This window comes from Thermobia domestica, chromosome 9 (assembly GCF_964235325.1).
Source record: "Thermobia domestica chromosome 9, izTheDome1.hap1.1, whole genome shotgun sequence".
Taxonomy (NCBI): Eukaryota; Metazoa; Arthropoda; class Insecta; order Zygentoma; family Lepismatidae; genus Thermobia; species Thermobia domestica.
In genome coordinates, this window is record NC_137462.1 from 115,923,725 (window position 1) to 116,212,082 (window position 288,358).

Here is a 288,358-nt window from a genome sequence, read left to right on the forward strand (position 1 = left end):
AGTGACGCAAATCGTTAGTACTCCACAGATAACGTGTGCTTTTTAAATAATGGATATAAGTCTTCTAACTGCATGCCAACAGGCCCACTTCTAAGAATCATCTCAAAAATGAGGTTAACCATTAGAGCAAGTAAGTGCTCATTAGTGCCATTAACATTAACGCTAATGCCTCCATCGTACGGCCCTTTGAGTAATAATAACACTACGCTCTTTGCTAGTCTCAATACGTCCCTATATTCTCGCGAACATTCTGACGTGCCCAAGTTAGTTACTTTTTTTTTGCAACTATTGTTTATCTGTTATTGTTTATTGTTTATTGCTAGTCTGCAGAGTAGTCCTTACATTAATATGCCATTGTCCTTGATAATCATTGCGTATTTACAAGCAGTTTGTTATTACTGTTAGAAGATATCAAAAAACAACAGATAAAATCTACTACTTAACGGTGCATATTTTTCTTTTACAGTACATAAAAGATTAATAATAATAATAATAATAATAATAATAATAATAATAATAATAATAATAATAATAATAATAATAATAATAATAAGACTATTCCAGCATAAAAGTTATCAATTGCATCACACTGGCAACAAGCGACGCATATTTTAACTTCATAAAGATTCGTTTCTCACGATTTTCTGGAAAACTACGTATGATAACATCTTCATTATGTCAAGTTGTTTATCTCAGTGTGATATATGTCTTACCTCTGGACAATATCACAGTAAAACAAAAATTAAATATTAGGAGTACATCGTACTTTTGGACTACATCTCATTAACCATGAGAAGGTTGAGTAGTGTATACTTTAGGATGGAAGTTTCAACTTAACTTGCATCATACATTCTTAGGATTACAAAAAGGAAATTTGTTCGTTTGCATTTGAACAAAATTCTTAGGATTACAAAAAGAAAAAATAATTTTTCCGAATTACGGAATTTTTCTGAATTCCGGATTTTTTCCGAAATCCGGATTTTTTCGAATTCCGGAATTTTTCCGAAATCCGGATTTTTTCTGAATTCCGGAATTTTTCCGAATTTTTCTGAATTACGGATTTTTCCGAAATCCGGAATTTTTCTGAATTCCGGAAATTTTCCGAAATCCAGAATTTTTCCGAATTCCGGATTTTTTCTGAATTCCGGAAATTTTCCGAAATCCGGAATTTTTCCGAATTCCGGAATTTTCCGATTTTACTTTCCGGATTACGGAAAGTAAAAATTCCGGAATTTGCCATCCCTAGTTTGGATTTATTTTTATTGGTGGCGATTTTCAATTGACCATCAACCCAGCATGACAACTTTCATTCGTTTATTATATATTCTGGATGCTAACACAAATGAAAATTTGAACGGCACAATCTAGCACAAACGTAGTCAATAGTTTTGAAACAATTTTGAAGCATTTGACATATTTTACATAATGTCAATTTTCACTTGACGTCAAGGTAGCAACACCACCTATTTTTTATTAGCGTTTTGATTGGTAAGAAAAATGAGCAATAGCACAATCCAGCACAAAAGTACCACATTTGATTAAACATAATTTGAAATTACTTTGGAAATATTTTGATTGGTGGCAATTTTCACTTTTTTTTATAAAGTCAGCATCGCCACTTTATTTCGTTTACTATTTATTCCAGTTGATAGCACAAACGAAAATTTGAACGACACAATTCAGCACAAACGATTGATACTATTTCCAGTAATAATTGTTAGAATGGCTATTTTGTTCGACATACGTTACAACAGATAGTAAGCACCAAATTCAATATATTGATTAGCAAGAGCAGAACAAAAAATATGAGAAGCGCTAGGAAACATATATCAAGAAAAATGATCATAATTAGAGATCACCTGGTAGAAGAAGTGGAAGATTTCCATTACTTAGAGGGTAAAATAACGAGCGATAACAGGTGAAATCAAGATGTATAATCCAGAATAGCTCAGGCGAAGAATACATTTGAGGAGAAACAGAAGCTACTAACCGAAAGCTTCTTCATAGAAATGAAAGCATGTGTGTGGAATGTGACATTGTATGGAAGTTAGACATAGACACTAGGAAAAGGAAAAACGGAGAATGGAATCCCTTGAAATGTGGTGCTGTGGAAGAACCATGAAAATTAGGTGGACGGACAAGGTATGAAAGGAGAGAGTATTAAAAATGGTAGGAGAAAAAAAGGAATATATTGATGAATATTTCGAAAAGACGAAACAGGATGATTGAACACTTTATGAGATATGGGTGACATGTTAGAAGCAATGGAGGGACCTGCAGAAGGATTAGGATTAAAAATTAAATTTATGGACTTCCAGCACCTATGGCCATATTAGGCTGTCACGTATATGAGGAATGACGTCCTTCTACGAATACACTATACGAGGAAAGGGAAAGAAGGAAGCGGACGGGGATCTGTATGTTAGATACAATCTCGGCATTAGCCTGGTGTGAATATGAAACCAGGAAAACCTCACTCAGGATGGCTGGCAAAAATTTTTCTTGAGACATTTTTCTGACACTGTCCTTATGTATAACTATAACATCAATTTACATCTCCGTAATAATATAATTAAGATCCCATCACTGATTCATAATCAGTTTTCTTCTCCTAGATTTTCTAATCTTATTGGGCATACATGATATAAAAGCGGTGTTTGGAAGAAAAACCACATTTGTTTGAAAATTTCCTTTCAAACATTGTGCAGCATTTTGCGATTTGTGCACAGTTGTTGTCGTAATAAGGTGTTTGTGGTGTACACAATGTTTATGCATCACACACTTTTTTACTATGTATCATTACCATAAAACGTTTTCCCATCAATTCATAATTATAACATTTGAGGATATAAGAAGTTCTGACATAGAGTGAAGCGAGGTTACTCACTATAAATAAGTAACCCCTGCCAATTACAGCTGCATTTAATTTTTATTTTATTTATTCATTTATATTTTCTTTTTCATGAATTTATTTCTCCCTAACGAATAATTTTAATTTTGAAGAGTTGACGTTTCGGTGTAAAGATTGGAACTTTTACACCGAACAAGCCTCACACCGAGACGGCGTAAACGTTCTTACACCGAGACATCCGTACACCGAAACGTCCTACACCGGAACGCCCTGCACCAAAACGTCCAACACCGAAACAACCGTATCCCATTTAAAATCTCATGTTCATATCGTATATAGAGTAAGAAAATTTTCTCTTAATCTGGACTCCCTTCGAACGGCGGACAGCTTCCCTGGAAGGGCAGTTGCGCCCTCTACCCTCCCACAAGTTACGGTCCTGTACAAGAGTTCATTTGGTGCTAAAATAAATTGATATATAATGAATGTCAGTGCACCCATAAAATAGAACATAACTGAGGAGAACCTGAATTTTCAATCTTGATACATGTATCAATGCATGCGCGGCATGAAATGAGATTCTAAAAAAAAAAAAAAAAAAAAATCCCGGCGTTCTTCCATCCTTTGGTAGGACAATCGTCAATTATCTACGCATTACTCAGTGTATTTGCGACGGCGATGTCGCTGAACTCGAGCAATAGAATACTCCATAACTTTCTGTATCAAATTAGTTCTAATACAGAAAGCAAACTTGCTACTTTGATGCACATTGCCTGCAGATATTCCTGTTATTTTAGGCAGAGACGTCACTAGGCTACCCAGGCTAGTTGCCTGGGAAGCGCCCAAGGAAATTGATGGCATTACTATGATTCCACAAAGAAGTATCATGCCGAACTGTTATATTAATGTGCCCCAAAATATTTAATCTCCACCTGGAAATTCTTATTTTCTATATTCGTTAAACCCTTTTCATTTGAAAACCATAACATAATAGGCCAATATATAAAATAAACCTACATACATATACTGTTACAGACATTACATTCCACATAATCCTTATTTGTGTATAATGTTCTTCGTTTGGTGAATGTAAAACGCAACTTACACAATCGTCGTAACAACGGAAATGCTTTTTTTATTGTCTATCAGTACACGAACAAATTCCAGGTATGTCTTAAATTACATTTCACCTTGACACATTGCCTCAGCCGTAATGCTGTCAACATAGCTGCCTTGATTATGGATACACTGCGCATGAAGTGCTTCAGGTTAGTGACGTCATGTGCTGTTGCTCTGGTTATGTCAACATAAGAACTCCCTTATATTTGATCGTTTATAATGGGTGCGAAAGTTTAAGCCAACTTATTTGACCAAATTACCGTCAAAGAAAAGTGTGATACAATATTTGATGGAAAAGTATGACGATGTAGGCTTAAGCTACCGCTTTAATCTTTTTTTCTAGTGATTAAATGACTGTTTTAAGGAAGTTATACATGCAGAGAACACACATAGGAAAATATCTTGGAATTTAAAAAAAAAAATGTTTAGTAAACTATTTCACTCGTTTTGTCGGGAATTAATACAATGTTAATGTTAGAGAATTTTTAGGAAAACCTGTGAAAGATACGGAAAGAAAGGAACATTAAATCTATGAAAACTGTCACAAAGGAAAGTGCAGCAACTATAAAGTCCAAAGGGAAATACTATAACAGATAAATAGTTTTCGGTGCTGTATCTAGGTAAGGTTATTAGAGAAGATACCGTATGAACTGTGAATTGAAAATTAAAGTTAGATAGGAAAAAATGTCATTATATCCAACTTACTTTTTTTAATATTTTCGGAGCCCCTACAAGAGTGGCGCCTTAAGCTATAGCTTGTTATGTGTAAATCTGGTAGGCCTACTAGTTGTTTTTAACTGGTTTTCAAGCATTACATTAAACTATGTTGTTGTGTTTTAAAATTATCAGTAGTTAATTCTGTTTTTGTATTCTAAACATCTGTTAATTAAGTTATTTTTTAAGTTTTAAATATTTATTTTCCTATGCGTCCGGACCCTCCCAAAGGCTCTGGGGCCCTCGGCGATTGCCTAGCAGCCGACCTATCCAGACCGGCACTGAGTGTATCATATAGCTATACTATCGCTAGGTGCATGATAAGACATTTTGCCACCTCACTTTCCTCTTTCACTACGTCTTAGTTCACACACGTATGTATCAAACATTATTAATGTAAAGCGGGCATGAGGGTCTTTCTACCTCCAAAAGATTACCTAATCATCGAATAAAATTTTCTTTATGAAACTTATTTTGAAGTAATTAAAATTAAAATTAATGTTTTATATATATTGTTTTATTTTGAAATGAAAGTAATAGTGAATTCTGGACTGCTTGTTTGTCCACTGTTCCCTTAAGAATGGCAAATTTTTTGTTCCCCCTTGAATTGTATTCAAAATCCGCCACTTTATGTGTCTACTGCTTTCTCCTGGTTTTATATATATATATATATATGCATTTCTAACTGATCAGGGGACTCTCGGGATAGCTTTTCTGCTCTCGTTTTTCCCAGGATACTTCACGGTCGGTGACGTCACATGGAGGTATCGCGGTATTTTTCAAAATAAGTGAAATACTGCATAAACAATCACACTACTGTTTCAAGATGGACAAAAGTTATCTTACTTGTGCAGTAGCTCATTCTAATAACACAGGAAGCAAAACAAATGAAATAATGTTCCATCGATTCCCTAAAAATGATGAACTTCAAAGAAGATTGATTTCCCGCTGTAAGCGAAAGAACACTTTTAATGTGGATAACGCAGGTATATGTTCTGCTCACTTTTCACCAGAGGATTATCAAAAAGTTTGAAAAAACGAGCTTCTAAGTTTCCTGCAAAAGTAGTGTTTAAGATGTGACGCTGTTCCTTCATTATTGATACCAAACTGGCATGGGGAAAAATAAACTAGACACTAGTCAAGTTGAAAAACAGGTGTGTAACAACACTAATTTCACTTTTATGACATTTGTTTCTGAGGCCCTGAAGCTTAAGGAGTTTATGTATGTAAAGCGAAGTGGAAGGGGGTACCAACGAGAATATAAATGTATACTCTTATATATTCTATAGTTTAAATGATATTCGTAAGTTTTGTTAAGTATCTGAAACATTATTCTGGCAAAGTGCTCAAAGTGCACTTGGAGCAGAACATTCATAAGAACCTATTACGAACCGAACCTAACTTTACCTAATCTAATCTTGTATAACCGAACCGTACCTGTTACGTACACATCACATTGATTTTATTCCTTCTCGAATGCCATATCGTGTGGCAGAATCATTTGTTCTTATCAAAGTGCACACTTACCATATTCTTATAATTGAAGGGCTGGCCGAGAAAGGGAGCTAAGCCACAGAAACTAAATTCCGATAAATCGAAGGGCAAAGTGTAGAACAAATAACTTCAAATTTTCCCGTGTGAAGGTAGTTCTTTTATGTATGTATACCACTCTATAGATATCTGTGCAACTTATAACCTGTAATACATACTGTAAAATTTGTTATATTGAGTAATAAACAAATATTAGTAATGTAAAGGAAATATTTTGCTGTCACGATTTCTGACAATTTGGTTAATACACACTAAATACAACGGGTTAGGTTAGATTTCTAACCTGACCTAACTTAACATAACCTAATCAAATTAGGTTAGGTTAGATTCGGTTATATTAGGTTAGGGTAGATTAGATTTCTAACATAACCTAACCTATCCTAACACAACCTAACCTAATTTGTTATTACATACCCGGAATCTCTGAAATTTTGAATAATGTTTGCTTTATGTATTTTACTACCTGAAATGCCGTTATTGAGAGGATTAGTTTATGGAAAGTATTTGAACTCCTTCCACCCTTGGAATTTGCGTTTCAATGAAAGTGCAATGACAAAAATCCATAATGCCACCCCTTCCCCACACGCAAAGAGGATGAATTTGGTTTTAAACGGCATCGGGATGGTTACTATTCATTTCAGCGACCCTAAAAATCATGGACTGGACACCAATTTCTGTTAAGTTAGGTAGTCCTGGCTGCATTAAAGCACCAAAAATCGTTAAAGTTGGTAGAGGAGAGTTGGCAATCAAACATTGTTACAATGAATAGAAAATGCCTCCTCTACCCTTAAAACGGAAATTTTCAAAAACAATGGGACATGTTTTTCTTTAAGCTTAATGAGGAGTTTATATACCGAGTTTCATCTTTCTAACTTGATAGGTTCGTGAGATACTGTATTTTAGGTACAAATTTTGAACCCCTTCTACCCCTTAGGATTCGCCCTTTAATCAAAGTAATAAGGGCCAGGTCAACTCATGTACGGTACTAAAAATTATAAAAATCGATCCAAAGCTCTAGAATGAATTAGCGAGTAAACATTATATTCATTTTTATTTGTATAGATAATTAACCATTATTGACGATATTTATATATTTATTACATTATATTGTCTCATCTGTGAGTAGAAATAACTCATTATTTGTATTTGGAAAGACAAGGGATATCATAATTATGTTTTGAATTCTGTTTTACGAATGAAGCGCGAAGTGTAACAAGCAGGCAAGCGAAAACAATCTTCACTTCAATACCTCCACATGACGTCACGGACAGGGAGCCAATCAGAACGCTAATCGCGAACTGGGGCTCGGTCTGGCAGCACTGCGCTGTTCTATGGTACGTGCTATGGTAGTCGTGCGTGCTATGGAACATAGGTTCTAGTTCTGGTTAATAAACGTTGCATGAAATAATAATTTATAAAGTGCTTTGGTTTTGATAGTCATGTTGAAAATAGGTTGTGTGTATTTAGAAAAGATTCAATTATTGCTGTGAAAGGTAATTTCCTAGTTCATAAACAGTGAGTATACAATTTTTTTCAGTCACTTCAGTGACTGCTACATAAACGTAAATGTTTTGCTATTATTTGAGATAAAAACACATCGTGACTTTCGTAATGGATGGTAAATTTGTGTATTTTTGTATATAAGCACTACAGTTTGATTAATGGTTAGCTATTACAACGAGTAGCATTCTTGAAACATCAGGAATGCGTTAAATTAACAAACGAGCTGTTGACCATCAGATAATGAAATAAATGTAATTTCTTTTGTGGTGCTACACGTCTCTCAGTAATATAATATTACGTGCAGGTTTCTTTTGCCGCACCAGTCGATATAATTGTTGAAAAATTAAATTCTTTCACAAATTTCCTTTCCTTCTTATTACTTCCTAAATAATTTGCACTACGCAACATCAGAATATCGGATTAAGTTCCAAAATTGGACGTCCGTTTCCAGCAAAATTTTGAAAATTTACAGGGTAGATATGGATAATTTGATAGTTTGTGGGCTTGATAATATATAAGGGTCTCGAAGAATCTGTTTATTTGTTATATGTAAGTGGTTACAAACATGGGACTATACGGCGAGTGGAGGGAAGTACTTGGCGCAAGGCAGGGTTGGCAAAAACCAAGGTTTTTATTGAAAAAAACAAAAAACTCGTTTTTTTTTTGTTTAAACCAGTTTTTTTGGTTTAAATAATTTGCTCTATGTATTTACATTACATATGGACAGAAATAAGTTTGTTTCGCCTTGCTGTTATTATGCAACAACAGGGTTATGCTGGAAGGGGTTTTACAAGCTTAAAGCGGAATCCAAACAGCTTCCCGGTTTACATCCGAGAGAAATTGTCCTCCATTTGAACTCGGAACCGGGACTAATTGGCCACAAATGCAATGAGTCTGCCGACTCACTCACGAAGGACTCTTGATAAAAAATACGTTGTACTAATCTTTACATACTTGTTAATATAATTGTCAAGAGTCATTTCAGGACAAAAAGATAAATGGTTGCACAAGTGAAACCATTATACAGAATTACATATAAATCGGGAAACTCCCGCGTTAGCCATTGGGAAACTCCTGTTATTACTTTAAATGCAAAGCAAATCCTGTTATTGCTTTGCATGTAAAATCGAAGGTCAACATATCATAATCAGTACGCTAAAACTGAGGTATTAAATTCCAAATTTACTATGTAGATATCATTCAATAAAATTAAAACGAAATCCAATCCAAGCTAATGTTGGAAGCTACGTAGGCAGTCGATAAATTTTGCAAATGTCTATCAATACATTTAGGCAACCTTTCTTATAAAACCACAAGCATTCAGGCAAGCAAAAACATACAATTTGGCTTCGTTTCATATGTTTAGGCTTAACATCTTTATGTAATACCGAGGTTATAAACAAGACTTTCGCATTAAAGTGACATCCAAACCGCTACGTCTTTCGACCGAGAATTCTGAACATAGGACACCTTGATTAAAAGGTGAAAAGGAGATAAAACTAATGCAGATGGTTTATATGTGGAAACGTCACCATGGAGTTCACACGATTTAAAGCATTTTTCGTTCTTTTTTTTTTTCTTTTTGGTTTAAACCAGTTTTTTATTTATTTATTTATTTATTTTAATCAGCTGGTTTAAACCAGCCAACCCTGGCGCAAGGTAACCGAACAGTTTCATATTAGTTGTGGGAAAGTAACGAGCATTTATGTTATCAACATGGCGGATGGACAAGGGCTGTGAACTAACAGTTTTAACATTTGTAAAGCAATACGTTGATAACGAGTAAAATCTTTTAAAAGTTTGTGAAGAGCACGGATTAATGAACCTAATAACAAATTTGAGAAAATGTGGAAAGGAGATGACAGCGAAAAAACGTGGCGAAGGCGGACGTCCAACTTCGGAATAAATGCCAAAATATCTCACATGACATAGTTAAAATTCAAAGTCATCATAAGCAATTGCTAAAAAATTACAATTCGGGTTAAGTTTAGAGTTGCCCATCCAGTCTGAAGGTGCCCTTGGACTTTGCAACATACAAAAAACAGTGCTTAATGTATTACAAATTGTTAACTTCAGTACTCCGTGGGCTTCACAAAAATTTAAAAGTTTTTTTTTTTTTCATTATTTTTGCGCATCCATTACACTTGTTCGCCATATTTTACAACTACCATGATGCTGAAACCTTCCGCGAATGCATCCACATCCGGCAAATAGTACTAACTTCCACATATCTTTTCTCGTATTAAACATAAGTCTCCTGCCGAACTTACATTCCTAAATATCAAATAAAAACTTCAAATTAAAATTTATTACCTCATTTCTCCTGTAAATTTTTCTGATTTCTATAAAAAGTGGAGGGGTAACTCTAAACTTAACCCTTCGTTTAAATAAGGCGTTGGATGTATGCATGAAAACTACAGTGCTAAAAACAAAGCAAAACCTGTGTTAGGTGCCCAGTAAGAAGCACGAATTCTAATTAACCGAGTCAAGGCAGGGCGAAGCTGGGGGCCACGAGCGTTAGCGTGAGAGTGCGTCCGAAGACAGCAGGCATATCATCGAAGCTGGATATACGCATAAGCGAGGGTAGTGAATACGATTGGATTTTGGCAATGGTACGAGTTTTAATGGCACTGGTCACGGTTTCATACTAGTAGCGCTCCAATTGTAAACGTAACGTGCAGCTTCTCTACACTGCTCAGAAATACACCACCGGTGGAAAATAGTTTCTAATATAGTCATCTTTCATATGCACTCACTTATTTTATCCGTTGTAAAGCACTTGTAATGATTTTACACTAGTAACCCTACACTTGTAAACAGGGTTGGCTGGTTTAAACGAGCTGGTTTTTTTCAAAAGAACCAAGTGGTTTAATCCAAAACACAAAAAATGCTTGTAAATGTGTAAGTATTCGTAAAATCTTGATGATCACGTTTCACTCCCGTATATTATTCGTATTATATTCGAACCTAAATTCCCCATACTCAAAGAGGGGCCGCGGTGGCTCAGTGGTAGAGCGTTCACCTCAGGTGTTTGGGGTCCCGGGTTCGATCCCAGCCACCGCCAAATGAACTTTGTGGTGGACAAACATCGTGTGTGTGGGTTTTCTCGGGGTTCTCCCGTTTCTTCCCACTTTCTTCTTTCCATCATTTCATTCATTACTCATCATCACCGTCTCCTTTAGCCTAACCGGCATAACCGTAGGGCGTAAAACTCAAAGATTTCATTTCATTACTCAAAGAGATTATACTACAAAAGCAACTTTTTTTTTTTTTTTATTTAAGTTTATGAATGTTTCTTTTGTGATTTTTTAATAGTTTGTTATTATTGTTATTCAGCTGCAATCAGAGAAAAATTATAAATATTGTTTCGGCTTAACAATGTTTACTATTGATAAGATACATCGAAATGGAGATTTTTTTTTTGGGGGGGGGGGGTCATACAAACCTCACGAGTGGCATTTATTGAAATCAGAAGTATCTTTGGTATCTACTTATGTATAAATGGGTCAGAGCCAAAGTGAACTCAAATAATTAATATCTTTATTCACTTCTCTTACTGATATGCAAATTAAGTAGTTGTTCTTTTTACCTTGGACTAATAAAAGTAGTAGTGAATCAACTTGGACTAAATTAGTTCTTCTATACTCTGCAGTATTTTGAAATTGTCGATACGTATTTCTGTATAATGGTTTCACTTGTGCAACTGTTTATATTTTTGTTCTTTTGAAATGACTCTTGACTATCATATTAACAAGTATGTAAAGATCAGTGCAACGTATTTTTATCAGGAGTTCTTCGTGAGAGAGTCGGCAGACGTATCGCATTTGTGGTCAATTAGTCCCGGTTTCGAGTTCAAATGGAGGACAATTTCTCCCAGATGTAAGCGGTTTGGATTCCACTTTAAGCTTATGTGACTCCTTCCAGCATAACCCGTTTGTCGCATAATAACACCAAGGCGACACAAACTTATTTCTGTCCATATGTGATATAAATAAATAGAACAAATTATTTAAACCAAATAAGCCGGGTTTAAACAAAAAAACAAAAAAAAAAAAAAAGTTTTTTTTTTGTTTTTTCAATAAAAAACCATGGTTTTTGCCAACACTGCTTGTAAACATAAAATACAGTTGTATTACTCTATTTAATTCTATCGCTTGCAGAAATTTGTTCTTTATAAAAGGTCTTTTCATGCAAAGTATTGAATTTTACCTGTAAATCTTCCAAAATGTGGTGCGCCGAAAGTAAACCAGAACCTAATATTTATTTTATTGGCGTAGCACGCACGCACACACCATAACAAAGAATGACTGGAAAATTATTGTTTTTAATTTTAATGAAGTGTCCGAGAGCAACAATATAATGACTGCAAATGTATTGCAATCAGATTTGGGTATTAGGTGTAAGGAGATTAAAATTGGAGAATCTAAGTGTTGCACCTACAGGGTGTCTATCGGTCACGAAAGTCATGAAAAAGTCACGAATTCAGAAAACGGTCATGAAAGTCAAGGAAAAGTCACGAAATTAAGCTTTTACACCACGAATTTTTTTTTATCTGGAGAAATATGGTATAGACTGAAAAATTTTGTTCTATAAAACGTCAAAATTCACCACCAAAAATGTCGATTTTCGGCTTTAGACCGTACCAAATCGCAAGCAAAGCACGTTTCTATCGCATGCATGAAAATTTGACCCAATTCGCACCCAAATTCACTCTTCAGAAGGTTACTAAATTTTATGGTTTGGGAAAGGAAAGGTCACGAAATTTCATTTTGGAATTTAAGTAGACACCCCGACCTAGCTATACGTTCCAAACAAAAATTGACTTAAAAATCAAGGAATTCCAAAGTTAGCTTTGAGGTGCCGTGGAATAAGGAAATGGTAATTCTTGCCTCATTTAAGTGGGCCGCGGTGGGTCAGTGGTAGAGCGTTCACCTCTGGTGCTTGGGGTCCCGGGTTCGATCCCAGCCCCCGCCAAGTGAACTTTGTGGTGGACAAACACCGTGTGCGTGGGTTTTCTCGGGGCTCTCCCGTTTCCTCCCACTTTCTTCATTCCACCATTTCATTCATTACTCATCATCAGCGTCCCCTTTAGCCTAACCGGCATAAACGTGGGACGTAAAACTCAAAGATTTCATTTCATTTTCTTGCCTCATTTAAACAAGAAAGTTGGTTAATTTGAAAATATAGGACATTGATATTATAAATAGTTATTAAGACATGGGCTTATATGTAGTCTAAGTTTTGAGTTTTTGTGCTGCCTCTTAATGAAAGCCTTGAGCTGGTGAAGGATAGGACCTAATGTTAATCTGACTTGAACTCAGGGCTGATGTCCCGCTAATTTCGGCACTGGATTACACCCACATGAACTTGTTTTCAGCGTTGTATTACTAATTATTTTATTGTTTAACTGCCGCGGATGTGGCCAGAAGTAAACATTTAAGGAGAGATGAACAGAGTCAGAGGATATGTCAGCATGAGAATAACACAAAAAGGTACGAGGGCTAATCAACAAAGACTGAGACTGATTATTGTATCGCAGTTTCCTTTGTTGCCGAATGCCGGCGTGTTTGATAGTGAAAGAGTTGTGTTTCATGTATACTCTCACTAGATGTCAGCATTGTCATATCGGTAGCTTGGAAGTAATACGCTGTTTTAGACACTGCTTCCGCTTCACCTCACCATGTGCTGCGTATATGCATACGATGGAGGTTACATGAGAAGAAACAGTATTGAGCAATAAAGTTTTGTTTTCGCTTGAACCATACAGCTTCTGAAACATACGAAAAGCTCAAGCAGGCTTACGATGAAAGTGCATTACCTCGAGCAACAGTATTTCGGTGGTTCAGAGAATTCAAAGAGGGACGAGTTTTATGCGTTAAGCAAGGCCTCTACTGTGATTGTCCGCGAGGATCAAAGGATAACATTGCGTAAACTAATTGGTATTGGAAATTTCATATGGTAGTATTTTTTCAATAATGCACGATCACTTCCATATGTCCCAACTGTTGATATCAGAACAAAAGGCTGTGCGAGTTGACACTTCCCGTGAGGTGCTGCATTCCTTTGCTTTGGAGGAGTTTCTTCAGTCAGTTATTACTGGAGGCAAAGCTCCGCTGTACTTACTTTGAGAACTGAAGCGTTGGTGAAGAATGGGGCGATTCTGAAGGACATATCTTAAAATGGCATGCATCTCATGTTCCAGGAATGACAGGAACGTTCACTCAAGAGGGGACTACTTTGAGAAAGATCATGTGAATATAGAGTTTTAGTAATAAAGACATGTTTAAAAAAATCAGTCTTAGTCTTTGTGATCAGCCCTGTTTAATAAAGGTCACCAGTTTAGAGGGATTAATTAGGGAGGAAAATGAAGTTAAATTCTGTACTTTATGAGTTCGTGTATTCATGGAATATTAGGTAAACAGCCTATAGAGCATAATACAGGGATGTACTGATACTGATACTTTTGGACACATTTCTTATATATTATCAGGATTTCAGAATAATGAAATGATCAACGTTGTAATACTGTAAATTGTATATTAGATATAAGGCCAAAACCACAGATAGAAAGCAGAATTTCGTATTAGGTTTCACACAAAATATATATTTTCTTTAAATTTAATTCAGGTCACAAAATAAAGTTGGTGAGTACTTCAAATTATATGCCCGTAGCAAAACTCCCTCTATAAAAATTGCTGCGTGAGTACCGCAGCATTCTGAAACGTGTATTTTTGTATAGTGCACATCTTAGTTGTTAAGTGAAGTCTCGACCCGACTACGGTAGGAACCATAGTTTTGGCGCTGTAGACCCTTAAAGTTCATAGTTCATATTTTCGGCAGCCTATAACTCCGAAAGGAAGCATTTGTGCACCCAAGTTGTTCTATACTTTTTGTCTTACCTTGGTGTCACGAATCATCTTTCAAACGTTGTCGGTGTTGTTTTGAAACACCCTGTATAATTCGTATTTCATTAAGTAAATGTTTCAATATGTTTTAAATGAAACTAAATATCTTACAGCGTAAAATAAATAGTTTTATTAGGGGCGCGGTGGCTCAGTGGTAGAGCGTCACCTCCGGTGCTTGGGGTCCCCGGTTCGATCCCAGCTCGCGCCGTGTGGACTTTTTGGTGGACAAACACCGCCTCGTGTGTTTTCTCGAGGTTCTTCCGTTTCCTCCCACTTTCTTCATTCCACCATTTCATTAATTTCTCATAATCACCGTCTCCTTTAGCCTAACAGCCATAACCATGGGACGTAAAACTGAAAGATTTGATTTCATTTTTTTTTTTTTTTCAAATAGTTTTATTGTTGAAGTATTCAGTTCCGATGCTTTGTGCGTTTAATTGCGGGAATTTCTCGAGCACTTCTTTCGCGACGAATTATTATTATTATTTATAAGCTTTCTTTACTGTACATCGAAACTTCCACTAGTACGGAAGTTTGAATTCAGCACTTGAAATAGTAAGCGTTACGTACGTACTCTTCGAAACTCCGAGCATTAAGATTTTTAAATTTGACAAGAATTTATACGCTATTGCTGCTGTTGATTCTACAGAATGCTTATTTGAAAAGTAGCAACAAATAACTAAACTAAACTATTGTTGGAAAACCAAACTCTACTGAAGAATACTTGTGTTACCATCAAAGGTAATAAAAAATAATAATAATAGTTTTATTAATACACTACATATTTACTAGTAGTACCAGCACCTATGGCCCTAAGCCCATCAGACGTATGAGCGATAATGTCCTTCGGCGTCGCCGAGTGGGCAAGCACACTGTTCACGTAAAATTGTATATTTTACTTCAAATAGGCTATAAGCGCAATCCATACATTAATTTGTTCTATAATTATCTCAATCTAAAGTACGGCTTGTTTTTATGCATTTAGTGCATTCAGAACTTTATAAAGGTCTTACGTTGAATGTTGTATACATTAACGTGAAAGCACCTAATTCACCCAAGAAAAGTCCAAAATCTGATAAAAATCACTTCCAATGTGATCACCTTAATTGCACCAATAATATACTAACGAAAATCTCAAAAACCCAGGTGGGTTTTTTCGGGCTGGGCCCACTTGGGCAAACCCTGTAAGTAGCAGTATTACCCCCCCCCTTCCCAGAAGTCCTTCCTGGATCCGCCCCTGCGTAGCACATTGTCGATAGCCACAAAACACTTATTTTCACTTCTCTTATGCTCTTCCTGTACCCTGCTGAAGGTCCATTTGGAAGCATAAACAGCACGTAATTCATTATTTATTCATAATATTTCTGCTACCCACCACTGGTTATTATATATGCATGTAATATAAGTTCCTTTTAGCAGACTTCTTAAATTTACACTTTGAATTGCAGAAGCTCGATTTTGGGGTAAGCATGAAGTTAGTTCATGGTGACCCGTTACTGCCATAAAAACTTCGCCATTTTCCGAAAGCCAAAGGTGACTTCGTTGAATACCAGCTACCGGTCGCAGACTTTCCCATTCTTTCCCCCCCCCCTTTTTTTTTTTTCCTTTCTCCGGAAGTTGTCGAATTCAGTTCCAGGCAACAAAACGAGAGTAATACCTGGAGTTTGTACTTGAGCTATACTCACGAATTCTGCGGTTTTAGCTCGCGCCGTGTGGACTTTGTGGTGGACAAACACCGTGCTTGCGGGTTTTCTCGGGGTTCTCCCACTTCCTTCATTCCACCATTTCATTCATTTCTCATAATCACCGTCTCCTTTAGCCTAACAGGCATAACCGTGGGACGTAAAACTTAAAGATTTCATTTCATTCAGGGTGGATTGATTTAAATCAGTCTGATTTAAATCACGATATAAATCAAGATTTAAATCACTGGATTTTTTAAATAAAAATCGTTGATTTAAATCAAATTCCAAAATAAATTAATTTAAAGTGAAAATAACTAAAATCCCGTTTCTGTTCTGTTATTTCGATTAAGGAAGTTAATAATCATAATACAATGAGACTCAAATATACAGTATAGTATGAAAACAAGTGTCATGCAGAGGATGATTAGGGAAAATCCCGTTTTGAACAGGTAAGGGAGCAATCCTCCTTTCTTCTTTTCGTAACATTGGGTTTGGGTTTTAAAATCGTTAACTATTTCAACGGGGAAATCACCATCGACATTTAAGACGAAAATTCATTTTTGTGCGTGTCTGTTTATTTGTTCACAGATAATAGAGCGTATTTAGAGGAATCCTATCCCCTCTCTCTCTCTCAAAAAAAAAAAAAAAAAAAAAAAAAAAAAAAAAAAAAAAAAAAGCGAAATTTATGTATTTCATGCCGCAAGCAAGTTCTGAGTTTTTAAAAATAGGCCCCTGCCAAATATCAGTAACTTTTGTGAAAAAAAAGTGTCATTTTGTAAACGTTGCTGTACTTTTTCCGTAATGCTTAGCCTTTTAAATTATATCACCTATTTTTAGGTGATAAGGTAGAATCTTCATTATTCGATTTAAAAAGTACCAATAAGGCTTTTTACTTCGTTTTCTTCAAGATTGGAGGCATTTTAGAACACGTTACATATGCTTTCACGCCTTTCTGCATTGAGGCATAGTGTGTGATGACGTCATAAATTAAAAAAAAATTTTTTTGTTATGCATATTATTATTATTTTTTGGCAGGTTACATTTTGCATTCAGAAGACTGAAATTTTGCACACTCGTTCAGTGCATCCCTTAACAATTTTCAGATGTTTTCAGATCTCTGCGTGGAAACAAAAATAGCTTTTTTCGTGATTTTCCCGCCTCAGATGGAAACATATGAATGGACCGTTTGAAAGGCTGTTCTATTCTAAAGAATATGATGTACGTAATATGCTCCTAGGATAAATTGGGATGTCCCAGGAAACTGGTACCTGAGATCCTGTTTTATACGGGAATCTGGGTATTTGCGGAATATTATTTTTCGCAGGCTTAGAATACTTTTGCACCTACAAGATTGAAATTTTGCGCATTCACTTAGTGCAATTACTTAGTGCACCCCTCAGTATTTTTCAGATTTGTTTCAGATCTCTGCCTTAAAACAGGGGGAGAAGTCCACAGAGGTAAAAAAAAAAAAAATTAAAAATATATTTTTAACAGAAAATTCCTTTTTTCGTAATTTACCCGCCCCAGATACATGATGAGAACATTTGAAGGGTACCATTTGAAAATTTGTTTTATTCTGAAGAGAATAATGTACAAATCATGATCCTAGGATAAATAGGGGTGTCTGAGGAAATTTTTATATTACATCCGGGTCATTTGGGGCATTTGGGAATGTTCTCAGCTCACTGTTAAATAATTTCCTCACCCTTACTACTTAAGATAGAAGCTTGAAATTTTGTACATACATTTAGTACACCCCTTAGTATTTCCCAGTTGATTTTGAGATCTGTGCGTTAACACAGGGGAATCCAGAGGGGATCAAAGTTTAAAATAAAAAGTAAAAAGAAATGCCGATTACTCTCAAAATTTCCCTCTTCAGGGATATGATAGGGAAATGTGAATGTTACCGTTTCAAAAGCTATTCTATTCTAAAGAGAGTGATGTATGTACCATGATCCTAGGATAAATAGGGATGATAGTGTAGCTGCTTGACTGTGAAAGTCTATAATTTACATTTAAAAGGGTTAAGAGACATTGCTTGGGATTTATATAGGTTAACGATTGGGGATAATTTAAAATTCAACCCCAGTATTTTCACTTAAATGGCATAATTAGCATTTAATACTAATTCCTAATGCTTTGTCTTCAGTTCTCGACTTGTATTATGCGAGGAGAAAGATTTGATTTAAATAAAAAAAATCGATTTAAATCAAAAAAATCAACAAAAATGATTTTTTTAAAAAAAATCATGATTTTTTTCCACCCTGATTTTATTTCTTTTCTGTGGTTTTAATACTGAGTATCTGTTTTTGCCTAAGGTTATGCCGCGTTGTCACATTCTTTACACCTCCTCCCCTTCCCCGCAATACCGTTTCAAAGACCCTTGCATAGCCGGTTTCACTGCAAGAACACTGCTTTATCCTACCTATCTGCATCTCCAACATCTGAATGCGATTTTTAAAGTGGGATGCAGCACCATCAGAAATCACTGACACGGTTTGGGAAATTGTAGACACTTATTTTCACGTTGTTGAATTGAGTTGATTGTAGTTTAGCGTCCCGTTCAGCAGCGAGGCTATATGAAACGTGGACCTACTGATTAACGTGGAATCCGAACCACATGAGCTTCCGCCGGGAAGCGAACCCGGGTCCCCAGCCAAAGGTGCGTACGCCAACCGCTTACCCGTGAGGGAGCTCACTTATTTTCACGTATTCGAACATTTTTCTATAACCTATATTTTCGCTTTTCTTCGAGTATTTTTAGAATCTTGTCTATGGCTATGAAAACATGAACCGAATCGTGTGTTTTGTCGTCGCTTATTACAACAAAATTGTCAGTTGTTTCATATTCCGCAGATAACTCAGAATTTCACTTTGCAGAATAACAGTCCAGTTTTCAATGAAGTCCACGTATCTTGAAATTTTACACGATGCTTTTCGGTAGGAATTAATTGTCTTTGGATTTTCTTGTTGTGGTCATGAATTACAGTTCTTAAAGTTAAACCAGTAATGTACGATACGAAAACAGAAAGTGGCACAGGGTTTTTTTTTTTTTTTTTTTTTTTTTTTTTTTTAACGAGATCATTGTTTTTCCATATGGCATACGTAACACTTTCATTTTCATCAGAATTAATAATTCAAGACTCCACACTTATTCCATCCACTCCAAGACATTCACCACATTCTTGAAGAAGACAGAAATGGGAGGCACTGTGAACTTAATTCTAAGAGTTAGTGATTGATATTTAGAGTGATGATGTACTTTGATAGTTACACTGCATTTACTAGTCTCTATTACATACATAAAGTGGCGGCGATTGAAAATTAACCCATTAGCGCCGTGCGTGATCATATGATCACAGCGGTTAGTATTTATGAAAATGAGCCTTGTATAACATACTTTCAGTGGTTTCTTTACGCTTTGTGTGTTGACTACTAGGAGAAGGTTCTGTTAACGATATTCAGACAAAACAAATTCCACACTGCGGCGTGAATGTAACCTAGAGGTACAGATATCCGCAACGCGCCAGAAATACAAGAAAAATGGCATCGTCCTCGCAGCAAGTATTAAAGAACAATCTTATATCTTATCCTTTCAAATTATTTTCTGTTGGCTTATGTTTTAGAGATGTCAAAAGTTGTTACAGATTACATTTCACTCATCTGAAAATATTTGGATCATGGTTATTGACGTTTTCCATCAGTGTGATCATATGAACACGCAAGGCGTTTAAGTAGCTTCTTCTCTGTTACGTACGTACGTATAGGTGTCAATAATACAGTAAAATTTTGCAGGTATATCAATTTAGAACAGTTTGTACATGCTCTCAGTTGAATTATTATTATTATTATTATTTGAAATGACTTCTGCAACTCCTGTTACTGGTAATTGTATGGTTTTCCCTTTAGATACAAAAGTCTTTCACTTTAACAAATTCTTGATATTTTAGAATCGGATGACGTGCATAATATGCAAGACACGCTGAACCTCCGAGACTTAAATTCTTTTCGGATGAAGATTCGGGAAAAGGGGATGGAAATGGACAACCTTACAGGGCGCCAACTTACGAGTCATGCTGAAGTTGTTTTTACAGATAATACTCGACTTGGTGAAGATGATGCGACAACTCTGTCGTTACAACTTCGTTACGTGTAACGGGGTTCAGCCTGTTTTTAATGTCGAGCAAAATTTCCAAAATGAAAACAGAGTACTCGTTCGTATGAATTCGGAGAATATTAGCAAGCACAAGAAACTTACTGATCAAATGGACCAGGATATCTCATATTATAGAATTAGAATCAAGTCCAAAAAGTGGTGGTGGGCGCCTCTCTCTTGGATGATTGGTGTATCGCACGAATCGCATGGCTAATGTTTTGAGAAAAGCCAGAATAGGCATTTTACACTTAGAATTTGCAATACATACTGTACAAACTTTTTTGGAAAATTATAAAGCCATTCTATTAGATGCAGGGCTTTCAGCCATTTCTGAGTCCAGCAGTCAACACCATGTAAGGTATGACGTTTGTCTTTATGGGAGAAACCACTTAGTGATGCGGTCTAAGCGTAAACGTTGTGCAAGTACACTCTGTTCAAATACAGTACCTACGAAATGTTTCAAATGTAACATGGGTTTGTGCGCGCACCAACTTTTTTTTTTTCAATTTCCATAAATTCCCATATATATTGTGCTCCATAACCTGACAATTCCACAGTTCAAATACTGTGTTCATTTTTGTCTTCTAAAGTGTAACAATTTCTAAGACAATAAATGTTTCTCTTCTTTTCCATATGTGTTAATAATTTAACAGGCGATCCACTTAATCATGATATAAGAAAGTACTTAAACGCCTAGCGTGTTCATATGATCACGGGGCACCCCAACAAAACCGCTTACGTCACGAACTCAAAATTTCTCGTAAATGGTATTTACACCTAAATAACTCAAAATTACAAATTTCACCGAAAATAAAAACAAAAAATAATCTCGGCGTTAATGGGTTAAATGTGGGGGAGCAGGACATGATCTGAATATTTGTATATCAGGTGCCTTCCATTTCAATGCAGAGCATGTACCATCACCACCTCAGATATTATTGAAACTTTTTTCTATAGCAACCAGACATGTTTTTAAGAGACCCATATATATATATATATATATATATATGTTTGTTTGTTTTGTCGAGAAAAATTTTCCCGCCAAGTAATGGGCCATCGAAGACGGGGAGTACAATTTATGAATTGTAGAAGACAAGGAAAATGGTCAACTTCGGAGCCTCACCATTCGGCTATGGAGACAGGTAGAGTTATAATTCTTGTTGTGGTATGTACATAGGGATTTAAATAAACTATATTATAGTTTGGTTTGCGCATGCGTTTACATAAATTAATAAATGAACGTCAGTTTATCTAAAAAGTCGAAGTTTGCGAATTTTTTTTCGAGCACTTCCGGTTCGTATTTTGAAATTCTGTTTTTACTGTTGGTAAGACCTAGTTACCCGCGTTCCGAAAAAAAAAAAAAATGTATCGCTTCTATGTGCAACCGTTTTGTCGCAAAAAAATTCCAGAACTTGTAAAATTTTCAAAAATCGCCATTTTTGGGCGCCATTTCTTCGAAAACACCATCTTTTAAAATTCTGAAATTTTGTCAGATGGTTCAACTTTACATGAATAATAAACACACCAAATACCATTATTGACCAATGCTTCATGAATTAACTACAGCCTTTTGTAGTTAGCGAAGTTTTGTTAATTTTGATGTCACACTTAGCAACACTGGAAACAGTAAAAGTGCATTCATTTGATGATGTTTGTGGTTCACATTCATTGAATGAAGTATAAAAGGTTTTCTTGACATGTTTTTCATTATTTTAATCAAAAAGGCTCTGAAATAGTAAAATGAGCCTTTCCCCTTCTCCGCCTTTTTTTTTTTAAATTTTTATTCCGAATTAATCTGAAATGGAAATTACGATTACTAAACACACAAATTTTAAGTTTACTTGAAATGGCCATCCAATAAATTCTGATGATCTATGAAAAGCGTAAACTATTAGCTCAGTAATGATTTGGAATGCTCCAGACAGTCTCAATTAAGTGCGATGTCATTACAGTGATCGAAAAAGGATAAAAAGTTAAAAATAAATCGAAATGTTTTCTAACGCGTTCCATTAAAGAAATTTACGGACTTTTTAAACAGAACAATTCCAGCATAAGAATGGGTCATTCGGAATTTTATAGTATTCGACTAAAGTGGGTCAGTCCGCAACCTGCGAGGGATGTGTGTGTGTATTATGCAAATTTTAAGTTAGCTGCTACTGCGTTAAAACAAATCAAAGGTGCAGCCTGTATTGAAGCTGTCATGAGTGATCTATTTCATTTCGTATTATGGTCCGTAGGAAATGACAACTGTCTTCTTCAAGAGTATGGTGAATGTCTTGGAGTGGACGGAATAAGTGTGGAGTCTTTAATTATTGATCCTGATGAAAATGAAAGTGTTACGCATGCCATATGGGAAAACAATAATCTCGTCAAAAAACTGTGCCGCTTTCTGTTTTCGTATCGTACATTGCTGGTTTAACTTTAAGATTTCTAATTAATGACCGCATCAAGAAAATCCAAAAAGAATTAATTACTACCGAAAAGCATCGTATAAAATTTCAAGATACAAATTCTATTTTACTTTATGTTTACTTCGTTGAAAACTGGTCTGTTATTCTGCAAAGTGAAATTCTGAGTTATCACCGGAATATGAAACAACTGACAATTTTGTTGTAATAAGCGACGACAAAACACACGATTCGGTTCATGTATTCATAGCCATAGACAAGATTCTAAAAGTACTCGAAGAAAAGCGAAAATATAGATTATAGAAAAATGTTCGAATACGTGAAAATAAGTGAGCTCCCTCGTGGGTAAGCGGTTGGCGTACGCGCCTTTGGCGTGGGAGATCCGGGTTCGCTTCTTGGCGGAAGCTCATGTGGTTCGGATTCCACGTTAATCAGTAGGTTCACGTTTCATATAGCCTCGCTGCTGAACGGGACGCTAAAGTAAAACTAACTCAACTCAACAACTTGAAAATGTGCCTACAATTTCCCAAACCGTGTCAGTGATTTCTGATGGTGCTGAATCCCACTTTAAAAATCGCATTCAGATGTTGGAGATGCAGATAGGTAGGATAAAGCAGTGAAACCGGCTATGTAAGGGTATTTGCGACGGTATTGCGGGGAAGGGGGGGGGGTGTAAAGAATGCGACAACGCGTCATAACCTTAGGCAAAACCAGATACACAGTACTAAAACCGCAGATGAATTCGTGAGTATAGCGCAAGTACAAACTCCAGGTATTACTCTCGTTTTGTTGCCTGGAACTGAATTCGACAACTTCCGGAGAAAGGAAAAAAAAAAAAAAAAAGGGGGGGGGGCAAGAATGGGAAAGTCTGCGACCGGTAGCTGGTATTCAACGAAGTCACCTTTGGCTTTCGGAAAATGGCGAAGTTTTTATGGCAGTAACGGGTCACCATGAACTAACTTCATGCTTACCCCAAAATCGAGCTTCTGCAGTTCAAAGTGTAAATTTAAGAAGTCTGCTAAAAGGAACTTATATTACATGCATATATAATAACCAGTGGTGGGTAGCAGAAATATTATGAATAAATAATGAATTACGTGCTGTTTATGCTTCCAAATGGACCTTCAGCAGGGTACAGGAAGAGCATAAGAGAAGTGAAAATAAGTGTTTTGTGGCTATCGACAATGTGCTACGCAGAGGCGGACTTCTGGGGGGGGGGGGCGGTTGTAATACTGCTACTTAGAGCTACTTTTAAGAGGTAAAAACTCGGGGATGAGTTTTATTTATATACAAAATAAGAAAGTTTCTTTTTCTTGGGGGGGGGGGGGTCGTCCCCTTGGATCCACCCCTTGACTAGTTGTGAGTGCATCAACACCTATTGGAGCATCTGCACGGTTACATATGATTAGCGATGAAGACACCAAGCAAGCAAATGAATGGTCCATGTGGGGAAAGAATCAGTGAAATTTTATTTCCGAAGACCATTTTAAGTAAGTGAACTTGAAATTTCTGTTTCGTAATCGTAATTTCCATCTCAGATTACTTTGGAATAATAATAATAATAATAAAAAAAAGAAGGGGAAAGGCTCATTTTACTATTTCAGAGAGCCATTTTGATTAAAATAATAAAAAACATGTCAAGAAAACCTTTTATTCTTCATTTAATGAATATGAACCAGAAACATCATCAAATCATTGCACTTTTATTGTTTCCAGTGTTGCTAACTGTGACATCAAAGTTAACGAAACCTCGCTAACTTCAAAAGGCTATAGTTAATTCATGCAGCATTGGTCGAGAATGGTATTTGGTGTGTTTATTATTTATTGATGTAAAGTTGAACTATCTGACAAAATTTCAGAATTTTAAAAGATGGTGTTTTCGAGAAAATGGCGCCCAAAAATGGCGATTTTTGAAAATTTTACAATTTCTCGAATTTTTTTGCGACAAAACGGTTGCACACAGAAGCGATACATTTTTTTTTTTTTCGGAAAGTGGGGAACTAGGTTTTACCAACCGTGAAAACAGAATTTTAAAATTCGAACCGGAAGTGCTCGAAAAAATTTTGCAAACTTCGACTTTTCAGATAAACTGACGTTCATTTTTTAATTTATGTAGAAAAAATATACGCATGCGCAAACCAAACTACGAGGCGTGTTTTTTAAGTAAGGCTCGTTTTTAAGTAATAATAAATACAAATATTATTTAAAAAGTAGCAAACAAGGTACCTAGACAACATGACAAGTCATCAATTACCGTTTAGTTCATTTTTCTAATCGCTGCCTTAACCTAGATTTTCGGGTAATTCATATTCTGGCCACATTGTAATTTCTATGGATGGCAACTTTAAAAGTTCTTTTGATTCGTATTTTCGGGTATAGACTAAATTTATCTATTATTGTAGTAAGTTACATTTCATTATCTCTTTTCACTTAACAAAAAACCGGAAAAGAAAAATGATTAGCATCTGTATCATTTTTAGTAGTCTACCCCCGTAAGGATTACTTGATATATCACTACTAAATTTGTTCAGTACGTAGCAAGTCAGATCGAGTTTGAATACGTAAGCAACAATCAAACCAGCAGTAATAAGAAATAAACAATTACCAGTTTACGTTGATCATTATAGAGCAAAAACAGTAACATATGGAGAAGCTGTTTCTGCTATCGATTGAGCATCCCAAGAGTACATTTGATCTGCGTCCTATATCCTTTACTCTGTACTAAAACAGTAAGCAATAGACTCCACTAAAGCTTTCGGTTTCAATATTGATCTACATAGACCAAAAACGATAAGAAATAGCAAGAAGCGTTTGTTTAAAAAATTGGTTTAGCGTTCTAAGAATGGGAAATATTTTGTCGTAACTCCCTGTTGAAACCGAAAGTTTCAGATATAAACTACTTTCGGGTTTATCGTTGTTTACCATGGAATTAAAACCCGTAATAGATAGCAAAAAGCGGTTTCCTGTGGCACAAAATTGTCGAGTAAAAGCTGTCATAGATAGCAAGAGCTTGTTTTCTGCAATCAATGAAGTGTTCCTAGAATATATTCCGTCTCCATACAACAGGAGTGTACAAATACACTGCAACCTTCGGTTTCAATATTAACACCGTGCTCGTGGGTTTTCTCGGGGTTCTCCCGTTTCCTCCCACTTTCTTCATTCCACCATTTTCACTCATCTCTCATCATCACCGTCTCCTTTAGCCTAACCGGCATAACCGTGGGACGTAAAACTCACAGATTTCATTTCATTTTTAATATTAACACTTATGGCACTATGCGCGTACGCCGTACGTTATTCGTATTTTGGCCTCCAGGACGAGCCTTTAGTATTATGTTATGGCTGTGGAGACGAAGGTTTTTTGGTGTTTTTAGTCCCATATGTTCTCTTAGTTCTTTCAATCCATAAATATGTTTGTAGTAGTGTTTGAAAGAATGTACCTTTACCTTCTCGAAACTATAAATAGTTTTCCAAAAATGTTTATTTATGGTATTTTATTAGCCAAATCATAGAAGCATAATCTTAGTACCAAAAAATTCCCAGATGTGCTGAAATGTATTGTTAGTAATTATATAATATTTGGGCGATATATATAGTTTTCTTCTCGCTAGTATCAAGCAAAAGGCCCTCATTAGAATTAGTTATTTCACTGTAACCCACTTGTGTCACATAGAACGTGGTTTCAACTTTACTTGACGACGCAGTAACTCAATTTTGTCAACAGCATAATGATTCGTTTCCAATTTCACATGTCTGAGCATATCTGCTCCAAAGAAAATAGAAATACAATCTAACGGAGTACATGAAGGATCAAGAGCAACGTAAAACCCTACAGTTTCTTCGAAAACAGGCAAAGACGGTTGGTCATCACGATAAGACCACTTTCTGTCACCTCCTTGTACATTCCTATATGATGAACTTGCACATGAATCATCTAGCAATACGGAATTATTATCATTCGAGCCAGAACTACTGTCGCTTTCTCCGTCACTCCATCCTAACTGAAAGTCTGGATCTTCATCTCCTTCTAAATCAATGTTACTTATGTCAGATGCTGATATTTCACCAAACACGTCTATAATATCCTTAGCATCCAGATGATCATGGCTGTGTGTGGGAGCCGTTTTATGAAAGTGCAGACGTCGAGCTAAACTAGAAAGAAGGAACACTGAATAGTACTAGTGCTGACATGTGTTGGCGGTATGGCTAAGGAAACACTTCTCTTCAATGTAATAGGGACGAATGCCGTGTCGGGTACATGTACGACAGTTAAATTGCATTTTAAAAGCAAAACGTACGTTGTACGGGCAACGTATAGGCACACAAAATACTATCAACGTACGCTGTGCGGCAACGTGTAATAGATCACAAAAATGATTTCATGCTCCGTGCCATAAGTGTTAATTGAGAAACTATGACGCCATACAAATACTACTTCACGTGGTGTACATGTGTCACTAAACATAGATCCAAGAAGAAGGTGTATGTTTGCCTGTCAAACTCAATATAACCATATGTTATAAAGCAGTAGTTACATATGTACACCAGGCGAAGGGGTAATTTGTGATGGCTGGTCGTATGTACGTCAATTCATCTTCCCTGGGGTAAATATTCAATTCACACACTGATTTTCTTTCATTTTTATGTACTCGGACGTTATGCCAAAGAGTTAAACTTCCAGCGAGTTCTTTATCTTTAACCGTGTTTTTCACATTTCAGTTCCACAGTTCGATCCCGGCCCCCGCCAAGTGAACTTTGTGGTGGACAAACATCGTGTGCGTGGGTTTTCTCGGGGTTCTCCCGTTTCCTCCCACTTTCTTCATTCTACTATTTCATTCATCACTCATCATCACCGTCTCCTTTAGCCTAGCCGGCATAACCGTGGGACGTAAAACTCAAAGATTTCATTTCATTTTTTTCAATTCCATAGGCATTGCGTCTGTCATAGTTCAGTTTAAATCAGTAAATAGTGAACTTTGTTTGCTGTTCTCTGAGGCTTCTTGATAAGTTTCAATAGGCTCCTCGTATTATTTAATTATATAATTAACTTATAATTAATGTTTTTTGACAAAAAGAATTTATTAATTATAACTACTGTTCCCTTATTTTTAAAATTTAAACTAAACCAACCCGTATCATACACTGTGATTTTTAGGTTGCCACCAAACGAAATCGTTTGCGGTCCATGTGGATCTCTAGTGTCAAATATTGAGTTAGTTGCATCTGTTGATAGTGTTTTGCAGGTCCTGAAAGATTGTAAATTGACTAGGCTGAGCCGTCTCGTGGGTGGACCAAGGGGAGCATTTGCCCCAGACCTCGTGCTATGTGGTTCCGATGCCATAGGAAGAGATAGGCTGTTCAAGGAAAGTAGCAATTTACTCTTTTTAATTCATTCCTTCCACCTTGTGTTGGTTGTGGTGGTGGCTTGCGAACTGTAATGATTCCAAGAGTTATACCGGGGATAGCTTCGCTATCAAAGGGCTTCCCATGTCGGACAGATCTTTAGGTGTAAGAACCAGACGAAGAGAGATATTATGACAGTGGGCAGCAGCTTTACCATTATCACACTGAGGCTGAAGATGATTGGTATCGGCAAGGCTCAGATGTGGACAAAAACAGGCAGGGACAGGATGTCCACTATGGCTATTTCACTGTGAGGTGGAAGGACTTGGGACACCACTACTTTACTCAGTCCCTAGAAAACAACAAGGAAAGAGAGATAAGAGAATGTAATTTTAGGGAAAACGACACTACTGTTTCACCGAGGATCGTCCCCGGCAGTGAGGGGCAACAGCAGGGCCTCCTCGGTCGTCATCAAACGAAACCCCTGCTGGAATGTACGATCGCTGTTTGGAAACTAGAAAATCTGGAGAAAGAAATGGAATGCCTGAAGATAGATATCTTGAGAGTCAGCGAAGTTAGGTGGCTGATGGAGGAGACATGTGGAGTGGGGACTTCAGAATGATTTACTCAGGAGCTTTAAATGGTAGAGCAGGAGTCGGTTTTGTCTTGAATAAGAAGATTGGACAAAGTTATAGACAGCTGGAGATACAATGAAACGATAGTAATGTTGAAGATAGCAACCGAACCAAGGAATATGTCAGTAATCCAAACCCTATATGCCTATATGCCTACATCAAGCTACACAGATGAGAAAGTAGAAGAAACCTATGAGCAAATAGAAGAAGTATTGATGAAAGTTGAAGACCAGGACAATTTAATCATCATGGGTGACGAACGCAGTAGTCGGCGAAGGCAAAGAAGAGAATGTAACTGGGAATTTCGGCCTAGGAGAAAGGAATGCGAGAGGTGCACGAGTAGTTGAGTTCTACAAATGCCATAATCTGACTGTAACAAACTCTCTCCGATCAACCATTAAGAAGAAGGTAAACATGTACAAGACTAGTAGACAAAGAAAGATGCCAAATATACTATATACTGGCCCGACAAGCATTTAGAAATAAAGCGAAGAACAGTAAGAGTTACCCAGGAGCAGACGTTGACTCAGGCCATAATTTAGTTTTGATGCAGAGTGAACTCCGACTAAAGAGGAAAAGAGTGGTAACGCCAAACAAAAGATGGAACACAATCAAGCTTAGAAGAGATGAAAACATGAAAAGGGAATTTGCAAATTTGACAGACAAAGAGACGTCTAAGATAGCTTTAACAGGTGATGACATCAACTCGAAATGGGAAGCCATGAAAGCATGGATTACAAAAGCTGCCGACGAGCACATAGGAAAACAAAACGAGAACCCAATATAAACCGTGGATAACAGCAGAAATATTGGAAATGATGGACCAAAGAAGACAGTTCAAGATAACAAAGAAGAATAATACAGAAGGTGCAGAAATCACATCAACGGAGAAGGAAAGAAAGCCAGAGAAAACTGGATAAACAACTTGTGCAAAAAAAAATTGAGGAAAATATGGTCAAAGGCAATGCAGAAACGGCATATAGAAAGGTTAGGAAGCAGTTTGATGAGAAAAGGAAACGCAGAGTCGACAGAGACAAGGACAGGACAACGCTAGTAGAAGAGGAGCAGATGACAAGATGGAAGGAATACATTGAAGAACTACAAAGGAGACAGATAGAACGAAGAAGAGATAGAGAGGGAAGAAGATGTCGATGAAAATGAATTAGGACCATCAGTTTTACAGCGCGAATTTGACAATGGTTTGCAGAAAATGCAACATGGTAAAGCCCCAGGAATAGACCAAGTACCAACGGAAGTGATTAAGAACCTCGGAATAGCAACAAAGAAGAAACTATTTAATTCTTATTAATGAAATGTACATCTCGGGAAAAATGCCAAGAGACTTCGAGAAAAGCATATTGGTGCCCATTCGTAAGAGAAAAGGCGCACGGAAATGCGAAGAACACAGAACGTTAAGTTTGCTTTCCCATGCGTCAAAAATACTGGGCAAAATTATCGCACGGAGAATAGAAGGGAAAATCGAAGAAGGGCTATCGAAGGACCAGTTTGGATTCAGGAGGAAAAGAGGAACAAGGGATGCAATACTGAGTCTGCGGTTGATCATGAAACAGCACATCAGAATAATAATAATAATATAAAATAAATAAATAAAAATTGTAATAGCATTTGTAGATATAGAGAAAGCTTTTGACAACGTAGATTGGAATATCATGTTCAGAGCACTGAAGAATCTGAAAGTGGCTTACAGAGACAGAAGAATAATATACCAACTTTATAGGAACCAGACAGCTGTTATAGAGAGAGATCAGAAGGAAGCAAGAATAAGTAAAGGAATAAGGCAAGGATGTGTTTTTTCACCTCTCCTATTCAACGTCTATATTAGAAAAGGCTATGAAAGAATTCTTTGACAAAAACAAGAAAGGCGTAAAAGTAAATGGTCAGGTTTTCAGCACAATAAGGTTTGCTGATGACATAGCATTGATCATCGCAGGCGGAGCGGAGAACGAAAAGGACCTGCAGGAAGCATTTTCAAACTTGAACGATCAACTGGAAAAAAATATGCAAAATGAAGGTGACAAAGTGCACAAGAGCAGGACAGGAAAAGGCAAACGTATGGCTAGATGGAGAGAAAATCGAAGACGTTAAGACGTTCCTCTATTTAGGAAGTCAAGTATCCTCGGACGGAAAAAGTGAAAAAGACGGATAGCACAGGCTAAAAAGCATTCAATAGGAAAAGAGGAGTACTAACATCAAGAAATGTGTCGTTGGACGTTCGTAAACGATTTATTAAGAACCTGGTATGGAGCGTGGCGCTTTACGGTTCAGAGACGTGGACATTGAGAAAAGCGGAAATATCCAAGCTGGAAGTATTTGAAATGTAGTCTTGGCGCAGAATGCTGCGCATATCATGACCGAAAGGAAAAGAAATGAAGACGTACTAAAGGAAGCAAACGAAGGACGACAGATCATGAAGATAATAGGAAAAAGAAGAAACAGCATGCTTGGCCATCTTATTCAACACTCCTATTGGATCACCGTGCTGATAGAAGGAAAACCAGGAAGAGGAAGATCAAGGATAGAATATCTAAACGCAGTTACGAAGAAGAAGCCTTATCAAAGTATAAAACAGCTCTCCCAAGCGAGAGAAAAGTTTTAAAATTTCCATGTTGCCCACCAACCCATGGTTGAGGTGAAGAAGAAGAAGAAATTTATTACATGATCACACACTTTGTCTCGACGCAAAAAGGCGTGAAAGCATATGTAACGTGTTGTACAATGCCTCCAGTCTTGAAAAGAAAAGCGCAGTAAAAAGCTTTATCGGTACTTTTTAAATCCAATAATGAAGATTCTACCCTATCACCTAAAAATAGGTAATATAATTTAAAAGGTTAAGCATTAAGGAAAAAGTACAGCAACGTTTGTCAAAATGACATTTTTTTTTTCATAAAAGTTACTGATATTTGGCAGAGCCTATTTAAAAAAAAAAAAATGGAATTAGCTTGCGGCATGAAATACATAAATTTCGCCTAAAATTTTAAAATCTAAAATAAAATTTCGGAGAGGGAATAGGACCCCTCTAAATATGCCATATTATCTGGGAACAAATAAACAGACGCGTACACAAAAGAATTTTCGTCTTTAATGTCGATGGTGATTTCCCCGTTGGAATAGTTAACGATTTAAAAACCCAAACCTAATATTACGAAGGGAAGAAAGCAAGCTTGCTCCGTTACAAGTTCAAAACGGGATTTTTCGTAATCATCCTCTGCATGACACTTGTTTTCATGCTATCCTACACATTTGAGTCTCATTGCATTATGATTATTAACTTCTATAATCGAAATAACAGAACAGAAACGAGATTTTACTTATATTCACCTTAAATTAATTTATTTTGGACTTTGATTTAAATCAACGACTTTTATTTAAAAAATCAAGTTATTTAAATCGTAATTTAAATCAAACTGATTTAAATCAATCCATCCTGATTTTTACGGCAGTTTAAAGAGGTACTTTGTGTGAGAAATACAAAGTTCTCCTGAATACTTCCGGTGAATGATTTTAACGATTTCAAATTTAGTTTAACACCGAAACAATGCATTTAGCAACTTCATTTGGTTTCTGGGGATGGAGCATCGTCCAATAGGATCGTGTATAATTGTTTTTTCGAATTTGAGTTTCGTTGCACATTTCTCTGATGAATTTCCAGTGTGTCGACTGATACTGGAATTTTGATCCACAACTGGAAAATCATGAAATTGGTAATTTGTCAACATTGCTTTCTTTTAATTGTTTTAATAGTCTTAGACATTTAAAGCAATGGGTGGAGTGGAGGGCTGTGATGGGAGTTGGGAGGCCCCTTAAAAATTTTTAGAAAACATTGTATTTCAAAATATCAAGGCTAACTAAATTTATTAAAAATAAAATATTCTTTTAATGGTGAAACAATTACAAACCTGAAATCATCAAGGGTGTGATTATTCCTAAAGAACTTTAAAAAAATCATTATATCAGGTACTGAAATTTTTGCTGATAGTTATACTGAATATACTGGAAATATACTTGAATTTTGAAAATGAAACTCAGTAGACACCCTGAATTTCGTGAAGATAGTCCATAAAAATCTGTTTTGACCAAAGCTCAAAAATAGGCGTAATTGGAGTAAAGAAATACTCAAAAAAGCCAACCGAGGTAAGTCAGATTTGGTGTACTATATCATTACAGGAAACGAAACTTGATCTATTCATACGAACTCGAAACTAAAGAGCAGTCCACTGTTTGAGTGTTTAAGACTGAGCTGAAATCAGTAAAAGTTGTTCGTTTAAGAAATGCTGCCAGGCAAATTCCTTGTTTCTTCGATGGCAACGATAGCTTTAGAAGATCGGACTGTAAATGCTGAGTGGTGTACAACAATTCGATGAATTGGGTGAAAGAAACCCAAATCGTCCCATCATTCTTCACCACCATAATGCCCGCTTCCACTCAGCACACCAAACTAAATTTTTTCCAGTAAAAATGTGAATTAATGACTCATTGTTCACACCTAAGTTAACACTCAATGACCTTTTGTTCCCATACGTGAAAAATAAGATGCATGGTAAGCGATTTGTGTTGTCTGAAGCAGTTGTTGACTCATTCCAAACAGCGGTTCCTTAGATACTTCTTCAGACTTCTGTGAAAGGTAAACGAATAGACTTAAGCAAACAATCAGATACAACATAAACATAGAAAGGTCTATTCCCGCGAATTTCATAATATCGGAACTCGCACCACCATAAGTAATAGTTTCCAGGAACTTTTCCTGTAGCCCGCGTAGATTGCATTTACGTATCCATATATTTCTACCACTACTAGCTTGCCGAATTTGGCGTCTGTTGCAGTGAACTCTGGCAATACGTACCTTGGCAGAAGGTTTGGGAGTATCTAAAGATGCAGGAATGAACGCGTGAAATTTGTGTGTTCCAGGAATTGTGATTTGTTGAACGATCTTGTAGGAATGTTTTTGACACGTGAACAAATGTAAAATTCACTTCAGTAAAGTTTGGCGCTGGCGGAGTAAAGAATTGTATTATTATATGGATTCTTCAGGTGTGTTCGTGCTGTCAATATGTTGACCATGGCACTAGCCTCTCTTTCGGTAAATAACTTCGACCAACTGAGAAAGACGGGTAGCTCTGTCGAAACTGTATAGGATAATTTTAACAAGAATTAGTTATTGGTAAGTTCTGTATAGTTATTTAAATTCTTTCCGAATAGTTTTTAAAAACGGTTTCATTCAAATTTAACTACCTTGCATTAAATTTCAGCTTACCCTCTTTCATTAGGTGGAAGCATCAGTTTTCATAAATGTTTTAACAAGTATATGAGGGGAAGTCAAAAAAGTAAAGGAACTTGAGAAAATGCACATTTAGTCTAATGATAGAAAACTGAAACGTACATTAATTTTCTATATTATCTTTCTGCACTTCAAGGCACTTTCCCAACGTTTCGCAAGTTTTTTTTTTTTTTTCTGATTGCGTCGGAGAAAAAGTTTTTCTGTTGCACCTGTAACTAATTTGCACCGCATTAATGACTTCTGCATCGGTTGCAAGTCTTCTTCCCCTAAGCTCCTTCAATAGTCCAAACATATGAAAATCACATAACTAGGTCTGGTCTGTATGCCAGGTGTTTCAGCAGTTCGAATCCGAACTGCTTTATTGTTTCGACCGTCCGTTTGACAGAATGTGACCGAGCGTTATCTTGCTGCAATGGCACCTTTTCATAGTTTTCCACGACGTTTGGATCTGACTGCAGGTTTCAGTTTAGTTCGCAACACATCACAATAGTTCTCACTGTTCACAGTTCGCCTCTTGGGGTGAAATGGACGGCTATCACACCTTCCATGTCCCAGAAGAGTGTCAGCATAATCTTACCAGCTGATGGTTGATGTGTAAATTTCTTAACTTGTGGTGATGATGGCTGTTTCCAAACCATGCTCGCAGAATTGCTTTCCGGTGCGTGATGATGTACCCAAGTTTCATCTACAGTAAAGATTTGCTGTAAAAATCCATCTCCCTCGCAACGATAACGGGTCAAATGTTTACATAACGAGAGATGTCCAACCTTTGTGCCATATGCTGCGCTGACAATTCTTTCAGGACCCACCTTGCACACGCTTTTCGAAAATTTAACCTATCGACGCCGAACCACGACTGATATGTAAAGTATTGGCGATTTCGTCCACTGTGGTTCGTCAGATTTCCATCACCATACAGTCATTGACTTTTAGATTGTCCTCTGTCGTTGACTTCCATAGCCTGCACAATCTTTCCTCGTCACATCAAGTTTTTCCCTGTTTGAAACGTTCTCTCCATTCGTAGATCTTGCTTCGCGGTAAACAGCTGTGACCATACTGCGCTGCCATTCGATGAATAATTTCCGCAGGTTTAACACCTCCCGCAAACAAAAAGCTAATCACTGCCCTAATTTCCTCCTTGGTGCAGATCGACAATGAAGCTGTCATGTTGAACGGTATGCTACACTTCAACGACTGACACGGGAATAAGAGTGACACGTTGCGTAGAAGTGTTTCAGACGACACTAATTCAGCGCTGGTTACTAGCAGTGTTACCAAACCCTAGTGCGAGAAATTGCAGGAGTCCCATTACTTTTTGACTTTCCCTCGTAAATAGCAACTACAGGAAACAAAATTTGGGATAATATGATTTCGGTTGTTAACTTCTTGTTTCCAGTATTGCTAATAGTAATGCCACTGTGGATTGCATCACAGGCATTTAAATTCTGTAATACTAAATTAGAGATGTGGTCACACTTTGTTAATATATCTAGCATGACTTCCTTATGCTATATACTAGGGGCCGAAAGGTTTTAGATACTCTTTGAAAAATCAATTTATTCACATGAAATCTTTTAGAGTTTCTCAAAATAGTCCCCAAAGCATCAACACTTGGATTCTTTAAAATGTTTATTTTATTTTATTTTTTATTTATTATTATTATTATTATTATTATTATTATTATTATTATTATTATTATTATTATTATTATTATTTGAATATCAGAAATTTCATTATTATGCGCTGCGATAGTCTTTCACTTGTTTGAAAGCGGCGACCTCGAAGCATTTTTTTCTGAGTTTTGGGAAGAAGGCAAAAGTCACACTGACCTAAATATGGAGAAAGTCGGGTGCAGTAGAATACGGACGTCACTTTCCTGTAGAAACTTCACTTCACCGTGAAGTTTACGGTGGCTCATTCCATGTCAAATGAACCAATATCAGATTTTATGGTTGCCCTTACATCATGGATTTTCTTCATATTTTGTCTGTGGGTAGATACCTATGAGAAATGACCACAGGAATATTTGCAGATTTTTATCTCCTAAACGGACCTCAGGAAAAATAAATGAAAATCTGGCATTTTCCGAGACTTCTGCCGCGGAAAAATCGACATGTAATGTTAAAAATTCTGTAACTCCCTTATTTTCCGGCCAATTGAAGTGTTTCTGGTGTCAAATTAAAGCTAATAGTCTCTACTGTTCAGAACTACTGTTGAATCAGAAAAAGTGGTTCATAGAAAACAGATACAAACTCTGAAACACAATTTGTATTATTTATATGTGATTTTTGTAATAATAATAATAAAAAAATCATATCTGCTAAATCACTGAAAACACAACCGCCACATTTTTACCTCATATTCACCTAAATATGTATGTTCAATAGTTTATTTTAACCAGATTTGGCCGCACCTTTTCATTAATAATTAATAAGTTACAACAAATATAAGAGTTATTTAATGGGAATAAAAAGATACCATATCTCAATAATAGACCATGGATTTATATAGCGTATACTGGACTTAAATACATACAACTTTTTATTCATAAGGTCCCCCTTCTTCCTTGCTTTACATGGCAGTATACTATCAATTTAGTAGATATTAATGTCACGATTCCGAATTTTATAAAAATCGAAAATTCGGAATTACGTAATAAAGTATATAAAAATGTTTGGGAAGAAGAACTTCAAAAATTACGTCGAGACACTGTTTTTATTTATACAGATGCATCCAAATACCCAGATTCTTCAGTGGGCGCTGCAATGTTCATCTCATCTAATAACCTTACTCTTAAATATAAATTACCATCATCATTATCAATTTTTGAAGCAGAAGCTTTCGCCATTCGTCAAGCATTATTATATATTTTAAAACATAGAATACTTGTATCATGTATATGTACTGATTCACTTAGTGTCCTTCAAACACTGCAAAATACACACTGGGATGCAAAAGTTACTTGGACAAATTTAAATATAAAACATCTTTACAAAACACTTCAAAATAAGAATTGCATTGTACAGTTTTACTTTGTGCCTTCCCACATTGGCTTAAAATGTGGCGACCTTATAGACAGTGCAGCAAAGTCTGCAAGTAGAAATGGAAACCCATATTACATAAAAATTCCTTATAGAAGTTACCATTATATCATAAATACACGTTTTTCAACAATAGTAAATCAATGGCAACAAAATAATAAATTATTACTTTTAAAATACTTATTGGGAAACCATAGAACACCATTCTCATAAACCCAGGGAATTTATAAAACATTGATCAAGAAAAGAAATCATTATATATTATAGAATTCTTTTAGGTACAGCACTTACCCCAGTTAAATTATTCCAAATTAAAAAAGGAGACTTATCACTGTTGGTGTGATAAGGATATAGGCACTCTAGATCATTTATTATTCGAATGTACTTACAAACCCAAAGATCTACATTTCTTCAGAAATTAAATTATTATATCGGAGTGGGACCATATAATTACAAATATATTATAGCAACCTATAATTGGAAAGCAATTCGAAGCATGATATAATTTATTCTTCTTAATGGTATAAATATTTTTTTTTTAAAAAAAGGGAAAATAAAGAAAAACAATAAATTAGTTAAATATGAGAAGGAATATTAAAAATAAACTTGCTCAAAAATATATCAAATATATATATATAATATAATATAAACAAAACAAAAGGATATAGAACAACTTTGAAAATAAATACAAATAAAGTGCGTGAAATATTCCTTCCACTGAAGAAGATTGTAACTTAAGTTGAAATATTCAATGGAGATCACCTAATGAACTTAGCATTTGGAGCCTACTAACACTACATTTAAGTCGGAGGCGAAAACTTAAAAAACACTGATAATAGTTATGAAGAAAGAAAGAGTTTGTATCTGTTCTCTGTGAACCACTTTTTCTGATTCAATAGTAGTTCTGAACAGTAGAGACTATTAGCTTTAATTTGATACCAGAAACACTTCAATTGGCCGAAAAATAAGGGAGTTACAGAATTTTCAACATTACATGTCGATTTTTCCGCGGCAGAAGTCTCGGAAAATGCCAGATTTTCATATATTTTTCGGGGGGCGCGGTGGCTCAGTGGTAGAGCGTTCACCTCTGGTACTTGGGGTCCCGGGTTCGATCCCAGCCCCCGCCAAGTGAACTTTGTGGTGGACAAACACCGTGCTCGTGGGTTTTCTCGGGCTTCTCCCGTTTCCTCCCACTTTCTTCATTCCACCATTTCACTCATCTCTCATAATCACCGTCTCCTTTAGCCTAACCGGCATAACCGTGGGACGTAAAACTCAAAGATTTCATTTTCATATATTTTTCCTGAGGTCCGTTTAGGAGATAAAAATCTGCAAATATTCCTGTGGTCATTTCTCATGGGTATCTACCCAAAGAAGAAATTTGAAGAAAGTCCATGACATAAGGGCAAATGGCATTGGTTCATTTGACATGGAATGAGCCCGGTGCTATGTGTGGCCGTATATGTCGTGATGAAGTAGTAAGACAGTGAAGACGTAGAGACAGCGGAGACTTTCGGTGGGCGAATCTCCAAGCTTCAAAGACACTCAGAAGGCAAGAAGTAACGTACCACTCTGCTGTCACTGTACGTCAATCATCTATTCTGTTTCCAGCCTTAGAAAAAAGTAGATGTAAACAAACCCACCTGACTACCAGTGGGTCGATGGCCAGTGATTGGTTGTTGGACTCACTTCACTAGTATCCTATCAATATCATCATCATCATCATAGGTATTCTGCCTTTATTGGCAGGTCACTTGCCGCAGCTGAGAAGCTTCCATGCTCCACGATCCTCCGCTAACCTTTTCGTCTTCGCGTATGATCTTTCTGTTTTAATATCATCCATTAATTGTAGTCTCCTTCGCCCCCTCCCTCTCTTTCCCGCCACCATACCCTCTAGGACGTCCCTCATGATACAATCTCTTCTCAGGCAATGTCCCAACCAGTTTCTCTTCCTCTTCCTAATAATATCTAAAAGTGTTCTTTTCTCACTATCAATATAATCCCTACTAAAATAATAATTTTAAATAAAGATATCTGAATTTATCCTGCATTTTGTGGTAATAAACGCAATATATATATATATATAAGATATTTAACAACAGATGTAGCTTGATTTCAACCTCACCCGTATTTGGACACACAGTATTTACTGCGTATGCGCATGCGTTCGCACGCCTACCCCACTCATTTAAAATTATTGCAGAATTCAGAATTTCATGGCGACGATGTGTGACAATAATCCATTTTCGTTTCGTATTATAAAACACAAAAGAAGACACAGGGACAGCGGTAATCTTATTTCTATAAGGATTTAAGAAAATACATATTTCCAACATAGCAGTAGTCAGTATCAGTACGTATTTACCAACCAACTGTAGCCTTACACTTTGGAAATTATGCGGCGACAGTAAGTGAGCGGATGGTCTTGCTGTTCACGTCTCTTGCTACCGAAGCACGTGAGAGAGCCGCGGAGTAATACATTTCGCGTTGTTTACGTCTACCCTGTTCTAAGGTTGGAAAGACTTTAATTATAGTGGCTACATGGTCCGTCTTATAATTAAAAAAAAAAAAAAAAAAAAAAAAAACTTTTGTTTTGGAGTCATAGTTCTATATCCATGTTTCGTCACCTGTGACGATATTACAAACGTCTTTACTTTGCCCGTGCGAATATTTTAAGGATTAGATGCACCATTCCACGCGGTTATCTTTTTCACAGGCGCAAGGACGTGTTGGACCCAGTTATTGCAACGCTTGGAAAAGCTGAGATAATCTTTTATTATGGACTGGGCTGCAGTTGATCCAATCTTTAAGGTTGATTGAATTTCCTCGCATGGGATATGGCGATCCTCTTTCACAAGATTTCTTACTGCTGCAACATTTTCGTCCGTAACTGCTGTGCTAGGGCACCCAGAGCGAGACTCGCCTGTCAGGCTTTGTCGGCCGCATTTGAATTCCACAAACCAATTAAAAGCTGTTGCTCGTGAAGGGAAAAAGTCCCGAAACACTATTCTAAACGAACATTGCACTGCTTTTGCGTTAAACCGTACTTAAAATCATAAAACATCGTTGCACGAAAATCATTTTGCTCGAACTCCATTGTTGCCGACTGACAATCTTAAACTAACCTACACTTCAAGCTCTCTAATTTTGAAACAAACATTTTTAGCCTTGCTGGCTAGCCTTTTAAACGTGATACGTTTCCGTACGGCAACTCTCTTTGCATTTTAGTGTCTAAAAACCTTCGGCATGTCCCTCGTATTACACACAAAAAAATCAAAGGTTGGATTGGTAAGCTTTAAGGGTAAAATAAAAGGCAAGTGCAAGGAAAATGGACTGTCTATGTTTCGTTACAGTTTTGGGGGGCATGTTGGCTCAGTGGTAGACTGTTCACCTCCGTTACTTGGGGTCCCTGGGTCGATCCCAGCTCGCGCCGTGTGGACTTTGTAGTGGACAAACACCGTGTTCTTAGGTTTTCTCGAGGTTCTCCCTTTTCCTCACTTTCTTCATTCCACCATTTCATTCATTTCTCATCATCACCGTCTCCTTTAGCCTAACCGGCATAACCGTGGGACGTAAAACCTAGATTTCATTTCATGTCATTTTGAGTGTCAGTTTTATTATACATGATGCAGAACAATGGAACGTCTAATAATTTTATCTAGATAATTAGAAACGTAATGTGTAGACTATTAAAACAGTGTGAATTATTTGTGGAAATGAAATAAAAGTGACAATTAAGTTTCTACTAACTGACGAGTTATCGCTGAAGAAATCTGTTATAGTTTTATAACTCGTGTAAATTACATTAGCATGCGTTTAACACAGTTTCAAAAATGAATTGGTGCTCTTTTCAATATGTAATTACATAAAGAGACAAAAACACTGATGAAGAGTTTTTACAATAAGTTACGTGTTCTTAATTCAGTTCTATATTTACATCACAAACAGAAAACACTAATGAAGAATATATCCCAGCAAATCAACACAATTTGAAATAAGTTGTAAATATACACCAGAAAACTGTAATTTACGAGTATAGATATGAATTCCCTGTTTGGATTCATACGAACAGTTTCCTGGCACAATACTGCCAACTTCCAATGATGAATTTTTTCTAATTTTAATAATAAAGAAAAATATAAAACGTGTTGAAAGAATATTTAATAAGAATAAACTAGAACGAATTTAATTTAAATACAAAGAATGTTCAAAAAGTTTTGCACAGTGGTCTCTATTTTTTTTAATTTTATTTGTTGCAGGAGGAGAATGAAATTTTTTGTGAACAGACTTGGTACATTTAGCTATACTCTGAGACTACTCAATGTAGCCTCCACCAGCTGTGACGCTTCTTGTCCAACGTTCTTTCCATGATGTAAATGTACTTGGGTAAAATTCTGGGGATTGACTTTTACACCATCCCTTGATATAGGAAATAAGATCTTTCTCACTATCAAATATTTTACCGCTCAGGTGGGCCTTCAGACGACCAAAGAGGAAAAAGCAACCATGTTTTATCCTGGGTAATGACGCCGTCAAAACACTTTCCACTCTTCAGTAAAGGTCGTCATGAAATTTGATCCTTCATCCCACACATCCTTCCTAATTTTTTTCATTTCTCTTGTGCATAGATACTTCTTTACCCTAGTGACTGTACCACTGATACCACACCAGTCATTTCATCAAGCTGTCGTGTCGTCAGACATCTGTCATTTTGGATGATTTGATTAATGGTCTCCTTATTCACATCACTCACTATCATCGATAGTCTACCGCATCGTGGATTGTCCAGTAGAGAGAAATCACCTTTAAACTTCTGCAACCACCGCTGGATACTGCTGCGATCCAATGTGTCCTCCCCATAAACAGGGAGCAATTTCATGTAAATCGATGTGGCAAAGTCATCGCCGTTCTTGAAGAGGAACTCCATCACCGACCGTTGTCGCAACCTAACATCTACTTCACGGTCCATTATGGCTCACCTGTAAATAAAAGAAAATACTTTTATGTACCAACTTATAGCTAAATGTTCCAAGTATGTTCACAAAAAATTTCATTTTCCTCCTGCAACAAATAAAAAAATTAGAGACCACTGTGCAAAACTTTTTAAACACCCTTTGTATGATTATTGGTTAGTTGGGTTGGAGTTTAGCATTCTCTTCAGATCAAAGTATGAAACTGTAATTTACGGTGGAATTCGAACCACCATAATGTGTTTAGAATTCATTGCTTTCCCTCCAACAATGGAATCGGAAACCCTTTCAGCAACCCTGATTATTGTTGTTATACGTAGTTTTCATCTAAATCCAGGGTGTCTATCGGTCACGAAAGTTACGAGTGTCACGAAAAAGTCACGAAATCAGAAAACGGCCATGAAAATCAAGAAAAGGTCACGAAAGTTGGCTTTTGGGTCACGATTTTTCTTTTTTATGTACACATTAAGAACAGACTGGAAAATTTTGTTCTATAAAACGTCAAAATTCACCAACAAAAATGTCTATGATCGGCTTTAGACGCTACCAAATCGTAACCAAAGCATGCGTCTATCGCATGCATGAAAATTCAGCCTAACTCGCACCCAAAGTTGCTCTTAAGAATGTTAAAATATTTTATAGTCTGATAAAGAAAAGGTCACGAAAAAGTCACGAAATTTCATTTTGTAATTTAGTAGACACCCTGAAATCTTTATCCAGATTTTCCTTTTGCTTATTTAGTCTAGAATTTTTAGTCCTAATATAAAAAGCTTCAAAACCACTCCTCTCTTCGAAAGGTGAAGAAGACTAGTGTAAAACCTTAACGTTCTGAATATTGTAGCTTTTAGATGTATAGGTATTTTCATAGTCCTTACATAGCGTTGTCATCCTAACATTCTTACATCACTTGTATCCTCTATATGCGAGTAATTGCAATTTCTTAAGTTTTCAGCTGAAAACCTTCAACCGAAATATTAAAGAAATTGAATTTACTTAGATATAAAGGATATAGTGAATAAAACTGATTCACAACTTTGTAATCTTCACCGATAACCACAATGCTGACGTAAATTGTGCGCTGGTCATTTCGTTATATGTAGGATATACATGGCAGCACACTGTCTAGGATAAAATGTGACTTCATGATATGTAAATTGTTTATTTAGCGCTACGTGTTCGTTTTGTTTTTTCGTGGGACTACAGTTGACTAAGTATAAACTTGTAACCGCTACGAGAGTATTTTTTGTGTTGTCAAGTTCCGACTCAGTACATTGTATCGTATAATTCAAGTGTGACGTGGTCTAGGAGATACACATCAATTAATTTTCAACAAGGCAAAATGGATTAGGCGCTAGAAGAAAGGCCTACACTGTTCTTTGTATATATTGATGCATCCAGATTCACGTTTTATTGGTATTATCTGATATATTTATTATTACATGTAAGAGTAGGTAATAATAAGATTATTATCATTGTGATTTAATAAAAAACATTTTAATTGTAGGTTAAAATTAATGGAAAATGTTGAAATTGTTGCAAGCAGCGTATTGGTGAAAATTATATATACATATGTGTATTATGGTTTATTCCTGAAAAGTTATTTCTACCATAAGAAGTAAAATGTTTGTAACTAAACTCAAATACGTTATGTTCAACGCATGTGATAGAGTATCATTATTCGGTGTAAAATACAAAGTAAAAAATAAATTATTTCAGTTCTATAGTTTTGTCTTATTCCTGAAAGAAGGTAAAACCAGAAGGTTGTTCTGGATACATGTAAACAAGTGTCACATAATATTCACCTCAAGTGATAACAATATCGCCATCAGACTCACATCGGGGCTGTTCATCGAAATATCAATAAATGAAATTACACACTACTTCTCAAGAAGTTTTAGACATCCCTGCCGATGTATAAGATTGGCCCTTTCTGGCACACGCATACTGGGAATCACGTGGTCTTAATTAAGGAAATCAGGCTTAGCAGTGACAATGAGTGTCGGAAGGAGTTCAGTTTATTTCAGGATCGTTCAGAGACATTTTCACATGTAAATTTAGTGTTGTGTGTGAATTGTCAATATGGTCCAGGGGTGCTCACAGGCAGTTTGTAAGGTAGAGGTTTGCACTCATGAGATTTTCTTTTGTGTGTGTGGGGGGGGGGGGAGCAATTTTTCATTAAAAATGGCACAATCGAACTTAAATTATACCATCATGATTCTTTTAAGAAAGCTAACTCTGAAGGATAACATGGCATGTATAACGTTTTAAAATAAATAATTGGCATAGCCAAGAATACTCTCTCTTTCAATTGAAAGAACAAATTGGGGTGGGAAGTGTAACAAGTATAGACTGATCCATTTTTTTTTTTAATGGGGGTTACAGGCTACTAAATAAATAGCCTCCTATCTATTTCATACGCCTAGTTTTTGAACCTTTTTTTTTTTTTTTGTATAGGAAGAGCGGATTGCTCTATTACTCTTTGGGACGGGGGGGGGGGGCATGAGCACCATTGGTATGATCCATTACAGCCAAATTTGGTCATCCGAAGTCAGCGGCTGATGACGTAATGAAGTAGACATATACAGGTATTAACCAGTGTCGCGAAACTGCCCGGACTTTCCACAACAATAACAAACTGGGAAAGGAGGACATGAAAATGATGAAATTAACTCACCGTTAATCGGTTCATATCACCATCAAGAGTTCCAAATGGCTACGGATATATTCCTCTCCCTCCGTACCTTCAGAACAGCTGTGTACTATCTGATTCCATGGAAGTCCATGGAAGAGGTGCTACACACAAGCTTAACATTGCTCGCACTACCATGGTGGCTTGACGGGCATATCTAACGCCCAGAGAATCTCCAGTGGGCTAGTGGAAGACGGTTCTATGGAGTAATGAATCAAAGTATATATGCTTCCATTCGCATGGAGTAGTTTGGACATGGTGCCAACCCGCAAACGCTTCTCAGCTTGTAATAACAGTGAAATTCAATAGTGGTGTAATGGTGAGGTTTCGGTGTAGGGTATTTTCTGCTGATATAGGCTGTCCGTTACTTGTTCCTGGAAGTATGAACAGTGCACAGTGCGATAACGCTTTGGACTCTTCACTGCTTCCCACTATGTCAGTTCAGCGGAATATACCAATGTCCTTGTTAAGACGAAAATACTCCCTACCAGTAATCCATCATTATAATTGGTATATTGCGATAATTCTGTACAACAAGTAGAATGGCCTGCTCTTAAGTCTCGATCTCCAGCCGATCGAACATCTGTGGGAGAAATTGGAACACATTTTGAGGTTCCTCCGAATCGTCCCTATTCGCCGGAAGCACTGGATGCCACCTTGAAGGAGGAGTGAGCGGCCGTAACGCCTAATATTTATCAGAAACTGGTGGAAAGTTTCTCAGGGGAGTGCATGCTATGAAACAGGTAAATAGAGGTATGACAATTATGTAAGTCGTCAACTTTCTCAGTTTACCAAGTAGAATGTCTGTGCCTGTCCTCTGCTCCCATGTAAATGCGTACATTTGGGAACTCCTATCTGTACAAACGAGATATTTAAGTTAAAAATGGGGTCGTAATTGTTGACTGGAAGTATTGCGATCTTTATCTTTACACTGTATCAATATTACGAATCACTAATTTTCTTTCATATCCTAACAATAACAACCATGGCCCACTTTAGGGGTGTTTCCCTGTAGAACGTCGATATGTCTCTGTGCATGACTGAATTTGGATTTGATTGAATTGAGTTTAGCGTCCTGTTCAGCAGTGATGCTATATGAGACGTGGACCTGCAGCGTAACATGGGATCCGAACCACATGAGCTTTCGCCAGGAATCGAACCGAGTCTTCCACGCCAAAGGAGCGTACGATAGCCACTCAGCAACGATGGAGCTGTGCATTGCTACAATGATAGGTATTTCAGCACTGTCGGATTGGTAATTAAACGCTTTTATCGAGTGTGTCTACATGCTTCCTGTTATTTCCTGCAAGTTGTTGGGTACTGTTTATAGTTTCTGGCAGGTAATCTTTCCTTCGTGGATATGGCGGGCTTACAGATTGTGTACTCTTATGTACAATAACAGCATAGCTTGAGACGTTTATAAATGGTTCTCTTGGCAAACTGAAGACACATGAACCTTCCGGGCCATCTTCGTGGGAGCGAGTGCTGTTGGAAATTATCCAACGTAAGTCACTCAGCATTTCGTTGGTTAATTTGTTATATTTCTCCACGGACTTCAAGTATAACAAGCCACTATGTTAAGAACACATTTTCCTGCGGTCAGATCCATTACCCCGATACTGTTTTCCAGTCCTGCCATAGGTAAACTTTATTTAGAAAAGGGCCATACTATATCCTTCTCAGTAGCATTTCGGTTTCGGCAGCAGTGTACTGCTGCACGCACTTCATCCCAAATTCTAATAAAGGAAACCACGTGCGGCCCTTCACTAGAGCTTATGCCTCCTGATGGCAGTAGCGCATCCGACTTGTTCACGTGTATCTGAAACAACTTTCTGAAAGTCTCCACATGCTCAGTGATAGCATTACGTTTCAAGGAAACATATGTCAATGCAGTTCGTGAGAATGCATCGAAAGAATGTATTTCGATATTTGAAATGAAATTCCGTATTTTCTTACTGTGATTTCTGTAAGTATAAATATGTTTTCATTGAAGATAAAACCTAGAGTTCTAAGCTCATGCATATTCACAGAGTAAACACTCGAAGTTTTTATAAATGAAAACGTGAGCGTTACTGATTACAGACGTCTTCTTGAATACACCTTCAGGTTAAGAAAATACTTTTATTGGTAAGTATATTGCACTGTAACTTTTTACATCTTCATGAAATTAATATATAATTATTTTTGTTCATTTAGACTATAACGTCCTAAAGAAAACTAAAAAGTATTTGTGGTTGAAACAAGACACGAATAAAAACAGAAAGAGAGAAACGTAGCTCTTATATATGATGTAATTAACTGAAACCCGTTTGTAGACAGATCTGCGAAAGTACTACTAGTGTTTAAGTACCCTTTATACACAATATAAAGGCATGCATGATGAGTCAAGCATTTCTGCATCAGAAGAAGCCATCATAAGAAGACCTAAGATGTGAAAGCCAAGGGAAAGGTCATAATTGTAGGGAGGATGGCTGAATATTTTCCAGTTTAATTTTCGGAACAAGTCCTAAACGTTGCGGTAATATGGTGGCGGGCATTATTATGCAATATAATTATCTCAGAAGTCAAAAGTTCAGGTCTTCTGTTTTCAATGAATGTGCAAATACGGGTCAAAGTCTTAAGTAGCGTTCGGCATTAATGATTTCTCCTGATTCCTTGAAGTCAAGCATGATCGATCCATGGCAATCAAAGAAGACCGTAACCATGACTTTCCCTACAGGCGTTTATGGTTTGAATATCTTGGGGCATGGAAAAAAGGATGTTTCCATCGCATACTGGAAGATTTTGAACTTTATTCAAAACGGTGATACCAAGATTCATTCACAGCAACAATACACAAGAAGTCATCCTCCGTCTGCTGGTAGCACGGCAGATGTTCAAGGGAACATGCTATACGTTTCAACTTTTCTCTCTCTGTCAACATCCTGGGAATACAGTATGCGCACACTTTGATATGCCAGATGTTTCACAGTCTTCTGGACAGTGCCATAATTCGTGTTGAATTGCTTTGCTATGGACCGACTATTCAGACGTCTATTCCCACCTTCGTATGATTGTCCTCAGTGGCAAAAACCTGGACTTGACCATGACAGAAAAATTTACTAGCTTTTGCACATCTTTTCTGAAACTTGACTAGTCAGCCGCTATGGTTTCGAACACGGATACGTCGCCATACACACCCTTCATCCGACAAAACACTTGGGCTGGTTGACATCTTTCGGTAGTGAATTACTGTTTGACAGTACATTGATCTTGTTTGGGCAGGTTGAGAAGGCGAACGTCATCTTTTAATAATCTAATAATAGTTATTTCTGTAACTACTTAAAAACATGGAAACAATATTTTTGATGTACATGAACAGATATGCCCTGATATACCACTACAACTACACATTCCTTTTATCACACCATATTGCAGGTATGGTCAACAACTGGTTTCAGTTGATCAACACTCATAGTGAATATTTGGAACAAATTTGACATATTTTTGAAAAGGTTGTGGTAAGTAACATTAATGATTTTGAGGGCTAAATAAATATATATTATTCTATCCTTTTTTTCAGCATTTTCACGAAAAGATTGCAAAAATGTCGAAACCTATTGACACGGTAGATGGCTCCAAAAACAAAAGTGATGGTAAAGCTGGAGTTCATAAAATATGTACAATTGTGTCTGGATATAATAAAATGAGTCCACATACTAGCAGTAACTATCACCCTTACAGACAGCCTCAGCGATCTCCACGAATAAGACGGAACAGCAACCATAGGGAATCGACACAAGATCCTTACCATTGGTACAGTCATGGAAATAATTACCAATATCCCACTCCAGAATATTATAACTCATATTCGTATAGTGGTGACGCTTATAATCATAGTGGTGACGCGTATAATCAGTATCAACCAGAAATGTACACAAATTACCATCAATACGGTTATACAGATTATAGTGCGTATTCATATAGCAGTGAACAGGAACAAACATACGGAAACTATGATCAGTCTCAGTGGATGGAATATGGTAATTACAGCGTGTCGGAAACTTCTAATTTGGAACAGAGCTCTGAAATTGCCTCAAACTGTTTTCAATCACAGCCTTCAGAGGAAACACAAGACACTGTTCCTGTGAATGAGTTTGTTACTACAGAAGGCAGTCAAGAGAGTAGCATTAACGATGCACACACCCTGAAGAGTGATACCATAACTTCGGATAGTACATTAGTTTCACAGGATGAGAGGTTAGTTAATAATTTAAAAATACTTATGCTTATTATTTCGTAAATATAAGTTGATTATGTTGATTAAGATAATTGATTAGGATAGTTTTGTAATTCTCTTTAACTGAATTTTCTATTATATGGACTAAAATATATTTCGTAACTGATAATAAATATATATATATTTATGAATGATCTGGTTTTTATTTGGAAAATACTAAACTTTCCTTTACTATTTCTTCTTTATTTTGAATACAATTGAAAATGATATAGGGATATTATTTCAAGAATTTCCATCAATAAACATATTGTTTGAATTCCAAAATGTGTATATCAGAATTCAAAATAAAATATATGCTGTAAAAGATAATAATTTACATTAAGTCTGAAATATATTTAATTGCTATCTGACCATGTAGTTTTCCTTAAGTAAAACCCTTAAAGAATTTTCTAACACTGTACCTAATTAAGATACCGGATGACGAAAGAAAATACGAAGACACCCACAGGTTAATTCGAGACAGAGTAGGTAATTTGAAATATATTTTATATTGACGAAATGTTGAATTTCTCGTAATGATTTATGTAATATATGTTCTGGATAATTTGTACGTTTTCTAGAGAGTAACTTTGACTTCAAAAGAACGAGCTCAGTGATGTACTCAACAATTAGAGTAGTTGCCAATGACTAAAATATCTGTGTATTAAACAGGTCATTTATACGCTTTTTATATCCCTCGTAGCACCAAGGCTAGCAAGTTACGTTAAGCACCAAGGAGGGGTGCAGTTGCACCCCATATGGAAATAGTTTAATACTTATGTAACACTTGCTTATGCTTTATAATTACGCTTGAAATTAAGAAATAAATGTATTTAACATATTTTTTATTGTATTTAGTCGCTTTCATTATATAAATTTATGCACAAAAATACGGGAATAGTGCATAAAAAATTGAAGCTGGGTGCATGTGCAACCCCTCCCCCTTTGTGTTACGACGGGTATACATTTACAAAAGAAAAACTATAGAATAGCCTTATACAGTGTTGATTGATTTTACTATCATGTGATAACTAGGACAAATACCAGTGTAAAATAATGTGTAGTATAAATGCTGGATTGAGTGGAGGGTGTATTCTGGCAAAATGTTATGATTTGATGTTTCTTGTTATGGTGCTTCCCTTTAATGTTATGCCTAAGTATCAATAAGTTACCGTGCGGGCTGGTGTGGAGGATGTTTACGTGGCATGGATTGTGTCCATTGGCACTACTGAACTTTTTGCTGACCGATGACCGCTATATTGGAGTGTTTATGATCAGTTTTAGCTCTTCAAGGACTTCATGTACCCTCTCAACGATGAGGTGTTCAGCAAGATAATACTCGTGTCATCGGGTCAAAGTGGAAATCGATTCGTGGAGCATTCTGGACAATTGCAACGAATGGTGAATGACGATCATCACGCTCACCCAATTGAACCCAATCAAGTTTAAGACATATTAGACAAGTTCATTCACATCAGTGTTTGTCACAATCTAGTTAGAATTACTGCACTTCGTTGAGCAGCAGAGAATGTCCTGCATAAATTCGTATCTATGACTACATTTGAATGTATTAATATTATCTTACGATACAATATCTTAGTGAAATTATCATCACTCCATACTAATGTCAGACCCATAAGCTCTATTCTCAGTGTAGAAAAGAATAATAATAAAATAAAATAAAAAGTGACATGCCAGAAAATTTCATTTTTATTTTTCATGAATTGAGAAATGGTGTTTTCAGTTAGGTATGCTGAGTGAAAATATGACCTAGTATTGAGTTACAGACAAATTTTATATTTAAAGGGGTTGCGAAGAAATGCTTCCATCCGTAAGTCACGAAACAAAAGTATTGCTGAAGTGCATGGTATACGCTTTTATTTATGAAGCTTAACGGTAATTGAATAATGCACATGGTTAATACAACACACTGACTTCTGTTTACTTTCATTATATATTATTATGCACATTTCATGGCATAAAAATTATTCCTTAATTTCCTTGTTTCACGAAGAGATAGTTTAGGACAAAACCAGTAGTAATCTTTACATCGGTATAGGATCTCACTGTCCTTGATACCTTATCACGTTTCTGTATGGTATATGGACAAAATCTCGCGGGCGAAACCTTGCCATCAATAATCTCGCGGGATAGACTAGGAAAGTTAGGTGAAAAAATGGCTGAACCGGGAACAAATTGCAATACAATTTCTGTTAACGGATTCTTACGGAAAAATACCTGAAGAAAACGATGGCGAAAAGTCTACCACTCTCCGAGGTGGGGTAAGGCCGCTATGGAGAATTTTCCAACATAGCAGCCATGCGTTACTACTATTCGCAAAGTCTCTTACACGCCTCCTGTGCCCCTCCTAATTAACATAGAGCAATGAGTAATACATCTTCGGAAAGCTTATGAAACGCAGATTCCAACGATGTAACATTGTTTCCCATTTTGCCCACCGACTAGAAGAAGAAATAATTTAAAAATCACAAAAACTCTATTTTTTTCCGAAAATATTTAATCTCTGGCAACATTGTGTGTACAGCAGCGTAACAGAAAACTAATTATATACCTTACACATTTGTGTGTGAGATGTACAACAGTCACTGAGATCTAGGCCGAGGAAGGTGTCCTAATATGGGATACCCTTTATAGGCTGTATCACCGATTTCAATGGAGGAAATACCGGTAGCCCATTATATGAGAACATCCTGCGACAATTCTAATCACCACAGTCTCATGACATATACATCGTTATAAAGCTTATAGACCACAAATTTCAACTATATAGCATTGATCCCAATTTGACTCATCGGATAGAAGAAGTTAAAAATTTACAAAGTAATTATTGATTTATTATTGAAAAATTATGATTACTATATCCGCATGCTGTATCACGGATTTTACTGGAGGAAGTATACTATTGTATAAGAACACCATGCAATGTGATAGTTTTCCTTATTTGTTCCAACTGAAAAATTGACTAATAGAAGTAGAATATCGGTCTTAACAGCCTAACAAATTTAGGCAGAAAAACACTGAACCGCAATCTTATTGTAATGTATAAATTAGTGGTGACTTTTTTAAATGAAAAATATCGTAGAGAAACGGTATTGAAGTCTACCACTCTCCGAGAGTGCATAGGTCTGCTGTGGTGAATTTTCCAATATTGGCGCACGTTTCCTAGTACTTGTTATCGCTATGTTGAGAATTATTATTGTTATTATTATCAGTGACGTATTTACGATTTTGTTTCGGAGGGCTTGCTAACTTTTTTTTTGGGGGGGGGGGAGGGGACTTTGCCTGAAAATGTAAAAATTCTGCGAGGTATTTCATATACTTTACTATAGTAAGTAAGATTTCGGGAAGGGGAGGCTTAAGCCCGGAAGCCCCCTAAATACGCCACTAATGATGATGATGATGATTATTATTATTATTATTATTATTATTATTATTATTATTATTATTATTATAGGGAGAAAAAGAAGAAAGACTTAAGTAACATAGGACCCAGAAATTCTCCCTTTAAACACTAGATACTTAAAGAATTGACGAGTTCAAAATGGATAGATAGATAATCCTAAAATAAAGCCAAATGATGAGAAATTTTATCCATCGAATATAGCTTTGTCTTTTTTTATTGTCTTTTGTGTGTGTGTGTGTGTGTGAGAGAGAGAGAGAGAGAGAGAGAGAGAGACAGACAGACAGACGGAGATTAAAAACACTACGTATTGTACAAGTTCAACCTTACTCATCCGATCAGATGAAAGTTAATATGATAGAGTTTTTTGACCCGCTATATAAGAGTATGAAATGTTATGTTGTGCAGGTTTTGGTTTCCGAGTTGTTGGCGGTCAAATTTTGTGTCATGTATTCCACAACAAAAACTCGATCATGTATTCCACCAAATTCATCCGATCGGGATCAACTTGGCATAGTGGTAGACGTTGATCTGTTTGTTAGCGTGTGAAATATTACGTAATGCAGGTTTCGAGCTCCGAGTTACACACAATCAAATTTCTGAATTTCTAGACATAACAAAAATATATTAAATGTCATATAAGTAGCAATCAAAGGTCAATCTTTAAAAGGAAAAATAAAAATATATGCGTATTTCACTTGTAACATGGTTATCTATGTGTTAGCTTTTAAGTTCATAAATAAAGCAATATATAAAACACTTAACACTGAAGAAATTGTTGTACGAAGGTTTTGTTCCGCGAGGTTTTGACCAGGCAAGATTTTGGGCTGCGAGGTTTTGTACCCAGACCTTTTTATATATGGCTTGATGGAAGTATAGTCAGTCATAATTCTTTGAAACTGCAACTCAGCAGAAATTTAGACATATTTGGAAACTGTATTCCAGTTGCTAGAAATTCTAGCCGTTTGTTTGTTCATGAATTATTAAGCTGTTATTCAACAAAATTACTAAGTTTCAACCTTATGTATAGAGGAAAATGGGAATCTTCCATTGTTCCATATTAAAAAAAAAAAAAAAATATTTTACTGGGACATACTTTAGCCTATGATCCCATTTCTCCTAGTTAATGCTTTTTATCTGCTCAGCTGTTACATTGATTGTGTCGTGTGCTCCCAATATTTGAAAGAGAAAGGAAATATAACTTTGGCGTCGATTAATTCATGCTATATTTTTAAATAACATGTAAAAAAGATTATTAAGAGGTACACACATAAACTATATGGGTGGAAAATAAGGATAAGCTGTGACGTGCTGTGATATTCATGTGCAAATTATTAAAAGCAGTATTGCTAGAATATTACAGAAATATTGTTGACTAGTGTAATTGTCTAATCATGTTCAAAATAATGCATTCATCACTTAAAACTCAGGGCTTAAATGTTGATCATTGAAAATTTTGAAATATTCAATCAGAAAACTGTGTTTGCATGTGTAGAGTAAGAAATGTAAATGTTTTGTTTCTTTCTCACTCTCTATGCTATACTTCTACTTTTCAAACCATGATCTGTCATCCGAGAAACTTTATGTTTCTTCTTACATTTGAAGTAAATTAATAATAATAATAATAATAATAATAATAATAATAATAATAATAATAATAATAATAATAATAATAATAATAATAATAATATATTATTATTATTATTATTATTATTATTATTATTATTATTATTATTATTATTATTATTATTATTATTATTATCATCTTGAGACCCTTAGATGCATATTATTAACTCTCAAATAAAGAGAAGAAACCTTTAAAAAGAAAAGTTGAGTAGAAAAAATTATATAATAGTATCTATGTATCTGTCGAATGTATAAATAATACAAATTAGAGTATTATTTTTTACCCATTATATCTCAATTCTATACGTGATTATATTTGTTTTTAGAACTTACGCGTACTTTTCCACCTGGACAGATTGTTTAAAAGCTGCTTTTTTGTGTAAGACTGATGTGAAACAATTCAGAAAAGTTTTCTTGGACCCTATATCGTAATAATATGTTAATGAGGATGTGTACACTTTTTTTTTTTTTTTTTAAACTGAATGAAGTGTCAAGTGTAATGTTAAATGTCAGAAAGTAAGGAAAAGAAAAACTTTACAAGAAGTTGTGTGGAATATCAATATTTCTGATTTCAATTGTTGATTTAACACGTAACTGAAATTTGCACTTGTATAAGACTTTCTAACAAAATGTGTCGTTACTTGTTTTTAATAGAGTATTTTTAAAGCTGTTTTATTTTGGTTGTAAATTGAGAAAATTATCAAGTCGGATAATGATTATGTAAACTATATGATACGTGAGCCTTATTGTTTCCTTGACTGCATGTAATCTTTAATTATTTTTTCTATCATTGTAAAAATATTCTGGGTAACAGTGTAAGATTTCGCGGTGGCTTTTAAGATTGCAAAATACAAATTTTACTGTGCTTTCCGTTTTTATGTTGAAAGCTTGCGTGGTTTGGCTTGTATGTGAATTAGACCCAAGTTTATCAACAGAAAAGTACTTGATAAAAGTCACAAATTACAAAACAAGAGAATAAAAATATACGTTGCTTTCTATGTATTCTACTGTATAGTGTTAAACTCGCGTTCAATGTATTTACCAATTTTAATGTTTACTTCAATTGCATTGAATAGCATGATTTTAAGGAATACAAGATCCTAGCTAATGTGCATCTCGTTTCTCACAATAATATAAATATCCGAATTTTGATAACTGTTTTATTATCAGGGAGAAACGGGTTAAGAAAAAGGTACAAATAATCTAAATGCTGTTAATTTCTAAAAAAACAACATGAAATATTTTTTTTGTAAAATAAAAGTACAAATTTAAACCAAATTGGGCAGAGTATGGCTGTCACTTTCATATAACTTTAGAACGTGGAAAAAAGAAAAGAAAAAAATCAAATAAATCAGGTAAGCTTTGGAAGTTTTACTGCTGTTACTTGAACCAACGTTACATTTACGAAACAAGTTCACAGGAGCCTTATTTCATGAATTTTTTTTCTGTTTCTAGCGTGCACATATACTGCTTTTTCATCTTTTTTTAATGTTTAATCTAATGATGAAACATTTTTGAAAATGTAGATTTTAAATTCCCCCTTGAATCGGAAAGCAAATGAGGTAAAATCACGTTATACTCCTTGAAATTGTCATTTTCTCCCATCACTGTAATTGGAAATAAGATATTCTTCATTAGGCTTTGCAAATGTAAGGGTCAATCAAGTAAAATTTTGTGGAAGAAAAAATTGCAAACTTCTCATTACTCTTCTCCATTAGGAACACACTTTTCCGCCAAGTTTCATTTGACATTAGTGCCTTTTAGTTGGTTATGTTATAAGTGCTCTTTCAGCTGGCCATTTTCTCCGTTGTCGAAGGTGATTTATGGAAGCCGTATGTGTGTGCTTTGTTAGTTTCATTCTTGTATCCTCGTAGTGTCTTCACGCAAAAGAAAATACGTTAATCTGTAATAGGTTGAAAATTGAGAATCAGACTAACAGAAGAACAAGCTCAATAAAATAGTTGTCTGTCTTCCAATCCATTCCCTTCCAATATACATCCTGTTTCATAAAGAATATATGTATTTCGAATGCATATATTTGTTAAACTTTAAGACATACGAATATGAAATTTTACACACATATTTACGAACCTCTCAAGTTCAAAGTTCAAATTACAGATGTTCAATATGTCCTCCATCAGCGACACGAACAATATCACATCGATACTCAAATTCCTCCCATACTCGGGCAAGCATGTCCTGCGTCACCGATGTTATGGCAGTACAAATCCGGTTCTTCAACTCTTCCAGGTTCTGTGGGAGTGGTGGTACATAAACGTTGTCTTTAACGAAACCCCACAGGAAGAAGTCACAGGGTGACAAATCCGGTGACCGTGGAGGCCAGCTGAGACATGCTAAGTCGCCAGCTCCTTGACGACCAATCCAGCGGTTCGGTTGAGCTCTATTCAGATATTCACGCACTTGGCGACTCCAGTGAGGGGGTGGCCCGTCTTGTTGAAAAATGAAGTTGTCTTCGTGCAGCCTCAGAAACAACCAGTTTTGTAACATAGCGATATATTGCTAACTGTTAACCGTGTTTCCATTAAAGAAGAATGGGCCGTAAACAGATGATCGGGATATTGCACAAAATACATTGACTTTGAGCGAATCTCGCACATGTTCAATGATTGCATGTGGGTTCTGTAGGTCCCAAATTCGAACATTTTGTTTGTCTACCTGACCACTAACACGGAAAGTCGCTTCATCACTGAACACGATGCGTTGTGCAAAAGTGTTATCATTGTCAATAGCATCCAGAATTTCGTTACAAAATGCCACACGTTTGCGTTTGTCATCAGGACGCAAAGCTTGTAACAGCTGAAACGTACAGCTTCATAACCAACTGACGTCTCAAAACACGCCAAATTGTTGTTGTCGGCACTTGTAACTCCCGATTGGCACGACGGGTTGATTTTTGAAGGACTACGTTGGAAAGCAGTTTGAATTCGTGCAACATTTTCTTGAGGAACACAAGGGCGGCCAGGACTCTTTCCTTTACATACACATCCTGTATCTACAAACTGTCGATACCATCTGCGAATGTTCCACTCATTCGGAGGAACAATTTGGTACCTCAACCTGAAACGTCTTTGCACTGTAATCACGGAATTGCACTTCGCAAAATGATTTCTGCTGCGGAGTAGCCATTTTAAACATATGACGATTACCAAGCAAAACAGAAGACAGCTGACATCTAGCGGCTATTAATATAAACTAGACTATGTATTCGTTTCTTCAATAGCCGAGCCGAGGCGCAGCGATCGATAGTTTGGACAAAATAATTCTTCGTAATACGTATAGGGGAGGGTAGTACACAGTGGATCAATTTTTAAAACTTTCAGCATAAATCCGTTTAATGCAACTATTACTGGAATTTGTTTAGTGTAGAACATGGACACATGTCTCCACTACATTCGTAAGTAATTTATTAATATGAAGCGCTGCTCTGTATTTTGCAGTTACAGTTAACGCTAATGCTTGTAAAGTGATTCACTGTGTACCACCATCGTACACAGTGGATCATATATGCGTACACAGTGGATCAAAGGAACAATGTATTGAAAGTAATGAATAGAAACCGTATGATAAAGGGGCCCATCATCTGAAAATCTCCAAATCTACATAAAATTGTAAGCATTATTGTCAAATTCTCTATTACTCACAATACAAAATAAATTTTAAAATTCTAAATAAAAGTTAGAATCGAAGTATTACAAGCATCTTAATAGCATAGTATTAATTTCAGAAATTGATTACCAAAATAAACAATACAAACGACTGTTATAAAACAAACTTTTTAGACAATTAAATTGATATATTGTACGGAGAATCTTTGGTTTTGGATTAGTAAATTTAGTAGTTATGCACAATAGCATAATCAATTTGTTATAAAATGGAGAATTTAACTTTCTGTACTGAGTTCAATTAGTCTGATTATTCAAATTATCAGTTTCACTATGACGACAAAAATATATGTCCAGCTCGACATTATCATCCTTTGAAACTTCAAAAGATTAGCGGAGATCAATTTCATGGAACTCTACCGGCAACCTGATATTAACAGACAGTATTTTATTCTTCACAATAAGAGGTTTTGGAAGCTGTCTTACTATTCAAATATTGTGTGTGGGTAAAATATCTGGATTATTTGGATGGACGAAACTTTAATGTATCTTGAGTTGAGTGGATTTTGAGTTTAACGTCCCTTTTCAGCAGCGAGGCTATATGAGACGTGGACTTTCATGTATCTTCTCACTTCTTAGAAACGAAATCTAAAAATCATTTTTTATTGTCTTTCCTAGTCGTGATTTGACCAATGTAATGTGTCCGTGAAAGAAATCTTACAAGAACGTAATCACCAGGTTGAACTTTTCTTTGACTCTGTTCTAAATCATCAATAAGTAGGCTAGTAGTTTCTGTCTCTAAAGTAACATGGTCCGTATTCCTTAGCGTGAGGGGCATAACCGTGTGACGTTAAACTGAAAGATTTCGTTTTCTAAAGTATCATCATCATCTAAAGAATCTTATAATATAATTGACTTAAAATCATCATTCCCCGTTGAACTATCATTTTCTTTTCCTTTCTTCAGGACTGAAAGTCTTTATTTTATCCGTTTTGCTTCAGATTGCTGCTGAATTTGTACTCCGTTTATTCACGGGCTTCTTTCTCTGTTATTACTTTCTTGGATGTATGATCTGTTCTAGTTCATGTCTAAGTTGGAAATACGTGAAAGGCTACAGAATTTGGGATATTTCGTAGATAAGTTACGTAAATTACTAAAGAATGCCTCAGCATTGTGTTTGTTGAATGACATCAATCTTGAGAGCCTAAGATTGACGCTATTCAACACATCTTCGGGATTTCGAATACTAAGATCTTTATTACGATTCACTCTAGACCAGAATTTTGCTTTTTTCCCACTAAGCAGGTATCGATATATTATTCTTATCAATTTCATATGCCAAACGCCTCACGGCAACGTAGACTAAGATATTTTGTTGCACATTTTTATATATTTCGGAAATAAATGCTCCAACTCTGAAGTGAATATTTGTTGTACAGAATAATTTGACTTCATTTTAACATTGTCACCTGGTACTTTCTTATTTTTTGACACATCTGCTCAAAGTTGTGTAATCAATGTTCTTCAATTTACCAACGCTGCTAATAGAATATCCCTGCCCCACCACTAATTGCACTGCTTCTCTCATCTAAATAAATGTCTTTCATGTTGCCTTGCGTATATTTCCTTGTGGTTAAACCATTAATCTGTAACGTGTAACATGATATTAAAAGCTCCGTGAAATGCCAATACTATGACTTGTTTCTAAACGAGTATGCCAAATACATTGAACTTCCATAAACACAATGAGGTACAGAGTGGATCAATCCACTGTGTACCACACCGATGTGATCCACTGTGTACCACACCGATGTGATCCACTGTGTACTTGTTGGTGTCAACCCAAACAGTTTCCCACAACAAGGAACTATTAAAATAGAAGAACAAAATAAACAATGCTATATTACAAATACATTCTTACCTACCTCCCATGTCCGCGATATTCTAAATTACAAGATAAATCACAGCGTCAGAGCATTCACGTCTATTACTTCATTTTTACTTCAGCACAAGGAAAACATATTTTTCACTTCACCACAAATGAGAAGCATCCATTGTTGTTGACATTTCGTTCATAAGTGTGTAATGTGAAAACAGAATAACTGACATGCGCTAGCTGAATTTGTGCAATAAATAAATGAATAACGCCTTCTGATCCACTGTGTACTACCTTCCCCTATTCTTTTTGAAACAGGGTGTAAACAAGTATGAGAGTTTGTTCTGTCTGAAGAGTGATTTTTTTTTTTTTTTTTTTCTCGTCTCTGCTTTCTGTAATGGTCTAAGTACTTTATAAACCACAACTATTTTATTTGTTTTCAAATAAAAGAGCTTAGAATAACAGCTTGAAAGCATTAATGTTAATCTTTTGGTACCAAAGCCCTGCTTTCGGTGGTAATTTTCAGGAAAATGTGAAGTTGTAACTGTCCTGAGCCCAGGTTTTGATTAGCTTCAGTACATGAAACAAGATGCAGTATACGTAAAATGGAACTGTCATTTAGAGTATGTGTGATGTGAAGATTTAGCTAACTGTCTCCTCGGGATTTAAATTGCCTATTTTCAACCAAAATTGCCTTCCGTTTCCTTCTACATGTACACAATGTAGAAAAATATACACGGAAATATTACTTGGAATATTAACAAGAAGAATACAATTGCAATGTTATTATGCGAACAACTCAGTGCAGCAACGTTTGTCCCCCAAAGTAAATGTCTTTACGCAACTAATTCTATGTAAGTTTTTAATAAAGTGCATAAAAACAGTAAAATAGAATGTAAAAAGAAATATTATATATAAAATGCTCATACTCCGAAGCATGATGTAGTGCGTTCAAAAATTTTACTGGTATGCTCCATGAATCAAAGGACGGTACAGTGGAGTATGCCACAGGCTTTATATTTGAGAAGCTTACCTATTATCTGTTCAAAATAAGAAACGAATTGACATTTAGAGCAAGAGGTGTTACCGTGTTGTCATATCATGAGTATTCTGTTAAGGCATCCGCTTTAACTGCCCTTTGCAATGAAAGGATAATTATAGAGAATGCTTCAGCGGAATACTCATGATGTGGGAACAGGGTAACGACGTCTTGCTCTAAATCAATTCGGTTCTTATTTTGAACAGATAATAATAAAAATCTTCTGCATCACTCCGTTACGTCATGCTTACCCGAAATGCATTGTATGACAAGTTTCAGTCAAAGGACATGCAGAAGATTTACAGTCATAAAGCAAACGCCTCTAAAAATAAAATGCAGAGAAAACAAGGGTTTTCTTACCAAGGAAGAAAGGCACCATTTCTGTCCTTACACTCTTAATTTATTCCATAAACTGAATGAAATTGAACAATAAACTCATGTATTTAGAATAAAATGAAAGCTACGAATAGCCTTTTATTTCGAAATAACGGAGAAAATAATAAGAATTTACGCATGAATTCCAAATTATCTATGCATAATTACTTCGGAACGTCGGTCTTTACCTGAGAGCAATTATAAATACCGGTAGTTACTTCGGTACCAAAAGGTAGTCCTCTCACTTTTTATTTGTAATAGAGCACTTGCCAGTATGTGTAGTTATGTTATGTTTGTCCAGGTATAATAGAAATTTAACCTGTGGGTGATTCTAATTCTGTACGATACTGTCAAATAACATACAAGAAACTGTATTAGTTTTAATACTAATATATAATATATAAATTATATATGTGTTTCATTCATAATTTGAGACAGTTTCCTTTTATTAATTAACAAAGCTTAATATAGGAGATTGAAGTGAACATTTTAATACGTGATGTGTCCGTTAGGTGAGTAGAAAGAAGAGAGCAAGGACGAAATGTTTGTAAGAAAGCTTTATGTAACAATAGCAATAAGTACAATTATTAAACTATGTAGAAATATATTCAATATTAGAAATCGCTTTTCCGGCATAGATTGACATAAAAATTACAATAAGTCTGGTTACCGTTTAAGAAATTGAAAGTTAGAATAGGCATATACATTTATGAAAAGAACTATTTGATCTATCTTGGTTCTAAAATCGTTACAGTGTACAAGATATCATAGATTTCTCAGATAATTGAAAACAATGCCAAGTAAAATTGTTTATAACACTAGAAATTAAAGCAATGATGATTTCTTTCAGTATCAACATTCTTTAAGATTATTAATTCCCCACTCTAGGCCTACAAAATACATGTGATATTTTGGGTATCACAGAGGATTAGGGTTATAGGTATGTACGCAACAGACATTTTTCAAAACATATAATGGTGGGAATAGTTGCATCAGAATTATTGTCTGAGATAAAAATTTACGTTATTATTGTTACTAGTTGTTATAAAGAGACAATTTAATTAGTATTTTAGAAAAATGTAATTTGCATTACACAGAAAGGAGAAACTTCTACTTAGGTAGTCATAGTACAGAAAGGCTTTTTCTTAAGTATGTGTGTGTGATATTTCTTTTTCTCTTTTATTTCTTTTATTACTCTACGACTTACATCATTTTTATCTTGTACTTTCTTCTTTTTCACTTGCCCAGTGTAGCTTCAGTTATTTTGAAACTCTTTACATGAAAAGAAAGGTCTAACATGGTTTATTTTCCACAATGATCCAGAAAAACACATGAGAATAAGATTCTCATAGAGGATCTACTTCCACTTATAAAGAATAAGTAGTATAACACTTACCAAATTTGGTGTACCGAAAAAGCTAATTAGATTAATTAAGACGTGTTTAAATGAATCCGAAAGTAAAGTCTGAGTAGGTAAATAATTGCCCAGGAGCTTTGACGTCGAGAATCGCCTGGAACAAGGACATGCATCGGCTTCATTATTATTCAGTTTTGTTCCAGAATACGCTATAAGAAAAATTAAAGATATAGCAAACAGGGCATAGAGTTGAACGTCACTCACTAGGTTATTTGTGTCTTATGCTGATGTAAATCTGATAGAGGATGATACTAGAACAAAAAAAAGTTTTTATTAAACGCCTGTAGAGACATGTGTTTAGAAGTAAATGCAGAGAAAACTAAATAAATACATGGAAGTTCGCCGTGACCACAATACTACAAATTATGGATATGTTAAAATATAAAATAATACTTTCGGCAAAATGGATACTTTCAAGTATCTAGAATCGACATTAACCTAGAACAAAACCATGTCCACGAAAAAAGTAAGTGGCGACTGAAGTTATTCAGCTCAAAGTCTTTTGTCTTTGCGAATTCTGTCGAAGAATTTGAAGCTTAAAATATATAAAACGACAGTTGTACTGCACGGTTGCGAAACATGATCGCGTACTTTAAAGAAACAACTCAAAGTAGAAGTATTTGAAAATAAAATCCTAAAGCGAATATTCGGACCCAAGACGGACGGAAATGGCGAATGCAGAAACTTCGTTAAAGGAACTCCATAGTTTATACGGTTTACAAACACTGTTAGGGTCACTAAATCATGGAGGCTCAGGTGAGCAGGTCATGTAGCCAGAATGGAAGAAACTAAAAAAGTTTTCAAAATTCAAAATTCAAGCCCAATCGGGAAAAGACTATTAGGAAGACCTAGATGCACATAAAAGGACAATATTAAGATGATGAAATAGGAATAAAAAGTAGAAATTAGATCCAGTTGGCTAAGAATATGTCAGTTTAGAGTTTATGTGAATGCGGCATTGAACCTCCGGGTTTCATATGCCATAGAATTAAATGAAAATGAAAGTGAAATCTTTGAGTTTTACGTCCCACGCTTATGCCGGTTAGGCTAAAGGAGACTGTGATGATGAGAAATGAATGAAATGATGGAATGAAGAAAGTGAGAGGAAACGGAAAAACCCCGACGAAACCCACGCACACGGTGTTTGCCCACCACAAAGTTCACTTGGCGCGAGCTGGGATCGAACTAGGGACCCTATGCACCAGAGGTGAATGCTCGACCACTGATGCCATAGAATTAGTTAGAAATACAGGACAGGTGAGAGAGAGTAGAACAAGACGGGAACTGAGTAGGACTACACTTCCATGACAAGGGATGCAGGCAATGATGTGGTTAGTACTAAGCTCCGACTATATTTACTCCACCGTCTAAGTTTCCCAAATATTAATTTGACAGAGGCTACGTGAACAACTGAGTCACATTTAGACAGATGTAGGAAAGAGAATCTACTCCTATCAGCAATAGAACGTCGCCGTCCAGTTTGTAGGCAAACGCCTTGTTGTGCCACCCCGGCTCTTACAAAGAATAAGTGTACATCTGATAAATAATAGGTTATAAAATAAAAATGGACACTTCCAACTAACCGAACTATGACTGTGGAACACATCGTACCCCCTTAAGAGTGACACGGACGAAGAACTAAAGGAAGGAGAGGCAAGACGCGACAAAAATTGAGACAAGTATTGTAACTTTTTCAATGATAACTTTAGATTTGGAAGCAAAATATACTAGCAAAGGGGGCATATATGGGAATAGCATGATTAGTTGACACAAATGCGTTTTCAGGCCAAAAATTGTTGTACGCATATGTCATATTGCTGCATACTCAAATTAGACTCGGAGAATCCTTTCTTTCATAAGCGTTTCTAACATTTAAATACAAATCTGCAATGTCATTTTAATGTGTTAGGAATAAATTCATGCTGGTGATGCATTTGCGGTTGCTTTTGACGTTTGAAGCCTTTTTTAATCTCAGTTGTCGTTTGACAATAGCGACCTCCAGTCAGCAATTTTGCATTTAGTTAAGAACTCAATGGAAAAAATACCATGTTTTATAATTTGGAACAGTCAAATATAAGAAGGATGTGTTCTGCAAACTAACACACAGGTAACTTCGATCATCAGAAAAAAGAGAAAAAAATGGCGCAAACTGGAAAGGGACTTTTTTCATGGTTAAGTATTGCGCTTAAGTTTAACCAATCGTCTCTCGTTAACACTGCCATTTGCATAACACGTCATCTATCACCATCCTCACAGTCAAGTAACAGTTTATTGTATCCTTTCTGTGATTTTCGCAATGAGTTTGTCATTGTGAATAAAAATTGAACGTCCAAGCTTAAGTATATCTTAAATTGTTTCTACATTATTTTTGAATCGTATATACCATTTGAATATCTCTGCACATGATAAAAAGTATCTTTATACATGTTTCATCAATTCCACTGTCTCAGTAGCAGTTTTAGTGTTCGCTTCATGCTGCATTTCGTAACAACGGTGTCTTACTATATAAACATCCTTAAGCTGGCGACGTTCCTGTGTTACCATATTACAGATGAAAGTTGACCTGGATTACATTCGTTGATTCATGGCTGGCAGCTTTTTATTTTTATATGTTTATTTATTTATATTTTTTAAGTCTTGGTAGTAACAGCATCACTAACATTATTTAAAAATTTCACAATAATTGTACATCTGTGTATATGGTGCGTATCATTATATCCTTTGAAATTTAGAAGGGCATTGAGTGGAATATAATTATTCTGAGCTACAGGAGTAATAGTTCGCCCATTTTAATGTGTAGCAGTGTTGTTGCAGTGAACACTATAAAAGTCACATGGAAAGGTAAACTGTTATTATTGTTAAGGAGATATTTCAAAATCTGTACAGAATTAATTCACTTTTTAGAACAAAATTTGATTCAATTAATTACTTAAAATTGTGTCAAGTTTTGAGCAGTATTTTTCTTTTTTTTCTTTTTTTGGTCTTATAAATGAATATTATCTTCAAAATTGAAAGTAAGACTTTAGTCCTTTAAGTTAATAGTTTTTCTTCAAGTGGTGTACTAAACAGTCTTTTTTTTATGTGTATATATCATTTTAGGTCACAAGAGAAGTCGCCCATTAGTGTTGTGAATGAGCTATCTTGGACAAAAAGTAATAGTGATATTCAGTGGTATAAGATTACGGTAGGTATTTTTTTCTTTTTTTAATTTAAATAAAAGATTGAATGAGTGTAATATTTGCATCATCAAAATAACAGTAGTTTTTAACCAATATGATAGATTGAAAATATTCATGATGATGTGCATTGTTGTAAAACATATGTAATTAAATGTCTTGTGTTATTTATCAAATATTGTAATACATGTGGGAATTCAGAAAACTGTAGATTTCAAGTGCATTACTGAAAAACAATACTTACTTCTGCCTAAGCTATATTTTCGGTAAGCTCCTGTATTGGTGCTTGTTTTCCCCTCTCCTACGTATGTTTTGTTTTTACAAGACATACAATACACACTACACAGAACCAGGAATAATTACAGTATTGCAAACAGATAAGTGAAATATATGATAATCAGTCACTGAAGTAGAAAATATTATCGTCATTAAATTAGCAGAGATTAGAATCTGTATCCTTATTTAATGTGTAGAAGGGAAACATTTCCATTTATCTAACTTTTAGAAATTAAAACTAGCCTTCCTGCTGGTAACAATATTTATGTTCTTTCAATTTGTATTATTGTGCCATTGAATACTTACCAAAACCGCATGACTGTTAATTTATTCTTCAGTGCAGTGGGTGTGTAGATATTGACTACAACACTTCATTTTGGCAAAAAGTGGAATGTTTCTCTTCTTCACATGACACGTTCAATTCGTAGTTTTAACATTTAATTTTTGGTACATTAAAATAGCTTTCTTGAGATGAGCATTTTGTAACCAGAAACGACGTACACCAGAAACAACGCTCCCCCCCCGCCCCCTTTAAAGCATGACCGTAGATTAATAATATTTTATCATGATGACTATGTTAGTTACAGGGACAATGTTTAAAAATCTCTCTCTCTCTTAGGTAACAGATGGAAATCAGTAGGTTTATATATACGGTAATAGTGAGCCATTGTCAATCTACTGCTTCATGAGGTCTCTCCAATTCCTCTCCACAACTATCTGTCTTGAACAATTCTTTCCAGGTTATTCCGCAGTACTTCATTTCGTCACATCACATAATATGAGGACGTTTCGTGGTCATTTCTTGCATCTTGGTTTCCCGCCAGGAATTTTTTCTGATCATCGATCATTACTTTTTCTTGTAGTATGTCCTGTCTACTGCCACTTCAGTGCCTTTATTTTCACGGTAATATCTGTCACTCCTGTTGTTCTTCTGATCCATGCTATTCTTGTCCTATCTGCGGCTGATTCCTAACATAAAATTGTCCATGCTTCATTTGTAGTCTACAGACGGTAAATGTCAGGTTTTGTTAATGTATACGTCCCTATTCGTATGTCAAAACAGGCAGAATACATTCATTGAAAATTTTACACTAGACTTATTGACATAAGAAGCTGTTCCTCCGAATGCACTCCAGTCTAGCTTAATACGTCCGATAATTTCTTCCTTAATGTTGCCAACCATGAATATTTTCTGTCGCAAATAGAGAAGTATTCTTTTTCTTTAATTCTGCATCTTCAACTTGAATCCTTGACTTCGTTGCTGAGTGGTTGAACTCACTTTAGTCTTTTACATATTCATTTTCAACCCGACTTCCTTGCTCTTCATATTAAGTTCTTCTGTCATATCTTGCAGATTTGTGTTGGTGTTCGCGAGGAGAATGATGTCATCGGCGAAACGAAGATAGGTCAGATGGTCACCGTGTGTTTCAACACCAACAGCATTTGGGAGATGATTCCTGGCACGAAGAAAATTTAAAACGGTCATTTGTACCTATAGGGAAAAGTGCATAGTTTTACAGCTAGAGCTGTCAAAAAGCGTATTTTAAACATTAGAGTGGCAGTTCATATCAGCGTAAAAAAAGTCATATATATATATGTAATTAAAAAATGCATATTTTAGCAGTGTATAATGTGGGCGCAAGGGGTTACCTACAGGGCATAATTCCCAAAAATGCTCAATTATCTTAGTGTCAGGAATCGTCTCCTTAACGCAGGGTTTGAAAAAACCCGGGCTTTTTGAAAAAGCCCAACCCACCTAGGCCCATATGGGTTTTTTCGGATTTAAGTGGGTTTTTTCGGGTTTAATCGGGTTTTTACGAAATATTTCAATGTCTTTGGGGTAAAAGTCTTAAAAATGTGATTTATATTTCAAGATTGTCATTGTTACAACTTGCAACAATTTTCTACTCACTGCTGTTTTGAAGAAAATGGCCGCCATTTTCAAATTTTACATTCGATCGCCGAGAAAATCTATACAGCAAATTTAGCATATCTCGTGCTTCCACCGTTAAAATTTCAACATAGAAGACTGAAAATTGCGCTTCGTAGCGTGGATACTCGCTGTTTTGAAAAAATGGCCGCCATTTTGATATTTTACGTTGATATGCCGCCAAAATCTATACAGGAAGTTTAATGTGTCTCGTCAGCTTGTATTCTGAAAATTTTAACTTAAAAGGCCGAATGTTGTACCCTGTAGTGTGTATGGTAGAGGCAGACAAACGAGTTGAGTTGATTTTGTGTTTAACGTCCCTTTCAGCAGCAAGGCTTATGAGACGGGACCTACTGATTAAAGTAGAATCCGAACCACATGAGCTCCCTCCGGGAAGCAAACCCGGGTCCCACGCCGAAGACGCGTACGCTAACCGCATAGCCATGAAGGAGCTCGGCAGACAAACGAACAAATGTAGATCAAGTCATCCAGAAGCCTGACTGACTGACGTTCACCAAATATGAATACCAAAAGGGGTCTATTAATTTTAAACAAAGATACCATTTATGTATGAAATAAATAAATGTTTTAAAATGTCTTATGTGAAATTAACATCTTCCAGCGTAAATAAATCTGCTATATTTTCTCCATGAGAATACGGGACACCTCAGATCACCCCCCCCTCATCTTTCCAACACAGTGCAATGAACTGTAGTCTGGTTATGAACAAAAGTATAATAGGCCGCGGTGGCTCAGTGGTAGAGCGTTCACCTCTAGTGCATGGGGTTCCTAGTTCGATCCCAGCTCGCGCCAAGTGAGCTTCGTGGTGGACAAACACCTTGTGCGTTGGTTTTCTCAGGATTCTCACGTTTCCTCCCACTTTCTTCATGCGGTCATTTCATTCATTGCTCATCATCACCGTCATCTTGAGCATAGCAGGCATAACCGTGAGACTAAAACTAAAAGATTTTCGTTTTATTATTTTTTTTTCAAGAATATAATAGGCGAAAGTTCACTAAGCAGCAGCTCCTTTTCTCTGTTCGTACCCTGGAATTAATTGTACAGACTGAAAATGCCTAAAAACTTAAGATGTGCTATAAAAATGCTTTACAGGAAAACAACATGCAAATTATTTAAATCAGGGTACAATCTACCTTCAATATTCTTCGCGCGTTTAGCAATATTTATTTACATGGCTGCATTTGCCAAAATTACGTTCGTCAGTTTAATCTGATGAAAAGCTTATTTTTGTCCTTGTGTCGTATGTAATTGTCAGGACCAGATTTACATTTTTCTAAGACCTGGACCAAAGCACAATTCTGTGCCCCTTAGCATCTGAAAAAGATTATAATTCTTGTTAACTTACCTAATGTGTTGCTGGAGAAAAGGTCAGTCATCTTCCCTGTGTTTGTAAATGTAGAAACACTCAAAGCTTTGTTTCGGAGAGTATCCTAGTTTCCATCAAATGCAATGGAAAAAGTAGCATTGCAAATTTCGCTCGCTTTCAAGTCCAACAGAGTGGTGTAATAACTTCCTCGAAACTGTTACATGCAACAGCGTACTGTTCATTCACTAATTACAGGATTCCCAACCAAAGTCAGATTTTTTTGTTTTTCACTTTTCGAATAAGCTGATATTGATAGCAGAAATGAAACGGAGTTAAAATACGGGATATTTCCCTGTCCCGACTAAATTTACGGAGACGCGGGACACTCGGGCCCAAAAACGGGACGTATGGCAGGCTTAAGCGTAAAATAAATAGTTTTATTGTTGAAGTATTTATTTCCGATCCTTCTGCGTTTAATTCGGGAATTTCCCGAGCACTTCTTTCACGGCGTGTAGATCAAAACTTCCATGAGTACGGAAATTCAGCACTTGAAATAGTAAGCGTTACATAGTCTTCGGAACCCCGAGCATTAAGCTTCTTAAATTTGACAAGAATCTTTACGCTATTGCTAGTGTTGATTCTATAGAATGCTTATTTGAAGAGTAGCAACTAATGACTGAACTAAATTGTTATTGTTGGGAAACCACATTTTAGTTGAAGAAACTTGTGTTTTACATCAAAGGTAAGAAATAAGACTAATAGTTTTACTAATGTATTTACATACTTTTTTAATTTTTAAAAAATTTTTTTATTTAACAATCACCAGATACAGCTCAGAGGCCATTTTACACTGGATATCCAACAACAACAATAACAATGGAAAGGATTTGGGAAGGTATCGGCCAGGACCTGTTTAGTAGGTACCATCTCGGCATTTGCCTGATAGGACTGAGGGAAACCCTGGAAAACCTCAGTCAGGATGGTCGGCAGCGGGATTCGAACCCACGACCTCCCGAATGCGAAGCCGACGCTCTACCACTTGAGCTACTTCGCTCGGTACTATTTATTATATGTACTATTAGTACCGGCACCTATGACCTTAAACCCGTCAAACGTATGAGTGATAATGTCCCTTGGTGTGGCCAAGTCGACGAGCACACTATTCACGGAAAATATTTTCTAAAGTACAAAATTGCTTATTTATTTCAGGGTATAAGCATAATCCATACATTAATTTGTTCTATAAATATTTCAAGCTAAGGTAAGTTTTTTTTTTTTTTTTTTTTTTTTTTAAATTCATTTAGTGCATTCAGAACTTTATAAAGGTCTTACGTTGAATGTTGTTGTATACCTTAACGTGAAAGCTTCTAATTCGCCCAAGGAAAGTCTAAAATATGATAAAAAATCATGTGATCACCTTAGTTGTACCAATAATATACTAACAAATAGGTCAAAAACCCAGGTGGATTTTAAAGTGGGTTTTTTCAGGTGGGTCCAACCCGAAAAAAAACATTGAATTTTTTCGGGCTGGGCCCATTTGGGCAAACCCTGCCTTAACGTTGGTGTTGTTTTGTAACACCCTGTAATATATATATTAGTGTCTTTAAAAGAATGTAGCATATTTAAATGCGAGAGATTATATAGCTAACGGGGTTTACAATTACCGGCTGAATGCCGGTAATGTTTTAATCTGCTATATGGATAGAATAAGTGAATTATAAAGACAAATTTCAAATGTAACTTAGAGTAACATGGATTTATCTATATACAAGTTACTAGAGCCACTGATTTAAGATAGAATGACATGTTAAACTTAGGATAACTAACTTGTGCACCCTATGTTTAATGAGAATAGTATCTTTATGGTTTGACAGACTGTCTTCAATTTACTTTTTGACGGTGTTGGTGAGTTCATTTTATTCATTTATTTTTATTATTTTGCAGCGGTTTTCTACTATTAATTGTTAGTAGTCGTTGGGAGTCAGACCTAAGTCGAAACTTGACTCATGGTCTTTTGGTCTCTTTAGCTCTTTGGATTTGTTGCAATGTTAACTGCATAAACTTACCTTTTTATTTTATTTTATTTTATTTTTTAATTTTAGATTCTTGATCAGAGGGTTCTATATAAAAATAACTGCTGTTTACCTTATTTTACGATAATTTGAAATATTTTTTGTGAGACATAGCGCTTTTAGAATTTAGTGTTACAAAATCATAGATTAAAGAAATTATGTAATTTACATTCACATTTATGTAAAGGAAAATATTTATTGCATAAAGGAAATATTAGGTCTCTTATTTTCTCTATGCATATGTTACGTGAAGGTAAGATACTACAAATTTTAGGACAACTATTTAGACTGAGAAAACATTTAGGTGCTTTTTTTTTTTTTTTTTTTTTTTTTTTAACCATAACACTAACAATATTACTATTAATAAATCATGTTTTGTCGTTTAACCCATACATCATTAATGTGACTAATTTCTATTACGATATAATAACGAACGTATTACGTAGTATTCATTGTATGATATTTTAAGTTCATCGTAGAGACCTTAGGATAAAGCGCATGAGGAACCTATAAATAATCATGACCTACTTCTATATGTATGCATGATAACTGATGTTTGTTTTATGTACTTCTGCAACACCAAGGTTCTGAAAAACGGTGCAACAGGAAACGTTAAAAATCACTCGCACAAAAGGAACCCTTTCCTCATTATAATATGTTACCTCCAAGAGAACTCTATTATAGAACCATTCAGTAAGCGTCGTTTTTTATAACATTAAATTTTCTCACCATGTATTCAGGAAATGCCAAATCGTTTAAGTAGGTGGTGTGAAATTCAGCATTAAATTCTTAACGAAAAATAAACGAATACGTTGTAGCGTTTTCAACATTCCACTTCGAAGGGAGAAAGAGCCAGTTTATACAACATTCAAATTTCTACTATTTATTTATTTATTTATTTTATTTATTTAAAAAAAAAACGCAAGAATTCGCTTATGTTGGATGTGAGAAATTTAACATTTGAACTTAACTAAAGTAAGAGAATATGTGTTTATAACTGTGTTCTAATTCTGCTATTAAAGAAGGATGAGAGAGGGGGATAGCAATATCTATAATACGAACATTTCCCTCTATTTATTTAGAAAATGTGAAATGTAATGATTTGCTTAATTTTGGGATGTGAAATTGATGTGTAAACTTAACTCAAGTAATGAAATACGTATTCCACTTCGTTCCCGAAGATTTCGCTTTTAAGGCGGGGAGAATTTTTTTAAATATTTTTTTTTTCCTTCAGCATTCAAATTGACGTTGTTTCTCATCAACACGGAAAAATGGATGAACCGTTCGAAATGAATTTCTGAACATAGTAGTGCTCTAAACCGAGAGTTTATCATGTCACTTTCATTGAAATCCGTATCCTAAGAAGTAGAGAAGGGTTTAAGATACATGCTAAAAATACAATATTTCACGAGTCCCTCATATTAGGATGATGAAACTTGGTATTTTAACTCTTTTAAAATACAAGTGTTTTCGGAAATTCATCTCTTAAGCAAGCAAAGGGGGCAATTTCAGTATTTTTCCTTTAAAATGACATTAACATTATCTGTCTCATCACGGGAAAACGATTGAATTTTTAAACATGGTTGGCACTTGGCTCTAGTCGAACTTTTACTATATTTTCATTAAAATGCGTATTCTAAGAGAGAGAGAAAGAGAGAGGGAGAGGAGCCAAAACTGTACACCCAAAATAGAATATCTCACGGCCTCTTATGTGTGGGAGACGATAGTGAATACATAAACTTCTTATTAAAGGGAAAGGCTATGTGCCTCAGTATATCGAAAATTTCACTTTAAAAGGGGTAGGGGGTCATTCTCTATAGTATTTTCAACGTTTTCTGTCTAATGATCACGGGAAAACTGCTTAACCGTTAAAAATTAATTTCGGGACGTAGTTACGCTTGGCTCAAGCGTTTATTATTATTATCATGCTACTTTTATTAAAATCCGTATCCTAAGGTGCGAGGGAGATTAAACATGTACGCCAAACTTTAATATCTTGATAGAGTCTGAGCCCGTGCAAACATAAAGTTCCTTCTTTCATAACCTCGGTAACGGAGTAAAGTATAGAACACTGAAACAACAATTATCAGTCTTATATAAAGAGGCGATCTGAAATCAAACTCTGGTAGTTTAGGTATATGAACAAAAACAGCAGAGTTGCAAAAAGTGCAGCCAAGTTCGTCAGCCTCAAAAAGTGTTGAAATGAGAAAGGATGAGCCAAGTTCCTTGGCCACTGCCTCTGAAAGCAACATTGGAACTTGACGCGAGGTGTCTAACATATTCGAATACACCAAAATGTCTGTTCCTGGTTTCGCGGCTGGGACATTTAAGCCCCAAGGCTGGCCGTGGCCCCCAAATCCACCACGCTCACAAGCACCATCGTTAAGGCTCGTCAACATCATTTTTCTTGACACCTCGTGCTATATTACGTTTTCCTTGTCTGGGTTTCGAACCACCAATCTTACTGCAGTATATATGTGCCTTAGCGCATTAGCGAAGTTAATATTCCTAAGGTTGGTTGTGGCCCCAAACCCACCCTACCTACAACCACTATCCTTAAGGCTCCTTAACATCATTTTCCTTGACACCTCGCGCCAAGTTCCAGTGTTCGTTTCAGATGCAGTGGTCAAGGAACTTGGCTCATCCATCTTCATCTCAACACTTTTTGAGGCTGACAAACTTGGCTGCACTTTTTGCACTTCGGGCGTTTTTGTTCAGATTTCACTTCTTTTTTGTAGTTCACCGTATCAATATTGTATATTGTGATTCTCAAATGTGGCATATTGTTGGATTGAAATTTAGAATTGTACATTTTTAAAGGAGTGATAATGTGCCACATGCAACATTAGTTCCCAAGGGCCCTCCCACCGGGAATCGAACCCAGGACCCTGTACAACAAAGGCGCACATGGTAGCCTTTAGACCAGCGGGGAGGGTTTCTTCTATTAAATATGTCAGAGAGTTATGTCCAAACGAGATTCTAATTCATTTACCCTAGCTACAAAATCACGATCGCTAACATCTAATTTTTTATTACTTAAACACGAGGAGTATCAACAGGGTCCCAAAACCCTTGATGCTGAGTCCTCGATGCTACATCACCAGACATGCCTGGTGTTTCAACATACTTACTATCCATTTCATAAAGATAGGCCCCTGACTTCGAGGCGCTGCTGTGACGTCCAGTCAAAACTCATACTGCATTGTCGTACCTCGTTGGAATTGTTGGAATGTTGTCTTTTCAATACTTAAGACATACAAATTTTCTTTGTACTGTATAATGAGAAAAAAATAGAAATTAATGAAAAAGTGCGTATTTTTTCGTATTTTTTTGGTAAATCAATGTTTGTAGGACTATATCTCGGAAAGGAGTTAACATGAAATAATTTCCTGTGCAAGATATGTAGATGCATATATTACCTGCAAGTTCTGAAAATTTCATTACTCAACACGTAGTAATTTTCTTGTTATTCAGCAAAAAGTGAGACATCATTATCTCTGAATTGCGGCGGTGTATTAACAATCTGAAAAAACTTTTAGAAAGATCTTAAAGTAGCTTTTTCAACCAAACTGTTTTGACTTGTTTTAAAAGATAAACAATCACAAATATGACATTATGATTTTCTCTGTTTTGCGCCCTTCGCTATCGCAGTTTATACGGAGTGCTACGTTGCCACATTTTCCTGACGCGTATACACTCTCAGCCGGACGGGTATTTAAACTTGTTACGCACTGTCCGTCACTTTTTAGAGATATTTTAAAAATGTAATGTCTCCACAGATTTTAAACCAATTTCTTAGAAATTAACAGGATATACAGTAAATGTACCAAGTGCTCAAAATTAGAAAAGCGAACTCTTATCTTGTTTGGATTTGCATGTGATGGTCCTCGAAAATTTGTTGATTTTTGTCAGTTCTTCACTTATTGCACGCAGTACAAAATACACTTGCACAGAAACAAAAACACGCACAAAGTTTATTATATGATACAACCTTAGTTGATATGTAATATTGAGTTTACACTTCACAGAAAATCTGTTTTCAGATCTAAGAGCTCCAAGCTACATTAGAATCTGCCTTTGAATAGGAATGACGCGTTTTTTTTTTTTTTTTTCGGTGCAGCCTCAGGTTTACTTGAAACAGAGTTACTATCTTGTTCACTCCCGGATACGCCACTGAGCACAGAATAATCAATGTCCTTACTATTAATTACTAACTCATAACCGTCTGAGTCAGAGTCATTCATCAGTTCTGCAATTTCATTATCGCTAAACATTTTGCCTCTTCTTTTTGTAATACCGCCGCTCGTGAAGGAATATCCACTTTATATATATATATATATATATATATATATATATAATCAAAAAGCACAAGATATACTCACGAAAATATAAATGCCCGTTCGTCCGTCTCATTGCAATGAACCCATATGATATGAATGCGTGTGTAAGTTTTTGACGCCTACGAACCGAAGGGAAGTATTGAAGACTTAATCAGTGCGACGTGATTAGACGCAAACACAGCCCTCGTCACCTACTCATTGCATTGTTTTCTTTTTTCTTTCGTTGAAAGAAAACAAAGGACCCATTCTGTGTTACTGTACATTCGGCAAGGGAATTGATCGCAGAACTTGGGTGAATACGTGATTGCCAAGGCACATTTCTTTTTAACCTTTAACATGTTCGTAAGCTGGAGAGTGTGTATACTGATAGATCTTGAGGTAGATTACATTGAGATGTGTACACTCATGTCCAAAATTATTGTCGCATATCTATAACTGTCTTCTTGTAAGAATATAATTTGATAATGATTTTGCAGGGTACTTTTAATACTGATACTATATGTAGAGTCGGGAAATGTATATTTGTGGTAAATTTCATAGGAAAAGAATACGAAAATTAGCATGAGTAAAACAAAATGTTGCTAAATGGATAAGAAAATTTTAGTTTCGTTTTATTGTTCTTATTTACTGCTCTTTTGACATGAAATTTTCCACATAGCCTACATGTCTTTGCCGATTATACACATACTAACATTATAAGAAATACCAGGCGAATTCGTTATCAAATTATATTCCTACAATAACATATTTATAGACATGCGACAATAATTTTGGACATGAGTGTACCTTCCTGAAGAGTGACACATCTTTTAATTCTATTGTACATGCATTAATGTTTTTATGATGTTGTGAAAGGTTATAATAAATACTTTTTCCTATTACATTCTTATGAAGTAGGCTTCGCGCTACAAGCTTCCTGAACGCGACAACACTGCACGACAGCGTTGCCGCACTTCCATTTACTGTATGCTGTTTCTTCATATAAGCGCGGGGAATTTAAAGATTGGGTTGCAACATGGCTCACCGCTTAACGCAGAGAACATGTTGAAGTAAACATATTTTTTAAAAAAATAAATACTCTACCAACTAAACCCTTTTTTGTTAATAGTTCCAAATATTTGGAACACTAGACTTCCAAATTTTCGAACAGTATTTTGTACGTTTCTCTACCTACCATGGTAAAGGAGATCAGAGCTTCGCACATTTCTTTTAATTACACAAAAAATATCAAGTGATGAAAATTGAACTTTTCACAACTTACAGTTAATGGATGCATCTACATATTGTACACAGGAAATTATTTCACGTGATCTCTTTTCTGAGATATAGCTCTATAAACATTGATCTACCAAAAAAGTACGAAAAAATACGCACTTTTTCATTAATTTATTTTTTTCTCACTACATAGTACAAAGAAAATTTTTATGTCTTAAGTATTAAAAAGACAACATTCCAGCAATTCCAACGAGGTACGACAATGCAATATAAGTTTTGACTGGACGTCACGGCAGCACCGCGAAGTCAGGGGCCTATCTTTATGAAATGGATAGTAGTTGTTCTTTACCCTTCCATGTTGTGAAATTATGGAGTACGGTACATTACGTGACACACATTTTGCGCAGTTTCAAACTGCCTCGGGTTTTCCTTCTAATGATGTACATCTTTTAAATAGCTTATAAACTTAATTATATTTGTCACCAGCATATCTCATATAAAAGTCGAACGATTGGATTTCTCATTCTTGGAAAATTCATTAATTCTAAGTATCTCCACCTTTACATTTTCGTACTTACCTATTTAATTTCAGTATTTATTTGATAACAATGACCGCAATAAAGGAAAACCATTCGCCGAAAAAAGAAAAAAAATATATGAGCTTTTCTTGTCTTGGTTTCCAACCACCAAATTTATGGCAGTATGTATTCGCCTTAGACCATTGGACCACTCGGATGATTAACGGCATTATGACTATGCACATGATGTGTTGAATAACAGAGTCGTTCCCGATTTCTGATTGTAAGGACAGTTTTCTGCCCATTAAAAATTTTCCATAGTAAATTCCTCAAATTTCATACTTAAGCCGTTATAAGGTACCTTTATGGGGAGATTGACATCTTTATCGCATTAAGAAGTACCTAATGGCTACAGTCAGTTTTCGCTCATAAAAGATTTCCATAGTACGTTTCTTAACTTTTGAACGTTTTCCATACTCATGTCATTATAAGGTAGTTATGCTGATTTTCAGATCCTTATCCCATTGGAAGTACCTAGTCAATGTAATGAGTGAGTAAGTGAAACGATTTCTCCTTATCTAGGGTTAGTTTTTCGCCCATAAAAAATTTCCATAACACATTCGTCACATTTCGGACTTTTTCCATACTCAAGTCATTATAAGGTACCTTTGTGCAGAGTGTCACCTCTCTATCTCATTGGGAAGTACCTAATCAATTTGCTTGATTGAATGAGTGAAACGATTTTTGCTTGGCTAAGAACAGTTTTTCGTCCATTAAAAAAAAAAAAAAAAAAAAAAAAGCATATTCCTCACATTTCGGATTTTTTTTTTTTTTCCATACTCAAGTCATTATAAGGTATCTAGAGTTCCACATCTCTATTCACTGGGAAAGTACCTAATCAATTTGATGAGTGAGTCAGTGAATCAGAGAACCTGATAAATGCATATTTTAGGAGTCCAGTACTCGGATATGGTTAAATCCAGGAATGTGAGATTTGGTATATAAGTACATCCTTAAATTCTAAACCTCGTATTTGTACTCTTAATAGAATCGTTTTTTACAGAGCCTCGAAATCGGCAATTTTATCCAAAACTCGTGTATAACATGCTTACGGCAGTGGAGGCCAGTTTTTCTTTTTGGCTGCCATGCACTGCCCCAAAACCCATGATGCCTGTTGATGTAATTAATATTAACACAGAACGGTGAGAATTAAATATTTTAGTCAGTGGCGAAGCGTACTATGAGGCTTTGAAGCCGGACCGTACCCTGTTTTCTACTGTATAGTTTCTTTATCTTTGGTTTCTTATAAAGTCAATACTTCAACATTTTTTTTTTATTTTTTGGTAAAAAAATAGTAAGTTGGAAACACTTGGAGACCCTTCCGTCTGAGCCTCACCAGCTCGCTAGACAGGCCTACGGACTATGCTGCTCAGGAAGCGAAGCTATTATCAGTGGGGATTGCACGAATTGTTGGAAAGGTGCGAAGGCTCGCCTGTGGGAGTTAAATTTTAGTGTTGAAGGCATCTTTCAATGTTAATATATTATAAAATGATTTCCTTAACACAGAGTAAGAAGTTTCGGTGTACAATTATGTGTGTCTCTTAGTGATAATTTGTTTAATGTAGGAATAGACCAAAGGCCAAGGGTGTGATAACTCCCCCTCAGGAATCTTTTGCCACTTTATTAGAAATGTTCCGTAGAAAAGGGTCCTTAGAATCAAAAAATAGTTGTTGGTCAACATATAAATGCAACACCTGGGTTCTGGGGCTTTTAACCTTTTAGCACCCGTATATATTTACAGACATCGATGGAATCTCTTTAAATGACTGTAGATCAGATCGTTAGTGCAACACCGAAACAAGTTATACCTCGATCGATTTGTAAGATTGTAGGCTTTCAGTTTACGTAATGAACGAGACATTTCTGCATACAAAGGAAAATTAATTGAGGGATATTTAGGAAAATTTCCCTAAAAAGTCCCTACTCGTGATTCTTTTAGTTATTACGTGGCAACACTGCAAACTAGGTGAATAATAAAATGTATTTATGAGTTCTGTTTTATGTTCAACTTAAACTGAAAATTTGGTCTTCATCCATCAAATGAGAGCAGAGGAAATATGTATTTTATAGTCTTCACAGGGTTTATAATAATTGATTTTCATAAAGTACGAGTATGACTTTGTCTATGTTTCCTTTTATTTTTCTATAGAAAACAAGTGGTACAAATTATTCTAGTTGATTTTCTCATTCGTTATATTATGACAGATCCCCGGTACCGAGAAATCCCCAGGAAGGTTTTATGGTTTGTTGGTATGGTATAATAGAAATTATTTCAAAAAATAATTTTACTAATGTGTGGTTACATTATGTTATTTTGAAAATATTTGTTGTTCTGGTATTCTGCATTGAATATAACTTCCAAATATGTCTGCTGGTATGGGAAGTTATCAAAAAACTCTCGAAGTTACTTCGTAGGGCGTGTATTGTTTTCATATGTGCACACGGATAATCGCACTTAAAATAGTAAGTAATATGTAGTTTTTTAATTGCCGTAATATTAAACAATTTGTTATATTCTTTGTGATCTTGTCTGTGTGTAAGTTGATAATCGTGGCACATCCAAAATCGTGTTCGAATTCTTTTAATATTTGCAGAGACTTTTGCAATTACTCGACATCCCCTTTCCATTTGAAATTTTTGAGTTGTGACCTTACTTGGGACCCCCCCCAAGATTACTAGAGAACAGGTTGCCTCGAAACACTTCGGTTTTCGTTCGGAGGGAGTCGATGAAGATCGTAAATACGTCACATGGAGACCCAACGCTTTGAAGACACATGAGGGGTGCGAAAGAATGTTAATGGTTTGACAAGCTTGTGTGACAAGTGCTTTGCAAATCTTTTGTGTGTGTGTGTGTGTTCGAAAGGAAATTTTATTTGATTCTATATCGTAAGCTAACAGATTTTTTTCAGCTGTTCGTGTTAGTGAAAACTTGGGCCATTTTCTTGGTTATTTCATTTTTACAGTGTAGTGTTTTTAGTTGTGTTATATTTATTTATTATTATTATAGTTTTTCCTGGAATGAATCTGTTATATTCATATTTGGAATTTAGTGCATCGAATGTAAAGTGATTTTTAAATATATACTTCTGTGGTGATGTGAAAATTTAGTTTTTAATTAGTTGCATTCTATAGTACTTGCAAAAGTTTTTAATATGCCGGGCACAAGGTGTACTGTAGCAGTATGCAACAATAGTTTAGTGAAAACGAAAATAGATGATCTTAAAATACATGTCAAATATTTTAGATTTCCCGTAGATGCAGAACTACGAAGACAGTGGGTTCAACGTTGTAGGCGTGATGATGGCAAATGGAATCCAGATTCGTGTAGAGTGTGTTCGGAGCATTTTGTTTCCAGTGACTTCGAAAGAGATCTAAAAAACGAATTATTAGGGCTGCCTCTCGTCATGAAACTAAAAAGAGACGCCGTACCTTCAGTTAATTTGGGGCTAGTTAAAGAGACCGCGCGGAAAGAAAAGCAATAAGAGACAATAGAAAAGTTGTAGCAACTTTACTGCAGTCCTGGGAAGAAATAGACTCTCTAGATGCTTTTATGGTTAATACAGAAGAAACTACAGTAGATGATTCCTCTATTTTCCTTCAAAAACAAATAGATGAATTAAAACATCAACTTTTACAGGAGAAAATGAATAACAAAATATTAAAAAGTAAACTTGAAACAACAGAAAGGAAATTAACTCTTAAAAGAACAGCACTTTCAGATTTGCGAAAAGAACTCCTTCAATATAGAAGTAAAAATAATTCTCTTCGCGTGGTTCACGAGAAGCTTGTATCGGGACTGAGAGGGATTTTTACTGATAACCAAATTAAGATGCTAACAAATAAACAAAAGCGTATTAGGTGGACTGATGAAGACATTTCTGTAGCCTTTACGCTAAGGTACCTAGGCAAAAAAACGTACGTATACCTTAGACAAAAACTACACTATCCACTACCTGGACTGTCAACTTTACAGAGATGGGCTTCAAAAATCGATATGAGAAGCGAGAATGGTATATTGGAACATATTCTATGTATGATGAAAGCAGCTGGATTAAATTATAAAGATACTGAAAAACTTACAGTTCTACAGTTTGACGAGATGAAAGTTAAAAGCGCTTATGAGTACGACCAGTTGAAAGATGAAATTATAGGTCCTTATTCAAGAATGCAAACTGTAATGGCCAGAGGTTTGTTCAAAAATTGGAAACAATTAGTCTATGTGAAATTTGATCAAAATATGTCTAAAAGTATTCTCGACAATTTAATTCTTCGGCTGTCAGATATAGGCTACAGAGTCATAGCATGTGTGTGCGATATGGGTGGAGCTAATCAAGGTTTATGGAAGGAATGCGGGATAAGCATTGAACGAACTTGGGCTTATAATACAAGAACACAGGAAAAAATATACTTTTTCGCAGATGCACCGCACCTATTAAAATTAATTCGGAATTGGTTTCTGGATACAGGTTTCGTCTTTCCTGATGGCAGTTATGTGACCAAAGACCCAGTAAATGCGCTTATCCAGTGTGATAATCATGAAATTAAAATTTGTTATAAATTAACTGAAAATCACATAAATTGTGAAGGTACGGAAAGGATGAATGTAAGAAGAGCCGCAGAATTGATGTCGCACACTGTTGCAGCAGCTCTTCATCACTTTAAACCTGGAGATGATCCTCAGTTGGCTGAGAACACTGCAAATTTTATTGGAACCGTTAATGATTGGTTTGATATTATGAACACATATGCTCCATCAGCTTCAGATCTGCCAACTAAAAAGGGATACGGAATCCGGCTAGAAGAACAAAATGCTGCATTAGATAAAATGTATAATACAATTAGTAGTATGTTGTGTCGAGGCAAAAAGAGCATGCAAGTGTTTCAAACAGCCATTCTTGTGTCCATTATATCCCTGAAACATCTTCTCTCATGTGTTCGGAGCATGGGAATGAAGTATGTTCTAACACCGTTTAAATCAGGACTCTTTGGAAAACATGTTTTCGCAGACTCGTTCTCATGGAGGACTCTATGATCATCCTACAGCTTTAAATGCATTAAATAGAATTAGAATGATTATTTTAGGCAAAAATCCTGGCGTACTGGAAACTAACAAGAACACAAATACTGTCGAAAATGAAGAATTTATTTCAAGCAAATTTCTTAAAAAATGTGGTGTTGTATATACTGATGAAATGCTGAAGACAATGACCAAAGACGAAGATGTTCTTAAGTTAAGTGAAATGTGCGATATTGAGACAAAATCAGCAATGGAAGAAGATGGACTGGAGTATATAGCAGGTTGGCTTGCAAAAAAATACAAAAAAACACACCCTCATTTTAAGTCAACAATACAATAAAAATGTTCCCGTTCATCACTCTTCACCATCATGGATTCAAAACTTGTCTCATGGCCATCTCACACAGCCCACTGAAGAATGGCTTTCGTGTGTAAAAGATATGGAAAAACAGTTTTCATTGTACCATGGAAGAACAGTGCGTAGGGGAAAAGATAGCATGAAATGTCTGAAGGGAATTATTTGTGGGAGTAGTGCTAACGTGGATTCTGCAATAGTGACTACATTTGTGCGAATGAGAACATTTGCCAGAATTAAGTTTTTGAATAGTTTGGCAAGACAGAAAAATGTTAAGGTTTTTGTAAAAAGAGACGGAAGCTCCCAGGACAAACGGAAGAAAAAGATTAGGAAACTTGTCCACTGAGGTAAGATTTCTAACAACATATTATCGTAGAACACAATTATTATAAATTAATTTTTCGATCATTATTCTCTGTAGTAAATCACATACACTTAAGTTTGATTCTGCATGCAAGCAACAAAAAAGTATTTTAATATTTACCGAGCGAAGTAGCTCAAGTGGTAGAGCGTTGGCTTCGCATTCGGGAGGTCGTGGGTTCGAATCCCGCTGCCGACCATCCTGACTTGAGGTTTTACAGGGTTTCCCTCAGTCCTACCAGGCAAATGCCGGGATGGTACCTACTAAACAGGCCCTGGCCGATACCTTCCCAAATCCTTTCCATTGTTGTTGTTGTTGTTAGATATCCAGTGTAAAATGGCCTGTGAGCTGTATCTGGTGATTGTTAAATAAATAAATAAATATATAACGTTAATTCAGTATAGGATTTCTCACGCGAAGACCCTCTTCCTTATTCTTAAGCGTTAAAAGAGCAGGCGACAATTTTTTTGCGCGCTTCATGGGTCCTCGGGTGACGTCATTCCGAAACAGCCTATGACAGTGCAGCATGGATAAGAGGCAACCTGTTCTCTAGTAATCTTGGGACCCCCCTCCCTTTTTTTGGGGGTTACGCAGTTTCTTCTTTTTGTAGACTTTGAGTCACCATGTGGCATATCATTGAAAACCATGTGTCTTGCACTTCCAGAAACTGTGACGGTGCTTACATTATCTTAATTAGTAAACTCCGTATATTCTATTTCGCGCACCTTCATCTTTTTGAAAAAAAATAATTGGTACACGGAAAACGGTAGGCAGTACGGACAAATGTTTTGTAGGGCAATCTTATTTTTTACCCACCTTTTCGATTATGCATTCGAAACATATCGTTCCCATTTGAAAATCGCAAGAATGGAGCATGTACCCTCCATTACACCACGAAGGGGGGCTTTCGGGATTTTGTAAATAATTTCTACGGATTCTTCGGACTCACATTTGTGATACAATTTTTATTTCAATTTAATAGCATGTACTGTTCTCGAGAAAAAGGTAGTGTCTGGATCGCTCTGAAACACCCTGTATATAAATTTAACAAACTTTGTCGTACAGGACAAAATAATAATGTTTCTGTATAATTTTAGTTGAGTTTTCCATTTCATAGGATCAGTGGAGTATTTACGATTTTGTTTCGGGAGGGGCTTTGCTAACTTTATTTCTGGAAATGTGAAAATTCTGCAATATATATATATATATATATATATAACCATAAAAAGTTGCGATAAAATTTCGGTGAGTGCTTAAGCCCGGAAGCCATTCCCTTAAATACGTTACTGCATACAATACAATATTAACTATCTTGAGTTGATTCAAATGAAGTTCCTTCTGAGCATTAACATTTCTAGTGAAGTCATTATCACGTGATCCATTAATCAATGTAGTATTAAAGTGGAAAATGCAAGTAACAAACGCTTATCCAAGAAATTTGACAGTTAACTGTAAAAATGTACTTACTTTTTCTTTCCCTCCATTTTCAAATATGCAGGAAATGAAAACAGCAAGTTAAGAGGAAATTCCTCTCAGCCCCCTGCAAACTCGGACAGAAGAAAATATGAACTGCACTTCAAAATATTTGTAATGGAGCTAAATGGGAATATTCCATTGATACACATTGCGTGTTTTTCTTCATGTAAATATTTGTTAATAATAATAATAATAATAATAATAATAATAATAATAATAATAATAATAATAATAATAATAATAATAATAATAAACTACTTTTCGTCTACCTTTGCATATATAAATATTCATTCTTTCTTGTTAAATTAAACAAGGAAAAAAAACCCTACTATGTATACATGCACAGAAATAGATTTGATAGTTTCTTTTGTTTAACTCTATAAAGAAAATAGAATTCTGATTATAATTTAAAACATTTTATGATACACTGAATGTTATTTGTGTTATTAGTTTATCAGGCCTACTCTACTTATAGAATTACGCTTCGCCACTGATTTTAGTAATCTGTGGTAAAATATTTTGAATCTGCACTTCTGCTAAAAACAAAGCAGTGTCCTCGCCTTTCCTTCGTAGTATTGGTATAGGATCATGGAATATATTTGACGATATGACGTAGTTTGTATCGTGCTTCATGAATCCTAATTCAGATTGGTTGGTTGGTTTGACGCTTAACTTCACTCTTCAGTAGCAAGATTGTGAGACGTAGACTTGTGACTTAACGTGGAATCTGAGCCGCATGAGCTCCCATCGGGAATCAAACTCAGATCTTTTGCGCCGAAGGTACATATTGCCAACCTCGCTGCATCGTGCCTAAAATCTGGGGATGAAATGCTTACTGATGCAGATAGGTTGCTTCCGTCCATTATCCGAAATGGACAGGTATTAACCAATTTTACTGTATGTTTTTGCGAGAGGTTAATTCCAATGACAAACATCAAATAAGTTTAAATAATTAATGTATTCTGATTTAATTTAGTTATGTGTAAAGTGTGATGTTTAGAGTTAGATATGACATGACACTCTCAATTTCAGTACTTATAAACTTCTGAGAATTTAAACATAGGCCACAACGTAGCCGATGACATTCCTGGATCTGCTCGTTGACTGGAACATGGATGATGACTGGAAACTGGATAATCGTTGGCTCGTTGACTGTTGTCCAGCTATCAGCCAACAACTGAAGTCCGTCTGGTCTCGAACCTGAGACCGAGGTTTCACACACCTCGTTCACCTCTTCTCTCTAGACTGTTATCGCTTGAGTACCTCTACTCAACTTCCATCCCAATACAACAAAGATTTGGTTTTTATTGCCATGTTCCAGACGATGGAATGTGTCTGGTCATCTCTGGATTGACGTCAAATGTCTTAGCTGTTGGAAAACTTTCGTTTCTCCATTGTTGTGCCATGTCCAAAATTCTCAGACAGTTTATTTCTGCCAAACTGCATATTATGTCATATCCGAAATTATGTATTCTGTGAACAAGCTGACTACACAAATATCTTACAACATTTTAAAGCTTACAAGCTCTTTTCTTAATTCTTGTCTTTTCAACATAATGCAAACACTGTGTCTAGACGACATCACATAAACAATAACAACACCATGTGTAATCTCTTACTCCATGTTAGTGTTTACATTTTCTCTGATTCTTTATGAAACAAAACTTGACTTTATTACAATACAATTTTGAATCAGATTATTCTTAAATAACAGACAATAAACGATAATGATAATGATTGATTATTGAATGCATCTACAATATGTTAACCTTACAATTGTTATTATTGCAGAAGTCCGACCCAACCAGGCCCTTTTCCTCTGAATAGTCTGTTAATTCATCGTATTATTCTATAGTGTACATAATCCAATATGATAGAGAGACGAATGCAGAAAATTCGAGAATATTTAAAAACACACATGCTCTCTAGTTATAGCCACGAAGAGGCTTCCTAATGCAAATGTTACCTGGTTTAGTATATGCGTGCTTAGTGTGTGTTTCATATAGTTTAAGCAGCTTAAACTATACCTGTTTCTACAAATAAGAGCTATTATATATTTTACTTTAAATAACATAATAAATAATATACTTTAACATATTATAACCTTTTTGTTAACAGCATACTGAAGGTTGCCCACGATAGAAATAGTCTTTCATTGACCATCCCGAACGACGCATTTAACCTCTAACCGATACATTATTGGCTACACTAGAGCCTGTATTTGATATCAGTTGAGCACGATCCGTGGGATGATGAAGGTAAAAGTGACAACTTTGTAGAAAGGATTCATCTGTGGACTTGCACTGGCCTATTATAGCCACTCAGTAATAGTGAAATGTTGCAAAAATATTATTTAATTATCAGCAAAACTGGCATAGGTCTCATTATTTGATGATGTGCACAACATGATCCTGCGGTAGGTGTTCGTCCGAAAATTGTAAGGATAATACGGCTCCATACTCCTCGAACCCCCTATACAGTGCACACCATTAGAAGAGTAGTCATAGGGTAATCCTCCAATGCAGAGAAGTTTGGTCATATGACACAGTATCTCAAAATGTATAGTTTCTAGGTTCATCCGGAAATGGAAATGGGTGTGTACACTGGATGAGGGGTTGTTCTACCTAAATGAGACCAATAGAGGTCTATTCGTTTTCTACAATCAGACAGACCACAAGAGCCGTTCTAACTTTGTTCTAATCTTGACATGTTAATATAAAAAGATCTATCTAATCTTCAGAAATTGACGAATATTGGTACATGCGTGTTTGGGAGTTTGGTAGTGGTAGCAGTGAGACAATATATATATGTACATTCGTCGCAGGGTATTATTTTACCGTATTTTTTGTCGTCTCCGATAATCACTCGATATAATTATGGAATATAAAATTGTATGTGCAGAGACGTAGCATGTATGTTGCTGTTGTTGCTGCAAGTGTAAATGTAATTACATTGTAGCTCGATATGTATATATGTAAATGGATGTGAATGTGTGTATGTATGTTCCAACATAACTTGAAAACTCCTAGAACAATTTTAACTAAACTTCGTACATGTATTCTTAACCAAACTTCGTACAGTCTGAAAAAGAGTACCCTGGTAGCAAGACTCATCCTTCTACACTAGGGCAAGTGAGAGAGAGTGGCATACAAAAATGATGCGAAAACGGCCGATATTAGTATCGAATCCATAGTTTTCGGAGTCGCACAGACGAATAGTGACACACTCGGTGTTATTTAATTGTATTCATTGCTCATCAGCATACATGGGAGAGAGGGGGAAATAGTAACATTTAAAAACAATCAAAATCGTCAGATATTAGTGTCTAGTTTTTGGTGTTGCTGAAATGAATAGTCACGCTCCTGGTAGTGTCTACAAGTCCAGACTCCATCGACACAAGGAGGTGGAAAGTAGTGAAAAATAAAATGTCTCAAATGACCCAGATTAGTGTCGAATCAGCGGTTTTCAGTCGCTAGGTGAATCAGTTATTAGGTGATAATTCCGATTATTTAAGCCCGAGTTCAGGCAAGAACGTGCATGTCAGCTGGGTTGGGATTTTACATTTATCTTGATGCGCCCTTGTAACTTTTAAATTAATGGACAAAAGAATCTGAAAGTTTGTGTCACTCAAACATTGATCGAGATACTCTGATGGACTTTTTGCTATTTCTTGATGCCCTCATTGTGTGGTCCTGAAATTGATCTGTTAGTCTTCTCCGCCTACTACAAGATAGTGAAACAGATATTTTCTCCTAAATCCGGTATTGCCTACAAATTCGAACTGGGCGATAATTTTCGGCTAAAATATGGGTGATAAAAGCTGATTTCTGTCACTTGAGTAAAGAACGAAATGTCTTAAATGTTCTGGCGGTACCTAGCAGGGTTGCTTTGTTTAAAACAAATGATTAAAACTTGTTTTAAAAAATTGATTTTGTTTAAAACAAACTTTATATGCATTTTAAACATTTTGTTTTAAACATGTGTATTTTTAAGACTTGTTTTAAACATATGTTTATTTTTATTTTATTTTATTTTTGTAAAATAATCTGCCAGAGAAAGAAAATGGTCAAAAAGTACTTCCAGGCCCGTAGCCAGGGAAGGGCTAGAGGGTACACCCCCCCCTTCTAAATTTTTGCCCCCTCTAAAAAACACGCTGAAGAGAATTTTCAAACTGACACAAAACCAGTGAAATTCTTGCTATTATAATTACCAAATTAAATTCAACTTTGCGAATTCTACCCATTTATGTGTATGCTTCTTTGCTAGATGTACCAAACATCTTCAACTGCCTTTACCCATTTCAAGAATTTGAAACCATGCCATCTTATTGCAACCACGACAAGCATCCAAAAATATCAGGTGCACTTCCAAACAACAGTATCTTAGTACACAACGTTAGTTGTGAATATAAATAAACTGTAATGTCTCTCTTATTTTGAAAGGTAGAAAATTAAGTACAAACTTTCAGTAAAACATAAATTCTATTTTGTATTGATTAGAGATGCAAAACAGCCGGCTTTTTTGAATCGATGTTTTTTTTTTCACATAAAAAGCCGGCTTTTTTTGAAAAAAAAACAAGAATTTTGGATTTTTTCATTTTCAAGGTTTTTCTATCGAAATAGCTTTCTTATAATATATTCTGTAGTTAGATAAGAATTCCATGACCTAAATGCCATATTTCGCTCTGAAATTCACCATCAAGAAGGATGGAGCACATGTTTTACGAATTAAAGCTAACATGAAGAATGTAATATTTGAGGGCAATTTTAGAGGCTGTTTAACTTTATTTTAACTTTTGAGTTATCAACATTTTTCTTATTCTCTGAATCATTTTAGTTTGTTATCCGTGTTTCATGTCTAAGAGCTTAGTACTCTAGATTCTAGCGCAAAAGTTAAACTTACCGGTACGTTTTTCTATATATCCGTCAAAGCGTACGTTTTTCAATATATCCGTCAAACCGTACTTCCACATTTCTGTTATACTGTAGCTGTGCAATGATATAGCAATAATTTTCTTTATACAACCTTGAATACCAATTTATACAAATAATCAGTAGCGGATTTAGAAAAGTATTTTGGGAGGGGTTTCTCTGCTTGTTTTGTTTTTTAAAAAGTCCTAATTGAATTTGGGAGGTGCTTGAAGTTTATGAGTACGGCCGGATACAATCTTAAAGATCATTTTATACTGAGAATCAGTGGCGGATTTAAAAAGTATTTTGGGAGGGGTTTTTCTTACTAATGTTTAGTTTTTCTAAACATTTGTAATTTTTATTTGACGGGAGCTTAAAGTTTATGAGTAAAGGCATAACTTATGGATATTTCGTTTGTTTTAGACATTCCGTAACTTTGGGGAACAGGCTTCAGTCCGAAAGACCCCTGCCTTTAACCTTCACAAAACCGTCACTTCTGGTAATTAGTAATAATAACGATTTAAAAACAATAAGAAAGGAAGTCGGCCTACTCACAGTACACGCACTATTTCTATATTCACAGATGGAATGAAGAAAAACTTTGTCAGAATGGTCGAATGCTGGATTGAATCCCGAACTTCCCGATAGAAGCGCAAAAGCTAACCACTCAGTCATGTTTGTTGTGCAGTTGTATTTAGCTTAAATATATTCCGTAGTCCTTTTTTTTGGGGGGGGGGGGGGATCCGTAATGATATGTTGAATCCCTCGTGTTAAAAATTCAGAAAACTTGAGGATTGGGCAAACCGTGATGGTGGTTATATAAAACTTAACTGTAGAATTTCAAGAATATACAGAACGCAAAGCTCTAGATGTGCAGCCTTTAAGTGTATCATATAAATCTAAGTATTTCTTTTATGTTTTATTTTAATTGTACTTTGTTTCAAAAATAGGATATGGAATATTTTGAAGTAAAAATACTACATACAATTTTACTAGTTATTTGTGTATTATTTTTAAATAAGTGTTTACTTTTAGGGTTGGCTGGTTTTAAACCAAATAAATAAAAATAACGAAAAATGCGAATCATGTGAACTTCATGGTGACGTTTGCACATACCAAGCCATCTGCATTAGATTTATTTCCTTTTCACCTTTTAATCAAGGTGTCCCATGTTCAATTCTCGGTTGAACCACAACCCTTCTTTCATGCGTAAACCAAGTAACGGTTCAGATGTCACTTTAAGCGAAAGTCTTCTCCTTGATAACCTCGTTATTACGTAAGGATGTTAAGCTTAAACATACGAAACGAAACCAAATTGTATATTTCTGCATGTCTGAATGCCTGTTGTTTTATAAAGAAGCCAAGGTTGCTTAAGTATATTGATAGAAATAGGCAAAATTTATCAACTGCCTACGCAGCTTCCAACATCAGCTTGGATTTGACTTTAATTTTATTGAATGATATCTACATACCAAATTTGTAATTTAATACCTCAGTTTTAGCGTAGTGATTATGGTACGTTGACCTTTAAATTTTACATGCAAAGCAATAACAGGATTTTCCCATTATTGTTTTACATTTAAAGTAATGACGGGACTTTCCCGATGGCTAGGGCGGGAGTTTCTCAATTTAAGAAATTTACTGACCGGACTTCTTTAAGCTTATGGGACCTCTCCCAGCATAACCCCGTTGTTGCGTAACACCACCAAGGCGAAACAAACTTATCTCTGTTAAAATGTAGTATAAATACATAAAGCAAAATATCTAAATCAAAAAACTTGGTTTAAACAAACAAACAAAAAAAAAAAAAAAAAAAAAAAACATTTAAACTTCCCCCCAAAAACGGGCTTTTGGCATTCTCAAAAACAACCATGGTTCTTGTCAACCCTGCTTACTTTTGTATATAGGAGGTTGAAAAATTCTTATTATATACATTGGTTAATCCTTTGGAATTCATAATGTAAATATGTTAAAGAAAAATTGTTTGAAATATCTTTTCGAAATTCATGGTGTATTTTCAAGGTTTTGTATTATTATCGGCATCAACCACTAATTAAATGACTTTTTGTGTTATAGAGAAGCGAAACAAAGTCTGCTTTATCAATTTAAAGCAGAATTTTGAAAAAAGACCAAAATTTCCCAAGCAAAAAAGCGAAGCAGAAAAAACCGTTTTTTCTTTTCAAAAATAGTCGTTTTTTTTTTTCGAGCCCTTGCACCTCTAGTATTGATATAATCTGAAGTTGCTGTAATATAATTTTGTTCTAATGTTTTAAAAATAAATACTTTAATTTTAATTAATATGAAACAAAGTACCTCACAAAGAGCTCGTATTAAGCACACAAAAATGAAACAAAAAATTACGTTCGATTATACCTATATAATAATATTCTTTTTTAAGTTTTTCTATTAATAAATGCAAGTGCTTTGCTCTCAGTATTTTTATCTCATCATTCTTAGGAGTTAATACAAACAAAAAAACTGCAATAAAGGCTTACAAGAAATTAATAATTTGTATAACAATACTACAAAATAGCCCTTACTGCTGGTCTAGTGAATAGAGCGCGCGTGTTTGAATGTGATCTCAGGGGTTTGATACCCGTGGAATTCTTGAATTCGAGAGCAATGTGGTGGTTCATATTCCACTTTAAACTGCAAGCTTCGCGTGTTTTATATCCTCGGTACTGAAAAAAACAAAAGATGCTAAATTTTAACAAACAAACAAACAAATTGGCCTTCTACAAAATGAGAATGTGAAGGAAAATAGTTTTTTTTTTTTAATTTTATTTACATAGAAACATAGATCAATTCTAATGAACATATAATGATGCTATAATACAATAAAATTTAATTAAAGTGTTTTGTTGTGACAAAAAAGTCTGTCAAAATATTCTGTTTATAATATTTTGTTTTCTGCAAATAAAACAATCCTGATTAATGGGTCGGACTTCGCTTATCAAAAACTGCCTTACTGTCCCCAAAATCTGAGATTCATGGTAGGCTGCCCTTATGCCCCCACTGATGGCCCTGTCTAATGGCAGTCATATGGAACTATCGCACGCCCTTTCACGTGGATTTAGTTTCATTTATTTCGGACTCTTGACTGCGAAGATATTACGTTTTGAATTAGAATTCATTTGCTGAGCAAAATGGAACCTTATTGAAAATGGACTTGGATCCATTGTGCTCTGAACGCCCCAAATATTACGTTTCTTCAATAAATTATTGACTTGAAAAAAAGCAACCAATTACATAGGCTTGCAGAAATATTCTAAAGTTAACACAACGTGAAATGTGCTTCAAGTATTACTTTTCGAAAATGTATTATTTTAAAATAATTTTATTAGGATCAGTGTTCTTTAATAATAATCAAATTTTGCAACTGAATTCTCACCCGCCTCTACGAAACGTGAGTTTAGCTCCTAAGGGCATAACTAGGAAACGTTGAGAAACAGTAACCCCAAAGTGACTTAACCTCACAAGCGTATTTCTGGTAACATTCTAGCCTTAAAACATGTAAAATACTCCCTTTGCATTTGAAATTTCGAATTGCAATCAAGGATGACCGCAATAATAGTTGCCATCGCACCATCTGATGTATCATACCACTTTCAAGTTTCATCATCCTCGCTCAAGCCGTTCTCAACACACAAGGGTGCTGAGCACTTTTATTTCACTATGTATATTGATAGACTGTGTGAAATCTCCATAGTAAATAGATTTTAAAATCTGCCTATAAAGCTTATTACAACCAAGTAAGTACTTATGAGAGTTACTGGCAAGAGGGTGTAATAAAAAGGGGTCGTGATCCGAAAAAAGCTTAGAATTACTAATCTATACTGAAGTATTCTGTACCCAACACAGTATAGTCTTAATTAGGATAAAATAAATGAAAAAGTCGGTTGCAAGCAGTGGTGCTATTCAGCCGGTTCCGACCGGTTCGCTAGAACCGGTTGTTAAATATTTCGAGTTTGCAGAACCGTTTGTTATAACCAGACATAATAGTAAATTTTACCCAGTTATACCCAGGAACAGGAAATTTTAGTTTAACTATCTTTGTTTTTAAAAATTCTGACAGCTAAAGGGTTAAACAAATGATTCCGTAGAACAAAGCATAAGCGATTTATTTGTTAATCTCAAATGCTCAGATATCAAGAATGAAAACTGGGATCATATGAGTGTAGTGATGAGGATGATTTAGGTATATTTGAAACGCATACATATTATCAACACTTGCTGATCCATTGCTATATTAAGGTCTTTCCAATACTTTTTGACAACCATCTATGTTGGGTAATTTGTTTCCTAGATATTTTTGCAGTAGTACCTAATTTCGTCACACCACCTTGTATTAGAATGCTGTGTAGGTCACTTCTTGTCACTTGTGGTATCCAGTAAAAAATATTGCTTTTGTCTACCTTGTACGGTTTGTTTCCTAAGAGAGTTATATCTATTTATCTACCTATCCTACTATCTCTCTCTCTCTCTCTCTCTCTATATATATATATATATATATATATATATATATAAATGATATGTATGTATATATACAGAACCGGTTGTTAAAAAATTAGAATAACATCACTAGTTGCTAGTAAAGGACAATAAATCTTAACAAATAAGTTACTACACGATTTTGAAACATATGTTTAAAATCGTGTTTTAAACTGTTCAAGATGTTTAAAACATGTTTTCTTTTTAAGTGTGTGTTTTAAAACATGTTTTAAACGTTTTAAACATCTTTTTCATGTTTTAAACACACGTTTTGTTCTTTTTCAACCCAGATACCTAGGTATAAAAATAGCTTGGAAACTTTGAATGGTTCGTGTTGCTTTGTTATTTGACACTTTCAACAGAAAATTTTTCTTCTTCCATTGTGAAGAAACGAACGATATGCAGCAAGGTTTATCAATCTGTTTGTTCATTTACTTCTCTGTATAGATATAAGGCAAGAAATACATTTTGGACTGTGCATTTTTTAAAGTTATAAACATGAATGCTTCTATATATATATATATATATATATATATATATATATATATAAACGAGATTTTAATCTAATTTAATCTGCGATTTGCCTTACATAAAAGACTCTTCAATTCTAGTCAAATAGTAACTGAAATGTATGAAGAAGTAACAACTAACTTTCTCATTTACATAATATATAAAGTGATAAGAGATCAACAAATCCACGTATAGTGTACTTTAATTGCATTATATTTTACATAACTGTTTTTGTAAAATTATACCAGCGCACAGGCCGTTCTGATTTTTCTTTTACTGATTTTCCCTCATGGCACCAGAAGAACTTTTGTATAGTAGATTAACAATTGATTAAATTTTTCTCTTCGCTATTCTATAAGAATAGGAAAGACATAGTAGCCTGAGAATAAAAGAGAAACTAAGAGAATTCCGTCCTAGGCTCACCCTAACCAAAAAATTTTGTACGTCTTTCTAATAATATACTTGTGTTGTTCACATCTGGGAACACTTACGGGAGGACTACTCGATCCAGATTCCCTCGGAGCTTTCGATTTCGGACCATCCAAACAAAGTTCCGGGTGTGCGCCTGGCATAATAATAATAATGCATCAGGAACCTCCAGCACTTGCCAACAGCGCTGGTGAATGAATGAATCTCTCTACCACAGCTCATTACCAATCTTGTGAGCGGGATAGGAGCACGTTACAGCGCATGCATCGCTGTCCGTGGTAATCACACACTCTTCTAGAACCATTTCACTCCTTTAATATTGGGAGGAAGGGGGTCATCATGAGGCGCATAAAAGTTACTATTTCTGTGTAAGAGTTCTACTTTTGTTCTAATCATGCGTTGATGCTGGTTGATTTCTGTATCATACTGTAGCACTACTTTCTATGTATGGTTCAACTTGTTAGCAATCTACGCCATTTCGAAGTGATACAGCATTCGAAACTTAGTTTCGTCCTTAAGTTTCGTTGTATATATTATAGTCAGTAATTTAGAAGTAAATGGTAGTAATAGTACTTTTAGGTTAGTGATTGGAAGCTAGTGGGAGGCCTGTTGGTAAAAGCAGCTATAATTTGTTGATAGTTTACTTATTTAATGTGAAAGAGGCGTCAAATTCCATTCAGTGTTATGCTGCTTGTAGACAATCCAAGAAAGCTTGAACAAGACCATTCAAGAGTTTCGAACGGACTTGAAACAACTTTTACACGATCATAGAGGTATTGAATCTGTTTTATATTCTTGTTAATAGATGGCAGTCCAAAACAAGAGACTGTAACTATGAAAACAAATGAAAGCGAAACTGCATAGTGATTTAGTTCAGACCTGCGTACGAATAGCTATAATATTAGCATATTTTTCGTAACTTTCTTCAGGCAATAGACTATAATTTAATTTATTCTTGTAATTTAATAGATTATATTAAATAATTTAGAAAACAGGTCAATTGATTTTGCAGCAATCCCATCGCATTTTCACTAAGTAATTTGTCCCTTTTACATTAAATGCGAGTTAGGTTAGGTGGCGTTAAAAAAATAAAGTGCTGCTTAGGTATAAAATCGTTCCCTATACTAAGTTTTTTTTTAATTTTTTAAATCTGATTCTGCAAATTGCGTGCTGATGGCAGAATCACACTCAGGAAGAAAAAATCGAACTGTTTCCTAAAATTGTGTGTATCACGAGGCAATGACTGCCTTTTGATGTTATTTATGCTTTGCATCGAAGACTGTTTAAAGAAAAGGCTGAAATCACAGAAAACCAAACGAAACAATGATAATATTTTTCAGCTACAGGACTTACCACCCATATCTGCATCAGACTTTCTTCACAAATTTATCCCTGTTTTGGTACTGGTTAAGAATAATCCGTCAAACGAATAGTAATTTTACTGTTAAAATTTGTGAGTGTGTATGAAGCAGAATTATCTGAGATACCGTAATAATTCCCACTGACTGCACTGTCGAAACATGCCTGCATAATGTAGGAAACCAGTATCTTATGTTTAGAAGTTTAATGTTACCAGTATCAAATCATTACAAGACCTATAGTTCAGTTCAAATGAGTGAATACGATGTAAAGGGTTTGTTGTACTTTTCTAATTTATACATGATTCTTATTCTTGTACTATAACCTCAGTCGATGACGCCCCTGCTCCGCACGGACTACTCTCCCGTGAACCCCTTCAATGCTCCTGCCCCGACACTCTTAAATAGCATCTCGATTTTATTTATTTATTATTATTTTTGCACAGTCTTGTATGTAACATATGTTAGGATGCACATTTGTACCTTCGGGAAAGCACTAGTAAAATTAATCTGCACACGTGAAAGCAACGTCTACTTTAAGAAATAACTTCTCAAATATTACGTGTGGATTTCGTGATAAAATAATTAGATTACAGTAGGATAATATGTAATCACTTCCAGGATACTTCAGTTTGAGAGCATATTATCAATCTGTACGCAATTATTTAATATTATTAGAGATTAATAACAGTACAAAACGTCTTATTAAATTAAGAAAAGTCAGTTATATATTTTTTTTATTTAATGGACTTTTCTTTCTTAATCTACGCTCGATATTCTTGTATTAATACTTACTCAAATTAATACTTCTCATTGCCTCAAAATTTAACAAAAGTTATGGGCATGCAAGGATTATAACTATATAAATCGTGAATATTGTCAACAAAAAATACTAACAATATCTTCCGGCGCAAATATTAGCTTTGTTTATTATAATACACACTTGGAACATCAGATAATTATGGAAAAGAGTAACGAAGAGATATTTATTCAACTGCAGCTCTGTCTTATGACGCCATCATATTTGTATTGTATTTTCCTGCACTCAAACTCGAACGCTGATTGGCTATTGAATGCTCTTGAATTGGATTGTTTAGAACAGGACCGAAACGAAATTTCTTGAACGAAACTATTGAATTCAAGAGAAAAATTACGTCAGTGCTGACGTCTTTTTCACCAAATAGTCTTGAATGTCGTCTACAAGCAGTATAAGATTGTAAAAAGATCTTACGATATTTTTCTTTCTAATATGTAACACATAGTGTTAATTAAAAGTTTACCTGTCTGTAAAAAAGTTGAAGTTTTGTTTCTCAATGTATAATAATAATTTACCCCAATAATAATTCTAGAGCTTTTTCTTGCTGATTCCAAGATTCATTGGGGCGTATTTGAACAAAGAATAATCACACCAGATTTTATTTAGGTTTCTTAAACCATTTTTTTAAAAAATAAAGTATGTTTAAAAAATATATCTTTCTATTGGTTTCATTTTTATTTACATATCTTTCTAAACAGTCTTTGGAAAAAACCTATACAAAAGCGTTTATGTCCGTTTTATCATGTTACTTCTTACATTACGTATGTAGTCATTCCATTACATTTTTCTATACTTTCACTCGACTTCACATATACCATTGGAAATATGAATATCGGTGTAGTATCCTTTCTATAAGGAAACTGCAGTAGTAGTCACCATGAAGAATTTTGCTAATATTTTAGGCCAAATCAGTGCTATTTCCGAGGTTAGTTTTTTAAAATAAAACAAAATGAAAATAACAGACCTCCTGTGTTCCAATTTTTAAAGTTTTCGCAAGAATTTCGATTACTGAAATTTTGTTACTGCCACTATCAATAATTGTAAATAAATTTGAGTAAATGAGTATTCAATGTAGACGATTGGACCTGGTTATAAATAAATTAGGAAGCATAATCATTCCCAATAGGAAAGTGTGTTTCTTTTTCATGTACAAAATATTATAGTACTTAATATACTTTAGCCCATGCTTAGTTTGCACCTGAAGATGATTGCAATATCAGGGATAAAAATAATTGCAAAGAATTCTAAAATGCGAACATGGAAAGTTTGTTATTTATATTAGGTATGAGGTTTTTGCGTTCGATTACCAATTTCTTAATTGTTATTCTCAATTTCTTTGAGTACTCTCTTTCAAGCTCTTACGCACATTTATTTTCAAAATGCTTTTTTTTTTTCTTTCTTCCAAATTCTGATTGTGTACAACATTGCTATGCTATTCATTTATTTAAATATAAAAAAATCAATTATTTTATGAGTGATGTAGATTTATTATTGTTTCTAGATTCACAATGGGCGATTCGAAGACAAGAATGTTATTCTTCAGTCACTTAGAAAACGTCATTTTCCAACAGTTATTGAACCCATTGCTGTAAGTATACTTGTAATTATGTTTATTTTTCGTTAAAAAAAAAAAAAAAAAGTGCTTACCTAGTATGATTTTTAAGTGTACGTTGCAGTGTTTACAAAGAAACTTGGCAGTAAGCTTAGATAGGCAGCTATGGGAATTGTAAAAGGTAAACAGGAATTGATAATTGATCTGACACCTCAAATCGTGATCAGACGAATGTTCAGGCAGATGTGCTACCGCGAACTACCAGCGACATAATAGTTCTTAGTGTATCTTCTCTCGGACTTCTGCTAACCAGCAGCTTTTGGTAAAGTTTCAAAAAGGTACTCCACTGATCTATAGATACTTGATCAGGATTGGCTGGTCTAAACCAAACAAAAAAGAACGAAAAATGCTTTAAATCGTGTGAACTTCATGGAGACGTCTCCACATATGAAACCATCTGCATTACGTTTATGTATTTTCACCTTTTAATCAAGGGGTCCCGTGTTCAATTCTCGGTCGAACCACAATCCATCTTTCAAGTGTAAATCAAGTAGCGATTCGAGGTGTCCCTTTAAGCGAAAGTCTTCTCCGTGATAACCTTGGTATTTCGTAAGGGTGTTAAGCCTAAACATACGAAACGAAACCAAAGTATATATTTCTACTTGACTGAATGCCTGTTGTTTTATAAAGAAGCCAAGGTTGCTTAAATATATTGATAAAAAATTGGCAAAATTTATCAAACTGCCTACGCAGCTCCCAACATCAGATTGGATTTGACTTTGTTTTAATTTTATTAAAAATACCTACATACCAAATTTGTAATTTAATACCTCAGTTTTAGCGTAGTGATTATGATACGTTGATCTTAAAATTTTATATACAAATACATTTAAAGTAATAACAGGATTTTCCCAATGGCTAGAGCGGGAGTTTCCCGGTTTATATATAATTGTATAATATTTTTACTTGTGTAACTGTATCTTTTTGTCCTTCTGAAATGACTTGACAATTATATTAACAACTAGGCCTATGTAAAGATCAGTACAACGTATTTTTTATCAGGAGTCCTTTGTGAGTGAGTCGGCAATCGCATTTGTGACCAATTAGTCCCAGTTTCGTGTTGAAATGGACAGTTTTTCTTGGATGAAGCTGAGAAGCGGTTTGGATTCCGCTTTAAGCTTATGTGACCCCTTCCAGCATAACCTTGTTGTTGCATAATAACACAAAGGCGAAACAAACTAATTTCTGTCCATATCTAATATAAATACATAGAGTAAATTATTTAAGCCAAAAAACCGGGTTTAAACAAAAAAAAAAAACTTTTTTTTCAATAAAAACCGTGGTTTTTGCCAACCCTGCTTGGGATATAAGGATTTTTGTGCTTAAAGGAGCGATTCGGACAAATATCAAATCGACTTTGTAAGCCGCTTGAAGAATTGTTTTATATACATAAACTCGAAAAGATTCTCGCCCCCCAGTTGAAATTAAGAGTATGTTATTAATAGTACATAATTTGCTTAGAAAGCAGTGGATGCATATTTCAATCTAGAAAAGTTTTCTGTTATTAGTGTATATAATTGTTACGAGCATTTTTTATTGATTCTGTCTATACTTAAGCCCTATTTGTTATTTTCGTTCTGATTAAGCTGCTAGTAAAGGCATTGAATTCGATGGTTGGTGAGCGTTTAATAAATATGCAATACAGTGGGGCTCAGACGAAGAGTAGAGTGGAGTTGAAACATTATGATGTTTTTGAAATATGGGATATACTGAAAGTTATAGAAATGTTTTTCTTTCTTTCTTTCTTTCTTTCTTCTTCTTCTTCTTCTTCTTCTTCTTCTTATTATTATTATTATTATTATTATTATTATTATTATTATTATTATTATTATTATTATTATTATTATTATTATTATTATTATTATTATTATTATTATAGTTTATAAGCAAGAAAAGAGAATAAGTTTAACATGTATATAATATGTGGATGGGGAGAAAGTTTATAGCCCAGGATGATGTGTGTGATTTATGTTAGAAAAGAGCGAATTGCGAAAATAATGTATTCCTTCCCAAGCCGTGAAACCTGGAAGAGAGGGTAACAATGATTACGCAACAACTTTCTTTTAAGTTTATACCGAAGTAAGATAGTAGTCAGAATTCTTGAACACCAGCCAAGCTCCCGTCGTAGACATAATGAAAATACTAATATATACAGAAGACGCACACACATGTTAATCCATACGAGAAGTTATACAGCAAGTGAATATTTACCTGAAATTAACTTAAAACTAGGCGGCACATAGTAATATAATCAGCGTAAATGATAACAGTAAATATAGTTTTAATTGTATTGAACTTAAAAGCTTGATTTTCATGGCAACGGAGAAAAGCAAAAACAAAAGCTAGCTGTGATGATTCTGAAAAGTTTCAGATATTTACTCGGAATGACCATTTGTGGAAACCTTGCTAAAAAAAACAATAGGTTGGCATTTTTACCATGATATAACCGTAAGTTTATTTTTCGTAGGTATCTTTACTGTGTTAAGATCTGTGTATACTTGTAAAAATCTTGCTATTTCAATTGTTCTTAGTTGATAAAAAAAAAAAAAAAAAAATACCAGGTGTTAATAAAAAAAAAAATACGAAAAGGTTGGTTATCTAATCTCGTGTTGACTGTGCTGTGGCCAATACAAACTGCATGAAGACAAGAATTAGTGAACAATATATATAATATATCCTGTAAGAAATTAAAACTTAGTAACTTGAAAACTATTAAGTTTATGTACACAAAATCTTGTATACACCTACTCTAAGGTTATTTTTCCCTAGAGTTTCTAAGATGATTTTTGTTAAGGTTCATCGTCGGACATCTGATTGAGCACCATTCATGCCTATACTTTGTTGTAGTCTTTTTCTGAAACCGGGAATTGCGTGCTAACAGTGCTTGTTCGGGATATCACATCACTTATCCTGTCCTTTAGGTCGTCCAGATTAGCTTGTTTGTGCACATACACCTTGTTCTTTACACGTCCTCACAGTCACATACAAGGTATGGGCCCACTTCGGCCAATCCATCTCCCGAAATCATTCGTCAAGAAACTACCGAACCTCAAGGGCAAAATGTACACAAGGACATGACACACAACAAAACACAAGAATATTTTTGAAAAGTAATGGTGGAACACACGTTTCCGAACAATCACGATAGTAAAAAAGTTGAATCAGTAATATTCTTCTCTCCAGCTGCTAATAATGCTTCCATGACGTGTTGTTACAATTTCATCTACAGTCGTCCCAAGGACGTTTATTAACGATCAGTCATCACAGTTTCTATAGACTTGCTAGCTTATTAGCGTGATATTGGGACAGTCTTGAACTTGTAATGAATAGACTTGTTACATGAAGTTCTTTTTCTGTAATTCTCAGAATAATGCTTAAAAAAAAAAAAAGGAAAAAAAACCGATATTGGCTTACCATCTATTCGTGTTTGCTCGTTTCAGAGTACTTATGTGCTTCATCTACACACCGATTTCAGCGTTGTCGCCATCGGTGAAATCTCTTCCATTTTAAGCTCAATTTCAGAGTACGGAACGAAAAAAAAAAAAAAAAAAAGTAATGTGGACGTAAATCCAATGAATGTGGGGCTTGGTGTATGACGAAGATGATCGTTTTGGTCAGGAGGTTGGACATCATTTCTGAAGTGTGACAAGGAATGTCGTTATGGTGCAAACACCACTGTCCCTTTGTGCACTTGTCCGGCCAATTACAATAAACATCCGTTCGCGTAAGCATTGTAACACAACTGTGGAGACCTCCTTATTAACAGTTTGCTACTTGGAAAAAAATGTTGATGCATGATCCCGAATATATGTCATCAACAGTTCACCCTAGATCGGACTTGTCTGACCTTTTTGGGTCGTAGGGATCTAGGTGATTTGCAGTGGGGCCATATCCTTAAACTTGGTTTTGGGGCCGTATCCTTAAACCCATGATTCAACTTCTTTCATGACACTGGGGTAGGAATGTAAGCTGTTTCCTTCAGTTTCGTGCTGATGGTGACACAAGACTACTTCTGATATTGTATAAGAATCCTCGGACCGAATTTTGCCGAAACACGCCGGATAAGTAGTTTTTTTTTTTTTTTTTTTTTTTTTTTTTTTTTTTTTTACATGAGCTGCAGGAAATATTAACATCTCTGCAATTTCACGGACAGTAAATCGATGATCAGATACCAGAACTGCACTAAGCTTGGTAATTTTCCCCTTATTTCGTCTCAATTTCACGAACAGTCAATCGATGATTAGATATCACAAGTAACACCGAGCGTGGTAATTTTCTCCTTATTTCGTCTCGAACATGCAACCAGGAGAGAAATCATCCTCCACGGACATTCTTCCAACTTGAAAATGTGGAAACCAATGAAAGGTCGCAAGACTTATTGATCTTATAGCTATTCTATCAGGCCTTGTTTCCATGTTGTCAAACTAAGCACAGCACACTTAGCAAGGGCTATGTGATAATATATAAAAGATACAATCACGTCGCAGTTTGAACACAGCAACTGTGTCTTCAGACTTCATATAGCCTTGTGTTTAGTTTGACTTATCGATGCGTTACCGAATAGTACTTGCAACGTTTTGTGCGTCTCTGTACCGTATTTTCAAAGTTTAAAATAAAATTTATCACAGATTCACTGTCTTTTTCGGTCACCCGTATCACATTCCGACAGGGATTACCAACTCATAACACGCAATTACATCTCATTTAATACTGCCTGGGCTCGGGTAAGCGATAACTTCGTTGTGAATTAATGGCATTTGTACCTGCAGAGAGAGAATTTCGAGTTATAATTAATACTTTTTGGGAAAAGAGAAATCGTCTGGAATATAAATGAACCACTCTTGTATAATGTTCATATGTTGGATACGTTCTACTGGGGTGTCACTAATCGTGTTATATTTTCACTTAATGTTCTGTACATCATAGTCAAAATTCTATAGCTCCACTCTCCACAGAAGCAATCTGTTATTCCACGGTTTGAAATTTTTCAGCCATAGTGAAGTTGTGGTTTGATGAGGATGACTTGTGGACTTGCTAAGAAAAATGTTTCCATTTTTTAACGAGTGATTGAAAGACTATATAACTGAGCATAATAGCTGATAAGAGGAGAGTGTCATCGTGAACAGATATTATATGCCCAAGGTATGGTCATTTTAGAAGAATCAGCACTATAAAATTGTTTTGGAACAGTTCTAACCTGCTCATTCAATTTCCTGGATTGTTAATCGGGTAATCGATCAAATTCATAAAGTGAAATAAAACATAATACTGTAATATTCTTCTGTAAAGGATAGGATAGGGTAATATAATAATTACGGAATATTTGTTTCAGAAATATTCTAATACAGGTAAGCTGTACATGTATGGACAAAATTCTTTTGCCGTGTGAGATTTAATTTGAAAGAAAGAAAGAAAAGAAACAGAACAAATTAAAAATTATCTTTATTTGTAATCTTGAAACGGATTTTGGAAAATGGGACAGAATTCCTCTATGCCCCTCTTAACTGTGTTCTTGGAAATGTGTATATTGTAGGAAAAAATCTTCATGGCTAACCAACTTTATCATATTTCACTGTAATTTATTCATTTATCAGTAATCTAGTTCTGAGATGAATGTTAAGAAATGTGTATTAAACAATAAATTATGAATATTTTTCTGTAGGAAAAGTTTATTTATTTATTTTTTAAAAATTGTTTTCTGTACGAATATCACTAAATACTTTGTGTTAGAGACTTAATAATTCTTAATGTTCATTGTTACAGTATCATGTGGAGTATATGGATTCTGCCTTTTACACGTTCGACGAGGAGGTTGCTGATGTTCTTGAAAATTCCAAGTGGACAAGACGGTGTAGAGGGTTTGCGGTATGTATGTATAATGTAATATTACGAACAGATGTTAAATACTTCTTTCTAAAATTATTTTTGTATAAGTTGGCTTTACCAAAAATAATGAAGTTCATTAGGTAATTTTGTAAAGAAAAAAGTTGCCTGATATACTGGATTCCTGTTTTATTGACAAAAGCAGAGTGACAATTTAAATTGCTAAAAAAACAATCTCAAAGCTTTGCATTTACCGGATGAATTATTAGCGTAATGTTATATTTATATATTTCTCTCACACTATTCTATCAGACCTTGTTTCCATTTTGTACTATTACACAATAACACACTGAGTAAGGCTATGTGATAATATGTAAAAAAACAGTATCACATAACAGTGTCAACACAATAACTCTATCTTTTTTCCTGTTACGTGATACTGTTTTTTTACATATTATCACATAGCCTTGCTCAGTGTGTTATTGTGTATTCTCTAATACGTAGCTTTCATTTCGTATTCATTTCTTAAAATTATAATACGAATCATGCGACTTGCTGTTTAGACGATCACGTTACTATCCTTATTCTAAACTATTAATTCTTGAAAATTAATTAAATATTTTCTGAGAAATATTGTTTTTAATGTTCTAGGGATGCAAATAAACTTCATATAGGAGCTCATAAGTTCCATCTTTGTATAAAAGTAACTTGTCTTTTTTCCCTTGGAAGGGGGAGGGAAAGAATAGGATGCAGCTTCAAACTCGTATTAAGTTATAATAATAATAAAAATACATTAATATTTTTGAAGCATGGTATTTTAGAGCGATTTGCTTTGAAAGAAACTATTATAGGTAGTTTTAAAAACATAGCGAAACTTTCTAAACTATATTTCACATGGCCAATATTACTATTGAACGTTTAAAGTGGGATCAACCTGAAGAAGGAAACACGTAGCATTTAACAGTTTTGTATGTTTCAGAAAGAAAATTGATGAGTTTGAGCATTTTCACGGGGTGTGAACTTATGACTTCTTCATATGTTGCTTGTTTTTGAAATAAACGAAGAATTTAGGAGTATTAGTATGAAATTCACTGTATAAAAAAATGTTACTTAAAAAATGTCATTATTTGGAGATTTCTGGAACTGATAAATCCACAAGTATACTCCTCTTCTAGTGAATAAACAGTAGTAATTCATTTGAATTAGTTCAAACCAGTTTATTATTATTATGTTAAAGAACAGCCTCCAGTAAACCCCTTCGGATAACTTACCGTTTCTCAGTGCTTCCAGTAATATAAAGACAATCTGACAAACCACACAAGCTCTGACGGTAACCTCTTTGGGGCGGCAGAATAGTAGCAATTTTTTTTTAATTCAGGGTGTCCATGTGGCCACCCCGTGTATCTTCGAAACGACTGCGAATATGAGAAAACGCAAAAACACGTTCTTCATTATTGTGAGGGGCTTGAATTTTGAGCTATAGAAGATCCATCCAGGACACCCCCATATAGGGGTACTAAGGGTCAACTTGAAATTTTCAAATGGCAAATGGGGTCGAGTAATATATCGTAGGAAAAGTCTCAGCAGTAGAAATATTTTGCCGAAAGTTTCAAGTCGCTATGTTGACCCCATCCAAAATGGCATGCCTACAGAGTCCGTTGTCACCCCATGTATCTGCAAGAAGACTGCGAATATGAGAAAACGCAAAATTAGGCCCTATTTTCTCAGCACACTTCAACATTTCAAACGGAAAAGCTGTAGGTTTGAAAAAAGTAAAAGGAAGTTCCTCGGTCATTCTATATAAGCCGATTTTGAATTTATAAAACTCAGGATATATATATATATATATATATATATATATATATATATATATATATATATATATATATATATATATATATATATATATATATATAATATAACCAGAGCTGGGCGTTGTAGCATACGACTGATGGAATATCAAGCTAGTACAGTGCTCTACATGTACTTTCTGCACAGTGAACTTAATATGACCAGCAATCACATTTAACCGAAGAAGAACCGAAGAATATTTGTTTAAACAGTAACCCGAAGAATATTTGTTTAAGGAAAATAATTTACGCCCTTTTAATACTATTTTCAAAAATAGTACTGTAGATCTTCACAATAGAGTTTAGTGTTTCCAGAAAATTATCCCTAATTTAGAAAAATCATTAACAGGCTACATAAGTTACTGCGAATGCTTAGAAACATGCACTGACATGAGAAAACGAACATTGAGCCCAGCATCAAGGAAAACAACCAAAATGCTGGAAATGAAGGTACAACTGTTTCAAGTGTATCAAAACACACAATCTCCACCAACCGCATGAATGTTACACTCGATGTCAATGTCCTTTCATTTAATCAAAACATTTTGCCATCCATTACTCATCATCTTTGAGATATCAGAATTAAGATTCGACATCTGCTCCTGTAATCTTCCATCAGGGACTGCATATTTGCTGTTTTACATATTTACATTGCTTAAACTCGTAGCAAGAAAATAAAGTAGGCACAGACTAGGAACATGTCTGCGCTGTGCAGTGATTCCATAAATTAAAAAATAAATAAATAAATAAATTACCAAATTAGTTAGTGGGTTGGGTAACCACCTTCGGAGACTGTTAAGTGCTGATCAATACCCTCAAAGCTACTCCCAGATAATTGTCTTTTTCCAGTACAAAAATTATAGAAGTACTTTCTATCTTATGTTTAACAATTCTCAGACAGTGAACATTGTAAGCCTTACAAGAATTACAGAAGCACTTTCTATCTTATGTTCATAATTCTCAAACACTGAACATTGCAAGCCCATCATTTACGTGGTATCGTGTCCGACAACCATCAGAAACATCGATAGTGAGTCTTCACCTTTAATTTATTTCAGTGTGTGTGGTGAATACAAGATCCAGAGTGGCAACAATCCTGGAAAACCGGAACCCCGGGAAATGTCAGAGAATATCAATTTACTAAGAATTAAATTTTAAAAATATTTGAAATAAAAATTTAGAACTATGTCAGATATGGTTGAGTGCTTGTTTTTTAATTAGCAACTTCAAACTTATAAATTTATATGTGTTTACCACTATCGATGTGTAACAGACTTACGTTCTGTAGTTGTGCGCATTTACTTTTGATGTCGCTTATGCAGTGGAATATCATACAGGTGAATTATCCAAAATGCAGTTGGATCAACTATCCAATGGTAGATTCAGTTTCGATGCACGTATAATTCCAAACTTTTTCGGTTTTCGTTCCCCACTAGTTCTGATTTTAGTGGAGTATCCAGTCATTTCGATTTTATTAGAGTTTCCTGTCCTGCATTAAATGAAAGTAACTTCTCACAAATGAAAGGATTTTGGAATGATTACTCGTATTTAAGCTTCTGTACTTTAATTGTAACGTGTTTTAAATCGTAAAGAGATGTATGTCAAAAGCTCTTATGAGATTACTAAAATAGCTGATAAAGTTACACATCAGCGTATAGATATGATCAATACTCAGTAGATAACCAAACTAATTTCATTGGACTGTTGGTCTTTAAGTATGGAATACGCTTATAGATACCAAAGTGCAAATTCTGCTTTACGCTTATAATGCAATATTTACTAATTGTTCTACATTTGTAGACACATATTGAATCATTTTCTATCAATAGTTATACATTTGTAATGATTTATTAATGACACGTCGCATAAGTTTAAAATTGAATAGAATTGAATTGGATTTGATTTTAGCGTCCTTTTCAGCGGCGAGGCTCTATGTACTAAATCCTTACATCTTTCAGATATCTTTACAAGAGAAATTTATTTCCTTCCGTTGTGATTCAGAGCAATGTACGTATTATCTAATAGAAATAGACCATCTGCAAATCACCTCCAAGTAAATATTCACTTGATATGTAGAGTGAAAAGTACACCATCAACAGAACAGTAACAGAAACAAAAGGAAAAGCTATTCGTCATGCGCTCTTCATCTAGTGGATAACGTAATGGCTGGGCGTGCTAATTAATGTTTATTTTTAACAGGGTTCGAATCCTGGCTAGGCAAGCTTTATATATATATATATCGGGTGTTCTAAAAATGGCGCCCATGAACGACAGAAGACTATTCTACAGGTCAAAATAAAGCAAAAAACTATATATAATGGTATACCTTACTGATGGTCCTCTGAAGACGCGATTTCCACTATGTGGCAACATCTCATTGCAGATGAAGGAGCATACAGTTAATCTACCATTCCATCAAATAGTTACATCGATTCTTTCCAGATGGCAGTTAAAACCTATTGGCGTTGATACTAGCACCATCTGTTAGCGTCGGTACAAAAATAAGCATAATTCACTTGCTTATAGAAGAGCATATACTTACCAAGTTTAGCCAAATTGTTTCTACAAAAATATCTAATTCTAGTTAAATCAGTGTATTTTTTGTAGTGAATCGCAAATAAATGTTCAAAAAGAGAATGACTCAGATCAAAATACTTGCTAAATTCAAATAAATTCTGCTTCATTGCTTAGATGTTTTTATAATGCTACATCGCAATCTAGTGAGATTTCAAAATATAGATCGATACATAAATTTTTAATATTCTTTCTTAAAAAAGGCATAATGAAATGATATAGATATTTGAAATTAATACGTTAATTATACAGTTTTATCGTAGGGAAAAAAAATAAAATTCAGAAAACAGTGGGATTTGAACTAGGTAAAAATGATCTTTGAAATTTAAAAGTGTCAAAGAAACATGCGTTAGCACACTTGGCTACCGAGCCAACTGTAAAAGCAGATGTTGTTGCAGTATATTCTGAATAATCCATACGACTATTTTAAGCTTTTTTATTCATTGGTAAACAAACCAATCTTGTTTATCTTTGGTAAACAAAGTATTATTTTGTACTCAGTCAACAAATATTAAATAATATTTTCGAAAGATAATTTAAACATATTTTATGTAATAACAGAATATTTGACATTCCAAACTTTGAAGTGGTGGAATGTTTGATGCTGTAGTTGAAACATATTTCAAAATTTAGGAAAATAAATGAATATAATGTTATTTAGATAACTTTACGTTAACGTGTTTTTGCAATATAATTCCCATAAATTACGAGCTCATGCAAGATAACATTTATTGTGGCGTACTTTTTGTGGAAGAATAATGTGTAATTTGTATTAAGTGTAGGAAACTGACACTAAATTTTCAGCTTGTGTTTATTTATTCGTTCCTAATCCCTACTTAAGTAACATGGTGTGCTTTACGAGCTGTACTCTTATGATATTTTATTTTCCTTTCTTAAAATACCTTAATCCAGTCTAGAATGTTATTATCTTGGTGCATGTCCAAATAATCGCATAGATCAATAATATCCCTGCCAACTGAATCTCCTTAAAAGATTATTGATGCGAAAACATGCACCAACTATGCAATAAGTGTTTATATTTCCCTTCAGGTCTGGACGAAACTTACGGGGTTGGCCCCGTAGGGAGCAGGCCCGAAGCGACGGTGGGTATAAGCATAAACGAAGATTCTTTCTAAACTACAGTAGCTACTCATATTATAACTTAAAAGCAGTAACCTCTCTCTAAAGCCGAAAGAGTTAGAAATCTATTACAATTTCCGTTTCAATATTAATTGAGAAAATATATAACGTCATATAAACAAACTCCTTCACGAGATGTACACATATCATTATTTGTTTTAGTAGTTTGTCTTAGGTAAGCATAATTCTAGCTTCGTTTCCCAATATGAGTCAAAATTTTTGGCGTAAACCCAGCATCTTGAGACACCTGGATATCTACTGAAGGTAAACCTATAAGACCTAGGTACGGTCTTGAAATTTAGAAACAACAGCGAAAAGAATCATATTCTAACTATATACAATTCAACTAAATGCTGTCGAGTAGGATATTTGTTATAATGTATGTTCTATAGATATGGTCTGCAGGCTTCTTTGTTTCTGTGCACGACCTTCGTGAGGAAGGAAATTTATGGCTTTCTTTAATGCTTATTACTATATCACCTCTTACTATAGCCAGTATAATATGTCTCATTAACTGACGTGTGCAAATAGTTATGTATTGAAGCTATGATCATTCATTTCTTTCATAGAGACTACACTTATTTTTAATTTTCATTTTATCATCCTACTCCCATTCCCTAAGTCCCATTTGTAATACATAATGGTAAATGAGCTCTCGTGGTTCAATCGCAACTCGCGTCAAGTGAATTTTGTTGCCAACAGAGTTCCTCAGTTCTTCCGTTTCCTTCCACTTTCTTAATTAACATTTCGTTCACTGTAATGATTTTCACTGACTCTCTGAACCTTGAGGCATAATCGTGAAATATTAAACTGAAAAAAAGAAAGAAAAAAGATTTGCGCAGATGTATAATGTTTTATTCTTTTGTATGTAGGATGGACAACAAGCAGTCTCATATATCTGTTTATTACAGATAGGAAAGTTCCTGAATGTTATAAAAGAAAATATTTTTCTAAAATCAGTTACATGAATGAAAAACTGTATTAGTCAACGAAACAGGAGCACCGACTGCGGAGGTGTTCCGGTGGTCGAGCAACCGGCCGAATTTTTGTGGGGTCCTTAAAATAAAACTAATTTTAAATGCCGTAATTCCTAAATACGGCACTCAGTGCATAATGGATTCAAATCCACTTTTGGCAGTTTAATGATATTTTATATTTAAACGCATTACCTTCCCCCCAATTAGGTCTTCACATGTCTAATGAAACTTTTCAAATCGCAGTAGCCTTAAGACTAGGATCAGCTGTTTGTGAGCCACATCGCTGTCCAGCTTGCGGGAATCAAGTTACCCAACGCGGCCTGCATGGCCTCTCATGCATGAAGAGCATTGGCAGAAACACCAGACATTCATCTGTTAATGACATCATTTTGCGAGCCCTCACAACGGCAGGGATTCCATCGATTCGTGAACCGTCAGGCTGTTGTTATTCCGATGGTAAACGATCTGACGGTATGACATTAATACCTTGGATGAGAGGCAAATCACTAGTATGAGATTTTACATGTTCGGACACATTTGCCCATTCAAGCCTCCCATTAACTGTTGTGAATGCTGGAGAAGTTGCTAGACGTAGAGAGGCAAAAAAGGAAAGGAAATACAATAATCTCCTCGATAAATTTATTTTTGCCCCAATAGCCATCGAGACCAGTGGGGCATGGGGTTCTAGAAGCCTTATTTTATCAGAGAGGTAGGCAGACGCATATCTATCGTTTCTGGAGATGTTCGTTCAGCATCCTTCTTAATCCAACGTATATCTATTGCGGTCCAACATGGCAACGTTTCGTCAGTTGTTGGTACGTTGCCGCCTGGAAGGGAACTGGAGGAGGTGTTTCTTCTCTAGTACAACACAAACAAGCGAACAATATCATAACTACAAGTGTTAGTACACTTTTAATGTAAAAGTGATTTCATAAAATTCTTTTAACATAATCCACAACAAGTATGGTCAATTTTATTTATATTTCTAGAGATTTCATTATGTCATTTCTATTTCTATAGTCTATTTATTGTGCCACTAAGATTTTGCATCTACTACTAGAAAGAAGAAATTGAATGTTATTGTATGTTTCTGTTAAATTAGCATGACTATATTTGTTTGTCGAAATATATATAACAAATGTCTCAAAAAAATTAAAATAATAATGTAACATTTTAAATTTTTATTATGTAACAAAACATTATATTTAAAATTTTTGCATGAAGCTTTTTTCAGTGCTTGAAAGATTCATGTCCAAATATTGTAAACAGCTCTTATATTGTAAAAACCAGTGCTCATTTTTCTATGTATATAAACCTTGTAATTTTTCTTACAACAGCTTTGATAATTTAACTTGAATCCGTTGTGTTCTAAACATCCCGAATGATGGTAGGGCCCGACATTTTCATAGGATGGAAGAAAAGGGATATAAAATTTAGGCTGAGATTTAAGCAGAGATGGATTCTGATGATGAAAAGACGGCAAAAATAATTTCCACTGTATTTTTTTCTCGGCGAAGTGGTGATTTCTTTAAATGACAAATTAAACTATAATTTTCCACGCTTTTTATATCACAATTCGCCTTCGTACAGTCACGAAAGAGTATTCTTCAGTTCACAAAATTTCTTTTCCTAAAATTAACCTATTAGAGTACCGATTTTGGCATATTATCAAATTATAACTATTCTAAGGATAACGACAGAAAGATCCAAATTAATTCATTAGTTACTGAGTTATTGGGAAAAGAAAATTTGTCAACTGTCAAATACTTTCTTTTCCGTGTGTACAAGACATTTTTGTGAAATTCTGTCAGCTGTAGCAGTAGGGCTTAGTCAATATGGTCTATTAAATGCAGGGATATATGTCAGTATTCGATGAAAAATTGTGCTAACACGGCAACCAAACGCGCCTTGTTGGTAGGTATTACACTGGACCACTCTTTGTTCATGCTTCAATCTCCGTAGAAATGTTGTACAACAGATGTACTCTCATTGGCAAGTGGATTGGACCCAGGTCAACGAAAAGAGCTATATTCTCCAAAATCTGTTTTTGGCAGTTGGGAGACTCATTACGAAGTAGTCACCGAGATGAAGGATCCTGGGACACTTGCATATCGGACACTATAGTTTAACATATCCGTAATTAGTGCGTGAAACGTCCATATTGCGAAGACTGTAGAATATGAGCAATACTCAAACTTCAGAGAACGTTTAGGACTGTCTAATGTTCTTAGAGTTGAGTTTTTGAATATGGTACTTTTTAGTGGTAATCTCCTTTTATTCATACGATTTAAAAGAGTTGACATGTTAGGAGTTTTTAAAGCTGTTACGCGTTTTATTTTTATATTATTACTGTTCTTTAAGTTATTGTTCTCGTTATTTGTTTTGTATATCGTTATTTACTATTTTAGCTTTTTCAGGATTTTGATTTGATTTAATTTTTAGCGTGATTTTTCCTTTATGTTTGTCGAACTTTTATTCCCTTTTCTGTGTTTTAGAAAAAACATTCTTATTAACTGTTTTATTGTTGGCAGTCCTTTTGTGAACTGCATGTGTTTGCCATTGGCCATTAATTACATGACTGATACAAATAGTCTCACTATTGACATCACCATTGAACTTCTTTTCAGTCTATCAATTGATCTGTTTGCTCGTGTGTTTGGCAATCGTCCGAGAATCTTCCGTAACTTACCACAGTTTTACGAGGAATCTTCTTCCAGCATTGATAATGAGTTATCGTTACTTATTTGTGTTAATTTTACCATACATAACATGATGTTACTTTTCTTCTCAACTCCTTCTGAAACTTGCAAAAATTCGAGAGGGATACGGAGCTATCTCAAATATAAGAACAAGTTTATTGTGAGTATATAAAGCAGTAAATACTTAATTTTTCATGTGTAGAAAAGCTTCAGTGCAATTTCGAAATTACTGTGTAAAGCTTTTTTCCTTTCTTCTTCTTTCTTCAGACTCCTCCAATGGAACAAGTATTCATAAGTAATATTGTTGGACTTACACAGGATGATATATGTTCGTACCTGGAGGAATGGGGTGAAGTTGAAAATATTATGATGAAGAAGCTTACTGGAACAGGAAGGTATTCTAAACTACACTTTTTCGTAAAAATTGTATAAATTAGAATCCTTATTATATTATGATATATTTGAAGTGTCTTGCACTTTTTATGTTTAAAGTCTTGAGTGCTACTTCAGTTTAACCTAACACTTTTTTAAAAAGCCAAACTTCGGAGTTGCAAAATTTTCCTGTTAAAGAGCTATTATACAGATAAAAATAAACTCAAAAAGGTACGAATTTTGCTCTTTTGCATCTTGTTACATATTCATTTAAAAAATATTAAGTTGTCGAATTTTTGTTGGCTGCTGTCAGCATTGTCAATACATAGTTGAGTAAAAGAGGATACAGTGGTTGGGAATAATTACACCGGTAATACTTATAGCCACAGACGAAAGTTTTTCACAACAATTTTGATATTTTGTAGATTAATTATCAATTTTCGCATTTATGTCGCATTTTTTTTTATTGTAGTACAAGTTTTTTTTTTCAATTATGGAACTTGTAAACAGTATAGTTTTGGTAGTAAGGTGTATATCTAATTAAAAAATGAGGATATATCTTCATTAGGTGCACATTCTACCTAATGTTTTCACCGAAATATAGAAATTAATGCAAAAAATTAAACACTTCTGATATCATCCTTAGTTAAAGGATAACATGCAGCAAGACATTACCAATTGTTCTTTTAAGTTTGTTCTCCTGTCAGTAACGACCATATTATACTTGGAAAAGAATCTCTCGGCATCAACACTCGAGACTGGCAACCATATTGAACGTAACAAGCTGACAGCAAAAGACTTGTGGTTAATTTTTAAACTGTTTAACAATGATACAGTGTCGACTTATCCTCACTGTTGAGAACTTCAATAATCTTACTTTTAAATTCACGGTAAGCAATCAACAGACCATAAACATTTTCACTTCAAAATACAGTCAAAGATTTAAACAACAATCCAGTTTTATTGATGTCTACATCTTTCTGAAGTGAAACAGTTTCTGGATCAAATAACTCGCAGGCCTTTTTCGTAAATGCAACGGTTTTTTAAGCTAAATAATACTGGAAATGCGCTATGAAACCCCAATTCAAGTTTCCAATTTTAAAGAGTTATTCAAAAATCTAGATGAGGTTATTACCGTCTCTCTCCTTTCCCCCTTTTCTCTCTCTATTTTTTTTTTTTTTAACATACCAAATGAAAGTTAATATAGGAGCCTTATTCCCATAAGCAAAAGCGAGCATTTAGTAATAACGAATCTTAATTAATTTTGAATAAAAGAAAATCCAAAAGAGGTTTTTATAGTTAAACCTTTCATTAAGCAAATCTCATTTCTTAAGAAACATAGAGGACACACACACACACAAATATATATATATATATATATATATATATATATATATATATATATATATATATATAGGGTGAGTCAAAAGTCCTTGGACACCTGCATAAGTTTGAAAATCGATGGGAAAAGTAAAAAGTGGTGATGGGAACAGAGGTTTGATGAGAGGCCGCAAGTTTTGGACTGTATGTCATTCATGGCCGCCATCTTGAAATCCGCCATTTTGGGTTCAAGTCAATTTTTTTTTTAAATGGGAAGGGGGTGTATGACACATCAAATAACACTAGCTTGAGCTCAAAAATTTAGTGGTGTAATTTGTTTTTTTCTATCTTGTACTGTTTAGAAGTAATTAATGTTCAGAGGTGGGAAATTACGTTGATACTGAATGCTACAACGCATGTTCTACGTGTTGTCCATCCTGTGCAATGCACAACTGTAGTCGCCGCTACCACTCTGACAGCACACGGAGGAGAATGTCTCCTGAAATTTGGTCACAGGCTTGTTGGATGCGTTCCTCCATGTGTCTCAAATCACGGATTGTCTCAGCATACACTATCTGCTTAAATTGTCCCCATAGATAAAAATCAAGGGGCGTTAAGTCAGGGGATCTGGGCGGCCACTTCACGGGATCACGGCGACCAATCCACTTCCCTGGCAGTTGTTCATCCAACCATTCACGGACACTAAGTTCATAGTGTGGAGGGGCTCCATCGTGCTGAAAATAAGATAGGAAAATGCCGTCAGCGTTCAGTGTAGCAGAGAACACAAGGTCCTGCAGCAGCATTAGATACTGTGGTGCAGTTAAGGTGTTGTAAATGAAAAATGACCCAATGATGCGGGTGTCCCATATGCCACACCACACCATCACCTTCACTGGACTATGTTTTCGACTCGGGTCAACCCAGTTCGAAATTGCGTCACACCAGTATCAACAATTATGTCGATTAACTTCCCCGTTCAAAGTGAAATGCGTCTCGTCGCTGAACAGTATGCCCTCGGCAAACCCAGGATCCAGTTCGTGTTGTTCAGTAGCCCACATGCAGAACTCCAACCGGCGATCAGAGTCACCATCGTTCAGTTTATGTTGCATGTGCAGCTTGTAAGGATGCCACTGATTGGCGTGCAATATCCGGACAATGGAGGATTGGCTTATTGCACATGGTAGGGACACACGACGGGTACTTCCTTTAGGACTTTTGACAAAAGACGCAACAACCGCCGTTGCAGTTTCCTCATTGGTGGCAGTCTTTGGTCGCCCACTACGTGCCCTATCTTGAACAGAGCCCGTCTCCCGGAATTTGGTGATCACGTGAGCCACCGTGCTGTGCGATACCGGTTCTCTGTGTGGGTAGTCGGCTGCTATTGTTCGGTAGCTGCGTTCCCCTGATAATAAGGATGATTTCGATCTTCCGTTCACGTGTCAGACCCATTTTAGATCACCTAGAACAAAGAGAGAACTGGATCAGTATCAAGGTAATTTCCCACCTTTGAACATTGTAACTTCTAAACTGTACAAGATAGAAAAAAACAAATTATACCACTAAATTCCTGAGCTCAAGCTAGTATTATTTGATGTTTCATACACCCCCTTCTTATTAAAAAAAAAGTGACGAATCCAAAATGGCGGATTTCAAGATGGCGGCCATGAATGAGGTACACCAAAAGTTGCGGCCCCTTATCAAACCTCTGTTCCCATAATCACTTTTTACTTTTCCCGTCGATTTTCAAACTTATGCAGGTGTCCAAGGACTTTTGACTCATCCTATATATATATATATATATATATATAGTACGTTAACCAGGCCCCTTCCAAAATTCCTATTTCGTACGCATTCTTTTCAACATTATAACCTTTCAAAAATTTAACAATTTTATCTCATCCATTTGCTACTTCTCCTTCTTCAATAGCCAATTAATTTCACTTAATAAACAACTTAGAATGGGATTCTCATTAAAATAAATAAATAAATAAATAAAATACTGCAGTACCATACTTCTTTAACAGGCTCCACTATTAGAAACTACTTCATAATACTTACATATCTTACGACGAACAGGCCAGGCAAATCGGGGCTAGCGAAGTGGAAGCCTTGGCTATTACGTCATCCAACCACTCGCGCAGCTGGTCTAAAACGTAAGCTCGCTGACGTAGTCACCTGACTTTATCAAAGTTACTACCTGTTATCTTGGAAGATATTGAGAGAAAGTTTCATTTACAAAGCAGGGTTTACAATAAACTGAAATAGTTTGACGTCACATCCTTCTCTTTGCCATGGTGATCGCCATTTTATTTTTTAAACAACAAGTAGCCTAAATACCTAAAGAACCTATGTGCAAAACGAAAACAGTGATAAAATATTTTGGAACTGCAAACATTAGAGTGGAACAAATACTTATGTTTCTTTTTAAATATTTCTAATGATTGAAACTGAAAAAAATGTAGAAAAAATAATTAGAAAAGAAATATGTTTAAATAATGTTACGTGCATGACAAGCATTGACACTGAAATTAGCGAGTTCACATATCTTGTGAAATTTTCCCTCTGATGTATATTTTGAGAATTTCTATATTTTCAGGTTAAATTAAACCTTAAAGTGTACTCACCCTGTTCATAATCAGATATTAACTTTAAATAATTCCGGAAAATTTTTAATATCCGAAAATTTTTAATTCCGGAAAATTCAGTAATATGAGTATGCAAATTTGAAGAGGATTATTGTTTAACAATTGTTTAAAATATATACTGAACCATTCATAATTGGATGTGTAATTATTGTACGTTTTCTAAATGCTTTTAAAAAAAAGTTGATAGAGAATATAAGAAAGGATGTTACCTATATCCACTGATGGTCTGGATTGAATATTTCTAAAGGCTAGCCTTTTCTTTCTTTTGTGATGTATACTTAGAAATAATATCGGAAAACTCATCTAATTTGTAATTTATAGAAAGAGAGCAAAAATAAATAAGAACGAGTGAAAGGAAATAATCGGAGAAAAACTCAACTATTCCAAATTAATTTTCATTGCAAAGAAACGATTACTTTTCTTACTTCATTAAATCGGCCTTCAACATTAGCCGGGAAACAGACATGCAGACAGAGCAGAAGATTGAAAAAAAATCAACGAAACTGCAAACCTAAGATACAAACGCATTGAAGAGACCGTTCTCATCGCCAGGAAATCAATTTGCTGAGATATGGACGCTTCATCGCTCGAAAAACGCCATACGAAACTACAAATAAGACCAACGATTTGTAACATGATGACTTCTGCCTCCAAAACTCAATCGCGCAAGATCTCCGTGTGCGAGCTCATCCTATTTGTTTAATTTAATTATCGAAAGACAAATTTAATATGAGGAAGAAGATATCCAATACGTAAAAAGACTGTTTTGCAATTCTTTGGATTCTTCAGAGCATTTAGAAGATACCCTCGACATCCTCCCAAAAAGAGGGAAGCCACCGAAAAACATCGCCCTCACAGAAGAGAAGGGAAAAGACGATTGCTAGCCGCCTATGATGCTTGGACTCCGACTCCTCATTGGTCACCGCACGGGATTGAACTTCTAGCAATTTTGATGTCCAATGAATTAGAGGACTTTCCATTCACCTTTGTGGACTAAACAAGTGCCACCGAACAACTTCTACAAACTGTGCAGTAGTGAAGTGTTGCGTGAGTGTTGGTGCCAATTACGATGAACTGGAATGGAAAACTAAGTAAGTCCGTAAGTAGTAAGCATTCATTGACATAAATCTGAATCTATTGCAGTTTCTTTACAAATGCCTATAACTCTGCTCTCCCGTCTGAATGTCTGTTTTTAGGCTAAGTGTTGTTTTCAGTCCGACACTAATCAAAATTTTCTAGAAACTAAATTCCAAACTAGATTCATTTTAGAGAACAAAGGTACTCGCATTGAGCCTCACACACTACCTTTGCTATTAATGAATGTTTTCTTTTGCTCACAATTTCCTCCACAAAATTTGTGTACCTTTCATTTACTCTAATAATCTCCGTCGTAAAATAAACATGAGGATACGTTCTAGATTTGTAGGATGGAAACCTCATCTGGAAAAGAGCGTTTAGTGTGCGCTGTGCCTCTGAGCCCAGGTAAGCCTCAGTAGCATAGGCACACAACGATATTGTTCACTCCCATTATAAACAGTAGACATTAGAGGTGTAAATGCCCCAATAGAATTAACATTATTCTAAAAGACTTTTCCTTTTTTAAAAATCATATATTTTTACAGCTTTCTCTCTGCCGACAGTTTGTCAATCTACACGTTAGGGAGTTTATATTGCGTATAATTGCTTCTTATGGTGGATTACATGATAATTGTGCTTACATTAACTATTCGATTTCTACCTTATTACTTAGGGATGTGGAGCTTTTAAAAATAAGCTCTTTAGCTCCATTAGCTTCACGCCTTTGTATAGAAAAAAAACATGGTGATCACCATGGTAACGGGAAGGAAATGACATCACTATTCCAGTCTATTATAATAATCGTAACAGCTTGTAGAGCTTTAGGTCATTCATATATAACAGATGGTTGATTTTAAAATATTTATTGCGTGATTTTACCTTAAAGCTCTACAAGACGTGTTTGCTAATCTACTGAAAGGGGTGAGAGCAATGTAGAACCATAGGGCACTGAAAGAATCACCTTGGAATATGCAACTGTTTATCTTTATTCTATTCTGTTCATTGGAGGGAAAAAGTTTTTTGGGCTATTATTTAATATATAGCTTTTTCCAAAAATTCGATGTTCGTAGGATGTATTGTATACATTTGTAGTACCTCTATTAGATATGAATATGGAATTGAATCAAAGGCTTTTTGGTAGTCTATAAATGCTCACTTACGTTTCTTTTCTGAGATTTAGCTTTTTCTGTAAGTACTGTATTTATGATAAGCTTTCCTTGCATCCCTTGGTGGATCTGTAGCATCCTTTCTGTTCTTTTGTCATAATCCTATTCTTTTGCAGATGAGAGTATATTTTTTCAGTAGTAATGATGTCATATATTTATACATTATGTAAAGGCATGTGATCGAGGTTCTGTAATTTTCAAGGTTCTTAGTGTGTTTGTTTTTAGGTAAAAGAAATATCTTTCCAGTTGTTAGAAAGCTAAGAATATCCCCTGTGTTTTGAGAAATGTAGTTTTAGTACATAGTGATGCTAGTGTAGTGTTGTGAATTGTTTGCACCAGAAATTCTGAATATGATTAGGACCTGGAGGCATCCGATTTGATTATTTTCAATTGCTTGTTTGACGTCTGTTTGTGTCTGATGTGTCTATACTCAACACAAAATAAAGAGGTGAGTCCATTGCACTCAACTTGTTTTTCCTGTATCATTTTGAATTTTAGGCCTATTTTTACGTAATAAACTTTACACTTGCATCAGGACTGCGTGTTGTTTATTACCTTGAGTTCTTCGATTATAGTAAACAAAAAAGTACACGAGAGAGAAAATATGTTCAAGTATATGAGTCCGTTGGACTCATGTCGTCATATTTTCCGAGATGTGTCCAGTGGACTCACCTTATCATTTTAACGGTTAAGAGTATTACATCTGGTGCTGTGTGTTCGAGTTTGTTCCCAAATCTAAGTCCAGTAACTCGTGATCTCATTGATCGTTGATAGTTCTGTTTGATCTGTTTTCTTGTTCCTGAGTTTCCGGTAGACCTGTTCTGGGTTTTGTTGTAAATCATTATACTGTTTCGAACAGTCATTTTCTTGTATTTGTGTAGCCTTCCTACTTGTACAGCTAATTGTTGTGTGAGTCTATCCAGGACGTCCGTGATGGTGGAATCAGTTTTGCTCTCTGTTTTTAATTGTTTAATTATGTGTTCAACTTTTTCTTCAGATTGATTTTATTTCCCTCTTTGTATTGTGTCAGCTGATTTTTTTTTTTTTTTTCTTTTTTCCCTTAATGAACCTGTTCGTTTTCTGAGTCAAGTTTGCCCACTGGGGTATCCTTTGTACTTGGGTTTCTTTTGTCGTGTTTTTACTAGCTGGCTTCTCGGACTTTCTGTATTACTCTCCTTTATCTGCGTTACGTTCATCACTGAAGCTGCAGCACACTGGGTGATATGATGCAGTTGTTCTTCATTTTCCCATTCATTGATATACTGTGGTATAATCTGAGTGTATACCTAGTGAAAGCCTTATTGAATCTCTCGCTAATGCTTTTTTGAGGTTTCCTTAGTGAAGGTTTTTCATTCGTGTCCATTTTGTATTATTTTGACCATGTGTTATAGCAGAAAACACCTCAATCATCAGCAAGCCACCACTTAATTCCGAAGTATGGATACGTCAACAGCAGCAGCACCATCAATGAGGACGGACGAAGAATCTCGAAAATCCAGTATGAAAACAGGTGCACGAAACACCTCGAGATCAGTCTGCGTGGAATTGGCCATTCCTCTCTTGGTTGTTTGGACCTTGAGAAACTTCGCCTTTCTCACAGGCTGCTTGTTCGTGGAGACTCCTATCTTTCCCACAGTCTGGCTGGGCCTGTAAACTCCGATCCTGCTCACAGGTTGCCTGGGCCTGTAGACCCTTACCTTTTTCACAGGACGTGTACCTGGAGGCAACTACCTTTCTCGTTCGTTGCATGGGCCTAGATACCTCCTGCACAAAACACTCACCTCTAACTTGTCTTGCTTTTCGAGTGAAGAAAAATATTTTCAGAAAAGGACATGTCGTTAATCTTACGTTATGTGGACCATTTTCGCCATTGTTATTGTTATTCTTATTTAAAATTTAATGAACATTGCAAGGTCTTTACAGTCATGCGATATATGGTCCAAATACATCAAGCAATTCATATCAAGCATCAAGAATATGTTACATTTCTTGGGGATAATGGAGCTTCGCTCGGTAAACGCTGTGTAGTCATGATTATTTCACTCCTATTCCAATAAAGGGAGAAGAAAGGGAGGCCTTGTGTATTTAAGAATTTAATATTATATTTTTGGTTTTAAAAGGAGGCTTCATTTTGCAAATTCGTGTTATGTAGTTCTGCTTAGAAACAGCTTAGCCAGTTTCGAACATAAAATGTGGTGACTATGTATGGGCCATGGATTTGGTATTCCTGTATTCTGTATAGGGAACACTCTTGAGTATCCTATTTGCGTATCATCATGTTAAGTCTAAAAAGGCGAATGTGAGGAGTGTAGCTTTTCGATAGTAGAGAATACGGCAAAAGGAGACAGGAATATTTTTGAGAAAGCGTATTGGTTAACCAGCCATACTTTTATTTGTTTGTTGAAGTTTAGCATTTCTCTTCAGACCGAGGCTATATAAGACGACCATAATGCGTTCAAGTGTCAGTGATCTTCCACATGGAATTGACCGCAGCCGCGCACTATAACCACTAGATTAGCAGGGAAGGCTCATATGTTTATTTGTGATAATAATGTTCCATTTGCTATGATAATTGTTTCGTTCGTTATGTATTTGAGTATTCTACGGGAAAATTTGTTTCAAGATTGGAAGTGTTTGTATGTAAGTAAGTTTTTTGTTTGTTTGTTTGTTTGCTCAGAATGTGTGTTTTCTTGGTTTGTTATTATCTGCGATTTTCGCTAATTTCATCCTTTTATTTTTTTGAATTATTTATTTTCCTTATAGTTTTTCCCCTATTGTTATGTTATATAAGATAGAGATATTTCTACCAAGAAAATGCAACTATACCGTACTCTAAAACTGAGTATTATTCAATCACTTGTCACTTTATAAGTAGTTTATTTATTTGGTTGTAAACTTTTTTTTTTATTATTATTATTTATAACCGAACCGAACCACTGTGGATCGAATCCAGTTTAGCATGAAAAGTGAGAAGACTTTTCATTTAGCGGTAAGAGTTCCTCGTGAAAACAATGTTGCCAGAATATTCACTGAAGGATTTCCAAGTAGACAGCTTTCTAGCACGTTTGTTTTCAATGTATGGTCGTGAGTTGCAGCACCAGATTGGAATTCATGTGATTCTAACCTCACATTTAACCATAGCCAACCTCTTCCTTCACTTTAGCAGAAGGTTAGAGTTTCATCAAACAATTGTTCAGTAAAGTAATTTAAACTCGTTATGCAGAGGGAGATATTTTGAAATGGAGTCCAGAGAAGAAAGAAAAAAAAAAGCTTGGTCCACTCTAAGTTGTTATTGAGACATTATTAAATTTCACAGATATTTATATTAAATGTCAAAGAAGGATATGAGTCCATATTATTGACCCATGAATTCACTTTGCATTTCGCTTTTCAGTTATAACTAAAGAATGGCAGTACTTCCAATTATCAAGTATCACATCATAATAATGGCTATCCATGACTAAGTTGCAGGGTAAAGGAATCGATGATCAGTAATGCCTTAACAAATAATCACTGAAAAATTGCGCTATAGACTTCACATTGGGTCGGAGATTTTTATCGATGCGCACGTGTTTGTTCTCGTGTAAAACTACTAATTGTAGGTTCCACAAAAAATAAAGACGTGTTCCGTTTGATAAGAGATTTCCAATTAAAAGTATAATAGAAATATGTTTTGATTCAGACTCTGTGAAGCAATTAAATTTGCTAGTCCGAGGACCGACCGACTAAAGAGATATAGCAAATAAGGTGCAGTTAATCAGTGTACTGTGTTTCTTCGTTATTGTAAAGTCTATCATCGTAATTTTAGACTCGATCAGAGATAAATCTAACTTATTATTAAAATCCTTTCAAATCCGTGGAAAAATAGGTCGTTTATTACTCGAAAAACAAAACAAAATTAATAATATTAAATAAAAAGAAATAAGAAATTGGAAGTTTTACTCAAGTGACTATAATATTTTCCCTGGACTTTTTAAATGAGAAGGAGTAAAACTTGACTTTTAAAAAATTTTATCGTGTGTGTTTTCATTCATTTATGTAATGTCACAAAATCGATTATTGTGACAAAATTTGTGATCTTTCGCAAAGTATTTTGTGCGTGTAGATTTCCCTCACATTAATAAAATAAGAGTTGTTTAGTATTTCTTGGAAAAGTTCTTAATTATGAGTGATCTGACATGAGAAAAGTAAGCAAGAGCAACTACATGGATGTCCCAATAGGAATTTTTGTTTCACTTGACGTAGAACCTGGGCAAATATTTACCAAAGGTGATTAGTCCCTCTTTTTCTGCGTTCAAGTTCCATCGATGGTAAACGTGTTAACTATTCTAGAGCTTATATTGTGAAGTAAAAAATGGAAGAAAACAAGAAAAAAAAAAATGATAAAAGTACATACGTTGTTTAACCTTCTCACATTTCATATTAACGGCTATTGAGCTTCCAACTCTGCAAAGTTTAATTATTATTTTAGTCACACAAATAAATACCTAGGTAAATGTAGCTACAATTGCTGAAATAGAAAAAAAATTTAATCTTTGCATTAAATGATGTCATATTCTCATTTCATAAGAAATTGTGTGGCACACCAAGTCATCTTGGATTTCGCGCGAATAACTATAAAGCATGGTGGTCAGTAATAGATTACTAAGATAATTGAAATACATAAGATTTTATATTAGATACAGCTACATATGCTGTCTGTTTTGTAGATCGTTTCAAAATGATTTTTCCATAATCAAAATCTTTCAGCAAAGTGAAAGATAACTAAATTTAAATGTATTTTAATACATTTTACATATATATATATATATATATATATATATATATATATATATATATATATACCGGGTGATTCAATAAGAACGTACCAGGCCTATTTGGCAACTAATACTGCACGTAAGAGCCTTCAAACAAAAAATTGCATTACCAAACCGTATGTGTAGAATGCAATAAAAATAGTAGCGAGACCAGTGGCGTCTCGTGAATACCTCCAACCGGGGGCAACTTCAAAATTTGCGATGGAAAGTGGTTTAACTGTTGGAACCATTAGAAAGGACATTAAATGTCATGCAACTTTTAGAGGACAAACTTTGTCATATCCTTTCTCATTTAGCCGCTAGAGGCGTTGTTGCAGACTTGTATCTAACTACCCGTAGCAGGCCTTTATCTAAGCTAATAATGCACATAGAGCCGTCAAACAAACAATTGAACTACCAAATTGTATGTCTAGACTGCAATAAAAGTAGTAGCGACATCAGTTGCGTATCGTGAATGTCTCCAACGGGGGTCATCTGCAAAATTTGACATAGAAACAGGGGTTGGTTGTGCCTCCATTGAAACAAGCGCACAATGGGAGAAACGTCGAGAGAAAACACCTTGGCATATTTCTTCCTCGTTGGCAGTAACACGGTCGCATTACTAGGTGAAAGTCAGATGGTGCGAGGGTATTTCCTTTCGACGTTTCTCCCATTGTGCGCTTGTTTCAATGGAGGCACAACTAACCCCTGTTTCTATGTCAAATTTTGCAGATGACCCCCGTTGGAGATATTCACGATACGCAACTGGTGTCACTACTACTTTTATTGCAGTCTAGACATACAGTTTGGTAGTTCAGTTGTTTGTTTGACGGCTCTATGTGCATTATTAGCTTAGATAAAGGCCTGCCACTGGTAGTTAGATACAAGTCTGCAACAACGCCTCTAGCGGCTAAATGAGAAAGGATATGACAAAGTTTGTCCTCTAAAAGTTGCATGACATTTAATGTCCTTTCGAACGATTCCAACAGTTATACCACTTTCCATTGCAAATTTTGAAGTTGCCTCCCATTGGAGGTATTTACGAGACGCCACTGGTCTCGCTACTATTTTTATTGCATTCTACACATACGGTTTGGTAATGCAATTTTTTGTTTGAAGGCTCTACGTGCAGTATTAGCTGCGATATAGGCCTGGTACGTTCTTATTGAATCACCCGGTATATATATATATATATAGAGGGAGAGAGAGAGAGAGAATGAGTGAATTTCATTCGATCATAACATCTGTGAAACTTGTTCAGTTTTAATGCGATTTGTTGCAAATGAAGCAAGAAGGATGAAAATGTTATGTACCGTTCGTTGCCGTAGTATCCGATGCACTCCATCATCTTTAAAAATTCCGCTTTTATGGTGAAAAGAGGGTAACTTTCTAAATGTTTGTTCATTACATAAAAGTGACATTGAAATGTATCTATACTCATCACGGGAAAACGAACAAATCGTTTAAAATGAAATGCTGAACATGTTCAGTACTTCAATTAATGTGGTAACCGGAAAATCGCCAAACTAGTGTGTATTTTTTTCTTTGATATTTCAGAACGAGTGGATTTCTTCCATTGTACAAGCTTTGCTTTTAACAGACTTAAATCTGATTTACACTACTCGCTGAGCAAAACAATACGTTTATTGTAAAAAATATTAACGTGTAACAGTTTCGCCAACTATCCATTTTCTCTTCTCAAACACTATGAATCATAGTGATTCATAGTTGATTGATTTATAGTGTCTGAGGAAGCCAAAGTGGATAGTTGGCGAAACTGTTACATGTTAATATTTTTATTTACAATGAACGTATCGTTTTAAATCAGATTTAAGTGTGAATTTCATTCGTTCGTAATATCTGTTTAAAAAAAAAAATAAAAATAAAAAAAAAGTCCAGTTTAAATGCAGTTTATCGCAACTGATGCAGGAAGTAAGAAAATTTTATGTAACGTTCGTTGTGGTAGTGTTTGGTGTATTCCAGGGTGGTTGGAATTTTCCCGGTTTTTTTTTTATATATAGGGGGGAGGGAGTTCAAACCCACAATAAAACCTAAAAAAACTCACCTCTAAAACTATACTTCAAAACTTGGATTGAAATAATAACTTTAGTGTGAGTATAATTACTTTCTTTAATCGTGCTTCTTAGTATATGCCAAATTTCAGAATTAGCATAAAATACATACTTATCACCAGAACAGAATATAATTCAAAACAAAGAAGGTTTGGGAATCATGCATAACGAATTTTGTTTGCGCTCGATCAAATTCGCTGTAACAGTGTTCAACTGTAATCTATTATATAAATGTGAAAAGGAACTTGTTTTCGCATCACGGCGAAACGGTTAAATCATTTGGAATGAATTTTTGGATGTAGTTACAAGTATCTCGAATTGCCTTTTTAATCGTAATACTTTGGTTAAAATGTGTATTCTCTCAGGAGCGGAGGTCAAAATTTATGCGAAAAACGTAGTATCTCACGATCCTGTTAAGTTCTCTCCATTAAAAATAAGTGAACCCACGTACCAGCGTTCTTGAGAATTTCTATTTGAAGTGAGGTAAGGGAGAATTTTTACAAGTTGAAAGCAAAGTTGCCTGTTGTTTGTGATCTCATCACGGGAAACGGTTAAGCAGTTCAAAATTAATTTTTGAACATACAGTAGTTAGTATCTTATCCTGAGTTGGGTTTTTACCATACTACTTTGATTCAAGAACTCTAGGGGAAGAGGGTTCAAAATTAATGTAGAATAAATAAATAAATAAATAAATAAATAAATAAATAAATAAATACAGTGTGTTACGAACTCGCCAAGTTAGGAAAATGAAACGTGGATATAAACTTCTCGTTAAAAATAAGTGGGCATGTGTCCCAACATTTTTAAAATTTTCGTTTTAAGGCAAGGACACGATCTTCCATTATTCCTTTGTTCATGTTGAAAGCTGTGTTGTCTGTTGTTTGTGCTCGCATCACGGGAAAACGGTTAAACAGTTTGAAATGAATTTTAGAACGCAATTTATTTATTGTGTTACTTTGATTAAAGGGCACATCGTAATGGAAGAAGAGAGAGTTCAAAATTTCAGCCAAAATTACGGTATCTCGTGAGCACGTCAAGTTAGGAAGATGAAATTGGTTATATAAACGCCTCATTATAAGTAAGAGGATACGTCATTTCCTGTTTTTGAAAATTTCAATTTTAGTAAAGAAAGAGGACGTTTTCTGTAATTTCTGTCTTCACATTTAAATTGACAATGCCTGTTTGTAATTGCGTCACGGAGAAATGGTTGAACGGTTTGAAATGAGGTTTAGAACATAGTTAGTACCTACCTCAAGATGGGATTTTATCATTTAACTTTTTTTGAAGGGCGTATCCTAAGGAAGAAGGGGGTTAAAAATTCATGCCGCAAAAAGAATATCGTGCTGAGTTTTTATTACTGCATTTTAATTGATATTCGTATTCTAAAGGGGAGAGGAGGGTCAAATAATTTCCATGAACCTAGTTCTTCCCATGTAAAGAATAGGCATTTTAGCTAGTATTGAATAAAAAAGAATGCGTTTACATTCCCTTTGTTTTGTTCTTATATATATATATAGTACACTCGTACTTGCTTATTAATGTAAACAGATGTTTTTTTTTTTTTTTTTTTCATTTTTCCATGTGTCAATCAATTACAAATCGCGAACGTTTCACTTAAAAAAGGAAATTCCTAAAGATATACCTCTATCTTCTCAACACTAATGACAGTCAGATCGTGTAACTCCCTAATTGTTTTTGCAATTTGATGGAGTGTGGAAGTACAGTATATTTATTGTATGTCATAAAAGCTCTTTAATCTTAAAATATATTGTAAGAAAGCAAATTGGCAACTGAAAATGAGAAAATTATCCATTTCCAACATTTCAGTTCTTTAAAAATACTATTTATTTTAGAAAAACAACATCCATTCAATAAAGCATTTTTATTTATTTATTTATTTATTTATTTAATCTTTGGCTCCTGAACTTGAGGTACTATCACAGTATTTGTCTGGCGTATTTTAAGGGAAACAAAAAAGATCTTCAGTCAGAGCGGCAGGCTGAGGGATTTGAATCCTGAGTGTAAGGGGGAATTGTATTCCTATTCTGTATTACATAAAATTATCCACCTCTTTATTATTCTAGAAAATTGTGTACCTCTCCTTTCTACAAATCAAAATATAAGCGAGTGTCAATACTGATGGGGCTTCATGGATTACTTTTGCGACATTTTTCTGTTCCTTTTTTTTCTTTTCTTTTTTGTTAATAGTTCAATGTTTCATGATTATGCACCGGGGCTAAGGGAGACTGTGATGACGAAATAGATGATAATTGTGGTATGATGAAAGTGGGAGGAAACGAGATAACTCCGAGAAAAGCTATGCACACGGTGTTTGTCCACCACAAAGCATACTTGGCGGGAGCTGGAATCGAACTAGGAACCCTGCCAGATATCAATCACCGCGGTTTTTACAAGGGAATTCCATAATTTTATGTGTGCAATAGAACATGAATGGTATTTTAAGTAGGAATATGGCTTTAAGTATACACACAAAATTTAATAAAATCCACTATTGCCCAATACAACTCACTTTTTTTTTTTTGTGGGGGGTCACAGCTCTGGTGTATGAAAGTAATGTGGTGACCGCCAAAACGCTTCAACGCTTTAGAACGAAAAGGATTGGAGTCCTGATCTAAAACATTAAAGCGCCTGACAACATCGATAAATAACAAACATTTTCACATTCAGATGTGACCACGAGACGCGTTGACTAAGGCTGACGCGATATGCAGTTTAGATCTGTTTCTCAGTGAAATCTAACGTCTGTATTGCCATGTGTTGTCAGCTGAATTGTCTATCATCTCCTATACTTTGAAACAGCCTATGTTTTTAGTGAAAACGTGCTGGAAAACTATTCCATCATTGCCACGTGCACCTAAACGGGACACAATATTGGCTCTGGTAAAGAAACTGGAAACGATTGGGTCGCTTCTTAATGAAAAAGTTAAGCATCAATCGTGATGTGAAGGTGTTATTGCTGACGTCGCAGCTCTTCTTACAAGGTCAACAAAAAAGTTTCTCTGGTGTTTATCCCAGGAGACGGGATACAGCTACTCTACGTGCCAGAAAGCTGCCAAGGCAACACGATACGACCTTACAAAGTAACTGCTGTTAAGGAATTGCTTACCCAGATCGGAATAAACGGTTACGTACTGTCAGTGGTTTGTTCAGTGTATTACGCGTATCCCAGACATTTTGCAAATCATATAATTTACAGACAAAGCATGATTCCACTTGGCTGACTACGTGAAATGTCAAAACATCTGTATGTAGGCGAGGTTGGAGCGAAAGAATCCGATTTCGAGTATCGAAATCTAATAGGACTCAAAAGTTGCATATTCGAGTACTAATCATTGGAAAAATAACAAAAATTATTCTTTGGATCTCCAGTTCGCGCAAACGGCCTAAATTCTGAAAAAATTACAAAAAATACTAAAATTTACCGTTGCGCAAGAAATACAGGTTACTTTTTTTTTTTTTTTTTTTTTTTTTTTTAATCTATAACGTCTAAGTAGTGTGAGGCGAGTTCATGTTGAGTTGTTGTGTTTGTTGTGTGAGGTCATGTTTGTTAATAATTTGTTAATGTGAGTGATTTATACAGTTTATTTTCATAATGAATTTGCAGCTCTTCGTTCATTTCTCAACTTTTATATATATATATAATATGAAATGGCTCAGAACTCACCACGAGGAAGTGGCTGCAATTCGAGTTCCACACACACCCTACCCAACCATCCTACCAATCAGGGTATGCTAAATTATGTTGGTTTAGTCAAAGGACGTTGTCTTAAATTCAGATTTTTTAAAATCAAATTTTGGTATTGTGAGTCTTGGAAGCAAATTGCCATAGCCATCTCTGTTTTCTTGTCCGTACACTTTTCTTGCAGACCCTGTGACAAGTTTGATACATCTTTCAACTTCTGAGTATGACATGGAAAATTTAAGAAGTCAGACTCATGAGCAAATTCGTTATGCATAAGTGATAAAATAGTTTCTTTTGTCAAGCTTCGAGCACTGGGAGGGGCGACAGCTTACATTTTCTCCAATCTATCAGCTCATTGTAGTCCGTGGCATCAAAAGGTACCATTGAAGGTACCATTCTAACAGCAATTCAGACAGGGCAGTGTGCTCCAGATGTGACTCTAAGGGATCCTGGACCTCTCAGTCACCCCCGATGGCTGACATGTGTAAACCGGGTCTTACGGTTGTGCGTTTCTCAAAACAGATCCTACAAACGAACTCAAAGTGCTTGTTAACTACATTATAAGGACATACATCCCTGTCTGGTTCGACATAAAGAAATGTCACTCAAGGAAATATGGACCCAAACATATTTTGAAGGTAGTTCAAACAACGAGACATTTCCCTAACAACATTAAAAGAATCATCGATCCTGTGATTGAGAAAAACGCATTCATCTGTCATCCAGAGACCATATTGTTGGCTATAACAGAGGATGAGAGGTAAAACATTCGAGAATTGGGCTACAGGAGAGTGCTAGAGGCAAGAACTCAAGATCCGAAGAAGAAATTGTTAGAATTTTATGGCACCTTCAATAAATTTTTATACTACGAACTACAGTAAGCTGATGGATTGGAGAAGATGTAAGCTGTCGCCCCCTCCAGTGCTCGCAAGCTTGAAAGCAGAAATTATCTTATCACTTATGCATAACAAATCTGCTTATGAGTTTGAATTCTTAAATTTTCCATGCCTACTAAGGAAGTTGAAAGATGTGTCAAACTTGTCAGAGTCTGCAGGAAAAGTGTGCGGACAAGAAAACAGAGATGGCTAATTAGAGCAACTTTGCTCTCAAGACTGACAATGCGAAAATTTGATCTTAAAAAAAAAAAAAAACAACTGAATTTAAGACAACGTCCTCGACTAAATCAACATAATTTAGCATACCCTAATTGGTAGGATGATTGGGTAGGTTGTGGGTGGAACTCGATTTCCAGCCACCCCTTCTCGTAGGAAGATCTGGACCATTTCATATATATAAAGAAAAATGGGCGAAGAGTTGCAAAATCGTTATGAAGATAAAAAGTATAAAATCATTCACATTAACGCATTATTAACAAACATGACCTCACACAACTAAAATAAAAGTACTTAGACGGTATAGAAGTGAAAAGAAAGTAATCTGTATATTTCTTGCGTAAAGGTAAATTTTGGTGCTTTTTGTCAATTCACGCTGTGCGCGCGAACTGAAGATCCAAAGTGTGATTTTTTCGTTATTTTTCTATTGATTAGCACGCAAATATGCAACTTTTGAGCCCTATGAGAATTCGATACTGGATTTTTTTGTGTGTGTGTGTGTGTGTATGTGTAAAGATGAATTTTGGTGTTTGTAATTTTTTTTTTTTTTCAAACTGTAGGACGTTTGCGCGAACTGAAGATCCAAAGTATGATTTTTCGTTACTTTCCCTTTGATTAGCATGCGAATACATAACTTTTGAGCTCTATTAGAATTCAATACTCGAAAATCTGATTTTTTTGCTTCACCGTAATGTGGGCATCGGAAAATCCGCATAAGCTAATTGAGGTACTTCACCACGCTCCCAGCATTGGAGTGTAGTGTGCTGTGTCCGCAACACGAATAATGGGATTCTTTTTTCTTTTTTTTTTTCCGAGGGGACAGTTAATACAGCTCGTTATATAGACATTTTTAATGAATTTGTTCAACAACTGGACGACATTGAACTAACAGAAGGTTATTTTATCAGCATGATGAGGCCGTAAAAATATGGCCGTAACCAGCAGTTACTTTTGTGATCAGATAATTTCTAAGAACTTGTGGCTCCGGAAGTTTCCTGATCTTACGTCCCCATATTAATTCCTATGGGGTGATCTGAAGAGTCGTGTGTACTGTGATAACCTGAAAACACTGGAACATTTGCAAGCTAACATCACAAGAGAAATATCACCCAGGATACATTACGGTTTACTGCAGCGAACATGGAGCGACAGACTCGACTGTGTATAAGGGAAAATGAAAGTCATTTTCGACATCTGCTTTAAAGGTAAGTGATTACCATCCTTCCTGCATAAAGATTTCATCCTTCCTGCGTCATTTACAACAAACCACATTGAAATTTGACATTTTTTTACGGATGTTATGATCGAATGAAATTACCCATTCCAAGAAAATCACCCTGTATAAAGAGTGTGCTTGCAAATTGTGTTGCATGCGTTGCAGAATGGCCTTAAATTAATATCTTCACAATGAAAAATAAATAGGAAACTAACAATAACTAATGATGTATCTTTGTTACAGGTACATGGCTATTGTTACAATGGCATCATCAGATGTTACAACCAAGCTATTAACGAAAAAGCTACATAATGTAAAAGACGTGCAATTAACTATGAGACTCCATAACAAAGTGGCATCATTAAGTGGTATTCCTACTGTAGACTTTTCAAGGGTACGATAAACACTTTCTCCTAATTTATATTATCTCGTAGTAAAATAAATAATAAAAAAAATGTATCAGAGGAGTATAACTCAGGCAAATCAGAGCAAGGTAACATCTTAAATTATCTAATTTTAAAGTATAAATAAAATACCAGTCAGTATATTTTGGATATTACCTTTAATTCATTAGGAAAACAAAAGGAGGACAGTTATGTTACGATCGTACTTTCCACGAATCGTAACATTACACTCATTAATTGTTATTAAATGTATGTATTATTGTGAACAGGTCTTCTCGGGCTAGCAGCCAGGTGAATACTGTTATATCTTGCGACGTTTCGAGGGCTGACATCGTCCTCATGTTCAGGCGAATATGATGGTGCAGAAACAGAAACAGAAAAGTTAAAAATAAGGACGCCCCTCGGGAAAGCCCGCGCCCTGACAGAGAGTAAGGCATCAACCATCTATCTACATGCCTCTCCTCACATGCAATTAGTACACTAAAGTATCTGTCGGGTGTAGGTGTGTGCCTTCTATTTCTTCTTTGGTTAGCGTTTTTTCGGTTTTTTCTAGTTCTGCTGCGCTGTCTGATTCTTCTTGAATTGTGTTCTGTCCCTGAAAAGAGCCGGTCTTTGTGGGTCTGTCTTCAAAGATGAGCTTCATTCTTGTAGTTTGAGAAGTTTTTGGTCTTTCGGGACAGTTGCTACTTCCGGTTCGATGTCCTTGTATTCTGCAAGTGGCACAAAAGTTGTTGTTTATTGGAAGGTTGCAGCTGGTTTCATGTGTGTTTCCACATCTATGGCATCTTCTCTTGTTGGGGCATTGGTATTTCATGTGACCGTATTCATAGCAATTCCAGCAGGGCGTGGGACGCGGCTGGTTTCTTGATTGCTCCACTTTGTATGTTCTTCCTCCAGATTTTAAGCCATATGTGATTAGTTTATTCACATCGTCTGGACTAGTTGAGAAAAGCCTCACTAATTTTGTGGGTCCAGTCTCTGATCGGATTCTGATGAGGTTACTGAAACTGATGTTCTGTTTGTGTAATTCAGCATCAAGATCCTTTATTTCTTTGTTTATGGGATAGCCTCTAATTACGCATGTGAATATGGGAGTGTTCTTCTTCTTCTTCTGTTTCTCCCTGGAACTGTTTGATTGGCTGGCGTTTGTTCTGGTGCTTGCTTCTGATTGGTTAGAATTTGTAGCTGTTGTAGTGGCAGCTGTACTCTTGTTTTCTGGTCCTTTCTTTGCTGGGTTCCTTGGTGAATGATTTCTGGCTTCTGATTGGTTGTTTGGTGCTTGTTTCTTGTCTTCTGATTGGGACTTGCCGTCTTGGGTTCTGTTGGTGCCTGATTGTTCCTTGTGGTCCTGGGAAGAGTCCGAGTTTAGAGTTTTCTCTTGGTTGTGTTTGGTTTTCACCTGCGTGTTAGGTTCCACCAGTGTGTGTGCGGTTTCTTCCTGTGTGAGTTTCATCTCTTCTTGTGATGAATGCAAGGATGTCACTTGATTTGGTTTTCTCGTTTCAGTTTTCTTCCTCCTGCTTCTTCTCTGTACCACATAGAATTCGTCTTCTTGGTTAGTTCTTCCTTTATCTTTGGAGGTAGATGACAGCTGGGTTCCGTTGACGGTTGGGGCTTCTTGAGTGTTTGCTCCTTCTGCAGTTTGAAGTTCGTGGTCGTCTTTGGTTGTCTCCCCTAGTTTGGCTCCCTCGGTTTCTTCTTCGTCGTGGTTCCTATTTGGCCATCGAAACGACGTATTTAACACGGCGTGTCTGCCAAAGTCTTCTGGTTGGAAGGACTTCAGGAATAGTTCCCGCGCTGTCTCGTTAGTGAAGAATACTTTCATTTGGGTTCCATCATCTAGTACCAGGAATGAATTGTCATCTATCTCTTCTGCGATGATAGCTCTGATGTCTTCTTCTGTGAATCGGTGGGACACACCCTTGATAAATACTGGTGAGGTGTGCAGGAATGCCTCTAGGTCCTTTCCCTGGTGACTATCAAGCAGCTTCTGCACTCTATTATTGTGGTCCTCTTCTTTGGTGTCTGGGTGTCTTCTAGTTTTGTCTGCTCCATCCCTGGCGTTCCAGAGAACTGGATCTCCTTCTGATGGCGTTCTTCTCTTGGGCGTCTTCTTGGGCGGGCGGGGCATGGCTCTGATAAGGGCCGCACTAGCTTCGCTAAACAGGGTGCAATTCTAATAATGTGTTTGGTGCCTCTCTATGCTATCCTAGAGAGATAATATTGCGTTCCCGTCAGCCGACTGTCGCCAAAGGCTGTACAACCTATATGGCCAGCGCGAAGCTTGACTCACGATAGGGGGTCCAGCCGACGGAAAACAATGCTTATTTCTCCAGGAAGCGGTGTGTGTGAGTGTGTTGTTTCAGTTTTTCTTTATTAAGAACACACAATTCTTCTCTAAAATGTACTTTTTTTTTTTTTTTTTTTTTTTATTAATATAAAGAGTAACTTCTTCTTGGCTGGTGAACACACCTTCGTTAACACCGCAAGGTTTCCCGGTGCGTCACGGCGTCTTCTGCAAAAGTACACGGCATCTTCATATCTTCAACACTTCTTGAACGTAGAATTCTTCTCTGTGAGTTCCTCAATTCAGATCAATTCAGAAAAGAAACAGAAAAGTTAAAAATAAGGACGCCCCTCGGGAAAGCCCGCGCCCTGACAGAGAGTAAGGCATCAACCATCTATCTACATGCCTCTCCTCACATGCAATTAGTAGCCTAAAGCTGGTGTCGGTGGGTGTGTCTCGCGGTTTCTATCTTTAACGAAAGACATTTACACGCGTATCTGTAGACTCCTATATTCACATGTGTAATTAAAGGCTATCCCATAAACAAAGAAATAAAGGATCTTGATGCTGAATTACACAATCAGAACATCAGCTTTAGTAACCTCATCAGAATCCGATCAGAGACTGGACCCACAAAATTAGTGAGGCTTTTCTCAACTAGTCCAGACGATGTGAATAAACTAATCACATATGGCTTAAAATCTGGAGGAAGGACATACAAAGTGGAGCAATCAAGAAGCCAGCCGCGCCCCACTCCCTGCTGGAATTGCTATGAATACGGTCACATGAAATACCAATGCCCCAACAAGAGAAGATGCCATAGATGTGGAAACACACATGAAACCAGCTGCAAACTACCAATAAACAACAACTTTTGTGCCAATTGCAGAATACAAGGACATCGAACCGGAAGTAGCAACTGTCCCGAAAGGCCAAAAAATTCTCAAACTACAAGAATGAAGCTCATCCTCGAAGACAGACCCACAAAGACCGGCTCTTTTCAGGGACAGAACACAATTCAAGAAGAGTCAGACAGCGCAGCAAAACAGGAAAATACCGGAAAACCACTAACCTCAGAAGAAATAGAAGAAGCAATTGACCGGGCCACTCACAAAATAATAAAATGGGTCACAGCCATTTTAACGATAACAACACCTCTAGAACAGGCAACCAAGCTCACAGATACAATAGCCATAGCCACCAAGAAGATATTCAACCTGTCAGTAAACGCACTGTCCACGACCACAGGGGAGCTGTACGTAACAAATCCAAAGACAGTTGCAAAGAAGTTACATAGCAGGGGGACCGGCAGAAGGCCAGAAGAAATAGCCAAGGAGGGGAGATAGCCAGCCGTCACCCGCAGACTGATGATGACTCACAGCACCGACAATGGACAACGACATTGGCAAATTGCATGTTGAAAAAATAACAGTAGTCCCCACTAACAATACAATTCCCTTTACAGACAACACAGATTTTTTAACAATTAACAGATTTTAAGATAGGTTGTAATTAAACAGATAAATTATTAATTTATTACTACAGACAAGTTTACATGGATTTTCACCACCCTTCCCAAGTGGTTTTGCCATGTAAATACTATTGCATGCAGCATGACCGATAAAGGGGGTTTTTTCCTGGTTTCCAGGTTTTTTATCCCTCTATCAACACAATAAAATCTTCTTTCGCGCTTTCCTGTCTTCAGATCAATTCAGTGGAATCAAGTCAGTTTTGTTACTACTTCAAGCGTGCACCCGAGTGCATCAAATACTCATGTATGTATGATTGGACTCTTAGGATTGGTGGTTGAAATGGCGGCTTCTGATTGGTGCTTGAAATGGCGGGATATGATTGGTGTCCATGTTTTACTCAGTTGGAATCCTGTGTCTCTGTTAAGGTTCGTTTTTTCTTGTATGATTGCAACGGCTTCTTTTATCCTCCTGTCCCAAACTCTTGAGCATTTTGCTATTATTTCGGCATCTGTGAACAAAATCTTATGTTGCTGTTTGATGCTATGTTCAGCAAGTCCGGATTTATCTGGTTGGTTTAGCGTGATGTAACTGTTGTGTTCTTTGCATCTGGCTTCAATGGTTCGTCCTGTTTGTCCAATATATGACTTACCACATTCACATGGAATGCGGTAAACTCCAGGAGTTCGGAGGCCCAGGTCGTCTTTGGTTGATCGTATTAAGTTTTTTATTTTTGCTGGAGGCTTGTGTATTGTCCTGATGTTGTACCTGGCAAATAGTCTGTTGAACTTTCCAGAAGTGTTCCCGGTGTATGGGAGGCAGATTGTGTTCTTCCGTTCTTTATTCACAGTTTCTTCTGCACTTTTGTCCTTGTTGTCACTGTCCTTCGTTCTGGCCCTTTTCAGGGCCATATTTATATCGCATTGAGTATCCATCCTGTAGCATGGCTGAGGATATGAGGAACTTAATCACCTTCGCAGCGCCATGCTACAGAATGGATACTCAATGCGAGAGGGCCAGAACGAAGAACAGTGACAACAAGGACAAAAGTGCAGAAGAAACTGTGAATAAAGAACGGAAGAACACAATCTGCCTCCCATACACCGGGAACACTTCTGGAAAGCTCAGCAGACTATTTGCCAGGTACAACATCAGGACAATACACAAGCCTCCAGCAAAAATAAAAAACTTAATACGATCAACCAAAGACGACCTGGGCCTCCGAACTCCTGGAGTTTACCGCATTCCATGTGAATATGGTAAGTCATATATTGGACAAACAGGACGAACCATTGAAGCCAGATGCAAAGAACACAACAGTTACATCACACTAAACCAACCAGAAAAATCCGGACTTGCTGAACATAGCATCAAACAGCAACATAAGATTTTGTTCACAGATGCCGAAATAATAGCAAAATGCTCAAGAGTTTGGGACAGGAGGATAAAAGAAGCCGTTGCAATCATACAAGAAAAAACGAACCTTAACAGAGACACAGGATTCCAACTGAGTAAAACATGGACACCAATCATATCCCGCCATTTCAAGCACCAATCAGAAGCCGCCATTTCAACCACCAATCAGAAGAGTCCAATCACACATACATGAGTATATATATTCCATACACTCCATTGCACCATCATACTCGCCTGAAGATGAGGACGATGTCAGCCCTCGAAACGTCGCAAGATATAACAGTATTTACCTGGCTGCTAGCCCGAGAAGACCTGTTCACAATACGTCGCGAGGAAAGCTTCAATAGGTATGTATTATTGTTGATTTTGCTTGTGTTTACTTTTAAACATTATTCGTTTAAATACGGAATGTATGTACAAGGGTACATGTTTATAATGTATTCGTTTTGTGTAAGTTTATATTGTAATTTCGGTTGTGTGTAGTAGTGCTTAATAAAAGTTCATTTAAATAAGCATTGCTTAGTCATAAAATCGTGCTTTAATTATAGTAAGTTATGTGCCATAATCATGCAGATTTCTACCGTATTTGACATAAACACCTGTAATTATTAACAACATTGCAATTTAGGAGAGATATAGCCTTTTCTTTTGCATGAAAACCGAAGTAGAACAATATAGAATATTGTATAATATGATGGCAATTAAATGTGACGGATGTAAACAAACACTACATATTAGGCCTAAATCTGATAGGTGTAATATGTAAAAATTTTAGATTTATTCACGGCGGTAAAGCAGCGATTCTAAGAAATAACGGGCATAATAAATTTTTATTGTATTTTAGATGAATTACGAAAGTAAACTGAATTAGTTTTGTAGTATTTTGAAACCGTGTTCCTTTAAAACTTACCCTTTGGTTTATTGTTCATAACTTCAATGAAAACAAATCATGTTTATAATCAGATAACTATGTGAGTGGAAAGAATAATTAATTTTACAAAATGAGAATCGTGTAATTAGAAACAAATATATAGAGGGTAGTTTTCTTTTAATGAGAAAAGAATTTAAGTATTAAAATTAATGGGATTAATGTACTCCAAAATTTGTTTATAGATGTGAACATTAGTCTGCTCCCGAGAGGGCACGATGATTTACGGGGTTGTACGATGTGAAGATTTGAAGAAATTGGTATCCTGCAATTAAATGTCAACAAAAATAATTGAAATTGTAGCAGAAAAATCTACAATAGAACTGTAAAGTGGTATAAAGTAGTTGCAGAAAATATATATACTGCGTTTTAGATGTACATAATAAGAACACAGGTAACGAGATTGACACGTCAAATAATTATCATCTAAATTCGAACATAATAAAGGAGCCATATTATAGTAAATCCTGCTTCACCTGGTTGATTATTATTCCCCAATGAACTAAATTAGATGTTTTTTTAATTGACTTTCAGTATATCCGTTCTGATTAAATTGATGTTATAATGCATTATTATGAATAAGTAATTTGTCTTTGTCCTGTCACACAAAGACAAGCTATGAGGGGGCGTGTCCTAACTTGTTTTGCTTCAAATGTTAGGTCTATCTATTATTGAAATTTATAGTTAACCTGACGTGGAATATTACTTCTTTTGGATTATTCGAATATTTGGGTTAGAATGAATTATTTAGTCACTCTATTGCTACTAATTATTTATTGTAAAATAATGATGCGAATATACGGTGAAAATTCTAATTAATATAATAACGTCTGAAAATAATCAATGAGATATAGGCTAATTGGTCTGCATTAGCTACTGAAGACTGAATAGCGTTTAAGCAATTAATAGAAACACTCTTATGCAGTTGTAATTAGCTGAAAGCTAATAATAATAATAATAATAATAATAATAATAATAATAATAATAATAATAATAATAATAATACGATCAGTTAAATGAAATACGGGATTGAAAATAAGAATATCTCATTTGCTACTCTGTACTCAATCTGGACGGTGCCTATGCGTTGGTCCCTAAATATATCCATATTTAATTGCCCTATTGTTATCAATACTAATAAATACATCAATTATAGGATTAAGTTAGCTAGGTTAGAGTAGATAGTGTTAGATTAAGTTAAGTATTATTATTCTGTTATTGTTATTATGTGCTAATATGCTGAATTTTGTGGCTAGGTCCAATACTGTAATTACTGAATAAACTTGCATAATGAAATAAACCTTTTAATATTGATAATAGCAAGAGGTAATCCTCATTAATAAGGGAATATGGGATTATCCCCTTCGCCAGAAAAATATAAATTTAAAATGAATATAATATATCTTGGAAATATGACTAAGTCATTGTATAATCCAATAAAAGAATAACAATAATGTTGAATTTACCTTTCAACCCTGTCACTATGAGCTATATTAATGATGGCATTACTCACATAGAACATATGTAGTATGGAAAACTATTCATAGGGGACCAAGCATAGAGTGGAATTCATATGCTAGGAATTCAAAGAAAGCATCCAGAGTAAGTAGTGCAGTTACGTATTTCCTATCAAATGTCAACAAATGAGTAAGGATAACCTTTATTAGCTTTATTGTATATAATTTAAATGTCATGAACTACTTTGTTACAAAAGGTTGCAAGTTAATTTACAATGATTTAGCATATGTATACAGGACATCAAATACATAATGAATTTTAATCGACATGTTTTATGTTGTCCAAGTTTCAACAATTGTGACTTCAGTAATCCAGTTAACTTTAATAAAATTAATTTTCGAAAATCAATTTAATTTGTTTATATCATATTTTCTGTAATCTTAGAGTCGCCATTGGAAGTGTCACTGCTGCATGTTCCTGGATAATTTAGAATGATACCGTTGCGCTAAGGATTTTTTATGTTAATACATATACTGCTAATATATAGACTGCTCTCTATTCAGTAACTAGCATTTTTTTTTTTTTAATCTTTTAAATTGATAATCGATACTGTTTTTTTTCTAACCCAGTGATGAAAGTTAGTAATGTACGATATACATACACATATTTATTTATGTATTTATTTAATTTATTTACAGTTATAAATACACAAACGGAATTACTTGTTGGTATATTAAGGGGGTATTTATTTCATTTGTGTTTGTTTGTGTGTAAGGAACTTCACCTTGGTTTCATTATGTTAAGTTAGAGAGAGAGAGAGAGGGCAGCGAAAATTACTTCAAAGCTTAACGTGTCTGACGTTCAGTCACAACATTGAAAGCTTGTAGAGTCATGGTAGTTCGTTGGTTCTGTAATGGAATCCAATAATAGGTTGTGCAGATTGAGTGATGTCCAGTAGACTTGTGCGCAAAAGATAAGTATGGGAAAAGTTCATGAGTTTCTGCCAAAAACGGAATATGTGAATGCCTTCTCTATCGAAATAAATATGCCGAAATGAATGACAGCTCCTGTGCACTGAAGTTAATCTAACAGTTGCCATTTGAAAAAGTTCCAAAACTAGTCTATGAAAATTCCAATATTTCGTCCTGTGGCAAAGCACTTTGTGCAAGGTTAGGATAAACAAAAAGATATAAGTAAATCACAGGATGAATCTGAGTAAATCCACTTCATTCCACGTTGTGGTTCGTGGAAAAGGTGGAAAGAACAATTGTAAAAAGTGAAGACTGAGTGATGGAGGTTATCACATATTTATATGCAGGGTGTTTCAAAACAACACCGACAACGTTTCGGAGGTGATTCCTGACACCAAAATAAGACGAAAAGTATAGACCAACCTGGGTGCACAAATGCTTCCTTTCGGAGTTATAGGCTGCCGAGAACGTGAAAAAACGAACTTTAAAGGTCCATAGCTCTAAAACTATGAGGCCTACCGTATTCGGGTCAAAACTTTACTAAGGAACTAATATATGTTCTATTCAAAAATACATGCTTCAGAATCCTGGAGTACTTCCGCAACGATTTTTATAGAAGTAGTGAGTACTTCAGATTTTTTGCTCGTAACCAAACTGCCTGTACAAAAATTGTTGCGTGAGTACCTTATGATTCTGAAACATGTATTTTTAGATAGAGCATATATTAGTTCCTAAGTAAAGTCTTGACCCGACTACGGTAGGTCCCGTAGTTTTAGAGCTATGGATCTTTAAAGTTCATTTTTTCATGTTTTCGGCAGCCTATAACTCCGAAAGGAAGCATTTATGCACCCAGGTTGGTCTATACTTGTCGTCTTATTTTGGTGTCAGGATTCACCTCCCAAATGCTGTCGGTGTTGTTTCGAAACACCCTATATATATATATATATATATATATGTATATATATATATAGTTGTCTGATAATCCTGTCTTGTATATTATCCAGGTTTCTAAATTCTAATGAAGAATCATGGCTATGTATATAACAACTATACAAAAGAGTAGTTTAAATAGAACATCTCCACTTTCGTACTATCTTCTTTTCTCTTTTTCCTCCTAAGCCTTTTTCTTAGTTAGCAGGGATTGGTTTTTCGAATTGCTGTCCTCCCTTGAACCATCTCAGCCTACTCTCTTGCAGTTTTTCTACTACTGGTCTGACCTTTACCGTTCCCCATAACATGTCATTCTTAATTCCATTCTTACGCGTCACTCTACGCATCACATTATCTCCATCTCCTCAGCATGTACGATCCTTCTGGTGTTCGTTGTACTTTTTCATTAGCATCGTAAGTCACACCTATTGTCCACCCACTTTTTGCATGCAATCAAATTGGTTTTCTATTTTTCGGTCTCTTTCTTTAATTTTGCTTTTATCACATTCACCCAGAGCTTCATGCATGACTCATAAGTTTTATTCCCCTGTAGTTGCCTCCTTAGATGTACATTATTTCATATCAGTATCTTATTAAAAAGTGAAATAAACTGCCGTACTCCTTCTTTACCTTAACTTTTCCATGGTTCGATACCGGTCCTGGGGCTTTACCATTTTTCATTTTTTTCCCCACTTCGACTAGTCACCCTGATTCATGGGTAGATTTTCGCAAGTTTCCATTGAGTTATTTTCTTTGAAATGTTTATGGAAATACTCCTTCGACTGCTTCTGTATTTTCTCACTTACCAGAACCTCGTTATTTTCATCCTTGATGCAGCGCACATTCAACATACCTTTCTTTTGCTCTCTCTTAAATTTGAAAGCTTGTATATAACCTTTTTTCTTCCTTTTTAATTTTCAGGTTGTACAAATCATCATAAGCCTTTTGCTACACTAACCGCCTTCTTCCCATTCTTCGCTTCCTTGTAATCCTTCAGGTTTTGCTGATTTGCAGAGTTTTTTTTAAACGTTCGTTTTTCTCCTTCACAACTGGTTGATCTTCTTTATTTCATTGTTTCGCTATCAATGAAGCCTCTTTTTGTTTCTCGCACAATGTTTTTCCTGTTTCCTGAGTCTTAGTGATACTCTAGTCCACTCCTCTTCCACGCACATCTAATCATCCTTTATTTGTAGTATCATAATGTGGAAATTTTTTTTCAGCACTTGTCTATCTAGTTTCCATCACTTCGTTCGAACAGGAAGATATTGTCATCTTCTTCCTACTTTTTCTTTGACGCAGATATCGGCTGCTACAAGACGGTGTTGCTCCGTTAAACTCTACCTTGTAACAATAATTTCTTAAATATAATCGTTACTTTTCCCAGTTCGCTAATATAATGACTATATGATATCACGTACTATGAAATCACACATCATCATCAATCACTTACTATTTTGAAATAATACACAGTGATTTTAGACAACGTTAACTTTCATTATTTATGTTCTCTTAATATCACAATCAATCAACAACCACTGGTTGTCATAACAACTCCGAAAAACGACGAATCTGATATTACAATAACAGCGGTTAAATATCATATATATATATATATATATATATATATATATATATATAATCTTCATCGTCATCACAGTCTGTGCACTTTTAAGCTACACCTTTTGCCCGCAATAATTAAGATAACTAGGAAAATGGAAGTGTTACAAATATACCATATCGTTGTAACCTGGCATTACTTAGCAGTCCTTTGCATTATTAAGTTTTGTCTCCTCTATAGGACTTGAGACCTTGACATGCAGTTGGTGCGCCTCCTCACTATGCATTATGTGTCTGAGTGGTTAGATGCACAGTTCCCGTGCCACTGGATTGATCGTCGAGAGCCGGTTGAGTGGCCATCCCGCTCGTCCGACCTGACACCCTTAGACTTTTATCTGTAGGGCCATCTCAAAGCACTTGTTTATCAAGAAAATATAACTTATCTCCGAAACCTCGAACAACGAATCAGACACGTTTGTGACTCTGTGACGCCGGAAGTGTTATTACTGTGTATTTCAGATGTAAAGCATCACGGGCAATAGCCAATGGTGCGCGATATTCCGCGCGGTGTTGCCGGATCATGGACTCCCCTTTCCCTTCTTGCTCTTCCTCCAGTTGAGATTATGACACATACATTTGTAACATTATTCGCAATGTAAATATAGTATTCCAGCAAATTCAAGAATTTTGACTGTGCATCCTAGAAGTATATATAGCAATTAAATTACTTACCTATTAACTTTTCCAGTGGATATGCTAAACACTCGTCTTCAACACTACTTTCACTACGTCTATGTCAGTTAATATTTCGTCATTGTCTGAATCTGAGTCTTGTAAATTTATTATCATGGGCTTAAAAAAAAAGTAGACACAAAAAATAATTCTTCGAGTCTGATTTCGTAGCACTTTATTTATTTATTTTTTTATTTTTTTAAAAGAAAGCTCCGCACTTGTACACGGTTTGCTTAAAGACATTGTCAACTATAATTTTGGAGAAGAAACGAACTACCACGAAAGAAAGTAACCCAGACACTGATGAATTCTGTTTATGCTAGAAGAGAAGTTACGTTGCAACACAACTAGCACCTTTGTTTCCTTCTCAGTTTTCATAACAAATAACATTCTTGGGCTTGGTCTAGGTCACACAAAAACAATCCGTCTGATTCCTAAGCAAGTCCATATGATCGAGTTTGTTTTGGGTTACGATAATTTACGACACCATTCAGACGCCTGGTGCTTTTGAATCCCTGCTGGAGGAGGAAAGAGGGAATAAGTGGTCGCATATATGTAAGGTAGTGAAACGTGAAGGAAAAAAAAAAACATACTGCGTTTTTTCTGTCGAGTAAGGAAGAATTTATCCCGAAGTAAATTTCAAAACAGTATTACAAACTTCCCAGACTTTGATCTTACGATGTTAGGCATATTATATATATAAATGAATCAGATTCCAAAGGCGTGTAGCCACGGGGGAAAGGGGGCCCTGTCTTTCCAAACTATTTCCAACTCCAAAATGAGGTTCGTGGTATGTGTTTAATAAACTTATTTAATAGTTAATGCAAATGAGGGACGTTTATAATAAAATATGAAAATTTTAAAAAAATCAAACACCATCAATACGGTTTCTGTACCTAATTAAAACAACTAAAATTAACCATATGCTTTATGTTCTCATTTCCCCAACTGGGAGCACACCGTATGAACTCTCTATTAGATTAATGCATAATAATATCTGAGTTGGTATTTTTTCGAGTTTTTTTTTTCCTTTACTGTTTTAACCCATATAAATACAAAGTCAGATAAACAGACTGCTATAAACAGCATTTGTTTTCTTATGAATAGGTTATTGATTCATCTACAATCCGGTTTTCAACTCAGTACTGTCAAGATCCGTCTTTTGATATGGTAGCATCGTGAAAATATAACGTGTATAGTATGTATGGTGAGTTAAAATGCTTTCATATTCTGAAAGAGATCATTTGTTCTCTTTTAAATATGTGAAAAGCTTTCCTCCCCCTGAAAGTAATGTTCCCCTAGAACAACCTGCTGGTTACACCCATGATTATTCTGTAATAAAAGTTGAGTTCTATTTCCAAATTGAAGAAAAATCCACTGGAAATTAGACGCGGGACTCATCGCTCGTTTTACTAATTGTTTTATATGGAAACCTTTAAAAGCGTGTATCATAACAACCAGTTGACATAAAAAGATGTAGTTTTCACGGTCTTTTCTCTACTTCGTAAAGTGAGCAGTTGATGTGCTAATACAATATTTCTAATAAGCGCCTCTTGTATTGTCAAGATTCGCAGTAGCGCGAGAAGTCAGCGTGTAGGACTGCTTGTTGCGAATTGTCAACACCGCTCAAAGCCAATTGGACGCCGCGTGAAGCCAACTCAAGGCCATGCCGCTTATCATTTGAAATCTGCAATACGTGTCCATCAGGACTGGAAATAATTTTTGCATTATGTGTAGCACACAACGGGGAATACACACAACATATCTTGAAGGATCCAACATGCAATGTTTACTTCACTAAATTCCATTACTGATTAAACTTAGGTAAAAAAAAAAAAATAAAAAAAAATAAATAAATAAATAATAATAATAATAAAATAAAAATAAAAAATAACTTGAGATTCGTATTTATGGTGAAATTCTGGCCTAAAATTATGTGTCGCATGATCCCTTTCCATTTGAAATATTGGACCAGAATTGAAAATGGCGGATTTCAAGATGGCCACCACGATGATAAATTATACGATCTGGTGCACCCACGCCCAAAGTTTCGTCATCTTATTTCAAGCCGTTTCAAAAATAAAAAGGTAGTGCTGACTTTTGCCTCACCCTCTATTTTATCTCATTATGCAAATATGCACAAACTACCAGTGTGACATTGAATGTACCCATTTTACCCATTATTTGTGACTGATTTCAACCAGTGGGGGATAGAGAAACCTGAAAGAAAAGGTACGACAACTTTCAACTTCAAGTAAATTTTCCTCTCTTATTTTTGACGAATTTCAACTCCAAGCAGCAAATTTATTTCCTATGACTCGAAGAAAGCAAACATCGTTTTCAATAAAAATTGGCTGTATTTTATATAATGTTCTTGTGGACTAGACACAAAATTTTATTCTTGTGGACTAGACACGAAATTTTATACTGAGTCGATTTGTTGATTGAGTCACTATATAATTTTTATGCAACAATAAAAATTATATAGTGTGTGTAAAAGTTTGGTAACCAGACTCAATAAGGTGATTCTTTATATCAAATGAAAGGAAAAAGTTCTATTAGATGTGGTCGAAAAACGCCTCAGTTTCAGTTATAAACTGCTGATATTGCGAAACCACGTTTTTAAACGCCTTGGGTTGAAAAGTACAGGACCTGTTGCAAAATGTTTAAGGAATTAAACAAAAACTAATGTGCCTTCTATCTAAATATTCATGTTGTATAATCCTCTGGTTAAAAAAAAAAAAAAAAAAAAAAAAAAAAAAAAAAAAAAAAAAAAAGAACCCATACCCCGACTTCCTTTATATAGTTTATTCGCCGTAACAAGGGGATTAGAACCATGGATATTTGGGTAGAGCACATATTAGTTCTTGTGTGATTCCTTGAACCACGTGCGATAGGTTCCATAGTGTTAAAAGCAGGCGTTCTAAAACATATTTCGCGTTCTCGGCGGTTTATTATCCTGAAAAGAGGCGTTTTCGATTAATATTTATTAGAACATTTTTCTTTCATTCGTCATAAGGAAGCATCTCTCGGAGATTGGTCATCGAATTTTTAAATATACTGTATAGACACTACGTTTCAAATGTGTCGTCTTGTCATCGGAATGTATAACAGATAAGAAAACAAGTATGTCTGATCCTGTGTGATACTTAGCCACCTTTGAAAAGGTGACAGCTGTGCGATGTCCATGCTTTGGCGTCCAACTGGACACTTCATAAGCAGCTTCTTTGTTTCTTTTCTTTTCTTCGCACTTTTTTACGTCCCTGTCTGATAAAGTACGTTCTTGGTCATTTGTAGTGTTTATTATTATTATTATTATTATTATTATTATTATTATTATTATTATTATTTAATGTCTGTTTAGAGATTTTTATTATTTTGGAATCTGTAAATCAGGGCAAACTAATTCTCTAGAAAAGCAATCATGGCATTGAAAGAGTAAATATCTGAGTTTTTTACATACTCTTTAGATTTTCGAAATGTTCTCTTTGGTAAATCTACAAACATCAATCCTGTAATATACTTTGCAACTTATCAGTGACGATGGAGCTAACTGCAGCGATGATTCTTTGGTGTCAAAGCTCTAGTAAATCTGTTGATAGAGGGAGCACGCAGAAACATTGTCTTTACCATATTCCCAGAGAAAGAGTAGCATAGGGTAAAGACGGATGACCCTGGAAGGTCAGGAATTTACTGCAATCTTTGTTGGACTTAAATCCAATTCAACATTACTCCGAAATGGCATTAAGGTATCAGGATTGTACAAATGAAAATGAACAAGTGTTTCTTCATCGTAGAGTTGTCACTGTGCTCGTGTAACTGAGGCATTTTAATCTTTACTACAACATTCTTAAGTAAAAGAGGCCATTAACAGTTTTCTCAGCAAAGAAAGTGGCCCTACACATTTCTGAGATGGTAACGCACAAAACAGTAACTTGCAGATTTGCTCCATTGTTGTACGATGATTTTCCGCGCCCCAAACATGAACGTTACGAAAACAATTTTATCTGCATCCTTTTCCGACATTTTTGAAATTCGTAATTGAGTTGGTAACGAATAACTTAAACATAGTTTACATACATGTCTTTTCGGCAGAATATACCAAGCAGTCATATGAGATACTCCTATATTTAATTAAGTGTGTATACTTAGTCTCTTCAATATGTTTCTGTTCAATACTATGTAATTTTCCTATTGTAATCATTTTTATTTTTATTTGCAAAGTCGTAAAGCTTCTGTCAAATTATGATTCAGTAGGGACAAGAATAGAGTTCTAGATTTTTTTTCGCAATTCGGAAAATTTGTCCTAGAAATTTTTAGGCCTTAATCGTTTTATATATATATATATAAACAAAAATAATGAACAAGTGTTCCTGTGTAGTTTTGTGATATCGAACGATTAATAATAATAATATCTGTTGTGTTTTTTTTTTTTCTGTTCTCAGTGTAGCATATAAAAGGGACACACAAGTACTGGAACATTACTAATTTTTTACTTGCCAATGTTTTATATTTGTATGCTAGTGTTCTGCTGTGGATTTACGTCACTGACTATATGTGCATTTATATTTCAGATGCTATCACTATCGGTTTCTGAGTATCATCCTCATGGTAGAAATCTTCATGAACTATTTATTAAGGCAATGGAAGTAAATTGTAATCCAAAGACAAAAGAACTGCAGCTGAAAAAATTTCATCTACAAGCAAGTACGTTAGAATACAATATTGTAAATGTTACTAATTGATTGTTCCTTGCCTTGTGGGTATGTGCCTCTAATCGGTTAATGTGAAAGTACCCATTAGTTGTTAGTTGCATATGAACTACTTTTTCTTGTAAAATGTCTTCAACAAAAAACAGCATACATTAAATATTCCGTAAAGATAATCATATCTGGATTATCTGGTATCCAGATATTTTTAGTATCTGTAACATTCTCCAATAATTAGAGAATAATAAACTAAGAAAGAAAGGACAAGTACATATATCAGTAGGAATGTACAAAAAAAGTAACACGTGCTCAGATATCATGTCATATTTCTGTTTATGCTTTCGATTGACTGTTGGAAATGAAGGATTTTGTAGTGAATAAAGTCGACTTCTACATATTTATACGTTCCATGATACCAACAATGTATACGAATACGATATATACTGGAGGTTAAAATCAAAATATTCACCGTAGTAAGTAACCTTCACAAGCAGATTCTGGAAGGTTGCTGGCTATTTAGGGCAAAGCATCAAAAATACAGAAAACTAGTCTTGTCGCTTGTAGCTGAATTGGTAGGTCGTCTGCCCAGCACGCAGGAGAAAGCCTTGAGTCCGACAACGCCAGCAACCAATATTTGTGTGTTATTTCCAATATAATTACAGAACTCCCACATGGCTATATGGTTAGCATACGGATCTTGGCACGGAAGAGCTAAGTTCGATTCCCGGTGGGATATGTGGTTTGGATTCCATGTTGCTCTGTAGATCCTGGATGCTGAACGGGACGCCGAACTTCAAATTATCGAACCATCTCACATTTTTTATACTAGTATTAAAACCATCACATGCTAGTATTAAATGTTAAAGTAACTTTAAATATTCGTAATGTCCTTTTACCTAAGGAGGTAACAGTTCGCTTTTAAATATAGCATGTAGTTCTCATACATTATAATAATTTTTCAAGATCTGGCTCGTTTTCTAGACCAGTCATTTATAACTAACTGGGAGCGACCAAGAGGGAAGAGGATCAGCGACCAAGGGAGGAAAGGGGCGAGATAAGAGATTCGTATAAAGAAATGTTGGCAGTGTACAAACACTGTTCCTCCAAAACCAACGACTCTATTATCGATGTTCTCGTCTCCCTGTCACCACTCTTTTATTAACAGATTGCTTGGTCTATTTGATATTTTTATCAGGTTTCCCAAGAGGCTAAGTATGACGTCAGAGCATCTAGTTGGACTCTTCTAGAGAAGTTGTGTATTTATATATGAAGTCACTTTATTGGATGTTACTAGCGAGTGTCGTGAATGTAAAAATGAATTTACAAAGGACTGATTCTAAAAGAATAATTATATAACATATTTTCGTGGGCGGTTCGATAAGTTCGTGCGAACTCAAATGGATACCTAATGTTAAAGCTATTTCAGTTATCATTTCGAAGACCACAGAGCAAGTTACAGCCAGATCAGGTTAGTGTTGGGTGTATATCTTAAGTTTCAAGTGAACCAAGTGTGTGATTTTCAAGACAATGGATGAAAGAGATTTATTGATAGAACATTATTTTTTGAAAGGTGAATCGCCTAATAAGACCAAAAAGAAACTTGACAAACGTTATGGTAAATCTGCACCGAAGATTAGAACAGTGTATAGGTAGTTTCAAAACCTTCTAAGTGGCATATGAGCACAAGTGACGTGTAACGTCCTGGACGACTTGATGAGGCCATCACTCCAGAAAACATTGATGAAATCCTTGATATGATTATTAATGATAGAAGAATAAAGATGTGTGAAATTTCTAATGCCATGGTAATCTCGAATGAATGAGTGCGTTATATTTTACATAAACATTTGAACATGAAAAATCTATCCATTAAATGGATGCCGGATTGCTTATAATCGACCAGAAACGGAATCGTGTGAGGTGTTGCGAAGACAACTTGAAGCTGTTTCGGCAGAATCGACAGGATTGTATGCGTCATTTCGTCACTATGGCTACACCACTACACATCAGAAACCAAAGAACAGTCGGAACAATGGATTACCAGCGTGGAACAAAAACAGTTCTTTCAGCTGGAATGTGATGTTCTGAGACGCACGCGTACACTCCGTCGGTATTGTTCCGCAAAATTGATCGATTCCAGCTTGTGCAGCATCCCCTATTCCCCAGATTTGGCACCTTTGGGTTATTTCTTCTTTCCTAATCTCAAGAAATGACTGGTGAGAAGGTAAATAGCGTCAAATGAAGAGATCATTGCAGAAACTAATGCCTATTTTGTTGGACTGGACAAATTCTCTTATTCCGAAGAGATTGCCAAGCTGGAGCATCGGTGGGCCAAGTGTATTAACGCCAGAGGAGATTACGTTGAAAAATAAAATAGATTTGTCCCGATAACTTCGTAGTTTTCATTTTTGAACGAACTTTTCATCAATTCCTCGTAATTTCTTGTTCTAGTGTGATTTGTACAAAGTGGGCGAGAAATAACTTCTGAATTTTAACACTTTACATCTCCTAACAAACAATGTTGGACCACATAATTTCTTACATGATGTGTATGCTATTACTTCTTCTTCGTAAGTTACATCTCGATGTGCTCCCCAACATTTTTTACACATTTCTCTAAATGGACATGAACATTTTCTATAGTCTTCCTTGGGAAATCAGCAGATATAACGGATAGGATTTCACAGATCTCGTTCTTAATTTCTAGTTTTACATCCCACGGTCATGCACTGGAGTGATTATGAAAAAAATGATGGAATGAGGATGTCGGAAGAAATAGGAACACCCATGGACAAGATGTTTCCACAGCAAACTGTTTCTCCTTGCATCGAAACAGAAATTAAATTTATCAAGTATAGTACCGCAGTATCAAAAGCCTGAATGTCTTACAATGGTACGAAAATGTCAAAAACAGATTTAAATTAGAAATGTCTCCCAGCGACTTTCGATCGCAATACACCATTGTGCAGGACAAATACCAGACCAAAGCTGGGATGATACTCCTCCAGATACGTATTTAGCACTGTGATTCCGACACGTTTAAAGCTCTCAAGGAAAATAAACAATATACCACACTAACAATAACAATAATATGCTTGATTTTGTCTCACTACTGTCTCATACAGTGACAGTACATACTGTGTTGTAAGAAAAAAATAATTTTGAATAGAATTTTGTTTATAGACGATTGTAAAATAATGAAACCAACTTTGGAAGAACAAAACATTGAATGCATATACAACAAATACAAACAAATACTTTGACCCACATCATATTAATTTTAAAGAAAAAGTTAGGAACAAATATATATATATATACATTTTACACTTGCCTTCTTCATACTCTAAATGAAATTTTATACAGTTATCTTTCTAATGTCATACACAATAGTTTATTAGTGGCCTTTTTTTTTTTTTTATCTTTGTACTGATTATTACTTGTTAACTCTCTTTTTAATCATAGTAATTAACAAATATCGTCGCACCATTATATTAACAGTATGTGCTCTCCGGCGTTATTATTATGACACTTTCTGTAATCACGGTATTCTTGGTCGTTGCACTTCCTTCGCTTGCATTTAGCTTGGAGAAGGGTGAAACTATTTCCACAAGGGCTGTTCCAATGTTTTTGTAGGGGCAGCAGTTACTGGTTGCGTAGTTCTCATAGTCAAACTTAATATAATTGCATGGTAACGTAAATTAGCATTGGACTATTATTATGCGTATAATAGACTGGTTTCAATATCACAATTCGTATCACTGAGAAAACGAGATTAAAGACTGCGCAAGTATTTTGTTATTAACAGTATAGCTTATTATTGGTCTCGTGCTTTCGCTTTGGCGCACTGTTTCTATCCAAGACAATATGCAGGAAAAGCAATGTTTGTTCTTTTTTGATCTAACGCACATTGCAGTAAAAGTATACCTTGTAAAAAATTTTACTATCTAAGAATAAAATTCACATTGTAATATTTAACTCCGACTTATACTGTTTTAACGTACCAATCAAAAAGTACTTTTTGTCTGCTAACAATATTCAGTAAGAGCGGAAATAGGCTATTTGCATCGAAAGAATACGTACGTGACGGGGTGATCACGATTGAGGCTGAAGGAAGACTGCAATGTACTTTTGAATAACGCGTTGCAGGTGCAACTCATGCAGTTACACAAAGACATAAAATACATCAATCCATTTGCTACTTTGAAATAACGTGACTGGACGACGGTCTGTGGAGTGCGATCAGTTGCAATTTCTATACGGGCTAAGAAAATATGTTATGAATAGTTCATTTATTCGTAGTTATGAACACTTGCATCCAAACTGACGTAGTCTTCTGATCCATTGGAGCAAAAATCCTAACTTGGAGAGCAAAGTTTCAGTGTATTAAATAAAGGTAATGAAGCATTTTTAGAGAATAAAATTTAAAAATTATAATAATTAATTGCAAAAAGTTACCTCTCAAAAGGTGGTAGCAAGTGGTTTACTTTCTTCACTTGCTACGCGGCCCACCTCCACAAAAGTAATCAGAAGAGTTGTTATATCTAATTGTGACGTAGGACATCATGTGGGGCCTTCGACAACTTATCCATCGTCCTAGAAAATACATATTGACATAATTCTTAACAGGCCAGGTAGAATGCGAAGGAATACGATCTGGCTTAAGTTATCATCTTGCACTTCTTACCGTGTAGAAATTATTGACTGAATAAACATTTCTAAGTTTCCAGGTAATAGCGAGCATGAGTTTTTGCAGCAGATGTGGCTCAAGAATAGAAGATGATACACTATTTGAAACTGTCACTTCGACTTGTTCTGTCTTCTTTCAACCGTTCCGAGGAATCATCGTCTTCCCAATAGTGACTTGTTTTATCCATTAATGAACTCCTACGTGAGACAGCTTCGTCACTCCAGAGAATATTGTCAGATAGGTTAGAACACTACATTTCATGCAGGTATCGTTTTACACGAAGTCCCATACTTCTATCACAATTCGTCGGAAACAGTTACTGGACACAATGAGGCTTTTATGGTCGAAACTGTAACTCTTTATGAAGAACAACACACACACACACACCAAAATGAGTGTAATCACTTTCTATTGTGACCTGTAATATGGATTTGGAAGGATTTCACCCATACATCTCTTTCAGTGTCTTTATTTTTTCCACAGAAAGTGACGCTTAAGGTTTATCCAGTTCCTTAATGTCTGATAGGGTACGAGTAGTCATTAACTTCCTGGACTGTTATGATTATTTTTGCAATCAGAAGAGCATTCTACATTTAATAATAATAATAATAATAAAAATAAAAAAAACGGACTGCCATACCTCATGTCTTGCAGCCATTTTTTAAATATCAATCAATCAATCAAGTAACCGTTTTTTACGTAAAGCAGATATAAATAATAAGCATGTAAAACATGAAATAAATAATGGCCTAGATGATACAGTAGAAAAATGTAAGTTTTATTATGATACGAATATTTGAAAATAGTGAACTACTTCTCGTCCACTCTGTCTTTTGACACTTGCAAATTCCATTAATTGCTCCAGTGGTAGAACTAAAATAATACAGACGTTCAAATTATTAGACTCAACATTCAGTTTCTGAATAGTTTACGACGAGATAGAGAGAGAAATTACGTTGGAACTTAGTCCAAATTACTACTTTGTAACTCTGTCTTAATTTCTAGTGGGTGTGGCATATCCTTTTCAATATCAATAAAACAAATGCGCACTTAACATTCAAATATAATTCCTATAAATTATATATATCCAATTTGGAGACAAATAATGAAATGGAATACTTACAAGAAAATTATCTCTCACACAAAGATTAATATTTCTTATGAAATTCCTTATTCTTTATTAAGTCTTTTATCCTTTGTGGCATCCTGTGTACGAGTTTAGCATCTCGCTTTCAATTCAGGGCTAATCCATATAAAGTGGTCCAAAAATGGTAAAAGTGGTTGCTCGACCATCTCCGAAAATTATAAAAAATGGAGTGTGATGAACCTTGTGTATGAGAAGGTCAATAACACGAGTCACCTTTTCGGAGGTACAATTGTTCCTGAATGGCGGCCATCTTTGTTGTCGGCGGAGTGCCATTTTCTGCAGTTGCAAGCATTTACGAAAACCACATTTGCTCAGGACTTACTAATCAGAGGAACATGAAACAAAAACTAATGTGTGCAGGAGAGATCAAGGTACACGGAGAATATATAATCGTGCGCCCAAATAGAGATTCAGGGTTGCAAACTAATACATGAATTCACCAAAAAAAAGTACAGAAAAGTGCACGTTTCAAGGGGCTGTATTTTGGAATGACATAAAGGTAGTGGTTCAGAATTTAAAGTGTGAAAACTAGGGCATGTACAGATTCTTCAGAAACACAGCTATGATACGACTGTTGCCATAGAGTTATGGGGGTTCAAAAGTAGGAATTTGTCATTTTTATGGCATTTTTGGGGCTTAATATTTCAGGGTGGCAAACTGCTAAAAAAATTGCTGCTGCAGCCACAAATCAGTTCTGTATGTTAATAAACTATTTCAAAAAAATCATGAGTGATATTACATGGAGAACAAAGTTAGAACAATGTTAAGAAAGCACGTGCGTGACTATGCCAAGTCGGTGCATGAATCACCTTTTACGTTATGATCGGATGGATATTCATTCTACTTTATCAGTTTGAGAAACAGGCAGCAGGTGGCAGTGAAATCGCGTCCTTAATCGTTCACGTTGGAATTACCCATCTGTATTGTTTTTTGTTACCTATGCATTTACCCTCCAAATGTAAGTCAGCCGCTTGGAGTATCCGTCAGCCGTTTTGCTACAGCCACAGCGGAAGGTGGTTGTGTTTTGCGCTGAAAATGACCTTTCAGTGTTCTGTGGGAAATGCAACTAATGAGGAATGCTATAAATCTACGTATGGTGTTCGTGCAAATGAACTAAAGTATATTTCGGTCTTGCAAACAGAAAGTCTCAGGAGCTGCTTCGTCTGCGAATTGGCTGTGAACCTATGACAGTGTGCAAGTACCATGAAATAAGATATTTAGAGCAATATAACCATCTGTTCGGCCGTGTGTGTTGTGACCCATTGAACATTCATAAGAAATCTATTAAAAAGGGACTTCGAAAAATTCTCGTTGAACACATGCTACAAGGAAAGAAGACTGGTGTTCAGTTAATACCAGCAAAAGCACTTTGTCCCAATTGTTACTCCGCAGTGTTTGCATCCAGTACAAGTAAACTGGGAGATGAAAACAGAAACAGCGATGTTGAATTTGTTCCGTCAACTCCGTCTTAGAAACTTACTTCAGCATGTTGTACGTTAGGATTATCGCCACCGTCAAAAATACGAAAAGTCAGTGCCGAGAAAAGGAAACGTAAGTTTCAGCGGAAAATGAACCAAGTGTTACAAGCGCTAAGAAGACAATTAGAACTTGCCTTCGAGGAAACTATTGAAGACGAAGACAACAGCGTACAAGTATCCTCGGATTATGAAATCCTGATACGTCAATTAAAAGAGGAATGTACCATTGCTACCGAGGAAGAAAAAGTAAAAATCTTAAGTTTGCTCCCAGCAACGTGGCCTCGTAAAAAGATTGCAACTGAGTTTAATGTGTCAGAATTGCTAGGAATTGCTTGTCAAGATTACTAGGAAACTGGTGAGTGAGCAGGGAATTTTACCAGATATGGGGCACAAGCAGGGAGTATCATTGTCACCAGAGACAACAGAAAAGGTTCTCCATTTTTATGAAGACGAATACAGCCGTTTGTGTCCAGGCAAGAAAGAGTGTAGACCAGTACGTGCAGGAAGTGTGAGAATTCAGAAACAGAAACGACTGTTGTTATGTAACCTGAACGAGCTTTACCTGGCATTTAAACAGAATCATCCAGAATGCACAGATATTCACAGGGCTAAGTTTTGTGCCATGAGACCTAAATGGTGCATTCTTGCCGGTGCTGCGGGTGCTCATAGTGTCTATGTATGTATGTACCACCAAAATATAAAGTTATGATTGATGGGGCAAAACTAAACGTTGAATACAAGGATCTCCTTGAGTTACTCGTATGTGATATTAACAGCAACGCCTGCATGATGCAAACATGCGAACACTGCTTCCCTTCTGTCGATGTTTGATGAAGCCATGGAAAGTGAAGTTTTCCCTGACATTATTCAATACAAACAATGGGTTACAGTTGATAGGACTGGACTGATTACGGTAGTGAAACATGCGGACGAATTTTTTGAAACATTATGTGAGAAATTAGAGGATCTCAAAAAATATCACTATATTTCGAAGGTTCAAGCACAATACCTAAAATCCAAGAAAGACAATCTCAGTGATTCTGAGTGTATAGTTTTGGCTGATTTTGCTGAAAACTATACATTCATCACCCAAGATGCCATACAGTCCTATCACTGGGTAAATCAGCAAGTCACTCTGCATCCTTTTATCTACTACTACCAACAAGGTGGAGAACAGAAGCACTCTTGTCTCTGCGTAATAAGTGATCATTTAGCGCATAATACTGTGTCAGTTCACGTGTATCAGCAACATCGAGAACATCTACCACACGTAGCAAAGATTACATACTTTTCTGATGGTGCGTCCAGCCAGTACTAGAACAAGAACAACTTTGTCAATCTGTGTCACCATCAAGCAGACTTTGGGTTCGAAGCCGAATGGCATTTCTTTGCTACGTCACACGGTAAAACTACATGTGATGGTGTTGGTGGGGTGACGAAGAGAGAAGTTGCAAGGGCTAGTCTGCAGAGGCCATTTACTGATCAGATCCTTACACCTTACGGGGGGGCGTGGTGGCTCAGTAGAGCGTTCACCTCCGGCGCTTGGGGTCCCTGGTTCGATCCCAGCTCGCGCCGTGTGGACTTTGTGGTGGACAAACACCGTGCTCGTGGGTTTTCTCGGGGTTCTCCCGTTTCCTCCCACTTTCTTCATTCCACCATTTCACTCATCTATCATCATCACCGTCTCCTTTAGCCTAACCAGCATAACCGTGGGACGTAAAACTTAAAGATTTCATTTCCTTACACCTTACGATATGTTTCAGTTTTGTTCAGAACGCCGTGTCTCAACATGAAGATGAATTGAAAGAGTGATTTGCAAGCTGTCAGTCCATTCCAGGCACACGAAGCTTCCATCGTTTTACCCCCATTTCTGAACATGCATTACGATGTTATGTTACATCAACAAGTGCCGAATTTCAGTAGTTTCATGTTGCCAAATGTGCGTCCGTAACACACTGAGAACTAATTCTGTCTTTTGTACTGCTTTGTTGCTCGGTCAGTGCTAATACACTGAATACCATCGTCTTTCACGTGCTTTCTTAACATTGTTCTAGCTTAGTTCTCCATGTAATATCAGTCATGATTTTTTGAAATAGTTTATTAACATACAGAACTGCTTTGTGGCTGCAGCAGCAATTTTTAGCAGTTTGACATCCTGAGATATTAAGCCCCAAAAACGCCATAAAAATGACAAACTCCAACTTTCGAACCCCCATAACTGTGTGGCAACAGTTGTGTCATAGCTGTGAATGTTCCTGAAGAATCTGTACATGCCCTAGTATTCACACCATAAATTCTGAACCACTACCTTTATGGCATTCCAAAATACAGTCCCGTGAAACGTGCACTTTTCTGTACTTTTTTTTTTTTTTTTTTTTGTGATTTCATGTATTAGTTTGCAACCCTGAATCTCTATTTGGGCGCACGATTATATATTCTCCATGTACCTTGGTCTCTCCTGTACACATTAGTTTTTGTTCCATGTTCCTCTGATTAGTAAATCCTGAGCAGATGTGGTTTTCGTAACTGCGCTTGCAACTGCAGAAAATGGCACTCCGCCGACAACAAAGATGGCCGCCATTCAGGAACAATTGTACCTCCGAAAAGGTGACTCGTGTTATTGACCTTCTCATACACAAGGTTCATCACACTCCACTTTTTATAGTTTTCGGAGATGGTCGAGCAACCACTTTCACCATTTTTGGACCACTTCATATGGATTAGCCCTTCAGCATCGTGATACCACAAATTGTTGATCTCCTTGATCAATTGAAGTTTTGTTGTAATGTGCTTCTTCTCTAGCTTTTCTTTCATGAAGCTCCAAAAATTTTCATTCAGCTTCATATCAGGACTAGTGTCTGGCTACGAAAGAACACTAATTTCGTTGTCAACGAAGAATTTTGTCACAGCTTTGACCCTGTGGCCGGAGCTCCATCATGCATAAAGATGAATTGTATGTCATCAAACCAGAGTGCAGCCTGGAAAGCAGTTCTTCTTGAAGAACTTGTAAGTATTGGTCGTGCTTCATTGTCTTCTCTACTGTATACAGTCTTCCAGGCCCGAAGATAGAGATCACACCCCAGACCATGACTGAGGTAGGATGCTTCACGGTTTATGAAAGACATTCCAACTTGAATTCCTCCCAGGTCAACGTCGCACATACATGAACATTCATCAGACACAAAGATACAGATTCATCACTTAAATACACTATTCTCCAATCGTCAGCAGTCCAATATTCTAGGCCTCGTGCCCATACGAGGCTTTTTTTTTTTTTTTTTTTTTTTTTTTTTTTTTTTTTTTTTTTTTTTTTTTTTTTGCCATCATTGGAATAGACTCTTAATTTTTGTTTTCTTTCTTGATCGTGTGCTTTTATTCCCTCGGCACAAAGAATCCTTCGAACACTTTCAAGCTAAATGTCTGCGCCATACTCAGCCATTTTTATTCTTAAGTCTATTAGAAGTTGCACACGTTTCCTAGAGCCAATCTTTTTAGTTTTCTGATACCGTTTTTAGCGATAGCTTTAGTTTTCGCCCGCACTTCCCAACCCTATTTTGGCTCTTGTTCATTTCAACAGAGATTCTACTCACAGATTTTTGTTCTATCCCAACTCTATTAGTAATGTATTGCCGTGTATATCTTATTTCCACCAGAAGTATTTTGTTAACTTCCATTTTACGCGGAGAAAGGTCTTTTGCTTTTCCCATTATGCTGTAATTACAGGACTACACAGAATAAAAGATTGATACACAAACACGTCACAATCATTTTAAACTGGCCCACTCGCGCTCTTGAACGCTTTGAATGTCGTTAACTTCTTACGACAGCAACCACAACAGTTCAGACTGTAACTTGTTTGATAGGAACCACAATAGCTATCTATAACCGAAACACCACTTTCAGAATCCCCCCCCTCCCCGTCAGTAATACCAGCTACTGTTCAACGGTGATATCATCACTTCAACTGTACAGTAAACAAATAAAGGATCCTGTATTGGTGGTTTAACCATTAAATTAAATGTTCTAGAACTCTGAAATTATGACTCCTACATCAATTTTGCATTTTTCGAGCGAGAGTCAAATAATTTGAACACGTCTGTAAATCAATAAATAGCTTTATTAAGAGAGAGAGAGAAAGAATCTTTGACAGTGTGTTTATATATCATTTGTGTATATGGGCTTTTACGTTTTGGAAGTACTTTTTTTACTGTAATCTACATTTACTTTCAGATTTATATGATACCACGTTCTGTCCGCTGTCATGTCCTTCTGTTTTGGATAAAATGTGTCGTTACTTTAATCAGTATGGAAAATCGTGTGTAGTCCTTGATTTATCTGAAAATATGATAACCTCCCTGAAGCCTTTTGAGACGATTGTGGAAACTCCATCTAGACTACTACGGAAACTGAATCTTGAGAATAATTTGGTATGTTACGTTTCAGTTGTCATTTTATGATGGAATTCTTGTAAAATAAGAGGAGAAAATTTTAAAAAATCGAGTTGTAGTTAAGGTGTAGTCCAAATTACTGTTCGTACACCCTTAGATTGTTCTGATACACAGGTGTGCAAGAAAAGCTTTAAAGAAACGAAAGGAAAGGGTTTTTTTTTTTTTTTTGTTTGTTTGTTTGTTTGTTGTTTTTTGTTAATGCCATCCTGTGTAGAAATTAAGTGTATTTCTTCTAAATGATGCCACATATTCCACAGTTACATTACATTTTAAAGTATTGCAACCACTCCTTACCTGTATAGTTTCATTCAAGTTACTAAGTACACTAGTACTCACTGAATTGCGACCACCTACCTAATTCTTTATTGGACCATCTTTTGCTCAGATAACGGCCTGGAAAGGGCACGGCATAAATTCTTGTAGTTGCTGATATGTTCCCATGAGGATCTGACACCATATATTCCTGATGGCATCCCACAGATGTCGGTGCAGGAGTAATGGTGCGAAAAGCTTGTGCAGCATCTCATAAATATTCTATAAGATTAAGAACCGGTGAGTTAGGGGACTAGTTCACATGCTTCAGCTCCGTGAAATGTTCCTTAAGCCAAGCAAGTACAATCCTGGCTTGGTGGCACCGTGCATTGTCGTCCTAGAAAATGCCATCTTCGTGTGGGTAGAAGTTTTGCACTGTAGGGTGTACATGATACCCTAACACCTGCAGATATACAACGGATATCACATTGTGGTCCATGCATACCAATGGTTCCAGTCCATGCCAACAGAAGCACCCCCAAACCATATAGCTGCCCCCGCCTACCTGTACTGTACGCACCATGCACGAGGAATCCATAGCTTCGTGCTGTTGGCGCCACACATGCACGCCCGTCAGAGAAGATTGGCACAAACCGTGATTTGTCGGACCAACACACTCTTTTCTAATCCATGGCGCAATTAACATGTTCGTATGCCTAAGCGCGACGAAGTTGGCGGTGACAAGTCGTAAGGAGTGGGTGACGAGTGAGTCGTTTGCTGTGGAACTTCATGCATGCTAGTGTACGCCGTATAGTTGCATGGGATATGGGTGTTGTGCATTCACCATTGTATTGGCCACGTAATTCCCGGTCACTGATGGTTCGTTCGGTTGTCACGAGCTGTTTGATGCGATACTCGCCCCACGTTTTGAACTTTTGTATGCTCCGACCGTTACTCCATTTTCTTCCCATTCCTTGTACACCTTCACCACACAGAAACGGGCGCATCCGACAGGTATTGCTGTCTGGGTTATTGACGCACGTATTGCTCGGGTATCCACAATCGTGTCTCATTGGAATGCGAATAAATCGTGCCCATCTCCCATTATAACAGTGTGCTGTCTGCCACAATGTAGCTTCGAGTGTGTTTTTTCTCTGCAGTATTACCTGTAGGAATGGTCATGTAATCAACTCGGCTGCTGGCCCCACTTTCTTCTTTGGAGGAGTCGTCGCAATTCGTTTAGCACTCAGTGTATAAGCTTTTATTTAAGATTTTTGTAGGGGATATATATATAACTTATACAGATGTTTAGGAACTAGGATCAAATTATCGAGGAATCAGTTGCAAGCTTCATATATACAAATAATCAAGCTCAAATTTAAGATATATGTGCAATATTTGCAATGTGATTTACGATAAGCATGCTTATTACTGTAAGTAGTGAGATGGATATTATCATAAACAAAAACGTGGATGAAATATATTACTGGATATCGCTGTTGTTACATAATAGTTTAAATAAAGCATATATGGCTTTCAATACTATATACCATACCGTGCTGCACAGCTTTTGGTGCCCATTCGTGTTTTTTTTTTTTTTTTTTTTTTTTTTTTTAATCCCGAAATTCATTCAGGTTTTCAGATACGAATATTTCTGAAACGAAGCCATTTCGAATTTATGCTTATCTACATTTTCTTTTTATCTTTGTTTAGTATTTGTGAAAATTGAGCAAGAATAAAGGATATCATTTATTTACTTATTTTTAATAACTGTTATTTAAGCACGCAGTTTATAACAAAGCAGTAGATTTAATCTGATATTTTACAGTTCACTACTGCCCCTAATACACATATAAATATGTATAGAGTGTCCCGGGGAAAGTGGCAATACTTTGGGAAATTGTAATATGGGTGATTCTAAGGAAGAAAGCTCTTATGAACATGCGTCCTATTCTCAGCGGCTTGAGAGATACAGTTGTAAACCATATTTGACCTTATTTTGCCTATTTCTCCCCTGTAGTTATTCTGCAGAGCTGGGACAGCACATTTGAAAGTTGATGGAATGGCTGTTCCAAGAGTATACATGTGGTAGTAATATCTTTGGAAAGGAAATTAAGTAAAATTTGTGAAAGTTGAGAATATTTAAGGGAATTGATTGGAAGCACTGATTCCCAAATTTCCCTCAATAACTTTCCTACAGAGGATTACATGTACTTGAGAAGAATATTACTACACATGCTGTGTATTTTGCAGCCCCATATATACGTATTCCAATGATACTTTTGTTTCTTAACAGAAGCGGATAAACATCCCTTCACCCTCCAGGAATTAAATATTTCGATATTAGCTTATGTTTACAAATAACGTATGTATTACATGTTTCATACAATTACCGTATGAGTTGTGAGTAATCTAAATTTGTATAACCTCTCTGTTACGGGAATCATATCCATTAGTGTCCGTTATTCCAAGATTTCATTGTATTTGTTTTTACTGTTGATAATTATTATTATTTTTTATTTTTATTTATATATTTATTTATTTTGTATGTGTGTATCTTGAATTTTTTGCCAACTAAACTATCTACTCACATAGTTTTGTTTTTGTATTTTGTACGTGTATTGGAACAATTTTAGGTTAAGAATGATTTATGATAGCAGATTACAAAATGTAGCAGAAAGATTGGTGTGAATGTGAATAATGGTGCTAAGCAATATTGTCAAATTCGGTGATAAATTAAAAGTAAATTTTATTGCCTTTGGCAAAAGGATAAAAGGAACTACATTGTGCCACAGTAATTTTTAAGTATGAAAATACATTTTTGTTATTGTTTTCAGATTTCAGATCCTTCTCAAGTTGACTACTTAAAAGGTTTGACATTGAAAGAAATTATATTGAAAGGAAATCCATTAGTTGACACTTACGAAAACGAAATTGAGTATAGAAGGTAAAGAATAAATCAATATCTTGTTTACGTTGTAATAGTAGATGAATCCTCTTTGTGTATTATTAATATCTTAAGTATTATTTAACATTTTGTAAAGTTATATGTGTAAGAAATTACCAGAAAATAATTTTTTCATTATCACACACACTTATAATGTATACTAGCATCATGTAATAATGTATACTTTATGTACACATTATACTACATAATGTATAATGTGTAAGCGAGTTCATTAAAACACTTCGTCAGATGGAAAGGGAAAGAAACAGAAACGGAGAAAAGGCTGTGAAGCATCTAGGTGGGCGTTATGTTGAAATGCAGGATAACATCATCACATGGTAATGTTACTAGACTGAAAATCACATGAAAAGAAATAAGATTCAAAGCTGTCTGTGGATGGAACTCATACAGCGCTGAAAGTTTACGTAAGATTTTTTTAAATATAACATTGGATTTAGCTTTAAGCCTTGACACAGTGAGATAAGTATATTTCTAATGATTAAAGGAAGTGTAAAGGCACCACAATTCCAGATTGATGGCAGCACATTCTCCTAACTTTCGAGTGCATTTTTTCATTCAGTATCAATATTCAGAATAATTCAGTCGAGTTTAATGTTGAAATTTTGTTCGAAGTCAAATTAAATCAATCGTCAAAGAACCATTCGTGTACTTTTTAACTGTTCTCTTTCATTCATGGGGCCGCGGTGGCTCAATGGTAGAGCGTTCACCTCTGGTGTTTGGGGTCCCGGGTTCGATCCCAGCCCCCACCAAGTGAACTTTGTGGTGGACAAACACCGTGTGCGTGGGTTTTCTCGGGGTTCTCCCGTTTCCTCCCACTTTCTTCATTTCACCATTTTCATTCATTACTCATAATCATCGTCTCCTTTAGCCTAACCGGCATAACCGTGGGACATACAACTCAAAGATTTCATTTCATTTCATTTTTCTCTTTCATTCATTGTTATAAATACTTGTATTTAAACCATGTTAACATGCTCAACAATGAACAGAACAATATATCAAAGTAATGGACAGATTAATGTCTGATGATTGATTCAATTTATCTTTAGATGAAATTTTAACGTCCATCTCTCGAATTTTACTGACTTATTCTGAATATTTCGTACTCTGTTAGAAATATATTGATAAGATAGAAGAAACGTTCCATGGACTGACGATAGGAATACCTTTATACTCATCTTATTCTGGTAAATTAAACGGTAGTGGAGTGACAAAAAGGATGGACAGAATACGTATTACAGAAAAAGAGCTTGAGAGTGAAATAGTATGGGTTAGACTTTTGGGAGTCAGTCCGACGTTTAAGGCCTAGATAGTAGTTAATTCTGAAAATCATAATGCAGAGTCAGCGCTAAATCTCAACCTCACCGGAAATAGAACCTGGTATCTCGCTTTTCAAAAATGTGTGTGTTCATTTGGATGCACGAAAACACCATTTGATCACGTGTGTGCAATACTAACATAAAATATCATATATTTACTAATGAAATATTCGCATTTGGTTATTATCCGTTTGTGATATGTTTTATACTCATCAGAAAATCGTACCATCAAGACTCCAGGGTGGCGACAAAGCTAAAAAACTAGCAAAAGTAAGGGAGCTTGTAAAGCTCGGGAATTCAGGTGAGAGTCAGGGAATTTTAATTTGCCGAGAGTTAGATTTTAAAACACCCCGGCCAAATACGGTACCGGTCAAAAGTTTTAAGACCACTGGACCAAGAGGTTCTACTGTGGAGTCTCGAGAACTTCGTATGACCAATTGTCGCTTGTTGGATTTGCAACAACGAGCACTAATTATACACTTCCATTGAGTGACAGTATGAACACACAAGGACGTATACAAGCCGTTGTAAATACTTTTCAAAATATATCTACTTTTGACTTTTTAAACGTTAACATAGAACTAAGAACATTTACAACTTGTTATCCTTTCAAATTTATATTACTGTATTGTCTGCCTATGTGTGTGTTCTAAATAAAACCAAAATACTGCCTTATCTTCAAGCCATTTTTTACATCATGCAGTGTCTATTACAAGAATCAATTTTAAGAAATATAAGTAGACAAATAATCTGCAGTATTTCTCAGACCGCAATCCAACTGTCGCCAAATTTTATGCTTTGAACAGACTACCTGTGATACACGGCTGCGAAGTTAATGCGCCAAGTAGAAGGTCCACAGCAGAGGTTCACTCAGATCCGTGGTGGTCTTAACCTTTTGACTGATACTGTAAGTTGGTAGTGGAAAGATCGTGTCGGTGGGTTTTCTCGGGGTAATCCCGTTTCCTCCCATATTCTCATCGCCAATTCTTCCATCGTCATTCACTTGCCTTAATACCCGTCTCCCTTAGACTAACGGGGATAACCGTGGGATGTTAAACTAAAAGATTTCATTTCAAAAAAACTGAAATAAAAATTTAAGACTATTTCAGGCAGGGTTTGAAAAAACCCGGATTTTTTTTTTAAAAAACGACCCACCTGGGCCCATATGGGGTTTTTCGAGTATTTTCGGGTTTAATTGGGTTTTTTCGAAATATTTCAATGTCTTTGAGTTAAAAGTATTAAAAATGTGATTTTATTTCCAGACTGTCATTGTCACTGCTCGCAACAATTTTCTATTCACTGCTGTTTTGAAAAACATGGTCGTCATTTTGAAATTTTATATTGGATCGCCGAGAAAATCTATATAGCAAATTTAGAATGTCTCGTGCTTCTACCCTCAAACTTTCAACTTAAAAATCCGAAAATTGCACCATGTAGCATGGATACCCGATATTTTGAAAAATGGCTGCCATTTTAAAATTTTACGTTGGACGCCAAAATATATATACAGCTAATTTAGAGTGTCTCGTGCTTCTACTCCGAAACCTTCAACTTAAATTACCAAAAATTGCTCCTTTTAGCGTGGATAGCCACTATTTTGAAAAAAATGCCGCCATTTTGCTATGCCGCGAAAATCTATACAGGAAATTTGTTCTCTCGTGCTTGTACCCTGAAAATTTAAACGTAAAAACCGAAAGTTGCACCCTGTAGTGTGCGTGTGATACAGGCAGACAAACGAACAAATGTAGTCAAACAAAGATATATATTTCATGTTTTATGAAATAAATGTTTCAAAATGTCTTATATAAAATAAGTATTTTCCAGCGTAAAATAAATGGTTTTGTTGTTAAAGTTCACTTCCGATGCTTTGTGCGTTCAATTACGGGAATTTCCCGAGCACTTTCACGGCGAGTTTTTCCCGAAAATGCAGCTTTCTTTACTTTACATCGAAACTTCCACTAGTACGGAAGTTTGAATTCAGCACTTAAAATAGTAAGCGTTACGTAATCTTCGGAACTCCAAGCATTAAGCTTCTTAAATTTGACAAGAATTTTTACCCCGTTGCTGGTGTCGATTCTACAGAATGATTGTTTGAAGAGTAGCAACAAATGACTGAAGTAAACTATTGTTGGAAAACCAATTTTTACTGAAGAATACTTGTGTTACTGTCATAGATAAGAAATAATACTAATAGTTTTACTAATGTATTTACATATTTACTGGTAGTACCGGTGCCTATGGCCTTAAATCCGTCAAACGTATGAAAGATAACGTCCCTCAGCGTCGCCGAGTCGGCGAGCACACTATTCACGGAAAGTATTTTCTAAAATATATAATTGCATATTTTACTTCAAATAGGCTATAAGCATAATCCATACATTAATTTGTTCTATAATTATCTCAAGCTGTTTTTTAATTCATTGAGTACATTCAGAACTTTATAAAGGTCTTATGTTGAATACCTTAACACAAAAGAATCTAATTCGCCCACAGAAAGTCCAAAATCTGATAAAAATCACTTGCAATGTGATCAGCTTAGTTGTACCAACAATATGCCTAGGTACTAACAAAAACCTCAAAAACCCAGGTGGGCTTTTTCAGGTGGATCCAACCCTGATTTCAGGTATAGTTGAATGCATACTTTTTAATTGGCAACTTCAAACATAGAAACTTACTTTCGTTTTCTACTAACGATGTGTAACATATGTATGTTTTGTAGTCGTGCGCATTAAGTTTTGCTTTCGCTTCTGCAGTGAAATATTATTGGTGAATCATGCTTAAAATGCAGTTGGATCTACTAATCAATGATAAATTCATTTTCGACGCACCATAATTCCAACTTCTTTTTCTTTCACACTAGTTTCGATTTTATCGGAATTTCCTGTCTTGAATTAAGTGAGGGTAGCTTATGACACATTTGAAAGGATTTTAGGGTACGGTTACTCGTATTTTGAGTTCTGTGCTTTCATTGTATTTTAATTCGCAAAGAGGTTTATGTCGAAAATGCTTATGAGTGTGCGGAAGTAGCTGATAAAGTTGCAAATCAGCATATTCAGCTGATAGCTGGAGTAATTTCATTGGACTCTTAATCTTTAAATATGAGGTATGTCTGTGGATACCAAAGTGTAAAATAAGTACTACTTTCTGTTTATATAATGCAATATTTATTAATTGTTACACATTTATAGGTAAATATTTAATCATTTTCCATCAATAATTATATACTTGTAATTATTTAATTATGATTTAAAGAATATTTTAAAATTACTCTAACATTACAAATGATGCAACATTTTGCGAACAGTATTTATGGTACCAAGGTTGTGAAAAACCCAGTTAAAAAAAAAGTGGGTTTTATTGGGCAAAATTGGGGTTTCTTCGGTAATATTGGGTTTTATTAAATTTTGTACGTTTATTTAAAGCCATATTCCTACGTAATACACCATTTGAGCATATGTTCTATTGTACACACGAAACTATGGAATTCCCTTGTGAAACCGCGGTAGTTCACGTCTGGCATGGGTTCCTAGTTCGATCCCAGCTCCCGCCAAGTGCGTTTTGTGGTGGACAAACATCATGTGCATAGGTTTCTCGGGCTGGCTACATCATGCCACCATTTTTATCTATATAATCACAGTCTCCCTTAGCCGTGATACATAATCATGAGACATTGAACTAAGCTTAGAAATAACAAATAATAATAATGCCCAAGGAATCCATGTAGTCCCATACGCGTTTCGTGAGAGACATTTTGCACCATTGACGCTCGCTTATATTTCGATTTCTAGAAAGAAGGAAGTACACAGTTTTCTAGAGTAACGAAGAGGTCGATAGTTTTACGTAATAGAGAATAGGATCCCCTCTTACACTTATGATTCAAATCCCTGAGCCAGCCGTCCTGAGTTTCAATTAAAACACGCGGGGCAAATACTGGGATAGTACCTCAAGTTCAGGAGCCAGAGATAAAAATGACTTTATTGAATGGATGTTGTATTTCTAGAATTTTTTTAAGAACTGAAATGTTGGAAATGGATTTTTTTTCTCATTTTAAGTTGCCAGTTTGGTTTCTTACAATATATTTTACGCTTAAAGGGGTTTTGTAGCATACAATAATTGTACTGTGTTTCACATACTCCATCAGATACGCAAGAAGAATTAGGGAGTTCCACGATCTGATTGCCGTTAGTGTTGAGAAGATAGAGGTGTATCTTTAGTAATTTCCTTTTTCAAGTGAAGCGTTCTCGATTTATAATTAACTGATACATGGAGGAGACATTTTATCTCTTTATATTAATACCCAAGTATATAACAAAAGCAAAGGAAATATAGCTGCATTACTTTTGATTCCATACTAGCTGAAGTGCCCGTTCTTTGTACGGAGAGAATTAGGCTCAAGGAAAATGTTTGAGCCTCGTCTGCCCCTTAGGATACGCATATCAGTGAAAGTGTAGTAAAATATTCTATTTCTGGCATGAATTTTTAACCCCTTTTTTTTCCTTAGGAAAGTTACCTTCCCCTTCCCTTACGCCCTTTAAGGAAAGTTACATAATAATATCAAAGCTTGAGGTAGGTACTAAATATCTTCTTTAAAACTCATTTCAAACTGTTCAAGCATTTCCCATGACGCGATTACAAATAACAGACAACATCGATTTCAATGTGAATCATGGAAAATCACCCCCTCCGCCTTAAAACGAAAATTTTCAGAAACACTACAACACTTGCCAGCTTAGTTGTAATAAAGTTTATATACCGAGTTTAATCTTCCTAACTTGGCGAGCTCGTGACATATATATATATATATATATAATATGAATTTTGAACTTTCTCTACTCCTTCTCCTAGGATGCGCCCTTGAATCAAAGTAATGTAAAAAAACCCAGCTCAGGGTAGGAACTAACTACATCTTTATGTTCAAAAATTCATTTCAAACTGCTTAACCGTTTCCCCGTGTGATGCGATCAGAAACAACAGGTAAAATCGCTTTCAAATTATAGAAAATGCTTCCCTTTCCCACTTAAAATGGAAACTCTCAAAAGTACTGGAACACGGGTCCACTTACTTTTAGTGGGAAGTTTACATAAAAAATGTCATCTTCCTAACTTGACAGAATCGAGAGATAATAAGATTTTCGCATAGATTTTGACCATCCGCTCCCCCCATTTTAATCAAAGTATCATGATTAAACACCTAGTTGAAAGTACGTGATAGCTGCATCCAAAAATTCATTCCAAACCATTTAACCGTTTTCCCGTGTTGCGCGCACAAACAAAATTCTTTTCATCTTTATATAATAGATTACAGTTGAACAGTATTACAGCGAATTTGATCGAGCGCAAATAAAATTCATTATGAATGATTCCCAAACCTTCTTTGTTTTCAATGGTGTTCTGTTCTGGTTGTAAATACATATATTAAGCCAATTTTGAATCTATGCATACACTAAGAAGTACGATTAAAAGAAAGTAATTATAATCATATTACGATTAATATTTCAATCAAAGTTTTGAAGTGTCTTTTTGAAGTGGGCTTTTCTGGGTTTTATTGCTTTTTTTGTGTGTGTGTTTTACCCAATAAAACCCATTGGGGAATTTTGGGCTGAGGAAAATTCCAATAACCCTGTATGGTACAGAGTTCAATGCTTTTTCACTGCCAATACGAAATATTTAGAGTTATAAATCAGGATTGTTTTAGGCAAGTGTTAAAAATATTTCGTAAATGGAGTGTAACTTTTGAGACAGAGGCACAAAAACTGTTCTGATGGTTGGAGTGTGTGCCGCGTTGGGACATCCCTGCTAGCACCCGTCTCCGAAAATACTTCTTTTTTTTTTTTTTTTTAAGCAATTCGCAGTGAAATAAAAGAGAAAGGAACAGTCAAAATTTGAATTCAAATTATCGTAAAAATAATTTGTTTCCAGTATATAGGGGAAGTAAGAAAGTTTTATGATGTGCAGCTTTTGTTTTAATGTTAACATCTACGTCCGTCAAAATCATTTGAATTTAGAACTAACGAACCAAACAGGTTCCTTTTTACTGACGGTTTATTAACATGTGTTAAAATGAATAAAGGAAACTAATCCAAGCGATCACTTGGAATATTTTGAATACGAGTATTGAGTGAATGAATCGTATTGATACTAACTTAAACAAACTTCATATCTGATAATTATGTCTGTATTATTTGTCTTTGTATATTAAATTTATTTCCCTCTTTCTCTTCACAGAGATATATTTAGACGTTTGCCCACATTGAAAAAAGTGGTAAGTGATACTATTATTAAATAGTAATGTATGTATTATTACCAATATACAGAATAAGTGCTTTTTAAACATTAAATTACTTGCTTATTGTTTTCTGTTTTTGCTGTCATATTAGTGTATATTCAATCAATTTAATAATTCTTATGGGCTTATTTTATAAGGCAACTTTCAAACATAGTAAATTTCAAAGTACTCCTCTCGTTATTGTTGTTAATGGAGTAATTGAAATACAATATTCGAAAGCAATTACTTTCCTGGAAATCAGGTGGTAGTTTCCCTTGCATTGAAATCCAGTATGTTTGTGTACATATTTCTATTATAATAGAGATGATGCAATATAGTGGTCATTAATGTGTTGAAAGAACGGAAAATGTTGTGAAGGATTGCTCTTACTAAAAATTGGCACGAATATTGGACTGGGACCTATAACAAGAGCAAACTATTATTCCCATCTCCTGACTAAGTTACGAGAGGAACTGAAGAAAAAAAAAAGTCACGGATTCTTCGCAAAATGTCCCAGCCCAATCCGCTCTTGCATCCATGATGAAGGCAGTGGAATTAGGATATGAAATATTGCCCCACCCCCACACTCACCAAACCTAGCACAAAATGATTTATTTCTCTTTCCAGAAATGAAGCGTCCACTCAGAGGATGCTGTTTTGACAGTAGGAATGACATCATTTGTGAGGTTGAACTGTGGTTTCAAAGCCAAACTGCAGACTTACAAAACTAGCTTATGGAAAGTGAAGAACCGCTGGCAAAAATGAGATTCCTTAGAGAAGGACTAATACCATCATGATGTCAGAGTTCTCCAGAGTGGATTTCTTTTAGCTGATTGAACGAAACTCCCTCGTGTAGGAGAGTTATATAAAGAAGTAAATAAATGCAGGAAGGTATATTAACCCAAACTGAACGTAATGTAAAATGAACGTGGAAACATCGTAGTGAGTCCCAGGGTGATTTTATATAGTTAGAAAGGGCCTTTCAAGGGACTACCCAATATATACAGGGAAAGCATGAGAAATGAACATAGCACAGATTTCATAATTCTTATTATAGTGGAAATCATGAGAAAACTGAATTTGCTTACATCCTATTCTCTTAAAATGGAAGTGCTTCCTCGTGATCGAGTGAATGCGGTACTGTGTTCTATTCCTGGTGGAGATATTTGTCTCAGATACACACTCAGTGAGTGGTTTGGATCCCATTTGAAATAGTAAGTCCCGTCTCTTATAGTCTCGATGCTCAAAAGAGATATGAAACTAAAATCAATCAAATCAAATCAAATCTAAAAATGAGAATTCTAAAAAAATCCAAAGATTGAGAAAGTTTAACTGGGCTAGAAAGCAACCTGTCGCCAGTCTTTATCCAGTTGTACTTAGTTCGTCCGTAGACTAAGCAACTAGTTACCATTTTATCATTCTTGAGTTTGGGGCTCAACCATTGAGATCACACGGGCTATACCACAATCACTGTCGTGCTTAGACAACCAATCGTCTATATTGTCACGAATAACGGTTGAATTAGATGTACAACCCTTTATATCAAACAGAATCTCAATCTAATGTATCTAATATGAAAAAACAAAATTCCTAAGAAATGGAAAGAGTCTGTTATAGACCTTTATTTAAGAAAGGGAACAGAAGCGATTGCGTTAATTTCATTATTAATTATTCGTAACCTAATCAAGACTTTAGCAAATATTAACGTACCATAGCTAACATTGAAGGAATAAGTGAACATGAATGTGGCTTAGGTACAGTAAGCCACATTAGACTGATATTCTGTATGAGACAAATATTAGATAAGTAGGATTTTGGTAGTACGGTTCATGAATTAGACTTAGGAAAGCGTATAATACGATTAGAAAGAAGGGTTTTCTCATACATCGAAAGAATTTGGAATTGCCTAGAAAATGATTATTGATGAAGAACTATCTTAGTGAAACCAACAGTAAAGTACAGATAGGAAAATAATTCTTGGTCTCTTTCGGAATTAATTATGACCTGAAACAGGAAAACAACTTTTCACCATTGATAACTTTTCTTTAAAATATTGTGACCAAGAAATAGAGGATTAACGATGAATAAACCGAGTATGGACTGGTGAATTGTGTAATGCAGACATGTTGACATAAAATTGTGTAAGATCAGAGCAAGAAAACAAGAATATTTTCCCAACAACATCATGCAAAGACATTGGTCTGGAAGTAATCTATTAAAAAAAAAAAAAAGTATCAGGTAGGACTGACGTTAATCGCAATGATGGAAACCTATTAGACGAAGGTACTAAGATAGACAAAATGAACAAATTTAAATGTAATTAATAAGAAAGAAGTTGATGAACAAAATATAAATTAATTTATGGCAAGAAATGCGTAGTAGTGCTTGCCTCAAAACTCTTATCTTCGCCGAGGAAGTTAAAAATTACAAGGGCCGCGGTGGCTCAGTGGTAGAGCGTTCACCTCTGGTGCTTGGGGTCTCGGGTTAAAACCCTGCCCCCACCAAGTGAACTTTGTGGTGGACAAACACCGTGTGCGTGGGTTTTCTCGGGGTTCTCCCGTTTCCTCCCACTTTCTTCATTCTACCATTTCATTCATCTCTCATCACCGACTCCTTTAGCCTAAGCGGCATAACCGTGGGACGTAAAATTCAAAAATTTTGTTTCATTTTAAAAATTACAATATATATATATATATATAAGAGCATAGTGTTGCCTGTGATACTTAATAGTTCTCAAAACTACAGGATCAACGTAAGAGAAATCGGAGGCCACGGTGGCTCAGTGGTAGAGTGCACATCTTTGGTGTATGGAGTCCCTGGTTAGATCATAGCTTGCGCCAAGTGAGCTTTGTGGAAGATAAATATCGTATGTGTGTTCATTTAGATTCACCTGTTTTTTCCCACTTTTTCGTTTCCTTCATTATTATTATTATCATCATCATCACTTGTCCTTTAGCCAGTATAATCGTGGGACGTAACAGTGAAGATTTCGTTTCATTTTCATGAGAGCAGTCGAAAAGATATCGTAAATTTTGGGGGCTAAAAGTGACAAACAAATAGGAGAATACAGAAAATTATAGAAAGCAAAACGTCAGTATATACCGGGTGTATCAGAAATCCGGAGTCATAGACCAATTCCGTTATGAGTGAAGATACGAAACAAAATGGAAAGAGAGGAAAGTTGTGATAATAGGTGGTTTTCAGTCTAAATAGCACGAAACGTTTCGGCTTGTCGCTGGTAAGGCGTCTTATGTTAAATGGAAAAGCAACGTTTCCAGTTCAACAGACTGTTCGAACCAAACATAAAGGTAAGTAACAATGTTAGGGCGAATATGTACATTGTTGTGTGAGAGAACCTTGAACACCTCAAATCCATTTTCCAACAATGCTGGTTTGTTGTATGGTAAAGGACCAAGGGAACACCTGCTGAACTGACAACGTTGCTTTTTTATTTAATGTAGGGCGCCTTACCAGTATGGACCCGAAACGGCCAATATGATAAAAGAAAAAAAGATTGAAAACCACCTATTTCTAATAACTTTTCTCTCCATCCATTTTCTCGTAACATAGTTGTTCCCGGACTTTTGATTCACCCGGTATATATACTAGCTGTAAGGGCCCATCGTTGCCGGGCCTTAATTCAGAACCTGGATAAAAAGAGAGGAAGGAATGTCCTTCAGAATTTCTCCACAACCATTTCATTGCCTGGGTTATCCTTTGCAGTTAGGTAAGCCCTAATTACACAGTAGTAGTTTAGGTTGTATACAGGCAAAGTGTTCGAAGAAATAATCAGAGAAGGAACATGCATAACGTTTCACCTCCGGGATACCTCCCAATAAAACAAAAAAGACTCCTACGTAATTAGATTTGGTGAAAACCGATCTGTGTACAAAACTTAGTGACTCTATATAACTCTTTTCTGTGCGAAATGTGACAACAGACATCATCACCATTATATTATTATTATTATTATTATTATTATTATTATTATTATTATTATTATTATTATTATTATTATTATTATTATTATTATTATTATTATTATTATTAATGATGATGATGATGATGATGAAATGATATCAATAGAGAGAAAAAGTTGCTTGTACGGGAAGTTTGTATGGGGTGTATGAAGCTCTAGTGCGACAGATTTTGAGTAACAGGTCTCTGGATAGACATAGAAGAATAATATATAAGACAAGGCTTTTAAGGAAGCAGGATGTACCAATTCCGACTGGATTGGTTTTGCACAGGATACGATCCTGTTACATACCTTTCGAAACCTCTAGTTTTCTTAATCCACAGAGCAAGTGTTTAATAACATTGCAAAACTGTTTGGTAAAATATATTAGAAAAAGAATCTTGTGAATATATATTGTAAGGATTTCCACATCACAACACAAGCACACGTATAACGACACGTGCCATTATTTACTAAAGCAGACGATACACTAAAGAGGAAGACACGAAGGAAACCGAAAGGATACGAACCACACGAAAGGATCCGAAGGAGGACGAGCCACCCGAAGAGGACAAACAAAAGAGGGACCATGGTAAAAACTGGTATCAGTTTGACCCGCTGATTAACTAACCATTACCTGCCCCGAGGTCGCACTGAATTAGGGGTACACCTTTCCCAAGCCCTATGTCGCACTGGACTAGGGATCCTAACTACAACTAAAACCTCATGAGGCTGCTGTGAGTTGAGGGGGTTATCCACAAATCTCACCTATAACATTGCAACTGTTCTGGATGCTGCAATGAGCGGAAGGAGCACCCTGCAAAACACCAATCTCCTTCATGTGGTCAGCTAGGAGAAATTACTGTTTGTAAATTAAAGACATTGTATTCAGAAATTTTATAATAAAAATTAGTGAAGAGGAAAAGACACGCCCGGACCGTTATTTGACTCTACCTATTAGAACACACACACACACACACACACACACACACATATATATATATATATATATATATATATATATATATATATATATATATAGTGCTTGATACACGATTTTATTTTAATTAGACAGGATTATTATATTTTCTTACCAATATGTGATATCTGGGTATTTGTAATTTGGAAAAGTATATGATATAAAGATAATATAAATATAAAAAATTAATTAATTAATTTTAAATAACAGTGGACCTACCTTCATATAGCAGGATTTCATCTCTTTACTGAATAATTTCGATCATGGAAATTTTGATCGCCATCAGTTCCGACGACGTCGCTAGGACCCTGTTTACTCCCACATCTGTTTATGTAAAGAAGTGTACTGTCCTATAATATGAAAATAAAATCCTAGAATATTTCGAAAACTACTTAATAACATCATTAGTTAGCAGTGTTAAACTGTAGTCTGATAATATAATATCCGTACACAAACAAGTCATTTAGTAACGGTTTCTCGAAATTTCACAGTAAGAATCTTCGAAATAGTTATTATGATTCACGCTTGGGGTCTGATGTTTATTTTATAGGACAGTACACTTATTTACGTAAACAGATTTGCAGTGATGCAGTCAGAATTGATGGCAATCAAGACTTCCGACAAGATGGATATCCTTCAGCAAAATAAACTCTCGTAAGGACAGTAGAGAGAATCACGGAAAATATTTCTATATATGGGATATGGATAGACACCGGTATTAGTTAAGATGTTAACGGATTGACTTCATTAATGAACTCGGCCGACATAATCACTCTACCTATCTGTCGTAAGAGAGACAACTCAAAAATTCGGTAACATCTATGGGTTATAGATACCAACCGTTATCCGTTAATCCGTTATCCGTTATCCGTTATACGTTAACGGTTTGACTCACCGTCAAATTCAGCCGAGATACTTGCTGTAACTATCTTTTGTAAAACAGAGAATTTAAAATTTCCCTTAGATGCGTGGGATATGAGATATAGATAGCTCTCTTTAAAGTCGCCGTTATCTATTACATTAACGGACTGACACCATTAACAAACTCGGTCGAGGTAATTTCTCGAGCTATCTGTTACAAAAAAAAATAAAAAAATAAATAAAAATTAAAAATTGGCTTCCATGTATGGGATACGGATAGCCGTCACGTTAAATTGCAGTTATCCGTTTATACGTTAATGGATTGATTCCATTTGACGAACTCTACCGAGATATTGCAAAAACAGAATTAAAAATTCATTTACATGTAGAAGATTGCTACCGCTTAAGTCGACGTTATCCGTTAACGAATTGGTTCCATGAACGAACTCAGTCGAGATAATTGTTCTAGCTATCTGTTGAAAAAAAAATCATGTATGGAATAAGGGCTATATGGACCCACCGTTAGAATCGCCGCTATCCGTTATTGCTTTAACGGATTCTATTAATTAAATCATTCGAGATAATCGCTCTATTTGTCTGTGCGAAAAACAGAATTCAAAAATTTGCTTGCAATAATGGAATATGGACTGTAGTTAGCCACGGTTAAATTCACCGTTATCCATTAATAAGCCCGGCCAAAAACAGAATTTAAAATTTCGTATCTGTTCAAGAGTTATCGTGCAGAGTAACTGACAGACGGGCAGAAGTATTAACAACACAATATTGCAAATATCACTGCGTGATCCTAGTAAATAAAACTCTGAGATAGAAAGGTAAGTCCGTTGTTCTTATCTATGTACCCCATAGCTTCACTTTGTAAATAAATAGCTTAAATTTCTTTCTTAATATATATATGTGTATATTTATCATTTTGCAGTATTATTATAAAGTTGTGTATTTTCAATACCATTAAAAAACATGTTTGATTTTTCTGGTCATATATTTGAAAATATTAGCATTATTTCTTTGAATCTTTGCTCATTGTAATATTTACTACGTTACTTGTAATCATTAATAATAGAAATACTACAGTACTTAGCAAAATAACATATCCACAAGTGGTTCTTGATATTTTCATGCTTCATGTACATGGAAATGTGCATGATTTGACTACATTTCCATGTATATAAATATCAGACTAATAAAATGCTAATTGTTTCATTTAATTTAATTACATGTTAGCTAATTAATTCCAACTTTGTTTAGGATGATATAGATCCATTTCTTCTTCCGCCACCTAAGAAATTGTTTCTTTGTGCATCAGACGGCGAAGCTTTTGTAGATAGGTTTTTAGAAAGTTATTTCACTCTTTATGATGCAGACGATAGAATTCCAGTGATGGAACTTTACCATAAAAGGGCTGTGTTCTCACTCACAGCTACGTATCTGTCAGGATACAGTACGTCACCAAATTCAAGGTTTGTATTTAGTTTATTAGCTCTTCCATTTTGTAGGAATCCCATTTTTAATTTTTTTTTTCTACAGTGTTAATTTTTTTAATATTAGCATAATTTATTGAAATTTTCGTACATTAATAATATTTATTCAATCTTTCCAAGTTTTCGCTTACGTCACTTGGTCATGTTGTGATTTGACTAGTTCCTATGTGGGCATAGTGATGCTAATAATTCAATTTTGTTACCCATTGAAATGCATATGTTTAGGAATTTTTTCTAAATTATGTAAATATATATCATTTTAGTATTAGAATTCAATTATTTTAATTGTGATAAATGATTTCAAAATTATTCAATCAGTAAATCCAATGATTATTGAAAATCTGTGGTTTATATTCATTGTCTTGTGTATATTTACATTCTCATATGGTTTAATGTAAACGTTGCCATGGAGATAGGCGTGTGAACCCCTGATTTGAGGAACTTCTGGGATCGAGAATAGTTAATTGAAGGTGATTACAAATGGAATCTGGTAGCACTTAATTTTTGTTCCGGAAGATTTTTACTGATTTTGCTAATTTAAATCGGAAATAAGGTATATTTGACAACTGAAATGCAATTAGTAAAGCTCAAAATAAAGTACTGAAGAAGTATTTACCGAAGAAAATCTATTAAATAAAACAATTTGGGAAAATATCTGAAGTGAAAAAAGTGCGTCTTATTTTATCAGTGATTTACCTTGTTTAATCTGCTTGTTGATCATTAAATTTTGAACATTTAACGTAAGCTGAACCTTATTTTGGCTTAGAAAAATATTCAAAATTAAGTTAGAACTAAATATAATGTTTTGGCAGTTTTAACATTACTGCCAAATTACTTTTACGGGCAGAGGAAGTTAAAATTTTGAAAGCATGACAAATGCAACAAACGTGATTGGTGGCTAGTTTTGTTTTAGTCCTTCCTTCCACAGAGTAAAATGACTACTGCGAAGCACCGCACGATATTTTATTACGTATTTAAATTATTATAATATGTTAGCAGAATGAAGGTTTTGTCGAATAAAAATATAATTTGGTTTTCCCAGTTAAATGACTTTAAAATTATAGTATTGATAAAATTCTTCGAACTAGTTTCATTCCATAGAATGTTGTTATTGCACATATAGTCACAGCAAATCAATATCAACGATTCTTTGCTGATGTATATAAAATTAATAATCACAAATATTTAGAGCTGATTTCTTTCCTGTTCTGATTTTGGTACTGATGCTCAGTGGCCCACAAAAGATGATTAAATTTTGTTTTGATGATATTTGAGTTTAATTATAAGTATTGAAATGTGAATTATAGAATATGAATAGTACGTAGTTTTTATTTATGTATATACCGATATTAAAGTTAGTGACGTATGTAATAAACTGTGTAGAAAGGATGCAAGGCTATTATCATAATATGAATTTGATATGCGTCTTGATATTGCATGTATGAAAAATAGTGATTTAGTATTTCATAAACTATGTACGTAAACACATAAACACTAAAAATATGGAATGTATTTTATTTAAAATTAGTTGAGTATACCCATGGTTCGCACGGGGGCTGTATGTGGAAGTCAACGCTTGTGGGAGTATCACCATTGATCTCAACGACCGCGAAAACTATGTATTTGATACTAATATCGGTCATTTTGGGCTATTTTTTACATGTCTCGGTATCTTCCCCCCTCCCATCTGACTCCCAGCCCGCATACAATTGTAACTAAATTTGTAAGTCATCGCTAATTGAAGTGTCACCATTGATTTCAGCGATCGAGAAAACTATGGATTTGACACTGATATCGGTCATTTTGGATTACTTTTGTGTGTCTCGGTATACCCTCTTCCCCCCTCCCCCCCATTTATGACTCCCGGCCCGGAGCCGAATAGCGTGAATTTGGAAGTTAATGGGATCGGAGTTTCACCATTGATTTCAGCGACCGCCAAAACTATGAATTCGACACTAATATCGGGTCATTTTCTACTACTTTTACTTGTCCCGGTAAACGCTCCCTGAGACCCCCCTGGTTCGAATTTTAACAAAAACGTTTCTGGTGTGGAACCTGGATCAAGGTATTCGTGACTAAAATTTGGTAACTCTCGGTCCACTCGTCTGGTCCCCAGGCCGCACAGAGACAGACAAACACACAAACAAACTTTATTTATTTATATTAGATTTGAGAATTTCATAGCTGTTGAAAATCGATTATAGAGACCGCTGTTATGAAAATTGTCAATTAATTCTGATTAGCTATTAAGAGATGTTCATTACAATTTCTTTTTCTTTTTAAAATATTCATATACAATTTGCTGTGAATAAAGATTAACTAATCAATATACAGTCGTCTTTCAGTATTTAGCTAGATAATTTCTTTGCATTTTGAAAGTTATTTCGTAAGAATTCGTCAGTGTACTTCCAATTAAAGATTATATATATTTAATGTAATAATTTATGTAAATTGGAAAGCCTTTTAGCAGCTGTTAGGAATATTCGTACAAATGATAAAAACGAAATTTTACTCAAAAATTAATATTACTCTTTGGGAATGGCAATCTGACTTAGCATAAAACCTGTCAAAATTATAATTCAGAAAATATATCCCATTTCGTCTTTGAATGCTTCAGAATTCTGTTTCTATTGCTAATTTATATATATATTAGCAATAGAAACAGAATTCTGAAACATTCAAAGACGAAGTGGGATATACTTTCTGAATTATAATTTTGACAGGTTTTATGGTAAGTCAGATTGCCATTCCCAAAGGGTAGTAATATTAATTTTTATTTTGAGTAAAATTTCGTTTTTATCATTTGTACGAATATTCCTAACAGCTGCTAAAAGGCTTTCCCATTTACATAAATTATTACACTTTGTTATTTCCATTTAATAAATAACCGGAAAAGTTCTGTAAAAAGACAAAAACTTCAACAAAGTTTGTCCTTCTTTATTCTTCTTCTAGAAAAGAGAGGCCTCGGTAATTATTACAATCAGTTTTGTCGCCTGTCGTGTGAATTGGGACCATGATTGATTCTTTCCTCTTTTGTGGCAATTTCTCTTTGTTCCAGATGAGGAGAATGAATTTATGTATCTTGTTCCACAGCCTTTTTTCTCCAGTTAAATTTACCTCGGACGAATTTCGTTTGCACCCGGAGATTTGTGTTTCTTTAATTTCTTTATAATAATTTCTGTTTCTGTTCGGAATAAACGGTCCTGCTATGCTTTCACTTTCCCCACATACTGTATTTTTTGGCTGCGTGTTGAACAAACTGTCAAACAATCTTTCCACCTATTTAAAACACTATCCGTATCCGTGAGAATTGTAGCATTCGTTTTCTCTAATGTGTACATGCGAGGTTGATAGTCTTCCTTAAATTCGTTGATACTTTTATACATTCCCGAATATTTTTGATTTTACTGTTATCTTCAAGTTAAACAAATTTAGCTTTCGAGAAATCACATTCCTTTGTTGTACGTAAAACGTATTGAAGTTTTCGGCCTAATATCAAAGACATTTTTGCAGTTCTATCAGTCTGATTTTGTAGCAGTTTTGTCTGTTTTATCTTCTCTGCTAGTTAGTGCATTCCTGATCGATTCATGGTTTATTCTTACGTATTTCCGCGCGTCCTAACTTCTTTTGCTGAAATTTTAATGCTATCCCTGATTTTAAATCAGATATCTTTAACACAAGTGCATTCCGAACTTCCAACATAAGTGCATTCCGAACTTCCTGAAATCGAGAATCTATTGAAGACTTTAATCTGGTATTCCCTTCTCGCCTGACCCTTCTCTAATTTCTTTAAGTTAAACCTCTCCGTTTTCAGATGCTAAAGATTTTTTTCCAGCGATATTTCTCTTGTATAATTGCTGCTACCAGGTAGTGGTCAGTGTCTCAATCAGTTCGTCTAAACGACCGAACTTCAGTTACGCTAGACTGTCTTCTATCTACTAAAACGTGATCAGTTTGGTTGTGTGTGTTTCCACTGGGTGAGGTCCAAGTATATTTATGAATGTCATGATGTGGGAATTTTGTACTTTTCACGATAAGGTTTTTGGATGTTACAAAGTTCACGAGTGTAACGCTGTTTCATTACTTTCCTTATGCAGATTTTCATTCCCTATAATCGGTTTGAAAGTATTCTCTCGTCATACTTTTCCATTGAACTCCCTTAATATAATTTTCATATACTATGCTTCGTAAAAACTACCTTTATATCGTTATCGTGTTGGGACCTGCACATTTAGAACAATAATATCACACCATCGAACCTGAAGAGTAGTAAAAGAGAGCTTATCATTAACACATTCAACTCGTTTCATTGCTGATATTGTTCGTTTATGAACGAAGAATCCTGTTTTTAGCTGGTAATTTTTATTTCCTTCCCCATAAAAAATATAAAAATTCCGGTCTCCGTCGCACCCTTTCCTTCCTACCTAACTTCCTGAACTCTTGCCAAGCTCATACTATATATATCTCTAACTCACTTCTTATGGCTTTTAATGCGCCTCTTCTATAAAGACTTATATTCAGTGTTCCAAATCTCATGTTCATTTTACTTTGCTGAGGTCGTGCCAAGTTATTAGTCGAGGTCCAAGGTTTCTGTGAATGTTTCTGAACAACTGTCTTATATGGGAAGACGTTTTTAGCCTGACACCGAACCCCGAAGTTGAAAGACCCTCCTCTCTTGTCGTCTGTTTGTGACTGCATATTCAGTACGTTCGCAGCTAATCTTACACTAAAAACCTTCTCGATCCACAACCTGAGGCCGCACCGTGCCGAGGTGACAGAAACCCACACTATACGTTTTTAAGGTCAGTCCAACGGATCATAATACGTCTTGCTCACGAAGTGAACAAAAGCAGATAGCGTCCTTTTCAGCTAAAAGAAATAATACGTGATTGACTGACGTGACTGGACACCACCAATAATCAACCAATAGGAAAACAATCCTATTCTTGAGGAAAATTACTGCGAAGTTATCGAAAACTAATTTTATGGGAAAACCTGCAATTTCCAGTTCACATATTTGAAATATATGAAGTTTTCAAAAGGATTCTCCAACACATGGACACTTCCTTGTTCAGTTGAGCGGAATTACTAGCTACAGAGTTCATGAAGGAGGAAACTAAAACTTTGAAATGAAGAATATTTCTGTCACGTTTCTTTTAATTAGGGCCGCAAATAGCGATTCCAATGCTGTAGGTTTATTAATAATATTTATTTGCAAACTATGAACAAAATTACCTAAACATATTGTAAGAAGACGTCCGGAAAAACTAATTTCCAAGAATAAGCTACCTCTTTTGGATTTTTTCAAAGAAATTATTTATATTATAAGGTTGTTAAATATTACCTCATGGAATGTAAACAAAACTGAGGAGTGTTCCAGAAAATCCCAATTTTCCATTTTCACTCCAGTAAACAACTCTTACTTCGAGCGACAAGAAGAACATTCGAAATGTCCCAAGGAGAGATTAATAAAATTGTGATTCGAATACATTAAACAGTATGGCCTCTAGGCATGTGTACATACATCGGGACCATGAAGTTTGTAAGGAAACTGTCATATTCTTCACCATGCTGACCTTTCTAAGGTGCTCACACATTAAACATTCCCCTGATCCTATCGCTGACAGTCTCTCCAACGCTAACGTGTTGTTCTCGAAATGCAAAGTTGTGTTCAGCCAATAACCTGGTTACGTCGAACATTCGTGAAGGAAGATCCTTCCACTATCTCCCTTCCTTATTTCATCGTCAATTGCCCTGTGTCGGCTAATTCGTAATATCAAAGTTCTCCATCGCTCAAAACTGTCAAGATGTTTAGCACTGACTCATGGCTTGCAGTTTTTGGATTTTACTTCCACCGCTTACTAAAACAGTCGAGCCAAACGTATATGTGGTGGTGCTTATGGATGGTAACAATTTGCAGCAAAAACAGAATGGGGCTCCTTTTGAAGGAGAGTAAACCACCTGTGGGCGCAGAGTAGGATAAAAGAAATCCCGGGTAAACTTTGTTTTTTCCCTTTGGTTGAATGTTTTTCACATCTAAAACACTATACTTACTACATTAAACTACAGTCACCAGCTGAAACTGGATTCTCAGTTGGCTAATGAGATTTTAAAATGCAGGACGTAACAAGATTAACATGAATTACTGACGAGCCTATCAACGTTGATTTTCGTTAAGCCACGGAATTTTGAACTATAGAGAAAAACTTAAATTAATATAGGCACCAATTTTAAAATTTTGACTATAGTTAAAATTTTCAAAATTATTGAAATTAAATCCTCCACTTCTGCCACCCTATTAGATTGCTGCCCTGAGCGGCCTGCACCTGGTGAACCCCCATTTGCTACGCGCTACTTCAGTAATTGCATATCTGTAACTTTGAATTTATCCAACATTCCCTTATTCATCCGACTTATTACCTTCAAACTGTCATCTGTTCTCTGTCGTGAAAATCCATTTGAGGAGTAAGCATTTCCACATGGACGAGACTGCTATGGATTCTTTAAATTACCTACCATCGTAACATTACCTATCATGACGAAAATTATAAATCCGATTCGTAATATAAAATAAATTTATTTACGATAAAACGTAAATTTTATTATTAAAAGAACTTTTAATTTTTAAATTAAATGAACTAAAAATTGTTCATCACTATTCTATATGTTATATTGAAAGTAATTATAAAAAGAAAGTAACGAAAGGATAGGGATAGGTAAACCTGATTAATTGTAAAAGACTTCGTAAATAGGAAATGCAGCGCTTGATTGAGTTAAAAATTGATCTGTCTGTCTCAGTTTTCTCTCTCTCTCTTCTTTTTTCTTTCTTTCTTTCTTTCTTTCTTCTGAGTGGAGTGGTCAATTGATTTGATAGGTTCAGTGTAACGTGAAAATAACATTTCATTATAAGCGGAGCATTCAGTTATTAATAAAGACAATAGTTAAATGTATTACTAAATTGCAGTTTTACTTCGAAGAATGTAGAGCTCGTGAGAGTTGAACCATTTGATGGCAAGTCTTTAACAATGAATAATAATACAAGTAGTAATTTTACTATGACAACAATAGATCTGATTGTGAATGGTTTCATTACATCAGAAAAAAAAAAGAAAAAGAAAGTATTAGATGTTAAATGAGAGGAGAAAGTGATTAACGCTCGCAGATGTTTCAAATTGAAATCTTTTTCCCCCCAAGAATTGTTCAGAACTCCACATATTTCAGATTTTCTCCAGAACAAGTAATATCATTCGTGCGATCCGCTTTTATTAACCAGCGATGTCAAGTGATGGGAATAATCTCTCACTTTTAGTGGGCGTTGATTTTTTATTTTATGTATTTATTTATTTTTAATTTAACCAATTCTGATATTTCAGCAGGAAACAAGTGCATAAAAGTTCGATATCTTAATTACCACTCTTTCATAGGTTAGTTTTGACCGAATAATTTCTCATATCTACGTCAGTTTCGTTTTTTGTGTTTATCTGTGTATGTTATCACGTTTACATATACTGCGCATGACGAGGTCTATTTTGTAAGCAATACTGTTCATTATCGGACAAATGATCGCATTGTGCCCTTTGGCATTATTTAGTGAGTAAACTATAAAACTTCCAGCAATACTGCTTCAACCAGTGTAAAATTGTGAGCATTTGTTTGGCGTCACCTGTGGCGGAAAATTACTCAAACGGGTAGAAAATTAAGTTTACACAAAAAAGAAATCAGTTTGATCCCCTTTTAATGTGAATTTATTAGGTAAATTTGCACGGATTTTGAAACCACATACGTATGTATTTAAAATGTATTCTTTTTAAAATAAGTGAAGTGCTTTTTAAAGTGCAAACTCATATTTTTAAGTGCAAGTGTACAACGTGCAATACAATACAGTGTCAACAGATAGAGAAATGCTTCGCCATAAAAATTAAATGCTTAGTGGTGGTGGTGAAAGTATCCGAAACATAACAAAGAAACTGAGAATTAGCCGAAACACTGCAAGGAAGTGGGTGCGAAAGAATGAAGGGGATGTCAAGGATGCACGAACAGGGCATCCAACTAAAGTTACACCAAGAACAAAGAAGCAAATACGGGAATGGGTTAAAAACAAGCCAGGCGTTGGAACAAGAACTGTAGCTAAAAGACTAAACTTTTCAGAAAGATACCAATCTCAGGGGAAGATTAGTCACATGACCGTCTCTAAATATCTTCAGACTACCGACTGGGGAAGAAAATGTTATGTCCAGCCTAGAAAACTACTGCTTTCGCAGAAAAACATATCCGACCGCTACAACTTTTGTAAGAGACTACAAGGTGAAGGCTTTGCTGATGACTCGCGTGAGGAACGGATTAAACGCGCTCACTTGCTTTTTACCGATGAGAGTCTGGTGGAGCTCTTTCCTGTACCAAACCGGCAAAATCATGGGGTTCGAAGATCGTCTGCTGAAACGATCCCCCCTATACGGAGGCCCAAGTTCGGCCTAAAGGTTATGGTGGCAGGAGTAATTTCAAGCTATGGGAAAACTGAACTTATTGTTGTTGAGAAAGGAAAGACGATGGACTCCCAATACAACCGAGATAATATACTTCCAGTTTATCGAGCGTGTTTTACTAATCCCATCATGTTTCCTGTTCAGCAGTACGCGATTTTGCAGGATGGAGCCAAATGTCACACTGGAAAGGCAACGATGAATGTGATCGCCAAGGAGTTCCACGGAGTGTGGAATGATTGGCCAGGTAATAGTCCGTACCTTAATGTTGTTGAGCACTTATGGTCTCGACTGCAGGAGAGCGTGTTTCAGAAACCAAGGCCTCGCAACAGAGAAACTTTGATTTAACGCCTCAAGGAAGAGTGATCCGTCTCCACACAAGAGGACTGTCACAACCGAGTGGAGAGTTTTCGAACTAGGATGTTAAAATGCTTGGAACGTCAGGGAAACAGTATTGATTACTGATAAATTGGACATTTTTCTTTTCAAATAAATCAAATGTGCAACGTTTCTTCATTGTATTCTTACTTATTCATGCATTTCATAAAATTTCTAGGTGGGTCAGAAATTAAGTTTACACCCTGTAAATTATGTTTGACTGACACAACATATAGTATTATATAGTGAAATAAAACCCTCTTTTTTTCGTTGGTTGAAAAATTTGAAAAACGCTATTTTATTTAACACTAGCTGAAATACCCATTCTTCGCATGGAGTCTGTATTTTTAAGTCAGCGCATATGGCAGTATCACAATTCATCTCAACAACCGCAAAAACTATGGATTTCACACTAATATCGGTCATTTTGGATTATTTTTACATGTCTCGGTAACTCCTCCGCCCCGGGCAGGTGAACCCCGGCTCGGATATAGAATGGTAGCTGAATCTGAAAGCCATCGCTAATGGAAGTGTCATCATTGATCTCAGCGACCGCGAAAACTATGGATTTCACACTAATATCGGTCATTTTGGATTATTTTTACATGTCTCGGTAACTCCTCCGCCCCGGGCAGGTGAACCCCGGCTCGGATATAGAATGGTAGCTGAATCTGAAAGCCATCGCTAATGGAAGTGTCATCATTGATCTCAGCGACCGCGAAAACTATGGATTTGACACTAATATCGGTCATTTTGGATTATTTTTACATGTCTCGGTACCCCCCCAGTGACCCCGGCCCGCAGCCGAATGGGGTGAATTTGGAAGTTAATGCGATCGCCCATTGGTAAAAATGACATGTGCATTATAGGATGTACATGGTCACCTAAAATGTCACATAATCGCTGGCAGTAATGCATCTTGTGAGCTTAATCACAGAACATATGGACTACCAGAGACTTTGGCCCACAGCAACACAGAGCTGCCGCCATGTTTCGTGGTACAGAGGACAGTTCGAAGCATAAGCTTCGTGGGCGTTTCCCGTGTTTAAAACACAGCCTGTTGTAGGAAGTAAGATAAAAGAGAAATAATCGGATCATATTACGCGTTTCCTTTCGATAGTCCATTTTGCATACTCTCAGTATCATTCTTCGCGTTAAAGCGTTGTAGGCGATGATCAGTGATTTGAAAATTGCAATCCCACAGGGTTGATACGTTCAGGTTGTGCAATTTTCGTAGAACTGTGGTTGTCGCAATAAGCTTGTCTAGGTGCTGATTGTGTTCCGGAGTCAATTTTGCCTTATTCGCTTTACGGCCCTTGGTAACATTCCTTTTAATGCTTAGCAATCCTTATCAGTGAGGGTTCTCTTCCGTTCACTTATACTGTTTGTTGTTGTGCCATTAATTCTATAGGCTGCCATCACCTTTAACTGTTCCTCGCTACATACCTAATACAATAGCCACATTAAATACAGCGTCATCTAACCACACACCTAAATGTTAGCCTCTATGAAACACTGTCTTCCATTTTGCAGTACCACCGTCGAATTACTTCATTACACAACTGTTTTACTCCATCTGATATGGGGGGGGGGCGCGGTGGCTCAGTGGTAGAGCGTTCACCTCTGGTGCTTGGGGTCCCGGGTTCGATCCCAGCCCTCGCCAAGTGAACTTTGTGGTGGACAAACACCGTGCTCGTGGGTTTTCTCGGGGTGCTCCCGTTTCCTCCCACTTTCTTCATTCCACCATTTCACTCATCTCTCATTATCACCGTCTCCTTTAGCCTAACCGGCATAACCGTGGGACGTAAAAACTCAAAGATTTCATTTTTCCATCTGATATGCTACAGACGAGTATCTAATACATAACTAACAACGGTCAGGCGCTGCACATGCATCCTCAGGGCTACTGTCTTACCAAAATAAAAATACCCATGTATCGCTACGCGTAATCTTTGTAAGTTAGTAACAACCGCAAGGAACTCATTGCCTGTGTTATTTCAACTGGAGCAGTGGTCTCAGAGACACAAACGACTGCACCAAGCAAAACCTGATCCTCCGATACCACTAGGTTGACTAGGAAAGTTTTTGGACACTGCAGGAATAAAATTTTGCTTACTTCACCTTTGCAAGTGAACTCGCCCAGTCTCACGACGATTATGCCATATGTCGTGGTGAGCGGTGTTGCCAAATGGCCGGAGTTGCCACCATTTCCACCGCAGCCAAAGAGTTGGAAAGGAGGGATTTGCGAGTCATGATTCTGTACGACTTCAAATGAATCGGTGTTGCTAGAAAGGTTGAGGAGAGTACACCATCGCGTGGAACAATGTTTCATTGGTTTTCCGAATTTAAATGGGGCCGGACCTCGTTAGAAGACAAGGGGCGCAGTGCGAAGGCCATCAACAGCAGATACAGAGAAGAAGATTGATGCCATGGAGCAGTGGGTTAGGGACGATCCGCGAGTGATATACAGCGACATCGAGTATGCCCTTAGGATTAGTGCGCCGAATGTTTCAACCATCCTGCATAAACTCTTGCGTGGGAAACAGCTTTCATCTAGTAGGTGCCACACAACTGGACTGAAAATCAAAAGCAGTCAAGAGTGGAATTGTGTCAAAACATACTTCAGAACTGTCAAATATTGTGAAACCTGGATTTACCAGTTTGACCCAGAGACAAAGCACCGGTCATCTGTTTGGGTGTTTTCTGGTGAAGCACCATTAATGAAATCAAGTGACTACGGAGTGTAGGGAAGAAAATGGTGTCCATATTCTTTTCAAAAAGTGGGTATGTGGCTACGGTTACTCTAGAAAATCAACGCACAGGTACTGCCAAGTTGTACACAAGCGTTTGTCTACCTGAAATGTTCAACAGAATCTGGGAGAAGCGACCAAGGGCTATTTTCCGACAAATCCTGCTGCACCATGACAATGCTTCAGTCTATTCTGCTAACCAAACACTTGATTCCGTTGATCATACCAGCTATTCAGCTCTTATCCCATTCCCCTACAGCTCCGATCTGGCACCATGTGACTTTTTTCTGTTCCCCGTAGTGAAAGAAAAATTTCGTGGGTATTGGTTTTCCACTTCTGAAAATGCTGTGAATGCCTACAAAAAATAGTTAGATGCAATGCTTAAAACTCAGTGACACCAGTGCTTCCAAGATAGGCTTAGGAGGATGAGACGTTGTGTAGAATGTCGGGGAGAACACTTTGAAAAGATATAATTGTTGAAATAAATATATGTATACCCAGAGCTACATGTCTCAAAAACATTTCTAGTGACCCTCGTAGTTTGTATGAGACGAATGGCAGAAAATTTCTTCACCGTCTCTGGGATATTTTTTCTTATGCCTGTTTTGTACAAGTCAGCTACTGCACTTCCATTTACTGTACTTTTACGATGCTTTTCTGTAACGTTCCAGTATTTCCAACAGTTCCAGTGCTGAAGTGTTTGTTTGTGTGTGAACAAAGTACATCATTGCGTAGTGTCTTCCGTACACTTCAGCACTCCTTCCCTCAGGAATAGTCAGTCAAGAGAGTCTCCAAGAAATACTAAAAAATGAAGGCTGCAGTGGTATGAATATGTTGAAAGAAAGAAAAAAAAAATATTATCGGAATACTTGAAAATAACGAGAAACTGCCACGAGAAAGATGAAGCAATGAAGGCATGATGAAGTTTAGACTCATTAGATTGCTTGAATGTTAGATTATGATTCTAGTGAGTCGAGATTATGATTCTAGTGTGTCAGTACATAGTATATAATTTTCTCTCTTCACAAGTTAATCCCCTCTTCCCCCTGCATTCTCTTATCTACCAGTTTATATGTCTGTCTGTTTTATCTTCTTTCACTCTGCTCTGTCCACTTTGAACCAGGTAACACTATCACGTGGCTGGATGTCATCACGTAGCTCTGCTTTTTTTTCTGTAGTACAGTATTTCTTTTATTCCTGTTACGTGTATTATCATATAATATTTGTACTATTGATAGTTACAGTGTTCGAAAAAAAAAAAAAGAAAAGAAAAGAAAGAAGTAGCTCTTTCATGGTATGAAATACATTAGACATAACTTTTCTCATTAGCTTCCGGTTTAAGCATACATGATCTTATAGTTTCATTCCAGGAATGGTGTGGTGGGGTATTTTATTTCTCGGAAACTACTGACTGGCTCTAAACCAAATTTAATGGGCAAGTAGCCCATCATGTAAAGAATAAAGATCGCCATATTTGGTGGCCTGGCTCGGTCAGGGACATGTTTAGCTTGGCCACGCTGGGAGCTACTAACTTCGGTTCGCTGACTGTCTCATCCACTTGTTTTAATTTTTCTAAAACGCCTTACGAAGAATCCAATCAATCTCTTATAAATTAAAACGAATAGGTGTTCTATAATTGGAGTTCATAATTATGTTGTAATTTCTGTATGTTAATACTAAGTGAGAGAACGAGTGTTTTATTATTAAGATTCATAATTATGTTGCAATTTCTTTGTGTTAGTACAAAGTGAGAATTTGTTTTCCGTTTGCATATCCAATCTTGGAGAATTAATTACTAGAAAAGTATTCATCTTTCTTTTAGGCTGATAAAATACATGCTTCAAAGCAGAAATTTGATAGCGGTTAGTGCTGAGAGAAAGAAGAAAAGCGAATTGATTCACGTAGGTAGAGCTGCAATTTATGAATGCATTTCGGAGTTACCAAAGACTGTCCATGATAGATCTCTTTTTACAGTAGATCTGCTTCAGTTTTCAGTAAGTAAATGAATAAGGTTTCTTCATAAGAGTATAGGAGTAACTACTTAATATGATTTTATTTTTAATTTTATTGATCTTGTATGAAAATACTTGACTTTCCTTGAAACGCTTGAATTATATCTGATTTAATGTATTTTCTGATATTGTGAAAATTCTTCAATATTAGAATGTACAGGTATTGTTCGATGTGGAATCATGGTGGATGAGTAACAGGCTCGTAATTCGATCCCAGTTTGCTTCCTCTTAGCTGACAGTGTGTCCAGAATTTTCACTCAGTATTCTTATGTAATCATACTGAGGCTATGCAAATAACTTTCGGTTATATTTCTGATTATTAACCCCAATAAAGGAAGTATTAGGTGTAATTTCATCACTGAATACTAAAGATCTTTCTTCTACTTTTAAAATCTTAACAAATTATTTTTGCACAATAGTCGAAACAACATAGCGCTAGTGAGCACCATGCATGGTACTGAAATGTTAGATTGATTGTTTTACATTGAGTTTGTGTGATTTGAATTTCTAACTGACGTGTTTCACTTCTAAAGGATTTTTTTTTTCTTTTTAATTGTTGGTTAGTCAAAGCAGTCTTAGGCTGCTGGAACACAATTTTATCATCCCTCAGACTCCGATTGGATTCCATGACAAAAGAAGTTTAGTCTCTGTGATGTGAAGGAGTCTCCAACTGGACGTTGCAGCACCTAGTTATCGGAATTCTTGCCTGCCAAGAAGTGATCGAAATACCTGAAGACGTAATATATTAGTCGGTTGGAAATAGGTCAGGAGAATACAGTGGATGAGAAAGAAATAACTGCTGCAACTTATGGTTAAGAGCACCATTCTTTGGACGAGTTATTTAAGTTCAACGTTCCGTGGTAATGCTTCGAAGCTCAGGAAGATGATGATGAGATGAATGATGGTGGAATGAAGAAAGTAGAAGGAAACTGGAAAACAGTAAGAAAATCCACACACACTGTGTTTGTCCACCACAAAGTCCACTTGGCACGACCTGTTGTCAAACCAGAGATTTCACTCATCAGATGGGAATGATCTACCACTACCTGCTTTGAGCGACATGCAGACATTGATTTTAGTGCAACATGAGAACGCCATGCCTGTTCACCATTGTTGAATGTTTGGGTTTCGGCACTGTAACGACCCATATTGATTTGATTACACACAGCCTATGGAAAAAGACACAATGATCACCCCTATCATAGATCACCGTACAGCAGTTACACCTTCTGCACCTGAGGGATGCTTTTTGGAAACTGTTTTGGACGTTGATCACCATCCAATCACTGTCCTATCGTACGATTATTTAGAGCAGATTTACTTTTCGTCAGAAACAACGATCCGATGCAGGAAACCTCCCGGTTATTTCATAAAAAAACTGCACACCACCACACGGTGATCCTTCCTGGACGGTGCCAACTCTTGTAACACCACATCAAAATGAGTCTATTTTTCACGTTACCAATTGCGCTAACATTTTTCCGAGAGTACCCTCACACGATGTTCCTAAAGAGTTCATCAGATGATACTCTTGGTCGGTAGCCGCAAAAATCATTTTTCAATATTGCGTCACCGACATAAAATTTAATAAACTACCGGTGTATGATGTGTTCATCCACCACCCCTGACCAAAATACATTGTTGATGTCTTTCGCGATTAGACGTGCAAAATGTCCAACTTTGAACTTGTGAAGGAAAATCACCCACAGTTGTCTGTAGTCCATACTGAACTTCTCTCACGACTTTGTTCAACAACACATTGCCCGCTGCCTGACTGGCATGTACGGAACATGTACGTAGCTTGTGACGTCATACACTGATCTCTATCTGTTGGCTGTGTTAAGAGGGTGGCTTCCTGTTAAGCATAAAATCGGACATTCCAGTCTTTTCAATCCATTATTTTACGTCCTATGGATCCCTAGTTTTTCTCTTCACATCTCAGTTTTATGCCAAATAATTATAAACAGTTAGAGTTGTTAAATTTGAATTTGTATTTTTCATATAAAGAACTTATAAAACATAGAAAATATTGCTACGTATATTTAAAGAGGGTTATTTTGCAGACATCAGTTGAAAACTTGTTTTTGAAGTATTTTTAAGTGTGAGTATATTTTTCTAAAATCTCTTTAACTATTGTTTGTTTGTTAGTTAAAATTTAACGCTCCTTTTCAAAACCGAGACCATATTATATCGAGATTTTCAGATTAAGTGGAAACCGAACCAACGTAGTGCGTTCAGATTTCATTATTTTCCCATCGGAAGTCCAACCCGAGTCCATCTGCACTAAAGGCGCATACGCTAGCTACTAAACTAGCAATGAGGGCTTTAATTATTGGATGTATTTGTAGAAATCGAAAGAATGAAAACTTCGACTGGATCGAGAATCGAACTCTGGTCTCCGGATTACTGGTGCCGATCCATTAGCCACTATATCCAGATAAGTTCTTGACAATGAAAAGGAGGCACGGTGGCTTAGTGGTAGAGCACTCATCTTTGGTACAAGAGAATCTTCGTTCAATCCAGGTCTGAGAGTTTGTGTTGGACAACATGGTGTCCGTAGGTTTCTCTCACATCATTCCACCAATTCTTTCATAATCACTCTTGTTCATTAATCAGCCGTTTCCTTTACATAAAGAGAATATTCGTGAGACAAACAAATCTCGTTAATTGATCAGTAAAACATTTTCGCTCTTGAGGTGGTATTCAATTAGAAAATTTATGGTTCCCGGAAGCTAATTGGAAAATTATAATTTGTTGCTGTCTAACTTTCCTCTACAGGAATTGAATTTAATAGCTCAATGTGCAGTTAAATATAGTGGAAAATTTTCCACCTAACATCACTATACATAATATCCAAAATTGTCCGTCTTATGAAAAGTTTTTCCACTTGTTTCTACATCGTAATGAAAATTTTCCGATCCATGAAAATTCCTTTCACTTGTTTCTACAGAGCAATAAAACTTTCTGATTCACAAAAAGTTGTTTTACTTTTTGCTTCAAAATGATAAAAGTTTTCCGACTCATAAAAAGTTTTTCTTTTGCATACAGGACAGACAATTTTTCGATTCATAAAAATTGTTTCACTTGTTCCTACATAGTACTGAAAATTGTCTGAGCCATGAAAATTTTCAGATTCTTTAAACGATCTTTCACTTTTTAACATTTCTATACATGAATTCAATCAATTTTATGATTACTGAGGAATTTTTACTTGATCACAAATATTTTAGAACGGCAAATTTTCCGGAAAAACAGAAGAAAATTTCCCACCTCACTTCACGGCTGAACAACGATATAGGAGTAAGTGGAATATGTTTTTATGAATCAGAAAATTTTCCGGAAAATTTACATCACTGGACAGAAGTGTTAAAAGTCTTGAAATTTATAATGTGTTCGTCAGTGTTTATACAAGATTAGTTGTTAATCTGAAAGCCATATTCGTTAGCCACTTTATTGAAATTAAATGGTAATTTTCACAAAGATGGAAAGGAAATGGAAGGTTATTAGATATAATTGAAACGAAAAATGAGGTAAGTTATATTATACAGAGACATATAACAATAAATAATGGTTTTATACTTAATAAACATATTTAGTCAATGTCCATCTCCAACAAGACCTTTCCCTTCACCTAAGAAGTTACCTGGACGAAAAATTTGATGAGAGATAGATTGATAATAGAAGACTCATTTCTTGGTCCACAGGATTTCCAGATTTGATGCCCTACAGCTTCTGGGTGTAGGAGATGTTAAAAATGTATGCTAAAAGAGTTTGTAGATATACATGACGTAAAAAAAAAAAAAAAAAAAAAAAAGTATCGTGTGTTATTCATTGTATTTCAAATGAATATTTTCAGTATTACATAATATAGGAATTTTGACCTCAGTGGAACACAGTTGGAGATATAGTGTTGAACAGCTGTACCTTGTCATCAAAATATGAGGTATAGAAAACATATACAAGTTACTTCATGTTTATGTGACTTTTCATTTATCTATGACACTCAGATCTGGATGAAGCGTGTAAACCAGATAAAAAAAATGACATTTTCGAGAATGTACTGTGTTACAATAGTTGTAATAATGACTTGTTAAAATGTCCTCTAATTTAATTGAATATTCAGTATCTTAGGTTCTAAATTTTCAGTACTGGCGCACACAGTATTATGACAATGAAACGGGGGACAAGGTAAAACTGTTCCCCTTCCCTCACACAGACAGACAGATTCTGCCGTTCAGTCGTTGTTGAAGCGAGTTTTGAAACATACCGAGAGCAATCGAAGCTCCCAACAAGTGTAATCCGATTTCTCAAGGCACTGATCTTGAGATATCAGGGAACTCAGCAGACAATTCAGAAATCATAGTCTACCCCTTTCATGAATCACATGATTCACGCATTCATCGAAGTCGTCTGCCACCAAAGATTTCTACCCTGGGCGCCCTTGTCATGTACATCGGTAAGTCTTTTAAACTAGCATTCGTTCACACAGCCATAATTTATAAGGATTCCATTGTAATACTTACTCATCCGATTATAAATTGTGGCTGTGGCTCTTCCACGTGGAGAAATCGAATTACATCTCATACTTCACACTTGGCGGGCGTTTCGATTGCACTCAATATATTTTCACACACGCTATTCCACAGTGATTGAACGGCAGGCAGAGTCTGTCTATCAGTGTGGAGATGGGCAAAGTCCAGTGGATGTCGTTTCCCGTTTTGTCATCTCACATGGTTTTTGTTTAGTTGCTTAACGGAAGTTAAAAAAAAAAAAAAAAAAAAAAACTCGTATGCGTTTTCAAAAGCACAAAAATTTTATCTCAAAATGTCTTATTATCCCATATCCTACTCTAGGTTAGTGGATATACCAGGTGGAATACCAGTATAGTTTCACCGCCGTATTGTGCGATTTGAATGTAATTATTATTCAGTGTTTACAGCATTAATTGATAGAACATGTAGTGCAAATATGAAGTAATTGTTGTAACAACAATCTTTTAATAGTTCCAGATAATTGTCCTGTGTGTAACGGGAATATTCCAAGAGAAGAATGCAATGGAGTTGGTCAGATCCTTCAATCGAACTTTCGTGATGCTTCCAATGCCAAATAAATTGTGCATAGTCAATGAGAAACTCCACATTTCAAATGCTACAACAGACCAGGCTGAGGTGAGCAATCAATTTTATATATGCGCTACATTAAAACAATTGTCATTGGATAATTTATATCCGTAGATGGACAAAAATTCCACTATATAGTACTTTAAAAACGCAAAAAATTCAAAATTCTTAGAATATTGGTTAGAACAGTATGTGAGAAAAGTTCATGTTGAATGATATGATAGTAGATTCTGTTAAAGGAGAGGGAGGGAAGAAAAGTAACACACTTGATTAATGAATTATGCTTCCATTTATTCTATAGATATTATTGATAATTAGCTTCTTACTTTACATCCTGTAATCATTGACATTATGTTGCGAGCCCTCGTTTGTAATACACAGGTTATCTAAATTACTTCAATAAGCACGTCTGGTGAAATCAAATCCAAGATTGTACGGATCTACCAGTTTCTAAACATTTTCCTCCTGCCCAGCTTTCACTCACTTCAATTTCTCTCTTTCATTTTTTTCCTTTCTTTTATGGTTTCGTCCTCATATCAAAATGTATCGCAAATCGCCATTAACACTACCTAATTGTTCATGTTCCATTTTACAATTCAGCCCTGAGACAAATAGAGAAAAATACGTATAGCACAATATGGAAGAACTGAAATGTTTGAAGAACTTCAGTATTAACAATAGAAACTGTCTGTGAAGAAAATTAAATCTCCTGTGAACAAACATAGGGTAAACAATGTATCAACCTTCTTTTTCGGGATGAAGAATTTCTTTCAAGAAATTTTTCACTCTTCATTGTTCACTTTCCTGTTACATCCTATCTTCACAATTTACTTACTCTGATGCTACTGTTGCACCACCCCTGGAATTTTGTATTTTGTAGCATATTCGTACCATTCTTTTCCTTTTCGTGTTCGTTTGTTTATTATTGTTCTTCAGCTCCCGACCCCTCTTTTGATTTCTACTAACTTTTGCAAGAATAGTCAAGAATTCCAGTCAATTCTTGGGCATGTTACATCCATACATAACATAATTTCCATAACTTGCGAACTTCGTGTCTCATTTGTTATTAGGGAATTTGCCTGGTCATCATCTAATTCATGAATTATTCGAGGCTGTACTCTTTGTGTACAGCTCTTTTCAGATGAGAAGTGACAGAATCATTAGCCAAAGGTACATGCTATTTAGGGCAGCGTTGCCGGATTGTGGACTCCCCCCCCCCCCCCTTTTACGCTGCTTCTCCGCCCTTGCGGTATTGCAAATGAATTGACAGCATGATCCATAACGTCAAAAATGATACTCACTGTACATACTAGACATATAAATCTCAATTCTAAATGAATAACCTTTTAAATTATTCCACTAGAACTGCTAAAAGCCTGTCGTCTGTTTCATCCTATTATGACCATCATCTAGTTTGCATTTTTTCGTTGTCTGAGCCTGAATCTTAAATTAATTAAGATGTTCCAAATTGCGTTATTCACTGTTTCTTGAAATCTTTCACTTCTAACTTCCTACATGCTGCTATTCAAATGATCATTCACAGTATTCCTGTTACGTGGTTCATCATCATCATAGGTATTCTGCCATTGTTGGTAGGTCACTTGCTGTAACTGAGAAGCTTTGATGTTCCAGTCTTCCACTAACCTATTCGTCTTCACGTATGTTTTCTCTGTTTTGATATAATCCATTAATTAAAGTTTCCTTCGCCCTCTCCCTCTCTTTCCTGCCACCATACCCTCCAGCACGTCCCTCATGGTACAGTTCGTTCTTATCCAGTGTTCCAACCAGTTTCTCTTCCTCTTCTTAATAATGTCCAAAATTGTTCTTTTCTCCCCATTTCTAACACCCTCTCCTTCGTTTTCCCTCTACCCAGATAATTCTTTCTATTCTTCTCCACACCTCCATTTCGAAAGCTTCCAATCGTTTTTCGTCATTTTTGTCTGATGTCCATATTTCTGACCCATACAGCACAATACTTCACACGAAGCATTTTATGTCTTTTCTCAACTCTTTATTCAAAGTCCCACAAAATAATCTTTTTTTCTTCTAAAGGCTTCTCTCGCCATTCCTATTCTTGATTTATTTCCACATTCACACTTCATATTATCACTAATAATCGAAAGGCAGCATCCCTGTCAAACTCCCCTTCCAATTACACTCCCCTCTGTCTTTTTCTCTCCTATTCTAACACTTACTTGTTCGTTCATATGCAGTGAGTTTTCGATCTTTCCATTCCAACCCAACTTTCTTTAGAACTTCCAACAACAATTCTAAATTCACGCGGTCAAAACTCTTTTCTAGATCAATAAATATCATATACATCTCTTTTCCCTTTTTTCAATAAAGCTTTCACCGATCACCCGTAATAATCCAATTGCATCTCTTATGCCCTTACTTCTCCTGAATCCAAACTGTTCATTCTCAACTTTATTTGTTTTTACAATCTTTCTGTCCAAATTCGAAGCAAAATTTTTGCTGCATGAGATATGAGATAAATAGTTCTATAGTCCTCACATCTCTTTGGGTTCAAGTTCTTAGCCAAATTACGTTTTTAACTTCTCGTTATTTACGAGAGGCCTCCCTCTTTGGATATTGCTTGCTCCAGTACACATTTATAACACAAACGAAATGAATTCTGAAGCCTCTTCAGTTACTTGTTAAATACATTTTCTGTAGCTCACGAAAACAGACAATGCAAACTTCACTCACTAACAAGAATTAGAATTGTACTAGTAAAGGTAAGAGGTTATGTTTCCGCCCGATTATGTCAGCTTACCTAGACTCATACGTGTCTTGGGCCGCGGTGGTTCAGTGGTAGAGCGTTCACCTCTGGTGCTTGGGGTCCCGGGTTCGATCCCAGCCCCCGCCAAGTAAACTTTGTGGTGGACAAACACTGTGTGCGTGGGTTTTCTCTGGGTTCTCCCGTTTCCTCCCACTTTCTTCATTCCACTATTTCATTCATTACTCATCATCACCGTCTGCTTTAGCCTAACCGGCATAACCGTGGGACGTAAAACTCAAAGATTTCATTTCATACGTGTCTCGTAGTTGAAACAGTCGAGTTTGTTTTGAGTGGAATACTTTATTGTATCATTTGGATACCTACACGTTTGTTCAGCAATCTTGAGTTCATATGTCAAATAGAAGAAAAGGGAGAAGAGGGAAATGGATTATGAAATATTCAAAGGTAAACGCGAAGCGGGGACAAAAATCACATTGACTATTCAGGATAAAAAAAAGTGCTTGTTTTAAAAATATTTTACGAAAGAAATATGATGTTGCTACTTTCTTTAAACTACTCGTATTATATGTATGGATATATATATATATATATATATATATATATATATATATATATATATATATATATTAAAGCAATTTCATATGTATCTAGCAGCAAAAAGAACCAAAGTGTAATTAGTAAATTATTTTGTCCTATAAGAAAACATTAAACAAAAGCTTGAGTCCAAAACTACTCGCACTTACAGCTAACATTTTTTATTCGAAACTTATTCTAAACGTTTTCACAATTGTTTTATATGATGTATAAGTATTACAAGTCTGTATCATGACAATCAGTTGACATGTAAACATGCTGTTTGCACGTATTTCTTCATAATTTATTTTTTTACTTGCTAAAGAGAACAGTTAATATATTTCTAGATGGCACGTCTGGTATTAACAACATTAACAATAGTGCGAAAAGTCATCATATACTATCGCCTGCCGTAAATTGACAACACTGAGCAACTGCGATTGGAGAAAGCAGAAAGCCCGCTCAAAGCTATGTAACTTGTCATTTGAAACACGCTGTAGACCTTTTCTTACAACAGTATGCAGAGTGATTAAAACCATTCCATGGGCGATATTGTAGTAAAGCAGTTTCCCACAGGCTCGACAATTAGGAATTGTCTGCTATCATCGGCTGAGTACCGTGTAAACCAGTATGCTCATCTTTATATGAAATAGATTTCAACGTTTTACGAATCGAATCCGGACTCTTATTATTATTTTTTTTCTGAGATTAATTTGTTGGTTTCTGTGTTGTTGAAAACTCGTAACAGTGGTGCTGGTCCCATCTCCGTTTGTATACGTATTAGGTTTGTAAACCTCTATGCTTGTGGTGGTTGCTGCGCCTTTAATTACATGTGTATATGTGCTGCGTTCTTACTGTTGTTTCTTGATGCATAGTTTTGTGACTTTTCTTTGGTAAGTTCACCTATTAGGTGATTAGATCTCTGGCTTCCTCGACGTGGTGTTTTTGTAGCATGACTGCTTGCCAGCCAAAGTCTGTGTTTGCACATGAAACTTCTGTTTTGAAGTATATTTTAAAGGTTTGCCCTCCTGTGTACATTAGCAGGAGTTCTTCGAAATTAATCTGTATGCTTAGTATGTCTTCTACTTCGTCTTTGTATCTTTTACTGACTCTATATTGACATTAGCAGGACATGGAGATATTCTTCATAGACTCGTTTGATTGTTTCTCTTGGTGGTGGTTTAGTCTGGAAGAAAAACCCTACTTTTCGACCAAACCAAAAATTTCAGTATGTCTAATGTTTTTCAAGGGTTTTTACCTCATTTGAGGGTGCTGAATCTGAATCTGCCGGGTGTACAAATGTACACCTTGAGCGTTTTGAGTAATTCAAGATGGCGGCCAAAATGGCGGCTGTAAAATTGATAGGAATATTTTTGTATATTTTATCAAGATGGGTATCAAATTATATGTTGTTGGGTTGCAGATTCCAATAATAATGTCAAAAATGTTATGAAATTGATACAAATCAAGATATTCAATATGGCACCCAAAATGGCGGCCGTAAAATTGACAAGAATATTTTTGGAGTATTGTATCGACATGGGTATCGAATTATATGTTTTTTGGGTTGCAGATTTCAATAGTTACTTCAAAAATCTTATGAAATTGATAGAAATCAATATATTCAATATGGAATATTCAGATTCGCGACCCTCGAGTTAGGTACATACTTAGAACAATATCTGATAAACTGAAATTTTATGTTTAAATTAGAACAATATTTGATACACGCTAGATATGGTCTTCTTTATCTGCGGTCAGTGGAGCGACTTCCAAGTGAAATACAAGAATGATTTATGAAAGGCGAACATGTTCTGCGTCACAAACCAGGTATCTGGAATGCTATATGGTCAGACATGTTCACTGAGAATACATTTATGCGTTATGTCCATGGACCAGGGGGAATAATCGGACTTACACTAAATCCATCAGTAGTGAAGCGATGGGCTTTCAGCCTTCACACCTGCAGTCGTTTAGTAAATGACATTTATGTCGTGAGAGATGCTGGACGAGATATGGAAATAACTAAGCATAAGGAAGAAATGCCATCTCGAGCAAAAGGAGATGCTGCAGACCGAATTAAGTTAAAGGAAAAGCTGTCTTCTTGTATAGATCCTCTGAAGACCGATTATTACCCAAAAACTATTGTGAATATTGTGACAGGGAAAATTTGTTCCCAGAAAGTGAATGTTGATAATGCTGTTGAGATAGGTGAGAAGGCGTTGTGTTCTTACGAAGAAAATCTATCAACTGGTTTTCACGATCCAATCTCAACAACGGTTCGTAATGTTTCCTGCGATGACGTCAAAAGAACAGCTAGTATTGGTGTCATTGACACAGAACTCTTGTATACGCGTGCAATGTATCTCACATCTACAAGAGATATTGATGCTAAAGGAGTGATTTCATATGAGCTTGCCGCTATCCCCACATCTTTGTTTGATGAATATGGGACTTCCAGGTTCTGCAAAAGTAAGTCAAAACTGAAACAAGTATTACAGGTAAAGAAGTCTATGAGATCGTGCAAGCACGAAGATGCTCTCATACTTGGGTGTGCTGTTTTGTGAGTGATCAACTGGCCATCTAACGGAACTGTTCTTGACTTCATAAAATTGTATCGGTCATATGTGCTTGAAAAATTGAACAAATGCAACGTGTACCTGATATTTGACAAATACAAGGAGTATAGCACCAAAGGAGGAATAAGAAGCGTCAGAACAGTATTAACATGTAACAGGTATCATAAATTGTCTTTCAACACGTCCTGGCCTTCCCAACAAGTTGTGCTTAATGTTACGAAGAATAAGGTACAGCTAGTGCAGCTGATCTGCAAGTACCTAATGACAGAAGGGTTGCCATCAGATTCCACCAAAAGCCTATTCATCACTGGACTAGAAGATGTTACAACAGAAATAACTGCTGATTGTATCATGGAACGTCCAGATGTGAAAAACACTCACGAAGAGGCTGATGTCATAATTATCACACAAGTAGTGATGGTAGCCAATCTGGACAGAAATTGTACAATAAATGTAATTAGTGATGACATGGATGTTCTTCTCCTCCTGATGCACCACTACCACACACAAAAACTTACTTGTAACATTTTTATGGAGGCAACTCAAAGTCATAGATGAGTTATTGACATTGGATTGTCTGTGTCCAAACACCCTGATATTGTTTCAAACTTACTAGCACTTCATTCTCTTTCTGGCTGCGATACAGTTCCTACTTTTATGGTATTGGAAAGCAGAAGGCAATGAAAGTACTACAAAGTGGGAAGGAGCTTCAAAAGCTTGGAAATAAGACATCACTACTTGAAGATGTGATTCAGGAGGCAACTGAGTTTATAGCTTCTTGCTATGGTAGTAGGATAACTGGCCCTACAATGTCTGATGTCAGAAGAGATGTCTGGCTGAAGAAATTGTCAAAGAAGACTGCCGTAGATATGCCGAAATTGAAGAGCTTGCCAACAACTAGAGGCGTTCTCTGAAAATGTAAAAAGAGATCATTTCCAGGCTTGTATTTGGAAACAAGCAGATAAACCAGACCCACCAGACATGGATCCGACACATTTTGGGTGGTATCGTGATGAGCTGAACAAAACATTGGAACCAGTTACTGTACCGCCGGGAACTGTGATGGCACCGAAAGACATCTTGAAGATGGTGAGTTGCGGCTGTTCTTCTGAAAACATGTGTAAAGGACGTTGTGGCTGTGTGGCAAATCATAATAGCTACACTGACTTCTGCAATTGTGAAGCCTCTAAACGATGCCAGAATATCTTCACACGTCAAAATACTAGGAATCTAGAAGACGAAAACATGGATACTCTTCTGACGAAGATTGACAAGTGACTAATCTGTGATATTTATTATTTTGTTGCGGAGTAACATAAAAACATCAGCATTTTGTATTGTAAATGTACATATTTCGCATTAATGTGGCCAGCAACATAATTCTTGATTAAGAAAACGTCCAGGAAAAAAAAAAGATAAGAAAATCTTCAAACCTAAGCTTATGTTGTTTGTTTGTTTTCTTTTGCACACAGAAAGGAATGGTTTTGTAAATAAATATAGAGAAGCCCAAAAATGGTCTGGAGCGCAAACAAGGTGAGTTGCAGTGACGGAGAAAGCATCAACACCCAATCCAAAATTTCAGTGTATCAGATATTGTTCTAAGTATGTACCTAGCTCGAGGGTCACGAATCTGAATATTCCATATTGAATATATTGATTTCTATCAATTTCATAAGAGTTTTGAAGTAACTATTGAAATCTGCAACCAAAAAACACATAATTCGATACCGATGTCGATACAATACTCCAAAAATATTCTTGTCAATTTTACGGCCGCCATATTGGGTGCCATATTGAATATCTTGATTTGTATCAATTTCATAACATTTCATAACATTTTTGACATTATTATTGGGATCTGCAACCCAAACAACATATAATTTGATACCCATCTTGATAAAATATACAAAAATATTCCTATCAATTTTACAGCCGCCATTTTGGCCGCCATCTTGAATTACTCAAAACGCTCAAGGTGTACATTTGTACACCCGGCAGATTCAGATTCAGCACCCTCAAATGAGGTAAAAACCGTTGAAAAACATTAGACATACTGAAATTTTTAGTTTCGATGGATTTCCTCCAGACTAGTTTGGTTCTCTCCTTGGGACTTCTACTTTTCTGGTGATGGCTTCATTTGTCTGTTCTTCTCCATTCTTCTTTGTGTGACATGTTTTTCCTCTTCTGGTCATAGTGTCGTCTTTATATTTTCCTATGAGCCTGTTTTTTGTAGCGATTTCTTCAAGTTGTGGTCTCTTGGTTGAGTCTTCTGTCGGGGTTTGAGTATCTTAGTACTTGGTCCTAGAAAGGCCGTAGTTCTATATTCGAGTTAGGATGAGATGGAGAGATGGACTTAAGCGCGTAGATTTCTCTAAGCTTGTGTTTGATGCTTTTCTAATGCTATCCCAGATGGATAGTACTATATTCCCATCCCGTTAACTATCTTGCAAAGCGTCCATAATCTATATGGCCAAAACATCACAGTGGTTCACAATACGAGGTCAGATAATCGTGAAACAATGCTTATTCCTCCAAGAAGAGCGAATGTAAGTGTTGCAAAATAATTTTCGCAGTATCTCATTTTGTGACAGGATTATCTCATAAGATTCCTGAAGCAAGCATCTTCTTACTCGCCCCATGTGCTCTTTTTCTGGACGTACTTTTACTTCTGGTGAAAGCTGGAACTCTGAAGCCCTCTGATGCACATTCCTCTCTGGCTATTCTGAGCTTATAGGCAAATGTTTCTGATGGCCTTGTGCGAAAGAAATCCGGAAGTCTGAAATTTCAAATGTGTATTTTGGGCCACGGTGGCTCAGTGGTAGAGCGTTCACCTCTGGTGCTTGGGGTCCCGGGTTCTTTGATCCCAGCTCCCGCCAAGTGAACTTTGTGCTGGACAAACACCGCGTGCGTGGGTTTTCTCGGGGTTCTCCCGTTTCCTCATTCCACACTTTCTTCATTCCACCATTTCATTCATTACTCATAATCACCGTCTCCTTTAGCCTAACCAGCATAACCGTGGGACGTAAAACTCAGATTTCATTTTCATTTTTTCAAATGTGTATTTTCAGTTCTCTCCAAGGTTTCAGGTAGAATACATCTCCACAGCTCTCCGTCTGTTACGTATATAGTATACTTCGTATAGAGTTTGCATTGTGACTTCTTATGACTAGGAAGTAGTCCACCTAATGTTTTAGTCCCTTCTGAGTCACTGTTACCTAAAGGCTGGTGATAATAGTAACTCACTGTCTAAGCTCCTACTAGATGCTATACACTTTTCTTCTTCTTCTTCTTTTTTAATTTTTCGTTTATATTTTATTATTTGTGATATTGTGTGTTTTCTTACTTAAAAAATCACTGCCTTGTGTTTTTCGGGAAACGCTGTTTTCATGTTAACAGCGACAACTGGTGCTGTTATGCGATAAAATATATAGTGCATTTCGGCCTGAAATGGCGTGTCTTTCCCCTAGATACCACATACTTTTCATTTTTGCAAGTGGTCCTTAGAAGTTCCCCATAAAAAGTTGTTTTACTGTCTGCAATTTAATACTGCATGTTGCGAGTGAGTTTCAAGTTGTAAAACATTTAAATAGAAGTTAATGATTTACTGTACGTAGTTACTCGATTATAAGCCAACCTCTCGAAAATAGAAAAAACAAACGAAAATAATAATAAATATCACAAAAAATGAGTTACTGATGAAGCATACAAAGTATAAGGAATATAATTTGTGTCAGTTAATTGTTTCCATCAAATGACAGATTCATCGTCTTTTATTTTTTGTTACTGTCTTTGTACTGAGCATAATCTTATGCGCAGTCAAGCGAATTGAAGATCGAACACTTCGTCACCACAAGATTGACAACTTCTCGCAAGCCTCTACAAATCCATTTCAATTAGAAAAAAAAATTCTCTAAATCCACTAGAATTCTATAGTGACATCACTGATACAGATCCCCGGGGAGGGGGGATGAGAGGGACATGTTCCCTGCAATCTTGGAACTGGGGATCTGTCCCCCCAATAATCCGATTTGAAATGCATTTTGGGGGAGAAATGTGATGATTTGTGTCCGATTGCCACAAATTGATGTCCCCCCAGAATAAGCCTCAAATCTGCTAGCCTCCCAATGTTGAAGACAACTCTGCTCCCCTAATCCTCCACAGCATTGTTTTTCAACTTTATAAATATTTTGAACATTGCTTAAAAACAATAAAAATAAAAATTATCGGAACGGTCTTACCCCCGCCCCGAATATTGAAGACATATTTGCGCCTCTGAGTGACATGGTAACATGTAGTCTACAGGGTTGCAAAAACTTGCTTTTAGCAGCTTCTGGTGATTTTTTCGAGAGTTTTTCTTATTACGTCGATAAAAGATGTCGTCTACTTTGTCGGCTTTATTAATGATACCGATTCGAAGCCGATGGACATTTTTAAACCAAGAAAATAAGACAAAACGTGGGCTTCAATCGAGTAAATACGAAACATTTGCTAATTTAGTCTAATTAAACAAAAAATGCAATATAAACAAAACAAGAAGCTCAAAGAAATTCGCAAATCAGCTTCAGTAAGAAACATTGTTTCTATAGAGTATCTTCTGGTACCTAAACTACAGAAGAAAATGATACAAGAACACATTATGTAAAGAGTACGTTTACTTCTTATCGTCGCTCTTCTTTATAGCACATTTATAAAATTAGAAGCAGTCGTACAAGTATGTCAGGTTTAAAATGAAATGAAATCTTTAAGTTTTACGTCCCACGGCTGTGCCGGTTTGGCTAAAGGAGACGGTGGTGATGAAAGATGAGTGAAATGGTGGAACGAAGAAAGTAAGAGGGCCCGAGAAAACCCACGAGCACGGTGTTTGTCCACCAAAGTCCACACGGCGCGAGCTGGGATCGAACCAGGGACCCCAAGCACCGGAGGTGAACGCTCTACCACTGAGCCACCGCGCCCCCATGTCAGGTTTAAGTACCTTATTCTTTCTTTTTATGACATATCTTTCTTTCTTTCATACTTAAATGAGTCACGGTGGTGTAATTGATAACCAAAAGGACAACTCAGATTCAATCACCGTTGGAGGTGGGGTTTAAATCTGGCTCTACCGTCGTTTCAGAGTAGCTTAGGGGTTTACCTAGCCCTCTGTGAATGAGTAGGGACCTAGAGATTTAAGATTGTTGGAGCCTAGTACTAGTAACATTACTTCCTGTACGTGCCGAAGTAAACAAAATAAAGAAGTTTGACTCCGCGTCGCCTATTGGCCACGTTAGCCTGTTCTGAATGGAAGACACCCGTCACATTGACTATTTAGAGTACTTAAATGGTTATATTTTACAGTCGTTCTGACTATTTGACACTGACAGCCTTACCAGAAGATTCCAAAATTTCGAATATATATTTGCACGCCCCCCTTTGCACACCATCTTTGCACGCCCCCTAAATCCGGCTCCATATATATATATATATATATATATATATATATATAGGGTGTGGACAAAAAGATCGGGACGGTAGAATATCTCGAGAAATACACGTCGTATCATGAAATACAAAAACACGTGGCAAATACATTTTTAAATTCTATTTCAGGGTGAAACAATGAATTTACCAGGTGCCCCCTAAGCGGACCAGAGGGCGGGGCAACTTGAAAAGTTTAAATGGGACCCTCCAGTTGTTAGTAGATTCAGATGCTAAATACAAAAATACGTAACTTTTATCTGCAACATATTTGTTTATTTGCTTGATAGATGGCACTGTAATCGCAAAACCTGTGTTTTATAGAGCAACGCAACAGAAATGTCGGAACATTGGAATATCTCGAGAAATACACATCTGGGCATGAAATTAAACACAAATATATGGGTCTAATATATTTGATCCCTAAAGTGTGTGTGTGTGCAAATGAAAACACCTGGATACACTTTAGTGAGGCAGAGGGGGCAATTTGGAAACTTGAAATAGGACCCTGCAATTGTGATTGCAGATTCAGATGGAAAGCACAGAAATATACAACTTTTATCTGAAAAGTTCTTTTTTGTTCTCGAGAGATGACACTGTAGTGGCAAAACTATGCTTTATCGCTGTAATCCACGAAATGCGCTTCCGATCAAAAGATACAAAAAGACATGCCGAATTGTTATCGAAAATATTTTATTCTAGTCACCTTAGCAGGAAATAATCCGAGAAACAACTAAAGTTTAAAATTAAACGTTCATATCGAAGTAAAAAGGCCTAATGTATACATCAGATATAGCAACAGGCGATAAATTAACTACTTGTAGTGCTACACAGGAACAGTTAAGTGAACGTACCTGAGTAGCTGTATATTCCCTCCTGGGTCTATTCTGTCGGTGCATCACCTCGCCTCTCACCGTCGGGATGCTTGTTGGTGCACATTCGCCAGTTACCAGTGTGTTATAGTAAGTGCTCAAATTGCGTACCTTGTTCAATGTGACAAGTCCCATTCGATGTTAGAATCCATCTACAGCAGCCCTAATGACATTGGGTTCAATGAGTGCAATTTCGTCAATAATGCTTTGCCGAAGTTCATCTAAGTTGGTAGGCTTCCTTTCGTACACATGATTCTTTAAATGTCACCAGAGAAAATAGTCCAGTGGCGACAAGTCACGAGAACAAGCTGGCCACTCAATTTCGCCTTTTCTGCCAATACACCTTTGGGGAAATCGCTCATTCAGAAATTGCCTAACATTTACACCATAGTACGAGTTCGCACCATCTTGCTGGAACCACGCTTCGGCTAAGTTATCCGCTACAATGTCTTTAATTGCTGGAAGTACGTCATTCCGCAGCATATCTTCATACTTCCCAGCATTTAAATTCTTGGGTCAATGAAAAATGGTCCAACTATGGAGGTGTTCATCACTCCCGCTCAGGCGTTCAATTTTTGAGGGTATTGAGTGTGTGCTTCAACCGACCAATTAGAATCGCTGTCAGCCCAAAATCTTCAGTTATGTCTGTTAACGTGGGTCTAATATGTTTGATCCCTAAAGTGTGTGTGTGCAAATGAAAACATCTGGATACACCTTAGTGAGACAGAGGGAGCAATTTGGAAATTTGAAATAGGACCTCGCAGTTGTGATTGCAGATTCAGATGGAAAGCACACAAATATACAACTTTTATCTGAAAAGTTCTTTTGTGTTCTTGGGCGATGACACTATAGTGGCAAAACTGTTTTATCGCTGTAATGCACGAAATTCGCTTCCGATCGAAAGATACAGAAAGACATGCGGAATTGTTATTGAAAATATTTTATTCTAGTTACCTTGGCAGGAAATAATCAGAGAAACAATTCGAAAGTGGCTTCGTCTGAAAAAACAATTCTATTGAGAAAGTTAGGATCATCAATGCGCCTCATCATCTATTCACAAAATTTCATACGACGGTCGAAGTCATCTTCATTTAACTCATGTATCAGATGAATTTTGTACGGGTGGAACTTGATTGCTTTCAAAGTTCTGTGGACAACCATGCGACTGATATCATGTTGTTGAGCACCTTTACGGGTCCTCATGTGAGGATTTTCAACAAAGGACAATGCAACATCAAGCTGTTTTTCGGCCGTAGTCGATGACTTTGGTCGCCCAGGAATTCGACGATTCTTTACACTTCCCGTTTCCTCGAAGCGCCACACGGTGCGCTCGACAGTCGACTTTGAAATGAGATTGTTTGGACCGTGGAAGGGTTTAGTTAAATAGCGCCCTAACTTCAGCATACGATCTTTGGCGATCACCGCATCCGCGCATGATCAAAATAATTATTCTGTCGTGCTCAGAAAGAGTGGTCATGTCATAAAGTAGTTAATATCTGTCCAGCACTTCGAGATCACCACAATTTGACTTTACCTTCGATTATTAAAGTGCACTTAATTTACAAGACATTCACTCACAAGAAACACCTCGAATTGGATTCACAATAAGACTTCGTGATAAGGAAGTCTCAGGCAGAATTTCGATTCTCACTCATTCCACACTACTCGCTACTGTCTCTCAGCCGTAACAGGCCACTACGGAGTAAATCACTAATTTTGCACTGATGAAAACTGTTGTTCAGTGTCTTCCATGCAAAACTGACTCGAAGCAGGCATCCTAGGCTACTACGCAAGGAACTAAACAGCAACTACAAACACAATTACCAGCTCTATTTCGATGACTTATTTGACATATACGTCGATGACCAACGTTGCTTCGATATAAAAACAACTCTTTTGGCAATTAGGGTAGTTTCATGCTTGTTTGATTTGATTTTAATGCCTCCGTTTTACGAAGAACTATTTCAGCTTAATGTTGTCCTCATTCTTGGGGGCACAACGTCCAATTTGAAATATTGCATGCGTTTTAAACTCCAACATTTCTGTGCACTTTTAAAGAAATATTTAGTTTTTGGGATTACAGTCATGGGCGCCCGCAGGCTTTTCCGGAGGAGAGAGAAGCACGATGTTTCAGAAGACGGGGGCAGGGGCCGAAACTACCATTAAAAAGGTAATTGTGCACAATGAGTCCTCACATGTATTGATAATTTAACAAAATTAGGGGCAATTTAAATTCCAGAGGAAGCAAATGTCCCATAATTCCCTATTTGTCAACGCTCATGATTACAGCTTGCAGTAACGGTAACTGCAATAAAACATTTCAAATAAAGGTATACAGTGTTTGTATCTCTTGCTCGAAAGTATATTTCATGTGTTATCGATAAAACAGCTTTTTGATATTACATTGTCATCTGTCAAGAACACAAAACAACTTTTCCGATAAAACTTACGTCGATTTTGTGTACAGCATCTGAATCTACAGTAACAATTGGAGGTTCACATTTCCAAGTGCCCCCCTCCATCCACCCCCTCTAGAGGTTGACCAAGTTCATTTGTTTGCACACACACACTTTAGGGATGAAAAATATTAGACCCATATATTTGTGTTTAATTTCATGGTCAGATGCATATTTCTCGTGATATTCCAGTGTCCCGACATTTGTGTTGCGTTACTCGGTAAAACACAGATTTTGCGATTACAGTGCCATCTATCGAGCAAACAAACAAATATGTTGCAGATAAAAGTTACGTATTTTTGTATGTAGCATTTGAATCTGCACTAACAACTGGGGGGACCCATTTAAACTTTTCAAGTTGCCCTCCCTCTGCCCCCCTTAGGGGGCACCTAGGCGAATTCATTGTTCCACCCTGAAATAGAATTTAAAAATATATTTGCCACGTGTTTTTGTATTTCATGATACGACGTGTCTTTCTCGAGATATTCCATCGTCCCGATCTTCCACCGTGTATGTATATTCTACAGACTTTATTAATGAGATATGAAAAGGTCAACAATAGGTGAAACAACGAAAGGCTTCTCAGTAAAGTAAAGATATAAACATATTTGCATGATAGTTGAAATATGTGTACTAAAGTTGAGAATACTGGTAATAAGCTCAATCCATACGATGCGTATTGAAAGTGATTCGCCCAGTGCTGTGCTGAGTCTTGTGTGAGGAGCACGCGTTGGAAATGGCATCGATAATATCAAATCCCACCATGTGTGAAGTGCGCAGCGCGATCAGGTTTTTGCAGATAAAAGGAAAACGTCTATCTGAAATCCGTCGAGAAATAATGTCTGTGTACGGAAACTTAATGAATCGGCAAAATGTGGCGAAGTGGTGCTTTTGCAGAATTTCGGTGTGATATTCACGATGAACAGATGAGCAGGAGGCCGTCAGTGATTACTGACGATCCTCTCAATCGTATTGAAGCAGAGGTGCATGCGAACAGGCTGATGACAAAGAATTGTGTGTAATGTTTCTATACAGGGTGTCATGAAAATCAGAAAATGGTCATGAAAATCAAGAAAAAGTCACGAAATGTAGCTTTTGGGTCATGATTTTTTTATCTGTACAAATATAAGTACAGACTGGAAAATAGTGTTCTATAAAACATCAAAATTCACCATCAAAAATGTCTATGATCAGCTTTAGACGCTACCAAATCGTAAGCAAAGCACGCTTCTGCCGCATTCATGAAAATTCGGCCTAATTCGCATCCAAATTCGCTCTTAAGAATGTTACGAAATTTTATGGTTTGGTAAAGAAATGGTCACGAAGTCACGAAATTTCATTTTGGAATTTTAGTAAACATCCTGCTATACGTTCAAGAAAGATTATTCACGAACCTGTGATTGGTTTAGGGTGCAGAAGGTTGTGTACGATTTCAAAGTAATTTCACGGTTGCATGCTATGCGTAGTTTCCGTGTTTTCTCGGAGTGTGTTTTTACACTGATTTCTTTCCCTTCATACTAAAAGACAACATGAATATTCGCAATTATTGTTTCAAAAATATCTAATCAGTGAAAAAGTCTGTGTTTATCACATGTTCCACAAGAATTACACTATTTGAAATTCTAGGTTGCGTAACTTTCAAAACGTATATTTCATTGATATCGTAGGACTGGCATGAAACTTTTGTGGAACGTTAGTCTGCGACAGTATGCTTATTTACTTACCCAGATGTCTCTTGTAGATCTCGGGCACCACTTTCTTCTGTTCTTTCAGTTTCATCTATACAGAATAATTATTTACACGTCGTCCTGTGCCAGTTTCATAGCATGTTCTTTTTTTAGTGCCGCCATTTATTTATAATTATTTAATTTCAGATAATCTAACCACTGTACTATTGTTTCTTTCTACTGAAATAAGTACATTTTAATTGCTATTTGAAACTGAACAAAGCGAACCTAATTACAGATAAAACCAGAACCGATCTGTAACAGCGACCGAATTACGAAAAATTACTATTTCGAAATGAACTGCTTTCTTCTTCAAATCTAAAATCAGAAGGTCTTGGAAATATTTCAATTAATCGTGTTAATAATGTTCCAACTTCAATATGTAAAAAGACTTTAACAAAAAATAAAGTTTATTCATATCACTTTTCACTAATCTACCTTACTTACGTTTACTGTCACTGGTCCAGCTGCACTCGTGAAAAATATTTTATCTTATTATATCATTGGAAATTATTTTTACGAGTATAGCTACATATGAAAGACAATGAAAAATGACAATATATCAACATGCTGAGTTTGAACATTTCCAGTCTGATGTTACCTTTAGATAGAATATAATCTTTAATTTAATGCTGCACACTTATGCTGTAGAATTTGTGAAATAAGAATCTGGAAGGAAATGGGGAGATCCACTTATACAATATTGTTCAATACTAAGTCAGTGACCTGGTATCGAACCAGAAATTTTTCGTACCAGAGGCAAGCGCTGTACGATTTAGCGACTATGCCCCCAATCTAATGTTATAGGGACTTATGTGTGGTAATTTATTTATTTTAATTACATATTTTTGTATAATAGAAGCCGGAAGATGGCTTAAAGAAATTACCAGACATATCAATATTTGGTTTTAAGCTTGAGGAAAGAAGTTGCTGTTTCGAAATGTAGGTGTTCTTCAGTGATTATAGGGCGCATTTACAGGCGAATGTTGCTTTTGTTACACTTCAGTTATTTTGTATCAGCCGTATTATGGATTAATTTTTAATCATCAATATTTAAATGGGTAAATTTTTCGTAGCTGATAACAGTTGTAAACATCCAAATGTATATAGTTTATTTCGATTGAATTTTTTTATGTATTATTATTATTATTATTATTTTAACATATTTTTAAAATTTACATTATGAAACCACAGAGTATGTGAAGCTGTAAAATTAAGTTGAATATTGTTTGATTATATGGAACTATAAAGGTATGCTTCATTCAAAATAATTTTAAACATGTTTATCAATTTGATATATTGAATCATATCGGATAAAAATAGCTTGCAGACAGTAATTTGGTAGGATATAAAATATATTACATAGTACTTGTTATTAATAGATAAGTTTTTCGTCTTGGAGAGTGTTTTATTCTTGCTCTTGTATTTTTCAGGCATTTTTGCGAGCTTTGAAAGAAAAGAGAGACAAGTTAATAGCAGAAGTTTCTGAGCGAACAAATATGAATGCAGAATGGTCTAAGAGGTAAAATATAAATTGAGAACTATTTTCATATTTGTCTCAAAATTAAAAATAGAACTCAAGGGAGAAAGTTCATATCCTCGCCTTATAATTGGATTTTCGTGACTGGGTTCTCCATCTTTTCCCTTCTTTACTAGATAAATGCTGCAGTATTTGTCAGGGTATTAATCCTGGAGTTTAGTTTTGAGGTTGAGTTATCCCCTCTATAAACATTCATAAAACCAGTAATTAACTTCGATTTCTGTACATTTTTGTCTGGACCACTCTCCGGTAAAAGTGTATTTGATATTAACAACACCTTGCATGAAATAACCAGTAAATAGTTTCAAAATTTCAAAGAAAGAACGTAATAATATACTCAAGGATTCTATTTAGAGGCAAGAGTAAAGTAGAAAGACTTGTTTTGAAAATTTATTTTACTTTTGAAAAAAAACATGGATAAGAGTTGGTTAAGCAAGAAATGAGATACAGTAATGAAAAAATATAGTATTGGTAATATATATATACAGGGTGTCCAATATACAATGCAACCCGGAGTTCAGGATAGTACAACTTTTGAACCTGAAGTGTTACACAAATAAGGTATACCAAAATGAAGCCATGTTCATGCATATATTTTTAAACTAGGAAGCAACGATTGAAGTACACTAGGAACCAGTGTTGGGCAAAATCAATTGAAATCAATTGCAATTGATCAATCAATTGAAAGTAATTGCTCTGAAAATCAATTGCAATTGATTTCAATTGCAATTGATTTCAATTTGTAATTGACAATTAATTTCAATTGCAATTGAATTCAATCATAAAATTTGCAATTGAATTTTCGTCAATTGTTAATTGTTAATTGGTCACCATGCAATTGAAACTTTTAATTGTTAATTGTCAATTGCAAATTGTGCAATTGAAACATTTAATTGTTAATTGCAATTGACAATTGAAACTTGTAATTGTTAATTGCAATTGAAATCAGCAATTAAAACTGAAGATAAGAAGATGTGTGTGTATTGTGTTGTCCACTTGTAATTGTTTTACATATTTCAAATAAGGTACTTATAAGAAATGCTGGATACCTACCATCCCTTCCCCCCCTGGGAAGAAAGCCAGGAAACTAAGTATTTTTTAAAATATATTATGTTTATGGTTCTATCCCCCTCGAAAGAACTCTATATGCCCGTCATGCATACAATAGGAATGGGCACCAGCGAGTTCGAGCGAGTTTTCTTTAAAACTCGACTCGACTCGAAGCAGACATCTTTGAGCTCGACTTGAGATCTCGGCTCGAAAAATTTCCCCCAACTCGCCTCGAATTCGGATCGAGTTTCCAGTCGAGTCGAGCCAATTCGAGCTAAATCCTTTGTGTAGTTCCAAGTACTACTATCTTCAAGTATCCTACATAGACAATATAATAATCAATGATACTACTACTACTACTATAATTAATTATCATTATAACACCGTGTACTTGTATAAACATGGAATATAGGCGGTTTGTATCGGAATACTAAAAATTAGTTGACTGTCGATCTCGGTCGTCAAGAAATCTTCAGGAGGCAAGGACATCGGTCACGAGGTTCTTGGTTTGAGTTCAGGAGGAGCAAGTATTCGGGCTCGAGCCAAAAATTGTTAGAAGTTATGGGACTCCAGCCAAACATGTTCAAAACTGCTCGACCCGGGTTTAGGGTTGTCAACAGCTCAAGCGGCTCGCTCACAGCTTATTCACTTATCGAGCCGAACCGAGAAGTGAGCCGAGCCAACAGCTCATCCAACCGAGCCAGCTCCAGCCTATGGTTCACACGAGCCGAGCCGAATTGAGCTGATTGCTTACCCCAACCGAGCCTGTTCGAGCCATCGGCTCAGTTGAGCTGACTCGGTTCAACGGAGCTGGTTCGAGCCATTGGCTCCAATCGAGCCGAGCCGATGACTCGTCTTTACCGAGCCGGTTCAAGCCATTGGCTCAATTGAGCCCAGTCGATGGGTAATCCCAACCAAGCCAGCTCAAGCTGTACGCTCAGTTGAACCAAGCCGAGTCGGTTGACATCACTATTCCGGTTGGGCTTCTACTTTGGCTAAAAAATTGGACCGTGCAGTTCTCAGCCTTGATGGTAAGAACTACAAAAAATGATAAGAAATCTTTAGTTTTACGTCTCACGCTTATGCCGGATAGGCTAAAGGAGACGGTGATAATAGGAAATGAATGAAATGAAGAAAGTGGGAGGAAACGGGAGAACCCCGAGAAAATCCACGAGCACGGTGTTTGTCCACCACAAAGTACAAACTGCGCGAGCTGGGATCGAACCAGGGACCTCAAGCACCAGAGGTGAACGCTCTACCACTGACCCACCGCGCCAACTGGTAAGAACTACAGTATATACTTATATTGGTGCTCACGGCGTCATTAACTTGTTCCGCCACCAACGAATTTCAAGGTACTTTGTTTTGCATCTTTTGTACGTGTTTTGTGTCGCTTTATGCGCCTATTCCCACATTTTGTGCATCTCCGGAAGTGGTCAAAATGGGCCTACAAATATGGCGGAACAAGTTATTGCTCTTCCGCCAGCAATGAATTTTGAGATTGTTTCCTTCACATCGTTTTGTGCCGTTTTGTGCGTCTACTTCCGTTTTGTACGTCGTGGGAAGTGGGTTAAAATGAGTCCCCAAGGTGGGACGAAAACGATCAAGAGTTCCGCCACTATTAAATCTCGAGGTCGTTAATTTCACATCGCGTACCCTTTTGTACGTCTATTTCGACGTTTTGTGCGTCACTGGAAGACGGTCAAAATGGGCCTCGAAGGTGGGACGAAAATGACCCACTGCTCCGCCACTACCGAATTTCGAGGTTCTTCCTTTCGCATCAACTAGTGAATGTTTCGTGCCGTTTCGTGCCCTTATTTCCACGTTTAGTGCGTCACCGGAAGTGGGTCAAAATGGGCTTCCAAGATGGGACGAAAATGACCGAGAGTTCTGCTACTATCGAATTTCGAGGTCGTTAATTTCACATCGCGTACCCTTTTGAGCGCCTATTTCGACGTTTTGTGCGTTACTGGAAGACGGTCAAAATGGGCCTCGAAGGTGGGACGAAAATGACCCACTGCTCCGCCACTATACCTACCAAATTTCGTGGTCCTTCCTTTCGCGTCGAGTAGTGAATGTTTCGTGCCGTTTCGTGCTCTTATTTTCACGTTTTGCGCGTCACCAGAAGTGTCTGAAAATGGACGTCCAAAGTGTGACCAAAATGACCCATTGTTCCGACACTATCGAATTTCTAGGTCGTTTCTTTCGCATCGTTCAGTGATTATTTTTTAAAAAGTTTTCTGCGCCTACTTCCTCGTCTTGTGCGTCACCGGAAGTGAGTTAAACGGGCCTTTAAAGTGGGAGTTAAATGGCTCACTATTCCGCCACTATCGAATTTGGGGGGTCGTTTCTTTCGCATCGTGTAGTGCCTGCTTTGTGCCGTTTTGTGCTCCTATTTCCACTTTAGTGCTTCTATTTCCACTTTAGTGCGACAACAAAAATGGGTCAAAATGGCCTACAAGTATAGCGGAATAACTTAATGCTGTTCCGTCACCATCAAATGAGGTCGTTTCCTTCACACATTTTATACATGATTTGTGTCGCTTTGTGCATCAGTGGAAGAGGGTCAAAATGGACCTTGAAAGTGGAATGAATATGTCTTTCTCTGCCATATTTGTAGGTCACCTTTGATCCACTTTCGTTGGCCTACAAAACGTGAAAGTATGCGCAGAAACGGTATAAATATGCACTAAACAATGCGAAAAAGCGACCTTGAAATTCGATACTAGTGGGAGAATGGATCAGTTTTCTTCCCACATTGAATGCCCATTTTGACCCACTACCATTGATTCACGAAACGTGGAAATAGGCTTACAAAACGGTAGAAAACACGCACAAGACGATGTGAAGGAAACGACCTCGAAATCGTTCCTAACGGAACAGCATTAACTTGTTCCGCCATATTTGTAGGATAACATTGACCCATTTCCGGTGACGCAGAAAACGAGCAAATAGTCGCACAAAACGACACAAAAATGGAAATTTAGCTTAATTACATGGAAATTTTAAGTTTGTAAGCTTAATTATATGGAAAATTTTATACATTTTTCCTTTACATTGGTCTACTTTACGTTGATTTGGGACTTTTAAATTGTATTCATTTTTCCACTGAAAAATATGTATAATTCAACAAGTTGATTTGATTTTGAGTTGCTTTTGGGGTTTAACGCCCCGGTTAGCAGCGAGGCTATATGAGACATGGACCTACTGATTAACGTGGAATCCGAACCACATGAGCTCCCGCCGGGAATCGAACCCGGGTTTCCCACGCCAAAGGCGCGTACGCTAACCGCTTAGCCACGGAGGAGCTCTGTGATTCAACAAGGAAATATTTATTAGTTATAATTATAATAATTATCTATATAATTGAATTCATTGTAATTTGGTCCATAACAAACACTTTACCATTTCGTACTAGCTGTTATGCCCGTTCTTCGCACGGATCAGATAAAATATCAATGTAAACAAACTGAACAACGGGAGAACAATTAAGAAACATTTCTAACATTGGATATATTTTGTGTGAATATATATCCAACAACGTACATGTGTTTTCATTGGGAAGGCCGATGGGGCTGAAATTGAACGTAAACACTATCGGGGGTGTCACTATACGTCTGAGCAACCCCGATAAATATGGATTCGACACAAATTCTACTACTTTTACATGTCCCGGTGAACGCCCCCTCAGACCCCCTTGGTTCGTATTGTGAAACAATCTCCTCTGGCCCCCACCAACCCCCAACTAATACCACGAAAACTATGAATGTTACACTAACATCTGCCATTTTCTACTACTTTTTACATATGCCGGTAAAAATCCCTATAATCTTCTGGTTCCAATTTTGAAAAAAACAATGCCTCTGGTCCGCAGCCGATGGGGGCTGTATTTGGAAGTCAACACCTGTGGAAGTATCACCATTCATCTCAGCGACAGCGAAAACTATGGATTTGACACTAATATCGGTCACTTTCCATTAGTTTTACATGTCTCGCAATTCCCCACCCCCGGTGACTCCCGGCCCGCATACAATGGTGGCTAAATTTGAAAATCATCGCTAATGAAAGTATCACCATTGATCTCAGCCACCGCGAAAACTACGGATTTGACATCGGTCATTGTGGATTATTTTTACATGTCTCGTGATCCCCTTCATAATGCCCCCGTTTCTTATCTGATGGGGGCTAAATGTGAAAGTAAACGCGGTCTTGAGTTTCACCAATGAGTTCAGCTACCCCGAAAACTATGAATTTGACATTAATATCGGTCATTTTCGATTATTTTTTTACATGTCTCGGAGTTCTCCCCTCTGGTGACCCAAGGCCCGCATACAACGGTGGATGAATTTGAAAGTCATCGCTAATGGTAGTGTCACCATTGATATCAGCAACCGCGAAAACTATGGATTTGACACTAATATCGGTCATTTTGGATTACTTGTACGTTTCGGTATCCCCCCCCCCCCCCATTAACCCACGGCCCGTAGCAGAATACGGTGAATTTGGAAGTTAATGCGATCGGAGTTTCACCATTGATCTCAGCGACCGCGAAAACTATGAAATCGACACTGATATCGGTCATTTTCTACTACTTTTACATGTCCCGGTAAACGCCGCCCTGAAACCCCCTGGTTCGAATTTTTTCGAAAAAGCTTTGCCTTGGTGTGGGACCTGGACCAAGGTATCTTTGACCAAAATTTGGTAACTCTCAGTCGACTTGTCTGGTCCCCAGGCCGGTCCGGGTAAACGTCTCCTGGAGACCCCATAGTAAGGAATTAAAAAAAAAAAAAAAAAAAAAAAACTCTTCGTCTTGGTCTGGGGCCTAGACCAAGCTACCCATGACCAAATTTTGAAAAGTTTCGGTCCACTCGTCTCGTCCACAGGCCGCACAAAGATAGACACACAGACACACGAACAAACTATTTTATTTATATTAGAAAGGTGAGATCCGCCGTTATTGTATTAGTGCGATGCTTGAGCGATTGATCGTAGAAATTCAAACTCCGATGAGTGATAATTTTATAGGCTTGTTTTATTACAAGTTTAAACTCTTTAGTCAGTAGAGAAGAGGGCGTGAATCATGGGTCAGAGTTGATGACAATAGGTTTTGGCGGGTCTGTGGGTCACAGTGGGTAAGAGTGATTTATGGTGGGTGGTGGGTCAGAGTGGATCACGGTGGGTCGTGGGTCACGACGGGTGGTGAGTCAATTGGTCGTGGCTAAAGTTTACATTGCCCCACGCCCTCTCTGAACTACAGTGTTGAAAATTAATCAGTGAAAATCAATTGCAATTGATCAATCAATTGAAAGTAATTGCTGTGGAAATCAATTGCAATTGAATCAATTGCCAATTAATTTCAATTGCAATTGAATTACAGAATTCAATTGCAATTACTTTCCACTGCAATTACTTTCAATCAATTGATCAATTGCAATTGATTCTCCTTTTTTAATGGCCAACTGCAATTAACAATTAAATTTACAGATTAATTGTTAATTGTTAATTCAATTGAAATTTGCCCAACACTGCTAGGAACCACACAGTGTTGCCAAATGTAACCGAAGTTTTTTTTTTTTTTTAACATGTAAATTGACTCATAACTCATACGTATGGATGTTCTGTCATTAATTTTCAGTTTGCTTAGTTGGAGTAGCTTGCAAAATATGGAGCAGAAAAGAAGAAGTTTTCATTTCCACCGATAACTAATCGGATGTGGCCTCTGTAAGGGGGAACTAGGGAAATCGTAGTTTTCATAAATTAACACACTGAATTGGTAATCCTGCTGATGTTTCAGTGCATCAAGAGGTGTGTTAAGGATCTGTGTACATTATGCACTTCCTGGAAACAATGAAAAACAAACTTTGAAATTATCATAAAATTTTTACTTACCCGCACCCGGCAACACTGCTATTTATTCATTTCTATGGGGCTATTTAAAGCAAGAGGTATACAAGAACAATTCTCGAACTATTCGAGACCTGGAAACGAACATTCGCAGTGCCAATGAAAACATTAACACTTCTAACTTTCGTAAAGTTGATACCAACATGGTGAAACGTGTGAACCAGTGTTCGAATAAAAACAGGGGGCACTTCCAGCATCCACTGTAGAGCTGGTAACTCATTTCTGATAGTAGCAGTGTTGCCGGGTGCATATAAGTAAACGTTTTATCATAATAATTTCAAAATTTGTTTTTTATTGTTTTCAGGAATTGCATAATGTAGACAGATCCTTAACACACCTTTTGATGCACTGAAACATCAGCAAAGTTGCCAATTCAGAGTGTTGCCAATTTATGAGAACTACGATTTCCCTAGTTCCCCCTTACAGAGGCCTCATCCGATTAGTTATCGGTGGAAATGAAAAATCCTTTTTTTTTTCTCCATAGTTTCCAAGCTACTCCAACTAAACAAACTGAAAATTAACGACAAAACATCCATACGTATGAGATATGAGTCAATTTACATGTTTTGTAAAAAAAAAATTGATTTACCCCTTCGGTTACATCTGGCAACACTCTCTGTGTGGTTCCTAGTGTACTTCAATCGTTGCTTCCTAGTTTAAAAATATATGCATGAGCAAGGTTTCATTTCGGTATAACCTTATTCGTGTATCACTTCAGATTCAAAAGTCCTACTATCGTAAACTCCGGGTTGCATTGTATATTGGACACCCTATGTATATATATATATATATATATATATTAGGGTGATCCTTAATTTTTGATTTCCTAATTTCTTTGGACTCATCCCCTAAAATGGTTCCATATGGGACTAAATTAAGGAAGGAGAAAAATTAACTTCATTGAATAATATTAAATGGTGCCCCAAGCGACCTAAAATTTTGAATCCGATTACAGTACATAATATATGGGAAAAATCGGGAATAAAATCTTGTAATTTAGAAACGGCTTAAGGGAACGCAAAAATACCCTGGATAATGGAACTAGAGGAAGAAACACACCTAATGTTGTATAGTATTGTGTCACAGCGGCCATCTTGAATTCCGCCATCTTGGATTCAGATCAAAATTTTCAAATAGGAAGAGGGTCATGTGACATATCGTTTTGAGGTGGCGTTTCACCAGAAACACAAATCTGGCACTATTTTAAAGATAGCTTTAGTTATCTAAGAATTATTACCTGTGAAAATATTTCTCTTTTTCACAAGTAATAACTCTTACACAACTAAATGTAAAGACATGAGTTTGGCTCGAAAAGAACAAGAGGGATATGCGCGGCTTCATTAGAAAGAGGAACGCAAAAGAAAAATGCACTTCTGAAAATGATTTGTATGAATTTTACACCAAAATACACGGAGGTAAGCATTTCAAGAAATGAAGAAGAAAACCCAGTTGAGTATGTAAGATAAAATGTAAATATGTGCCTGTGTGCGCCCGGACCCTGCAAGAAATGTAAAAGGGGAAAAACTAATTTTAAAACTCCAAGACAGGTTGCTGCTCTTGATCGATACAAGTCCACTGATAGAACGAGAATACATATTCTGACAGCGACGGCAGAAACATTAGGCCATAATGTAAAGGAACTAGTAATAAATATGCATCGATGCTGAGAGAAAATCCGTAGCGAAGTTACATAAGACCACAAAAGCAATTTCGGAGTGCATCAAGTGCGTTAGTTGTGCAATGAGACGGAAAACTACTGCCGAATTTGACTGGTAGAGAGACTATCGACAGGTTATCAATATTTATTACAGGAGATGCTCATGAGAGGCTAATTGGTGTTCTCAATTTGTCATCATGAAGAGGAGAACGAACATATTATTTCTACTACAGTTCATTACCTTGAAGAATGGAACTTGGTAAAGTTCGTGCAGGCAGTTTGTTGTCACATTATTCCCTGCAATATGTGTCATGTGAACGGTGCTTTCATTCTGCTAGAGCAGATGCTCCAAAATGATCTTCTATACCTTCCTTGTAGACACTACATTTATGAATTGGTTTTAAAATGTTTATTTGACAAGTGTTGTGTTTCGTTTGCATCTGGACCGGACGTTTCCCTATTTAAGCATTTTCAGAACGATTGGTCTAAAATAGATTGTACTAACTTTATTCCAGAATTGATGATGATGATGACGTAAGGAACAACATTTCAGATGTAAGAAATGAAGTATTGAATTTTGCTATCAAACTTGTAGAAGCAGGACACCGCAGAGAAGATTACAGTAAATTTTTAGAACTGACATTCTTGGATGGCATACCTCCTCGAAGAGTTTTATTTCGTTTGCCTGGAGCAATTCACCATGCAAGGTAGATGGAAAAAGCAATATACTGTTTAAAAATATTTCTCTTTCGCCAACATTTTCGTTTAACGAAGCAAATAGAAACGGGTCTTAGGAATGTATGAATTTTTCTGATACGACTATATGTCCAAGCTTGATTTAAATGTGATCAAGTATCCCATTCACCATTACAAGACCTGCAATTTTTGAAAGCTTTGTACAGTTATAGGCAAATAGATAATGAATTATCTGAAGTGGCTCTTTCTAAATTTTCTCGGCATCTCTGGTACTTGAAGGAGGAATACGTAGCATTGGAGTTTTTTGATGATGAAGTTAACATAGTGGAAAAACAAAAATTGGTTAAAAGAAATTAAAACTGTAAGGAGAGACCGTGAAGCAGCAAAGAGGCTTGACGCAAGGATAATATCATAAAAATTCTTGCGAAAAGAGAAATCAGTGATTTTGATACAACAAACAATTTTTTTCTCGTGCGATTTAAAATACCCAAAGGGTTTCTTGAGTGTGATCCGATTTCATGGTCAGATAACAATGACTATCTTCCAGGAATAGTGTTGTAAATAGAAAAAAAACCGTTCGTATTTTTTCAGAAATTTATGTTTTTTTTAGAAAAAAAACATTGCCTCTCGTTTTTTTCTAAATTTCGTTTTTTTTTTCAAATAGTCATTTGTAATGTATCTTACGTCTATTTAAGTATGAAATATTTTTATGTAGCTGTAATCACCGTAAAATGCGATATAAATTAAACGCTAGATACTGATACGCTACAAATATTTTACAATTTACATGAATACCATACCAACTAACAATTCGGGTTTCAGCAGTTTCCATCAATATCAACTAAGAAATAAAAGTAGAAATGGAATTTTGTTTTTTCGTGAAAGCAGGCCTTTAATAAGTACGAAAATAATGTCACGAACAGTATAAAATTCAAATAACTTGTCTAAAGGTAAAGACTAATACTAATTTGCCTAATAGTATTTTTCTAAATCTCATATATAAATAATTTGTCGACTAGATATATATGATATGCAGAGCCGGCTCTACCATATATGCAACACGTGCATTTGCATGGAGCGGCAAGTTTCGATGGTCCGGCAAAATCTATCATAAGTATATTATTTATATTAGATATTTCTTGTTGGAAACAGACTTCACGATGATGGTAGTTACATTTACTAAGCTGACCTAATATTTGAATACTACATTCATAAATTGTGTTTAGGTTGCATTAGTTTAAGATTACATGGACAGTGCTAAAGCAAATGGTCGAATAAATCCAAGCACAAATTGCTTCATTGTTTCAAATGCAAGAATTCAGTTCTCGAATAATAGCGAATATTTGTTCCATTTAGTAAGTTATCACAGTTTTGATATGACAACTAATCATGTTTTTTTAAAAATCAGAAACAAGTTCCTTATCATTGAAGACAGAAACAAGTTTTTTTTTTTTTTTTTTTTTTTTTAATGTTAACAGATGTAGAAGAAAAATCAAGAAATAAAGATGAAAGAGCTAGTTGCACTGGAATTGCAAACTGATACATTGAGATTGAAGCTCGATATTGAATTTTATAAAAGGGATTACCATCTTTCCTCTGCAGGTGTGTTAGCTTTATCTTTCACTAACATAGGCTAATAGATTACTTTTTAAAGAAAAAACAGACACAACGGGATTGGTTTTTAGTAATTATTTAAGCCTTTCTGAGTGCGACTGCACTTACCCTCCCCTTCGTTGTTCATGCTGGAGTAGCATACTTAAAATCATAACTTTTAAGATTTGTACTTTCTGGAGAAAGGGAGAGGCGGCAAATTATGCCATTGCACGGGGCGACAAATTGCTAGGGTCGGGTCTGATGATATGTATATACAAGACGTGAATATAGGATGACACAATTTGAAGTAATGCAGTGTGTTTCAAAATTAATATTAGGGTTTTCAAACTTTGTAGTATCTATTAAAATTAACTTACAATTATAAATATTATACCAAAGAGCCACTCAAATAGTTTTGTACGCACGCATACACATGCATTGTTTTTTCTGTCTGCCGTTAGAAAGAGCAAGTAGCAAAGATGGAGACTAGAGAGCAGAAAGCTTTTTGTGTTTTAATAAAAACTGAATCTGTAGTTACAGTGCAACCGTCTGTGTGAAAAATATTGAGGATACGCTTGCAACTACATCCTTATCGTTTGCAGTTGTTACAGGTCTAAAGCGTAAAGACTATGGTTTACGTGCCAATTTCGCAAGTGAAATACTGCTGCATAACAATGAAGATTTTCTGGATCGTGTCGTCTTCAGTGATAAATCGACATTTCACCTAAGAGCTAAGGTGAACACTCATAATGTTTGCATCTGGCGGTCAGCAAATCCTCAGGAGAGGTACAGTTGAAACGAGACTCCCCTAAATTGAATGTGTTTTGTGCCATATAGCGGAAAGTTTATGGGCCTTTCTCGCCTATCGACTAGATGTGTGCCGTGTGACGAATGAATCTCACATCGAACACCTGTAGCAAAGACTATTTAAGATGCTCTTTTACTTGATGCATTGCTTATAATTGTACGTAAAATGTAATAAGTACTACGAAGACTTAAAACCCCGATATTCATTTTGAAACACTCTGCATTTCTCAGCAACAGTGTTGGAACTAAGATGTAAAAATAAGAGAATTTTTTTTCTTATAAAGTTATTGTGTACAACAACGATATTATTATTAGTCGAGACTATAACTACAACAACAACACGGGTTAGTAGTCAAAAAAATGTAATCAAATGTACACTCGGTGGCCCAGTTGGCCAAAGTGGCACACACGAGTGTGTCACTTTTTTAAATCCGCTCCTGTGTTGACACTAATTAAGATATCGGGATATTATTCTTGCCAAGTATGGTTGGATCATAGTTTATCATATTAATTTCTTTTTCTTCTGGTGTCGAATTTCCTTCTCAAATTTCACCCGTCAGAAATTCGAGAATTTTCTAATTTCGAATTTCCTTTATTTATTTTTTCCTGTAGCTTCCTTCATTGTAGAAAGACCTCCTTAAGACTTGCCAGGTAGATACCTCGGATGGATACCTAACTGTTGACATCAATTGGACGGGCCTGCGCGCAATGTTGCCAATTAGCTAAATTAAAATTTCCCTAAATTTGGTCAAAAATTCGAAATTTCTGTTTATAAATCCGTACCTATACGTCCGAGTGCAAGTCAACTTACGCCAATCGAACATTTGTCCTTACTTACCAAACACAAGCACAGATAGTTACAATGGGGTAATTAGGGGGCGCACGAAAAATTCATATTTAGGTTCTAACCCTTGATTTTTTTAGTTTTTCCCTACTTTTTTGTTTCCCGTAATATATTTTTGGTAATTAGAAGGTTTGTTCCTTAAATATCGCCATAATACATGTAGGATATATTAGTGGTGTACCAATGTTTAATTTAAGATAGTTTGCGTCTGTCTGGTAGCAGTGTTGCCAGCTACAGAAAATTTTAATTCCAGATTTTAGGGGAAAATTTTCGGAAAATTATGTGTTTTGTCTCTATTATTTCCCTCTTGTTAGCTACATCGGAACAAACGTACCAGTATCTGAAAGTATCGTCTTTTCCCTACACAACGCACTTTAGAAATTTTCAATAGGATAATTAGGGGAAGTACAGTTGAGGTTTACAGTAGACCTTGTTCTCTAATTGGAAAGATAACTTGTGATTTTTTAAGGTAAAATGAGAGATTTTTTATTGACATGCTTACTTTATTAGATATCGTCACAATACTTGTAGGATATATTAGAGGGATACCAAAGCTTATTTTAAGATAGTTTGTGTGTGTCTGATAGCAGTGTTCCCAGCTACAGAAAATTTTAATTCCAGATTTTAGGGTCAAATTTTAGAAAAAAATCCTTTTTTTTCTATTATTTCCCTCTTGTTGGCTACATTCGAACAAACGTACCAGTGTCTAAAAGCCTCGTCCTTAGCCCACACAGCGCACCATAAAAAGTTTCACTAGAATTATTAGGGGAAGTACAGTTGAGGTTAATAATAAACTATGTTCTGGAAATGGTAAGAAAATGGTGAATTTCTGAGGTAGAATGAGATATTTTTTAAAATTTCATGCTTGCTTTGTTAGATATCGCCATGATACTTGTAGAATATATTCTTGGAGTACTAAGGTTTATTTTCAGATAGTTTTCGTCTATCTGATGGCAGTGTTTCCAGCCAAAACAATTAATTCCCGATTTTAGGTGAAAAATTCGGAAAATTTCTCTTTTCTCCTCTATTATTACTCTCTTGCTAGCTACATTGAAACAAATGTACCACTATCTGAAAGCATCCTCTTTACCCTACAGAACGCACCATAAAAAGTTTCAACGGGACAATTAGAGATGCTGTAGCCCCGACATATCTGTTGATTTTTGCTTCTGAGGCGTAAAAGGTGTCAAAATTTCATGTATATGATGACAGGGAATTCTTTTCTTTCCCTTTTTGAATGGAAGCCAGCGAGTTCAGGATTTTACTGTACCTTGTCAACACACCAAATATTTTTTTAGGAGACTTAAACCCATATAGCAGCAGTGGTGCTAGATACAAAAAAAATTTTGAAATTCGGTTAGGGTATTTTTTATAAATTTTCACCCCTAGATTTCCCTCAATAATTTCCCACCCGTTGGCAACACTGCAATGCAACTTACACCAAAACATAGCCACATCCATTTTCTAAAAAACAAGGCCTTAACCATACCAAGCAAATGGATGGTTTTTGAACAATAAGTCACTAACTGAAAACGTAGGAAAATGCCAAAAATGACCTGGGTCCGAAAGGAATAATCACATAATTTTGCTCGTATAGGTACAAAGAAACAAACGATTTGTAAGTTACGAGGGCTTCGACTCAAGTTATGTTGATTATTTCAATAATCTGCAACATAAATCAATAAATAATAGTTGCCAGAAAAAAAAACAGACATTTGAAAAAAAACATGAAAAAGAACGATGTTTTTTATTGAAAAAAAACTTCACAGAAAAAAAACGTTTTTTTACAACACTATCCAGGAAAGACAATAGTTAAATTCATCTCCGTAATAAACGATGCAGCAGAAAGGAGAATGATACTAACAGAAGATTACAACATCGTTTTTACGAAAAATGAGTATCAGAAACAGTTTATTTTGCACATAGTGAATTCTCATAGATAATCTTTTCGTAGATGTGACAAAAGTGAACTGTGTAGTATATAAGATTGAAAACCTATTGAAAACTTACCCCAAAGCTACAGTACTACATAAATAAGGGATATTTCAATTTCTTTCATGTTATATTTTTTTTTTCTTTTTCATAATGGTCTATAAATCATGTTGATGGAAAAACTTATTGGTAGTTCATGGGGAAACAAAGATTTAACTTTCTCTAGCAGTTTGTTTCCAGTTTATGTAAAATACTTCCAAAATTCTTACAAATCTGTGGTCCATAACTACAATAAAATAACATTACATCGAAGCATTTCGTTTTTCACACGTAATAACTCTTACAAGATTATTGGTAGCTTAAAAATAATACGAGATTTGTGCTTCTGGGAAAACGCCACCTCAAAATGATATGTAACATGACCCTCTTCCTATTTGAAAATTTTGACCTGAATTCAAGATGGCGGACTTCAAGATGGCCGCCATAATAATGCTATACAAAATTAGGTTGGTCATTTCTTCTAGTTCCATTATCCAAGATATCTTTCCATTCCCTTAAGCCGTTTGTAAATTACAAGAGTTTATTCCAGCTTTTCCCCATATACTATGTATTGTAAACGCATTCAAAATTTTAGGTCGTTTGGGGCACCATTCAAAATTATTCAATGGATCTAAGTTTTCTCCTGACTTAGTTTTGTCCCATATAGAACCATTTTAGGGGTGAGTCCAAGGAAATTCCTAAATTTATTTTTGCCCATATAAATAAAGACCACCCTAATATATATATATATATATATATATATATATATATATATATATATAAACATGAGTTGTTGGCACTTTACTTTTTTATGTTTTACTTTCTTTTCTTTTTCTTTTTTTTCCTACTTTCCTCCTCCTTGAACAAGGCACCAGGAGAGAACCGAAAGCTAGAACTAAAGTGTAAGATATTTTCGGGAATCAGAATTCCAAGAAAGTAAAACAGAACATGTATTCTTTTGTGTGTGTGTGTTTTCTAAAAATAGGACTTGAAAAAAAAAGTAGACCTGAAGAAAACGAGATTTCGGAAATAAACATTAAAAAAAAAAAAAAAAGACTAAATACATTTTGCTTGACTGCTTCCAAAATAATTTCCTTCTTCTTTGCTATTGTTGCTAGTGTAAGTAATCCTTGCAACTGTATATAGAATTTTTTTTATTTTCAGTATTTTAAATCAATTATTAGACTTGCAAACTATGTTACAAGTCTTATAGAACTGCTATGTTCGTCCGACTTTGTGTCTGTCGACAGGTGTCAGAGCAAAGAGCCTAAGAGATAGAGGAGCTTTTTTCTTTCTTGCTTTTAACGATTCAACGCTTCAAGAATGGGATCCATCTCCTCCATTAATCCTCGAAAATGAATGGTAGAAATTAAGCACTGGTTCCAACGTTGATCACTGTTGAACAAAAACTGGTAACAGATAGCGACAAGATTTTTTTAGAACGAATTCAGCGTCTGACGAAAATATATCATCTTTACTCCTCCTCTACTAAAACCGGAAAGATAAAAATTTAGTACTAATTCTAGTTTAAAAAATATTGATCACCATAAAGCAAAAACTAAGAAACAGCGACAAGCATTATTTTGGAATTAATTCAGCGTTCCAAGTATATGTTCCATTTCTAACAATATCCACTTTCAGTGTTGATTGTCATAGAACAAATACAGTAATAGATAGCAACAAGTAGTTTTTGGAATCTATTCAGTGTCTAAGGAAAAGATGCAATGTTTACACGTATCTTTCTACTGAAATACAAAGTTGTAGAAATTTACTGCTACAACCTACACACACACATATATATATATATATAGGTGAACTTCTATTCAAACCAGGAGTGATAGAAATGAACCATTTCCGGCTTTAACATTGATCGCGTAGAACAATCACGATAAGAGAGTGCGAAACACTTTTGGAGCCGATTCAGCGTCTCTAGAGTAGGTAGAGTACGTTTTATCTCCTGCGTTAACAAACACTATTCAAACCGTAACTGGTAAGAAGTGATAATTTCGGTTTCAGCGTTGATCGTCATTGAAAAAATACTGTAATAGATAGCGACAAATATTTTCTGGAATCATTTCATCGTCTGAGGAAAGATATCTTAATCCGCATCCCTCTACTAAAACCTGAAATAGTAGAAATTTGCTACTACTTCCGTTTTCATTATTATTGTTTTCCACAGGATAGAAACAATAAATCATAGCGAGGAATGACTTTTTGATATGGATTAGCGTCAAAGGAACAGATTCTTATTCTTATCCCTTTATTATTGCAAGCAAAATTTATAGATGTACTACTTTCAGTTTCGTCGCTTGTCATCGATATGTTGTTGAAAGAAAGAAAAGTGTTGTTTGTTAACATTGCACTTTCAATGTAATATTTGACTAGCAAATATTTTTCAATTTTAGTATTGAATAAAACAACTGTTCAATTAATTTCTTTATTTGGATCGCACATGTAAGAACACACACACACACACACACACAAAATGTTGATGTTGGTGTGTCGTTCGTGTTCTACTTTATGTCAAGGGCATCATTTCAGCGTGCTTTGATTTTAATTTATATTACTTTTATTATTTATTTATTACTTTGTTTTTTAGGTACTTGGAAAAAGTAGACTGGGATTTCGAAAGTTCTTTGCGAAAATTCACTGAGGATTTCAATAACGATGAAGTTCCTTCTGAAGCATTTGTTTTAAAGTGAAATGGAATGTATTGTTACAAGACTGCCTATACATAATGTATTATAACACAGAAACGAGCTTTGATATTTAATATTCAATGTTATATTAAACAAATTCCAGTACAAATTGAATTCTAAGAAGGTTACATATTTTTCTTATTTGAAATGTATATTATAATTAATGCTTTATGTTCATTTGTTTCTTAAAACCTGTAGTTTGGCAAATTGCAAGCATATCTCACTGTATAAATATGAATTATGGTACTAACCTACACTTCAGCGTTTGTATGTTGTTACTCGTTTTGACAAAACTGTAAGTGAAAATTAAAAAATTGTGTTAATTTAGATTCGCTAATTTCTTAAAACTGTAATAACTTAACGATGAAAAATCAGCTATGAACATGCTGAGTTAGCTAGATATAACATATCCAAATACTTTGTAATTATATGGTTGTTTTTACAATCAAGATAGATTGGTAAGACTAAGGAATTTGGATTCAGGTCAAAGTCGCAAGGAAGATAATTGGTGGGAACATGCAAAGGGCCTAAACATTGATCGTCTAGAACAATCACGATAAGAGAGTGAGAAACTCTTTTGGAATCGAGGTATTCAGGTTAAGTGATAGGGATAGATTATTTACTAGATTTCGAACCTTCAAACTTCCCGCCCTCATTCCGAATTAATGCCTAATTCTTTCCTTAGTTTTGATTTATGTACACCCCAGAATTCACAAAAATGTATGATACCATCATTAAGGCAATTTGAATTCGTCCCGATGTCATCTCTTAAAATACACATAGACCGGAGCAAGTAGAGTCTTTACGCCTCTCAATCATCGTTATTCTTATAATAACTCAGATTCTCCATTTTACTAGTACCTTCTCACACAGGGTATCACTACTAAATAATCGATTAAACTTGTCGTGTTTGCATCTTAAAGAATCTTCTATTCATACTCCCCTTCTGTCATCAGAAAGAAGGGGAATACGCATATATTTCATTTCTGTTAGTTAATTGTAAGACTGGATTAAACCTCTCTACTTGTAATTCATTATTTTCTCCCGATCCTTCCATTCTATTCTTCATTTCCGAGAAGTAAACCAATATTGTTATCAAACTTTCTTTAATCTTAACATTCTAGCACTTCTTTCACTATCAATAATGTTCTTGTCTTTTACTATTATTGTTTCCTCTTACATTTCTTTAGTTTAGTGACGAGATAGTCAGTCATAAAAGCTAAGTACTTTTTTTTTTATTTAATTTTCTCCGTAAGTTTTTGTTCATAATAAATAGTTACAACCTAGGAATCTCAGCGTAAGCACAAGAAAATCAAACTAGACGTATTTACATTTACGTTCAAATACTATAGTTATGAATTAAAACGCACTTAGTACATTAGACAGATTAATTGTATTATGGTTGATTAATGTGAAAGGTAGAAGGTAAGTGTCATTTTATGTATCGATTCCAATGCGTTTTGTTCATAAGTATAATGCAAGTACCTTTATAGTAATGAGATTTTTCTTTTTTAACAATGAATTTTATCATTTTAGAAATCAAGGTTATTCCTTTCAAAATATCTCCCTTGGGCAGCTACACAGAAATGGACGCATTGTTTCAGTTTTTCGTAGTAGTGCTGGAATATCTTTTATCTCGTCGGCTATATTCTTTTGGATAATACCTAAAGTACCAAAATGGCTCCCTTCCAAATTAAAGAACTATAGGAATGGTTTATTCTGCCAAAAGTTCATTGCTTGAAACTGCTGAGAGATATGGTTCTTTGGAATCATCTTTGTGTACACGTTTCTCATTTCCAAATCATGTATTAAAATTTAATTGATGGTAAACACGTTCATATTTACCTCACTACTGATCATTCTAGCGTCCCCCGATGTCATCTGTTTTTGAGGTTGAAAGTCTCGCGAGGTTCATCTTCCACTTATTCTCGACCCTCTAAAAAGGACTTGTGCCTGGGAGAAGGAATGTTCTCCATAAGCCCTTTGTAACTTTTCGAAAGTCACAGTAGCAGACTCGTCAAACTTTACACGAAATTTAATGGCAGAATGTTGCTCAAACATCATTGCCAGTCTATTTTCATAACGCACCTCACAAACACAACTTCACTTCAGACGTTCTCAACAACCTTGTAAGAAATGAAGTTCAAACTTATACTGAGTCAATGGCAAGAGCTAATTTAACTGCTGTGTGAAGGTGAAGGCAGTAGCGTTGTTGGTTCGTGGTTTTTTAACGTTAGTAACATATCTCGTATATACGTATTCAAAAGAATAAAAAATCGGAACAAATTCCAAACAGTGATGATAATTATGTCTTTAAAAGGTACTTGAATTGTTTAGAAACAGTCAAGTTATTTTGTACCTGAACTTTGTGAATGGAGTTTTAGAACTTAAAAGTTTATGCTTGAAGTTCGAATTATATATATCATTTTCTTTTCAATGACTGAATAAGGTTCTATTTTTGAAAAATTTTGTTGTGTATTAGAACGATACTGATTGATTTAAGACTAGACCTATGCATTTATTAAAGTTTGCACTGCCTTTTCTTTTAAATTTAAGTATTCATTTACCTTCCCAAATTGTTTTGCTTAAAAAGAAGTTCGCAATATATATTTTCTGTTGTTTTTTTTTTTTTTAATTCGTTGTGTTTAGAAGTAAGTTGTATGTCGTGATTTAAAAAAAAAATGCACAGTTGAATGTATGTGAAAATTTGGCGAATTATAAGGGATCATTTCTGTGATCATTAAATTTCTTTGTTGTGTTTTATTACTAAAATACGAGGGTCAGTCAGTAGGTTTCGTTTTTACTATCATGGGGTTTAGGGAGGGTAAAGTTCATACATATTATTACTCCTTTTCCATGTAGTCATCATGTAAGGTAGCATACTTCTGCAACCGATTTTTTTTAGTCTCCACTGGCCTTTGTTAAACATGTGAGAGTGGCTTGAAAATCAGTGCTCCACTTCGTAAATGACGTCGGCATTTGAAGAGAAATAATGCCTTCCTTTCAGCAACTGCTTCGTTTTAGGAAACAAGAAGTCCGACGGCTTAAGATCAGGAGAATATGACAGATGGCACTTTGCAAATTCCCAGATAGGACAGATGGTAAGCGCGGCTTTGCTCAGAATTGATGGGTTTTTGGGCGTTGTGGGCAGGAGTATTGTCCACTAAAACACGAACATCTTTGGTGAGAATGCCACGGCGCTTTCTCTGTAATATGTACCAGTCACTGCTCATAGATTAGGAAATCAGTAAGAATAACGCCCTTGCAATTCCAGAAGTCGCTCATCAAGGTCTTTCATCTGTCAGTTTGACCTCCAAACGCAAGCGTCCACATTTCATCTCTCCCTTCCATGTTTTAATAGTGCTTAAGGAGGCAATGTCACCATAAACAATTTTCATATCTTCATAGATTTCCTTGGCTTTTATCCCTTCAGATATGGGAACTTTATGATTACTCAATATTCCACTCTTGACAGTTCTGCACTTTGACTATCTATATGCCATATCTTCAACAATTTTAGTCTCGTGAGGCCTTGGGTCATTTCATACATAACTTTCATCTAACTAGCTACAATATTTCTGTACGAGGGCAGAAACATTGACCGACTCTCGCATTTTTAAAAGTATGTCGATTTTTTCTTTTACCTTACTGTAATTCGAGATGTTAATCTTAGAAATTGTGTTCTAAGGATGCTATATGAGTACTGTATTAGGTACCTAAGCAATGTCGCTATAGTATTTAACTATGAGATTCTAAAAGCAGTGGAGTAGTATTGCAGTGTACAAACGATTTGTTAATTGTATTTTTAACGTAGTTGCTATATAGTTACTCTTGTAAGGTTGTTTTATATACACACTCGCATGTGGCACATGGGATCAGATGTACAAAATAGAATAAATTTCAACTGTTTAATCAAATTATTAAACTGATGAATGAAAACACTAATTCCATTGGTTGCATTTATAGATTTTTTACTGAACTTTTCCGACCGCTTAATCTGTGACCTTGTTCGCCAAGAAAGTTATTAACGTTAAGATCAAATCACTTTATGTATAAACAAAATTTGCACGTTTAATGCAAGAGTTCATAATTGGAAAAATGCTTCTAGTTGAATTGTTTTTCTACATAAACAACCTAACATAATATAATAGTTCAACAGGTAACTCTTTCCAGCTATAAACCCTTGTACTAAACGTGCTAATTGTGTTTATAAAGTGGTTCTATCTTAATATGAATAACTTTCCCGGTGAACGGGACTGTGGCTAAAGTGGTAGAAACTGTCAAATAAAAATGTTAGTGTTTGCACTGATCATTTTAATAATTTGATTTAAAAGCGTCAACTTCACTCTGTAAGTAAATATTCAACTGCTCAATTTCTAATACTTCATTTCCTAGGATGACAAAGTAGAAGAGCTGTTATTTTTGAGCACTTTTCAAACCATCCAAGAATCTCCTAATCTGAAATAAAATGTAAAATGTATTTCGAAGAAAGCAGATCCGAAGCAGACATGAGAAATAAATCATTTACCAAAAGTAGTAAGAATACATATAATACAAAAGAAAGTGAATAAATAGTCATTTCCTTAAATCCTCCATAAATAGGAAGAAAAACAGTTAGGAAGGAAAGAAAAAGACCCGAGTAATAACTGTAACAGATTGGTCGGCAATTTTCACAAACAAAAAGAGATGAGGAGGAGAGGAATTTGTGTGTATATAAGTCTATAAAATAAATAATAATATAAAATAAAATAAAGAGAATTGAGAAACAAAATATAAATCAGTAAATAATAAATTATGGAGTAATAAAAATATTATATTAGTGTTACTTTTTTTTTATTGTTGCTCACTAGGTATCTGCTAAGGTATGATCTAGGTTCAGCCTCAAGGCAGTTATCTGTATGCAGTATGTCTAGAACGTCAGGTGACATCTCCAGAATTTGTTTTGAATGGACTGTGAAGATTACCTGCCATGAATACAATATACTATAAGCAAGATATAAAGGGTATGACTTAATTAATGTAACATACGTCGGGAGATAATTCCTGACACCGAGATAAGCAAAAAATGTCTTATGAACATATAACATACTGGCATATTGACAGAGCTAGCGAGAGTCGAAAGCATTGGACCAGTAAGTTTAAGCGGTACATATCGACGTGCAGAGAGAAGCAAGCGTATGATCGTCGAGCACATGACATGAGATGATCAAAGTGGCCGACTTAGACAGCAATGCATGCTTGACAACGCCGGATCATGGATTGACCAACCCATTTAAAGTACGTGGGTCATAGCGAACAGTTACACAGGGGTTATGGATATGCTTTTCCAAGTCGTGATAGAACTATTTTGCACCACACTTTTCGTGTCTCTCCTCAGATAAAAACTTAGTGGATTCAGGTCCAGGGACCGGACAAGCCAATGCACTGGACCGCCACTCCCGATCCAACGTCTTGGGAAGTCGTATTTCAATCACCGGCAGACATTCACACTGATTGTGCAGGACCCCCATCATGCATGTACCACATGTTGCAATGAATCGCTAGGAGCACATTTCTTAGTAATTTAGGCAGTGTATCTTGCAGGAAGGCCAAATACTGTGCTCCATTCAGTTTTATGGGTAGCACGTATGGGCCGATCAGTTAATCATGGACAATACTACACCGTACATTGAGTCTAAATTGGTATTGATGATGAGTGACAACCGTATCATAAGGATTTACGTCTATATATATATATATATGTATATGTATATGTACTATGTGATCAAAAGTATCCGGACACCTGACTGAAAATGACAAGTTCGAGGCGCCCCCCATCGGTACTGCTGGAATTCAATGTGGTGTCGGCCCACCCTTAGCCTTGATGACAGCTTCCACTCTCACAGGCATACTTTTAATCAGGTGCTGGAAGGTTTCGTGGGGAATGGCAGCCCATTCTTCACGGAGTGCTGAACTGAGGAGAGGTATCGATGTAGGTCGGTGAGGCCTGGCACGAAGTCGGCGTTCCAAAACATCCCAAAGGTGTTCTATAGGATTCAAGTCAGGACTCTGTGCAGGCCAGTCCATTACAGGAAAGTTATGGTCGTGTAACCACTCCGCCACAGGCCGTACTGTATGAACAGGTGCTCGATCGTGTTGAAAGATGCAATCGCCATCCCCGAATTGCTCTTCAACCGTGGGAAGCAAGAAGGTGCTTAAAACATCAATGTAGGCCTGCGCTGTGAGAGTGCCATGCAAAACAACAAGAGATGCAAGCCCCCTCAAGAGAAACACGACCACGCCATAACACCACCACTTCCGAATTTTACTGTTGGCATACACACGGTGACAGATGACGTTCACCGGGTATTCTTCAAACCCACACCCTTCCATCGGATCGCCACATTGTGTACCGTGATTCGTCACTCGACACAACGTTTTTCCACTGTTCAATCGTCCAATGTTTACGTTCTTACACCAGGCGAGGCGTCGTTTGGCATTTACCTGCGTGGCTTATGAGCAGCCGCTCGACCATGAAATCCAAGTTTTCTCATCTCACGCCTAACTGTCATAGTACTTGGAGTGGATCCTGATGCAGTTTGGAATTCCTGTGTGATGGTCTGGATAGAGTCTGCCTATTACACTTTACGACCCTCTTGAGCTGTCGGTGGTCTCTGTCAGTCAACAGATGAGGTCGACCTGTATGCGTTTGTGCTGTACGTGTTCCTTCACGTTTCCACTTCACTATCACATCAGACACAGTGGACCTAGGGATGTTTAGGAGTGTGGAAATTCGCGTACAGACTTCTGACGCAAGTGACACCCAATCACCTGATTACGTTCGACGTCCGTGAGTTCCGCGGAGCGCCCCATTCTACTTTCTCACGATCTCTAATGACTACTGAGGTCGCTGATAATGAGTACCTGGCAGTAGGTGGCAGCACAATGAACCTAATATGAAAAACGTATGTTTTGGGGGGTGTCCGGATACTTTTGATCACATAGTATATATATATATATATATATATATATATATATATATATATATATATATATATATATATATATATATATAGTATAACCTTGTTAACACGAACTCGTTTAAGCCGAACACTCGGTTAGGACGAACAAAATTTCGGTCCCGGCATCGCTGTACGTTATCTTATAGGAAATTTTATCGGTTAACACGAATTTCGGTTAGCACGAATTACGAACTAATTTTTAGTCCCTTGAATCAGTAAATGTTTTCATTTAACACGAACTTTCAATCCTTAGTTTTTTTCCAGATTATTATTCCTATTTTAGATTTCACTCCAGATCAGTTTTTGTCATACAGTATTTATACAGACGAAAATTGCCTTGTAAATAAGAGAAAAACCAAAAACGGGTATCTTTTCTCTCTTACGAGGTGTTGGTTCTGTCCTCCGTCAAGCGCTGAACATGCAGGTGCTTGGCAGACGAGCTGGTGACAGCTCGAGACAAAACGTTTTCTCTCTCCTGTAACTCCAAACTGGTGACAGCAGTCATAAATACCTTTCCGTTACTAGCGGTACCCAACCTGCTAGCGGAGTTGTCAATTTTATAACTTGACCTTGATTTTCTGCGTGGAAACTTTTTTTTTTATCTTCGAAGATAGGATAAGCTTACTGTAGTGTTTTCACTTTTCAGAGAATGGTACCAAGACCGAAACTGATCTCGATCTCAACTCGAATTTGAGACCGAGCCGTGCTTTTCGAAATCGAGACGAGACCGAAACTCTCAGTCTCGTCTCGATACAATTCTGTGGATGGTATCAAGACGGAGAATAGTCTTGGTCTCGTCTCGAATTTGGAACCGAGACGAGACCGAGACTACTCAGTCTCGTCTCGATACCTTCTCTAGTGTTTTCTATGACATACATAATATACTGTAGTGGTATGTATAGTCTGTATACTGTAGTGTGTATGTATGGAGAAAATGTATTCGAATAATAAAATTCGAATCCCCGGTTAACACGAACTCCTGATTTTTCAGTCCCTGGAATTCGTGTTAACGAGGGTTTACTATATATATATATATATATATATATAATATGTGTTTGTTTGTTTGTTATGTATGTTAACGATACCATTTCTTCCAAACGTGATCTCGTAAGTGAACAGTACTGATGCCTGAAGTGGAATGATGATAGTGATCTGTTGAATGAACCACAGGCAGAATGCTTCTCGTGGTTGGAAATCCGCTTCTCTCAGACCTTGTACTCTTTGCAAATGATATGATTACAAGGCATTTTCATGTAACGCGTGCTACGTGCATTTCACGACTGTTTCCTTGTACTCGTACCTAGCTCATTGTCCAGAGCTTCTAACACACGTTCGTCCATAACAAGTTTTCGTACACAATGGGGTCGACAGCTTCCACAGCTAATAGTATGGTCCCTGTTTCACACACACACCAATAAATTGCTTCAAACATTCTGTATAATTGTTGGCGTCTGTTAGGAAAATTCTCCTGATAGAATCATGTTGCTTCAGCCCATTGCCATCTGCACGACCGTACATGAAAAGCGTATCAACCTGTTCACGGTTTGAATAACACACTATGCTTTAGACGAGCAGTGTCACTTATCATATTCAGCGATTGCAGCACAGTGAGTGAGTGCACTCCTGCATTGTAGCGTCTTGAACACACGCTCCACCTGTATGGGTGATAGAGTAACTACGTATTTTTGAACACCAGCGCCACCTCTAGACTTTCTAGACTGTCATCTCTAAGCTTATTGGTTTGTGATATCTACCGCTTCAAACTGTTTACATAATTTCGGCCCCACTAACTCTGCCAGTATGTCCAATGTACTGTATGTTCATAGGACCTTTTTTGCTTATCTCGGTGTTAGGAATCTCCTCCCGACGTTTGTTACATTAATTTACATCCTATATATACACACCCACATACCTAACTAGGTTCAAACATATTTCGGTCCTATTTTACGGTACTTGTACGCCGTGCTCTTTTGAATTGAAATAGATATTAATCGAACTGTGGGCCTCAATTAGTTTCTGGATATTGATGGGAAATAATTGATCACTTTGCCATATCTACTGAATTTTTATATAAAGACGAAGTTATCAGAGGACTGTAATGCATGAGAACTCAGTTTGTGCGAAATGACAATACTTACGAAGCTGAGATTCTCGTTTTGATGCAGTTGACTCGCCTAATCGTCATAATTTGTGAAACGGATTATCTTTCTAAAATTTGAAATTCGAGTGGTCTCAGTGGTTTCTGAAATGTGAACGTCAGAATCCATGTTTTTGTGTTGAACAGATATCACGTGTTTAATAAATGCCACCTTAGGAAAAAGTGGCTATAAGAACGGGCTCTGAGTCTTCCATCCAGGGTTATAATGTAGAGCTGAACACTCATACTTACACTACTGTAGTTTCACACATGTTTTTACTGCAATTATAATTATATCCATTATAGTAAGGCTCGAGATGTACATATGAAAAAGGATGGAAAAATCAGTTGGAAAGGTAAAATAAGAGATTATGTTTTGATAAGAGTGAAGAAAGAATACTGAAGTTAATAGCAAAAAGGAAACGAAATTGATTAGGGTACTGTTTAAATATTATTTCTAAAGATAAGTTTCTGAAAGGAGAAAGAGAAGATGATTATGTCAACTCGTGAACGAAATGAAGATCGAAAATTCTGATGCCTTAACAAACACAAAAGCTGAGAATAGAAATGGATGGGTTTGCAGTAAGGACCTGTCAATATGGCAGAACACTGATGATGATAAGGTTATATCATGTTCGTAATAAAATACGCAGGATTTGTTGTCTTGATCACGATACACAGTGAAAGAATCTGTATGAGTAAAAGAATTAGGATTATTTATGCGTTATTTTGATGTATTTTTTATTTTTTTTATTAATTATTTTTTTCTTTAGATTTAGGCTTGGAAATGTATATCTAAATTTGAAAAAAAAAAGAAATACTCTTTAGTCCCAGGACCTGCCAAAAGACAGAATACTGAATAATAATTGATATTTTAGGAAAATACATACGAATACAGTAAAGAATTGTTCTGACTTACAAATTTTGGTTGAACGGATATATGGAACGTATTGAAATGGCGAATTGATTAAAACATTATTATTTCTAGCAGTAGTGTAAACTTCACATGGATCTAACAATAGTCATCGGAGCTAGAGAATGAAATTCCTAAATGGCTTACAGTATTCATTAATTTTGTGTATTATCACTCATAACTTCGACAAAGATGCACCGATTTACATGATTTTTCTTTTGTTTGAGAGCATTTTTTTTCCTTATAGTCCCATGTGAACTTCATAAGGTAATCGATGAAAAAAGGAATTTCGATAATTTTATGAGACACTAGCAGTAAGTACGCCAGAAATTTTTATTTGGGGGTGTGTTCAAAATAAAAAGGGGGGTGTGCTCTCAAAATAGTGATATATTTTTTAAACAAACTCAAACAAGAAAACAGTATATTTTGTTGCACAACTATTGCAATACTACTATTAATACTACTACTACTACTAGTAATAATAATAATAATAATATCAGCTCTTCGCAGTGGTAGGTTCAATAAAGTAATTTCACACATTTGGACATTTATTATTATTATTATTATTAAACTAAGTAATACAGTGAAACCTCTCAAAACGGATATCGGTGGAACCGATTATTTGTCCGTAAATGAGAGGTGTCCCTAAAAGGAAGGGTTCTCCCTCATAACACCACACCACACATTTATGGCATGGAAGAATAAGAAAGTTTGTCCTCTTATGAAGATGTACACTACTGAAAGATGTCCGTTAAGAGATGTTTCACTGTAGGAATTATCCTCCACTATTTTACCCAGTAATTACATGTGAATTGATTACATACGAATTATTGTAATTATTTTGCAAAATTCTGCTATTATTTCAATTTATTCACTCCCAGCAAGTTTTAGTGGGTGATTATTTCCAAAATATTAATTTGGAAAAGATTCCCTTGCCCCATGCTGAAATCACATTCATTTAGTAATTAATATTGTACATAGTTCCAATTTCATTATTTTAATATTCTAACTCTGTTGTTAACGTTAATTGTTTTAATATTATTTGACCTCTTAATCTCCGTTCCTGCCTCTTCCTGCTACGTTTTTCGTTCTGAATATCTTTCATAAGAAAATTAGGGCCTATTCATGGATTTAGTTGTTTTCCAGAAATCCAGTTTTTCAGTTTACAAATATTTTGTATCTTTTTGTTTTGTCTTCTTTAATATACACTAATTTTAATAATCCCAGGGCTCATAGTGGTCTGGTCTCTTGTAAATAGTTGAAAAGTGACCAAAAAATGGCCAAAAGCACACGAAAAAGTGACCAAAATCTCATCATGCCCCTTTTTTCCTTTGTCAATTTCTCCATCACTTCTCTCTTTGTTTGTTGTTTTGTTTCTTCTTTACTTCTTCTTTTTGAGCTTCCTCCTTTCTTAGGTTTTCAAAGTATGCTTTGTAGTTACGGTAAGCAGACTTAGCAGATGTAAAAAGCTTCTGAGTAAGTGGAACCAGTTCTGGCCTATTTCCGAATTTCTTCATCCCAGACATTATATTTAACTTTGCATTAAGAGTAAAAACGTGAAATATTCAAATTCATCACCTACTCTTAAGAAGAACATACAAGAAGCATAACACAAGACGAACATGATGAACCACACAGACACACATACACAAATTTCAACGGAGCGTTAACTATTACGCGAGAAAACTAAAAGATTATTATGATGGACGAAAGAATAGACACAGAAGGGAAAGAATAGAATAAAGCTGACTGTTTCACATGTGGCAGCAAGTACTGAAGCTTTCAGAAAAATAATGAGTAACAAGTTTCTGCCTTTTTCCATTTGTTTTTATATTTTTCTTAGAGAACTGCCAATGCAAAACATAAATTACACGAAAAAGTCACTTTACCTATCAAAAAAGTAACTTTTAGAGACAAATTTGAAAAAAAGTAACTTTTAGTGACTAACTTGAAAAAAAGTAAATTTTAGTTTTAAAAAAGTGACTCGCTATGAGCCCTGTTCCACTCAATGAATTTACATGAATAAAAATATACTTTACAAAACATTAAGCTAGCGCCAAATGCGTTCCTGCATAACACTAGACTCAGTCTAAAATATATATAATTCTTAATTCGACCGATCTCTTCATTTCTAAACACATTTTGACTAAAGTCTTTCCAGCCTTAGAACAAAGTAGATGGAAACAAAGCGAAATGTGTTACTCCGCGGCTCACACGTGCTTCGGCAGCGAGAGACTGAACAGCAAGATCTTCTGCTAGCTTACTGTCGTCGCATAATTTCAAAAGTTGAGTTGATTTTAGTTTAGCGTCCCTTTCAGCAGCGAGGCTATATGAGACGTGGACTTACTGATTAACGTGGAATCCGAACCACATGAGCTCCCGCCGGGATAATTTCAAAAGTGTATATAATTAACGCACTGACACTTACTGACTACTGTTATGTTAGGAATCTTTTCCTAAATGGTTATATTAACGAGAATCTCTCTGTTCCTGTTATTCTCTTTTGTGTTTTATAACACGAGAGGAAGGTGGATTACTGTAAACACTTTTTCGCCATGGAACACTCGGCATTCTACAATTTCAAATGAGTGGGGACGGCGCGTGAACGCATACGCATGCACAGTAAATATTATATGTCCAAGGACGGGTGAGGTTGAAATAAAGCTACATCTGCTGTTAAATATTATATATATTGCGTTTATTATCACAAAATACAGGATAAATTCGGATATTTTCATTTGAAATTATTATTTTAGTACGGATTATATTGCGGTAGGATATTAGTGTAGTGAGACCAACAGCCAATCACTGGTCATCGATCCACTCCTGGTCAGGTGGGATTGTTTACATCCACTTTTTTCTAAGGCTGGAAAGAGATTACACCCTTCTAACGTCCGTCCGTTGATACAACAGTTGCAGAGCAGGATCGAAACCAGCCCCACAGCTTTGTGGGCCCATGAATATGTTACGAGGAGCGAAGTCATTAAAAATTCTCTTACAAATATTTAAATTGTGCATTTTGTATTGAAGTCTGGAGGGGACATGAAAAATTCCTAGCTCCCCTCTGGTTGTGAGCTGTTGCAAAGTAGCACTTGCCAACTGAATCTGGTATAGGCTTATTACTATATTGTCACATTTTTTAGGAGGAGGTAGGTGAATGATCCCTCAAAACGTTGCCAATTTCAGTCATCTGCATCTGTCCATCAATCTCTTTTGTCGGAAACGACCGCGGAGCCCAGAAGGGTAGGTATCAGCGGTCTGTTCTGTCAATTGTTTCCATCGAAACACCGCCCGAAACAATGAGGTCATGTGGTTCTCGAAACCATACATGAGAACGAGGTCGCTTCGTATTTTGAAGTGAAATAAAATAAATAAGAATATTGCCTTCTTTCCTAAACGCTAAACCTTTTTTAACTTGATGTAATAAATGTGATACTGCTTGATACAATTGGATTTGGGGTAGCATTCCTTTTCCATCCAGGGGTGTGTGTAAAGAAATTTGGAGGGGTGTTAGGGGGGTGTAGATTACTCCCTGGACACTAGCATTGACTACCCGCTTCGCTGGTTAAAATGAAAATTTTAAATGCACAGCTCCGTATCTCATGTGTTCGGTACACATGAAATACAGGTTTCGTTTTTAGTAACATCGATCTAGACGACATCGGAAAGATCACTGTTCATCTCAGCGACTCCGAAAACTATGGATTCGACACTAACATCAGTAATTTTCGATCATTATATATGTATATCCCTCCTTCTACTTGCGGGGTTGAATTTGGTTTTAAACGGGATCGGAAGTGTCACTGTTCATCTCAGCAACCCCAAAAATTATGGATTAGACATTAATATAAGCCATTTTCGATGATTTGTAATGTTCCTTCCCCTCTTTTCTTCCCTAAGTTGCACCGTAAGAGTGATATGACAAAATCATCTCAGATCTGAACCTCATCTGTTGAAAATTTGATCTAGATCGGTCGGGTGGTTCAAGAGTAATGAAGTCACAAAGACAGTCAATTTTATTTTTATTTTTTATATGTATCTCCTCTACACCCCCTTCCATAAGTTATACCGTCAAAGTAAAATGATAAAACTCAAACCAGACCCGAACATCATCTATGTTGAAAATTTAATCGAGATCGGTTGGGTGTTTCAATAGTTCTTTAAGTTTTATTTAATTTACTTAATCATCATTATCATAATATCCTTTAACCTATCATGCATAATTGTTCGAGAGTATCCACATCGGAAATCGATCCCATGATCAAGATATTGAGACTATTCTAAACTATATGGGGGGCGCGGTGGCTCAGTGGTAGATCGTTCACCTCCGGTGCTTGGAGTCCCTGGTTCTATCCCAGCTCGCGCCGACTTCGTGGTGGACAAACACTGTGCTCGTGGATTTTCTCGGGTTCTCCCGTTTCCTCCCACTTTCTTTCACTCATTTCTCATCACTACCGTCTCCTTTAGTCTAACCGGCGTAACCGTGGGACGTAAAACTTAGATTTATTTTCGTTTTTACTTTTCTAAACTGTTTGTTATCTGTGATCAAGAGGTTGATTCTTTACGGAATACTCAAGAAAAAGAACCTTTTTTTTTTTTTTAGATTTCTACGGATATTTAGCTCGTCACGTATGATAATGGTGATAAATGATATCCCTCTCCGAGCACAGGAAGGAAGAAAGAAAGTCGATTAGGACGTATATGTTAGGGACCATTCATTCATTTGTCTGTTTGAAATGAAGAAAACAATCATTTAAAACGTAAAATAAATGAAATATGAATATTCTATCATTGATTCACTGTACATCAACCTCGCCCAGCTTGTTCGTGTGCAACAAGAGTGGAAGGAATCGTACCTACGACTTTTTTCACTAACGCAGACGCTGGGCGTCTATCTGTATTGCAGAGGTCCTTAGTTCGATCCCCTTCAATACACCCGGAACAGTGTCTGTGGTCTGAGATTTGCACGGTCGAAATTTTGAGCCCAAGCAGAAGCCCAACCCGGGTACTGATGTCAATGGCTCAACTTAACAACTTTTGGCTTGAGACCGAATACTTGCTCCTCCGGGACTCAAACCCAGAATTTCACGAGTGATGTCCTTGCCTCCTGAAGACTTCTCGACGACCGAGATCTGCAGTCAACTAGTTTTTAGTATTCAGATACAAACCGTCTATCTTTCATGGTTATACACGATGTTGTAATAATAATAATAATAATAATACAATGTATAAGAATATAAATGAAACTAGATTGAATATTAGTTTCTTGAATGAATTTTCATGATCTTTGGTGGCTTTCATACGAAGGTATTTTAGAGGATATAATATAACTTTACAAATCTGAGATGAGATGGAGGGTAACGTTTTGAATGAATAAAATAAAAGAATGAAGGATGATAAGGGAAACAAAAGATTATAGGATGAAAGATAAATAAACTTTGAGTTAATTATGTGTATAGGGCACATTAGTTCATTGGTAGAGCGTTTACCTTTGCTGTTAAAGAGAAGAAACAAACATCTCTAAGTTAATAAACACAAATGTCTTCCTTACTTTGATTTCATAAGCTATGTATGAAAATGAATTTGAAGATTTGAGGGGCATGGTAGCTCAGTGCTAGAGTGCTCGCCTTTGCTATTAGAGATCTGTAATTGTATTCTCTTCTTATTTTATTCGAGGATTCGTAATGAAGAAAAAAGAAGTTCCTCGTCTCGTTTCAATTGTGAAAAGCGTTTCAGCTTAGTTAGTAAAGCGAAATAAAATGAGTTGGTCATTAAGGTTTTTTAGTCTCGTTTCGTTTTATCTAAAGAACTGTTACCGATGAATGAATTATTTGTACAGGTCACAGCTTATTGGTACCTCATTAGCTCATTAGTAGAGCGATCACCTTTGCTGTTAGAGATGCTTTTTCCTTATCTCTTTAAGTTCTTAAAAACAAACTGCTTTCTTTAGTTTGAATTCACAAAGCATGTATGTGTAAGGGACATGTTAGCTTATTGGTAGAGAGCTCACCTTTGTGACCAGTAGCGGTTTCTGACGTAGGGCTACCGAGCTATAGCACGCTTCCTATGTTTGTGTATTTGTGTTAGACTAATTTTAGTTCAAAAAATTTTCATCTATTCATTTGTTTAAACTGTTCGTCAATTAACAAAATACAGAACTTTCCCATGACGATCTTCTTTTTCGAGCGTGGAGCGCGATTATCAGCGTCTTCAGCAGTGTGAAAGTTGTACTAGCGAACCGAGCGGGCTGTACTGAATGGAGCCCTCTTGAACTATACAAGCCTACTCAACAAATATATATCTAGCATGGAGCAAAGATCTCAATATGCCTCGTCCACTTCCCTTTTTTTACACCGAGAATAGCTTCCACCGTGCTGAGTTAGGTTGAGCCCGAAGACATTCTGCGCAAGCGCCAAGTATTCCTTTTTCTCGCTTTCTTCTTCTGCTTACTGGCGGCACTCGCCGGTCGGTTCTCTCTTTTCTCCTCTTTTTTTATTTTCTTTAATCCTTAAGGACCGGGAGCTCAGAATTGTCGGGAGTGTATATTAAATGAATTGAACACTTTTGACAGATTCAGATCGTAGCAAAATTATAGCAAATACATTTAATGGGGCATCGGTAATAAGGGATCAATTAATGGCGTAAAATTTAAAATTAAAGAACACTTTCCTCTGGCACACTACGTCCATTGTTAACCAATTAAATTTGATAATGGAAAGAACTGCATTTCAAAATCAATCGAAAAGGGTTACTTCCTGTAGTCTTTCAGGATTTTCCACATTTTTCCTCCTGCTCCCCACAGCGTGTATCTGTTTTGGAAAAAATGGCTGTACGACGTATTCCGAGTGGGTCAGCTACTCGATGGAATTTCAAGTCACGAACCGTCAGTTCCGTCTATGAAAATTAAAATGTTTCGAAAGAGTGCTTTTCAGAATTAGAGAAATCCAACACAAGGAATTCATGTTTTGGTTAGAATTCTTTCACAAAATAATGCCACATGTGAATATTTTCTATAATCGAATTCAGTGCAGACCTACCATTAAAGTACAAACAGCACTTAAATATTTCATTAAGCCATCGAGAAAATTCGGAATGACACAGACAATATTAGGACAAGTGATATGTTTCTTCCAACAGTTGGTGAAAACAAATGTGGGCGGATTATATCTTGCAGAGTACCCAATGCCAAAGAAGTATGTGATAGCATTTCTGCGGATGCGCGAAATCGATTTGAGAAAACAAGCCATTTGGATGCCGCCAAACTTCTGGATTCTGCATTTTAGTAATTTTTCTGGAACATATTCTGGACACTGCGGTTGAAAGCTACCCAATGTTAGGTAAGCAGTGACTTCGCACTGAGCTTTTGGTTCTGTCAGCTTATCTTTAAAAACAACTTACAGGACAATTTTAGCGAAATAACAACCCTTTTGCAAATAATAGTGACCATACCAATGTCCACAGCAGAGCCTAAGAGATGCTTTTCGTCTCTAAAGAGAATTAAGATATTCGTGAGGAATTTCCGTAGGTCAGGAAGGTTAACTGCCCTTGCCATGCTCTCGATAGAAAAAAGTTTGATAAACAACATGCCAGATTTCAACTCCAGGGTGATAGAAAAGTTTGCCAGCATTAAGAATCGAAGGATGGATATTAACTTCCGCCTTCAGTGGGTAAATACACGGATATATATATATATATATATATATATATATATATATATATATATATATATATATATATATATATATATATATATATATATATATATATATATATATATTGTAGCACGCTTTGTTAATGACAGTACGAGCCGCCACTGCCTATGACTCAATTATGAGGGAAATATTGCATAACATTCTTACAGAATTTGAAATACCGAATAAGTTAGACTAATTAAGATATGTTTAAATGAATTTCAAAGTAAGGTCCAAGTAATAAATTCTTTTTTGAGAATGGCCTGAAACAAGGAGATGAGTTGTCATTATTACTCAACTTTGCTCTGGAGTACACTGTAAAGAAAATCAAAGACAGCAATTATTTCCTAATGCTGAATGGTATTTACTAGGATATGACGTATGCTGATAATGTAAATATAATAGAGGATGATTGAACAGTAGAAAGAAATGCAGAAATCTTAACGTTTTCAGGGTTAGAAGTAAATACAAAGAAAACTAAATGCTTGGAAGTTATTCGGGTTCATAGTACTGTATTTTATGGATGCGTTAAAATACCAAAGAATACTTCCGACAATGTGAATACTTTCAAATATCTAGGATTACGAGGAAATTTGTGTCGACTGAAAGCTGGGATTTCGTGTTATTACTCAGTTCAAAATCTTGTCGTCACGATTTCTGTTAAGGAATTAGTAGCTTAAAATATATATACAACGATATTCATGCCTATTGTGCTGCATGGTTGCGAAAACATGAATGAGGGAAAAATGCAAACAAAGTATTTGAAAACAAGATTCTGAGACAAATATTCAGACTACAAGAGGAACGGGATTGGTAATGATAGAAACTTCATAACGAGGAAGTACATAATTTATACCATTTATCAAATATCGATTGGGTTATCAAGTCTATGAGGCTCAGATGACTTTACATCTTATCTACATTCATGTGTAATTTTTTTTCTTTCAATGTACGTTATCTTTGTAAGTCAGCATTATTATTACGAGAACGACACGTTTCATATTTTTTCACTTCGCTTCATTATCTGTCTCTTTTATTGTTGCTCTTATGATGACAAAGTACTGCAAGTAATTTTGTTCAAGTGTCTAGTTATTTACAAGTAATACGTATACTAATATTAGTGACGTATAGAGCTAAGCAAATAACGCATGTGCCTCTGGCGTAAAAAAAAAAAAAAAATTGTTTGATCACGATGGAGTGAGGGCATAAATTTCACAATAAGCTGTAGGCTCAACCTTGGGGATCCAGGGTTCGATTCCCGATAAGTCATTCGAACGAAAAATGTTAAAAGCTTTTTTTCAGGACATCTACCCTATATGAGGTTTTCCTAGATTCTTCCTTATATCCACCAGACGGATATCTGAATGGGCCTAGCATTCATATTTTGTGGTGCGTTACGCTGCCTCACACATACTCAATTGTGAAGAATGAAGCCGTGTCAAAGTGGTCGAATTCAAAGTATTGATTTTTCTTCCTTCTCTGATCTCAGAAATTGTTTCGAATATTAACTCTTCAAATCTAATTTATACCACTTTCGTTTGATATCTACGTGCCTCAATTTGATGTCACATAATTCGTGTCTGCTTTGATTATGACAGTTTCCGTGTAATTAGTATTTATTCTTCCTTGTTTTCATAAATTGATTTAGTTTTGTAGTGGAATTTAGGGCTAGATCATAAATCCCTTTGCAGTCGTATCATTCTAAATTACGTTTTGTTTAATTATAGTGATACCATTTTTTGCAGTTCTACCTTGTGTCACGCTGTGATAATAATATGGAAAACTATTGCTACCGCAGTGACACAATGGGTGGTATAAAATGATGAACATAACAAAATATGAGCCATACTTGAAAATAATTTTCCTCTCTTTCCTGGAACAGTGGTTCACTAGAAGTTAATTCGAACCAAATGAGCTCCCCTTCCGGGAATCGAATTCAATTTCCCATACCTAAGGCGCGTACGCTAACCGCCTAGCCATGAAGGAGTTCTATTCTTGTTCGAATAGTTTTTCAGAACGAATATTCGAAGAAAGAAGAAATACTCGAATAATTTAACAGCACTAATTTGAATGCAACGAGTGCGTGTCTTACGCATTACCCAGCAATATATTGTTAATGATATTGCGTGGTAATATTTTTTAAGACACGTACTGATTGAATTCAGACTAGTACTGTTAAAATTATTCGAATATCAAGTACAATTTAATCGTTCTGCATACTGGAAATATTTTAACATTAATTCTAGCGCTCTAATGTGAACCGGCTGAATTGCACCACTGCCTGCAAGAATAAAATGGTCAGATGATGTCTAAATTGTAGCATTTATTCAGCATTTCATCCTCCAATGCTGTGGTTAAGGCAACTAACAGCAGAAAGTACTTAGAAAATTGATTTACTCGCATTTATCTTGTAAGATCAAAGTTATTGCAGTGTACATTCTAATGTATAAATATTTATACACAATAAAATCATACAGTGGCGAATCTAGGCGGGGGGCCTAAGGCCCCCAGTTTTCTGAGTGACAAAAATTATTGAAGCTGTTATTTGTATATATTTTTAAATATATAGGAAACTCGTGATATACCTATCATAGTCTAGATTCTGGTTGGCTCCGCAGTTTTTACCTTCTAGATCCGCCTCTGAAATCATAGGTCCCAAAACTGTCTGTATTCTTGTTTGAAGATAACAAAATTTTTAACTCATCAAGTTTATTAATATGACTTAATATTAAGATGAGTTGGAAACAAGGTAGTTCAGTGGTAGAGTGCTTACCTTTGCTGTGTGGGATCCTTGCTTCGATCCTCAGTCAAGTAAATTTGTGATGAACAGCATCGTGTTTGTGGGTTTTCCATGAGTGCTCCGCTTTCCTCACATAATATCATTCCATTCTTCCAGTATCATACACTTGCTTCAATCATCTCCCTAGCCTAAATTAAACTGAAAGATTTCAAAAGATTAAGATGAGTTAGGCAACATATAGAAGTGAGCAGACCAAATAAAGTTCATCACCAATGAACGGAAAAACAAACAATAGAATTCAATCTTATCAAAAAAATATTACTCACCTTTCCTTGCAGACAATCTGTAGAAGTAGGATTAGGAATTAGATTTCAGAATTTTCGAGATCCATGGACATATTAGCCCATCGCGTATGAGGGAAGACAGCCCTCAGCTAACACTATTTAGGAAATTGGGGAGCAAGAAAGGAATTGAAAAGGAAGCTTGTGGTCTTGAATCATTGTTACGTACCGTTCCGACATTTGGCTGCTGTGAGAGGATAACCCCATAAAAACTCACTCAGGATGCTTGATCTGAGAATATTTTTTATACTTTTTCTATTGAGTGTCCTCACCGCAATCGAACCATAGACTATGTAAAAAAATCTGTATCTTATGGACAAAAAAAAATGTAAGATTATAAGATATACAACTATGTATCTATATTTATTAGAACCTATACATTACATAATCTTAAATATAATCTCTTTTATCTGATATATACTGTGATCACAAAGTAATACATGTAAACGATCACAATCTGTTCGATGGTTATTATTTACAATACATTATGCTAAGAAATGCAAAAGACGACGGTGTTTCATAGTCTTTGGGCTACTTATAATGTCAATGTCAAAGTTTTCATTTCAGCAATACATGTAAATGCAAATTGTAATTGAAATTAAATATAACTGAAAACTTTTCAGTAACTAGTTGTTCCCCCTTTCTTTAGGCCTGGTGTACACTTTAGATTAAAACCGTGGTTCATTAAATGTTGTAATTACACCCTAATTACATTTCATTGGTTTTAGTTTGATCACCGAACACCTCAAACTCGATCCATACCATATAGCAATATGCAATTATTCAAGGATTTACAGTTACTAATACACATTGTGTTGATTTTTGGTTTGGTTTGTTTTAATTTAACGTCCCACGATTATGCCATGGCGGCTAAATGAGACGTGGAGCTAGTGATTATAGTGGAATCCGAACGACTTCGGTCGTCCAAATGTAGCCCCAAAGGAAATCGAACTCGGGACCACACGAACCGAAGTCAAGCGTGCTAGTCGCTAGACCGAATTGGAGGTCCTCAAATTGTATTGATTTAAATCATTGAGTCAGTCTTGCCAGAGCCGAAGTTCAAAAAGCAGCGTGTCTGTGTTCCAAAAGTAGTGAATTTGAACTATTTGTAACCCAAATATTATTTGACTCATAATGACTGGTACTAATCAAATAATTTTCAACACGGACTGTAAAATGCGCTGGATGGAATTTGTTTTTATGCATTCATACTTTAAAATTACAGGACCATACTGAAGAAAATCAATGTAATGAAAATTTAAAAATGTGATTGCAAAATTACAAAATAAGAAAGAAAATATCTAGTAGAGCAGGAAGAAAATGAAAGTAGACCCGCATTTACAAGTTAATTCTTAGCTTATATTGATAATGAAGGCTTCTTCTACAGTAATTTGTGAATCAAATATTAATAAGTCAGTATGTAGAATCCCCCCTCTCTGTGGATAGTATTTTAGTAAATACATATTTCTTTTATAAAATAAGTATATTTTATACTCTTGATAATTTCCACATAAAACGTATGATGGGAAACGCCACATTGAATTTGGGACTAGTTAGCAATGCTCAGGGGCGTCCACCGTGTCCGGACCTCCCCAAAATTTCCAAACTTGACTAACATTTGTAGACTTTCCTAACGAACTATACTTGTTTAACAGAGAAACGATTGATGTAGGCTAAATATTTTATTTTACGCTTCATCATGTACTCTTTCTTTTCTCATAAAAATAATCGTTCTATCATTTTTCCTAAAAATATAGGGACACTAATTAATTACTTATCGTTATTTCGGGTGCAGAATAAGACAGGTTGGATATTGCATAGGCGTATTGGACCCCCTCAAATACTCTGGACACCTCACGACAAACATTTCTGGGTGTAGAACTGACAATGCTGTTTGTTTTGATGTTCTTTGATTTTTGGCATCTGTTACATGCTGATCCTACATCTGGCGGGTTTCGAGGTTTCCTTTCCAGAACATACGACATTATTATTATATCATTGATAAGCGTTGTTTCGCCTCATATGGAAGTATATTGTGTTCATCGTGCATTGCATAACAACCAAGACGGATGACTTGGAATGTAGTTTTTTTTTTTCTTTTACGCGCATGTGTGTGTGTTGATGTATGAATATGTGACATTCGGAATTCATATACCAGTACCTCTTTTGTATCAGCTGTTTTGGTTTTTAATTATTAGATTTAATTTTATTGTATGTGCTTTAATTCTATAAATAACCTACAAATTCTGAATGAATTGAATACCATGACTTCTGTAAATAACTTACAAAAAACATTGATCAACTTTCAGCTGAGGAAAACTTGCAATTAAGGCTTAGACAAAACAAGCAAAGGGCAATTCAGAGGAGTGTTCGAAAAAAAAATCCAGTTTAAATTTACAGGATATCTTATGGCAGTAATGTTGTTTGCACTAGATACATTTTCTCAATTTATTTTAAATTTTCCTAGATAAAATGTGAATAAAGTGTGTTCAATGTTCATTTTTTATAACACTAATCACTGCTACGAACTCTCTTCAGTCAACGCTGAAGAGGAATTCGGATCACTATCAGGGACTGAGTTTGCAAGAATGAATCGTTCGCAATATTTAGTGAATCTGCAAAGCTTCTGAAATTAATATTAACTGTACCTATGGCGTCAACAAAAGACGAAAAGTATTTTTCCACATCAAAAAGAATTGACACTTTCAAGGAATTGAATGCCCCAAGAAAGGTTATCACCACTGGTTATGCTTTCCATAGAAAAATACCTGACAATAAGAATGCCAGAGTTCAACATGTATTAGACAGATTTGCTCCAATTAAAGAGAGGAGAATGAACTTACTAATTAAATAAAGTGATTAATCGGATAAAATGTTCTGCATTTTTTATTTTTTAAAAACAGAATTTTATTTAATTTCACATGTTACATAGCATTTGCATCTAAAGTTACGCTGATTTAGTCAATGAGTCCACTTTATATCTTCTGGCTCCGATCGTTCGTACTGCAACACCCGAAACCACAATCCACCGGCCGCCACTGATTTCTTGGCCCATTGAAGATCTACTATAATCAAACAGTGTCAACATGGATGAAATGCCATACAGGTTGAACTGTTTTCAGTAGCAGATAAGCTCTCTTTTTTGTTCAGCTCATGGAAAAACTGCAACGGCTCATAATGCAGAGAGTGGATACCGGAAACCAGGTCTGTGACTCATTGATCCCAATGTCTTTGACCAGCTGTTTACACCAATAGAAGCAACGAATATTCTATTCTCAACAGAACCAGTTGAGAGCTCAGATAAAACTGCTGGACTCCAAAACAACAGGTCCACATCGGTGTCTGATGATTCTACTCCTCAGAAAAAGGGACCAGTCATTAGGGATGGCCAAAAATTTTCGGATCCGGATCTTGATTCGTATCCAAACCTACATCTGAAATTGTGATGATAAAATTAAATATCTAAAATTCATCAAAACTTCTTTTCGGATTCACTAATATAGTAGGTTGCTGTGCATTTAAATGTTTCCATAACACGTTTGTGCTATCTTTGTTCTTTATTTTATTTTAACCTTGCAATATTTACATGTTACACTTTCTGTCGAAGTCTCTTTAGTAAAATGTTTCCAAGTTTGACTTCTTCCCATTTCAGAGTATAGTGAACTGTCTGAAAACTGATGTAAATAGTAACAAATTCTCCTGTTTAGCTCCTCTTCAAAACTTAATGTAATATTCACATTGAAAATATTTATTTTATTCTTAGAAAATAAATTTTACTATTTTCTCATATACAAATGGAATATCTCTTTAGATAAGGCCCTTCTAATCGCAGGAATACTAGACAAAACAAACTCTTTATTAATTGTAGTTTCTGACTCACTAGAGTCCAACCATCAACAAATGCAATAATGAATATCTTTCACTTCGAAGATACAACAAAAAATATAGACTGGTTGGCGTGGCACAACAGTAGATTTTTAAACATACACACGAGAATTTCAGGAGAGCGAAATGGTTGTGTAGTATTATTAGTATTAATAAAAGTGTTCGTTGTATGACTTTATCAGCTAACTTATGACTTGCCCTTCTGAGGTCTGGGTTTGTTGAAGAAGTAAATAAAAATATATTTTTGTTATTTTTTCTTCACCCTCTAGGTTTCTTTAATCATACATAACCAAAACATATTCATGCACCGTATCATTGAAGTGTTTGGTATTTTGTATATTAAAGTGTTCAAAAATATTTAACATATTCGCATTTGTTCATGTGATCTCAGGTTCAATTCTCGGTGGGAACATACATGAGACAATTGAAAGCTAATATGAAAATAGTATTTAAAAGTCAGGAAATTGATGTTAAAACTTAAGATATCTGTTGGGACTGTAAGGCTGTAGTTAAATTAACCCACACGTTTCGTGAAGATATATTATATCGTTATTGTTTATTTACTATAAGCTACCAGATACATCCTCAGAGGCCACTTTACACTGTAGTAATCAACAGATGGAAACAACATTGGAAAAGGAATGGAAGGAAGGTCTCCAGAGCTTTTAGATTAAGGCATTAACCTAGCATTTGCCGAGTATAACTAAGGATCAACCCTGGAAAATCCTCAGTCAGGATGGCTGGTCTCCGAATTCGGACCCGGTATTACCTAATTGCAAAGCAAGAATCCTAGCCTAAGCTCGCTCCGTATTATTATTATTATTATTATTATTATTATTATTTAGCTAATAATTAACGTAATGTTCTACAATTAGTGCAAATTAAACCCTATTTTCTTTATTGCTGATGTTATAGTTAAGAGGCCTACATGAGACATCAGTCCCCCATTAAATGGGCCTTGCTCAAGAAAGAATACTCGAACTGGAATTCAGGAAGCGGGGGTGAAGAGATTAATGAGGATGGGTGACATCCAGAAGTCCTAAAAGGCAGAAGTCCTAAAAATATGGGCACTAGACCTAAATTTTAGGACTTCTGCAGTGTAGGACTTCTGCCTCGGTATGATTTTTAGGACTTCTGCCGCGATATGATTTTTAGGACTTGTGCCTTTTAGGACTTGTGCCTTTTAGGACTTCTGCCATTTAGGACTTGTGCCTTTTTCATTCACTTGCTTTAGTTCTGAAATTCGCCACCATCACACGAACTTGGGACGATGCAGCAACTAGTTGGCAATAATGTTACGAACGTATCTAATTCCAACAGTAACAGCTATATTTGTACTACTAAGATTATTATTATCACTATCTGTTCTGCACTTATACACGAATTACATAATACAACCTATTTCATTCTAAGAATTAATTACATAATTAGTTAAGAAATTCGTTTCTTTCGAATGGAGATACGAGAATCCCAAGACAAATTTCTAAAACAAAAATAAATAAATAAATAATAAAAAAATGTTTAAAAAGCATATTTTACCAGACTTCTGAAACCAAGCAAACATTCAGAATTGCAATATATACTGTGCGGAGCGTATTTTATTAAGAGTAGGACAAAAATCCACCGAAGTTTACTTAATTAGGACAAAAGCTCACTAGACATTTCACGAGTGAACATTAAATGCCAACTGTATACATAAAGAACGCAGTAAATTTAAAATTGAGCAAAGAACATTTATAATGCAATACAGTGGGTAACATTCATAAGTCTTAAACGGCATAAGTCCTAAAAATATAGGCACTAGACCTAAATTTTAGGTCCTGTGCCATTTTTGCAGAAATTACTACATAGTCATTTAGGGGTGTAACCTGCAATTTTTTCTAGGGGAGCATGATTTTTATATATTAAAAGCAAATCAAAAGTTTATTTCCAGATTACGAAAGCTTCAATAAGACAATAAATTTATACATATTACACATGTACACAAATACATAATATTATTATATTTCCAGTTAGTTCCTTTTTGAAACCTGGATCTTGACAGAGCGTAAATTTAAAATCAGCTTGTGGGAAATGTACGAATCAGGTAGTCATAAGAAATCGGAAACTGTTCATGGAAATCCATTTGTTTGATTGTATTTATCTTCTGTACTCTTATATAAAAGAGTAAAGATGAGTAATTTTTTGGGCATACTGCTACAAGTAGAGTCGTTAAATTTTAATTATAAAATATAATTTTTTTATGAGAGCAGGACATAAGAAAGAATTTTTGGAAATAAGTATCGTAAAAAGGGTGGGGCAAGATTTTTTTAAAGGGTAGTGCATCTCGCAAGTTTCTGAAGCTAGTAAAGTGAAACTTGGCATATAAACTTTCCTGTTTAAAAAAAACTGAAAATTGAACACATAAAAAGAAAGAGCAAAGGGAGCACTTTTTTTGTTCGAATTCCCCATTACTTACTCAGAAAATATGTAAATAAATTAAGGAAGGATTTGTTTAAGCTAGATGCGTGAAACTCGGTATTTGAACTTTTAACTAAAAGTAATAAAATACTATATGTTTCAGCATCTTGAAAATTACACTTCTAAGGGGAAGGAGGGTCAATTTCTATAATATTAAAATATCCCACTGCTTATAAGATTTGGGCAGAAAACTCTTTTCCTTTAGGCCTCGGTTCATCCAGTTAAGCAAACGAGAGTACAAAGTGGCTAATTAATTAGGTTCTTTTAATTATTTTAACATGTTGACATTTTAACGTGTTAACATTTTAACATGTAGTTTATTTCTTTTAAAACTGTATTCTTTCACATTCTATTATAAACGTCCTTCATTTGCTGTAATTATTAAACACGTTTAGTAAACATAAAACAGACTAACCCCCGGCCCCGGCCAGGAATGTGTTTTTGGTGTTAAGCCATCATTTGCCGTCCGTAACATAACCTTTGATTTTAACTTCACGTACTCTCAAGACTCAAGTCTCAGAAATGTAGCATATATGAAATATACTACTACTACTACCACCATTACTACTACTATTACTATACTACTACTACTACTACTACTACTACTACTACTACTACTAATAATAATAATAATAATAATAATAATAATAATAATAATAATATGCACTTCTGAAATACGTATGTATCTATGCGTTATTAATTCTTTCATAATCTTGAAAGAAACTTTGGATTTGTTTTTAGTTTGTAAAAATCAAGGCCCTCTAGAGTAACTTGCTGGCTACTCCCTAAATGACTATGTATTGGTTTCTGTACACGTATTGTGTTATCACTTGCTAGTCTAGTGTTATTTGTAGAACAAGACAATGGTTCTTGTCTTGGAATATTACTAGTTTGGTGTGGTAGTACAGTGATAGAGTGTGACCTATAATTTAATTTCCCTGTAGGGTATGCTATCTGCAATGCAATAAACTGTATATGCTTCTTCTTCCTAACAAGGATGGGCGATAAGCCCCTGCAATTCCATTACAAATAAGGACGAAATTATTTTATAAACTACTTGGTGAACCTTTGTTAATATAACGCTATTACTTCTTACAAAATTTTGTTAATCTTATTTAACAATTGCAAAATGGAATAAAAGAAAAATATATAATGATGATGATTGTTTGTTTACATAAAATATACATACAACAAAAGGGAATCTGTTGGTCACTACTGCCTATCTGCTGAACCAGGGTCAAACTGTGTGTCACAAAAGTTAGTTTAACAGAGTTTAAAATAATATATATTTTGTTCCAAAGCAAAATAGGCTTTGGAACAGTGGGTGAGATCCAAAGCTATTGCTAAGAGGTATCAAAAAACTAAAAAAGATTGGCTCTGAGAAACAGAAACGCAACTTATAGAGACTTAAACATTAAAATGGCTGAGTATGGTGTAGACATTTCGCCTGAAAATGTTCGAAGGGTTCTTTGTGTTAAGGGAATAAAAGCACTCAGGCCAAGAAAGAAAGCAAAAATTACTCCAATCATTACAAAGAAGCGCCTCGAATGGGCACGTGGCAAAGAACATTGGACTGCTGATGATTGGAGAATAGGAGTTTCAGTGATGAATCATATCTTCGTGTCTGATGAATGTTCACAATACGTGCGACTAGTGTTGCAAAGATCTAGAAAAAACAAAAAGGAAATTTTGGGTTAAAAAAAGTTTTTTACCGTTTTTCCCGAACCTGAAAAAAACGAAAAGATTGGGAAAAATTGAAATATTCGAATATTTCACACATTATGCTTTTAAAATGAAAACTACACTATTTTATATTTACTGCTTTACAGTTAAGATCATTGAGTAGTTATGTTTCTTGTATTAGAATAGGGAAATTTAATGGCAATAAATATATTTAAACCATTCCCTTAAAGTTAGCACCGTGATAGAATGGAGTTATGGCTACAAAAAATTCTGAAATATAATCGAAGTTAGATTAAATAATATAGACGCATTTAAATTATCTTAAGTAATCTTATAAAGTTATCGTTTCATGGCAGGGAAGTGTTAAAATAACAGGGCCAGAACCATTTTAGTTAATACCAGTATGTTAAAATCAAATATCTATTTTATGGATACACGTATCTTCCTTGTGCTGTGTAAATTTTTGTAAATTTTGAACCCATTAGAAAAAAATCTTTTGTTCGGAAATATTGGCAAAACCCGGATAATGTAATTTAAAAACTATTTATTCGCCTGATGCTAATCTTATTTGCTGTAACGTGTCTGCAGCATCTATACATACAACGTATTTCGCTAGCAGGAAAAATAGTTAAAGCAACATCTTTTAATTTTACTTTTTAGTTTTCTGATAAAAAATACCTCTTTATTATTTGTATACTTTTCGAAGAACTCAAAAAGAGAAAGGATTTTCTTTACATATACACACATACACCGCATAAGTGCGTAAATTTGAGCAGCGACAAATATGTTAAAGCATTTAACATGTGAAACTTCCGTTCGTTATTCTTAAAGACTAGCAGAATACCCGTTCTTCATACGGGGAGAATAGTTTCATTTTCGGTATAAGGAGCATCAAAACTGTCACCAGTGAACTTTGGGACCCCAAAACTATGAGTTTGACACTAGTATCAGTCATTTTCACTTACTATTACATGTCATCCTCTCCCTTAGGGAATAATAAAGGGGGCTGAATTTGGATTTAAACGGCATCGAAAGTGTCACTGTTCATCTCAGCCACCCAGAAAAGTATGGATTCGACTCTGATATCGACAATTTTCGACCATTTTTATATACCCACATCTTCTCCCCCCACAAGTTGCGGTGCTGAATTTGGATTTAAATGTCATCGGAAGTGTCACTGTTCATCTCAGGACCCCAAAAACCATAAATTCAACACTAGTATCGATCATTTTGGATCATATATATATTCGCCTCCAAGTTACGGGGATGCATTTGGATTTAAAGTGCATCGGAAGTGTTACTGTTCATTTCACCGACTCTAAAAACTATGGATTCGACACTAATATCGGTCATTTTCGATCATTTTTATATATCTCTCCGCCTCCAAGTTGCGGAGATGAATTTGGATGTAAACGGCATCGGAAGTGTTACTGTTCATCAAAGCAACCCCAAAAACGATGTATTCGATTATAATATCGGTCACACACACACACACATACACACACACACACACACACATATATATATATATATATATATATATATATATATATATATATATATATATATATATATATATATATATATACCCCTCTCCTCTGTCCCCAGGTCACGGCGCTTAATTTGGGTTTAAACGGCATTAGAAGCGTCACTGCTCATCTCAGCAACCCCAAAAACTATAGATTCAACACTAATATCAGTCATTTTCGATCATTTTTTTTATATATCACCCCCTTCCCCCTCCCTAAAGTTTCGGCGTTGAATTTGGATTTAAACTGCATCGGAAATGTTACTGTTCATCTCAGTTGGCCTGAAAACTATGGACTCACACTAATATCGATTATTTTCCAACATTTTAATATACCTCCCCTTCCCTCAATTTGCGGGGACAAATTTAATTTTTTTAAACAGCATCGAAAGTGTCACTGTTCATCTCAGCGACCTCGAAAACTATGGATTCACACTAATATGGATTATTTTTCATCATTTTTATATACCTCCCTCAATTTGCGGGAGTAAATTTGAATTTAAACGACATCGAAAGTGTAACTGTTCACCTCAGCGACCCCAAAAACTATGGATTCACACTAATATCAATTATTTTGCATCATTTTTATGTACCTCCCTCAATTTGCGGGAGTAAATTTGAATTTAAACGGCATCGAAAGTGTAACTGTTCATCTCAGCGACCGCAAAAACTATGGATTCCACACTTATAGCGGTCATTTTCGATCATTTTATACATCTTCCTCTCCTTCCCCCAAGTTGCAGTGCTCAATTAGAATTTAAGCTTCATCGGAGATGTCAGTGTTCATCTCAGCAACCCCGAAAACTATGGGTTCGACAATAAGATCGATAATTTTAAATATATATCCGCACTTCCTTCCTCCAAGTTGCACCTTCAAAGTGAAATGATAAAGCCATCTCAGGCCCGAACCTCATCTATGTTGAAAGTTTTTGTCGAGATCAGTCTGGTGGTTCAACTGTTGTTAAGTTACAAATATAGTTACTTTCATTTATATATATATATATATATATATATATATATATATATATATATATATATATATATATATATATATATATATATATATATATATATATATATATATATATATATATATATATATAGTTACATTCTTTCATTTCTAGTCTAGTTAGTTACATTCTAGTATACTTTCATTTATATATATGTTTATAAAAAACTCAGCTATTGCTTCTGCACTATTTCAATGGTTCGTACTTTAATACATCCCTCCCTCAACCATGGTTGCGGAATTGATTAAACGTAATGTTCTTGTATTAAATAAATGCATTTTAAATATATATTTCTCATTAATTTCAATTAAGTTGCTTTTCAAAGATCCTCTAAAATTTCAGTGACGCACTATGGGCTATAAGCCATTAACTTCTATGGCCACCCTGCTACAAACTACAGACTTAAATATTCGATAAAGCATTTCAGTACTAAGTAGTTGCCACAATACCAATATGAACGTATTTAATTCCAACGGTAACAACTATGTTAGTAACACTAAAATTATTATTAATAATGATAACGAGTAAGGGTTTAGGATGTTTCGGTGTAGGATGTTTCGCTGTAGGATGTTTCGGTGTAGGACGTTTCGGTGTACGGACGCTACGGTGTAAGGACGGTTCGGTGTAAGGACGCTTGCTGTAAAGGACGTTTCGGTGTATAGCCTAATATTTGATTGCATTAATCATATGCTTGTAATGAACAGGCATGAAGTGTCATAGTGTAGCCACTCTGGAATAGTGTAAACTGATTAACATTGTTATTGAGTCTCATTGTTATTGAGACAGGATGATAATACAACACCAATCCATTCGCAACAATAATTTCTATTCAGAGATGTCCATAGGCGAGTTTTATAGAATAATAATCAAATTTACTGCAAAATATTCAGCATTATTTCTAAATTGAAATAAATATAATGTACAAAGTTCCTGAGACACAGTAATAATATATACAAACTGAATAATACCTCAAAGGAATTTTTGGCGTGGGAGACCCGGGTTCGATTTCCGGTGAGAGCTCATGTGGTTCGGATTCCACGTTAATCAGTATGTGGACGTCTCACATAGCCTCGCTGCTGAACGGGACGTTAAACTCAGAATCAACTCATCTCAACTCAAAGGAATTTTGTTGAAAAAAAATATAATTACATAGAATCACTCAACTAAGAATCTAAAATTGTACACAATTCCTTTTAAGACTGTAATCACATCGTCAGATTTGTAATTTTCACAAACGTTGTTCAGTCTCTTCGTAACATCGGCGTATTTTTTCTTTGTTCTGACTTCATATCCACCAATTAACTTATTTTTTCCATTTAAACAGCACTAACAAGGAGACTTGCGAAAGTGTAATTTACTGATTTGAATGAAACTTTGCATACTTGTAGAATATCAAAAAAATAATCGTCACTTTTTTTTTTAATTTTATTTCTGGCAATGGTGCGGGTTTAAGGGTAGAAACCACTCTTTGAACGTTAGAGGTTCCAAGCATAAACAGAAAGCAATCATTAAAATAGAAGATTAAACGATACGACCAGCTTACTGTCAAGGAAGTTTTAGGACAGGTGATTCAGAGCCTGACGTTGAAATTACAAAATTCAAATTGGCGGATCCAATATGATGATTAAAATTACAAATAGTCTTCTGGTTTGAAATGTTTGGCAGGGGCTACTGAGAGAAGGTGCAGACTGATTTGAAACCCCTTTTTGTACTTATTTTAACAGGAGGTTTGATTAAATCTATAGCCAAAAAGTTAGAAGCCAATGCCAATTTGTCGCGAATGTGAAGCAACACATATTGGAAAATTAAATATTTATAACTCTGATCAATACTTTTAATTTTTAAATTCAGACGGGACGTACTCTAGTGTTTACAGGGACACAAACAGTAGAAAGTGTGGTACAGTCAGTAAATTCTATGACTCGTAGCTACATCATACAGCCTTTAATTTCTGCAAATAGTGTTTTGTTATCACCACTTTTAATTGTTTTGTAGGAAAACAATGGAACATTTGGTCTTATAGTCCAACTCAACCTCTTTAAATTTGAAGATATCCTTGTAAAAGCATCAAATCCGGAAAAATTAACATCAAGTCTTGTGAGATCATGGTTCCAAGAGATTTTTCTTCAAGCGTCTAATGCAAAGTCCATTTTGTTATTAGTTTCGTGGAGTGGTCACAATTCAACTTTGACCTATTTTATGAACAAAAGAGTAACTCATAATAGAAACAATTTCTGCAGGAGCAACTGGTAGGATTCAGCCTCTTGTTGTGTTCTTTAGGCCGTTAAAAATTTTCTTGAGACATTTTTCTGACACTGTCCTTCTCTACAACTATAACATGAATTTACATCTCCGTAATAATATAATTAAGATCTCATCACTGATTCATAATCAATTTTCTTTTCCTAGATTTGCTAATCTTATTGGGTATGCATGATATAAAAGCGGTTATTGGAAGAAAAAACACCTGTGTCTGAAAATTTTCTTTCAAAGACTAGCATATATTACCCGCTTCGCTGGGTTGAAATGAAAATTTAAATGCACAACTCCATATCTCATGTGTTTAATACCCGTGAAATATGCTTGCAGTAAATGTTAACATTATATCGCCTGTCATGTATGTTAACCCGCCGAGTGACACGGTCATGCGGGTTGCATATAAATACGTTTATTTTTACCTATGATGAACTAACAAAGGATTTGTACGTTATGGACACTTGAATGGTCAATTATCTCAAGACACTGGTAATTAAAAATTAAAGTGATATGATAAAAACAATCTAGGGTCCAAATCCTAATAACCCCCCAAAAATGAAAGAAATTGGTTCAGCCGTATTAGCGTGATGAGGGAACAAAGGATTTGTACGTTCTCTTTTATATATATAGATTGTGCTGCATTTTGCGATTTTTGCACAGTTATTGCCGTAATAAGGTGTGTGTGGTGTACACAATGTTTATGCATCACACACTTTTTTACTATATATCATTACCGTAAAACGTTTTCCCAATCAATTAATAATTATAACATTTGAGGATATAAGAAGTTCTGACATAGAGTGAAGCGAGGGGACTCACTATAAATAAGTAACCCTTGCCAATTACAGAAACATTTAATTTTTATTTTATTTATTAATTTATATATTCTACTTCGTGAATTTATTTCTCCCTAACGAATAATTTTCATTTTGAAGAGTGGACGTTTCGGTGTAAACATTAGAACTTTTACACCGAACCAGCCTCACACCTAAACGTCCTTACACCGAGCAATCCGTACACCGAAACGCCCTGCACCAAAACGTCCTACACCGAAACAGCCGTATCCCAGGAGTAGTTAATTACGAGTATGACAATTATTTGCTACAGAAAGACTTCTGTACAAGAAATATATGTGTAAAAATAATTTACTTTAAAACAACACAAGGAAAGCTAAATTTATGACGTACATAACTAAAACACAATATTATGTTACTAATATGAAGTCAATGGTTTGGTAATAGAGAAAAACAGACATTATGAAAGATCTGGGAATCCCATTTGGTAGAAAGTTAAAATTTTGTCAACATAGAAATATATCATGGAAAGAGTAAGAAAGGACAATAGGCTTCATTTATTTATTTATTTATTATTTCAAAACGATACAATATGTATTTATACAAATAACTTGTAAGAACTAAGGCTCTGTAATATGAAACAGTATATCTAAAACTTTGACTAACAGATTGACAGTATTCTTCGTACGGACGCGATGGTAGCGCCACAAGAGATTTTTAGGGCTTCTACAGTTTAGAACTTCTGTAGTTTAGGACTTCTGCCGTTTAGGACTTCTGCCTTTTAGGACTTCTGCCTCGGTATGATTTTTAGGACTTCTGCCGCGATATGATTTTTATGACTTGTGCCTTTTAGGACTTCTGCCTTTTAGGACTTCTGTCATTTAGGACTTGTGCCGCGAAATAATTTTTAGGACTTGTGGAATTTAGGTCTAATGTCGTTTAGGACTTCTGCCTTTTAGGACTTCTGCCGTTTAGGACTTCTGCCGCGTCTCCATGAGGATGAAGAAACTATGTACGATGCAAAAACTGAGTAATTATGACTTCATCACAGATATATTCACTTACATACGTCAATTAATATTTTTCTGATGCAAGGCACACTCACTCCCTATAATGGCAGAAAAAGGCCTGCTTTTGTAAACGAACACACTAAGCACGTGCCTATAGATGCAATGTTCGTGTAAAGAAACACAGGTAAAACTAGAAAAAACGGAAAACGAGCGGAAAATGACAAAACGCTCTTCAACATAAAAAAAAAAAAAAAAACTTAGAGCTACGAAAGACGCGAGACGAATTTTATTGAAAATATTGGTTTTCCTTAGTGATTAGTTGTGCTGACTATGAACATGAATTAAAAAGAAAACAAGTAGCTAGCTCTGAGTTTCGCAAACCAGTTGAAAAGAAAATATTGGATAAAATTTAATAATAAAGAAGGCATTTATGATAATTAGAAAACAAACTAAACTCTTGACACGACAGTCCTTTGCAGCCGCGTAACAACATTTCAACAATTCTTTTTTGTTGCGCCCCTCTCTCAACAGCCCTTTTCCCCCATCACAGCGCGTAATTTCCACTAATCTTTACAGTATTACTGTTATGTATTTTTTTCGTGTGTGTGGGAAAATAATTGTAATCTACGAAAACAGCTATACATTTGAAAAATTAAAATATTAGACTTACTTGAAGTAAAGGCAGCTTTTTCACCCACCCAATGTATTCATTCAACACAAGGGTCGTATATTAGTAAAACTAGTAGACCTCATTTGATTTGCGTATATGAAATGCGTCGAGATACGTATATGAAGTACACTTTACTATTAATTAATCATTAAATAGTACGACTTGATTGTTCCGTATACGTTCGGCACTAAAGCCACATTCTCACTCTCCAGAACTCATAGGCTAAAGACATATCACAACCACAATTTTTTTTTCTAAAGTGATCAACAGATTCTCACAATATACCTACACGCACACTTTTCTTATTTTACTTTCATACCACATTAATCTTGAAATGTTGCAGTACATAGATTGAACTGCACTTTGTATTGATATATCGGACTAGAGATGCAAAATAACCAGGTTTTTGAGACGTGCTTTATTTTCATTTAAAAAAATCTGCCTTTGGAAAATAAAAGGAAATTTTCGCTCTTTTGATACAACTAGCATCTCATAAGTCCCACGTTGGTTGCCTAACCATGATATCAAGGTCTTGAAATGTGTTGTTTGGGTTGCTTCAAGTCAAACTGGCAGACAAGAAAAAAGTATCACCGCCGTTCCAGAAACACTATTGTTTCACACACTCTTCAATACTTAATATTAGAGCCGAAAAGGCTTCATAATTTTGTTCATATTTCAGAAGAAAGTGTTTCACTAATAGTAGCAGCATAATATGATTTAGTTTAAGAAACTGGAGCAACAAAGCTTAGTGCGGTGGCTCTTACCTTTTATTTTTCTTCAGAATACAGTAATTTTTTTAAAGTTATAATGGGAAAAGAAAGCTGGAACACGCTGTTGTTTCTTCACTAAATATGAAATATTAAGAGAAAAAAGCCCAATCCAAAAAAGCATGGAAAAGATATTACTTTTTTTGTAAAAAAAAAAGGAGTTTTTTTTTTTTCGAGACCTTAAACCACTGTTCAGAACAGTTATTGTTCTCACCACTAACTTTTCACTAAAACTGTTTTTGTCGTTAAACATTATTCTAAGAACTGTACAAACAATTCGTTCGAACGAGAAAACCCTATACATCCCTTTTGAGATTTCCACTTTTTAAGGTAAATTTTAGACTTTCAGTCAAGCAGTTATTGCGTCGAGACTATTTATCGTAGAATCATGGTTCATACCCCGTTTGTTCGGAATGAAACAGTGTTTTCCTAATTTGTAAATTTCCCTAATATGTACCTAAGGCAATAAAATTCGCGTGCGTAGTCCTGCCACTCCCCCCCCCCCACCATCACGCAATTCTTCGAAAACAATTTCAATCGTTTGTACTTCGCTTGCTACCATTTGCTCCGCAGTAGCTCCGTTTGCTCCCTTACCGTTCCCGAGAAAATGGAGCCTTAAAGTGGGGGCCAGAACAACGTCGTCCAAGCTCCCCACCCAACTAAAAATAATCACTTAGGGCAGCGTTTCCCAACCGGTGTGCCGCGAATGGACCGCTGGTGTGCCGCGAGGAAATCGAAACAAAATTATTAATTCTATAGCAACCAAATTGCAAGACATAGAAAAAAAATGTATTTTTTGTATTTCACGTTACTATGAATTTCTACCATGGAAAAAAATTACTGTAATTGTAATATATTATTCTACATCTATTACTGTGTAGCAGACAGTATTTCGGCTCGTACACGTTTCCACGGTTAGCTGCTATGTTACGCTTCAATTAAGAGTCATACTAACACCAAGAAATGGAAGCACTTGTACGGTACGCGTCAAGTGAACGTTTGTAGAACACTCATTCGCACGTGAATGACAGAACAAAACTTTGTTCAACAGGTGTGTTTTGACTTCGACGCATCACAATCTGTGTGATGCTAATAATATGCACCGGTTTTGGTTAAAGCAGCAAAGTTAAAAGTACAAGACATTTGTTTGTTCGCTCGTTATTTAGTGATATTCGTTCTTAGTGAAAGGTTGGATACAGTTTTCGAAAACGAAAGCGTATTTTTAAAAATCTGAGTCCTATATTTCATTGCAATTGTTTTCTATTTTAAAATTAGAATAAAAAATAAGCATAAGGAATTAGCATAGGGGAAAAACAGTGATTGAGCTTTCAACCCTGTGAGAAGGAGATCGTAATTACAGAAAAAAAATACGATGGTAATTTATATTTGCAAATAATAATAATAATATCTATGAGTGTGCCGCTAGAATTCAAGTTACACCCGTAGTGTGCCGCAAGTTGAAAAAGGTTGGGAAACGCTGGCTTAGGGGAACAGGTGGTGGCATTCGTTTGTACTTCGTTTGCTCCCATTTGCTCCGCAGTTTCTGCGTTTGCTCCCCTACCGTTCCCGAAAAAATAGAAATTTAAAGTGAGGGCCAGAACAACATGGTCCCGGCCCCCCCCCCCACCCAATAGCACAGAGGAACGGATGGTGACATTCGTTTGTACTTCATTTGCTCCTAATTGCTGCGCAGTTTCTACGTTTGCTCCTCTACCGTTCCCGAGAAAATAGAAATTTAAACTGGGGGGCCAGAAAAAGGTGGTCACAGACCCTCGAATTAAAAACAGTCACAGAGAGGAACAGATTGTCGCATTCGTTTGTACTTCGTTTGCTCCCATTTGCTCCGCAGTAGCTCCGTTTGCTCCCTTACCGTTCCCCAGAAAATGGAACCTTAAAGTGGGGGGAGTGCAGAGCAACGTCGTCCCAGCCCCCCCAACCCAGCTAAAAATAATCGCTGAGGGGTATAGATGGTGGCATTCCTTAGTACTTCGTTTGCTCTCATTTGCTGCGCAGTAGCTCCGTTTGCTCCCCTTACGTTCCCGACAAAATGGAACATTAAATTGGGGGACCAGAACAACGTCGTTCCAGCCCCTCACCAAACTAAAAATAATCGCTGAGGGGAACGGATAGAGGCATTCGATTGTACTTCGTTTGCTCCCATTTGCTCCGCAGTTTCTACGTTTGCTCCCTTACCGTTCCCGAGAAAATATAAATTTAAAGTGGGGGTCAGAACATGGTCCCAGGCCCCCAATCAATAGCAGATAGGAACGGATTGTGGCATTCGCTTGTACTTCATTTGCTCCCATTTGCTCCGCAGTTCCTAAGTTCGCATTCTTAGCGTTCCCAAGAAAATGGAACTTTAAACTGTGAGGGGCCAGAAAAAAGGAACCGAGGAACTTCGAGGGGCCAGAAAAAAGTGATCCCAGCCCCTCGAATTAAAAAAAAAATCACAGAGAGGAACAGATGGTCGCATTCGTTTGCATTTCCTTTGCTCTCATTTGATCCGCAGTTTGTCCGTTTGCTCCCCTACCATTCGCGAGAAAGTAGAATTTTAAACTGGAAATTCCAGAACAGCATGGTTTTAGCCCACCACTCAATGGTAGAGAGGAACGGATGATGGCATTCGCTTCTACTTCATTTGCTCCGCAATTTCTCAATTTGCTCCCCTGCCGTTCCCGAGAAAATGGAACATTAAACTGGGGGTCCAGGAAAACGAATTGAAAATAATTTCAATGAGGAACGGATAGCGGCATTCGTTTGTTCTTGGTTTGCTACGCAGTAGCTATCTTTACGCCCTTACCATTCCCGAGGAAATGGAACTTTAAAGTGGAAACTAGAACAAAATTTTCTCAGCATCCCACCCAAATAAATATAGTAACATAGGGGAGCGGATGGTGGAATATTTTGTACTTCGTTAACTTCGATTTGCTTCTGAGTTTCTTGGGTTGCTCTCCTAGCGTTCTCGTTTAAACAGAAATTACGCACGTAATTTCAGCCACCCTCCCGACTTATATAATCGCAGAGGGGAGTGGATGTTGGCTATATCTCGTTTGTTCCTATTTGCTCCACAATTGCTCTGAGTACTCGTCTACTCCGATTGTTGTTAAGAAAGAGGAATTTTGAAGCGGCTGGTGTGGAAATGTGATCCCAGTCCTCAGTCTCCTATCTCCCCCTCCTATCTCCCCCGAAAAATAACATCTTTTTTATCAAATTATTTAACCTGCTGAACGCTTTGTACGCATTACACTGTAACCATTAACGACACCACACAGACGTAGAAGTAAACGAGGACAGTTAAAAACACCTATGCCTATTGTTAAAAATGAAAAGGCCTTTATTTCAAACAAGTCGCCATTACAGTTTTTGTATTTGAACACAACACTCGCGAAGTCAGGTTAAAGCGCGACTTACCCCTGAAAAAGAATATTTATCTGTTTTTAGTTTCTCATGTTCCCCAAAGTACATGCGGAATTAGTGCAAGTGCCTTACGCTTGCAATACCTAGGCATCCTCGTCGCCAGAAGTGCCTTTACATCGCAGCGACGGGTATGTGACCGCGCAGTACTCCAAGGAAGGGATGGTTGTATAAGAATTTTTGATTAATTTTGAAGAGTTTTTATTTTGACTAGGGAATTAACATAGGTATAGGGAGTAAAGACACAGATTTGAAGCATCAGTGCACGAAAAGATTCGTATTCTCAGTTTTCCTAATTATTGTTTTATATGTTAAGTTAAACACCACAATATGTATCACTGATATCGCAGATCGTATTATTTTGTAAAATCGTGTCTCTAATCTATTATCAAAATATTCATCTCCAGTCAAGATGTAGAGAGAAGAGAAAGAGATAAGACATCTGTAATATATGTATATGTGACTCAATAAGTAATTGTAGAAATTAGTTAAAGGACACGTAAGAGAGCGAAAAGGAGGTCTAGAAGTCTGAACTTTTTAGAAACGTCCTAGATACGTGAAAATATAGTTAAAAATTGCAGAAGGTATCATGTAATTTATCTTTCTTTTCTTATATCCTAGTATACTTTTTCTTTCACATCCAAACATCTCTATTCAGAATTACGAGATAAAGGTGAAGAGAGAAACATTTCCATCTCAAGAATTGTATCAGAAAAAAATCTTTTGACTTAGAAAAGATTCGAACTCGCAACCCTTGAATCCAAGAGTGTGCGCTCTACCGATTGAGCTAACAATTGCTGCTGCAGAAATCTGATTTCTACAACTACCGGTTGCTGAATGGTGTGTATTAACGAAATTGGCCGAGATAATTGCTTCATATAGCTTTTACAATAATAATAATAATAATAATAATAATAATAATAATAATAATAATAATAATAATAATAATAATAATAATAATAATAATAATAATAATAATAATAAAGAGGAAGAAGAAGAAGAAGAAGAAGAAGAACAGAATTTAAAAAGTCGCATTGTTAAAAGTTTGGTGTGCGAAGTTAGTCCTAATATGAGATTATATTTATTATATATAATAAATGTAAGCGTGGTTTATTCGTGCGTGCTACTCAAACTGTGCAACTCACTACCGTAGTCTCATAAGGGTTGTACGCATATGGTACAGTAGCCTTGTGTCCCCCAACCGTGAAGAAAGTTTCGGTTTGAATCTATGCGTGTCCTAAGAGGAAGGAGAAGATTCAAAGAAAGAAAAGTGGTTTAGAAATTATGCAAAAATATAATATCTCTCGAGGTGAGGTGATATAGAGTTCAGCGTGTCTTTCAGCTGTGACTCTATACAAGGTGTGCATCTACAACTTAACGTGGAACACGAACCACACGACTCCTGCCGGGAATCGAAACCCGTATCATCTCTAGCTCAATCATGAGAGACACACAAGGGCGCCCATATTGTGGTTTTCAAAGGGGGCAAGTATAAGCGACATTTCAAAAATAGTTGCAAATTTTGGGGTAAATATTCAAACAATTTTATTTGGTTTTCGATCTTGCAAAGTATAATTTCCTCTAGATTGGGCAAGCGCCCCCTCTTACCCCCTTAATGGGCGCCCCTGGAGACACAGGGACATGAAAAAATAATCGAAAATAAACGATATTAATGTTAAATCCATAGCTTTTGAGTACATGAATTATGAAACCTTCTATATCGTTCACATCAAAGTTTAGCATTATCGGCATGGAGGTTTAATGGGAGGGGTGAAAATTTAATAATTCTTAATTGAAAGATAGGAGTGTCTATTCTATAGTTTTCGGGGTTGCTGAAATTAATAATTACACTCCCGATACCATTAAAGCGCAAAGCTTTACTCTTTCGTTAGAAGGAAGGTTATTCATTTACTTAACTCAGGAGACCTTAAAGTTAAGGATATGAAACTCGATGCATGTATTTCTAATTCAAAATTATTATATACGTAGGGTCTATTGTAGCTTAGATTTCTAAGGAAGGGAAGGGTCAATTTATGCAATGATTTCCTTCACATTCGAATAAAATACTGTTCCATTATATTGCGAAAACTCATTTCGAGTAGTGTCATTGCTAATAGTTTTCCGTATTTGTTAAGACCCCTACTCATTTATAACAGAATCTCACTTTTCCTGTGACGAGAGTAACACCTAAGCAAGCACTCAGTAAAGTAAATGCCATTAAAATCTATATTCATAGGAAAGTGGTGCAAATGCAGTTGAGCTCTTTGGCAATCGTTAGCATGGAAAGCGAAAAAAGCCACCACATTGATATTGGAAAAGTAGCTAATGAATTCCTCCCCGAAAAAGATCACTCGCACATTTATTTTACAGATGGTGGTTTATAGCTATACGTAAGTTTGTTGAAATTGCTCCATAGTTGTGGGGGCGAGACACTGAAGCCATCCGTAATAAGAGGGGAAGTGGCATGTAAAAGTACTCAATATGAACAATATTAATATCGAAATCGTTATGGTATTAGTTTTCGTGGTCTCAGATGAATAGTGACGCTGTCGATGTTGCTTAAGTTCAAGTTAAGCCTTGGTTGGCATGGAGGTCAGAGTGGGAGGTTGACAGGCTAAATAAATAAATAAATAAATTAAATTAAATCGAAAACATCTTTTATTTGTGTCGAATATATATTTTTCGGGATCTCTGACATAAACGGTAATATTCCAGATGTGGTATATGATCAAGGTTGGCCCCATTCGCATGCGGTTTCAGAGGAGAGAACCGGTGAAGATTTCAGTACAGTTCCTTTGACTTAAGTTTCAATACACTGAGAGTGAGAAGTGGTAATACACAAATACTGGTGTCACATCCGGACCTATCAGAGGTATGACTTCTGGGGAACTGTCGTTGCTCCAGGGAGGCATTACCCCATGATCAGTAGGGTGCATCGAATTTCCACTTTTTTTGAAATCAGCTTACCCTTAGTGATATTTTTTTGCGAAATGGCCTCCATATAACGTGTAAAAAATTGCAAGTCGATTGGTCAATATCTTTAGGTGCCACCAACGGCCAAAAGTTTTAAAATGTTGTTAAAAATTAAATGTTATTTTAAAAAATGTAAAATATTTAGTTTTATGAAATATGGTTATCCTATGTGGTTTTGTTTCTGTAAAAGGTCAATATTTTACGTGAAAAAAAAAATCAGCTTGATGAGTCAAGTCATTCAGGTGCCACCTGTGGCTTAAAATATGGACAAATGTGTCCCTACTTTTTCATTTTTTAAAATTAAGTTGCATTGTTTGTGATTCATCTGGATCGTTAATTAGATAAGAAAGGTTTTGTTTTACATCTGCAGCTATTTGCTTATTTCCAAACGTTAATGATGGAAATAACCCAGAACTCACCATGAGGAGATGGCTGTAGTTCGAGTTCCGCCCACCCGTATATACTAATGTTGCATATGATAGTGCAAGTCATATTGTTACTCTTTTACCTCAAACTGTTTTTCTTTTCTTTTTTGTATTACATTCTGGTATGTTTTTTCTTGATTGTAGTGTTGATAGGACAAATCTATGTCGTGCTTCTTGCCCACATACAGTTGATGCCGCTGCTGTCCCCAACTTCACCATTCTTTCTACCGCGCTAGTTTGAAAGGGTAAGGATGTAATATATTCATTAGCCATTGGAGCCGTCTTTACATTTTCTCTTAGCTTCTACACGCTGAAGTGTTTTGTCAGTGGTGGCTCCGTCAACGTCATGTTGACCAATTAATCATATCACCAATTAATCATCATACACACGAATGAGCTTCCATTTCGACATTTGATTGAATTTATAGACGGCAAATCTATTGGACCAAATACATTTAAAGGACCAATAGGATCAGCACTTCCAATCTGCGAAGAGTTGTCACTCCAGATTTTTCAGCCCGTTCCAGTAGACTGGGATCTCAACTTCACTGAGGATTCATTAAACACGGATCAAAAATATGTGCTGAATATCTGCCAAGCGGTTTCTTAAGGAGAATGGCCCATTGAGTTAGCTCACATGAAGCCTGGTAAAATTCATCAAGCTAGATGGGTAATTACTGCAAATAGAGTCTTACGTTTGTGCGTAGGAACAAAAGAACCCACGAATGAACTCAAAACCATCGTCCAGTACATCATGATGGTCTACGCGCCACTCTGGTTTGCTGTGATCCGTAATCCATCGTGTGCAGAAGCTCGTCATTTGTGGCAACTCATCACGACTTCCCGCCACATGGAAGCGAAATACAGGAAAATAATTGATCCAGTGTCCGTAGAAATGCGTGGTACGGTCATCCTGAGAACCTACTTCTATCAATGTTGACTGACCAAGATGCTAACGTACGAGAGCTCGGCTGGGGGCGAGTCCTAAAAGCAAGACAAACGACTCAATCTGGTGATCGCGTACCGGTGCGAGAATTCGTCATCCCTGAAATCAACTTAGAAGCGACAAACTATGTTGATATGATTAATTGGTCAACATGACGCTGACGGAGCCACCACTGACAAAACACTTCAGCGTGCAGAAGCTAAGAGAAAATGTAAAGACGGCTCCAATGGCTAATGAATATATTACATCCTTACCCTTTCAAACTAGCGCGGTAGAAAGAATGGTGAAGTTGGGGACAGCAGCGGCATCAACTGTATGTGGGCAAGAAGCACGACATAGATTTGTCCTATCAACACTACAATCAAGAAAAAAAAAACATACCAGAATGTAATACAAAAAAGAAAAGAAAAACAATTTGAGGTAAAAGAGTAACAATATGACTTGCACTATCATATGCAACATTAGTATATACGGGTGGGCGGAACTCGAACTACAGCCATCTCCTCATGGTGAGTTCTGGGTTATTTCCATCATTAACGTTTGGAAATAAGCAAATAGCTGCAGATGTAAAACAAAACCTTTCTTATCTAATTAACGATCCAGATGAATCACAAACAATGCAACTTAATTTTAAAAAATGAAAAAGTAGGGACACATTTGTCCATATTTTAAGCCACAGGTGGCACCTGAATGACTTGACTCATCAAGCTGATTTTTTTTTCACGTAAAATATTGACCTTTTACAGAAACAAAACCACATAGGATAACCATATTTCATAAAACTAGATATTTTACATTTTTAAAAATAACATTTAATTTTTAACAACATTTTAAAACTTTTGGCCGTTGGTGGCACCTAAAGATATTGATCAATCGACTTGCAATTTTTTACACGTTATATGGAGGCCATTTCGCAAAAAAATATCACTAAGGGTAAGCTGATTTCAAAAAAAGTGGAAATTCGATGCACCCTAATGATCAGTCCCTAAAATTCTTACTGCTTTACAGGAGCGTAGGCAGGAATTTATTTCAGTGATCGAAAGCATTTTTAGGGTTAAATTGTTCAGATGATAATGTATACGTATAATTCGTTTGAAATCCCTCTGTACTTTTTTCTGAGTCAAAACTTTCTCTCTCTCTCTCTCTCTCTCTCTCTCTCTCTCTCTCTATATATATATATATATATATATATATATATATATATATATATATCAACAGTAACAGGATCGGTTGTAGACATTTTGTAAGTGTAAATAAACAATATTTAGTCGCACCCGCCTAAATGATAATAAAAGAATAGAATGGACAAAAATTTTTCAGATAATTGTTACAATTACAAATTTTTCAATATATAATAATTCAGTCTTTCTGTAAGTATTAAAGGAAAATGGCGAAATTTAACCTAATTAACTGTGGATGAATCATGACCAAAGTTCCAATTTTAATAATTTATATATTTTTTTTTATTAAATAAGCACAGGAAACAACTAAAATGTATACCTAAGATGTATTTTGACAAATATAGTTGAAACATAAAAGTCAAAATAGAATAAACCTCATGAGTTTCAAGTCTAAGATTATCACAAGTTTGATTTTGACAAAGAGATAGCCTCTTACACTTCATGAAAAGCATATTTAAATAGTGTTTTCTAGTGATACAAATATGGTAATTAGCTTAATTTCTCGTTTTCTTTGTTACTGAAAAGTTCATGTTATAAAGACACTTTTCTGGTTTTCAATTTGGCAAAATCTCTTATTATTGCATCAATATAAATTTCATTCAGAATGTAATTTTCAATGGCCATCAAAGCTAGTCCATTTAATCATTCTTGAGATACACTTGATTTCAAATAATTCTTTATAGTAGGGGAACAAAACTGATAAAGTTGCACAGAAAATTAATCCGTAGGAAATTAATTGCCAAAAGCAGCAACAGTTATTTTCTGTAAGTTCTTGCATCTAAGACTTAGAAAAGTGTTGTTGCCAACATAACAAGTATGTGTGTTGGTCGCCATATTGGTTCAAAAATGGCGGATCCAAAATTCATATAATACTTAAATTCAAATGAAATATTGGCTTGTGTGGATAGAAAATTAAAGATTGAAACATCCACAATGCATTAAAAAGTAAGAAATATGTAATGCAGAATCATTTGAGGGCAATGCAGGTGAAAGTGCAATACCGAAGCGTTATATTATAATTTACTTCATGTTTTAGCGAAGATAAAACTAGTCACTCACTCCAGTCACTAAAGTTAGGTTTTGTCCAATTCTGCCAGCACCAGCTTCAGATTATGATACGATTTGGACAGCTATAATGAGGTGTAAGTTGATTTCACAACATTTGGGCCAAGATCACACTGTTGTAACATTTGATCAGGCTATTTACTGCAATGCAAATGAGCTAGTAAGTAGAATAAAGATTAAACCTGTGGCGTAGAGGAATACATCTATTAAGGATATTAAGATATACAAAGTAGAGGATATTAAGAATTGCAACATCTTCCCACAATGGAGATTATGAACAAGTTAGAAGCACGGTGAAGGAGTTAAGTGTAATCTTCCAACATTTGTAACAAAACTACAGGAATTTGTATATGAACATGTAAATCAGTTACTTTTAGATTGTGGTTTTCCTACTTGGAAACAGTGAATACATTTCTCAGTTTTATAAGAGCTGAACTTGCATAAGCACTTACAAGCTTTCTAAGATATGTTACCTTTGATTGCTGCTCATAACCATACAATCTACACTAGAAGTGGTCCAGTGTACCTTACATGCATGCGAGATTTGCCACACTTACCCGGCAGAGTTCACAGACGGTCATCTTGGTGTCAAAAGAAGCAAGCTGCCGTTTGTAGAGATAGCAACTGATTAAGCCATTGAATATTTCAACAAGATTTGTAAGGTTGCAAATAATATAATAAGCATTACTCGGAATGAATATGCCAGACAGCGATGGGAATTCAGTTACAATGAGCTTAGACATCTGGTTTAAGCGGCAAACCAAATCTTCAACATTTACATGAAAACACCTTCATCCACAATGAACAACCTAAGAAACAACTAGAGAGGGACATCACTGATGTGTCACTAAGAAAAGAACAACTTGTGCGCTTTCAACTGTTTCGTGATATAAACAATGATTGGGAGATATATTAACAGGAGATATAATCCCGGAAAATACTTCACATGGCATTCTCAATGCTTTTGAAAGTGGCAAACGGATTATTGAATATATCGTTAAGACACTTCTACTTCCTGAATCCCAAGTTAATCTATTTGAAACTATACCAAAATCAATCCAAAAAATATTCAAAGACATTACATCACAACGAAGTAAGACAAAAATAAGACATCTGGAGTCTGTCACACAAGTTAATCAGCGAGTAATTACATACATAGCCAGATAACCAAATGTTGATGTTCGATTTCTTCTACAACATGAGTTCTTTGAATATCCTCCATACTTGTTCAGATCGGATTTTTCACCTATCATTGATAACGAGGCTGTTTTATTTCAGCTTCTAACACAGGATACAGTAGCCACTGCAAACATAAAAGATCTTCAGGGCTCAAGAGCACTGATTATTGATGGTATGTCTTGTGTGCACAAGGTTGATAAACCAAAGAGTGGTAAAATCTTGGAGACCTTGCAGATTCTTTCACTGAACATAGTTTTTCCAATTATGCAGCATTGATGTTGTTTTTGATAGATATGTCTCTCCGTCTATTAGATCAAGCACAAGAAACTTCAGATCTGGAAACAACTTACCCATTAGAAGGATTATTCAAGACAGAGGAACGCCACTTCCAGCATCATAAAGGCATTTTGTGGCGCTGCCGCAGAACAAAGAGAACCTTGTTACTTTTCTCAGTGAGGAATTTCTTAAACATTCAAAAAGATGACCAAGCAACAAAGTACTAATTCGTACTTCCTTTCATACAGAGCCTTCCATTTGGTAAAACAGTGCACTCTGTAGCCGGAGACATCGCAAACCTACTTTCAGATCAAAAAGAAGCAGACACAAGGACGTTGTTGCATTGGAAACAAGCTTTAGATGAAGGATTTACATCGTTCGTCTTTTCTAGCGACGATACAGATGTATTTGTTCTTCTTGTGTAGCATAATTTAGGCCCTCGCGTATGGATGAAAAGAAGCAACCCAACTAGATTAATATCAATCCATAAGATTGTGTCTGATATGCCATGTTATGGTATACAGTCCTCTTTGCTTTCATTTCACACCACTACAGGCTGTGATACAACCAGTCAAATAAATAGGCATGGGAAGAAGTGAACTTGGATAGTATATAAAGACAACTAAAAATTACTAACATCTGTGGGGCTGGAAAACAAAATTGCTTCTGATGTTTTCAAGAGAATAGAATATTTCGTTGTCCTCCTTTTCCATTCCAAACACACTGCATCTGAAGTAAATGATCTTAGATTGAAGCTATTTCATCAGTGAAAGACTATTCAACAACTGCCCCCAACAGAATACGCTTTATGACAGCATGTCAATCAAGCAAACTATCAAACGATCATTTGGAAGAGAGCACTTCAGCAACATCAGAAGCTGCGAACACGTACAGATTGCGGCTGGCTAATGTATTCGATTGAAATTGTTTTCAATTTAAAATATTAACAAATTAGTAACATTAATTTTTCTAACTAGGAATTTCAGTAAGGTGACCTAACAATTTTGACCTTGAACACAAAAAAGGCTTAAACAATGTATAAAAGTACTTTAATTTACTTGTATGCATCCTAAGCTTTCATTTGATACCCCACATGACTACATTCTAATTAACTTGTATTACGTAATTTGTCATTATGCACGCCATTTTTGAACCAACATGGCGGCCACCCTACCAATTGCCGAGGTTGGCAACATTACTTTTCTAGCTCTTTGTACCAATGTCTATCATGGTAACATAGTTGCCACTTTTGGCAATGAGAATCCTACGGGGTTACACATTTCTATATTTTGTTACCCTACTATTATTAATTTTAGTTAAACCAGTTCAATACACAACAAATGACAAAAGTGTCTGTCTTAATTGATATTTAATTTGTCCTCGATCCAGTGGCAGAACTTTAAAATCAGGTTCTTTCGCAAAAATTCTTTTCAGGGCCCCTTAGTCCTATAGAACAATTCAATTCTTTCATGTTTTTTCTAACATAGACGTACGAAATCAGGCAGAAACACAATGTAAACACAAGCAAAGATGCACCAAAGATTTATCTTTGGGGTTCGAAGATTTTTCGGAATAGCCTATAAATGCAAATAATTTTGTGTATCTGCCCCTGACATTGTGCTAATTGGGGGATCCAGACTCTCAGACTACCTGTGTAGTGTTTCGTCCACACATATTTTTAGGGGGACATTTTCCCCCGGGAGGAGATAAAAATAATACGTCTGTAATATAATAATAAATAAAAGAATAGCAGCAGTGGCCCTCTGAATACTAAGAGTACCCCCCCGGAAGATTTTTTCTGAAAGGAACACTGCACCTATTAGGGATGCCCACGAGACAAGATGTGTAGCTGTCTCGTCTCGAAAATGTGCTATAAAAGTGATGTCTCGACTCGGAAAATGTATATTTCTCTAATGGAAGAACCGTGTCTCGACTCGAATTTTGTCTGGAAAATCCTGTCTCGACTCGTCTCGTGCGCATCCCTAGCACCTATGTCGGCGCATCCCTGAACACAAGTAACTAATAATCAAAACTCTACTTTGCATTAGAATTATTACTAATTTAAAATATCGCTCCGTCTAAATTTAATACCAGAGAATGGATTAATAATTACTGTTATACTGTTATAATTTAAAAAAGCATTGTATACGCTGCTATGATTGGAAGTGAGGGTACTGAAAAAAACTACTTGTCATCCAAATGACCTTTCATCGCTTTCAATTATATCCTTTCAAGTTATATACTTATATGCCGCGTGAAAACTAATTGTATTCAAATATATTTTGAAATACATGAAATTTAATTCAGACCTGTAACCGAAATGACCGTATCGTTCCATTTTAATTCAACAATTAAATTACTGCATCAGGTAAAATAACCTTACAGTTTCAAAAGAATGTCGACCTGCAAATGCTTCGTTAACAGTGACTAGTATTGACAAGTCCCCACCTCAACATTTGTATGATTTTGTCCAGAACGCGAAGAAAACCTTGCAGAGCCTTCGGTTGCCTCTTATCTTCTTTCATGTTTTGTAGCTTTCTTTTCCGATAAAATGGTCACTTGGTTTTATATCGTTGCTCATTATTATTACATGAAAAACAAAGTACTATTAAAAAGTGAAAGCGCACATCATTATAAATTAAAAAAATAAAACAAAAACGAAACGACTTAGGATAGAAATGAAAATCTTGACGAATGACAAATGAACCAATAGATATTAACAAAGTGAGCATTAAGCAGTGGACAGCGATTTGAGCCATTAGGAACTTAAATTAAAATTTCCCTCAGAAATGATTTTTAAAAAATCCATTTGTACCGCCCGTCTTTTCTTAGTATTCGCTCCACTCCCTGGGCAAATGGATAAGAAAAGCCTACTTGCTTGCATGGGGGCCCGAAGAATTTTTTAGGGGGTCATCTCCCTGAACCGGGAGACTCTCAATTACGAAGCGTCAACACCAACCAGTAACCTACGTTCGCTCAGTAATTGTCATCAAATTACTTTTCTGTAATTATTTTTCAAAAATGTTTATTATTTTCATGAAGCAAAGAGTGCATCTTCTACTTGGGTTGAGAACCATATCTACTATACTTCTAACAGTCAACTAATAGTTGATGTTCATTATTTCTATCGATTTTCTACGTGTAGTAAGTTATTTCAATTTTTTATGTTTTCCCTTCCGGTTAAGACAATGATTAGAAATGAAGGCTCCTCATCTTATACAAATCTTGATCATTGTAACATTTTTTTAGTCAAAATTCTGAATTATTGAAAATATTTAAATTAGTTAGAATGAAGAGGATAATACTAAGAAAGATGGTTAGAAAAAAAGAAACATTGTTGTTTAACGAATTGATAAAATCAAGCTTTTTCAAAACATAAAAAAATACTGTATGGTATGGGATGATCATGGAAAAAGTAAAAATAGCCATCGAGGACACACTAACCAACTACTGTACGCAGATAAGTCAAGGTTCGTTAACTTGGTAGACGTACGTATATGAAGAAACCACTAACAGAAAATAGCTGATAGCTTTACGCCTAAATATTATAGTGACCTCGAAACTATGAACTCTACATTAACATCGGTTGTCGTTTTCGATCATTTTATATGTTACTTCCATTGCCCCAAGGTATGCAAGGTGTCTTACCCCTTATCCGAATGCATGAAAAGCAAATAATATTTTCGCAAACAGCCAGGGACAGGGAGGAACAGAACGCACACAGCTCGTTGTATAGTTTTAGGGCAAATACCTAAAGGCATAAGCAATAGGCCACTTGACCAAGAGCAATGTTGCTAAACGTAATACAAGGTAAGCCCACGCGCAGCCTGTCTCTTCGCGTGACATTACCTTCGACACAAAATCACTGACCCTTCGAAAAAGATAACATTGTTGCGCTCTCAGGTTTTAATTGCATTTGTGTTAAAGAAATGAAATGAAATCTTTAAGTTTTACGTCCCACTGTTTTGCCGGTTAGGCTAAAGGAGACGGTGGTGATGAGTAATGAATGAAATGAAGAAAGTGGGAGGAAATGGGAGAACCCCGAGGAAACCCTCCCACACGGTTTTCGTCCGCCACAAAGTTCAATTAGTGGGGGCTGGGATTGAACCCGAGGCCCCAAGCACTAGAGGTGAAAGCTCTGCCACTGAGCCACCGCGGCCCTAAAGGAAAAGAAAAGAAAAGCGCACCCAAGACAATACCTCTAGAGTTGTGGAGAAACTTGTCCAAATAGACTTTTCTTTTTATTTACATTTAAAAAGAAATAAAATATATTTCCATGATGGAATAAAATTCCACTAATATAACTAAATTAGAAATAGCAAAGACAGCTGAAAGTAAGGATAAAGCAGTAATTTCACATCAGGTTCCAAAGAGAATAGACAGCAGCAAGCGAGTAAGCAAACAACAGTGTTACTCCTCCTGTGGTCCTGTCCCGAGCATGTGTCAAAGGTGACGTCATTGCATGAGTATGACGGAAAAAGTTCAGTGATGAACTTACCAAGCCAGTAACTACTGTATTTACGTCACGGAGTCCGACACTCTATAAAGTGCCTTTTATCTATACAGGATTATGCGCGATCAACATTATAACTGTTATATTTTTCATTCTCTGTTGCAAGAAAATATCGCAAAATTACATAAACGGTCTGGTAGTTTTAGTTAGAACGATCCGTCAAGTGGAGGTGGGGTAAGTTCTCAAACATTTAAATATACGACGTCTTATATACTGTAGGTGCAGTACGCAACCAGTTACTAGAGAACAAACCCCGAAGTAGGACTGGTATCAAAACGAGACAATACGAGACTATTTACAGTATTACCTAGTCTCGTTTCAACCGACAAATAGCGGTCTCAGTCTCGTCTCGATAGTTTCGAAATAAATTGTGTGAAATTATTCCACTCTAAATTCGACAGTAGATATAATAAAATATACCTTCGATACTTCTCCCTATTGCTTCAGAATATATAATGGGTGCGCCATTTTCTACTAGATAAAGTACGAATTAGCAATACATATACAACATTCAAAAATACATATATCTGTTTCCATTAAATATACTCATTGTTTCTTAAATTATTTATTACTAATTGAAATACCCGGCGTTGCACGGGAAGAATAGGTTTATATTTCAAAGATATATTTGAGATTAGTTTTCCCAGTAGAATACATATTTGAATCGGAATGAAATAGTACGAATCCATTTCCAGCAGGTGCAAAAGAATCAACTTGCCGCTAACGAAGAATAAAAACATGGGCTTTTATGGTATCGGGGGTGACATTATTTACTTCAGCGATCCGGAAAACTATTGAATAAACACTCATATCTTTCAATTAGGAATTTTTAGGACCTCAAAAGCTATGGATTTAACATTAATATCGTTCAGTTTCCCCGTGTGCGTGGGTTTTCTCGGGGTTCTCCCGTTTCCTCCCACTTTCTTCATTCCACCATTTCATCCATTACTCATCATCACCGTCTCCTTTAGCCTAACCGGCATAACTGTGGGACGTAAAACTTAAAGATTTCATTTCATTTTTCGTTCAGTTTCGATTATTTTTACATGTCCCTGTGTCTCCCATGATAGAGCTAGAGGTGATACGGGTTACGATTCCCGGCAGGAGTCGTGTGGTTCGGGTTCCACGTTAAGTCGTAGATGCACACCTTGTATAGAGTCACAGCTGAAAGACACGCTGAACTCTATATCACCTCACCTCGTGAGATATTCTATTTTTGCATAATTTCTAAACCACTTTTCTTTCTTTGAATCTCCTCCTTCCTCTTAGGACACGCATAGGTTCAAACCGAAACATTCTTCATGGTTGTGGGACACAAGGCTACTGTACCATACGCGTACAACTTTGAATAGCACGCACGAATAAACCACGCTTACATTTATTAGATAATAAATAAAATCTCATATTATGACTAACTTCGCACACCAAACTTTTAACAATGCGACTTTTTAAATTCTGTTCTTCTTTTATTATTATTATTATTATTATTATTATTATTATTATTATTATTATTATTATTATTATTATTATTATTATTATTATTATTATTATTATTATTATTGCAATAGCTATATGAAGCAATTA

General features: G+C 35.8%; 1 protein-coding gene across 2 annotated transcripts; it reads left to right on the plus strand.

Moving 5' to 3' along the window:
• Positions 1-7,554: 7,554 nt before the first annotated feature.
• LOC145694955 (uncharacterized) lies at positions 7,555-236,665 on the plus strand. 2 transcript variants are annotated; one of them, XM_081771761.1, is made up of 16 exons: positions 7,555-7,747; positions 48,426-49,102; positions 65,598-65,682; positions 98,638-98,724; positions 104,512-104,613; positions 114,079-114,206; positions 133,534-133,684; positions 150,017-150,149; positions 161,694-161,890; positions 165,001-165,110; positions 172,675-172,711; positions 179,779-179,990; positions 193,442-193,613; positions 198,635-198,799; positions 216,589-216,677; positions 233,817-236,665. In XM_081771761.1, exons 2-16 carry the CDS (start codon positions 48,450-48,452, stop codon positions 233,917-233,919), a joined length of 2,424 nt encoding a protein of 807 aa, XP_081627887.1. In that variant the 5' UTR covers positions 7,555-7,747; positions 48,426-48,449; the 3' UTR covers positions 233,920-236,665. The 2 variants fall into 2 exon arrangements, with proteins under 2 accessions (XP_081627887.1, XP_081627886.1); XM_081771760.1 differs by having other exon boundaries at positions 7,555-7,725.
• Positions 236,666-288,358: the final 51,693 nt, after the last annotated feature.

Bases quoted from the DNA above. Each gene is read 5' to 3' on its own strand.
- LOC145694955 (XM_081771761.1), top strand. From the start codon at position 48,450: ATGTCGAAACCTATTGACACGGTAGATGGCTCCAAAAACAAAAGTGAT. The intron at 98,725-104,511 runs GTAAGTATACTT...TCATTGTTACAG, and splicing joins CAGTTATTGAACCCATTGCT to TATCATGTGGAGTATATGGA. The intron at 114,207-133,533 runs GTATTCTAAACT...TCTTTGTTACAG, and splicing joins AAGCTTACTGGAACAGGAAG to GTACATGGCTATTGTTACAA.